This window comes from Anabrus simplex, chromosome 2 (genome assembly GCF_040414725.1).
Source record: "Anabrus simplex isolate iqAnaSimp1 chromosome 2, ASM4041472v1, whole genome shotgun sequence".
Taxonomy (NCBI): Eukaryota; Metazoa; Arthropoda; class Insecta; order Orthoptera; family Tettigoniidae; genus Anabrus; species Anabrus simplex.
The window spans coordinates 625,248,631-625,536,988 of record NC_090266.1 but is presented as its reverse complement, the minus strand read 5'-3'; the positions used below and the strand labels follow the sequence as shown (position 1 = coordinate 625,536,988).

General features: G+C 40.1%; 1 protein-coding gene across 1 annotated transcript; it reads left to right on the top strand.

Moving 5' to 3' along the window:
* Nucleotides 1-87,215: 87,215 nt before the first annotated feature.
* Nucleotides 87,216-210,428, top strand: LOC136862971 (mitochondrial disaggregase). Its single transcript, XM_068225828.1, has 10 exons — nucleotides 87,216-87,671; nucleotides 104,727-104,778; nucleotides 113,799-113,989; nucleotides 116,407-116,633; nucleotides 132,199-132,313; nucleotides 147,158-147,336; nucleotides 149,964-150,125; nucleotides 160,843-160,999; nucleotides 182,723-182,916; nucleotides 209,613-210,428. The coding sequence occupies exons 1-10, from the start codon at nucleotides 87,377-87,379 to the stop codon at nucleotides 209,937-209,939; spliced, it is 1,899 nt and encodes a 632-aa protein (XP_068081929.1). The 5' UTR covers nucleotides 87,216-87,376; the 3' UTR covers nucleotides 209,940-210,428.
* The last annotated feature ends 77,930 nt before the right edge of the window (nucleotides 210,429-288,358 follow it).

Genomic DNA, 288,358 nt, shown 5'->3' with positions numbered 1-288,358 from the left:
TCTTTCTTTCTTTCTTTCTTTCTTTCTTTCTTAATCTGTTTACCCTCCAGGGTTGGTTTTCCCTCGGACTCAGCGAGGGAACCCACCTCTACCGCCTCAAGGGCAGTGTCCTGGAGCGTGAAACATTGGCTCGGGGGATACAACAGTGGAGAATGACCAGTACCTCGCCCAGGCGGCCTCACCTGCCATGCTGAACAGGGGCCTTGCGGTCGAATAGAAAAGGAAGAGGGAAGGAAGCGACCGTTGCCTTAGGTCAGGTACCATTCCGGCATTTGCCTGGACGAGAAGTGGGAAAGCACGGAAAACCACTTCCAGGATGGCTGAGGTGGGAATCGAACCCATCTCTACTCATTTGATCTTCCGAGGCTGAGTGGATCCCGTTCCAGCCCTCGTACCACTTTTCAAATTTCGTGGCAGAGCCGGGAATTGAACCCGGGCCTCCGGGGGTGTCAGCTAATCACACTAAACACTACACCACAGAGGCGGACAAAGGTGTGTTTCAATCATTAAAAAGTAAGAGATTTTATATTTTAAATAGGCATATGTGTGTATTAAAAGGATGGAAGCTAAACGGGTACAAATTGTATCTTTAAAATCTTAAGGTAAAAGACATAAGTCTAGTTTTCCCGTAGAATTATACCGAACTGAGTTTTAAAAAATGCAAATCGCCTCAAATTTGGCGTTTATTGTTAGTATAATAATACAAGAGGAACGGTAAGTCTTTAGTAATGGGCCGATGACCTTCGATGTTAGGTCCCTTGAAACAACAAGCATCAATCTTTAGTACAAAATTTAAAATCTTTGCGGAATTTCTAATTCTCGCTCAAAAAGAGAATGTTTCTACGAACATTCGATCGTTTGATAAAATGTTCGCCACAGTTTAAACAAGCTTCAATTTGTTTTTTGATTCTTGATTATTGACATGCATGATAGCATTGTCGTTCAATTTTCCTTGCGTCATCGCACTGCGCAGGTTAGTTTGAAATCTTCTCGAGGCGGAGATAGAACGTTCTAATGTAATATAAAAACGGGAATAGTTAAAGTGACCTTTAGCAAACTTTACTACCTCTGGAATCAATTACCGTGTATGAAGTTTTGGATGAATCAGATCTAATTAATAAAATACCACATAACTCACTTGTGATTGACAACAAAACAAGCAAAAGTTTCTTAGTGGGCTCCTCGCCCCCCTCCACCGTTGGTAATTTAGGGACAAAAATACCTTGGTATTGCTAAAGTTAAGAACTATGATGAAAAATCCACCCCCCCCCCCCCACTCTTTTCTTCTCTTAACATCTCTTTTTCTTTATCTGCTGCGCATCCCCACAAAAAAATTCTGGGGTGCTCGAGCACCGTAGCAACCCCGGAATCGGGGTCTCTGCAGCACCGTTGCCAACCTCTGAGATGGTCAGGATTGTACAATAACTCTAAAAATATTGTGTTTTTTAAAGAGAGGATCGTACAACCATTAAAATATTCACTATTAGTTTCTTTACAGATGCAATCGTTCACTTACGCAGCAGCTTGCTTCTCAAGAAGCTGACTGGTACAATTCTTGATTAATAATATGAGATTTCCAAAAAGTTGAGTAACTCTGATTCGGGCCTCACGTAAAACTCCACGTTCCGCGGATTACGTATAACACACTGACTGGACAGCAAGCATCCATTCTTTCTTTCTTAATCTGCTTACCCTCCAGGGTTGGGTTTTCCCTCGGACTCAGCGAGGGATCCCACCTCTACCGCCTCAAGGGCAGTGTCCTGGAGCTTCAGACTATAGGTCGGGGGATACAACTGGGGAGGATGACCAGTACCTCGCCCAGGCGGCCTCACCTGCTATGCTGAACAGGGACCTTGGTGGGGGATGGGATGATTGGAAGGGAGAGACAAGGAAGAGAGGAGGCGGCCGTGGCCTTAAGTTAGGTACCATCGCGGCATTTGCCTGAAGGAGAAGTGGGAAACCACGGGAAACCTCTTCCAGGATGGCTGAGGTGGGAATCGAACCCACCTCTACTCAGTTGACCTCCCGAGGCTGAGTGGACCCCGTTCCAGCCCTCGTACCACTTTTCAAATTTCGTGGCAGAGCCGGGAATCGAACCCGGGCCTCCGGGGATGGCAGCTAATCACACTAACCACTAGCCTACACCACAGAGGCGAAATCATCCATTCACTGTAGAATTAATTCGCCTATTCCTGTTTTTGACTTCAATGAAATTAATTTTTATGAATATTCTTTCATAATCAACATTCGGGTGAGGGGGGGGGAGGGAGACAAAATAGATAGTGACAATTCTGGAAGTACGGCAAACTCACATTCACCAAACGTGTTTTTTACCTCTTGTAACTTAGCCCAAAATTCATTTGCTTCAGAGCAGGCTTTAATATCATCGTTGTTGTTGACAAAGGGTAATATTCTCCAGTCATCGTCAATCTGATGAAGGCGAATGCTATGATCTACAGGCGCGAGACCGTGAAGTCACTCAGAAAGAAATGAGTCCACTCTTGGAAAAATCCCTTTGGGAATCCCTCTCCTTCTCTTTCCAACTTGCCATCTATGACAGAACATAACTAGCACGAATAAAAGAAGGAACAAAAATCTACGCATTTTAAAAAGAAAACAAGACAAAATTTACGATACGTTATAGGATCGTAGAATAGGCATTTGATCTGCGAGTTAGATCGTACGATCCAGATCGCACGTTTGGCAACGCTACCCTGCAGTCGTATAACAACGGAATTGCGGTGACTTAACGAGTAAGGTGTTAACTTACCAACTGAAAGAGCCGAGATTCGGTCCCCAGTATTTAAAACTTTTCTCCCAGGGTATAAAGACGGACCTCATCTCATTAAGAAAGTGTATTTGTCCTTTCATATCATCACGCGCGCGTGCTCCGTGACCTCATAATTTTTACTAGTCAAGTCTTCATTTTCCATCACTTCAATTCCAGTTACTGTAGGTTCCATCACACCAGAGACGTGTCACAGACCTTGCTCCCCTGGCTCGTCACTTTCTCGGAATGACGTAAATTTGGTTATATATTAAAGGAACCTGGACGTGAAACCAGCATATTTTAAACCGGGCGAGTTGGCCGTGCGGTTAGGGGCGAGCAGCTGTGAGCTTGCATCCGGGAGATGGTGTGTTCGAACACCACTATCGGCAGCCCTGAAAATGATTTTGTGTGGTTTCCCATTTTCACACCAGGTGAATGCTGTGGCGGTACCTCAATTAAGGCCACGGCTGCTTCCTTCCCACTCCCAGACATTTCCTATCCCATCGTCGCCATAAGACCTATATGTGTCGGTGCGACGTAAAACAAATTGTAGAAAAAAAGCCTGTTTTAACGTCCATTTTATAGGTTCATATCTAAGAAACTATTTTGTTCGAAGACTACCAAACTTTGCTGATCTTTTAACATCTACTGGCGTAAATTACACACAAAGCATCAACTATCTCCCTCAGTTCATCAACAGGTATGAACACAGCAACAAATCACATTTAAAAATTCAAATTTCCGCCACAACTATAGGCTCCGTGCGTATAGCAATGTGCTGCTGCGGGTGGAAATTACGAGAACTACCCAGGGGCACTTTCATCAACAGCTGACCATAAGAAGCTGGAGTATGTCTGATGTTTACATACATATATTCAATCATCTTACTGTGGCGCTCTATCGCTGAATCCCTTTCTACGTTTTTGTCTAAAGCCATTATTAGAATCTTAGACCACATTACCTACGTGAAGATCCGGTCATGTTTGTGATGTACAGTGGATAGCCGCCGTGATGCATCACACTGGCGTGAAGAGTAGAACCTTGTGTTCCTGTACATTCCCTATGCCAAATTTTGTTTTCCATCGTTTTGGACACAGTATATGATACCTACGTATGTTTCTTCAACTAATTTCTTATCTCCCCCCCCCCCTTTACAATTAATATATCTTCCTTCATAGTTTTGGCTTTATTCGATAAAACGACCAGTCGCTGGGTATAACGCGAAAGCGGAACCCAATAAATAAATTCAGGAGAATACGTAGTAAAAGAAGAAGAATCATTTTGCAATGCTGTCTTCAGATGATTATATTTTAATGTCATAACGTTCGGGCAGAACTATATGCTTGTTGTTGGCTGCATTAACAGATACTGTGATACAAAAATTTTCTTCACGACATCATGAAATGCATTCGAAAAGACGGTGGACAATAGCAGTAAATCGCAAGAAGTAATTCGGGATTCGTGCATTTTAATTAATAGAAAATAAATCTTTACAATATGTATTATAACCATTTTACAAATAATAGGAGCTCGCAGCTGTGAGCTTGCATCCGGGAGATAGTGGGTTCGAATCCCAATGTCGACAGCCCTGAAGACGGTTTTCCGTGGTTTCCCATTTTCACACCAGGCAAATGCTGGGGCTGTACCTTAATTAAGGCCACGGCCGCTTCCTTCCAATTCCTTGGCCTTTCCTATCCCATCGTCGCCATAATACCTATCTGAGTCGGTGCGACGTAAAGCAAAATAGCAAAAAAGAAACTTTTTATCAGAAAAAGTTCCTCTATTCTCTTCCCCCTGTTGTAATTCTCTTCCCGTACGTTTGAGATGCGAGGTCGAGACCATTCGGTCGATCAGTATACGAGGTGACATGTTCTGAGCGAAATGCATAAACAACAGCTGAAATACGGTTACATTTCATGTAAACAATTATTCGCCTTCATGAAATAGTGATTGTTACCAAGGTATTCCTTAGAAAACATGGTTATGTTTAAAATTTATTAAAATTTAAATTTAAAATTAATCGCCTCTCTAGCAGCACTAACCTACGCTAACGTGATATCGTATTAGAAATGGACCAAGGATATTTTTCTGAAGACAGCATTGTTCAATGTGCATATGAACACTAATCTCGTTATCACCACTACTAATCCATAAATGACTACGTTGCCTCTATCGTGAAATGGTAGTATATCTAGTGAACCAATGTTTCTTTCTGATCACATTTGCAATTATTGCTCTGTTGCTATTTCCTGCGAACTGTTTTTCTTGTAAATTTATTACATGATCACTTTATGCAAGTTTGGAATAATGTGGCCAATTGTTGTTGCATAAAACACTCTGAAATCCCACTGTTATTATTTAGTCAGCCATGGCAGCACGCGGTGAGACGGCAGCGGGTATGTGCTCGGTGAAACGCAATAACTTACAATGTTGGCCACTCGCAGCGCAACGGTGCAATTATCCCATCAGCGCAAGGAGCCTATAGGTACAATTTTAACGTAAGATATACATATATATATATATATATATATATATATATATATATATATATATATATGTATATTTACAAGTTGCTTTACAGAACGAGAGGGCGGTGGAAGAGGTGAATATCGTAGAGAGCTGTAGTGATGAATCGAATTAAATACTCCACGGTAAGATAAGGGATAAGAAAGGGGCTGGGATTGGCAGGCGAATCATCTGTGCGGATAGTTGCGACGAGTTCGGGATTATCGGAAGGAGGGGCCGGACGAGCTTTAAATCTGTGGGCGAAGGATGGGTGTGCTTCTCCACATGAGTTGCTCAGTGTTAAGGCATTTGTAGGTTGGATATTCTTGTGGACAATGCCCGCACTTACGATTCGTACCTCGACACTGGTTAGCGGTGTGCGAGTTGTATGTCAAACCTACCATCTTTATTTCAGGTTTCTCCCTCTCCCTGCCAGGGGAATGGACGGGGTTGTTGGAAGTTGCTGAGGATTGGTGGAAGAGGGAGATGGTGAAGGAAACGAATACAGGCGTTGATGATGGGCTGAAAGAGTTGGTGGTCTTTAGGCTAGGGGACGGTAATTCTTCATTAGACTTGCATGACTCCAATGGACAGTACAGACACAGAAGGGGTGTGTGGCTTTTCTTCGTTTTTTTCTTCACATATAACATAGGACATCTGCTTGACATAATGCCATTTTGGATTACAAAACGCGGACTGATGCAGTGATATACAAAGGAGGTTGTAATATTACATGAAAAGATTTATGTTTTAAAATACAGTGCTGTTAATGATGGTTTAACCGTTCATTTTACACATAACATAGATTGATGCAACACTAACTACATGAGTAATAACTAATGCATGACGTAGATTAACATAGAAATAAATTTTGTGTGATTGAACAGAAGTAACTAAAAAAGCAACTATTTTTAATGCACATATAGATATTTAACGTTTCTTCGCAGAATTTACGAACATAAAGTCATACTATTAACACACTCAGAATTACCTCGATACTTAACCTATATTAATACTGAATATAAGTGAAGAAATAGTTTTACAAGAGGACGAAGAAGGATCTAACACGCCCAAATCAGGATAAAACACATAAACTTTACAATCAAAAACAGTGTTGAGCTGAAGCAGATACTTACGACCTAGGCTGCTTATAGAGAAATTACGGGACTAACAATTAATTATATCCACACTAAGCAAAAAGTGATACAAAAATGTAAATGAAGATATTTACCATATTTACAAATTGGCTATTATTTGAAAATAAAGGGAACGGTATGTGTAATAACGGTGTTGATAATTAGAATGATTGCAGTGAATGTAAGGAATTGACCCTACCCAGTCTTCCCATGTTGTCCGGTTGGAGGGGTCTGTTGAAGGGATTTTAGGATATGGAGTGGGGTACGGATAAAAAGAGGGTTCTTGAGAAGGGCTTGTAAAAGTTGGGAGAGTGTGAAATTGTTAGGGTCAAGGGAAAGTTGGAAATACCGGGTACAGATAATGGAGAGGAAAGTATCTACTTTGGGGATTGGGAAGATATTGTACAGGTCAAAGGTGTGAAAAAAGTAGAGGAAGGCGGGAGGGCGATATGGACTAGGCGTCATTCCATGGATAGGAAGGGTGGGATGGGAGACGGTAGACCAGGTGGTAAAGCCATAGATGATGGCAGAGCGGATGAAGGCGGTGTAAGTGAGTAGGAGAAGTTTAGAGTTGAGAACCCTGTTGGTCCCGGCTAGCCGACGTACCATCTGGGCTTGTCGGGAGTGTTTGGTTTGAAGGGTCCGGAAGTGTAGTCGGAAAGTGAGTAATTCGTCTATTGTTACTCCGAGGTACTTGAGGGAAGGTTGAGTGGTAAGTGGAGTGTCGCGAATAGTGAGTCGAAGGAGGTTTGGGTCTTGAGTCACAGAGAAGCGGCAGATGAGGGTTGACTGGGTTTTGGAGGGGTTTATAAGGAGATGCCACTTGTCACACCATGTTAGGAAGGAGTCAAGGTATGGTTGTAGAAGATTGTTCTTGCTAGTGACGGTGAGAAGGAGTGCCAGGATTTCAATATCATCCGCGAATTGAAGTAACTGAATGGGGGCGGGTGGTTGAATGGAGGCGGGTGGTTGAGGGCTATCTGCTACGAAAAAAATGAAGATCAAGGGAAATATAAGGGGGCCTTGAGGAATACCATATGCCATGGGAAAGTAAGGGGAGAGTTTACGATTTATGGATATGCTGATAGAAGAGTGAGAGAGGTAAGAGATGATGAAGTGAATGTATTCAGTGCATCGGAAAAAAGTGAAATGTAATTATGAGGGCTGTGTGCCAAGCAGAGTCGAAAGCCCTGTTCAGATCGAAAGTAATTATAACGGAAGGTTTTCATGGTTGATGTGGTTGGAGGCTATCTGGATAAGCTTGAAGAGCTGGTTGTGGGAGGATAGGCCGTATAGGTGAAGTGGAGGAGGCGGACTATGATTTTATCTAGAAGTTTGGCTAGGACGGAGATGATATATATTGGTCGGTATGAGTCGAGATCGGACAGGGATTTACAGGATTTGGGGAGTAGGAGCATGATGGATTTCATCCAGGTGGTTGGGTAGAAACCGGTATGGAGAATGAAGTTGAAAGGGGTGGTTGGAATGGTGAAGAAGATGGGACTTCGCGGATGTTGCGATAACGGATATTGTCTGCCGGGTGCGGTGTTACGAGGTTTGGCTAGGGCGATATGAATATCGACGGGTGTGGCGGGAGAGTTGAGAAGGTGATACGAGAGGGTATGTGCAGCAGAGGGTATGAGTTTCGGAGAGCAGTGAACGGTATGATAGAGTGGGGCATCCGAAAGGAAGAAATGTTGGGAGATTCGTTTCTTGAAGCGACAGGCGAAATGTTCAGAGAAGGTCTTTCCGTGGTGTTAGCTGGAGCATTTCTTTGGTGAATGACAGGATAGGTAGGGGTGCTATGCCGGTCGAGAAGGCTGAAAAAACGACGCCAGTATTGGGAGGGATGGGCATGTAGGGAGTTGAGGGTAGTGCAGGTTTGGGACCTGCACGGATGAGATGGCGGTGAAGGCGGAGAAAGTAGGTGTCACGGGTGCGAATGTAATCCTAGAGATAGGATTGGGAAAGTTTCTGGAGACGGATGAATTTCGGGGGGCATGCGGGGTTTGAAGGGGGAATGTAAGTTGGTGAGGATGTTGGCTTGGGAAACAGAGGTGATAGAAGATTAGAGGAGATCCTGGAGGGTATCAGCTCAGACCTGGTTGATAGGGGTGGGGGAGTTTGGAAGCATGTTGGAGAGGGCGGAGCGATATGAATTCCAGTTGGCTCGAGGGAAAGTGGGTACAGGTTTGGGAGATGGTGGGTGTGGGGAAGGGTGGTGAGTGGGAAGTTGTAGAAAAACAGGGAGATGCTCGCTGCCAATGCTTGGAAGGAGTGTAATATTGATGATATATGTAAGAGAGTCATGGGCGATAATGGCACCAGGGGTGGTTTGGGAGGAGGGGCGGGTAGCGCCAGAGAGTGGGATAAGGGAAGAATCCGTGTCACTGAGGATGAAGTAGAGCCTGTGCAATTCTCGAACGGATCTGTCTGTGAGATTCAGATCGGCAAGAAGAATGTAGAGGGGAAATGATAGGCTAACGTGGGTTAGGTAATCTAGTGGGAGGGGTTGGCTGGAAGCAAGATGTAGGATACGGCAGCGAAAGTAAATTGTGGCTGCTACGGATTCTGGAAAGTTAAAGGGATGGGGGAACGTGGAGGCGAGTGATTTTTTTACAGCTACTGCTGATCCCCCGCTTCCGCGATCTTCTGGATGATCTGCGCGATGGAGAGTGTATCCGGGGCTGGGGTTCTGGGACGTAGCACAGTTTCATTTCGTGGAGTAGGCTGGTGTGGACTGGATTCTGTTGGATGAGAGTCTGGAAATGGAGACGCTTGGCTGAAATGGACTGGATATTTAGGAAGAGAATGGAGATGGGAGAGGAGAAACTCACACGTTTCGACCTACAATCCATCAAACAAGGGTCTCAAAAGGTGTTAAATGAAAATGGGAGTTTAGGCCTGAATGACTGGTGACAAAATGGAGATTTAAGGTCTGATTGGTCGCTACTTGAAGATGAGGGAGGACTAAAGGTCGGTGATATGGGAATAGCTTGAGCAGGGTAAGGGTGGTAAAGCGAATGATATCTTCGATGGTGGGAGGAGAGAATTGTGAATGGATGAGATCTGTAGGTGAGTCCACGGTTCTGACGGGAGCCATAAGTTCGGGTCGGTTGTCGTGAGAAAGAGGACGGAACTTACATAGACGGGAGTAGGCGGGATGGGATTCACCACAGGTGTTGCAGTGGGGGTGTTTGGTGTTGGGTAATTTTTGGGTAGGATGTTTGTGTGAACAGCGAGTGTCCACAGATAGGGGTGAGTGCCTTGCAGTCTGATGTTTTGTGGACACTACCATCTACTTCTCGGTTCTAATTCAAACCTCACAGTTCGACAGTAGTGTAGAGATAGTTTCGGGTTTCATATTACTAATGTACAGTATTTACTGATAAAGTATAAGACAGGGATAAGTATTCCAACTTTGCCCAGTTAAATCAATCATCTCCCTATCTACAGGTACCTCCTAATTTTCACTGTGTAATCTTAATTTTCCTTCTGGGGGAAAAGAGGGTGCAATGTATATTTGCGATTAGGTGAAGAACAAATCTGTGCTCTTCCATCTCTTGGCTTTACGTGGGACTATTGAGACACCTCATATGTGGTCAAAGGTCAAGTGTGTAGTCATTATTGTGCATACGTTATTAAAGAGAAGTACCAAAATTTGGAATGAATAAGTCATACAGTGTCTTAGGGAACTCATATGAGGTTTGTGTGCACGAGAGTGTTAAATCATCTGCCATGAGCATTTGTGTTCACTGCACTCTCCCCCACGCCCAACCACTAATCCTCAAGCCACAGAGCTTCAGCCAGGCATGACTGATCTATCCATATTACTGAATTCGACGTAAATGTATATGACAACAAGAAAAAGGAAAGTCAGTATTTTATAATACTGTCGTGGTTGTCAGCCTCAGTGACGCAAGCGGTTAAAAGCTGACCTTCTAAGCTCATGATCACGTGTTCGATTCGAGCTAAAGACGATGTGACTTAAGATTGACATTTAAATGTGACAACCATTGTCAGGAGCTCTAGAGGTACGTGAATGTATTTCAGTGGACAACATTTCTCGCACCACACTAGTTCCTGAAGAGATTCTAAATTTCTAAATAATGATATGATGATGATAATAATATTATTATTCTGTCGTTTTTCACACAACCTGGTAGGGTCCCGGGTGCAAACTGTGTCACTTGGCCCTGCTTTACAGCCGAATGTCTTTTTGTATTTGTTTTACGTCACACCGGCAGAGGCAAGTCTTACGACGACGATGGGAGTGTAAAGGGCTAGAGCTGGGAAGGCAGCGGCCATGGTCTTAATTAAGGTACGTACATCGAGTTATTATTATTATTATTATTATTATTATTATTATTATTATTATTATAGTAGTAGTAGTACTCAACTGTGGTTCTCAGATTGAATAATCCTTATCCCAAGTCCTATTTAGCATCTAAATAATATTTTTTACACACAGGGTACTGAACCATTCATTAATGCGATTTTTTTAAATGTCCTGGTGTGAACATACGAAACAGAAAACCATCTTCATGGCTGCTGATGGTGGTATTCTAACCCACTATCTCCCGAATCCAATCTCACAGCTACGTAGCCAAACCAAGCAGCCACCTCGTTCAGTGGACACCCTTCATTATATGGAGGGATGTTTTCACTAATTCGTGTTTCTGTGGTGTTTGGTAGTGTGGTGTGGTGTGGTGTGGTGTGGTGTGGTGTGGTGTGGTGTGGTGTGGTGTGGTGTGTGGAAATGAGGAGTACTCTCAGTCCCCCAGCCAGAGGAATTAACCAGATTTAGTTAAAATCCTTGACCCTGACGGGAATCGAGCCTAAGACCGTCTGAGCCGAAGACCTCGAGACTGATAATTCAGCCAAGGAGACTGGCATTAATAATAATAATAATAATAATAATAATAATAATAATAATAATAATAATAATAATAATAATAATAATGCACACAGCTGTGTATACATCTCCCGACGTCGGCTTGACGTCAAGAAGGGCATCCGATCGTAAAATAGTTTCAAATCTAAGAAAATGACGGCCTCCAGTTAACATGGAGAAAGACCAATAATAGGCCTAATATGTACATACATACATACATACATACATACATACATACATACATACATACATACATACATACATACATACATACATACATACATACATACATACATACATACAAGTAATGTAAATCTAAATGGCCTATCGTTCATTGCAAGTAGCAACTTATAGTCTTCCTTATGGTAGTCTGTGTAGCGTGGTGTAGGGGTAGCATACCTGCCTCTAACGCCAAATCCTCGGGTTCAATTTCCGGCTAGGTCAGAGAATTTTACCTGGATCCGAGGGTTGGTTCGAGGACCACTCAGCCTACAATTGAGAAGCTATATGACGGTGAGATAGCGGTGAGAAAGCCACATTTAACGGCCGAGAGGATTCGTCGTGCCGATCACACGATACCTAATAATCTGCAGACCTTCGGGCTGAGCAGCGGTCACTTGATAGTCCCAGGCCCTTGAGGGCTGTTGCGCCATGGGGTTTGGTTTAGTTTGGTTTTTAGTCCAAGTAGCAACAACTGGATTTACGTCGCACCGATACAGATAGGTCTTATGGCGACGATAGGGAATGGCTAGGAGTGGGAAGGAAACGGCCGTGGCATTAATACCGCCTGGTGTGAAAATGGGAAACCACGGAAAAGCATCTTCAGGGCTGACGACAGTGGGGTTCGCACCCACTATCTCCATAATGCAAGCTCATACCGCACGGCCAACTCGCTCGGTAAGTGTGAGAAGTATAATAGAAGTCCAAGTAGCAGTGAGAGTTTTAGTAGTCTGAATAACAGTGAGATTTGTAGTGGTAGTCCAACTATAGGAGCAGTGGAATGAGAGCTTCGCAGCAATCGAAGTCATTCAAAACCCTTCAAGATGCCGAACCCATTTTTGAGTGAAAAGCCGGGATCATCATATGCTGTTAGACCACGACCTACAAGCCAGGAAAATACTGACATTTGTCGCTAGTAGTTTTTAGAAGCAATGGAAACAGAACTTGCGGCCGCGTACTAAAAATGTCCTTGCGTGATTGCAGAAGTACTTTTGCGTGATAAACCTTATGGATAGCACTTTCATATTCATATTCAGGTATTTTCAGGCAAGGTCAGTGATTATTTGCGACATACAAGTTTAAATATTTATCAAGAAATCAACTGAATTTCCGTTCTACCTCTTCTGTTTAAAAACGGACTTATTCACATGTGAAGGTAAATAAAATTAATACTACATACGTACGTACCTGCATACATACACTACCGCTAATTAATTTCAATACACCCGATAATTGACAACTACTTCTCTATAGATAAGGTCTAATACCGTGGGTACGGTTGACGAAGCAAAGGAATAGTACAACAGTTGTACACAGGTCATGATTTTTGTCTGTGGTCGTCAAGATACAACAGTATCCAACAAACAACGTTGTGTATATAAACGTTATGTACCTATCGGATATGTTTGTTTACCTATTTGCCGACGGACGCCGCATTTGGTGCACCTGTGTTGTTCCCTGTAGTGATGTGATATCTGCAGCGAACGGCAAGCATTGCCACGATACATAACATGTGGTTCCTGCATGCCAGTTCCTTCGTGACAGTTGAAGTGTGCACATCGCTAGTATGGCTCCACGAGTAGAGATATCCATAGAAAAACGTGCTGCAATTGTAGCACTTAGCCAAGCAGGTTTATCTGTTCGACAAATTGCGAAACAGTGTAGTGTGTCTTTAGGGGGAGTGCAATACACCCTTCACCGCCAGAAGACAACAGGCAGCAATAAGGACATTCCACGACCAGGACGACCTCGTAAAACAACTAAAAGCGATGATAAATATATCAGAATTACCAGTAAGAGAAATAGATTCAAAACACCGCCCCAAATTCGTGCAGAATTGGTAGAAATGAACACGATAACAATATCCGTTGCAACAGTAAAAAGGAGACTGATAGAAACCGGATTGAAATGATGTGTCACAGCAAGAAAACCCCTTCTAGGGCCCATAAATAAACAGAAGAGACTTGAATGGGCTATAAATCGTCGTAATTGAACACCGGAAGAGTGGACGAAGGTGTTATTCACCGATGAATCGAAGTTCGAGATTTTTGGAACCAGAAGGAGAATATTTGTTCACCGATTTGTAGGGGAAAGGGTAGCCCAGCAGTATGTTCTACTTACAGTTTAACACGGTGGAGGTCCTATTATGGTTTGTGGATGTTTTGGCGGAGATAGAGTTGGCGACATTGTGAGAATAGAAGGATGTGTGGATCAGAAGCAGTACCACCGCATACTCCAGTATCATGCAATACCAAGTGGATTGCGCTTAATATGGAAAGGGTTCACCTTACAACAGGATAATGACCCAAAACATCGGTCGGCATACTGTACGAACTACATTGCATCAAAGGAAAACAGAAAGTACTGAAATATAAGGTATGGCCGTCCCAAAGCCCCGATTGTCATCCCATTGAAATTGTCTGGGATGAAGTGGACAGACATATCAGGGAAGTTAATATATCCAGCAAGGAACACGTCTGGAATATTGTTAAGGATGTGTGGAATCATATAGATTCACGATACCTACAAAAACTGATTGACCGCATGCCTCGAGTTTGTGAGGCAGTCATTAAATCCAAAGGAGGATACTTTGATGAAAGTAAAATATAATGTTTGTGATTGTATTATATATGTGTAAGTTAATATAATTACCTTTTGTGAAAAATAACATTTGATTTGTGTTGTAAATCTTAAATACCAGGGTGTATTGAAATTAATGAGCAGTAGTGTACGTACATACATACATAAATACATGCATACATACATACATACATACATACATACATACATACATACATACATACATACATACATACATACATACATACATACATACATACATACATACATACTGTAACCATCGGTAATATATGTAATTGTATCGGTTACTGACTGAGGGATTTGAGGAATTTTCTAGCCTTCTTTATTCGCATAGAAGTTGTGTTGCATCATATTGCGCAAGAGCCCCGACTTCGTGGCGCCGACTCAAGTAATCCGTGGCTTGAAAAATCCTTGGAGAGAGAAAGCTTGCTAAGGAAAGAACAAGGAGGGAAGACACATTCTAATAACCTGGCCCACTGAAAATGGCCGAAATTCTATAGTGCCAAACTGCTAACTTGGTTTAAGTCTGAATATATCGAGATGATCGCATTACATACTAAGTGAAAGATCGGCAAGTCATATGTGAGCATTTTAGACCTATGACCAAATTATATAGGATTATAAATATTCAGCGTTCGTCAAATTGCGTCGCAGAAGATGAGGCAAGCGTCAGATGGGTACCCAAACCAGGTGTGGACTCAGACTCAGAAAGGGAAATCCCCGAAGAGGCGTCCCTATTTGATTGAAGATATCCATTTAATTACCGGTCGAATTGCTTTCCGCATATAATCAGTTGTCATACAATTATGATTTGTTAAGAATGAGGCCATGTTTTCCAGTGTTGACTTAGTTAAATGTAACAAAGGCTTTTCAGTCTGTCAAACACACAGCAAATACAATGTAAATTATTACACTATAAACATATCTGTAAAATACACACTAACATACAAAGAATGACATGTTTCGTTCTACAAGAACATCCTCAGATTCTATCAAATCACTTAAAAACAAGCTTATATATGTACAGTATTGTTTACGTAGCGTAAACTTGTCAATAATAGAGAGTTTAGTTATAACATGAAACAGTAATGGCAAAAGTAAAAATATCTACAAGTATTAATATAATGAAAACTTACGTACTTATCTAGACTGCCGATGTTAAGTCCGTTGTCACCAAACACTATTTCAGGACTGTGGTCATGGAAAGTTTTTGGTGAGGCACGCTGCGCGTGGAGAGGGGAGGGCAAGAATGGGAGGGGCCTTGTAGAGCGTTGTGGATAAAATCTAGTATATTGTACAGTGGAGAGGGGAGGGAGAAGTAGGGCGGAGCGGCTGGAGTGCTGTGGAACCTTCCATCAACTTTTATTTATCTAAAAATTGTACTGCACTTTGATTCAATCTCACTTACTCTACCACCATCCGGGGACCGTACACACCCTAAATGACAAAATGATCTACCTGTTTCAGCTTCGTATTCCCAGCATGGCATTCAATACTCTTATGTTTCTTACCTACTGACATCACTTTAGTATTGGAAAGGCTAGTTTTAATATCACACTCATTGCACCTATTTTCAAATTCCAAGATGCAAATTGCCTGCGTACAGCACAATCTGTCATTAAGATAAAGTCGAGGCCAAACAGGTTATAGTACTACAATTCCACCAAACTGAGTCCCTCCCTGCCACTTTATACATTTCAGTAGATGATCCATGTATGAGCAACAAAGGTGAAGGTTTATAGCCTTGTCTAACCCCTGTAAATACCTTGAACCAAGCACTCTCTCTACCATCAACTCTCACTGCAGCCCAGTTACCAATGTGTCGATTGTTGATTGATTCATTTTGCTAGTGGCTTTACGTCGCACCGACACAGATAAGTCTTATGGCGACGATGGGATAGGAATGGCCTATGATTTGGAAGGAAGCGGCCGTGGCCTTAATTAAGGTACAACCCCAGCATTTGCCTGGTGTGAACATGGAAACCACGGAAAACCATCTTCAGGGCTGCCGACAGTGGGATTCGACCCTACTATCTCCCGAATGCAAGCTGACAGCCGCGCACCCCTAACCGCACAGCCAACTCGCCAGGTCTGTTGATTGATTGATTGATTGATTGATTGATTGATTGATTGATTGATTGATTGATTGATTGATTGATTGATTGATTGATTGATTGATTGATTGATTCTAATATCTACCTTTAATTCCATAGTCCCCCAGTACGGCTAACACCTTTCCCCTCGGTACTCTGTCATATGCCTTCTCTAGTTACGGGAAACGCGCTAACTATACGCTGCCTGGCTGCTAGCGCAGAAGTCCAGTAAACGCTTCTCATTCCTGTTAGCTTCGATATCTTCCCCACATTTACCCATCACCTTTTTATATCCTTCAGCTCTCTTTCCAACTCTCGCATTGAAATCGCCCATGAGCACTATTCTATCTTTGCTGTTTACCCAGACTACGATGTAACTCATGGCTTCATAAACATTGTCAGCGGGGCCGATAATCTTCGATGTTAGGCCCCTTAAAACAACAAGCATCATCATCATCATCATCATCATCATCATCATCAAAACTTGTCAGCTTGATCCTCATCAGCAATCTCACATTACATCATTCGCTCATTTAGGTGCCTAACAGATACTATGATATGTCTATGGTATTCCTGATGAACAGTCCCACACCACACCCTGCCCTTCATGTTTTAACCCCCCGTTAAGAACACTTAATCATCTCTTAATCTCGTATCTCTTCCTCGTTATTTCACCTTACCCGAATTGTCGGCTTATTTTTACACATTTCCGTTTATCAATTATATAACGACGTGTGAAGCTAAGTGTCACCTGTGCAATGAACAGTTTACCAAGTATTTACTCAAAATACTTTTCTCTCACTGATTTTTTACTTAAAACTCTAGTGCAAGGTATAAATTAAATTTAATCTGAAACTATATATACAAATTAAAATTTAAACATGTTTGAGTCAAAATATTTATGTTATCCGTACATCGAATATTTAAGTAGAAAATACTGTATAAGACTTATGTTTTGAACACGCCCCCTTTCTGACAGCAGCACTTGAAGAATTCTTAACCACTAATTGAACAATGACTCTTAATCTCAAGTTTAACGTCAGAAGACAAATGTATTGTGGTAAGTAATGTTATGTATTGAGCCATGCTAATATGGCATGTTCATAGAAATGATGTTTCCCCGTATTGCAAAGTGCTTGTATCGGCCTCACCTCAATTGACTTAAATGTTGCCAAGATTGTACCAGAGAGGGCAGCTCCCTCGGTCATTCTTTCGGCGAGACAGTAGTTTTATCTCTTTGGAGCGATTTTTTTGCACTGTTATGTGTGTGGAATATAAACATGAACCCCGCGCAAATTGGAGTGGCGTTTTTATGCCATAAATGTTTTTTTAATAAATTTAAACTTGACCCATACTATCATCCTGCTTATTACTTACAGGTATGGTTATCCTTGTATTAGTATTATTTCTACGGTGCTGTTATGACATTCTTCGCTATCGTCCATAGCTGATTGATATGCAACCTTCTGCTCTACTGCATGAATGAGCTGCGTGCTAGTTGTCTTTATTGTGATTGAGTTATGATGTTAGTTGGGTCTCTCATTGATTTTATTTACGTGCACTACTTTGTGAAGTATTTCGCCATCAATGAATGTATGCGGAGATGAATTCGTGTCGTACGGAGTGCGTGAGCTGATGGGTTTATGTGTGACCACTGGGTCTCTATTATCCTACTGCTAATTGTCTGCGCCGTGCACGCTATCTCTGACATATGTGAGACCTTTTGTTTGTGACCATGAGAGTCATACTATATGAGATTTTGCTCAACTTATCAACTGGAGCAACTGCTCAGATTGTTTGCCGATACCGGCAATGTTTGAATGTTTGGGTGTGTGCTGGTGAGTGAAAGGGGAGAAAGGATGACGTATCAGTCAGCTCATTTTATATTTTAATCTTGTTTCTGTGCCTCATGTTTGTTGCCGGCACGGTGATATTTATTTTGCCTTGGTTTCTATCGCGGCCTTTTGCTCGCCCACGAGGCTGCCATGTTCTTTTCTTATTCAGGCTATATACGTGCCTGTGATTCTCTTTGGGTTTAAATTGTATTTCTTTGGCCCAGATACGTCTCTCTGCGCTATGTTGTGATCTCTCGCATCTTATTTTTACTTTCTCTGACTCCTTTCTCTTCTTCATGCCGCGTGGGAGCTTTGATCTGTGTGGTAATTGTTGAGACGATGTGGAAGTTAAATAGACGCGTATATAATGAATTCTATTAATCTCGCGGAAAGAATGACCGAGTTGATCCGTGTGGATCGTATTCACATTGTAACGTTCCAGACGTTACAGTGTAATTATGTTAATTTTATTATGTGTAATTAATTCAGGAATTTAACGTCATGATATTTATTTGGTATGTAATTGTATTATAATTCATGTTTAATCATTTGCTCACTATCATTTCATTACTTTGTAACTACGACTTATAAACGAGGGCTGAATATCCTAATATTCACTTAGATTCTTGCGACAGTTGGTTAAAATTAACTTGCAGTAGATTTCAGTTATCTTGCCACATCACCGAGGAGGAAGGAAGGACAAATTTAGACATCAAGTTCTGAGAAAAGCGAGCACGTGTTCACGCGTCCTAACGTAAGCTACCGTATTTCGACCAGAATTATTCGAACTGATCAACGCCTATATTTTCAAAGGAGCGTCATGTTGCCATGGATACTGATTGAAAGGACGAATAGAAGAACAGTTGATATCTTGTGTGGGACCCATCTACTCTAAAATCTAGAGTGGGGAGAGACGTGTCATCTGATTGGACCATGTGTAGCGGCCTGTAATTAGCGCGAGAGAAGGTTATAAGAGGGCGTGTTGGAGCTCCTGGAGGGGCTCTCTACAACGTCTTATTCGCTTCTGCGAGTCTCTCTACATTATTCTACGATCTTCTACGAGGCTTCTACTTGATTTTCTACTTGATTCTGCGTCTCGATACTTAGAAATTCTGAATGAGGGGTGTATAGCCACTCTCATGAGGAAGTACGTACAGCACGGCTACAAGACCGGTTTGAACCAGTCTAAGTCAATAGATAGTTTTAATCTAGATAGAAATGAAACTTCAGAGAACATTATCAGTAAAGTTGGAAGGATTCTTAATTGAGTATCCTCTCCATATAACCCAAGGTGGTTCTTCTAACTATGACGTAGGGCTTATCTCCAATATATGGGATAAAGCATAATAGGGAGTGTTAGTTTTGAAGTCATCTTCCAATTAGTGGTGGGTGCAATTTGTAAGGCAGGAATGGTACTGAGCTGCAGATGAAGAGATATCCAAGACGAACGGTGATGTTCCCGCTACAAGGAGGGAAGCTTTCCAAGGACCAGCAGAACAAGACGACATGGTGAGCAAGCGAGTTAAAGATATTGCAAGTTTTCGCGAAGTAGAGTCATTCAATTTTTTATTAAATTCATTTTCTATTTTAAATTCAGTTCTCGTTAAACCGTCGTCATTTATATTAAATATAATAAATAGTATTTTTCTAGTTTACTTTAATCAATTTGCCTTAATTAGCCTTTTAATTTCTAATTCTCCTGCTTAATGATTAGTGCACTATCACCTCACCCCTGTGATAAGAGTCTGTCCAAGCTTGATTATAAATTTTATCTTTAAGTCCTCAACTTAAAGATTGGCGCCCTTTGCTTGCTTGGTTGCATTTCTCATTTGATGATTGTTCTCCGAGAGAGGAAGTCACATAAATGCCGCTCCAACGTGGGGCGAGAAAATCATTAAGTACGGAGCAGTTAATAACAGTAACGATATCAGAATTCGTATTATGGGCAAAATTTGGATATCCACGTTTCATTAAGAGTGTTTGATTGTGGGAAGGATCATGGCTGATCAGACGAAAGAGGAGAGGATGTTGCGCAGTGGACGGGCGATAAAAGGCAATAATGTATTGAGTTCAGAGGAAGAGTTGTGTAGTCTTGTAGAGGAAATTGAAGATAGAAGTGTAAGTAGTATGGAGAGTGAAGGCAAACAGAAAGAAGTCAGTATGGAGTCAGATGATAGTAGGATGGGGGGCGAAGCGGAAGTAAACACTAACAATGAAAGTAATAATAATGATCAGTTAATGGGAATGATGCAGTTAATGTTAAGTAAGATAGAGGACAGTAAAAATGAGCTTAAAAGTGAATTAGAACAAACTAACACTAAAATTGAGAATATTAAATATGAACTTAAAGAACAGTTAGAGCAAACTAAAGCTGAATTAAGTAGGGAGATGAGGGAAAATAAGGAGGAAGCGAATCGGAGAATGGACGAACACAGTAGGCAGTTACGCGATCTGGTGGTAAAAAATGAACATTTTAATAAGCGATTAGAGGACCAGGAAAGTGAATATGTACGGCAAGGGAAAAAGGTAGAAGAAAAGTTTGCGGAACAGAGAAGTGAATTCCTGGAATTAATGGGGAAGGAAAACAACTCTACTAGGGAGGAAGTAATGAGGCAGGTCACTAGTATTGATAAGAGAGTTGAGACTCAAAGAGGGGAAATACGGGTATTTAAAGACCACGTCCAACAAGAGATTGACACGGTAAAGCTTAGAATAGAAGATGAGACCCGGGCAAGTGAAGAAAGATTTGCGATAGCTGAAGAGAATAAGATTGAAATTAGGACATTGAAAGAGAAGCAGGTTAATTTGGAGAGAGAAATTGATAGGAGAGACAGAGATGTAGAATGCCGGATGGAGAAAGCAGAAAATAAGTTAAAACAGGTGGCAAAGGATAAACAGGTTTTCACGGGAAGGCAATGTCTAGGAAATAGCTACATTAGGGAAATTGAACTACCTAAATTTAATGGGAAACAAACGAACCCGCTAGATTTCCTTAAGATGATAGAGAAACGGTTTGAAAAGCGTCTAGAGGAAGGGTCTATGGACTGGGAAGACGTTATGGAAAATATTGACCATGCTTTTGTAGGAGAAACTCGGTCTTGGTTCATGGTATATAGGCAAACGATGACGAACCTGAAAGAATTCAGAAATAAATTTAGAGAGAAATTCTGGAATGAAGCGATACAAGCTAGGGAGAGAGAAAGGGTGGTATTTGGGAGGTACAAACAGCATGAAGGAGTTACTATGACCGAGTACTTCCTGGCACATGTCATGATTTGTCAGAACTTAGATGGTATAACCGAGGGGTCTGATGTAGTAAGACTACTTTTGAGACATTTTCCGGACAGGGTGAGAGAAGCGGCCTGTATGCAAAAAGTTGGAACTATTCAGGAGATGGAGAACCTACTAGGCAGTTTTGATGCGTTAGGTAACCTTAGAAGTAGAACGGAGAATATTCAGAACTTTAGTCATCACAACGGAATGAGACATAACGGTAGTACACAGAATCACGAAACTCGCAATCAGTTCAGACCTCAGCAGAACAGCAGGAGAGGAGCAACTGAATATAGGACAGGAAATTCCCCACGGAGGCCAGAGCAATGTACTAATGAGTCCAACGTCAATACACAAAGGGAACCTTTAAACTAACGAGAGGCTGTAATGTTAGGTCAGAATTCCAGCCTAGTAAGAAGGTAGCGAAGTGTCTTGCCATGAAAGTGTTACCATATGACCTCGATGTTAGAGACGATTTGTTGTATGAACCCGAGCAGAATAATGGAGATTCAAGTAATAAAGTAGTCAATCCCGTTGTTAAATTGAAAGTTTGGGGGGCGTGGGTTAAAGTTTTGATTGATTCTGGTAGCCAAATATCATGTATTAGTTCTCAGTGGTATGAGTCATTAGTGAAACAGGGTATTCAGTTGGAGGAAATGCCGGTTAAGTCTACTTTCATCATTACGGCTGTTGGAAAGAGGTCTAAGCAAATTTGTAAACAAGTAGCTGTCCCGATCTGTATTAATAATTTTATTAGCGTTCAGATATGTTTGGTAATTCCGCATTTAATATTTGATCTTATCTTGGGATCTGACTGGTTAACGTTAAAAGTGGCTCAGTTAAATTACAATGATCTAGTGCTAAATTTGAGGTGGAATAATGAGGATATTAAGGTCAAGTTTGAGGAGGAAATTCAGAGGAAAACGGAAGTTAGTACAGTGTGGAGAATGAGAGAGGTTTCTAAAGTTAATGAAGAGGCTAGTGAGGGCCTGAAGTTGTGTCAGTTGTGGATTCATGAGGATAAAATATGTGGCTTGAAAGAAGCCGTAAGTAGAAATGAGTTGAATGAAGTCCAGAAGGACAAGTTATTTGAAGTGTTATGTGAACACGTGGAGATTTTCTCCGAGAAACCTGGTGTTACCCATCTGTATGAACATTCTTTTTCTGTGCTGGATAAGACTCCATTCAGCGGACCGCGGTATCCGATACCACACAAATATGCAAAAGCCGTAGAGGATCAAATTCAAGCTATGTTAGCAGACGATGTGATTGAATTATCAAACAGTCAATATGTTAATCCCTTAATTGTCGTGCCTAAGTGTGATAGATCAATACGTTTGGGTATTGAATGCGAGAGCGTAGTGAGAGTATTAGGTTTGCCTGAGGAACCCCCTCGTAATGATGAATTTTACGTCCGACTGGCACGGGAGAACCTGATTAAATCTGGAGATAAACGTAAAAGGCAACAGAAACGTAAGGTACTGGATAACTTTGAGGTAGGTGATATGGTTTTGGTGAGAGTTCCCATGTTGTCAAATAGTGAGGATAAGGTGACAAAGAAATTTTTTCTTTTATATCAAGGCCCTTATAAAGTACATAGAAAACTAGGACCCTGTGCTTACAAGTTAGCGGATGGCGAGAGCGTAATGAATGGTTCATATAACATTAGTAGCTTACGGAGATACCTGTCGTGTGAGGTGGCTGAACCGGATTGTGAGATATAGGTCAGTAACTCGGGGAAGTTGCTACTTGTTATGTCAGACTACGAGTGGGATGAGTTTACGTCTCTATTGTGGTGGTATTTCCTTGTTGTGTTTGTAAACAAGGGAGGTGTTTGTGTGACGGTAGATGTACGCTTGCTCATTGACGATCGATCATCTGTTTTCCGTATGTGAGGCCATGAAATTTTATATATCTGTTTTCTGAGATGTTACAGAAGGCTAATTAAAGCTGACGACGGCAAATAATTAATTTTCCCGTATGTGCATTTCTAACTTGCAATAGTTTTACCGTGAGCTTAAATCACGTGTGTATTTGTGTGAAGTGTATTGCATCCTGCTTCAAGATAAGGTTGAAACATTCGAAAGAGTGATAAAAGTGTAAATTGTTTGTATCATATGTTTTCCATTTTTTTAATGTAAAAGATTGGAAGAGAACGTGTTACTGCTATCTAGCAAAGAATGTCGGAGAGATGGGGAGGAAAAGGACAGATAGACACTCGGCAGAGTTTGTAATCTGAATTGTATATATTATGTTATATTCTCTAGAATAATCTTGTTTTTTTCTTACAAAAGTGAAAAGTTGCTCATGATGGGCAGAACTTAGCATCTAAACCTCAAGATGAACTGAAATAACAGACAGTCGCAATGGGAAGCAGTCTAAGAGAGATATGGAAAGAGTGAGATATAATTAAGTGTATGAAAATAATGTCGCTCGTTATGGGCAGGTAATAGAGGTATTTCAAGTCAATGTGGGAGTATGTGTGTGAGTTCTCAACTCATGTGATATTTGTTAAGAACTCATGGGGGCGTACGTAACGTTCCAGACGTTACAGTGTAATTATGTTAATTTTATTATGTGTAATTAATTCAGGAATTTAACGTCATGATATTTATTTGGTATGTAATTGTATTATAATTCATGTTTAATCATTTGCTCACTATCATTTCATTACTTTGTAACTACGACTTATAAACGAGGGCTGAATATCCTAATATTCACTTAGATTCTTGCGACAGTTGGTTAAAATTAACTTGCAGTAGATTTCAGTTATCTTGCCACATCACCGAGGAGGAAGGAAGGACAAATTTAGACATCAAGTTCTGAGAAAAGCGAGCACGTGTTCACGCGTCCTAACGTAAGCTACCGTATTTCGACCAGAATTATTCGAACTGATCAACGCCTATATTTTCAAAGGAGCGTCATGTTGCCATGGATACTGATTGAAAGGACGAATAGAAGAACAGTTGATATCTTGTGTGGGACCCATCTACTCTAAAATCTAGAGTGGGGAGAGACGTGTCATCTGATTGGACCATGTGTAGCGGCCTGTAATTAGCGCGAGAGAAGGTTATAAGAGGGCGTGTTGGAGCTCCTGGAGGGGCTCTCTACAACGTCTTATTCGCTTCTGCGAGTCTCTCTACATTATTCTACGATCTTCTACGAGGCTTCTACTTGATTTTCTACTTGATTCTGCGTCTCGATACTTAGAAATTCTGAATGAGGGGTGTATAGCCACTCTCATGAGGAAGTACGTACAGCACGGCTACAAGACCGGTTTGAACCAGTCTAAGTCAATAGATAGTTTTAATCTAGATAGAAATGAAACTTCAGAGAACATTATCAGTAAAGTTGGAAGGATTCTTAATTGAGTATCCTCTCCATATAACCCAAGGTGGTTCTTCTAACTATGACGTAGGGCTTATCTCCAATATATGGGATAAAGCATAATAGGGAGTGTTAGTTTTGAAGTCATCTTCCAATTAGTGGTGGGTGCAATTTGTAAGGCAGGAATGGTACTGAGCTGCAGATGAAGAGATATCCAAGACGAACGGTGATGTTCCCGCTACAAGGAGGGAAGCTTTCCAAGGACCAGCAGAACAAGACGACATGGTGAGCAAGCGAGTTAAAGATATTGCAAGTTTTCGCGAAGTAGAGTCATTCAATTTTTTATTAAATTCATTTTCTATTTTAAATTCAGTTCTCGTTAAACCGTCGTCATTTATATTAAATATAATAAATAGTATTTTTCTAGTTTACTTTAATCAATTTGCCTTAATTAGCCTTTTAATTTCTAATTCTCCTGCTTAATGATTAGTGCACTATCACCTCACCCCTGTGATAAGAGTCTGTCCAAGCTTGATTATAAATTTTATCTTTAAGTCCTCAACTTAAAGATTGGCGCCCTTTGCTTGCTTGGTTGCATTTCTCATTTGATGATTGTTCTCCGAGAGGGGAAGTCACAACATTACCACATTATGTTGCGAGGTTGCAATTGAGACGGTGAGCGCGCCTTATGAATAATTTAAGCTTGGCTTTTGAAAAAGCTGTGCTCACGCATCAGTGCTATATCTTCTATTGGATGAGCTCTGCACGTGTACGTAACCTTTGTTGTTTTTTATTGCTGGCTTCATTTCTTGTTTCTTTTGATTTTATTATATCAATAAACCCTCATTTAAATTTAGTTGGGAGTTTATTGCTAGTAGCTTTAGTCTCATTCCTGTTCTACTTTTTGAAATGAGGACCGTTTCCAGTTCAGGGCTATGTTTGGCCTTTCCTATTCGCGGTCCACGCCTCGAATCTTCCGACGTGTGTGTTTTATGGTGAGGTAGGTTGTCGGTAAGGGCGGGGGTGCGGCTCAGTATCTAAATGCTATGGATAATAACAGTGATTAATATTATTTCTCACAGGCAAGGAACGTCAGTTGAACTACTCCATCTCTCCGCAGTTTAATTTCACGACGCTATTGTGGCAAATATCAACGAAAGTAGCCTTTAGTATTAATCATTCTAACAGTATTAGTCAATGTAACGTACTCCTTCATTCCTCTAAATTAAGATAAATAGGCAATCAAAGTCAATATCAGAACGTCAGCTGGACTGATCCATCTCTCCGCAGTTTCATTTCACGACTTTATTTTGGCAAAATTCAGCGAAAGTAACTTTTAGGAATAATCATTTTAACAGTATTAAAATTTGTAACATTCTCCATACCTCTAAATTATGATAAATCCTCAATCAAAGTCAATATATTTTCCATAGAGGAGTAGGCATTTCTACCACGAAATCTTAGGCCGCCAGCGCCACGTGACGACCTATGAAACTACTCCGATTACAGTCCGTGGACCTAATTGTCAAGGCCGGTAATGAGCTAACTAGAGCGACGCATAAAGTCGGCCGTGCATAATAACACAATAATAACATGAGTGCTTGCATTACTCTATAAATCGTAGGCATAAACAACTGCCCTATTACAATGAGTGGCCAAAAGTCATGGGAAGACACTGAATGTGATGTTACAAAGTAATAATGAGTTGCTCCTCCGCGAGCCCTCAAAACGGCAGCAATACGGCGGGGCATCGACTCTACAAGGTATTGGAATCGTTCTGGAGGGAACTGGACCCACGCATCTTGCATTGCTACTCACAATAAATTGGTCTTGTGTAGTTGGTGCGTGGTTCATGGAGCGTACACCAGCATCGAAAGCATCCCATAAATGCTCGACTAGAATAATATCGGGATCTTGAGGGCCAATCCGTGGTCGTAAATTCACTGGAGTGCTCCTCCAACCTCCTGCATGCCACCAGAGAGCGGTGACACAGCGCATTGCCCTGTTGAAACATGGAATCTCCATCAGGGTACTATAGGGCCGGAAAGGAATGAAGATGGTCTGAAAGAATGTCCACATAACGTGCACCTGTCAGCGCTCCCTGCAACAGGACGATGGGGCTTAATTGTGACCATGAGAACGCCGCCCAGACCAGAACAGAGCCAACTTCCGCCAGGACACAACCTTGTTGACGTGCAGGATCCATAGATTCATGGGACATTCGCCACACTCTCACGCGCCAATCAGCTCGGTACGACTAGAACCGGGATTCATCGGACCATGCCACACGCCGCCACTGTTCCATGGTCCATTGCCGATGTTCGCGGGCACATGCACGTCGTTGAGCTCTGTGTCGCGGTGTCAGCAAAGGGACACGAGTTGGTCTTCGGCTGGTTCAGTTGCCTTGTTACTGTCCTGGTAGAAATTGGTTCCTGACTCCCAACATTCAAGTGGGCGGTGATCTGACTCACAGTATTCCGTCGAGCGCCCAGATGGTTCTGCGGAGGCGACGTTATGTTCGTTCGTTGAACACCTGTGGTCTTCCCGTGCGGCGGGTTACGCGGGTGGTAACATTCTCTGTGCGACATTGAAGCTCCACCCTCGACACTGTTGACCTCGGAAACCCGAATTCGCGTGTGATCTCCGCAATGCTATGTCCCACGCGCCGTGCGCTGATGTTCAGCCCACGTTCAAAGTCCGATAACTCGCGGCGTGTTGCCATCTTCACGACACTGGTGTCTGTTACAGACTGCTCACCTACTCCGCAGCTAGCCGCAACGCTGAGGTGTCATACACGGCACATTTTCTAATGGGACACCCCTTCCCGCGACTTTTGGCCACTCAGTGCAGTTTGTGCGGGTTGCCAATGCCATATTTAAAAAAAAATCATTTTGCCTACTTTTGTCAATTATCACTGAATGCAGCGTGATGGCTATGGGGTGAAACCACTATTCAGATTTCGGTAAACTCATACTCAAAATTTGTGGTTACTCTTTGTGACCAAAAATGCTTCAAAGGAGAAAAATTCATGTTTTTGCCATATTTGTCCCATTTCACGAGGAATGTCTCGTATATGTTACCAAGAAAACTTTGCTGCTCGATCTGTTTAGAGAGTGTGTTGAGACTAAAACGCACTGTGAATTGCCGTAATCACGTGCCAAATGAGAGTAGTGTGCGCCTGGAGGCGTGTCAGGCAAATGGTCAACGCAGCATATGCTCACAGCTGAAATGTCAAGCGTTCGGATCAGCTGAGCATTGCATTTGTATACGTTCACTGTTCGGGGAAAAGAGTTTCAGTCAAAGTGCGCAACTCTTCAGCACAGGCAATTTAATGCCTGCGTGTTTTGTTCTAGAAAATTACTTTTGACTTATTGATTACATGGAAATGGATGCTTTAAATAATACAGTATAATAGTTTATGTAGTTACTTGGAAATGAAGAAAATCTGACTTTGTATTTTTCGGGCCAGACTCTCACACTGACTTCTCCTGTTTTGGCACAGGCTCACACTGAATTGTACCCAATTTCTGAAGAATCATAACAAGCAAATATCTTGCCTTCTAATAAGATTCTAAATTATTTAATTGTTAATTTAATGTAACGATGAACTTGGTAGGAGTTAATAAACCATCACAAACCCCATCGGGTCACGTTGCGCGAAGCGAAGAAACAACAGACAGGGATCTAAATGATCGATTTCTTGCCCACTCTGTAATAAAATAGAGACCAAATACTGTGCCTTCCACGCCGGTTCTTTTCAGTCTGTAAGATTATTTGCTTAGTCTGGCCGTAATAGTATAAATTGACTTATATTTTATCGCCATCGACCAAGTTTTAAAACTGAGTTATACTAAAACAATGTCCAGCTCCATGGCTAAATGGTTAACATGCTGGCCTTTGATCACAGGGGTCCCGGGTTCGATTCCCGGCAGCGTCGGGGATTTTAATCATCATAGGTTAATTCCGCCGGCAAGGAGGCTGGCTGTATATGTCATCTTCATAATTTCACCCTCATCACGACGCGCAGGTCGCTTACGGGTGTCAAATCAAAAGACCTGCATCTTGCAAGCCGAACATGTCTTCGGATACTCCCGGCACTGAACGCCATACACCACTTCATTTTTTCATTTACTAAAACAATCAAGGTATCTTACAAATAATAGAGTATATGTTCACGTGTACTCCTAATATCAAGCTGTAGAGCACGCTTTGGACATTAATGTCTCACGCTCTTTTTCCCGACCAGTCAAGATATTTTGCTATCCCTTACAGGGATATGAGATTAATCAATAAGACTGCTTTCGTTTACGTCTGTCCTCCTCCACGTCTACGACCCCCATTCATGTTGACACCACATGATAAGCAGGAGGTTCGGGAGAGAGTTGTTGGCTTCATTGCAGTAGGATGCTCATCAGCCTTAGGCAATTTGATATTCAATACTGCACTTCAACGTTATCTTTATCTTACCGCTGTAGCCCTCTCTCCTCCTTTATAATCTGCTGCACATTTAAATAGTCTTGCAGTCCCTATGTGAGTTCTTCCGCAAAGTGCACTCTATAAGATGTTAAAATCGATGCAATGCCTCTGTGGTGCAGTAATTAGTGTGATTAGCTGCCATCCCCGGAGGCCCGGGTTCGATTCCCGGTTCTGCAATCCTCGAAGTTTCCCGTGGTTTCCCACTTCTCCTCCAGACAAATGCCGGGATGGTACCTAAATTAAGGCCACGCCCGCTTCCTTCGCTCTTCCTTGTCTATCACTTCCGTCCTTCATATCCCCCGCAATACCCTGTTCAGCATAGCAGGTGAGGCCGCCTGGGTGAGGACTGGCCGTCCTTCCCAGTTGTAACCCCCGATCCAAAGTCTCACGCTCCAGGACACTGCCCTTGAGGCCGTAGAGGTGGCATCCCTCGCTGAGTCCGAGGGAAAAACCAACCCTGGAAGGTAAACGGATTGAAAAGGAATGAAATGCCGTATGGCTTTTAGTGCCGGGAGTGTCCGAGGACATGGTCGGCTCACCAGGTGCAGTCTTTCGATTTGACATCTGTAGGCGACCCGCACATCGTGATGAGGATGAGATGATGATGAAGACGACCCATACAGCCCCTTGTTAGAGAAATTAATCAATGATGGTTAAAATTCCCGACCCTGCCGGGAATCGAACCCGGGACCTCTGTGACCAAATGCCTGCATGGTAACCATTTAGCCACGGAGCCTAGCAGTAAACGAATTAAGAAAGAAAGAAAAAAAGAAAGAAAGAAAGAAAGAAAGAAAGAAAGAAAGAAAGAAAGAAGAAACAGAGTACGTTATAATAATAATAATAATAATAATAATAATAATAATAATAATAATAATAATAATAATAATAATAATAATAATAATAATAATAATACCCGTGTGGGGATTTACCGGTTACCTCCATCGGGCGCGTCCCATTGGAATTGGGGAAGCTCGCTGGCTCTGCCGCCAGCAGAGTCAGAGCGTAGTAGGGAAATAAAATACCACCGTGAAAAAAAAACTGGTCCCTTGCCAGGGTTACGGCGAAGACTGGTAAATGACCAGAAGCCAGAAAACATCTTGAGGCAACCTCTAGGACTAACAACCCTAGTTGTAAAAGGATGGGTACCCGTCCAAAGCAAAGTCAAGTCAAAAAGCATGATGGCACAACATTTCAAGAAACATACCCCAGGGGGTAAATATTCGGATAAATCCCTCGTCGTGAACGCCACGGCGCACGAGTCTCGTTCGGATTCTGTGGGAGACTCGACATCATGCAAGAGACGAGTCGGAGCGTCTCGGTGTACCCCGAAGAGTCAAAAACTCAGGCCAAAATCTAAAACCTTTCTAGCAACTTTCAACATAAATTCACTTACACAAACTGGCAAGCTGAAAACCCTCACCAAAGCTCTTCACGAAAATCAGATATCCATAATGGCTCTACAGGAAACAAGGTACCCAGATGAAGAGATTTTTGAATCCGAAGGCTACCGATTTTTCAAGAGCAAAGCGCAAAGAGGAATCTTCAATGGAGCTGTGATGCTTGGAACCGCGTTTGCTGTTAGAACCCAGATCCTTAAATTGGTTGCAAATTTAGGAACCTGTGAATGACAGATTGTCTATACTCACAATTAAATGCGCGAACAAAACCTACACCCTAGTTAACGCACATGCTCCTACAAACGATAAGAACAAGTCTGATCCAGACGAAGTTGATAATTTCTGGGACCTACTGGATGAAAAAATAAACAAAATCCCCAAACACCATGTCAAGCTTCTTTTGGGTGACTTCAATGCCCAACTAGGTCGTGAACAGAAGTACAAGTAAGTTATAGGAAATTACCCTGCTCACAAAAGAACCAATCCCAACCACAAAAGACTGGTGGCGAAAATCACAACCTGCAGGTCATGTCGACCCACTTTCGCCATCTACCCAGAAAGCAAATGACTTGGCGTTCTCCCGTCCAAGCTCTTGGAGAGTTCCAAATTGATCATGTTGCAATCTCCAGGAGAAATAACCCTGAGATTATGAATGTCAAGGTAAAGAAAGGCATCAATGTGGCCTCAGATCATTATATGTCTCTTATCAAATTCAAACCAATTCCCGCAAACATAAGGAAGACAACCAAACAGATCACACGCATCGACAATGATAAACTTCGGCAAAGGGTCGAGGAGTTCCAGGAGAAGGCTAGACCAAATGACTGTGACTTTAACAACGCCAAATGTCTCCTTGTTGAGGCCGCCAAAGACGTTGCAGAACTCAAGAGAAGCAAAAAGCATGCCTGGTGGAATAGTACCTGCGAATCAGTCCTCCAAGAAAGACTCAATGCGTGGAAACAGTACTACTCTACGAAATCAGAAAATGATTGGAAAACCTACAAAACCCAACGTGCCCAAGCAGCTAGGGTGCTCAGAACTGACAAACGTAAATACGAAAAATCTCTCATTGAAAAGATAGAACAAAACTTTAGGAAGAATTAAAGCAGAGAGTACTACAGAGCCTTCAAACGCAAACTCACTGGCTATAAACCACCATCTCTATGCTTTGAGCGAAAAGACGGCACACTGACGACGTCATATGAAGAAAATTGCAGCATTCTGGCAGACTACTTCAAGAATTTACTTAATTGCTCTAAACCGCAAAGCCCCATTTAAACCAAGGAACCCTTACTCAGGTACCCAGATTCCAGACCACCCGACAGAGATGAAATCAAGCGCCACATTGCCCGTCTCAAAAATAACAAAGCGCCGGGGAAAGACTCAGTAGTAGCAGAACTATGGAAATATGCCCCAGAGGAATCACTTGATATCTTGCAAAAGCAAATAGAAGACATTTGAAACAAGGGGACCCTATCCGAAGATTGGAAAATAGCTTTGATCCATCCATTACACAAAAAAGCAGCATGAAGAATATCAACAACTACAGAGGAATAACTTTGCTACCCATGACTTACAAAATTCTATCACTTGCCATCCTGGAGCGTTTGGAAGCACAAGTCGAACATGAAATAGGTGAATACCAAGGAGGGTTCATAAAAGGTCGCTCAACAGCTGAACAGATCCAAAATCTCAAAACGATCATCAGATATTTTACACTAAGGTCCAAGCAGTATGTGTCTGTCTTTGTGGACTTTAAGAAAGCGTACGACTCCATTGACCGGGAAGTCCTGCTAAACATCTTAAATGAATTTGGAGTTGATTTGAAACTGCTGGCATTAATTAGAGCCACCCTGACCGATACAAAATCCAAGGTGAAGTTCCACGGATGTCTCTCGCATTCCTTTGACATCATAACAGGAGTCCGACAAGGTGATGGGCTATCCCCGATACTCTTCAACTGTGTTCTTGAAAAGATCATCAGAACCTGGCGGGTGAGATTACAGGAAACCAACTACAGTCCATTGAGAATAGGAACCAAATCCAAGGGGATCGCAACAGACTGCTTAGCATTTGCCGATGATATTGCTGTTCTCTCAAACGACATTGAAACCGCTAGAGTTCAAGTTGAAATTTTAAAGGAAATTGCCGAACAAACTGGTTTGCAGATATCGTTTGAGAAAACAGAAGTAATGACTAATATCAAAGAGGCTCCACCAAAACTCCATACAAAATACGGGGACATCAGCCGAGTAGACAAATTCAAATACCTGGGTGAGATCATCATGAAAAATGGACTGGACAAAGAAGCACTTCAGGAGCGAGTACGCAAACTGGAAATAGCCTACCAAACATCCCGCACAATCTACAACAAAAAATGCCTTTCCCAAAACACCAAGATACGTCACTATGAAACAGTTCTGAAGCCAGTAGTTCTATATGCAGCCGAAACCCTGTCTCTAAATGCCAACAAAGGACTCCTTGAAGAACTGGAGAAAAGAGAACGCAAAATTGTGAGAGGAATCTTGGGATCAAAGTACAGAAATGCAATCCATCAAAAGACATCCAACAAGGAAGTCTACAGCAAAATAGAGAAAATTACCGACACAATCAGAAAAAGACGGGCACGATTTTACGGTCATCTGAAAAGAATGGACGGAAGAAAGTTAACTAAAGAAATCTTTCACTTTCTTGATTCAAACCCTAAAACCACAATTCCCTGGTTTAGAAATACCAAAGAATACCTGCAAATGCTAAATATCTCAGCTGAAGACGCCCTTAACAGAGATCTCTTCCGCAAGAAAATATTGACGAACGGGCTAAACCGAGACGAGCAACCGAAGAGAAGACACGGTGCCCCTTGGACAGAGGAGCGTAAGCAGGCGCACTCACAAAGAATGAGGGAAATTTGGGCTCTAAAGAAGGCCAAGTTCAGTGTCAAATGCAACAAGACTTAACGTGGTCCTTGATGGCCCCAGCGAATTATTTATATAATAATAATAATAATAATAATAATAATAATAATAATAATAATAATAATAATAATAATAATAATAATAATAATAATAATAATAATAATAATAATAGAGTGTACAATCGTGTCCTCGACCCGAGGTGGTGCAGCACTTTTCAGGCACACGCCAATGGAGGCGACCTACTGCATGTACATATCAGCCTTCCTGCCGTCCGGCTCCATGGCTAAATACTGGTCTTTGGTCCAGGGAATCCCGGGTTCGATTCCCGGCCGGGTTGGGAATTTTAACCCTCATTGGTTATTTCGGATGGCTGCGGGGCTGCGTGTGTGTGCCGTCTTCATCATTAGAATTCACCGCAGGTAAGGCTCCATCCTCACAGACGCTCAAGTCCCCTATACGACGTCAACTCGAAAGACCTGCACCAGGTCTCTCCGCAGACCACACGCCATTAAGCCTTCCTGCCATTCTTAAACTTCTGGTAGTACCGGGAATCGAACCCCAGACTCCGAAAACAGCAGCTTATAGCGCTAATCATTACACTGAGGAGGTGAAAATAATAATAATAATAATAATAATAATAATAATAATAATAATAATAATAATAATAATAATAATAATAATAATCTCCCCAAAGGCCGATTGGATCCTCAACAGTTCCACCATTAACTGTCATAGATGGGATAGGCATCAATGAAAAGGCGTACTACGGAAATTAGGAGTAAGGTATTTTCCCGTTGCTTTCCTTGCTGAGCCAGAAGTTGTTATTACATATCAGTCTGTCAAGCCCACTGAAATGCATGCACGACCTACCCTATGAGCAACATTTTCATACCATTCATAGCAGGGACTGGCTGCATAAGGAATGGCATTACTAGCATCACTCATACCTCAATCGCTTTCGTCTTGTGAAAGCCAAGGAGGAGACTGAGACAGATCAATGAAAGTAGTAAAACTGCTCTAGCCCATGCCAGAAATCTCGCCAGCAAAGGCATGATAATAATAACAATAATAATAATTTCATTGTTATTATTATTATTATCATCATCATCATCATCATCTTCTACCACACCTGTGGGATCGCGGGTGCGAATTGTGTCGCAAATTCGGAAAACTACTATAATATGTCCAAAAATATGCATTTATATAATTTTTTAGAAAATATGCCTTTAAAATAAAATATATCATCAAATCAAATCATCAGTCAATACTGATATGCATTTAGGGCAGTCGCCCTGGCGGCAGATTCCCTATCTGTTGTTTTCCTAGCCTTTTCCTAAATGATTTCAAAGAAACTGGAAATTTATTGAACGTCTCCCTTGGTAAGTTACTCCAATCCCTAACTCCCCTTCCTATAAATGAATATTTGCCCCAGTTTGTCCTCTTGAATTCCAACTTTATCTTCATATTGTGATCTTTCCAACTTTTATAAACGCCACTCAAACTTATTCGTCTACTAATGTCATTCCACGCCACCTCCCCGCTGACAGCTCGGAACATACCACTTAGTCGAGCAGCTTTTCTTCTTTCTCTCAGTTCTTCCCAACCCAAACTTTGCAACATTTTTGTAACGCTACTCTTTTGTCGGAAATCACCCAGAATAAATCGAGGTGCTTTTCTTTGGATTTTTTCCAATTCTTGAATCAGCTAATCCTGGTGAGGGTCCCATACACTGGAACCATACTCTAGTTGGGGTCTTACCAGAGACTTATATGCCCTCTCCTTTACATCCTTACCACAACCCCTAAACGCCCTCATAACCATGTGCAGAGATCTGTACCCTTTATTTACAATCCCATTTATGTGATTACCCCAATGAAGGTCTTTCCTTATATTAACACCTAGATACTTACAATGATCCCCAGCAGGAACTTTCACCCCATCAACGCAGTAATTAAAACTGAGAGGACTTTTCCTATTTGTGAAACTCACAACCTGACTTTTAACCCCGTTTATCAACATACCATTGCCTGCTGTCCATCTCACAACATTATCGAGGTCACGTTGCAGTTGCTCAGAATCTTCTAAATTATTTATTACTCTATACAGAATAACATCATCCGCAAAAAGCCTTACCTCCGATTCCACTCCTTTACTCATATCATTTATATATATATAAGAAAACATAAAGGTCCGATAATACTGCCTTGAGGAATTCCCCTCTTAATTATTACAGGGTCAGATAAAGCTTCACCTACTCTAATTCTCTGAGATCTATTTTCTAGAAATATAGCAACCCATTCAGTCACTCTTTTGTCTAGTCCAATTGCACTCATTTTTGCCAGTAGTCTCCCATGATCCACCCTATCAAATGCTTTAGACAGGTCAATCGCGATACAGTCCATTTGACCTCCTGAATCCAAGATATCTGCTATATCTTGCTGGAATCCTACAAGTTGAGCTTCAGTGGAATAACCTTTCCTAAAACCGAACTGCCTTCTATCTAACCAGCTATTAATTTCACAAACATGTCTAATATAATCAGAAAGAATGCCTTCCCAAAGCTTACATACAACGCATGTCAAACTTACTGGCCTGTAATTTTCAGCTTTATGTCTATCACCCTTTCCTTTATACACAGGGGCTACTATAGCAACTCTCCATTCATCTGGTATAGCTCCTCCGACTAAACAATAATCAAATAAGTACCTCAGATATGGTACTATATCCCAACCCATTGTCTTTAGTATATCCCCAGAAATCTCATCAATTCCAGCTGCTTTTCTAGTTTTCAACTTGTGTATCTTATTGTAAATGTCGTTATCATATGTAAATGTTAATACTTCATTGGCCTTAGTCTCCTCCTCTATCTCGACATTATCCTTGTAACCAACAATCTTTACACACTGCCGACTGAATACTTCTGCCTTTTGAAGATCCTCACATACACCACTCCCCTTGTTCATTAATTATTCCTGGAATGTCCTTCTTGGAACCTGTTTCTGCCTTAAAATACCTATACATACCCTTCCATTTGTCACTAAAATTTGTATGACTGCCAATTATGCTTGCTATCATGTTATCCTCAACTGCCTTCTTTGCTAGATTCAATTTTCTAGTAAGTTCCTTCAATTTCTCCTTACTTCCACAGCCATGTCTAACTCTATTTCTTTCCAGTCTGCACCTCCTTCTTAGTCTCTTTATTTCTCTATTATAATAAGGTGGGCCTTTACCATTCCTTACCTCCCTTAAAGGTACAAACCTGTTTTTGCATTCCTCAACAATTTCTTTACTGAAGACATTAGATACGCTATGGACAAACGACTGCTTACTATACTTATCCTTCTTGACTTCAGTAGCGCCTTTGACACTATTGACATTCAGACTATGATAAAGAAAATGAATCTGCAAAATTTTGACCTGGCTGCGCTTAAGTTTATTAGTTCTTATTTGAGTAACCGTCAACAGCGTGTAACAGTAAACGACAAGGTCTCTAAATGGAAAATGAAACTTAGTGGTGCCCCACAGGGCAGTATTCTAGGGCCCCTACTTTTCTGTATTTATGTCAATGACATATCATCTGTGACAGGAAATAACACACACCACCTCTATGCTGACGATCTTCAGATTTATCGACACTGCAAGACTTCAGACTTAGATGAAACAATACAAGATATTAACAATAACCTCCGACGACTCAGTATATACGCACAACAAAATTCTCTTATACTAAACTCCACAAAATCTCAGGCAATCATAATTGGAACACGAAAATTACTGAACTGCTGAAACCATACTGCAATCCCGCCTATCCTACTGAATGGTAACATTATGCCCTACAATAAAACAGTAAAAAATCTCGGCGTAATTATGAATGAAACACTTGATTGGTCTGATCACACAAAAATCATATGTAAAAGGATATTTGGAGTGCTTCACCCTCTTAAACGGCAAAGGGATGTATTTCCATTTGAGCTTAAGGCCAAACTAATACAGACACTGGTTCTCCCTATTCTTGATTATTGTGACGTTGTTCTAGTTGATATGACAAGAGAAGAAACACTTAAACTTCAACGAGCACTGAATTCCTGCCTGCGATTTATTTACAATATTGGGTACGATGTTCATATTACCCCATACCATCAGGCTCTCTCATGACTGAAGCCTGATAAACGTCGGCAGCTACACATTCTAGCGATGGTGTTTAGAGTACTAGCGGAAAGTCAGCCACTGTATATTTCTTCTAAATTCACCTTTCTATCATCATTTCACAACATAAATACACGTTCCAGATCCTCTCTTTCTATTCCAGTGCACCGCACAAATAAAATTAATAGATCGTTTGTAGTGACCGGCGCCAGATTATGGAATTCCCCGCCAGCTCAGGTCAGAGAAACTAGCTCTTTACAAAGGTTTAAGGTCACCTGCCGAGACTACCTGCTGAGGACAGCTGACTGAATGGTTGAAGTATGAATGTGTGCGCGCCTGAGAATTAGTCATTATTAAGAGTTCTTACAATTAATTAGTTTTATTATTAACTTAGTAATGTATTTAAATTTGTTCTCAATTCTATTACTTTTTTGTTTGGTTTTAACTATTTTAAATATCTCGGTATTTTATTTATGATTTTGATTAGTATGTGGTTAAGTGGAAGAGAGGGCCTCGAGCCCTAACTTCGCCACCGAAAAAAGGCATAAATAAATAAATAAATAAATAAATAAATAAATAAATAAATAAATAAATAAATAAATAAATAAATAAATAAATAAACCCATCCCAGAGTCTGTTTACATTTTTATTTACCGTTTACCGCCGATCATAGTTACTTTCTAGAAAGTGCCTCATACCTGCTTTATCAGCCATATGGTACTGCCTAATAGTCCTACTTTAAAGACCATCCTTTCTATCACATTTATTTTTGACTACGACAAAAACAGCTTCATGATCACTAATACCATCTATTACTTCAGTTTCCCTATAGAGCTCATCTGGTTTTATCAGCACGACATCCAGGATATTTTTCCCTCTGGTTGGTTCCATCACTTTCTGAATCAGCTGTCCTTCCCATATTAACTTATTTGCCATTTGTTGGCCATGCTTACTGTCGTTCGCATTTCCTTCCCAATTGACATCTGGCAAATTTAGATCTCCCGCTACAATCACATTTCTTTCCATGTCGTTTCCCACATAGCCGACTATCCTATCAAATAATTCCGAATCCGCGTCAGTGCTACCTTTTCCCGGTCTGTACACTCCAGATATATCAAGTTGCCTATTATCTTTAGAAATGAGCCTTACACCTAGAATTTCATGTGTCTCATCTTTAACTTTTTCGTAGTTTACAAATTCTTCCTTCACCAGAATGAATACTCCCCCTCCCACCATTCCTATCCTATCTCTAAGATACACACTCCAGTGCGTGAGAAAATTTCTGCATCCATTATATCATTTCTCAGCCATGATTCAACTCCTATTACAATATCTGGTAAATATACAGTATATCTATTAAATTACGTAATTATATTCCTTTCTTTACAATACTTCTACAGTTCAACACTAACAATTTTATGTCATCCCTACTTGATTTCCAGTTCCCTGTTCCCTTATCACCGCTCCCTAGGCCACTCTGTTTCCCTGAATGTACCTCCATATTACCCTTCCAAACAAATTTCCTAACTTATACGTACCACTGCGGTTTAAGTGAAGGCCACCTGAGCGCAGATCCCTATCTCCTACCCACCCATTAGGATCTAGAAATTTCACTCCCAGTTTCCCACATACCCACTCCATAGTCTCATTTAAATCCCCAATCACCCTCCAGTCAGTATCCCTCCTACACAGTATTCCACTAATAACAATCTCCGCTTTCTTAAACTTCACCCGTGCTGCATTTACCAGATCCCACACATCTCCAACTATGTTGGTATTTATATCAGCTTGCCTTACGTTGTTGGTACCTTCTCTTCTACTTTCCTCAACATCTGCCTCAACCTACTTCCTGGATAACATTCTACCCTGGTTCCCTTTCCTCCACACACTTTCCCCACGTGTCTAACGATGGAATCCCCCATGACCAGAGCCTCAACCCTACCCACCTCATTTGATCCCCTCCACTCCTGGTCAGCCCTATCTTTCCTGATAGCTGCAGAAGCTACTTCCTCCTCCCTTTTCTCCTTCCCATGACCCTGTTCCACCTGTTTTTCCTATCCTCTACTCTACATTTCCCTTCCTCCTACTTCCACACATCTCAGCAACAGTTCCCTGTCCCTCATCTTCCCTCTGTTGTTCTATCTGGAGTGACTCGTACCGATTTCGCACAGACACCTGTCCTGAATTCTGATCCTGCATAGAGCCCTTAGCCTGCAATCTCCTTCCCCTTAGAACATTAAAACTTCCTGTCTTCTACAACTCCTCCCTTTCCTTCCCCTCCCTCTTGTACACCTACTGTAACCTGTACATTTTTTGAGGGAGTCCTATCTTCCTTCCTGTCTTCTGTGAGAATCCTAATTATCTCCCTCAAACTCTCCAACTCCTCCCTCATACCCCTCAATGCCTCGCCACACCCACATTTCGTACACTCGCGCGCCTTAGCCATTCTTACAGAAAAAATGAAAATAAAAATAAAATAACTTATTTACAAAAAAAATAAAAGAACGGAGGGATATATTGTCTGGGATAGTACTCAAAGAGCACACAACAATACGATAATTAATATACGACTACACTACAGTTCTACTTAGTCGTACTCTATTTTTTATCCTACAACCCCTAACAGGATAAAAACTGATGCTAATTACTGAATATCGAAAGTAATACACAAGAACTACACAATTCCAAACTTCAATTAAGCCTATCCTAATTACAACAACAGAATTTTAGTAAGAGTTTCTACGGATACCTCTACTACACCAGTACTACACAAATATTTTACAATAATAAAATAAGCACATTAAATTCTAAATTACTCGTATACTACTGTACAGTACACTACAGTAAGTTTTAAACTACTTTCAGACGTATCCTAATTACGATACCGGTACCGTATGTCACTACTAAGCACAAACAGAAATGAAATTTGCAAGAACTACTGTACTCAAAGATTACCAACAAAGCTAAATGATTAGACAAATTATATTAGTACTACGCACTAATAGATACACACGAAAGATAACACACGAATATTAGCAGGCAAGATACGGCACTATCTAAATGTAGGCTACTGTATCTACACTACAATTTTCAGCTGAAGTGTGGTTATATGAACTTTTACCGCTGGTGGATTAGTATTATTTTCCCTACTACGCGGGGCGGATAATAAAAGTGTCCTTAAATGCTGAGAATAAGAGGTTGCCTACCATAATTTCTGTCAAAACCACGTAAACCACCATAGTAAAATATGTACTTATATGATCAATAAAAACCGTGTTATCGCGTTCACGAAAACTAGCAATGTGTTTAATTTAATTTTTAAGACAGTGACCAGGCTAAAACTATGACATGTAATAGAAATCCGAGCTCTAATAATAACGTGATATATCAAGTAGTTTAGGGACATGGGAGAGGTATCCCGTAGTGATAGTCAGGATTCATGGAGTGTATCGTCCTGGAACGAAGACTGTTTGATATCTTTAAAGATTGCAGCTAAAGCGAGCTTCATGATTTCCAAGCAGCCCTAAAACAGTCCTTCGATGCCAAAATGATACAGATTCGAAATTCTGTCGCCCTGTTAAGAAGCAATGGCTGTGTGTTTAGAAATGTGTGTCTAGAAATGACCACTCTCCACCATAGTCTGACTACAAGTACTTATTTCATTGTTCTCTACACATGGAATTCGGAGTTTGATACTACTTTTGGCATGTCTTCTTTTTAATGCTGTAGCACTTGGCAGTCTGACCTCATCATTTGATTTGTTCTCACTTTTGTGTCAGAAAGTATACTGGATACGAAGATCTGTGATGTAGACCTACGTTTTACCTCGATCCCACCCTTGCGGCTAGGAATGGTCTAGAAAGCTCCAGGCCAAGATGTCCAACGATTATAGTACTTGTTAGTCAACCGAAGTGAGTAAGCTGTAACGCAGTGGGCCGTGGCCTGACATTTGTGTGCCTCGGACAAGAATTAGATCACACGCAGTACGAGGTTAACAAGAAGTGGCGGGCAGGGGTCAGACATACAGTACCTTGTTCGCCGTACCTAAGAGTGAACGTGGAGAGGATAACGACGCACAGTGTTTCCTTACATCAGTCGAGCGATTGGTTTTTGCAAAAATAGACCTCCAGTGCACACCAAACCTCTCGTATCGGGATGGCATCGTCCATCAGAGGTATGTAGATCAGAGGTCGGTAGATGCAGAGTGGGTCTCGGCACATAAGTGGCCACAGCTGGTCCATGGTCCAACAGCTCTGCACTCTGACCGGCCAACCGAGCAGAGGAGGGGTGGTCACGGCTCTACCGTGGCTCTACGCCTCTGCATTTGGGAGACGGGAAAGGGCTGGACCTCACGGCTGGCCCCAACAGTTGGCTATCCTGAGAATGGTTTTCCGTGGTTTTCCATTCTGCTGCACTAAAGCGAATGCCGGGACAGTTCCTAGGATAGGCCACGGCCACCAGTTCTCTCATCTTCTCCGAACTTCTCCTTCACCGAATCAATACACCATGACTTGAAAGAGCCCTTCAAGGACAAAACGAAAACTTTAGTAGTAGTAAGCAATTTGCTTTCGTTCTCTCAGTACTTACTAAAGTACAGAATACACAACCTCGTGTTTTTCATTTTCCGCATATTATTTTCCTAAGTGTGGTGGGTAAGTTGCAGGGATGTTGGGGACAGCACAAATTTCCAGTCCCCGAGGTTAAATGTCATGAAGTGTAAATATTACTGTATATATGTACATCATGGTGTTATGACAGCCGTACCGCGCGCATTGCCAGTGTGATTAGGAGCAGGCAATTGGGAGCTAGTGGGTTAGAGCCCCACGTTTCCCATTTTCACACCAGGCAAATTCTGGGGCTGTACCTTAATTAAAGCCACGGCGGCCTCCTTCTAACACCTAGCCCTTACCTATCCCATTGTCGCCGTAAGAGTTATCTTTGTCGGTGCGACGTAAAGTAACTTGCAACAGTTTTGTGACAGCCGAGTGGCATTGTGACTGGCTTCTCATCTAGGCCACCGCAGTTCGAATCCCAGACAATTCATGTGAAATTTTTGAAATGAATAGTCACTTCCCTATGTGGTTCGAATTCCACATAAAAATAAAGATCCCATGACTACGATCATGATAACAAACCCCATAGCACTACAGCCCTGAAAGGGCCTTGGCCTACCAAGCGACCGCTGATCAGCCCGAAGGCCTGCAGATTACCAGGTGCCATGTGGTCAGAACGACGAATCCTTTCGTCCGTTATTCTTGGCTTTCTAGACTCGTATGATCATGATAGTCACGTAAAATTATAAGCGTACTTGCTTGTTACGTTTCAAAAACTCATTAAATTGTTATGAATTCGCTTATTGCACTCTAATAATTCCAAGTTTGTTACAAAGAGGGACACAAGTGGATTGTATTCTCACTTCGCTACTGACTCGGCTGTATGCAGTGAAGTTCCGTGACAGAGGCGACGCAGGTGCTGGAGACACAGCCAGAAGGAAATCACATTTACAGCGTGTGGTCCTCAACAGATTGCTTCTCTGCCTTTCGTTCGGCCATAAAATTATTTTCCCCCCTACATTGATCCACAAAACACCTGTGATGAAATAGAGTTGGAAACTCCACTTCGGAGAGTATTAGCTGGTGAATTTAAACAAGTAGTTTTATGTTCTCCGAATGAACATGTATTTTTCCCATCTGAAAACCTTTTTGTAGATTATCTTCTAAAATGCATATTTATGATGGGTATGAAGTCTGGAAAAGAGAAAAAGAGTACTTCTAACATATTTCTGCCCTACGTGCTCTGGAAACCTACCTGCTCAATCGTGCAGGCTAGATGCTTGTTGGGTAAGTTTTCCCATTATTAGATACAAAAGAATCATAAAAAAGAAGTATTTTAAATGGCTCGTAACTAATTCTTCGGGGAAAGAATATAAAATAATGGTAACAAATTTTACTGCTGACAATTTTAACGTAATTAGAGCTATTCTTTCTTTCTTAATCTGCTTACCCTCCAGGGTTGGCTTTTCCCTCCGACTCAGCGAGGGATCCCACCTATACCGCCTCAAGGGCAGTGCCCTGGAGCTTCAGACTCTGGGTCGTGGATACAACTGGGGAGGATGACCGGTACCTCGCCCAGGCGGCCTCACCTACCATGCTGAACAGGGGCCTTGCGGGGGGATGCAAAGATTGGAAGGGATAGACAAGGAAGAGGGAAGGAAGCGGCCGTGGCCTTAAGTTAGGTACCGTCCCGGCATTTACCTGGAGGAGAAGTGGAAAATCACGGAAAACCACTTCCAGGATGGCTGAGGTGGGAATCGAACCCACCTCTACTCAGTTGACCTCCCGAGGCTGAGTGGACCCCGTTACAGCCCTTGTACCACTTTTCAAATTTCGTGGCAGAGCCGAAAATCGAACCCGGACCTCCGGGGGTGGCAGCTAATCACACTAACTACTACACCACAGAGGCGGACTTATTAGAGCTATTCAATCAATCAAACCATCAGTCACCACTGATCTGCATTTAGGGCAATTTTCTATCGGTTGCTTTCCTAGTTTTTCGTTAAATAATTGCAAAGAATGTGTATGTTTCGTTGTGGAGGAATGCTTTCTGTTTGTGATTTGGATTCCTTGAGTTGCAAGTTCCCTTCCGGATTGCCTGCGTGGCACATTTGTCTATCTAAAGTACACTGCATGTGTGTGTGTGTGTGTGTGTGTGTGTGTGTGTGTGTGTGTGTGTGTGTTTTACACTGTTGTTGCTTTTGATGTTGAACGCAATACCGATTGATTTATGTAGCTGTGTGGGTCGAACGCCAAACAGAACCAGAGAGGGCTCAGGGAGTCTCCTTCAAATATACTTCTTTTGATGGAAGTATGTAGTGGTAGAGACTTATGTTCCATCTCCGCTTATGTTCTGAGAAGTGAGACAGTTACTGTGTCTGTCTTATATATGGTTAAAAATTTCAAAAGCCAAGTAATGGGTATGGAGTGAAAAGCATTTTTGAAGTTTATCAAGCTTGTACAAAGGTTCCTCTGCTTCATTCGAGCTTGCTCCATCACAACGTGAGCCCTTTTGCTCTTCAGCAATGAAATGAAATGGCGTATGGCTTTTAGTGCCGGCAGTGTCCGAAGATATGTTCGGCTCGCCAGGTGTAGGTCTTTGGATTTGACAGCAGTAATATTGTTTTTCTCACAATGTTGCTATATCGTGTTTGCTATGATGAACGTAAGGACTTTGTACAGAGCTGGCGGACATGTGATGTGACTGGGCGATATTAAACTGGGTTCGCGGTCTCTGTATCTTTGGGCTTCAAGTATATAACATCTGTAATGAGAAAGTGTGGTATTGTATTCGGACCTTGGATGAAGTTACCTATATGCCGGGTAAGGAGCCTGCACACACTTGTGAATTTCTAATGGATTGTATCAATTCCTAATGAATTCCAGTTATGCAGGTTATTAATTGCCAGAAGTACACTTAGTTTCCGTAGCAACTCACTCACAAATTTATTCACAAGATAAGTACTGTCATGTCATGGCGAGTGGCCTCCAGAGAGTCCTGGTTCAGGTCTTTCACCGTATGGGCGACCTCGAACAAAACCCTTCTACTATTTCTAATTTTCCTCCAGTTGAAGCCTGTTTTACAATACTTCTCAAACTGATACAACCTAGGTTGTAACTTAGATATTGATGGAATTGTTTTCTGAAGAATGTAAAATTCATAGATTGTGCGTCGAAATCTTAAAAATCCCTTACACGCTTTTTCCCATTCCAAATTTTCCTGGAGTACCAAATTAAGTTTCTTCAATCTCGTGCTCTCTCTCTGTTCTTCTATTTTTTTGGCTACTTCTTTAATGTCACGATATTTTTAGTGGAAGGATTAGAAACGGCTAGGACTGGTAAGGTGGCGGCTATGGACAAGTGTACGAACACATCTGCAAGTGAGTTACAATGGCGCACTTAGTGTGAACAGCACTTATCTTTCATACAGTTCATGCAGTGTAGATATGCGGTGTAAGAAGCACGCAGTCGACACCTGCTTGGAATGGTTGGCTTGACTTAAAGGGTTGTCCTCAGCGACCAGGTTCCCTCTCCAAATTTTATTTTAAATACGTTTGTTTGGATAAATATTTCTTGGTAACTGCAGGAGACAGTAACTTTCTGTTACAGTATTTTAAACTATTAAACATTTATTTGTATCATTATTCTTTCATTATATGAGTTTATTTAGGTTCGAGTGCTTTAGTTTATAACTTTTATTGCTTGTACCGTATTTCGGTAACTCATTTGATTGATTGTGCTGCCGTTCGAACTATTGTTTGATTGAAAAACTTTATTTCATCTGTTAACTTAGCTTCACTGAAAATCATCGTTGCTTCTCTCACTTCGATGAAAAATTTCAGGCTACATTATTGCAATATCACTGGGCGTTCATTGACTTTCACAGATGCCGATAACGTTCTTTGTACCCCACAGAGGGCTATAAATATAACACAGTGAGTGATTTATGTCGGTAGCAAGTCCGCAGACCACGGTGTCTCAATTGTCTGTGTCGTGTTGTCCTGTTGATCGCGCGAAATCCCTTAAACAAAATAATATTGTCACGTGTCATGTGCCGACTGAGGATGCTAATGCAAGTGTATGATCTCTAATTCGAGTAGCATATTTCAAAGATGATTAATATGGGCCCACTTTTATTTTGTAAAATTGCACATTCTTCGTGTTTTCATAATAAGGTATTTTTACTTATACTGCAAGAACACCACATCTGTTAATGTACAAGGAAGGAAGGAAGGAAGGTCGTCGGTGGATGCAGAGTGGGTTTCGGTCCTTGGGTTTCGTCCCTTAAGAGGCCACGGCTTGTCCGTGGTCCACCAGCTCTGCACTCTGACCGGCCAACCGAGCAGAGGAAAGTTGGCCACGGCTCTACCGTGACTCTACGCCTCTGTATTCGGGAGACGGGTCTGGGGCACAGTGCTGGACTTCACCCCTGGTCCCACCCGTCGGCTCTGCTGAGAACGTCTTTCCGTGGTTTTCCATTCTCCTGCACTAAGACGAATGCCGGGACAGTTCGTAGTGTAGGCCACGGCCGCCCACCCCCTCACCTTCTCCGCACATCTCCTTCACCGTAACAAATCTCCCGGCCTGAGAGACGGTGTCACTGTCTATGAGGCCCGCCTCCCTCTTCAGGGGAGAAATGAAAACGTTTAGCAGTAGTAGTAGTAGTAGTAGTAGTAGTAGTAGTAGGAATGAAGGCAAGGCGGGCCTAGAGGACAATGCTATCCATCTAGCCAAGAAATGGTGGAAGGTTTGAGTGAAACTAAGGAAAGCGGCTGTGGATCGATTGGATTTCTATATGACATGATGAGATGTGACTTTTAAGGATAGTTTGGTGATGATTTTTCACTTCATCACGTTATGCTGGTAGTTGTGATCGAATCTTCCATTTCTTATATAAATGAATCATTAAACTTCTTTCTTCAGAGAAATGTTACCATTCTCTTTTCCTCACACTCACTAATTGCCAGAAATTCAGTATCCTTTGATTAGGTAATATGTCGCCTACAGAAGCCTGACAGACGTCAGTACCATGAACATTTCCAGGAATTTCAAATATATAGAATGAAAATCGATATCAGGTTTACTCTTACGATTTCGCATCTTTTTAAACAAATTACCAGCGGCGAGGAATAGACAGTGATACTGTATATCTACGTCCTTAAGACGTGTTGTTCGTCAAAGAAGTGAGCCATGCAATCGACACCCCTTGTGTTTTTAAAGACGCAACAGTGAAGACTTGTTTTGGTAGCGAATAAAGTTTTCGAATTAATGCTTAATTACCGGTGCTGCACTGCGGTTTTAGCTCTCGTCAGTTCCCCATAATGACTCCTTAACTATGCAACCTAAAACCTGGAAGAAATAATAATTATACAGTCCTTGATTTGCGGTCGTGAAAACCTAACAATTGCAGACTCTTTCAACCTATATCATCATTAGCTATCACTTTTTATTTACAACGAAGTTCTATTAACTCCGCCGTCAAATTCCTACTGCACGAAATGGAATTCACCTTATTTATACTTTTCACATGCCATGATCTTTGAAAACATTTAAGCGGTGAACAGATCAAAAGATAACAATAATAATAATAATAATAATAATAGAAACAAAAGCCAACGAAGTTAGATGCCAAAAAATGGAAACTGCATATAGACTCACCCAAAATATCTATAACAAAAAGTGTCTCTCCAAGCATGCAAAACTAAGACACTATAATACAGTAATAATACCAGAATGCCTCTATGGATCAGAGACACTAATTTTGAACAGGAAAACTGATCTAGAAAATATTCAGAAAAAGAAACGCAAGATCATTAGAAAAATTTTAGGCCCAAAACTCGTAGATGAAGAGTACCGCCTTAGAAGGAAACAGGAAGTCAAACAATTTTCTAACATTCACAGCGACATCAGAAAACTCAGATTAAGATTCTTTGGACATATAAAAAGGATGAACCCAGATAGACTTACCAAGCAAATAGTTGAATTTTATGAAAACTGAAGTAAAGCCAAAACGGACACAATAAAATGGATTGGCGAAATTAAAACAGATCTCAAACTGGCAGGAATTACACCTGAAGACATCCAAAGCCGGGTTATCTTCAGAGCCAAAGTTCATAAGTGGCAAGTTGACCAAGAGGAGGAACCAAGAAAGAAGACCGGAACAACATGGTCTCAAGAGAGAAAAGAAGCACACAGCAAACGAATGAAGGAAGTGTGGGCACAAAGAAAGGCAAATGCCTGTCTCTAAGTACTTTGCGTTGTCCTAATGGGCTCATTCGCAAATAATAATAATAATAATAATAATAATAATAATAATAATAATAATTTCGTGTGGCTATTTGTAGCCGGGTGCAGTCCTTGTAAGGCAGACCCTCCGATGAGGGTGGGCGGCATCTGCCATGTGTAGGTAACTGTGTGTTATTGTGGTGGAGGATAGTGTTATGTGTGGTATGTGAATTGTATGGATGTTGGGGACAGCACAAACGCCCAGCCCCAGGGCCATTGGAATTAACCAATGAAGGTTAAAATCCCCGACCCAGCCGGGAATCGAACCCGGGACCCTCTGAATCGAAGGCCAGTACGCTGACCATTCAGCCAACGAGTCGGACATCAAAAGATAATGGCTTATGTATTCTCCGTCCACAGGAAATGAGTACTGCTTACCATGCACCCACCCTCTCTGGTGCACTCAATATTTAGATAAATTCTCCGACTGGAAGAACGCCTTGCAGCGATTGAAGATGCACAAGGACAGTGCATGTGTATGAACACTGATCAGCAGACGACATACACACGATTGAATCGACAGCTCTCTGGAAATTCAGTTCAACCAAGAGCTAGAATACTGGTTCAAAATTCTGCAAAGAGTATTACCAGTGATCAAGTTCCTCTCATCGCGTGGGTTAGCTTTCCATGATGATATAGAACGTCACAGTTCTCAGCAAAATGGCAACTACCTGTGCGGGTGTGGGAATGTTCCACAGACCACTGCTGAAAGCAGCGACATTTTGCCAAACATGTGCAGCAGTCCGTCGATACGTCCATCTATAGAGCATCCAGAGTTAAGAAAAGACTACAGGCCTTATGGGCCTGCTGCCTTCCACTGTTGCCATACTCGCTCACTCAGCGCGGCTCGGACACTGCTTGCGAAATACAGTCATGACATAAAATTATACAACGCTTGGTACAGCTGTTGCAAGACTAATAATAATATAAATGCCAGATTATCTCCAGTCATTAATGAAATTTCGTTTTGCTATAACGTTTCTAAGGATAATAGCCCACTGACTGTATCATTCGAAATAGAGGAAGAGTTTGAACATGCAGGGATGCGAACTAAATAATAATAATAATAATAATAATAATAATAATAATAATAATAATAATAATAATAATAATAATAATAATAATATGCATATCCAGAAACCGAAATGATTGTCTTGTTTCTTATATCTGAGAAAGTTTCATGATCGTTGTTGCTTTAAGGGAGCGCAGTGCTGAGTCTATTAGCCCCCAGAAACATTTCATTATTAAGGCATATACTGTGTGGTTACAACACAGGAAGCTGACGGCGAGATATCTCTGTCTCGGTGATGTATCCTTCAGCTCATTTCAGATAAATTTACTCGTAAGTGACAACAGATGCAAGGGCTTCATGTTTATCACAAAATACGATAACTTAAATATTCTTCCGCAACATAAAATACGGAATGCTGAATGACCTATTCGTATGATTTCTTAAAATCAGGTAGTTCGGAGTTGCTGTTTTTCGGAAGTGAGGATTGTGTTCAGAGTTGGCGGTTCATCTCTAAAATAGAATTCATGAACAGTGCGCCGTATTCCACTTCTGACAAAATCATGGTTTTTAATGAGTCTGGAATTACTGCGAATTAACTGTTTCCTTTCCCGCTTCTTGCTGGGACTCTGGAGTGCCCTTCGCTGGCTTCCTTCCTTATTTTGAAGACGGAAGTCTTCGAAATTCCTAAAAACTTTGCGGCTTTATCTACTACCCAGTTTACACTTCGTCCTGGATGCTTTGTTTTCAAATATGAAAATGAATTAAGCACCATTTGCCGTTCCTTTCTCCTGACAACTTCACTACTTATCCTTTTCACATGTTCAGTTATAATTTAAATGTATTACTCGCTGACTGATTATATAAAAATACTAAACAGACAAAAACTATACACGATACACACAACCAAAAGCAATGCAATACACGAAAAATGAAACACAATAAATTATGCTGTATTTATAACAAAACACTATGCGCCCCAGGAAGACGATCACTTCACTCTGCCGAATATCTCCCAATCATTGTAATGAGTGACACACACAAAAAGGGAAACATGCCACACTGACCTCACCAATGATGATTCGCAGTGGTTAAGCTGAGTTATTACACGTGTTGTCTACTGTACACACTTCCGCACTACACGCTGAAATGTGGCGGGCAATGCGACAAGCATGGCCGGCTGTTCCGTGTACTGAACCGCATATACGATATTTAAAAGGATAAACACAAAGATATCAAAATGATTTTACGTCTTATTTAGTATTGTATGGCACAACCAATTCTTGTTTCATAAGAAAAAGTATACATTTTGATAGGAATTCATTATAATGTTTATATACACGTAGAACTAAAGTGGGTAACACCAACAGAAGTAAAAGCCCATAAGGCCTGTAGTCTTTTCTTAACGCTGGATGCTCTATAGTAGCAGTTGATTGTGGAGTATTTTTTTTTTTTTTTTTACAATTGGCTTTACGTCGCACCGACACAGATAGGTCTTACGGCGACGATGGGATAGGGAATGGCTAGGAGTGGGAGGGAAGCGGCCGTGGCCTTAATTAAGGTACAGCCCCAGCATTTCCCTGGTGTGAAAATGGGAAACCACGGAAAACCATCCTCAGGACTGCCGACAGTGAGGCTCGAACCTACTATCTCCCGAATACTGGATACTGGCCGCACTTAAGCGACTGCAGCTATCGAGCTCGGTGATTGTGGAGTATAACCTTTTAAGTTCTCGCTTAGAAAAATATGGTAATCAGGGTCGAGGGAAACCCTCTTATCTATGCTCTACTATTTGCGCAGAACTAATCGAAAATAATTGGCGCTAAGGTTCGTAAATTGATTGCATAGGATATCAGGGGCGCCTGAGCATTGATTTGACACCAGACATACCTAATTTTGACCATCTGACTGTCGTTCTTAGGTATGTCAGAATAAAACATGGAAAAGTCGTAGAATGATATCTCACGATCATCTCAATAGCAAGTCAGACTGGGGAAACGTTTGCCACTGTTGTTTTGAACTTCTTAAACAGGTGCGAAACCGACATTTAAAAAACTCTGAGAGGACAGTCCTATGACAATGCTGCAAACATGTCGGGGGGCTATGAAGGTCACCAAGCTCACATTAGCAAGGTAAATAAGCTTGTACACGCATGCACGGAAATTGTGTTCTGATATAAACAAAGCATGGCATCTCCACCTCCTCGCTTAACTCGTTGCTGCAGGTCGGCAGCCAGCTACAGTACGTTGTTGTGATTAAAATGGTTACAGTGGCGGGTGTATTGAAGTACAGTAGTAGAAAACCCATTCTGATAATTACAGTATCAAGAAGTATCTGATACTAGTTATGAATATATTGTAGCTGCGTTATATCGGATCATAATTTGAAAATATCATTTACTGGTTCGTAACTTGTTTCTGTATTTTACTGAAGAGATATTAACATCATTTACCAACTCGGCTATAGAATTGGGATAAATTCCATAAATAGAACATTAATATGCGAAAATAAGATGTTGATGTATAAATAATTACACTGCCGGAAAAAGTGCAACATCCTCAAGGACACGGTCATTTTATTCACAAACGATGTGACAGATGGTTCATCATTGCAGGAATATATGATTACAAATTGACACCGAATGAAACACACATGTCACAGTAAAGTGTGCCCAAATAGTCGCATTAATACACAGTGTACCCCCTCTGACGGCTATGCAGGCGGGTATTCGCGCATGCAAACGATCATAAAGATGCTGTATGGCAATCTACGATACGTTGTCCCAAGCATCCTGCACCTGTTGATGCAATTCGGCAATGGTTCTTGCATGTTCTGGAGAACGTGTAAGTTCCCGCTTAATCATGTCCCATACGTGCTCAATTGGCGAGAGATCCTGTGGCCTTGCTGGCCAGGGCAGCTGCTGTACACCACGTAGAGCACGTTGCGTCGCAGCAGCTGTATGTGGACGTGCATTGTCCTGCTGAAAAAACTCATCACCTTCCTCTCGAAATGGTAGTAGCACGGGGATAACATACAACGTGTGCAGTGTAGCAGGCACTGGTTATGTTACCCTGCAGAAACACCAACTGTGACCGCGAGTTGTAACTGATAGTCTCCCATACCATGAAGCCTGGGGTGGGCGAATGCACTCTGGAATAGGCCGCTCACCAGATCTACGCCGTACACGTGTGTGTCCACCACTAGTATACAGACTGAACCTACTCACGTCACTGAAGATAACAGAGCTCCATTCCCCTCCCGGCGCTTTCACGACATCAAAGTAGCCGTGTCATGGTGTCAACGGTAATCTGGCCAGAGGCACACGTGATCGTAATCCTGCTGCAAGCAGACGGTTCCCAGTGGTGCTTGGGAACACAGCAGGTGCAACATGTGACCGGATTTCGTTCCTGGATGATGTTCGGTCGGTCACCGCTGCTCGCACAATGCGTTGATCTTGACGCGCGTCTGTACTACACGGACGTCCGGAGCCTGGTCTGCGGGTGTAGGAATGTTCCACAGACCACTGCTGAAAACAGCGACACACCGCCAGAACATTTTGCCGAACATGTGCAGCAATCCTTCGATACGTCCATCCAGCTTCCCGCAGGTCCACAATGCCACCCAGTTCAAATGTCTGCATTTGTTCAACAGGAGCATGGACTCGTCAGCGGGGCATGGTTGTACCCTAGAGTAAATGCTGCAAACACTGTTCACCTCTAACCTCAGCACAGTGACTGCCTGCAGAGACAAAACAGAGTGCCACGGTCAGGCCTCCTGAGCGCCATCTGATCGCCAATATCCGTGACAAATAAATCACTAACACAACGACCTCTCAGTATGCACAAATTATACCCTGGTGCCACTGAAGACAGTCCTTAAGGGATGTTACATGCAATTTTTTCGGCAGTATATAACTGTTTAATTATTTCTTTATAAAAATAACTGAACATATATTTTACTTCTTGAACAATAAGAAAATACACCTGAAATATTACATTGTTATTTTATCCTAAAATATATAACAAAAATGCTATAATGGCAACATCTCAACATAAATAATTATTATACAATTTAAAATTTTTTACAGAAATGTCTTAATAATAAAAAATTTGGACCTAGAAAATACATAAATAATATAGTAACTACTTTTTACGATTTTCGGAGACGCCGAGGTGCCGGAATTTAGTCCCTCGTGAGTTCTTTCACGTGGCAGTAAATCAACCGACACGAGGTTGATGTAATTAAGCGCCTTCAAATACCACCGGACTGAGCTAGGATCGAACCTGCCAAGGCCAGCACCTCAACCGTCTGAGCCACTCAGCCCGGCTATAAATAATAAACGTAATGCACTGTCCATAGTTACATTATCATAATCAAAGTTTAGTCAAAACAAAATTGAAAATGAACTCAAAACTGATTATGAAATGGGTATTAAATAACTAAACAGTTTTGTCAAATACTGACTTTACAATAACTGTAAGCGAAGAGTTCCTCCTCCCTTCCAGAACATTAATAATAATCAGTCCATGCCTGTTAATCACTCGCTTTCTAGTCGCTTGGGAATGGAATCTATGAGATGTTGGGAAAAGTCTGGTTCATTCCTCAGATTTGCCAAAACTCGATGGCAGTGCATTAATAGACCCGCTCGGGTCCTCTCCTGACCAGGAACCCACGTGTTGACCATTCTTGCAAAAACATGTTCTATTATTTTTAAGTCAGCCGACTTGGGAGGCCAGTCAAGCACGTGAACGTAAGGATGCTGTTTGAAGAAAGCTTTGGTGATATGTGCACTGGGAACAGAGCAGTTATTTTGCATAAAGCTGATAACGGGAACTGCTTCCACGGGGTAATTAGCTCGAACACCAGGGAGAATAGAACCTTCTAAAATGTCCGCATATTTCCAAGCAGTCATGTATGGAGTGTTCTCTATCAACTCCACTGGGCCAGCACAACTTATTCACCCCAGTAAGCCACACATGACGCGACTCGACTGATTACTTACCTGGACAAAAGGATCTTCATAATGCTTGCCAAATTTACGCCAGCCCTTCTGCTGTTTACCTGGATCGGAGCAAAGTACCTTTTCATCCAAGCAGATTGCAATTTCCCATTCTGTCGTGGAGTAACACTTTCTTGTAGTGCAAAGCCTACGAGTAGTTCTCTCTGGATAGGAAAAGTCGCCCCTTTTTCGCAGCTCGGCGATTATGAATAACTGCACCATGGAGTCAGCGGTCCGACTCTTTGGCTGAATGATCAGCATTGAAGCCTTCGGTTCAGAGGGTCTCGGGTTCGATTCCCGGCAGGGTCGTGGATTTCCATCGCGTTTGATTAATTCTTCTGGCTTGGAAACTGGGTGTTTGTGTTTGTGTTTGTACCGACACTCACCTCTTCATATTAATACAGCACATCACACTACCAACCAGCACAGAAACCCGCAAACGCGTCAGGAAGGTCGTCCGGCCGTAGAACAGGACAAAATCCACATGTACACGCATGCACAGAAATGGTGCCCCGCCATAAACAATCAACACTGCCCCACTCCAGTACAAAAAAGGGGAGGGAGTGAAGATGTAGTGTTGAAGGCAACTCCAGTACCGAAAAGGAGGAGCAGGGAGAATGGACGGGTAGTACAGAAGACTCTGTGTGTGTGTGTGTGTGTGTGTGTGTGTGTGTGTGTGTGTGTGTGTGTGTGTGTGTGTGTGTGTGTGTGTGTTGCTATACATCCGTCACTGTACCCATTTCAATCACAACAAAGTTTTATAGTAGGCTGTCTACCTGCAGCAATACGTTAAGCGAGGAAGTGGAGGGAAGCCATCATTTGTTTATATCGTGACACCATTTCTGTACATGCGTGTACGACACAGTTCGCATCCGCTACCCCACTGGTAGCTGTAGAAGAAGAAGATGGAGCCGGCGACTCACGGCAATCCGGCTTACCGGTAGGTCCAATGCTTTTACAATTTTGTTTTGCATCGCACCGACACAGAGAGGTCTTGTGGTGACGATGGAATAGCAAAGGACAAGGAGTGGAAAGAAAGCGACCGTGGTCGTACTCAAGGTACAGCCACAGCATTTGCCTGGTGTGAAAATTGAAAACCACGGAAAACTATCTTCAGGGCTGCCGAAAGTAAGGTTCAAACCCACTATCTCCCGGATGCAAGCTGATAGCTACGTGGCCCAAACCGCGCAGCCACCTGCTTGGTACGGTTCCAAAGTGGCAATCGCATTACCTACAGTCGCAAACGGAGAATTGTTCATGGCCTAAACGATTCCAGAAACTTGTTCCGGAGTAGTTCTTTAGAAGCCTTGTTATGTTTTCTATTATGATCTAGCATTTCCTTCTTCACTTCGTTCTTACCATATTTCTGTCCATCTCCAAACTGGCTTTAGACCTATTGCTTGGAGGGCCATGTGAGCCTCCCACATGCCAACAATACGGCCTCGATTCATTTGTGATAACTAGGTCCCGGATTCTTATGTGATTACGTATTTCACTTCTTTACTTGTAGACAAATCTTTCTTTCTTTCTTTCTTTCTTTCATTCTTTCTTTCGTTCTTGATCTGTTTACCCTCCAGGTTTGGTTTTTTTCCTCGGACTCAGCGAGGGATCCCACCTCTACAGCCTCAAGGGCAGTGTCCTGAAGAGTGAGACTTTGAGTCGGGGGATACAACTAGAGAGGAGGACCAGTACCTCGCCCAGATGGGCCTCACATGCTATGCTGAACAGGGGTCTTATTCGGGGGATGGAAAGATCTGATGGGATAGACAGGGAAGAGAGAAGGAAGTGGCCGTGGCCTTAAGTTAGGTACAATCCTGGCATTTGCCTGAAGGAGAAGTGGGAAACTACGGAAAATCACTTCCAGGATGGCTGAGGTGGGAATCAAACCCACCTCTACTCAGTTGACCTCCCGAGGCTGAGAGGACCCCGTTCCATCCCTCGTATCACTTTTCAAATTTCGTGGCAGAGCTGGGAATCGGACCTGGGCCTCCAGGGGTGCCAGCTAATCACGCTAACCACTACACCACAGAGGCGGACTGTAGACAACTCAAAATGAAAAATGTCGGCGAACTGCAGTTCTGATATGGTTATACTTGGGTTTCGTTTGTTATATTTTATGCATTCTTAGTAATATTACATACTTTACTCATTATGTTAAATAAGTAACATTTTTGTACATATCTAGTTCGCGTTTTCTTCAGACTCTAGAAAAATAATTGTCCACTTTCCTTTCATGTAGAAGACATTTCAATTGCTGAAGTTGACTTACGAGAATATTCCTTTTGAAATTGGGATTTCAAATCCTTTGTCTGTCCACGAACATACTACGCAGGCGTAGCAGGGGGAGAGTTGATACTCCCACGTGGCGCGTCCCAGATGGCGGATAGGGGGGTCCTAACCGGCTTGCCGGCGGACTTGAGGGAAATAAAATACCTCTCGCGGACCAAACACACACCCCCTGTGGGTGGGGGTGGCAGACGAAGAATTCACCCACGGTATCCCCTGCCTGTCATAAGAGGCGACTAAAAGGGGTGACCAAGGGATGATCCAATTAGAACCATGAAACTACTTGTAATTAGTACCATCACGCAGGGAACACCATGGGTTGCATTTACTTGCGCGTAGTACCACTCTGTTAAGTACGCAATAGGTTTGTGATTAGTAGCGACAGTTTGTGAATCAGGATGGGGGTCCTACAGTACCTGTGATTCGTATTCCTATATGAGCGACACCATGGGATGAGCGACACCATGGTTCTGCCTTACCTATGCTCAGTTCTCACTATCTGAGGAATTCCACGGGATAGTAGGGTCCCTGTGGTTAGTCCACTTATGTAAGGAATGCCATGGGTTTGCGTTGCCTGCAAACAGCGCCGCAATGTGCGAAACACCATAGGTCTGTGTTACAAATGCGCATTACACTACCTGTGCATAGTACCATAATGTATGGAATACCGCGAGTCTTCGCTACTTTTGATTAATACCGCAACATTACACATAGCATGGTTCTACTTTTCTAGCGATAAATACCATTATGATGGGCTGACGACCTGTATTTTGGACCCGTTTCGACTATAGGCATAATCGATTCAGCATCGTGCTATAGAAGCTGTCCCTTGGTCGGTAATACGATTGTTTTGTGCCAGCTTTTGTGCATTTGAGGCACTGTGGGTCGGATCCACTGATCGTTTTAAATTCATATACCTCCATCCATTCATTCTTCGTCGTCATGCTTTAAATTCTGGTCAGTGGAGGATTTTGGAATTTTAAGGTGTCATTTCATTCCGTCTCATTTCGCACCATTAGGGGCCGATGACCTCGATGTTAGGCCCCTTTAAACAACAGGCATCATCATCATCATCCTTTGTCTGTGATATACAGTGGGTCCGAGTATCTCAACTCTATCACGAATCATTTCTCAGAATCTGAGGTTGTGACGGCGGAGGAGTATATGGGCTACGGCATGGCAGTGTTCTGTTTAGCCTCTTAACTTATCAGAAAACAGCAGCTGTGCATGTGCTAATGAATGAGGATGCAGTTATTGCCAACGCCAGTTCTGAACGAAAATTTGAGGTTCATTGTATGCAAAGTTATGACTTTAAGGACATGACTAGCATTGAGATTGCATTGAAGAAAGGATCGTTAAAAGTAACGGAGAGTGTTTGCTACAGATTACCGGTGACGATACTGCAACACTCCGAGGAGAGCAAAATGCACTGCAGCCATGGATCATTCATTCCTGTACAAAAAAAAAAAGCAAGAGGTTGGTCGTGGAGGAATCTTCTATGTGTCACAGTGGCGTGCCGTCACTGGACTAGTAGGACTAGGCTAGTCGGCTTAGAGTGTTGTATTCCCTTTTGAATAAAATCACGCCAGGCTGTTATGCTTATGGACGCAGACACAGATCCGGAAAGTGTTTTAAAATGAAAGTGGACAATTGCTTGTTTTCAGCTCTGAAAGTAGCACGTTGTAAGACGCTGCCAGCAACGAGTAGAGTTGTCTCATGCATTATAATGGTGACAATAATAACAAAATGGGTTAGTAATTTTAAGGAGACCAAGGCAGTAAATGTCAGATTTCTCCATTTATATTGGCCGTATCGAAAACCTGTACATAACGAAACTTGTTTAGATTATAATTTCCGATCTTTTAAGTTGTGTGCGATTTTACCGTGTAAGGAAAAATAACAGTGATTTTCACGATTGTATTATCTTTCACAAATGTCAAAATATTTCCGATGATATCTGTTTTATCTAAAACCTGTACATAGCGAAAGTTACAGTAAAGTTCACCCATTCATTTTCACCGTATGGGATATTATGGTCGATAGATTCTCGAATTCAAACTTAATGGCTATTCATCTCTTAAAAGACGTGGTTATAAATGCCGCCTAGCATCACGTTGAGTTTTCCCATACATTATAATGATAACAATAATAGTCCGACTTTGTGCATGAATGGTCAGGGTACTGCCTTTTGGTTCAGAGTGTCCCGGGTTTGATTCCGAACCGGGCCATGGATTTTAATCGCTTCTGATTAATACTCCTGGCTCGGGGACTGGATGTTTGTGCCTGTCCCAACACTCTCCTCTTCATATTCAGACAACACAGCATACTATCAACCACCACAGAAGCATGTACTAGAGATTACCTCCCTCCACATAGGTTTGACGTCAGGAAGAGAATTCTGACGTAAAACAGGCCACCACTGCTGTGGGAAAAACGGTAGAAGAAGAAGATAGTATTTTATGTAATTTCGTGATTGTAAAAAATGCTTAAAATAATAATTTGTCTGTACAATTAATATTGTGTTAACTGACAGGAATAACTTACTGTAACACTTTACACAGTATTTTCTGTTGGTTAGTTTCTTTCTTTATATTGCTGTGCAGTTCATTTTATGTAAATAATGGAGATGTAATGGATGTGTGTGCAATGGTTATTTATTAACTAGATATCGGATCGAGACTGTCTACAATATCTCAGACCTTAACGCTAGTACCGATTGCCGGGGAAACGATGTAATTCCTGGTGGTCGCAAGGGATGTGTGGTTCGCACATGGTGTATAAAGAATATAGTCGAACCTCTATTCTGCGGACACCGTCGGTTCCGTTACGCAAGGTGTCCGCTAAAAGAAGGTTGTAAAAATTAATCGAACATTTTAACGGTAAAGAACATCCTCGTTAACGATAAGCATTCAGGAGCGCGCAGCTGTGAGCTCGCATCCGGGAGATAGTGGGTTCGAACCCCGCTGTCGGCAGCCCTGAAGATGGTTTTCCGTGGTTTCCCATTTTCACACCAGGCAAATGCTGGGGCTGTACCTTAATTCAGGCCACGGTCGCTTCCTTCCCATTCCTGGGCCTTTCCTGTTCCATCGTCGCCATAAGACATACATCAAAGCGACGTAAAGCAAATAGCAAATAAATAAAAAATCTATAAGCATACGCCTTTATTTCGATTATTCTAAATAATTTCTAAATAAATATTCGCCTGGGCATTTTACAAGTAATTTTACAGCCTTTAAATTCATCACAGCTTCGGGAAGCTGGGTGTACAAAGTTAGCACATCTTTCATTACTGCGATATTATCGAAAAAGGATCAACGACTCAGCTTGGCACACAAATTATTTACTCAATTAACCTCAACTTTCAGGTTATTTGCGATTTCTCGCGTTTTTCTAGTAATATTAGCCCACTCACTCATAGTTTCTTTGCTTGTAAACATTTAAACCATACATTTACCGCAATGTTCATTTCTGCGAAAATTGACTCCCAATTTCTTTTCATTCCTCAATTCCCACTTTCCTCCCACTCACTTAAAATATCATTTTTATTCTTCACAATCGTGTTTCCCTCAGTTAACTTTTCAGGGAGATTTTCTCACTGAAAGTCCTTTCGCACTACATTTTTTTCTTGTCTCGATATCTAGACACGCTCGTCTCTCCTGCTCACGTTTCCTGGGCGATTCAAATGCTATTATATTTCTGCCTCAACAATCAGCACTTGAAAATCTCTTCCTTGTCAAGTTTAACTGAACTACTGTATTGAACCCTTTAGGTCCATATTGAGGGATACCTACCTTCCTTACCTATCAGCAAAGTTCATGAGATCTGTCTCTTGGGTCGTATCGGGTTCTTCGTCACTTGCTGAGGTAAAGGTAGGGTTCAGTAATTCTAATCTATCTACTGGAATGAAAGGTCTATTTAAAAGATTCCTATTTATTCAGGAAAATTATGAAGCAATCCGATGTCAACGGTATCATAGAAGTCAATTGTGTCCACTGGACACCACAATCATTTTTACATAAACGTCAGAACACTGGTGTGAGACTTTAACGTAACTGCCTGACGGGCATTCATACTAGAAACCATTGTCTCAATTATTAATCATTTAAGAAAGGAAAGTCTGGAAATCCTTAAATTCGGCTTCCATGTGAGACCACATGTACCATCATAGTGATTCGTTATGGTCCAGCCCTCGTAACACGAACTCTGGACTCTGGGTATAATTAAGGCCGTCCAATCGGTGGTTCTACGGCATGGACCCTTAATTGAATCGATGTGACCTGCGTCTATGTCATGGACCGACATCTAATCTTCTAAGTTACTTTAAAGTCATTGTGGATGATGACCGCAAGGAAATGATGCTACAATGGCATATGCCCTAATCTAAGTCACTGAGGTTGATGACCCCCTGACCATCCAAGTTTCTAGGCTGAAGGTTAAACACAATTAAGTTACATCGGTTGATGACCAAAGTTTCCACTTTACTATCCCCAACACATTCACTACTCAATCAATCAAAGTTCAATAATTTCAACAATAGCAATGCTCACAAACTTTGTGGCAGTAAAATCCGTTTCCTTCGGATATGTCCCCTTAAACGTTACTTTATATTTTAATATTCCCCCAGAAAAACAAACTAAAATTTCCAGAATGCATCTCCAAGTTATTCGCTTGATTAAAGTTATTTCAAAATGCGGTTTCACTGAATTTAATAATTAAATAAATTTAAATGATTTGACGAAATGTTAACGAACAACAAATTTTATCTCCGCGGACTCTGGTTTCTTCACAAATTTCTACGCAGCTGTGATGTGAATTCAATCTTATGATATTTATCTGGCTGGAAAAGAATTGTTACATAATTCATGTCCAGTTATATATCTTGTCTCATGATTTCACACTTTAAAATCTAATCTAGTCCTAACCGTTATTAACACTTGGATATCCTAATAATCTACGTACAAACCAAACAACTCGCCATATAATTACGATGTCATATCTCGTCATTACCATTTATGAATTTTGCACACCCCTCACAGACAAACCGATCATCACAACCATCGCTCTATATTTTGGACAACCCTGAATTTGGTTACTCTGTTCCTTATACTCAAAGTTCGTGATTTCAAATGTTCATTACGTCCACAATTACAGTATTTCACAATACTCAGATCATTACCTGCTATGAATTTCAACTAAATCCAGCATTTTAACGTTTTCCCCGGCCGAGAATACAGTACAATCTCAATTCCACGCCTGTCCCGTTATCACAGCTGAGGCCTCTCGCCCCCAAGTTCGCTTGGCAGTTACATGAAACACCTGGTTTATTCCAGCTGACTGGCTTCTCAAAATGCTCTCTTTAAACTCTGCCGACATAATTAAACAAATACGATATTCTAACCAACAAAATGCACAGATTAAGCTTCAAGATGCCCACACTAATTATACGCGTCGCCAATTAATACCGCTATGGATTTCTATGAATTTCTTTCCATTCCCAACATTATAAAATATACCTCGGGCTATCGTGTCCCGGCTTCAATGACAGGACTCTAACCTGATTCGCACATCTCATCTCAACTCATATAAAACATTCCTCGGGCTTCCATGTCCCGGCTTCAATGACAGGTCCAACCTGATTCACAAATCTCATATCAACAAAACTAACCTCTGTTTCCCAGCTCCACAATTATCATCGACAAAGAACTGGAATAAAATCCTCACTAGAAATCTCGACGTCTAATATCGCACAATGCATTAATCATGAATAACTTCGCATAAATGATATCGTATTTAATAACTTGATTTTTACGAGAAATGACTGAAACATTCTACAAGATCTTTTATTGTCAGTCAGACACAGTTTAAAATGGGCCTAGAAAAACGTTTCTCTCCGTGACCAAATTCATCACCCTAGGTTCTCACCCGACAGCGCGCTTCCACTCGATTGAAAATGAGTGACCATGGATTATTATTATTAACGTCAAATTGCAGACAGAAAAATTTTACGTCGAATGAACATCTTAATTTGGCATCACAAAATATAGGCAGTACACTCAAACGGATGACAATCTACATTGGACGTGATATCACTTCGAAACCCTATTCAATAACTTTTACAACATTATACGGCACTCGCAAGACTTCAAAAATTTATCCAAGTGGGAAATAAAACAAATGACTCTTTTAGTCGTACTCTCACATTTACAAAACTTAGTAGGGGTGACCACTGCGTCGTATATCCCCATTCAAATACACTTTTAGAGATCATGAGACAAGATATAAGAGGTAGTAAGATGGAAAGTCACCTACCTCATGTAGTCACGCCAGTTTTCGTCATAGGGCTCACCTGCGACCCTGGCATTTTATTCAGCCATTTTTACATTCATGGCTTTACAAACCATTATGTTTCTTCAGGTTTCCTGGAATAAAGCATTAAAAAAAGAAAATACCCTTCACTTGTTTGCTGAGCGCACACGATGGATTATAATTATTCCCGCACACGAATTACTTAATCACATTAGAATTTATTCAGTACTTTGACCGTCCTATCTGGTACAATTATTTCACTCAAGAAAACTATCTCCTCATGGAGACAAGACCTAGCCACACTGGCTAAAATCTGCAGTTGAACTCAGTCTACTTTCGTTGTTTGATTTCACAGAGCAGCTCAACAATTTTTCGTCCGCTTTGTATCACAAATGCCGGAGAAGAAGACTTCGTCATGGCGTCCCTTCATATTTATAGCAGTTACCCCCTCTCTTCGGATATCTCCCTTTGCCGCCAAGAAAATTTCTATAAATTTTCTGACTTACCTAAACTGTAATTTCAAGAGTTTTGAAAGTGACTACATGCTTGCTACATTTCTGGCGGTAGTGTTCATGGACATTTAAAATTTATACGGGTTCGATTTGTGAGATGATTGACCCCCTTTGATAGGCACTATATTTTTTTGACTTGGCTTGGGTCACGCCATGTACACGCGCTTTGAAATAGTTCACAAAAATGACTTGAGATTCTTCCGCCGTTGACACGTGTGGCTGACGTCACGTACCCCAGAGCGTGGGACCGAAGGTAATCACCCCCTCGTCACGTGTCAAATCCATGCTATCAAGAATCCAACTTTTAATTGATTGTTACATTATACATAATGTTCTTAGGGCACAAAGGTCATGGGTTCAGTATCTTACCTCGACCTTATCAACGACAATCTGAATTATGCACAGAATAAAACAAGATATGCAGGAAAATCCCTTGGTAACTCGTGAGTAAACGGTCACTGGCAACATTCCCGGGCAATTAGAATTCGTTCTCAGAATGTACATTAATTAGAACACAAGACGACAATAATGGTAGATTTGCAAAGATCGCTGTACGGAAGAATTAACTTCACGGCAACTTCAGCATTACTATATACATTTCTTTCTGTTTTCCTTGGGATTCCAGTATGTTCGCTTATTTAACGAATGTCTTATGTAAAATAAAATCTGTTCCTTGGAAAAATGTCCGTATAGAGAAGTGTCCGCTGAATAAAGGTGTCCGTTAGTGCAGGTTCGACTGTATTACATTTGTATAGAGTATAGAAAGTGCCATTTCAACCGCATTATCTATGTATATATATAATAACTTGTCCTGGCTGACTGATTCATCATGGCCGAGCCAAAACTACCGGACATAAAGGAATGAAATTTTGGAAATACATTCATATTACAATGTAGGTGCCCGCTAAGGGAGGATTTTTGGATATTCCGTCGCTAAGGGGGTTGAAAGGGGGTGAATTTTTGAAGTGACATGAAATTTGGTATTTGGAATCTCCTTTAAAAATAAAGAAACATGTCTTTTTTGTTTTAGAAAAATCCCATTAAGTGGGGTGAAAAAAGGGTGAAAATGTGTTGAACACCTTTTATGAGGAGACATATATCTCAAAAACTGAAGATATTACAGACATGAAAATTGGTATTTGGAATCCCCTTTGAAAATAAAGAAACACGTATTTTTATGTTTTTGGATAATCCGATGAATAGGGGGTAAACATGAGTGATAAGCGGGGTGAATTTTTGAAATTTTTAAAATTAGTGTATCTATATCTCAAAACTTTAAAAGTTTACTGATGTAAAAACTGGTATTTAGAATCTCCTTTAAAAATAAAGAAACACGTATTTTTTTGTTGCTAAGGGGGTGAAAAGGGGGGCGACATTTTTAAATGAGGATATCTACATCTCAAAACTTAAAAGTTTACAGATGTAAAACTTGGTATTTGGAATCTCCTTTAAAAATAACGAAATACGTGTTTTTTGTTTTCGCAAACTCCCATTTAGTGGGGGGTGGAAAAGGGGGAAAATTGGTTGTATACTTTTTTTTGAGGATACCTATATCTCAAAAACTGAAGGTAACAGACATGAAAACTGGTATTTGGAATCTCCCTTGAAAATAAAGAAACACGTATTTTTGTGTTTTTGGATAATCCGATGAATAGGGGGTAAACAGGAGTGACAATCGGGGTGAATTTTTGAAATATTTTAAATTTAGTGTATCTATATTGTAACCTTTTTTGATCAATACAAATAAATAAAATCATGAATAAAAATATAATTAAAATTACTGAAAACTTAATAAAATTAATAAGCATAATTAACCGAAATGTCCGTAGTATGGGCGCCAGAGTTCACCAGAATGGATCCCTCGAATTTAGACAAGAGCATGATAAACTTTATATCCCAGGGCGTGTACATAATGCTGCGTACTGGTACATCTGCTGCAGGCCTTACCTAACCTCCTGAAAACGACTAATTAGGTAGGAACTGCACCTAGGTTCATCAATAACACTGATTCTAAAATAGCTAACTATATTCTTAACAAATTCCGTGCATGAGCACCTCATCAGCATACAACATTATACATATAATACACATATAAAATATTGCTGGAAGACTCCATATTTACAACAACAACAACAACAACAACAACAACAACAACAATAATGAAAATCGTGGGGAAAACGAAAGCGAGAACTAAGCTACCATTTGTAGATGGTCCGATGAACAATGTACATGTATGAAGATAAATACCCTTCACTGTCTCTATATCAATTCGACTTACCGATTCTCATAATCGGCAGTTATCACATCACACAGATACTGTACCTTGTACTACTGTGTTCACATATTTTAACACTTGTTGTAAAGATATATACACACGTCTGTCGATCCTCAACATAAATGTATGGAAAGTCTGAAGCTTTCACCAACATATAATGCTAGGCCGCCACAAGTGCTACAATACTTAATGCGCAAGCACTCTCCACAATCATCCACTTTCCACAAACATAACAAGACTACGCTCCACGAACGTTTGAAGTCCAGTCCATTGCAGCCGTGTCACTCCAGTACCGTGTATCAGCACCACTTCCTTCCCGTACAGTGCCTCAGTTGTAGTTGTAGTTGTAGTTATCTTCCTTCTCGTTCCTTTACAATCACCTTCACAATCACCCTTACAATGTTCCATACAATCTTTTTGGTTGCCGCCGTATGATCAACCTTTATAGACATCAACATCCCCCTCCTCTCAGATGATACGTCTGGATTGGTGCTTGCCAGCCAATCATGAGTGATCTCAAGTCAAGACCAAGCCCTGAACTATTTCTTCCTCCCAAGACAATAACAAACTCTGGGGTATATTCCATGAGTCACCAAATTTTCCTAATACAACAACAAGCTCATCTCATCAGGCTGGGATATATACATGACTCATGAATTTCCCGACACAAGTACATCACAACAAACACTGGGGTAGCCATATGACTCATTCAAATTACCAGAGTTATTAAAGCAATGTTTTCCCACTCGTGCAAAACAAATTACTCATACCTACATATGTGGATATCTTCCAGCTTATAAATATAAATGACAAAACATACAAATGAAATACCGATAGTAATAATAATAATAATAAATCGAATACTGACAATAATATCTCTACCTTCTACATATAATTCGGGGGTGTGATATATGTACTATCACAATATCTCAAAACTTTAAAAGTTTACTGTTGTAAAAACTGGTATTCAGAACCTCCTTTAAAAATAAACACGTATCTTTTTGTTGCTAAGGGGGTGAAAAGGGGGATGAAATTTTTAATAATAATAATAATAATAATAATAATAATAATAATGCTATTTGCTTTACGTCCCACTAACTATCTTTTACTGTTTCCGGAGAGGCCGAGGTGCCGGAATTTAGTCCCACAGGAGTTCTTTTACGTGCCAGTAAATCTACCGACAAGAGGCTGGCGGATTTGAGCACCTTCAAATACCACCGGACTGAGCCAGGATCGAACCTACCACGTTGGGGTCAGAAGGCCAGCGCCTCAACCGTCTGAGCCACTCAGCCTGGCGATGAAATTTTTAAATGAGGATATCTATATCTCAAGAGCCTCCGTGGCTCAGATGGCAGCGCGTCGGCCTCTCACCGCTGGATACCGTGGTTCAAATCCCGGTCACTCCATGTGAGATTTGTGCTGGACAAAGCGGAGGCGGGACAGGTTTTTCTCCGGGTACTCCGGTTTTCCCTGCCATCTTTCATTCCAACAACACTCTCCATTCTCATTTCATAGCATCTATCAGTCACTAATAAATCACTTTGGGAGTGGCGACCCCATCGTACTAATAGCCTATATCTGCTTCATTCATTACATCCCTGACCTGGTCAATGACTGGAAAACAGGTTGTAGGTTTTCATTTTCATCTATATCTCAAAAAGTGAAGATGTTACAGACATGAAAATTGGTATTTGGAATCTCCTTAAAAATAAGAAAATACGTGTTTTTTTCGCAAAATCCCACCAAGGGGGGTTGAAAAGGGGGGAAAATTGGTTGAATACCTTTTATGAGGATACTTATATCTCAAAAACTGAAGATGTTGCAGACATGAAAATTGAAATTTTGGAACGTCCTTTAAAAATAAAGCAACACTTTTTTGTTTTTGTTTTTGAAAAATCCAATGAGTAGGAGGTGAACGGGAGTGGCAAACGGGGTGGAATTTTAAATATATATATATATATAGGTCTACACTATATCTCAGACACTTAACATGTTACAGACTTGAAAACTGGTACTTGGAATCTCCTGTACCGACCTCGATAGCTGCAGTCGCTTAAGTGCGACCAGTATCCAGTATTATTCGGGAGATAGTAGGTTCGAACCCCACTGTCGTCAGCCCTGAAAATGGTTTTCCGTCGTTTCCCATTTTCACACCAGGCAAATGCTGGGGCTGTACCATAATTAAGGCCACGGCCGCTTCCTTCCCACTCCTAGCCCTTCCCCGTCCCATCGTCGCCATAATACCTGTCTGTGTCGGTGCGACGTAAAGCAACTAGCAAAAAAAAGGAATCTCGTGTAAAAGTAAAGACACATAGATATTATTTTCGGAAAATCCACTTAAAGGGAACTGAAAAGAGGGTGAATTTTTAGAATGAGCATATCTACAGTATATCTCAAGAAATTAACATGTTACAGAAGTGAAACCTGGGAGCTCAAGAGAAGAGTTTCGCTAGGAATGTGGCCGGGAATGCGTTAGTCCTCGCTTCTCCCCTCGTCCCTGGCTTATCGTCGCCAAGCTGGTGTATGTACTTGCGTTTCTGAAAACGTTCGCCCTCGCAGTCGCAGTGTCCTCAGGTGGTCTCTTCCTGCAAGGCACTCGATGTATTTTTGTATACCGCAGGTGGGCAAAATTATTCATCAATTTATAGACTACAGCTGACCAGCGAAATATTAAGACAAGGGAGTTTCCAACTAATAGTAATCCAGGTTATTTTCCACTGACACTGGGAATTTATGCCATCTTCAGAATTAGATTTTATCACGGGCAGAGTCCATCCTCAAGGTGCAAATCGAAAGAGCTTCTGTAATTATTTTTTTTATTTTAATATATATATACTGCATTAATTATTATAATACTTTTTACATATTTTTACAAAATGATCGCCAACGTCCGATGACGGTTACATTACTAGAAGACGATATTTATTTCCTGTATTTCAAATGTAATAAGTTTCATGAAGTGAACTAAAGGCAGGTCAATTTCGTTTGTCAGTGTGCCGAGTTACGAATGCATTCTATCTCAAACACATGTCCCGGCGTGTTCGTTACGTGAAGAAAATAATAATAATAATAATAATAATAATAATAATAATAATAATAATAATAATAATATAATAATAATATAATAATAATAATAATAATAATAATAATAATAATAATAATAATAATAATAATAATAATGAACCAGATTGAATATTTGCGCGTATAACAATTCTATGATTACGATCCAATCATTCAACTCATCCAGACATGCAGTCAGTCATTCACTCATTCAGCCATTCAGTTAATATATAATGTCTATTGTAAGCTAAGGAGAAATATGTTCGTACTCTTAAAAACAAATTACACTAATTAATAATAGGAGTACCGGTAAGATACGTGTTGTCCTGTTAATGTCTAGGTCAAAAAGAAATAAAATTAAAAAACTACAATTTAGAGATTGGGTGTAGGCTAAATAGTGATTAGAAGTAATTATGATGTTTAATGTAGTAATATATATAAGAAGAGCATTCATATAAAAAATAGCAATAAATGATTACTCTGTCCCCAGTTCCAGGAGATCCGGAACTAGGGGATGGGATTATTCTATTCTACTATTCTGTATAACAATGTTCTCGCTTGTGCGTCACGAATTCTGTGCCGCAAGGGATATTTTACGTGTCGATAAAGCTGTCGACACGACGCTGACGTAGTTCAGCACCTTCAGATACCATTGCACTTAGCCGAGGTCGAACCCACAGACATATTGTACGCTCAGAAAGCCAGTGCTGTACCATCTGAAATGGGTGAGAGAGGAGGGAATTTATTCAGTATTCGACGAGTTAGTTTACTGACGAACTCAATTTTATAGAATTTTATTTAATCACAAAATATTTAAAAATACTGTAGGCCTAATTATCTTCATCAATCCTTTTGTCTCTATGTCACTTTTCTTGATAGGCAAAACTATGAAATAAAATAAAATTTAAAACAATAGTCTGTAGGCCTAAATTAGCTTAATCAATCCTTGTGTCCCTATGTCACTTTTCTTGGTGACACACAAAACTATGAAATAAAATAAAATTTAAAACAATAGTCTGTAGGCCTAAATTATCTTCATCAATCCTTGTGCCCCTATGTCACTTTTCTTGATAGGCAAAACTACGAAATAAAATAAAATTTAAAACAATAGTCTGTAGGCCTAAATTATCTTCATCAATCCTTGTGTCCCTATGTCACTTTTCTTGGTGACACACAAAACTATGAAATAAAATAACATTTAAATCAATAGTCTGTAGGCCTAAATTATCTTAATCAATCCTTGTGTCCCTATGTCACTTTTCTTGGTGACACACAAAACTATGAAATAAAATAAAATTTAAAACAATAGTCTGTAGGCCTAAATTATCTTCATCAATCCTTGTGCCCCTATGTCACTTTTCTTGATAGGTAAAACTATGAAATAAAAATTTAAAACAATAGACTGTAGGCCTAAATTATCTTAATGAATCCTTGTGTCCCTATGTCACTTTTCCTGATAGGCAAAACTATGAAATAAAATAAAATTTAAAACAATAGACTGTAGGCCTAAATTATCTTCATCAATCCTTGTGCCCCTATGTCACTTTTCTTGATAGGCAAAACTATGAAATAAAATAACATTTAAAACAATAGTCTGTAGGCCTAAATTGTCTTCATCAATCCTTGTGTCTCTATGTCACTTTTCTTGATAGGCAAAACTACGAAATAAAATAAAATTTAAAACAATAGTCTGTAGGCCTAAATTAGCTTAATCAATCCTTGTGTCCCTATGTCACTTTTCTTGATAGGCAAAACTATGAAATAAAATAAAATTTAAAACAATAGACTGTAGGCCTAAATTATCTTAATCAATCCTTGTGTCCCTATGTCACTTTTCTTGATAGGCAAAACTAAGAAAATAACATTTAAAACAATAGACTGTAGGCCTAAATTATCTTAATCAATCCTTGTGTCCCTATGTCACTTTTCTTGATAGGCAAAACTATGAAATAAAATAACATTTAAAACAATAGACTGTAGGCCTAAATTATCTTCATAAATCCTTGTGCCCCTATGTCACTTTTCTTGATAGGCAAAACTATGAAATAAAATAACATTTAAAACAATAGTCTGTAGGCCTAAATTATCTTAATCAATCCTTGTGTCCCTATGTCACTTTTCTTGGTGACACACAAAACTATGAAATAAAATAACATTTAAATCAATAGTCTGTAGGCCTAAATTATCTTAATCAATCCTTGTGTCATTATGTCACTTTTCTTGATAGGAAAAACTATGAAATAAAATAAAATTTAAAACAATAGTCTGTAGGCCTAAATTAGCTTAATCAATCCTTCTGTCCCTATGTCACTTTTCTTGATAGGCAAAACTATGAAATAAAGTAAGATTTGAAACGATAGTCTGTAGGCAAAATTATCTTCATCAATCCTTGTGTCTCTATGTCACTTCACTTGATAGGCAAAACTAGGAAATAACATTTGAAACAATAGTCTGTAGGCCTAAATTAGCTTAATCAATCCTTGTGTCCCTATGTCACTTTTCTTGGTGACACACAAAACTAAGAAATAAAATAACATTTAAAACAATAGTCTGTAGGCCTAAATTATCTCCATCAATCCTTGTGTCCCTATATCACTTTCCTTGGTGACACACAAAACTGAATGAAAATGAAATAACATTTAAAACAATAGTCTGTAGGCCTAAATTAGCTTAATCAATCCTTGTGTCCCTATGTAACTTTTCTTCATAGGCAAAACTATGAAATAAAATAACATTAAAACAATAGTCTGTAGGCCTAAATTAGCTTCATCAATCCTTGTGTCTCTATGTGACTTTTCTTGGTGACACACAAAACAGTTTCCCTTCTCGTGCCCCTTCATCACATTCTTGGATAACATGTCTGATAACCTCCCTAGCTTCGCTGTGGATAGTCTTTCCTTTCTTCCGGCAGGGTTCCATAATAGTAATACAAAGTAGCACTATAATAACATAAATATTTTATAACACAGTTATGTAAGTCTCAATATATAAATCACTGTTCAACACTTACAACACACAGACAAGATCAACACTACCGAACTGTTCAACTGGCCATTTGTATCATCAAAGGGAGACTGGCTGCTGGCTGGCTGGCTGACGATACTTTTAGGAAGAGCCATAGCCGAGACGACAGAGAGAGAAAGCTGCTCCCTCGTGTCCCACCTCACGTCCCGCTAGTCTTCTCATCAGCTCGCATCTATACTTTTAATCCCTTTCATAAAATAGGAAACATGCACTTTTTGTTTTCGGAAAAAAACACTTGGGGAAGGGGGAGGGGCGGGTAGAAAGGACTGAAAAGTGAGGTGTATTCTTTGTATTAGGATATTGATACCTCAAAAACTGAAGACGTTACAGATGTAAAAATTGGTGATTGGAATCCCCTTTAAAGGTAAAGTAACACATATTCCTTTGATTTCGGAAAATCCAAATAAGGGGGGGGGGGGAAGAATTGAAAAATTATTCAATTATTTGTATGATGGCACTTATATCTTGTGAAAACTAAAGTTGATACAGACGTGAAAATTGGTACTTGGAATCTCCTTTAAAATAAAGAAACGCGCATTTTAAGGGAAAAATAAACTTGGGGGAGGGGGTGAAGAGGAATTTAATTCTCTTTATGAGGACACATATCTCGAAAACTGAATACGTTACAGTCGTGATAATTGGTATTTAGAAGATCCTTTATAAATAAACACGCATTTTTTGTTTTCGGAAAATTCACTTGTAGGGAGGGTGAAAGAAAGTGAAAAAATTTATTTTATGTGGATACAAATATCTCAAAAACTGATGGTTACAGAGGTGAAAATTGGTGTTTGGAATCTCCTTTAAAAATAAAGAAACACGCATTTTGGTGGGCGGGAATTAACTTAACGGGGGTGGGGTAAAAAAGGAGTTTAATTTTTGTGAGGATACTTAAACCTCAAACAATATGCTACAGACGTGAAAATTGGTATTCGGAATCTTCTTTAAAAATAAAGAAACACGTCTTATTTTGTTTTCGGAAATCTCCTTACTGGGGGGAGAGAATAGCAATATTCGTTGAAATATTTGTGTGAGGATATTTATATCTCTAAAAGATAAAGATGTTACAGACGTGAAACATGGTACTTGGAATCTCCTTTAAAACTAAACACTCTTTTTTTGTTTTCGGAAAATCGACTTGGGGGGGGGGGCAAGGGGTGAAAAATAAGTAAAGAAGGAGTTGAATTTTGTTTAAGAGGATACTTATATCTCTGAAACTGAAGATGTTACACACGTGAAAGTTGGTATTTTGAATCTCCTTTAGAAATAAAGAAACACATATTATTTTTATAGGAAAGTCCACTGAAAGGGAGAGGGGTTGGAGCAAAGGGAAAAAGAAATTGAATTGATTTTATGAGGATACTTATATCTCTACCGAGATCGATAGCTGCAGTCGCTTAAGTGCGGCCAGGGTCCAGTATTCGGGAGATAGTGGGTTCGAACCCCACTGTCGGCACCCCTGAAGGTGGTTTTCCGTGGTTTTCCATTTTCACGCCAGGCAAATGCTGGGGCTGTACCTTAATTAAAGCCACGGCCGCTTCCTCCCCACTCCTAGCCTTTTCCTTTCCCATCGTCGTCATAAGGCCTATCTGTGTCGGTGCGACGTAAAGCCAATAGCAATATACTTATATCTCAAAACTTAAGATGTTACAGACGTGAAATTTGGTACTGTATTTTGAATCTCCTTTAAAAATAAAGAAACACGTACTTTTTCGGAAAATCCACTAAGGGGTTGAAAAGAATTGAAAAAGTGGGTGAATTTTGAAAATGAGTACCAGTATATCTACTTTATGTGACAAATACTTAACAAGTTACAGACATGAAACTTGGTATTTCGTAAGTCCTTTAAAAATATAGGAACACGTACTTTTTGTTTTCGGAAAAGGCACTTAACGGGGGTGAAAAGAAGTGAATAATTTTTAATGAGGATTTTTATATCTCACAATCTGATGATGTTAAAGACGCGAAAATTAGTTTCGAATCTCCTTTAAAAGTAAAGAAACATGTATTTCTTTTTGTTTTTGGAAAATGGGAAGGACTGAAAAGGGGTTAAATTCCTTTTATGGGGATTCTTATAGCCTATCTCAAAAACTGAAAATGTTACGACGTGGAGACAGATATTTGGAATCTACTTTAAAAATAAACATTATGTTTCGATTTGAGAGAAGATTCTTTCTCATATGTACCGTTCTATGTTGCATGGTCATCTTAGCCCCAAAAGCCAATAACCTAAACGTGGTTTTCAAAGAGTTTCCGGGGTAAATGAAATTCAATTTGTCGGTGAATGTCTATACTTTAGGGATTTTCAGATAATAATCTTAGCACAGTACCAAGGAACGATTACTTTTATCCACGCGAGCGAAGCCGCGGGTAACTGCTAGCTTTAATATGAAGAATATAAGCAGACTTTAACGAGTTATTCATTTTGTCTAGTGTTTAGCGATGTATATTGTGCATATCAATGTGTATATTTCCATAATGTAACATTTAACAAAATGGATCGATCGTGCAGCGTACATTGTTGTAAATCAAATTATGCTGCCACAGACTCTCCGGAAAAAATCCTATAGTAACAATTGTTGCAATTCCTAAATTCCTACATTTTTCCCAAATGAACCTTCCTTTCACACGATTAAACTCCCCAAAGATATGAGAAATCCTGATAAAACGATCACAACAAGTACTAGAGACGGACATTGCCAAATGGAGTGAACAAGATTAAATATCTTCATTTTGTGACATCAGGAGGATGCTTGGAGGCAAACAGGTGGCTCCATTTGCTGTTGTAAAGAAGGATGTTAGTGGTGTTTTTATTAAAATATATGCTAGTGAATATGCGTTTTAAATTGTCGAGTTCCTTGAATGTGAAAGTATTTGATAAGAATCTGTGTGCGCCTACGAAGAAGTTGAAGTGGATATTGCAGTGCGAAGAAAAAGGGGATCTTGAGTATAAGCGGAGTAAGCAGGAGAATTTGGGGAACCATCTTTCAAATTACAATGACGAGCGTTTTTCCACCTCTCGTAGGATATTTATACTTGTGAACTTTTTGAAAGATACTATCGTAACCTCCCAGCCGAACCGAATATGAGAGTAAGCTTAATCGAACAGACTTCAAGTTCGATACCTAAAATAACAGCAAAAACAACAGGACTAACGTTACGCTCACCACGCGTAAACCTAACCTAACCTAACCTCCCAGGCTGACCTAATACGAGTGTAAGCTTAACCTATCAGACTTCAAGTTCGATACCCGAGCTGACTAAACACTGCAGGCCTAACGTTACGCTGTCCACGCGTTAACCTAACCTCCCAGACGAACCGCATAAGAGTGTAAGCTTAACATAACAGACTTCAAGTTCGATACTCGAGCTAACTGCATAAAATTGCAGGCCTAACGTTACGCTGACCACACTTTAACCTAACCTAACCTAACCCAACCCTCCAGTCTAACCGCATATGAGTGTAAGCATAACCTAACGGACTATAAGTTCGATACCCGGACGAACTGCATAAAAGTGCAGGTCAAACGTACAGCTGACCACACTTAACCTAACCTAACTCACATGCTGGCAAAATGTTTAGGCTTAACTTTACGCTGACCAGCCGTTAACCTAATCGGTTGCTCTTCCCTACACCCTGGCTAAAAGAGTAGGCTTAATCTTACGCTGACTACTTGTTAACCTAACTGAACTTCCCGGACTTGGAGCTGAACGCAGAACAAGGTGGCGGCTGCACATGAGACTAGCGAGATGGTGTAAAGCATAACACATGTACGTTATGCATAGGGGACGTAACATTTGGCAAGCATCATTCGGGCTCGAAGTTGAACCTAACCTCCCAGGCTAACCACGTAAGATTGAAAGTTTAACTTAACAAATTTAAGTTCGATACCCGGACTAACGGCGTGAAAGTGCAGGCTTAACTTTACTCTGACCAGGCGTTAACATATCCGACTGCCATTCACCACACTCTAGCTAGATATTCGAACCTAGACTTTAGTAAAATATACAAGATGATACATGATTTAGGGGCTTTTGCAGCTGAGCTTGAAACAAGATGGCGGCACGGGACTGGGGAGCTGGCGTTAGGCGTAATAATATGCTTTACTCATAGGGTTGTAACATTGCGAAGCATCTTTGGGGCTCGATGCTGACCGACTGCAGAGGCATTCATCCACCTTTCGATCATCAGTATCCTCAACCTACTCCTCCTCTAAATCATCCTCCTCCTCCTCATAATTAGCAGCGTATAAATTCCTCCACCTCCCCCTCCTCCTCATACTTAGCAGGTATGAATTCCTCCTCCTCCTCCTCCTGAGTGCAAGTACCTAACAGGCACGGATTTGACGTCAGGCTTATCCTTAAAAGGGCGTTACAGACTTAGGTATGAGATTGGATCCCAGGCTTAATCTAACTAGACAAGGTGAGCCATGGTCCAGGGGCTTTGATGCTGAGCTTGGTGGAAGCTGAACTTGAAACAAGAGAAGTGTGAAAGAACAAAAGGGCAAAAGGACTCAAGGGACAAAACGGCTCACGGGAATACTCAGCGGTCCAGGGATCAGAGCTAAATTTGGAAGGGCAAAAGTGCAAAAGGGAAAAGGCGAAATGGTTAAAGGACAAAAGGAAAAAGGCCTAAATTGCAAAAGGGCAAAAGGGCTATGGCTCAGAGCAGACCTTGGACGGGCTAAAGGGCAAGAGGGCTAAAGGACGAAAAGACAAGGGGGCCAAATAGCTAAATGGCTAGAGGGCGAAAGGGTAAAAGGGATAAATGGCTAATGGTCAAAATGGCTAGTTGGCAAAAGGGCAAAAGGGATAAGGGGTTAAAGGGCTAAGTGGCTGAAGAACAAAAGAGCAAAATGGCAAAGGGGCTAAATGGCTAATGTGTAAAATAACAAAAGGGCTAAATGGCTAAAGGACAAAAATGCAAAAGGGCTAAATGGCAAAAGGGTTAAAAGGCAAAAGGTCGAAAGTTCTAAAGGCCAAAAGGGCAAAAGAGTAAAAGGGATAAATGGCAAAAGGGCTAAATGTAAATGCATAAGGGTAAAAGAGAAAAGGGCTAAATGGCTCAATGGAAAAAGGGCTAAATGGCTAATGGGCAAAAGGGCAGAAGGGCAGAAAGGAAGAAAGAAAGAGGGTAAAGTGCAAAAGTGCTGAAGGGCTATGGTCAAGGGCTTATAGCTGAACTTGGAATAAGATAGAGACACGGTGCAAGGAAGATGGTGTAAGGTTTAATACATGTGCTTTATTCATAGGGACATAACTTTAGAAAGCTACTTCAACGTCTTGAAGCTGAGCGGGTGCAGAGTCAAAGACGCTAGCAAATGACCTGATGCCTAACGCGCTGTTGGCTGTAATGTTTAGAACACTGAATTTTTTATTTTAACATTTCGTGATTATAGACTTGAACACTAGAGACTTATAGCAGCTTACAATATTGTTTGCATCACTTAATGATTACAACTTCGTGTTCAGAAATGAATTAAAGTTCCCGCTACATGTGACTGGGAATGGTACCCAGAGCTCTTCGCTTTGGACTGCAAAGTATCATGCTAAGTAAATTACTGTACACTGAAAGCGCGCGTTAACTTCAAAAGACCTAACATTTGAGCTGCGAAGATTAGAAAAATCCCCATCCCCTACTGGGAATCGTACTCAGCATTCCTTGCCATGAACTGTTGACTAGCACAATAACTAAATGATTGTGCGTTAAATTCAAAACACTCAACCTTCGAGTTACAAGAAATTAAAAATGAAATCACCGACCGACTAGAAATCGAACCGGTGGCTCCTTTACTTGGACAGCAAACAAGCATGACTGTGCATTGAAAGCTTGTGTGTTTAATTGAAACAAATGGCTTATGTGCTACAAGAATTGAAAATTAAAATCACCAATCGAACTAGGATTCGAACCTGGAGCTCACTTGGTCTCAAAGCTGAAGTGGTATTCATATATCTAACACCGAAAATTCAAAGAAGCAAAGAAAAAATCGCCGACGCAGGGTTTCGAACCTGGAGCTCATTTGGACTCAAAACTAAAGAGCTTAAGTGTATAAGAAGAAAAAATCCTCAACCCAACCTGAAATCGATGGCGAGATTTTCTGTTACTGAAGACTAAGTGTGGACTGTTATTTCGAGGTACGTTTACCGAATACGGAGGGAGAATGCAGCGAATAAGTAAGATCGTGACTCTATGTGCATCTAAGCAAAATATTTACTGCACGCGAAAGTTGACTAGACTTGGAAGTATTTGCTAAGACATGGAACACCCAGTTCCTTAGTTTTGCATTTAGCCAAGTGTGCACATCTCAGAAAAAATTGGTGACACGAGCAAGTTGACTAGACTTGGAAGTAACTTATTTCTTGAGACAGGGAATACAAAGTTCACTGTTTCCGCATTCAGCTCTGAACTATAGATTTGAACCCTGGAGACTTGCATTTGTGCTGTAATGTTTACATCACTTAGCACCCCACGTTTGAGCTGTGAGAAATTAAAAATTTCCCCAACCAGACTGGGAATCGAGCTCGCCACTCTTTCCCTTGGACTATAATAGTATAGGGTCAATTCATAAGTTCATAAATTCTTTTGGGTTGGCAACAATGCGACGTGAAGGGATAGCATATCGTTATTCCGTTGTTTTAACTGAGTTACTGAATTTAGTGTGTTGTGAAACACTGCTTTTCTTGAATTTGAACGCATTATTTGTGTATATTTCTGACAAACGGATATGGAATATCAAGTTTGAAAAATGAGCTTTTTCGACGCATTTTACTCTTTGAGTTTAACCGAGGATCCAGTGCAGCAGGAGCTGTGAGAAAAAATTATGAAGTGTACGAGAATGAAACAATTGCTGAAAGAACAGCACAAAAATGTTCTTCCCGCTTTCGATCAGGATGGTTTGAATTGTCTTATGATCCACGTTCTGGAAGACCTTCAGATTTTAACGAAAATCGCTTGAATGAGTTGCTTCATGAAAATCCTCGTCAATCAACGTGGAAAATGGCTCAAGTTTTGGAATGTGACCAGTCAACTATTGTACGCCATTTTCATTCGATGGGCAAGGTACAGAAATTGGGTATATGGGTACCACATGTGATAAGTGACAGTAACAAAAATCAAGGAATAAATATCTGCTCGGCATTGCTTGCTTGTGTGTTTGGTGGAACACTGAACCATGAACTTCTTCCGAAAAACGTAACGATTATTTCTGCTTTGTACAGTGACCAGCTAAGACGGCTTGCCGTTGCTATTGACAACAATGCACAAAGACAACTACCAGTCTTATTGCTCCGTGATAACGCTCGTCCACATACAGCGCAATTGACCAAAGGTGTGATTGCTGAACTTGGCTGGGAACCTCTTCCACGTCCTCCATATTATCCTGAACTTGCCCCCCTCCTCTCTCTTTCTAATCACATTCAGGAGCAAGTGTTTCCTGACGAAGCTCCTCTTGACCAATGGCTAACAGATTTCTTCCAGCCAAAACCAAAACAGTTCTACAGACGAGGCATTCAACTGCTATCTGAACTTTGGCACAAGGTCATAGAGAGTGGAAGTGAATACATCACTGAGTGATTGCGATTGAGAGTTACAGTGCGTGGCAGTGACAGTAAAATGAAGTAAAATAAAATATAAAATATAAGAACAGCACGAAACCATACATCGACCCAATAACTAAATGATTACGCTTTAAATTCGAAATCACTCAAACTTCGAGCTACAAGAAATTTAAAATAAAATCGCCGACTCAACTAGGAATCGAACGGGTGGCTCCTTTTCCTGGGCAGCAAACAAGCGTGCTAAATAATGATTGTGAATGAAAGGCTTGCGTCAGGACACCGCTCGATAATACATTTCGTATAATCGCGTTAGTAGCTGTTCTATAGAAAAATACAATATAACAAATGTTGTAGAAAATTATATTTCTAATTATTTTGTCAAAACATATTTTTCCGTACAAGTTATAATAGGAAAGATAATAATAAATCTATACATTTGCTGAGTTGCAAGATTTTTAGAACAGAATGTAGTTTTCATGCTAGAGTGACATAAATATGTCGACTCGATGTGAAAAAGAGAAATCACTTAAAACAATCCTCAGAGTGGGGGCTCGCACTTACCGTCTCTTGTGTACAAATTCACGGCCAACAGGATTTAATATTTATGTAGCTAACTCACTCTCTATAAAAAGGAAAGCGCGCGATATGCTGATGAAGGATCAAGCTTTGAAACGTTGACTTCGCCATGCAATGAAAGATTAGATAGAGCGTTAGCATAAGTCATGGAACTTAGCATGGAGTCAATGCCTCTACATTCTTTGAAATCATTTAAGGAAAGGCTTAGGAAAACAACAGATAGGGAATCTGCCACCTGGGCGATTGCAATAAATGCAGATCAGTATTGATTGATTTCTGTTCAAAAAATTATCGCAACTCAGCAAAAGTATACATTTATTATTATCTGTACGGAAAAATATGTTCAGGCAAAATGGTTAGAAATGTAATTTTCTACATCCCTTACGCCGTATTTTTCAATAGAACAGCTACTAACGCGATTATACGAAATGTATTATCGAGCGGTGTCCTGACAATATACATATCTCAGCCAAAAACTGACTTTACGTGCTGGAAGGTCGGTTATTTGATGTAAACGTAAGCTTTTAATGCATAATCTATAGTTAACATGATCGTCTGCAGTTCAAGTGAAGGAGCCCCCAGACAGAGATTCATCCTATGAACAATGTGAGAGTTTTGTTACTAGAAATTCGTCTATCATAGAACAACTGATTCCTATCTACAGTTGCAAAGAATGTTGAAAGACATCTTGAGGTGTATCAATCAAACACACAAGCTTTTAATGCACAGTCATTTAGTTAACACGCTTCTTTGCTTCCCAAGTAAAGGAGCCACCGTTTCCATTCCTAGCCGGGTCGAAGATTTTAATTTTAATTTCTTCTAGCTCGAAGGTTTGTTTTTGAATATAACGCATACTATTACAGTCTAAGGGAAAGAGTGCCGAGTACGATTCCCTGTTTGGCGGGGGAATTTTTAATTTCTTGCAGCTCAAACGTTAGATGTTAATTGATGTAAGAATTACAGCAGGCAATTGCAAGACTCTAGGGTTCAAATCTACAGCTTAGAATTAATTGTGGAAAGAGTGAACTTTGCATTCCCTGTCTCAAGAAATAAGTTACTTCCAAGTCTACTCAACTTGCTTGCATCACCAATTTTTGCTGAGATTTGCACACTAGGCTAAATGCAAAACAATGAACTGGGTATTTCATGCCTAAGAAAATACTTCCAAGTCTAGTCAACTTGCTCGTTCAGTCAAATTTTTGCTGGGATGCACATACTGTCACGACCTAAATTTACATGCTGCATTCTCTCTCCATAATCAGTTATCGTACTTTGAACTAACAGTTCACACTTAGTCTTCAGTGAAAGAAAATCTCGTCATCGATTTCAGGTTGGGTTGAGGATGTCCTCTTATACACTTAAGCTCTTTAATTCTGAGTCCAAGTGAGCTCCAGGTTCGAAACCCTGTGTCGGCGATTTGTCTTTGCTCAGAGTTAGATGTTTTAATTTTCGGAGTTAGATATATGAATACCACTTCAGCTCTGATTCCAAGTGAGCTCCAGGTTCGAATCCTAGTTCGGTCGGTAACTTAACCTTCAATCCTTGTAGCAGTAATGCCATGTGTTTCAATTAAACATACAAGCTTTCAACGTTCAGTCATGCTTGTTTGCTGTACAATAAAGGTGCCACCGGTTCGATTTCTAGCCTGTCGGTGATTTTATTTTTAATTTCTTGTAGCTCGAAGGTTGAGTTTTTTGAATTTAACGCACTATTATTTACTTATTATGATAGACAGCAGTCCATGGGAAAGAGTGCAGAGTTCGATTTCCAGTCGGGGTGGGGATTTTTCTAATTTCTTGCAGCTCAAGCGTTACGTGCTCTGAAGTAAACGCACGCTTTTAATGTGCAGTCATTTACTTAGCATGATACTCAGCAGTCCAAAAGGAAGAGTCTTGGGTTCCATTCCCAGTCACATGTAGCGGGAACTTTAATTCGTTTCTGAACACGACGTTGTAATCTCTAAGTGATGTAAACAATATTTAAGCTACTATAAGTCTCTAGTGTTCAAGTCTATAAGCTCGAAATGTTAAAATAAAAAAATCAGTGTTCCAAACACTAAAGCCAACAGCGCGTTAGCCATCAGGATGAATTGCTAGCGTCTTTGGCATTGCAGCCGCTCAACTTCAAGACTATGAAGAAGCTTTCTGAAGTTATGTCCCTATGAATAAAGCCCATGTATTAAACCTTACACCATCTTCCTAGTGCCGTGTCACCGTCTTGTTCCAAGTTCACCTGTAAGCTCTTTAGCACTTTTGCCCTTGAGCTTTTTTCCTTTCTGCTCTCCTGCCCTTTAGACAATTAGCCCTTTTGTCATTTTGGCATTTAGACATTTAGCCGTTTTGCCCTTCTGCTCTTTTGTTGTTTACCCCTTGGGCCACTTAACCCTTTAGCCCTTTTTTATTTTGCCCTTTATCCCTTTCGCCTTTTCGCCCGTCAGCCCTTTGGCCTTTTGCCCTTTAGTTCTTTTGTCGTTTGTTCTTTAGCCATTTAGCCCTTTTCTTCTTTTTACCGTTACCCATTTAGCACTTTTGCCATTTTGCCCTTTTGTCCTTCAGCAATTTGGCCCTTTATCCGGTGGCCATTTTTCCCTTTATCCCTTTAGCCCTTTTGCTAATTTCATTTGGCCTTTCGTCTTTTAGTCATTTAACCATTTCACCCTTTCGCCCTTTAGGTATTTAGCCCCTTTGCTCTTTTTTCCTTTAGCCCTTTTGCCCTTTAGCCCGTCCAAGTTAGCTCTGAGCCATCGCCCTTTCGCCCATTTGCCATTTAGACCTTTTTCAATGTTTCCTTTAGCTATTTAGCCTTTTGACCTTTTCCTACTGCCTTTTTTTCCTTTACCTTTTAGCCCCTTTGTCCTTCCAAGTTTAGCTCTGATCCCTCGACCACTGCTTATTCCCGTTAGCCGTTTTGTTCCTTTAGTCCTTTTGCCCTTTTGTCCTTTCACACTTCTCTTGTTCCAAGTTCAGCTTCTACCAAGCTCAGCATCAAAGCCCTGGACCATGTCTCATCTTGTCTAGTAAGATTAAGCCTGGGTTCCAATCTCAAACTTAAATCGGTAACGTCCTTTTAAGGTTAAGCCTGACATCAAATCCGTGCCTTTTAAGTTAAGCTTGAAGTCGAATCCGTGCCAATTAGGTTAAACCTGCACTCAGGAGTAGGGAGGGAATCATACGGTACTAAGTATGAAGAGGAGGAGGATGAGAAAGATGATATAGAGGAAGAGGAGGAGGACGAGGAAGAAGAGGAACGACTCTGCAATCGGTCAGCATCGAGCCCCAAAGATACTTCCCAATGTTACAACCCTATGAATAAAACATATCTATTACGCCTAACACCAGCTCCCTAGTCCCGTACAGCCATCTTTTTCAAGCTCACCTCCGAAAGCCTCTGGTCCATGTCTCATCTTTTCTACTTAGTTTATACCTGGGATCAAATCACTAACTAGAGTGTAGGGAATTGGTGCTGGATAGGATAACGGTTGGTCAGCGTAAGGTAAAGCCTGCAATTTTAATCAGTTATTCCGGGTATCAAATTTAAATTAAGTTGAGGTTACATTCTTATACCGTTAGCCTCGGAGGTTAGGTTCGGCTTCGAGCCCCAAAGATGATTCTCAAATGCTACGTCCCCTATGCATAAAGTGCATGTATTAAGCTTTACACCATCTCCCTAGTCCCATGTGCAGCCGCCATCTTGTTCCTAGTTCAGCTCTGAACCCCAGAAGTCACCTTCCGACATTAGGCCCCACTGAATAAAGGAGACGTATTTAGCCTTATAGATGCCATCTTCTTCCAAGTTCAGCTCCAAGCTCCCTTAAGTAACTTTGGAATGGTATGGCCCTATGAATAAAGCATACTTATTAAGCCTTATAGCTTCCATCTTGTTCCAAGTTCATCTCCAAGTCCGGGAAGTTAAGCTAGGTTAACGAGTGGTCAGCGTAAGATTAGGCCTACACTTTTAGCCAGGGTGTAGGGAAGGGCAACCGGTTAGATTAACGCTTAGTCAGCGTAAGGTTAAGCTTGCACTTTTGCCAGCATATGAGTTAGGTTAGGTTAAGCGTGATCAGCGTAAGGTTAGACCTGCACTTTTATGCAGTTCGTCCGGCTATCGAAGTTAAAGTTTGTTAGGTTAAGCTTACGCTCATATCCGGTTAGACTTAGGTTAGATTAGGTTAACGAGTGGTCAGCCTGACGTTACGCCTTCAGTTTTATGCAGTTAGCTCGGGTATCGAACATGAATTATTTTAGGTTAAGCTTACACTCGTATTCGGTTAGGGTGGGAGGTTAGGTTAGTTTCGGTCAGGTTAACTCGTAGTCAGCGTAAAGTTAGGCCTGCAGTTAGCTCGGTTATCGAACTTAAGGTCTTTTAGGTTAAGCTTACACTCTTATGCGGTTAGCCCGGGTGATGAACTTTGAGTCTCCTAGGTTAAGCTTGGGCTCTTAGGCTTCGAACTAGGGACTGTACGGTTAATGCCGTTAGGCCTGGGTTCAAACCCGAGGTCTGTAAGGCTAAGCTTGGATATGTGCCCTGCGTAAGATCATGTGAGGTTAAGAGCGCGCTCTTAGCCATTCGGCCTACTTTTGAAGTGAGTTCATGTGAGGTTAAACATGAACTCCCTGTCAGCAAGTTCCAAGAGTTTGAGACCTTTCCCAGGGGGACGGACGTGGAGGTGGGCGCAGAACTGTCCAAAAATAACTACTCACCACGAACATGTTATAGGTACCGGTATACAGATAAATATATATTACAACTTCGATACATAATATTTACAGTATGATGCAATTAAATACCAACTACATCTGTTTCAAATATCTCCTTTGTTGAATAAAAAGGTTGTTACAACAGCCAGTGCTTCAATCTTGTTTTAAATGTATTGCTAGGAACAACATGTACCCTAGTTGGTAATCTGTTAAAGAGCTTCAGCGGATAAATTAGATGATTTTCCCTTGTTTTCTGTAATCTGCAAAGGGGATATTCACCTGGTTTCTACTGCTCGTGTTGTGATTGTGGATGTCATTTCGGTATGTAATATGTGATATGTTTACGTTGCTTAATGCAGTTGTACAGACTAACTACGGTCATGAAATAATTATCAATGAGCAAGAGACTAGGATATCAGACGAAGAGCTTTCCTTTGGATCACAAGAAACTCTGGTATTCTACTGCATTCTCCCCACAGTAGAATTCCATATTGCACAATGCTATGATAAAATGCCAAGTATGCATTTAACATGTAATTTCTTGGGACTTAATTAATCAAAAATCAAATCAATCAATACTGATCTGCATTTAGGGCAGTCGCCCAGGTGGCAGATTCCCTACTTGTTGTTTTCCTAGCCTTTTCTTAAATAATTTCAATGACATTGGAAATTTATTGAACATCTCCCTTGGTAAGTTATTCCAATCGCTAACTCCCCTTCGTATAAATGAATATTCGCCCCAATTTGTCCTCTTGTATTCCAACTTTATCTTCATATTGTGATCTTTCCTTCCTTTAAAGACGCCACTCAAAATTATTCGTCTACTAATGTCATTCCACGTCATTTCTCCGTTGACAGCTCGGAACATACCACTCAGTCGAGCAGCTTGTCTCCTTTCTCCCAGTTCTTCCCAGCCCAAACTTTTCAACGCTACTATTTTGTTGGAAATCACCCAGAACAAATCGAGCTGCTTTTCTTTGGATGCTTCCAGTTCTTGAATCAAGTAATCCTGGTGAGGGTCCCATACACTGGAACCATACTCTAGTTGGGGTCTTACCAGAGACTTATAAGCCATCTCCTTTACATTCGTAATACAACCCCTAAACACCCTCATAACCATGTGCAGAGACCTGTATCCTTCATTTACAATCCCATTTATGTGATTACCCCTATGAAGATCTTTCCTTATATTAATACCCAGATACTTACAATGATCCCCAAAAGGAACTTTCACCCCATGAACGCAGTAATTAAAACTGAGAGGACTTTTCCTTTTTGTGAAACTCACAACCTGACTTTTAACCCCGTTTATCATCATGTCATTGCCTTCTGTCCATCTTACAACATTATCGAGGTCATTTTGCAGTTGCTCACAATCTTGTAACTTATTTATTACTCTATAGAGCAAAAAGCCTTACTTCTGATTCCACTCCTTTACTCAAATCATTTATATATATATATATAAGAAAACATAAAGTTCCAATAATACTTCCTTGAGGAATTCCCCACTTAATTATTACAGGGTCAGATAAAGTTTCACCTACTCTAATTCTCTGAGATAATTTTTTCTAGAAATATAGCAACCCATCCAGTCACTCTTTTGTCTAGTCCAATTGCACTAATTTTTTGCCAGTAGCCTCCCATGATCCACCCTATCAAATGCTTTAGACAGGTCAATTTGATTTCAAGTGGGAAGCTCTATGTGTTCGTAAAGTTACAAACAATCAAATTTTGGAACTGAATAGAACAGAACAGACTGACAGAATATTTATTACATTTATCAGCTGATATTTCAGTTTGTTTGTTTTCTCTAATTCTATAACTCTATTTGTTAATGACTTGCGACGCAGCTTTGCATTTATTGACTGCTCCATCAGTTCATTGGCTTCGAACTTTTCTGTAACTGTTGCTTGTTTATATTGTTTCCTATCATTATTTTATAAATATGCATTCGCCTTACTCCTATCTTTTGACTTGTTTCCTCATATTCCCAACTCCACCGTATACCACGGTGTTGTTTGTATACGCAATCGCGGGCCGGTAAATATAGTATACAATCGTGGAACACCATAAATATCAATGCACTGTTTGAAATGATTTATTTAAACATGAAATTCAGAATGGAATTGAATTGCATCCCTTCACATCTGATCCAAACACACACAAGTTCACAGTCAGCTGTGCTCCAAGTAGCTACTCTAGCGCTACGTGGTGAAGGAACATGTATCAACCAGTGCTTGTAGTAACACTGTTTTAATTTCTATTAGTCCCATGATTAGTCCTATTGAGACCTTTCATAGTATGTTGTTTCTGAATGTTAGTGTTTGTGGTACCGGTAATTACGCGATGGGAGGTGTGAACATTTTACACGTTATGGTATTTCACTTATTCGAATTATATTCGTGTTGTAAATATTCTTTGATATAAGTTATTCTCCTAGGAGTTGCCATGGTAACTGGAAAACAAATTCTCCGCATTGCATGGTACGGCTGTAAAATTGCTGTATAGTGCAGTATAGTGTGAAATGAGACGTTCGAGGTGTGTGTTGTGTCACTTGAAACTGATCAATTGTAAGACAGGTTTTCATTTATAATTGAATAGACTCAAGTCTGTGATATTTTTCTAGAAGATTTACTGTCACAATTTAAGGAGAATGAGTGTCTGCAAGATTCTAGACGGTTCTAATAGGAATCGTTGCATCGTCATACTAAATAATACATTGCGTGGCTATCGGCCTGACAACATTTTGAGTGATGCTCGGCTACTATTAACTTTACGGAAGTGTTACCGTAGAGAACTGAGTCGTAGCTGGGTTACCTGTAATCATATTGCAGTGTCAAATTTCAGCGAACACCGGTGGCGTAACGATGGTGAAGATTGTACAAACTTTCCATTTCTATGGAGAGCTGCTATTATTGGAGTGTTCTGTTTAGATAATCGGGATGATGGTAAGTTGAGTCTCCTGTTAAAATTTATAGCAGAGAAATATCGGAATTGAACTTGTAATTGTACATTGGAAGCTACGCATTATAACAGTGCTTGTATCCCTCGTTGATGGTGCAAATTATTGCAACACATTTTGTGACTAGAAGTTTCTAGACGAACACAAGTATGTTGAAAGTATATACACTAGCCCGTTTGAGAATTTGGGGTTTATCATTGGGTACACCCTCACATCGGCAACAGGTGATCAAATTTCCTAATTATGAATCCCCAAAAGTTTAATGATTAGTCTTTTGCAAGAAACTAGAAATCAGCCTTTGGGCTATAAGTAAGCTTTATCTCGCGATCTAGATTTAGTTAATGGGTTTATAAGAACTCAGTCTTGTTAATTTCATACAGTCTTTTAATTTGCCTATCGTTAATATACTTTTAACACTTGTATATAAGGTAGATGCACCTATAGCTGACAGCCTAACTTAAGATATAAAGAAATGAGAATATGTCCACTCATCAGTTTGTAGTTTAAATATGTCTCTTTGGAAGAAAAAATGAATGGGCAGTAATGAAAGTTATGATCTACATCTGCAAGTCCTTTGTGTGAAGAGGGGCATCAGCAAACTTAAGTTTGGAGGGAACCATAGCATTTTTCATAAGGAGGTTAACGCAAGTAAATGAGGTATTATATGTTGTTTATCGAGTTCTGAAAGTTAAATCAATGTTTGATAGTATGTACAAAGTCATGAATCCGAAGTAATATAGCAACTGCTAAAAAAAATATAACTAACAAGTTATATCCATACTGAATAAAAGTCTCTAAAAAACTGAACATAGCCCCTGGTGATTATACTGAAATACAATGAGCAGATATGAAGTAATAGAACATAGAAGTAAAAATCAAAAAGCAGCTTGATCATAGACGGACAGATAGGCCCTAACTAAGAAGGTAGATAGTTACTCGGATACTTAGATACTCTATTGATACTACGATCACAAGAAAGCTCGATGAATGTGTATGAATTCTGTATGGTGGCTGAAGTGGAAGTCATAAATTATGCAGGGTTAGCCATTGGTACACCATAGAGGGCTTCAAACCTATACCTGACACTTGTCAGCGTATAGTGAGAAAATTATTTTGGTCTGTTTCAGATTAGAAACATTCAGTTTACGCTATATGGGTAGTAGATATGGTGGCCGTGATTGTTAAGGCATCAAGTCTGTATGGTCTGACACAGGTGCTAGCCGGTTCGAGTCCCATTGGTTGAAAAAAATGTCACCATCAGAATGTTGGCGGCAGGGTAAAAGAGGTGGTATACAATTTCTAATCATCAGATTGCATTCCAAACGCCTGGATTAAATTCCAGACATCTCCGCATAGCTCATGGTGAGTGACGGCATGTGACCCTGTTGTTGGTGATTCGTTCATCGGATGGTGGCATGAAGCCTTGATCAGATCTGTTGGTGCTATTCGACTGCTGTGTTATGTGCCGACACCGGGTTCACCTTCTCCCTTCCTACTATCGCATGTCACGTCTTTCACTTCATCTCAATAACTCCTCAATGAGGTTAATATCAGGAAGGGTGTCCAGTCGTAAAAACTCTCTACGAAGATTCATCTATTTACATACCTGACCCTGTAGAGAAACGGGACAAATGTTGGACATAAACAGGTAGCTAGATATAATAAACTTTCTCTTTGTGATTCTCCGATAAGGGAACCTGAAGCTGACCCTGTGTGTCAGTTATAGGCAGCTGTTGTGAACCATAAGCCAAAGCTGATACAATGTGCATATTTTAAAAACATGGTCACGCCTATCTTTCAGGTGGTGATATATAATAGACCCTCAACAAAGTATATGTCTAAGGTACCGACAGTCACCTATGGCTGCTGCATTGGATGAGGTGAAACAAGGAATGCCAATAAATACAGCAGCTTCAAAATAAGGGGTACCAAAAACTGTTCTTCTGTACAAGGCTAGGGGGGAAGAATCCTGCTTAGAATGGATATCTGTAATGTTTAGGCTGTAACTTATTAACAAATGGTTAGGGGAACCAGGAGCAATTAGAAGATTATCATGCTAAAATATGAATACTTATAAATTCTGTAACAATTAATATTAACCAATAAAATGTGACACAGATTCTGAACAACCTTAAGATGTAATTCCCTATCAAACTTTATTTATTTTCCTACGTATGGTATTTACATAATAATGTTCTAATTACCTCTGTTTCCCCTAGTTGATTAAAGGGTAATGTATTTTGTTGTTATAATCCGTGTCAGCTATAGGTGGAAAAATTGTCAACCTTTAGGAGATGAGGAAAAATGAGATCAGCTAAAGGTACAAAAACACATATTTTAAAAATTAACTTAAAGGAATAATTATTGTTTACATGAATATTTTCTTTTTATGCATCTTGTTGGGCACAGAGATCTATTTTCTCCTGACAGGTACAGAATTATGAAAGAGCATAGTTGCTCCGAACAGGTACGATATTAGAGTCTGAGCTCCAAAATACATAGAGGCTAGCCTCAATCCAGCAATTGGTTGCTATTTACGATTTAAATTACACTGGTAACCCCTAGGGTGCCCCCACTTCATAGTGTTCATACACGTGTTGCCACATGTTGGGTTTACCAATTAGTGTTTCACAACCAGGAAAATTACTGTTCCCCAAGGTTGATGAGAGGCTAAGACCCAAGAGCGAGGTCCCACCCAAGGATTGAGCAGAAGGTTGATTGCTGCATCTCAGCATCTTCCCACGTTGACAGGCCCAAATAAGGTAGAGTTTGGAGTCGTCGTCGGTGCAAGGCGGGCCCGAATCCTGCGTCAGCATCTCTCTCAGATTCACTGCTCATGGCCTCAGGTGTAATCTTGGGCACTGTAACAGCGAGATTTGGTGGCCAGAGTAGCTGTCGTACAAGATGTTACATATATACTTGAACGTGGCTGGCGACATTGGAGGAGGGGCAACAGTGAGTTTCTGATTCATTTTGGAGGCAGGGGTGACTATGGCAGAATACATAGAAATTTTAGAAGGGAGGATTTTTACAGCAAACACAATTAAGTTAAAATTCAGGATGCATCCTACTTATGAACAAATACTAATTTAAATACATAATTCCTAATACAACAGAAAGAGCAGAAGTCCGTATCTTTACTTAACACCAAATAAGGGGACATGAGTTTTCCTAATAATACTTAAACTTCATCTTTCATTCCAGCAACTCTCTCCACTATCATTTCATTTCATCTGTCAGTCATTAATCATTGCCTCAGAGGAGCGCGACAGGCTTCGGCAGCTGGAACTCTTCCTATACTCTCCACAAGATGGGGGCTTCATTCATTCCATCACTGACTGGAAACAGGTTGTAGGTTTTCATAAGGATAAACTTAGCACAACGCACTGGTGACTTACAGTCAAAAACTCTGAAACGTTGTTTGTAATCCAATATAACAAGTTTATTAATTATTAGAACCGAATAAATGGGATAAGGAAAATTCACGTAACTGGTTTAAACATTAATAATGTGATTTCATCTACACCGTTTTTATTTTATTTTTTTATTTTTTCATGTAATTGAGCTTTAACTGCAGAATAGCTCCCTCTGGAAATCAGTGATAGCCCACTGACCTCCGGATCTCAAAGATCTCGGTTCAAACATCTATGTTTATCTGATAAAATTAATTAAAACCCAGCCATAGATCGCCCAAGGGATATCTGATTTACTCTTGCAACTGGTAGAGTAAAACAGAACGTCAGTTATGAAGTGCAGGCTGACTAGATAGTGTTAGATCAAAATGTCTGCAATGGTACAGTAATAATATACCACGCGAGTTGGGCATGCGGTTATGGTCGCGTAACTGTAAGTTTGCATTCGGGAGGTGGTGGATTCGAATCCCACCATCGGCTGCCCTGTAGTTGGCTTTCTGTGGTTTTCCCATTGTCATACCATTGTACATTAAGACCACAGCCACTACCTTTCCAATCCTAGCCCTATTCCATCCCTCCATCGCCAGGAACCTGTGATGTGTTAGTGCGACGTTAAACCACTAGAAAAAGGAAAAAATACAGAATACTGCTCTGGTCTCCTTGAATGACCACTAGAGAGAAAAATTGCTCTCAACTGAGGGATTCTGCTCCAGGATAAAGCCCCTTTTGATCAAACTCTTGCAACACAACACAGTATACAGAAACACGGCATTGAAATCCTGTCACTTTTATTCTCTGAATCCTTCACTCTCTGATTTCCATCTCTTCCCACAAGTGAAAAAATAAGTACTGTATGTGGATGCCATTTTTACTTAGGCAATGAACATATGTTATTTTATGCACACTAAAGAGACTGATAAATGTTCTTTGAAAGTGGATTGATCATAATAAAACCAAGGACCAAGGGGGATGTTTTCATTCCCCTCCCCGAAGGGGAGGGGCGGGCCACCTAGAAGGTAACGCCTTCTCTCTGGCCAGGAGATTTGACGGGGTTCGGGGATTTGGAATGGTTTGAAGTTAGAAAGGGGGAGCGTTGGGTTTTAGTGAATTGGGGGAGTTTGACCTCTTGGCTAAGTGTGCAGCATGTGTCCTTGTGCTTTTTATTAAGAATTTCTTACAATGGTTACATGTTACAATGGTTACAATAGAGTACAAAGGTTATACATTAGTTTCTTAGTTGCTAGTGAGTAGGATGGGAAGGATTTGTTGGTAAAATGCGGTGATATTTGCTAGGGACGTGAGTAGAAGGTGGAGGAGGTTCGTATTATGGTGTGGATTCGGGAGATGGTGTTGGGGACGGGGTTGGTTGCGAGGTAGGTTTGGGCGGTTTTGGGTGGGGAGCGAGATGGTTCCACACGGTGTTGCTTCCCGAAGAGCTGAATTCCGTGTTGGATGAGGCGCTCTGTCTCTTCGGGAAGCTGGAGGTGTAGTCGCACCATGTAGGTCGGTCCGGCAGCATTCTGGATTCTGGTGACTTTCTTGGGTTGGAGTCCTGTGTTTCTAATTTCCTGCAGGATGAGCTCCGGTGGGATGGCTGGGTTGATGCCTCGGATGACGCAGCTGCTGGTGCTTTCTTGTGTTGGAGGTGATGGTGACTGGGTAGTTCGGTGAGGCCCGGACTCGGACTCGGGAGCTGGTGGTGGTGGTCGTTCTGTTTCCATTGCACTGTTGTGGACTTCTTCTTCTGATGTTGGTGGCCGGGTAGGGCTGGGGAGGGTTGATGTGGTAGGAGACATCATGATGGGAGTGGAATGGGCCATGGTTGTTGTAGTTACAGGAGTAAGGGGAGCGGTTCGGGCGGGGGAAGTAGCAAGGGTGGTGGTGATGGTAGTTACTGGGGTGGTGAAAGGAAGGGTTGACGGTTGGTGTGGTGGGAGGTAGGGTGGGGGGGTGTAGGGTGGTGGAGGTATCTTCGTTGGCGTTCGAGGTGACTGGGGTGGCTGGGTTCCCGGGTCCGGTCCGAGATCGTTTGCCATGTACGGTGGGCATGGCTCTGCGAGGTGTGGTTTGCCGTATATATATATACCATATCTGATGGCTGCGTGTACTGCCCGTTCTGTGGCTAGCTTGATTAGCACTCTGTCAGTAGGGGTGAAGTCAACTTGGATTCTTGAGAGATTGATTGCTGGAACTCCTTCGTTTTTGAGATAGGCCAGTAGAGCTGCATCGCTGAAGGAGAGATCTACACCGGTTAAGATGATGTTTGGCATGATGGGGAGGCCGGCTTCCTGCTTGGTGCCTGGCCTGATTATGTTTTATTGGGACGGCTAGGGCACGATAGTAGAGTTGTGGAGTCCCCTAGCCGTAATAAAAACGGTGTAGATCGTTTCTCGGATGATGGAGAGGCGATGTAATAAAACCATAATCTACAAATAGGACAAGTAGTTCCATTGTGTGAATTTAGCTGAGAAATTTATTTAATTAATGAACACTTACATTAAAGGAAAGAAATATCTTAATTAGGAAATAAGGGAAATATTAGTCAAATGTTGACCATGAAGAACCATGAACTGTTAGGTAGAAAAATTGCTAAAGTAATTGGAAAGTGAAGTTCAGTTGCTTATGTATTGATGTGGAACTTGTACAACTTGTAATTTGGTGGTTGAGATTAAGTTTATAGTACCATATTGTCATACTTCATTAATGAACTAAAATTAGCTTTTATAGTCTATATTATGAATATTACAATATTATAAAGGTGGAAATAATAAATGTTATGACTCTGACAGGAATGTCAGAAGAGTTGATGGGACTTGAGTGTGGTCAAGGGAAAGGGAGTGGAGAAGATGAGTAGAGGCTACATCCTATACTGAAGTAGAGAAGGTGAGGCAAACAATGGGGTAGAGTGATTAACAAAAGCCTGGATGAATAAGGTGGACTACATTAGTGACAGGATAATCAGAGTACGACTGAGGAGTGGAGTGAGAGAATTCATTCAAGTTTATGTACTCCAAACTGGAAATGGTGAAGAAAATATAGAGGAATTTTTGGAGACACTCCAGGAAGTAATCATCAGTGTAGAAGTAATAGTCATGGGAGACCTCAGTATATAGGTTGGAAATTATAGAATTGGGAAAGAAGTGGTTGGTCCCTTTAAATATATGGAAAAAGAAATGGCGAGGGGGATGAATTGATTGATTTTTGTGAGGGAAATAGAATGTTTGTGGGTAACACATGGTTTAGAAAGAAGACTAGTGGAAGGATCACTAGATATGGCCAGGGTGAAAGAAAGACAAAAAAGGTTCTTGATTAAGATTTGTTTTCTCAACCAAAAAATTAACAGGTAACAGCATTACCAGGTGAGGCATTTGATGGAAACCACAGAGTAGTGGTAGCAAAATTGTGAGAATAAAAGAGATAAGACGGGGAAAAATAAAAGTATGGAAATTAAAAGATAAAGGAATGCAGGAAAAATTTCAGGAGAAATTTAAACAACACATCCATATATCATAATTGGAAAGTGTAGAAGGAAAATGGACCTAATTTAAAAACACCTTCGTAAGTTGTGCAGAGAAGATTTGTGACAGAATTTTGGCGGGAGTGAAGGAAAAGGACACCTTGGTGGAATGGAAATGTGAGGGAGGTTGTTAAACGAAACATGGCAAGGATGGAATAGATATAGGAAAGAAGGAAGTAAGATTAAGTATCAGAAAATTAAAAGTGTAAGAAAATGGTAAATGAGGGAAAGAAAAAAATGTTGGGAGAGTATGTAAATGGTGGAAAAAGGATGTTGTATGGACCAATTAAAAAAAAAAAAAAAGAGAGAGAAAGAAAAATCTACAGAAAACAATTGAAGGAAGAGAGTAGAAATGTAATAATAGACACAGTGGAGATAAAGAATAGGTGGAAAGATTACTTCGATAAACTCCTTAGGGCCGGTATTATAATAGAGGTTTAAACTGTTGGTTCAGTTTAAACTTCAGTTTATCTGTTAGTTGCGTATTATAAAACTTAATCTTAAGTTCAACTAGAGATTAATTTTACTGCCACTCATCTACCGTTTAAACTGAAGTTTAAGAATACATAACCTTACAACATGGCAGAACGAATGGACCTGGAAGATATTTTTGAGGTGTTTGAAGAAGTATTAAGCGATGATGAAGAAGTAGTTCAAATTATTGAACGACCGCGGGCACCACGAGTTTTTCGAGCAAGGGCACGTCACTTTCATATATGGAATGAAACAGAGTTTTTAAATAGGTTTAGGCTTACAAAACAGACTGTCATAACCCTATTTCAGCAAATCGGTGCTAGAATAAAACATGCAACGAAAAGGTAAGAATGTAAAAATGAAATAAATTATTGAACTGTTTGAATGTTAAAAGTGTAAATTTTATAAAATAAAGTAACTTCCTTCCATTTCAGAAATCATGCTGTAGAACCCCTCAGTCAACTACTAATAGCATTGCGGTTTTATGCCTCCGGTAGTATGTTCATTACAATGGGAGATTTCGGAGGAATTCATAAGGCCACTGTTTCACGGACTATATTGCGTGTGACAGATGTTATAGCCTCCCTTGCTCCACAGCAAATAAAATTACCAGCAGAGGAAAATGACATGTTAGTAAGTAACAATCAGTTTTACAAAATTGCAAAGTTTCCCAGAGTGATTGGTGCCATTGACTGTACCCACATCAGAATACAGTCCCCTGGAGGAGATTCTGCAGAGCAATACAGAAACAGAAAGGGGTTCTTTTCATTAAACGTACAGGTTGTAGCTGATGCAAATCTGAAAATCAAGAATATTGTAGCAAGATGGCCAGGATCAGCACATGATGCTACCATATTCAGCAATTCACGACTGAGGGCTCAGTTTGAATCAGGTGTGCATGGCAGTTCTCTATTGCTTGGAGATTCTGGGTATGGCATCAAACCATATCTAATGACACCACTCCCGGAACCTGCTACTCCTGCGGAATCGTTGTATAATGAATCTCAAATAAGAACAAGAAACGTTGTCGAGAGGCTCTTCGGAGTTTGGAAGCGTCGATTCCCTGTTTTGTCTCTGGGCATAAGACAAAAGTTGAAAACTGCTCAGATGGTTATTGTTGCAACTGCAGTTCTGCATAACATTGCAAGAGACATGAATGAACCTGAACCAGACTTTGTACATATGGATGAGGACAGACTAGAAGGTATAATGGAAAGGGCGCTAGGGATTGAAGTAAACAGAGGTGGAGAATTTGTTAGGCAAATGCTAATTCAAGAATACTTTTCAAATTTATTGTGAAACTAATGTAACATGTAACTAAATGGCCAATTTGAGCAAAAAGTAACAATCGATGAGTTTAAAAACCACTATTATTATTATTATTATCATGAGTATTTCTGTATTATCATAGTAGTTCAATTATTGTCACATAATAATCATGTATCATGCTAGTGGAGTGTTGACTATTTAATTCAGAAGTGTAATAGGCCTATATGATGGCACTGAGTAATCACTACAAGTTTATGTGTTGTTGCACAGAGGATGTTCAATATAGAAATTTCAGATTTGTATCAAAACATTTCTTTAACCTTCATTGACATATTGCAGACAGAAAACAATACCACTATCATTTGCAGATCTATGTAATAGCATGCAAAGTACAAAGTCCAAATAGTGTAATTACATCATGGCAGATTTTATATTTTATAGGCCGAACATAATTAATAATTTACTTAAGGAACATTGGAACTGACATATAAAGACTTATTTACTTCAAACTTTATATGGTGAATGAATATGGTAATATAAAGCAATGTTCAAATTTTTATACTGTAGCCTACCTTGAACTGTTCCATAGCTATTAATTTATTTTCTGATAATTTATATCAAATGTCATAAAAAAAAGGCCTTTTGAAATGTAAGTCCCACTAAATCGATGAAGGTACAACCTTATTTCCCTATCAATGAACTTAGTTATTTTTGAGATTGAACATTTTACCATACGGAAATAATTTTCATCCTTTATCTGCTTCAATTTGAAAGAAATTACTTCAAATTTGAGAATATGAAAATTATTTCCAACCAAACCAATGAAGAAATTGTAAAAGTAATCTCTAAACTTATAGACAGGTCACTGAAGGACATACATGCCAATTTTTAGGCCACCATAAACAAAAATAATATGCAGGTTAGGTTTCTTGTGCCAGAAAATGTAGGACGGAGATACCAGTAATTGTATTTTTCTGTAAGCATGCATAATAAATTTCTGCAAATATTGAGATACGAACTTGACATTTTATGTGGTCCAAGTATATGGTAATATGAAGCATGTTAAAATTTCTATCACTGTATTTTGAATTGTTCCATAGATATTACCTAATTATATTCTGAGCATTTATATGAAAATTCATCAAATATTGAAAACATAAGGCGCACTAAATCGATGAAGGTACCACAATTCTCAGGTAGCTATCCAACACCTTATTTCCCTGTCAATTAACTTAGTTATCAATTTTGAGACTGGGCCAATTACCATACTGAAATAATTTTCTGTCTTTACCAGCTTCAATTTGCAAAGAATTGCTTCAAATTTGAGCATTTAAAAGTTATTTAGAACCAAACCAATGAAGAAATTGTAAAAGTAATCTCTAAACTTACAGACAGGTCACTGAAGGACATACATGCCAATTTTTAGGCCACCATAAACAAAAATGATATGCAGGTTAGGTTTCTTGTGCCTGAAAATGTAGGACGGAGATACTAGTAATTGTATTTTTCTGTAAGCATGCATAATAAATTTCTGCAAATATTGAGATACGAACTTGACATTTTATGTGGTCCAAGTATATGGTAATATGAAGCATGTTAAAATTTCTATCACTGTATTTTGAATTGTTCCATAGATATTACCTAATTATATTCTGAGCATTTATATGAAAATTCATCAAATATTGAAAACGTAAGGCGCACTAAATTGATGAAGGTACCACAATTCTCAGGTAGCTATCCAACACCTTATTTCCCTGTCAATTAACTTAGTTATCAATTTTGAGACTGGGCCAATTACCATACTGAAATAATTTTCTGTCTTTACCAGCTTCAATTTGCAAAGAATTGCTTCAAATTTGAGCATTTAAAAGTTATTTAGAACCAAACCAATGAAGAAATTGTAAAAGTAATCTCTAAACTTACAGACAGGTCACTGAAGGACATACATGCCAATTTTTAGGCCACCATAAACAAAAATGATATGCAGGTTAGGTTTCTTGTGCCTGAAAATGTAGGACGGAGATACTAGTAATTGTATTTTTCTGTAAGCATGCATAATAAATTTCTGCAAATATTGAGATACGAACTTGACATTTTATGTGGTCCAAGTATATGGTAATATGAAGCATTGTTAAAATTTCTATCACTGTATTTTGAATTGTTCCATAGAAATTACCTAATTATATTCTGAGCATTTATATGAAAATTCATCAAATATTGAAAACGTAAGGCGCACTAAATCGATGAAGGTACCACAATTCTCAGGTAGCTATCCAGCACCTTATTTCCCTGTCAATTAACTTAGTTATCAATTTTAAGACTGGGCCAATTACCATACTGAAATAATTTTCTGTCTTTACCAGCTTCAATTTGCAAAGAATTGCTTCAAATTTGAGCATTTAAAAGTTATTTATAACAAAACCAATGAATAAATTGTAAAAGTAATAACTAAACATATAGACAGGGCATTAAAAAACATACATGCTAGTTTTAAGACCACCACGAAAAAGTCTGGTGGGCATTCTAGGTTTTTATTGCTTGAAATAAAACAGCCCTTCTATTTACATCAAAATGGGATCTTTGGGATTTAGATTCATCTTTTAGCTGAGGACTTGAGTGTGTCTGATTTGGACAGAACCCACACACAAAGAAAATTTTATGCATAGTTTATAAGCTAAACCATGCCTGTTCCTCACTTGAAGTGAGAGCAAAATTTCCACATTCCACACATTTTAGGTGTTTAACCAGTTCATAGAGTGAGGTACAGTGTATCAAAATAAAGTGATCTCTTGTTAATTGGGAATCAGGCCTACTTTCAGATGTATTGCCAAACATTGTCAGCTTCTTCACACTTTTACTGCTAACATCAATATATACAATACCTTCTTCAATTGTAATTTTAGACTTCTTGGTGCTCCAGCATGCAGGGACGTAAATGCATGTTGAATTGCAGGTTGTTGTTGAATCACATTTTCACTAGGCCTACCTGTTTATTTCCACCAAGTAACAACTTGCTTTAGAGCCCTATCTTCACTTATTTTACTCTTATTTCTTGGCTTATGCCAGCATGAGCTAATGGCATGCATTTTAACACCATAAATTCACTCACAGAAAAGCAATAATACACACCATGATTATTTTGTTTACAAAACATACAGTCCTACCTGGGTACTACTTTAGTTATTAATTGCCACTAATTTGTTATGTATAGCCTACATTAATTACTACCAAAACAACTTATAAATACCTCCCTAAACATTAAACAATTATATCTGAAACTAAAAGGAAGGTAAGAGCATGGAATTTGCACTGATGTGATTTACAAACAAATTTAGGTTTTGTATACATTACATAGTAATAGTATGATATTTTTACTCCAGATAGGAGCACAACGCAGACACAGTGATTCAGAGGCAATTTCAAAATCTTCATCTTGCAATAAATTAAAGTACAGAGCATAATGGAGAGAAAAGTGTGTGCTACCATCGCAAGCCAACAGAAGGTGGCGTTTAAAAAGTTGTTCACCAGGCATTTAAACGTAATGCTGGGCTTTCAAAACTGGCGGAACATGGAAAATAATACCGCAAAATGATCCCTAGGGATTAGGAGTATATTAATATGGGAAAATAGAAATATTGATATTTTGTATATTTTAGGCCAAAAACTCAGGCCCAGTGTCCTTTAAGGCAAATCAAATTGTTACGATTTTTCATAACTTATTCCTTTTCTTTTGTAAAAGTTTTATTTGAATATGTAGGCCTACTTTATATTTCTATTTATATTACAAAAATGAATCATGAAAATGTATACAAATTAAATTACATCACACTTGGAATTGGCAAAATGCATAAATAAAATAATGTAAATTTTCACTGAACTGTTTTTTTCAAAATCATTATTTCTAGTTTCAACTTCTCTTGGTTCATTTCGAATTCCCTCCTCATAAAATCCAGTCTCATCTCGTGTTCTTTTCTCTTCATCTCAGCATCCTCTTCTTTTAACCTCATCTCTAAATTAATGCTAGCCTTTTGCAGGTCAATAAGCTCGCCTCTAGCAGCAGATAATTTGCTGTATTTCATACGGCAGTCCGTTGTCAGATCACTCTTCCTCTTCCTAGATCTTCCGTCAGTTTCTCTAGAGGGTCTGTCTGTAGCATCTGTAGTCTCCAAACCTTCAACATCTTCGATGACGGCATCAGCAATCAGGGAACTGGACACAGGTTGCCTCAACATTATGGGGTTCCAGCTTTTCCACTGCAAATCACTAACCTGCGAAGTGGAAGCTGAGGGAACAGAGTCACTATCGTGTACAGGTTCGAGCCCAGTGCTGCTTTCACCCATCAGTTCTATCACGGCATTATCCACTGCAGTTATTTTAATAGATGGAACTGACCCACCTCCGGTTTTGTATACTTCCTGTTTTTCATCCGCGAACTTTTTTTTTGTAGATTTCTTCACATTTTCATATTTAACTCGCAAATTTTTTCCTGATCTGGGTATGCCGCCACTATAAGAATTGAATTCCTCGGCAAGTTTCTCCCAGGCCAATTCTTTTTCTCTCCATGTTGTAGCGTCCGTCTTTTTGCACTCAATAATCCCACTGTATTTTTGTACTAATTACACAAGCAATTCTATTTCCCTGCACGTAAAATTAGGACAACGTTTGTTGTTATCAGCCATTTTCACTACAAGAAGTAAACAAAACATTATCGATAGTCTTCTTTTCTCGCAAGTCATTGCAAAACATTATCGACAGTCATCTTTTCTCGCAAGTCACTGCTACCAAGATCGTATATTTCCTTCTTCACCTCAGCTTAACTTGGCCGGACATTATAAGACTCAACATCTGTTTAAACTCTAGTTACAGTTTAACTCAATCTTCAGTTTAAACCTTCATTATAATACCGGCCCTTAATGTGAGAAATGATGCAGAAGAGGGTGTAGTAATAAATGAGGATGATCCATAAACAGAGAGTGATGTTGCAAAGGCCGAAGTGGAAATGGCTGTTAAACAAATGAAAACAGGAAACAAAGCTGAGATTGATGAAATATGTGTGGAAATGATAGAGGCAGCAGGACCTGTTGGTCAACATTGGTTATATAGGCTGCTAAGTTATATATGGAAAAAGCAAGTACCATATGATCGGTGTAAAAATTTATGAAAGATGATAGGAAGGTATGTGACAATTATTGAGGAATTAAACTGTTGTCACAAGTAGCCAAGGTATTAGAGAGAATAATAGAAAGGATGAGAGGAATGGTGGAAAGAAATGTAGAAGATTTTGACAGGGCAGGTCAATGATAGACCCTATATTTACCATGTGATTACTGATGGAAAAACAGTGAAAATAAGGAAAAGGTCTGGTGATGATATATCTTGATCTAGTAAGAAAAGTAAACTCGTGTCCTCGTCCTGGAGTGCTGCAGCTCTTTTTCAGGCACACTCCAATGGTGGTAAACTGCATGTAGCAACTTGCACACAGACCAGCCCTCTTGCCATTCTTAAATGACAGTATTGGGAATCGAACCCGGGCCCCCAAGGGTGGTAGTCAATACCACTAACCGTTACGCTATGGAGACTGACCTTGGTCTAGTAAAATGAAATGTCGTATGGCTTTTAGTGCCAGGATGGGTTCGGCTCGCCAGGTGCAGGTCTTTCTATTTGACTCCCATAGGCGACCTGCGTTTCGTGATGAGGATGAAATGATGATGAAGACAACACAGACATCCAGCCCTCGTGCCATTGGAATTAAACAATTAAGGTTAAAATCCCCGACCCAGCCGGGAATCGAACCCGGGACCCTCTGAACCGAAGGCCAGTATGCTGACCATTCAGCCAACGAGTCGGACCTTGGTCTAGTGAAAACATATGACAGTGTTAATAGAGAAAAGGTGTGGGAAACCCTGGAAAGAAAAGGATGTGGAAAGCAGTCAAGGGAACTAGTGAAAGCAATGTATTGGAAACTGTTCCAACTCCAGAGGAGAGAACAGATTCATTTAGAAACCAAAGTGGACTAAGATACGGAAGTGAATTTTCTTCACACATATTTATAATGGTTATGGACGAAATTCTAATTATATATTTTTTTTTTTTTTGCTAGTGGCTCTACGTCGCATCGACACAATGAAATTCTAAAGGAAACAAAGGCAACATACAGAAGCTATATGAAAAGATTGTTGTTTGCACATGACATAGTGATCTAGGGAGTCAACAGTACAGACGTGCATATCAAACGAGAGGCTTTAAATGAAAATATTGAGAAATATGGTATGAAAATCTGTGTGGAGAAGAGCAAAACAATGGTGATGACAAGTGGAGAAAGAGGAATCATTACTATCCGGGGACAAAACTGTGAGGTGGTTGAGTGCATCAAATATTTGGGAAGTGAAATAATGCAAGATGCAAGGTTGGATAAGGAGATCAGCAGAAGGATGCAACACCAGGTGAGTTAGCCGTGCGGTTAGAGGTGCACAGCTGTGAGCTTGCATCTGGGTGATAGCGAGTTCGAACCCCACTATTGGCAGTCCTGAAGATGGTTTTCCGTGGTTTCCCATTTTCGCACCAGGCAAATGCTGGGGCTGTACCGTAATTAAGGCCACGGTGGCTTCCTTCCCACTCCTATGCCTTTCCTATCCCATCATTGCCACAAGACCTATCTGTGTCGGTGCGACATAAAAAAAATGTTGAGGTCAGAAAAGAGATCAGGATAGGAAAACCGAGTGATAGACTGGAGAAGAATAAATTGAGATGGTTTGAACATGTTATGAGGATGGAGGAGGGAAGGATACCAAAACAAGTGTTGGAGGCTAAGATAGAGGGAAAGAGGGATTCCCAGAGCAAGATGGCTAGACTCTGTCAAATACAGTATAAGAAAAAGACTCGGCTGGAATACAGTTACTAAAGAAGAGTGGTTGAAGGAGAGGCAACTGTGGAGAAGTACAGTCAACACCTCAACCTGGCAGGAGCTGGACGAGGGGGAATGAAACTGATTATGATTAACAGATGATGAGTGACAGGGAGTTTAATGTAGATTAGAGATCGGAAGACCGAGCGAGTTGGCCGTGCAGTTAGCGGGCGCAGAGCTGTAAGCTTGCATTCAGAAGATAGTGGGTTTGAACCCCACAGTCCTTAGCCCTGAAGATGGTTTACCATGGTTTCCCATTTTCACACTAGGTAAATGCTGGGGCTGTACCTTAAGGCCACGACTGCTTCCTTCCCACTCCTAGCACTTCCCTATCCCATTATCACCGTAAGACCTATCTGCGACGTAAAACCAATTGTAAAAAGAAAAAAAACGAGATGGGAAACTTATTATAGTCCAGTGTCCCATTTCTCTCCAGGTTCCTCGCACAGTGTGACCCAATGTACATGTTTTTTGGACTCGACATAATAGACTGCATTGTGGAGACATTATTTTAAAGCCGCATACCACAACCGTTTGCCATTCTTGTCAGCCTAACATCAATTTATTTATTTATTTATTTATTTATTTATTTAGTTAGGTATTTATTTACACATATATTTTCAGTATAGGATATAATTTTAAGCATCTAATCAACAATTAACCCGTTCCTTAACATAAACATTGTGACATGGATCTCATGCGCTTTAGAACTCTTAAATCCAAACTAGCAAAGCCAAGATTCCATCCTGGCTACCTTGAACAAGGGAGATAACTGCTAACCAATTGCTCTGTTGAAGCTATCCCAGCTTGTTCACTTTTGTGTGGATTATCCTTCTCGTGTGAGTAGTTTATTCACCTAGCTTTTTCTCATGTGCAATAAAGTCGATCTGAGTAATGAATAATTTGGTGAGCAAACTAACTTCCTTTTTGTGAAATATAATTTTCATAACCTGTCATGAGAATTTGAGCATTAGCTTTGTTCATCTTAATTCAATTTATTTTGATTCACCTATTGCAATCCTGAGAGATCTCACAACCCCACTTCAAGGCAACCACCACCTCCAATTTGTTCTGTGTTTTATGTTGTTTTACTGAAAGTATTGGTTTCATCTTTGCAGTATGCCTATAGTTTACTGTAGTGCAATACAGTATTGACATTTGCATTAAATGTAGTTGTAATAATAGTAAGACTCATTCCCTTGGTTACAGAATTTATTCAGTGTGTTTTCATAGCTAATTAGCTGTTCACTGCGTAGTGTAGCAATTTATTGTGGAATAATTTCTCACACGCACATCATATGCCGACCTGTATAAATTGGGATAAAGGGCTGGAAGAGGAATTTCTCGCACATTACGTATGGTTTGCAAAACAAGGCAGAGAATTGTTTCTGCTCTGTTGTATTGTATTGTATCCTTAACTGGACATGTTTAGACAATGCAGTGATATCATCTTTTTAATTTCAGATATGAGACTGTTCCGTGCTGCTAAGTTTGGAAATGTAGCAGAAATTGAAAGGTTGGTATTTATTTATGAAAGGAATTTGTCATATTTAAGCTTATTTGGCCATTCCCTTTACAACATAAGCTATACTATGTCAGTACTGTAATTTTTGATGTAGAATACATGTATAGTTTCAGCGGGTGAGTTGGCTGTGTGGTTAGGGGCATGCAAGTGTGAGCTTGCATCCAGGAGAAAGTGGGTTCGAACCCCACTGTCGGCAACCCTGAAGATGGTTTACCATGGTTTCCCATTTTCACACCAGTCAAATGCTGGGACTGGACCTTGAGGCCACAGCTGCTTCCTTCCCATTCCCAGCCCTTGTCTATCCCATTGTCGCCATAAGACCTATCTGTGTCACTGCTACGTAAAACAAATTGTAAAAATGTATAATTTCAGAACTGTACTTGGGCTGGTGGGCGTTAAAATAACAGGAACATTTTAAAAAATCAGAACAATTTCTAGTCAATGCTTGCGACAACAGTGTTCAGTATCTCATTGCAAAGAGTAGACCATTGTACCCTGGAAGAAGATTCTGACCTCAGTATGACGTCATTGGGTAATGCAGTAGCGCTGCCATCTTCAAGTGGTAAAATTGTGGTGCCGCGTGGCTAACGGTGTTGCTCTGGACTCTGGCATTGTAACACATTGTGTGGGGTGTAGTTTGTTTCATCTTGGCGAGTTTTACAAAGATGTGGCAAAAAAATATCAAATAGTGGACATTTGAATAAAGAGTGGTTTGAAGAAGTGTGAAAATGGTTTTCCTTTGTAAAATGTCTCCAACATGTGGACAATAAATGGTTCCTAAATTATTGAAAATGCATTCAAGAGGATAGTCTTTTCAAAACTCTAAAATGTCCAAAATTGCAAATATCAAATGTCAAAAGGCTTAATGGGAACATCTCATATTTAAGGTGACAGAACATCATGAGGGGATTTCTGGATTACTGGAGCCCCAATCAAGCACATCTACTTCCCCAATAGTGGAAAATGATTTGGAACTCATGGATATAATACTGATCATCCTAGTGATAATAGCCTCCAGTGCTCCCACCAAAGCTCCCAGACTTAACTTTCACTTGTAAGATTGACATCTCTCTCTTTCCATGTATGTTACTTCTCATATCACAGGCACATTGTTCATTGACTTTTTCCTGAAGATGTGTACATTTTTTTAGAATTAAGAAATAAAATCTCAACAATAATATTTCAGACCCATCCTAACTAGACATTTCTTTCAACAACGCTCTGAGACAGGCTTCTATTTTACACAGCTGCACAAGGATAATGAGTAAAGATGTCCTTAGCCCTGATGACAGATGGTGATGAGGATTATTGTTTTACGGGGTATAACACCTAGGTCATTGACCCCTTCCAGATGAGAGTGTAGCTTAGTTGGCTAAACACTCTCCTCCTATGTGCATAGTTGTGGGATTGGCTGTTGACACAGTCTGTTGGCATTCATGAGTACTTAAATCCAACATGTCATTGGGTTTACTGGCACATTAAGAATCCCTTCTTGGGATGAAATTCAGGCAATTGAATGTCTCTTAAAATAATTGTTTGAAGGGACATTTTACACACTTTAATGAATATATGTTGAGTCCTCAGCCTGAAGGCTGTTTGGATCTCCAACAGTTCGACCATAAGCTGTCATAGAAAGACTGTGAATCACTGGAGAGAGGCATTCTCTGGAAATGAATAGAGAGATAATTTCCAATTACACTTCTGTATGAGCTAGAAGGTCCTAAGATTATAAATAAGTCTGCCAAGCCATTTGGAATGAATACACCAGTTGGCCCTTCAAGCCATACTATCACACAATTCATCTCAGGGACTGGCTGCTTAAGGAATAGTGTTACAAGCATTGCTCGTATTTCACTTGTTTTCATATTCTCAAAGGTCAGTTCGAAATAGACTGCTGGAAGTAATAAACTCGTTCTAGCCTATATCAGCAGATATAGTGCATTGTAGACGCTATATCTCAGCACATGCGGATCTTGGCAAATAATAATAATAATAATAATAATAATAATAATCCTCTAAAATAGAACAGGATAAGCAAAAGCAGTTAGTTTGTTAATGCATGAATAAAATTTCCGTTTATTGTAGTGAAAAAATAGCATTTTTGAATCCTTGGAATATCCAGTTCTGATATTCCAAAAACATGGAATTTATATTTTGTGGTTCCATAGACTCGTCATTGATTGAGAATAGGTGGTGTTATGAACAAGTGCGACAAATTATATGAATGTTGAAGTCTGTTATTGACACAAATAAATTTGAAAAAGTTTTCTGCACTTATACAGCTCTGATTCTGCACATTTGTTATCTCCAGGGTCAGTGCCTGGACTGATTTCAGGTCATTGGTCTTGTTCATTCGCTTCCTAACTCAAACCTGTTTTCTTGATTGAATGAAGAGCTCTTAAAGTTTGTACAGTTCTGGTTATAGGTGGCAGCTCCTAAGCGTGAACTAGCGCTGCCGCCAATGACAGTGTGGAAAGTGTTACAAAAGTGAATAAATGTGTTGTCTTCAGCCATTACAGAACCTAAAGCCTGCAGACTATGAGGCAAATGCTGAGTTCTGCATGGAAATGCAGCAGCTAATGGAAGATGTTTCCCTAACTGTGTAATCTCCAATGATAAATCAACATTTCACCTAAGTGGTAAAGTGAATACACACACACATTGCTCATTTCTGAGTGCTGAAGAATTCGCATACAACAGTGGCATACAAATGGGATTCCCCAAAAGTTAATGTTTTCCGTGCATGATCCGAACAACAAATTTATGGGCCACTGTTTTTCCAAGAAACGACAGTAACAGGAACTGGATATACTTCAGAATTGGCCGTTCTGTCAGGTAAAGGATGGACTTTTAGCCTTCATTTGGCAGCAAGACTGTTAACCTCTCATTTTTCTCACCGCTTGAGAGAACGGTTGAATGACGTTTTCCTGATCTTTACCAGACCATTTTCAGCAGATGTTTTCCCCAGAGTTTTGAAGAGCTGAATACACACATATTAAAAATGGAATAAAAATCTTACCTCCTCATGTATAGATACAGGATCTGCCTATTGATTAGAAAGTTCCAGCAATCTGGCTAGTAGCAGTGAGAGTACTCGATCTACAAAAATCGCGCATTTATTTTAAGCAGGGATCCAACAGCATTGCGGTGGAATATATTTCATTTTCTTTGGTGTCTCTTTCTGTGTTCTGTATATTATTTGCATCTAGCAGAGACCATCTTATTATCACAGTTCCCAATCCACTGTATGATGACTTCTGAAGGTGAAATATGACGGTGCCTGCTAAGGGGATTGTCACTGTACAAGAATTTGCTGTGAATGTTGTGTATCAAGCAGTTTTCTCCCATTATGATACCAGTGGCCACGATCATTAGGGCATCAAGTCTATATGGACTGACACTGTGGTTAGCAGGTTCAAGTTCCATTGGTGGAAAAGTCACCATCAGAATGTTGGCTGATGTGGTAGGAGAAGTGATGGTTTATAATTTCTCATCACTAGAATATGTGCCAAAAGCCTGGATTTAACTCCAAAACATGTCTGCATTGTACATATGGAGTGAAGGCAGATGACTCAGTCGATAGTGATTCGTCCGTCGGATCAAGTGTTAAGCCTTGAGCAGACAAGAGTAGGCTATGTGCTGACTCCCCTCTACTTCATTATCGTTACGATCACCCCCCTTCCATTCGGCTCCATGGCTAAATGGTTAGCGTGCTGGCCTTTGGTCGCAGGGGTGCCGAGTACGATTCGCAGCAGGATCGTGAATTTTAACCGTAATTGTTTAATTCCTCTGGCAGGGGGACTGGATGTATGTGTCTTCATCACCATTTTATCCTTAGCACGAAACACAGATCGCCTACGGGCGTCAGATCAAAAGGCCTGCACCAGGCCTCTCCCGAGGCCATGCACCATTATTATTATTATTATTATTATTATTATTACTACTACTATTATCCCACTTCCAGCTGCGCAGGCTGCCCATGGGAATCAGATAGAAAGATCTGCACCAGGTGATCCAAACATGTCCTTGAACACTCACGACGCTAAAAACCATACGCTAAATAAATAGAACTGTGAAATTTACTGGAAAGGTGAGATTGGAGAAAGCATAGACATTGGCCGTCATTTGTTCTTGAAGTGTTTGTAGCTTATAAAAATTTTAATTCCATCGGAGAGGTTCATTTTGAATCAGGCAGTGTTGTGGTAGAGAAGGTATTTCTGTGCAGGTTTTAGAATGGTGATGGATTTTCAGGAATGTTTGAAACTTCCTTACTCGTTTCTACATAATGTAATGAGATTCTGAATATTCTTGTTCTATTAATAATGGCACGTGGCCTCCGAAGAGGCCTGGTGCAGGTCATTTGAATTGATGCCCACAGGCGTTCTGTGTATCTGAAGATAGGGCCTTACCTATGATGATGAGGAAGGCACACACACCTAGTCTCCACGCCAGATGAATTGACCACCTAAGGTCAAAATACTCAACCCTGCTGGAAATAGACAGTTGTCATGTATTATAGCCACTATTTTATCCATTAAGCCCCAAGTTCCTAATATCGTTAAGATATCTGTAATAATTTTTGATCTGTGACTCACTTGTTCTGATGGTAATACTTCAGTGTTCTATGCTGAAGTTTGTTGTTCTGATCTACAAAATAAACAATGCTGCTTAGACAGTCATCAGATGCTGTTGATGTCCACAAATCCATCATAATCTTAATGATATCTGGTTTTGGGTCTCTTCCTTTACTCTTCTTTCTACTTCATTGTATAGTTCTGGGATGATGCGATTTGATATGTGCTTATGAGTAGGCATAGTCTCTAGGTGTAAAATGCTAAAACATCTCCATGAAAATGTCCTCTTCAACATTGTTGAATGGCTGGTTGTCATTGCATATCAGATATACTATTTTCCTGATTATAAGCTTTGATAGATTATATCCTGGTTTAAATTTGGATTTACCATCCAGAAAGGAAGCGTAGGTTGAATCGTATTAGAGTAGTATGTTGATTATGACGACTTCAAAAGCGAATGAAACGGGGACAGGCTATTCCACTGCTGCTTTATTGTTACACTTTCACCACTGCAATATTTTTATTTTCATTTTCAGTAAAACATAATTGTATGAATGGAGGCGACATGCTTCTTTCCATGTTGTGAGAAAGTCTTTTTACTAGTGCAGCAGATGGCACTGACCATTTCCAATTGAAGATAATTCGAAACCTCATTTTTATTATCTGAAAGAGGTAGACCATGAAATGCACAATCTTCTGTCCCTTCAAGATAACAATCAACTTGAAAATAATGATCTGAGATCTAGATTAATGTTAAGACTTTGACATACAATATTGTTACAGTACATTGCTTGTGATTTAATAGTTATCAGATCTCATGATATGTTTACTGAAATTCGCTTCATCATTGGTTACATTCGGAACCAAGGTTGTCTGTCGGTCTCCTTTGGGGCCATGATTAATGACTGAAAGATGAAATGATGGTGTTTGTTGTTTAAAGGAGCCTAAAAGCTACACTACCGCTCATTAATTTCATTACACCCAATAATTGACATCTAGTTCTCTGTGGATAAGGTCTAATACCGTGGGTACGGTTGAGGAAGGAAAGGAATAGTACAACAGTCTTACACGTCATGATTTTTGTTTGTGGTCATCGAGATACAATAGTATCCAACAAACTATGTTGTGTACATAAAAGTTATATACCTATCGAATATGTTTGTTTACCTATTTGCCAACGGATGCCGCATTTGGTGCACCTGTGATGTTCCCTGTAGTGATGCGATATCTGCAGCGAACGGCAAGCATTGCTACGATACATAACATGTGGTTCCTGCATGTCAGTTCCTTCTTGACAGTTGAAGTGTGCACATCGCTAGTATGGCTCCACAAGTGGAGCTATCCATAGAAAGATGTGCTGTAGTTGTAGCACTTAGCCAAGCAGGTTTATCTGTTTGCCAAATTGTGCAACAGTGTAGTGTGTCTACAGGGGGAGTGCAATATACCCTTCACTGCCAGAAGGTGACAGGTAGTAATAAGGACATACCATGATCAGGACGACCTCGTAAAACAACTTAAAGTGATGATAAATATATCCGAATTACCAGTAAGAGAAATAGATTCAAAACAGCATCCCAAATTCGTGCAGAATTGGTAGAAATGAACACGACAACAATATCTGTTTCAATAGTAAAAAGGAGACTGATTGAAACTGGCTTGAAAGGATGTGTCACAGCAAGAAAACCTCTAAGGCCCATAAATAAACAGAAGAGACTGAATGGGGTAGAAAACATTGTAATTGGACATCAGAAGAGTGAGCGAAGGTGTTATTCACCGATGAATTGAAGTTTGAGATTTTTTTAACCAGAAGGAGAATATTTGTTCGCCGATTTGTAGGGGAAAGGATAGCCCAGCAGTATGTTCTACCTACAGTTAAACACGGAGGTTCTATTATGGTTTGGGGATGTTTTGCCGGAAATAGTTGGCGACATTGTGAAAATAGGATGATGTATGGATCAGAAGCAGTACCATCGCATACTTCAGTATCACGCAATACAAAGTGCATTGCGCTTAATAGGGAAAGGGTTCACCTTACAACAAGATAATGACCCAAAACATCGGTTGGCATACTGTATGAACTACATTGTATCAAAGGAAAAACAAAGTACTGAAAGAGATGGTATTGCCGTCCCAAAGCCCCGATTGTAATCCCATTGAAATGGTCTGGGATGTGGACAGATGTATCAGGAAGTTAATATATCCAGCAAGGTACATCTCTGAAATATTGTTAAGGATGTGTGGAATCATACAGATTCACGATATCTACAAAAACTGACTGCATGCCTCGAGTTTGTGAGGCAGTCATTAAATCCAAAGGAGGATACTTTGAAAGTAAAATATAATGATTGTGATTGTATTATATGTGTAAGTTAATATAATTATCTTTTGTGAGAAGTAACGTTTGATTTGTGTTGTAAATCTGAAATACCAGGATGTATTGAAATTAATGAGCGGTAGTGTAGGTCATCTGCCCAAAGATGAAATGTAGTGATATTGGAGAGTGTTGCTGGAATGAAAGATAACAAGGAAGACTAGAGTACCTGGTGAAAAACCTGTCCTGCCTCCGCTTTGTTCAGCATAAATCTCACATGGAGTGACTGGGATTTGAACCACGGAACCCAGCGGTGAGAGGCCAGTGCGCTCCCATTGGAGCCATGGAGGCTCTATAAAGTAAAACAAAATAATAGAAAATAGTGCAATATCACATTTGAAAATATCTTCAAGTTGCAATTCAGCATGATTTATTGCCCTGGTACATGACTTTTAAAGAAATTTGTAGTTGTAACATATTTGCACCAGACCATCTGCAGAAATAAGGAAAAGAAGCCACTATATTTGAGGTAAACTGTCTGGATTAGAAACAAACCCAACATCATGCCACCTGCTATTTTGCCAGATGTGTAGAAATCTAAAAAGGGAAGCACTTATTTTGGGGTTGGCGATCTAAAAATGTAACCAATTTCTTGCTCTTGTGTCAGATTGACAATATCAATTAAAAACTGATGTATTAACAAAGAATTAAGCTCAGGTACAACAGTGTCATTTGATACCTCTCCAGTATCGAGATATCAAAAGTATTGAGAATCCATTGTGTCTACTATACAACTGTGACAGACATCTTTTGTGGCATGACTGCTTTGTAGAACTGCACAAAATGACTTTCAGACTAGCTTAAGCTAGTTTATAAGAGATGAGTCTCGCTTAACATTTCAAAGTCTTTATTCGTTCAAAGTTTCCTACTCAAGTACTCTGGTCAAGGAGTGCTTCAAAGAACCAGACTCGAAAGGATGCTCAACTTCACTCAACAGGTAAGTTTACCAAATTTTCCATGCTGTCTGATCACAATGAACCAAACAAGTCTGGTAAAATCGAACAGTTCAGATATTTAACAGTCTCTCTCATTGGTACACCGTTGTCACATGCATTGTTCCTCAGCGAATCTTTATTGTACAGCCTTTTTCTTTGCACTATCACTGCAGAAACAAGGCAAGTACTGTGTTCGATTGCGGACCGAATGATTGAACAACTGGTATGCTGTTATTGAGTTTAGGTTGACACAACTCATTTCATATATCATCCACTTTAGCTAAGCAGCAAAGTATAAATTGACAGAATGAGCTCAGGCTCGCCCATTCCACAGCTCTGTTGTTGCCGTGGTCACGGTTTATGTTGTGTTGTACAGGTAACAGAATATGAAATATCTAGAGGGAAGAGTTGTTTCAGTGGACCATAACTCTACTATCTGGAATATTCAATGACCAGCTGTAAAAGCTTTCCCTGATATATTTTAAGTTTACTTGTTTTCTATGATGTGATGATTCATAATATTTGTTAAATTCATAGCTACCAGGAGAGTTGGCCGTGCACTTAGGGGTGCGCAGGTGATCTTACATCCGGAAGATAGTGGGTTCGAGCCCCACTGTCGGCAGCCCTGAAGGTGGTTTTCTGTGGTTTCTCATTTTCACACCAGGCAAATGCTGGGACCGTACCTTAAATAAGGCCACGGCTGCTTCCTTCCCACTCCTGGGCCTTTCCTCTCCCGTCGTCGCCATAAGACCTATCTGTTTCGGTGGGACATTAAGCCAATTGTAAAAAAAAAAAAAAAAAAAAAAAAAAAAAACCTCATAGCTATGTAGCTACTTCAGACATGTTAATGGATGTGGATGTTGCTGTGAATTGTTGGATATCCTTGTTATACAATGTAATCTTCCATTACTGGGTACCCAGTAACAGTGACATAAGGCCAAATATGCAGGATGATTATAATTTGAATAATCTCTTCAGTAATTTTTGTGTTTTATTTGCTTTGTTGTTTGAGAAGATTTGCGCTTCACTTTTATCCAGCCTTCAGTAGCAGAATGTGATTATATTCACAGTATTGTGTGTTCATTGTAACTTGCTCCACATTTCAGTTAATAACATCATTGATCTTTTCAGACTGCATGATCGTGGAGTTGATATGAACAAAGAACATCGTCTTGGTTGGACACCTCTGCATGTTGCTGCAGTCAATGGTAGATCAGAGGCTGTGAAAGCCCTCATTGCTGCAGGTGCTAATGTGGATGTCACAGATAATTATGTTGATCCCTACAATACAGGGGTAGAAAAGCAAATGCGTCCTGTAGAAGGTACTTGTTCTTTACAAACTTTGATACTTGTAAACCACTGTATGAATTTCATCATCATCCATGTTCTTCGTCCATCTCCTGCTGGATTAGGATTCGTTAGGGATAATCGAATACAAAATAACCACTTATTCGATTATTTAATTGTATTCAATTATTCAATTACTTTTCAATTTGATTTTTGTATTATTCATTCAAAACTTCATTTGAATGAATGAATGAAGCAATTGAATAGTGAATGCTTTTGAAATAGTCAAATGAAGTGATCCAAATGTTGTCATCAACTCACCAGTCTCATAGTAGGAAATTTAAAATTACCTATCTCCATTCCATTACAGGAAATGTATGGGTGGGATGATCAGTCTCTGATAAGCCTTCCAAAAATATGAACTCGTGGTCAACATGTGTGAATGAATCATGCACTCAGATGCCATTACCTAAAATGCATAGATTAATATATTCCATAATGTGCCCACACGGTTACTCAAAGTGCAGTGTTAGTGTTGACTACTTGGCTCATCAATTTTATCAAGTCATAAATTAAGTCACCAGAATTTTCTCTAAATGGTTAAGTTACTAATCGCTATATGTAAATTCTGTTGGTAAATTATTTTGAAAAAACTCCAGATTGCTAAGAGTTGGCAAGATGATGATGATGATGATGATGATGATCCCTAGACTCACCTAAGGGCCCTGTGGTCGCCAACCCATGCTCATTTAATCAGTCAATCAATAAATCACCATATGTGCATTTAGGGCAGTCACCCAGTTATTGTTATAGTTTATTTTCATGTCCATACTGATGAATCTCACAACTATATACTGGGGATAATTCCACCTAATCGATACTCTTTGTTAAAAGTACAATGTATTTACATTAAAAATACACCATCTGCACACCTGATTTCAATCTACAATTGATCATCCTCAGCTGCTTGAGAACATAAGATAAAATAATATATACAAATCATTGAACATCACTTAATCTAAAAATGTAGTTTAAACATAGTAAACAATATTGATAACAGGTTAAAATCCATAAAATTTGATTGTCATGTCCATAGATCCCTTATAACGTTCGTTACACTTTTGTGTTGGAATTCTATATCTTCTTCATGATTAAACTTTGAAAGGTTTTGGTGTTTTACTAAGGGGAACACTTCATATCTTGTGTAATACTTATGCCGGCAAAGTGCATACTTGTCGAGTATGGTAATGAGATACATTACATCTGGTGCTACCAGGGCTGTCCTGAAGCCAAAATGGATTCAATTGGCGTTGTTTACCCTTCTAAATTAGTATGCATTGGCTTGTGGAGATTGGTTGTCGTGTTCTATTAGTGTAAGATTTCTTGCTGTTTATTATGTAGTTGAAAGGGGTGGAATCATTGTATGGAATAATAGTCTTGATTTTGAGCTCATAGATAGTTGTGGAATTTGGTTGGTGAGGCCGGATGCTTGTTGCCCTGCTGGAGAACTCCAACAAAAAATTGTAATGAACTTTATAAAGGATCTATGGACATGTCAATTAAATTTTATGGATTTTAACCTGTTATCAATGTTGTTTACTATATTTTTTTTAACTACGTTCTTGGGTTGAGTGATGTTCAATGATTTGTAGTCCAGCTCCATGGGTAAATGGTTAGCTTGCTGGCCTTTGGTCACAGGGGTCCCAGGTTCGATTTCCAGCAGGGTCGGGAATTTAACGATCATGGGTTAATTTCTCTGGCACGGGGGCTGGGTGTATGTCGTCTTCATCATCATTTCATCCTCATCACGACGTGCAGGTGGCCTACGGGAGTAAAATCGAAAGACCTGCACCTGGCGAGCCGAACATGCCTTTGGAGATTCCCGGCACTAAAAGCCATATGCCATTTCATTATTTCAATGATTTGTATGTTATTTTACATTGGGTTCTCAAGCATCTGAGGATTATCGATTGTAGATCGAAACCAGTCCTTCAGATGGTGTATATTTAATGTAAATACATTATACTTTTCCCGGTCACTCCATGTGAGATTCGTGCTGGACAAAGTGGAGGCGGAACAGGTTTTTAACTGTCCCATACTGAAAATGGGTTCTAGTGTTAATCTCCCATTTTCAAAGCCGTATTGCTCTTCTTGTAATAATTGCCGCCCCCCCCCCCTTTTTTTTCTCGTTCTCATTTCTAGTACCCTTTCAAATATTTTTGCTACCCAAGATATGAGTGTTATTCCATGATAAGTATCGCGTATCTTCCTGTCCCCCTTGTTAAATATAAGTAAAATTACTCCTATACTCTTTTCCTTCAGTCATTTGGTATGAATTATTTATTGGGAGATATTTGTTTAGTGCATTTTTTGTTAATTTTGAAAATTTCACTCTTACATTAAGGTGTGCTCATTTTATTTTTGATCTGTAATTTCTTTTAATGTTTGCTAGTGTTGATGATTCGGGAAGAAGAGTTCTGTGACCGATTGAGTACCAATGCTGTATTCCATGGATTTACAGCCTTGCACTATGCTGTCCTTATGGGCCATACTGATATAGTTAATGCTCTATTGGAAGCAGGTGCTAATCCAACTATTCAAAATGAAATAGGTCATAGACCGATGTCTTATGCAAGAGATGGAAATACTAGAAAAATGCTGATGGAGTATTCAGCCAAGGTATGATGTGTTACTCTTTGTACTGTAGATTAGGGGTTGCTTTAAAAACTGTATTTTCTCCAGTTATTGACTCATTTTTAGTAAGAAATATGGGCAAGAGGACGCTGGAACTGCCTCCCTTCATTTTCCATACATTTCTGGCATATGCATATGAAATTAACCATTGCCCTCTGTAGTTCCTGCTGAGAAATGGAAGAAATTCCTGCACGAATGTTATTTTTCAATTCATCTGAAGTGTGTGTGGATTTGTCTGATGCACGGTTTCCTTTACTGGACCCCAGAGATAAAAATTGCAGGGCGTTAAAATCATTGGACCGATGGGGAGTCGTATGCTGTTAGTGATGACTCGATCGTCTAATATTTCATGAATTGCTTGCAAGGAGACATGGGCTGTATGTGCTGATGCAAAGTCCTGTTGGAAAATCATGACACTACATTCCCTCACAGTTAATTCATGCAAAAGTAGTTGCAAAATATGATGGACTATTACCAGTTTTCTCTTACTGCTTATGAAATACAAAATTTGTATTTGAAAAAACAAATGGTAGGCCTAAGAAAAATGAACTATACTGTACAGAAAATACAGAAACTCATATGAAGTCATAATCATTTAGAATAAAATTACTTCATTAGGTTTTTTTCCTTAAGTTAAATGTTGAACTTGCATATTTCAGGTATGGATACTGGAAAGGTGTTTATCCCATTATGAACTGATGAGCACCTGAAACGAAGTAAATGTGAAACAGGACCAGTGAATTAACTCATAAAGTATTTTCTTGCAAAAGAAATGGTCAAAAGAGATCAGATGTAAGGCTTTTGAGGCGTTTGCTCTATTAACCAGCGTTTCATCTTAGGTCTGACACTAGACTCATCAGAGTGGGATGTGTCAGACCCTACCCACTGATGCTGGGGTGTATACAGGTGAACTTATCAGAAGCTCTTATAAGAGGCACAGTCTGATAACTGCATACAGGAGATAAATCTCCACAATGGAATGATGTCTTTTGACATTTTTGACATGCTCTATTGGTGAAAAATATCTAATTCCCTCCATGGGAATTTAGAATTTTCCATAAAGAAATGGTCATTCAGCACTGATGCAGATATTTCAGATTGTCCTTGAATGATTTAGTTAGTTAGTTAGTTAGTTAGTTAGTTAGTTAGTTAGTTACAGCATATGTCTGTCCTGAATGTGGATCCCTCATGAAGACTTTACTTTTGGCTTTGTATTCTGTTTCAGGACAAAAATACAATAAAAGTTTTCTGCCATCAGTTGTTACTAAAACATTACAGTATTGGTTTGTTTCTTTCTGCCAGTCATGCATATGATAATACTCAATATTCCTTTCCTACCAGTTGTTCTCTTATATGGTAAATCAGATTTGTCTGGCATAGAGTCTGGTTTCATGATTTGAGAAATTCTTCACTTCCTACTTATTGCAAAGGAATAAAAAACCTTTTTTATTTAAATTATTCATTATCACAGTGCTTTTAGTAACTGCTTCCTGTCAGAGGGATTCAAAACCGCCGAAGATGTGAAAGTAAATATGTTGGAAGATGGTCCGCCTAGTCAATACTATTTATTTATTTATTTATTTATTTATTTATTTATTTATTTATTTATTTATTTATTTACCTTTCACCTTAATATCTAGTACATGTTTCGAGAATATTATGCATTCTCTTCCTCAGCTAGTGGATTAAAATTCAGTATACAATAAGACCTGACTAAAATAGGGGGGGCCCCATTAAAAATTCAAAACAATGAGTATTACAATGTAACACTTAAAAATTTGGATAGTACAAACATAGAATTAAAATCCCATTTTGTCAAGTACAAATTAAAAACACAATATAGTAATGTCTAATTAAATAAAACGTCTTGTGATGATATGCATTCAGTGTCCTTGAAGTTGCCTTGCGTAGTTCAAAAAAGTTGAGTTAGGAATGAATGAAATTGCATTAAAACTTGAAGTCCTGCCGATATTCACCGTTAATGGGTGTTAAAATGATGTCTATTTAAATTAAAATATTGGACACCGCGTCGTATAATGATGTGAATTTACGGTGTCCCAGGAATTGTAATACTATCTTGCGTAGTTCAATTGGATTTGTACAAGAATAAATGAAGTTGCGTTAAAACTTGGAGTCCTGCCATTATCTTCGGTTGGTAGATGTATTATGCAGCTAGGTTGAAAATAGGTTAAAATGGTCTATAAAAAGGAAATGAAATAGAAATTAACAAAAATGCTCCGACATGAACCAATGAGAATACAACGGGGTAAAAATATTAAACCTTACCAGTGTGATGATGTAAATATTACATGTGGCATGCATGTGTTAGATAGATGTAAAGGCACCTGATGTTGTATGGCAACTGGTTATGGAATTACATTGTGTTGCGTGGTGGAAGGTAAGAGGGGTGGAAGGAACCGCCCCTGATACTACAGTCATACTTTCCCCCTTACATGCTTGACATCATTTGGCCTCTTACTAGGGTATTGGGTTACCAATTTAAACAACTGATTGTCTTCTGCACTGTGTTCATTTAGGCTGTTCTCATTATCAAATTTTTGCAATTTGTATATTTCTAATTTCTCTAGGGCATTCATTTGTTTGCCTTTGCTTAATGAATGGAATAAAGTCATATCACGTTCAATATTTGTGAAATGATGGTTGCTTTCATGCATGTGTTCACACATTGCAGAGTATCTAGAATGTTTTCGTGCATTGATATGCTCTTTATACCGTACCACCACACTTCTACCTGACTGTCCGACATTTTTTTTCCGCAATCTTGGCACGACAGTTTGTATACTCCTGACTTACTGAACCTACTGTTGGTGTTTACGCTTTTCGAATTGAACAATAATAATAATAATTATTATTATTATTATTATTATTATCTGTCCTAAAGGATACATGGATATTGTGTTTCCTAAATAGTTCAACCAAACTGTATGATTGTTTATTAATGTAAGTGAATGTAGCGAATTTCTTTTTTTTCTTCCTTATTTACAAGTAGAGTGTTAGGTCTATTCACGACCTTACTCTTTATCCTATTGACATAGCTTTTGGGGTAACCGTTCCTTTTGGCAATATCTTGTATAATGTTTATCTCTTTATTAAAATCATTTCTGTTTAATGGTATTCTTACTGCTCTATCGATGAAGCTGTAAAATGCCGCTTTCTTATGTTCTCCTGGGTGGTTCGAGTCTTTCCTAATAACATCTGTGTGTGTAGGTTTTCTAAATACTTGGTAAATCAGGTTTTTATTGTCTCTAGTTAATGTTACGTCTAGGTAGTTCAGACTTTTATTATCTTCCGACTCGATTGTAAACATATGTTTATCAAGGTTGTTTAATTGGTCTAACAGTTCGTTTGGCTTGAGTTCTTGTTCGTTAATGATAGCGAACGTGTCATCAACAAACCTTAACCATAAGTCTAATCCTTTTATTTTACTGACTATTTTATTAGATTCCATATGGTCCATAAATATATATGCAAGGATACCAGACGCTGGTGATCCCATGGCCAACCCATTAACTTGTTTGTACACGTTGTTGTTGAAAGTAAAAAAGTTGTTTTCTAATATGAACTTTAATAAGTTGATGAATTCATCAATTTCTACTTTACTCAACGAACTATGTGTGTTTAAGTTGTTCTTAACAATGTTGATAGTCTCCGTGATCGGAATATTCGAATACATATCTTTCATATCAAAGCTATGGATAGTATTATGTTGCGATAAAATTAAATTTTTTGTTTTGTATACTGAATTTTAATCCACTAGCTGAGGAAGAGAATGCATAATATTCTTGAAACATGTACTAGATGTTAAGGTGAAAGGTAAATAAATAAATAAATAAATAGTATTGACTAGGCGGACCATCTTCCAACATATTTACTGTTACTAAGTCAATACGGATCCAATCCCGACCATCATGGTCAAGATTATTAATATGATTAATGAAGATGTGAAAGTCGTTCTCTAAACACTTCATATGAATTCTCTTACAATTTACCATATATACGCAAATAGTCCCTGCGTATTTTTTTCAAAATCTGATGGCGAAAAGATGGGGTGCAGCTATTATTTGTTTCAAAAGGTTGGTATATAGCTCCTGACATACAGAAATCTGAAAGTTTTAATTTTTCCACCCACTGTGTTGGTAACTCTGTTCCTGCCACAAGTAACATGTGTTCATTGTCTCTACGAATTGCATCATGGCATCGGTTTAAATAGTATCACGTGTTTGGATAGCTTGTGTGAGTTCTCACATAGGTCATTCACGGCTAAAGAAAATATCCACATTATTGAAGAGTCCAAACAAATTGTTAATCACACTGTGAGAAGAAAGTATAATGTGGACAAGAGTTGCATACAAGATTAGAGGGAAAGAAAAGGTAGTCTTGAATAGACAAACAGTAACTGCAGGCATTTCACAGACAACAGCAAGTTTCCACAAAATCAGAAATAGGATATGGGATAGGTGACAAATGAGACAGACTGGATGTGCAGTCATGAGTGAATATGCCAGCTGAAAGCTATTGCAATAGCAACAGTTAAGTTTCAATTATTGTAATTCCACTTCAATACGGATCATGAAATTTCTAAATATCAAAGCATAAATATTAACAATATGCACATATAAAAAAACTTTTGGGAAAGAAAGACAGTATTTCATTTCCTTGGGCTATTGCTGGTGGCTATGATAGTCTGCAAAATATGCCCCTGTTTAAGGTCAAACAGCTAGTGATGTGGCTCCCAAACTTCCTTGGAGCCTTTCCCCCTCTAAGTCCCCTCTGAAAGTACCACGACTTCCCATACCATTACTAGAAGTTTTTTCTTGGAAACACATTTGGGAAGAATACAGAATAAATGAGATAATTTCAAAATTCACAGTAGCACACTAATTCATTTTGACAAAAGCTAGGTTGTGGCTAAAACAAAAATTGAACTTGAAATACATAAGATGGCACCTCAATGAGTGTTGATTGATGTTGTCGTTCCCCCCTCCTCCGATGAAGTTGGGAAGCAGAAACCAGTTCATCAGGGAAGAAGAGATGGATGTAGATGAACTGGGATTGGAGAGGAGGTAGCCTATCTATTCAAAGATGGCAGTTTATGAAAATATGGAGATTGTCAGTGTCCTGAGTTTTCATGTTTGTCCTTGTCTCCACTTTCTATTGCTCCCTCTTCCCATAATGACCTATCCTTGTTTGTCTTATTACGTGTTCCTTTTTTTATCTCTCTGTATGTCTTGAAATAAATTAAAATTTAGATATGTCAAAAAAAAATGGCAATATCAAGTTGCTGCTTGAAACCAAACTGTTAGCCTGAAGACAAGAAATAAACATGTAATTTATATTTAATTAATTAATTCTCCTCACATTAATTTATGTGAACTTGCTTCTAAGAATAGACCTTGTGTGTTAATACATAGACACTCAAAAAAAAGACTTCCTTGGAAGAAAAATGTTGGAAGAATGAACAGAAGAAGTATACTAAAACAAGCCCTATAATGTTAACTTTAAACCCTAAAAGGAATCTGTTGGATATCCTATGAAAAATTGACAGAGACCATAACAGTTCACCTGGCCTGATACTTGGCTGAGGATGATGTATTTAAACACACAGGAACTACTTTTTCCTCTCTTAGCGGTCATTTTTTATATTTTAATTTCACTAGAACACAGAGCATCATTGGGATAGAACGTACGTTTTAATGCCCTATGTACATTAATTCCTACATATTTATTAGGTCACATGTTAATTTTTTGTTCTAAGTAAATTGTCTGTGGCCCTTTTGTAAATCTCATTCCACCCCTGTCCTCCATGCGGGTGCTCCCCTACTTTAAGAACTACTGAGCTAGAGGAAGGAGGTGTATCAAATGCATAAACAAATGTTTTCCCTTCTTTTTACTTTAAATGCCTAATCAAAGTGTATGAATTATGCAGAACTGTAAATTACATGGTAAAATACGGTCAGCTAAAATTAAAACATCAAATGTGATTCCTGTCAAATTTTATCAGTTGACAGTTATTTACGTTTATATAGAGATTATGTAGCTGGCCCCACAGTCTAGACGACCTCTCACTCATAAACCCCGAGTTCAATTCCAGGCTAGGTCAGGGATTTGTACCTGGACCTGAGTGTTCGTTCAGTGTGCTCAGTCTGCATGATTACAACTGTGGAGCTGTCTTACTTAAAGATGACGACACCGGTCTAGAAAAACAAGAATAACAGCTGAGAGGATGACTCGTGCACCCATGGCATCCCCTACCTGTTGTAAGGCACGACCAAGGGATGGTGGATTTTGAACCATGAGATAACCTGTAATTAGTACCATCACACGAGGAACACCATGGGTCAACTTTGTTTGCAATTATTACCACTATGTAAGGAACACCATGGGTCTCTGATAAGTATCACCGTGGGTGGATCACTATGGCTTTACAATACCTGTGATTAGTACCACTATATGTGGAACACCATGGGGTTTACATTACCTGTGATTAGTACATCTATGTGAGGAACACCATAGGTCTGTGAGAAGCCTGCTATTGGTACCACTATGTGAGGAACACCACAGGTCTGCGTTACCTGTGATCGGTACCATTCTGTGAGGAACCCCTCGGGTTTGGACGTTGCCTGTGATTAGTACCACTATACGAGTAGAGCGCTGCGCAGATGCGGATATCTGCAGAGTTAGAGCCTTGGCAGATGCATATTTTATAGCAGTGCAGATAATTTCTAAATACATGAAGTTTTTGATTTTCACTCTCAAGTATGCTCTTATTTTTGCTTGTGGTTAGGTGACCCTTGACACTGATATGGAAGAATGGTAATATATAAACAGCCTTGGGAACATAAAGCCGCCTAAGTGTAACTGGCTCCTGCCCGCAGTTAGTGGAAGGAACAATGGTTCCGAAAGAGAACCGCTCAATGTGTCAGTAGTTGTCGCGAGAGGAAATCCCTCATAAACCTGTGATTGTAGGGTGTCTGGTGCCAGGTATTGTATTATGTAAACAGACCTATCTGTTTCAATACCTTCAGTGTAATATACAGTAGTTAAATAGTTAAAATATCCACATATAACCATTCATGAATGCGGGTGCACAAGAAGGAAGAGCGGATGTGGATAAAATTTTGTATATCCACGCAGGGCTCTATTGCCTATGATTAGTACCACTATGTGAGAAACACCACAGGTCTCGGCTGTGCCTACGAGCGGTGCCGTTATGAGGAATACCATGAGTCTACATTACTTCTGATTAGTACCGCTACATGAGGAATACCATGATTCTACATTACTTGTGATTAGTACCCCTACATGAGGAATACCATGAGTCTACATTACTTCTGATTAGTACCGCTACATGAGGAATACCATGATTCTACATTACTTGTGATTAGTACCCCTACATGAGGAATACCATGATTCTACATTACTTCTGATTAGTACCGCTACATGAGGAATACCATGATTCTACATTACTTGTGATTAGTACCCCTACATGAGGAATACCATGATTCTACATTACTTGTGATTAGTACCCCTACATGAGGAATACCATGATTCTACATTACTTGTGATTAGTACCCCTACATGAGGAATACCATGAGTCTACATTACTTCTGATTAGTACCGCTACATGAGGAATACCATGATTCTACATTACTTGTGATTAGTACCCCTACATGAGGAATACCATGAGTCTACATTACTTCTGATTAGTACCGCTACATGAGGAATACCATGAGTCTACATTACTTGTGATTAGTACCGCTACATGAGGAATACCATGAGTCTACATTACTTCTGATTAGTACCGCTACATGAGGAATACCATGATTCTACATTACTTGTGATTAGTACCCCTACATGAGGAATACCATGAGTCTACATTACTTGTGATTAGTACCCCTACATGAGGAATATCATGATTCTACATTACTTGTGATTAGTACCCCTACATGAGGAATACCATGATTCTACATTACTTGTGATTCGTACCCCTACATGAGGAATACCATGATTCTACATTACTTGTGATTAGTACCCCTACATGAGGAATACCATGAGTCTACATTACTTCTGATTAGTACCGCTACATGAGGAATACCATGATTCTACATTACTTGTGATTAGTACCCCTACATGAGGAATACCATGAGTCTACATTACTTGTGATTAGTACCCCTACATGAGGAATACCATGAGTCTACATTACTTCTGATTAGTACCGCTACATGAGGAATACCATGATTCTACATTACTTGTGATTAGTACCCCTACATGAGGAATACCATGAGTCTACATTACTTCTGATTAGTACCCCTACATGAGGAATACCATGAGTCTACATTACTTCTGATTAGTACCGCTACATGAGGAATACCATGATTCTACATTACTTGTGATTAGTACCCCTACATGAGGAATACCATGAGTCTACATTACTTGTGATTAGTACCCCTACATGAGGAATACCACGATTCTACATTACTTGTGATTAGTACCGCTACATGAGGAATACCATGATTCTACATTACTTGTGATTAGTACCCCTACATGAGGAATACCATGAGTCTACATTACTTGTGATTAGTACCCCTACATGAGGAATACCACGATTCTACATTACTTGTGATTAGTACCCCTACATGAGGAATACCATGAGTCTACATTACTTCTGATTAGTACCGCTACATGAGGAATACCATGATTCTACATTACTTGTGATTAGTACCCCTACATGAGGAATACCATGAGTCTACATTACTTGTGATTAGTACTGCTACATGAGGAATACCATGGTTCTACTTTACCAGCAATTAGTACCATTATGACAGGCCAGTGATGATGATTATGCTTCTTGTTTAAAGGGGCCTAACATCTAAGGTCATCGGCCCCATGACAGGCCAGTGACCTTGATTTTGGACTCCTTTAAACAAACATAATTGATTTAGGATTTTGCTTTGGAAGCAGTCCCTTGTTCAGTGGGAAGGTGGGGCATTGTGGGTCGGTTCCATTGGTTGTTTTAAGTTCTTAATCAATCGTTGTGTTTTTAAATTCGTCAATGGACGGATTTTGGAATTATTTTCACTTTCAATATTGTGAGTTGGATCTACCAGGCTGAATGGCTCAGACGGTTGAGGCGCTGTTCTTCTGACCCCAACTTGGTAGGTTTGATCCTGGCTCAGTCCGGTGGTATTTGAAGGTGCTCAAATACGTCAGCCTCATGTCTGTAGATTTACTGACACATAAAACAACTCCTGAGGGACTAAATTCCAGCACTTCGGCTTCTCCAAAAACCGTAAAAGTATTTAGTGAGTCGTAAAGCTAGTAACATTATTATGTAAGAGTTGGATCCGCTGATTATTTTAAATTCATATTCATTCATTCTTCATCATCATATTTTGAATTCTGGTCAGTGGATGAATTTTAGAATTATAATTGTCATTACATTTTATCTCATCTCATACCATTAGGAGCCAGTGACCTAGATGTTAGGCCCCTTTAAACAAGCATTGTCATCATCATGACCATCATCGTTGCATTGACCACGTCACCTCATATCATTAATTTTTAACACGAGTTAGCATGTTATTTAGCTCTTTGTGGCAGTTCGCAGGCTTGACAAACCTATACTGTATATTCATTTATTGGCAGATCAGGCATTAAGTGTTTTGTGGTTATAAAGAAGAAAACTTTTGGGAACTAAATGTTATTTCAATACACACCTTAGGGGTAAGAGGTAGACTTCTGCACGCAGACCTTTTATTATAGCATACTGAACCATCTCGTTGTATGCTTCAATTTATTTACAAGATCACTGTGGCATCATATAGTCGCAGGGAGTGAAGGCAGAAACCCTGGATGGCCATGCCATAGGCCATGAGAACCCCGTATTTGTCTGGAAGGAACAAATTCCCCGAGTTGGAATTGAGCCGCAAGCCGTGATTTCATTCATGCAGACCCCTACTGTATCACCAAGCCCAAGCGCAGCAACCTGGAGGGGGTGAGATTCAAACAAGGGGATCTACAGAACAATTAACACAAGTTGACAAACCTCTCTTTCCCAGGGCTGAAATCATCTGAATTTAAATCAATATATCTGCCACTATGCTAAATTCCACAGACCTGACACCGCACATACTTAAGAACAGAATTATCGACTGCCAAGAGTTGATATTATTTACTTGTGCTAAATTGAGAGAGGTGCTTATTTGCAGGAGTCACTGTTGACATCTGGAAGGCAGGCACAAAGGAGAACAGTCTGTTAGATGGGGAGTACCCTCGAGGCAAACGTCCTTTGAGGCTATAAAAGGCTGCCGCTAGGGAGGAAGCACTCTCATTCTTATCAGAGGAAACGCTCTCAATCGTGCTATAGAAAGCACACTCATTTGATTCTTAGACTCACTTGTGTTTCAGATAGACTCTCACTTGATACTCATTCGCTGTTTTGAAGCACCAAGTGCGGCATGGTGTAATTTGCGAACTTATCAGGTACATTCTGTTGTGAAGCTGTTGTCACACTATTGTACAATCGCCGTGAGTTGGCTCGCAAGAGCTAATGACGATTTAAGTAATATAAGTAGCCATGTAAAATATAACCGCAGTCAAGGACTGATTACAACCGGGCTGGGTCCCTAAATTAGTGCCGCACAGATTGGGACTAGTATCTGCACGGCGGCTATAGTCGATGGTAGCCTAACTAAAGTTGTAGTCTTGTGTACAATCACACTGAGCGGTGAAGTAGATGTTCTGAAGTACATCCAAATTCCAGACATAATTCCAGGATCAAGCAGACAACAGCCATGGTGTACGCAGGACTCAAGGCGAGGACCTTCGTTCCTGTGCTGAGTGCCGTCATGGGCTAGGCACGCATGACATGGCAGTTGTGATTCGTTGCTGATGGAGAGATGGCTGCTAAGTTAAGTCCTTATGTTCTATATGCATGTGAAGTAATATTGGTTGCACTAGTTTAGGCCTTTCTCTAACCAGTTAATTGTTAAAGCCAGTGCGGCACTTGCTTTGCTCAGTTTTAATAAAATTAAATACGTTTAGAGCTGTATACATGTTCAGGCTCCGAGCTAAGTGTTACATATAAAGTAGATGGGAACAAGGGGCAAAATAGATTAGATATAGGTGTGTGTCTTAGTTAATAGTAGTTTATTCCTGTATGAGTTGATTTTTGATAGAGATGTTCAGCAGATTCTTCAAAATACCAAATGGGCTGCACGCCATCAGCATCGTGATATTATACATAGTAGACTAGAGACAGCATTAGGTCAGGATGTTTCTATGAATGACGCGTGAATTTTCAGCTGGAAGAAGATGTAATGGGAGAGCTTTCAACGATGGAAATAGATCAGGGTCTTCAAATGTGGTGGCAGGCAAATTCATTAATGTAACGGTCATCGAACCAAGGGTCCTTTATGTGTGAGGCTAGAAGTGCCACGAGATATTTATGGGGCTGAAATGATTAGAGAAAGGCTATGAAGCCATGGCGCTTCATTTGGAGCTTGAGATATTTATGAATTGCTAAGCCAGCCGTTTTTTAATGCAAGCAAATCTATGGGCTGTGAGCTGCCTTTGTCAGTTAGAATTTGTGCTATTATGCAGTGCCAGGAAGTCGGCCAAGTCCCGACAAGATAATTGCTTCCCAGGTAGAGAAAAACCCAAGCCAGCTGTACGCTGAGAGCAGAGTTTAGAAGGAGTGAAAGTTTTTACAATGAATACAGTTTTTTCCATGAAATGCCAACCACGAGCCCCAGTTATTTAATGTCCATTGCGAACCGGCTGGTGTCCCTTGCCGTGTCGAGATATGCGGTAGTGCTGTGTCTTGATGAGACATGCAATCTTCGGATCCTGAGGATGTTGGGATTGAATCCCAGCGCCTCTATCAACTTCAGTGCGTATTTTGTGTGTGTGTTTTATTTTACAGGTGTGATTTATGTATCTTGTCTCGTTTGTTGTTGTGTCCAGTGCGTTTATTATTTTTTTGTTGTGATGTTGTCCTTCGTTGAGTAATGGGGAGACCTTGACCCGATAGCTAATTTTGGGGAAGCGAGGTTCTGTCCTTATCTTTTGCTCATTGTTACGGACCCATATGGTTAGAACTTGTGTTGTTATGAATGGGTAATTTAGACGCAGTCCTGAACAAGGTTTTTAATATATGAAGGGTACACGGGGGAAAGGGGGGGATGTCATATTTTCTACAAACTGAGATAACTAAATTTGAAAGTTTCAACCTTTAATACTGTCTACAATAATACATGTACATGAAGGATTATATTATGTAACGTTAGCCTAATGTATTGGTATTGTAAATTAGATAATATATAGAATTAAGTTTCATAATTGAAAAAAAAAAATGGAAAATGAAGTAAATACACATTTGTCACGAAAATAAAGGGGAATGTCAGTCTTATGAACACATTATCACAGAAATAAAGTAGAATGTCACTTTTAACGAAACCTAACAAATAACCTGTCAGTTAGCGAGGAAGTGTATCAATGGATGATCTTCCCTCTGGTCCACAAAATTGGATGTAAACCTGAAATAGAAATAAATTACAAATTTAAAATCTCAATATTGCCAGCATGTTTGGAAATGTAGAGCAACTTCATGTACACTAACTCTTGCACCTACGTTCATAAGATGGCTCTGGAAGAACAAACTCACTAACTGGTGTTTCTGGGAAGTGTGGAGTTGATTTTGGAGCATTTACAACAGGTTGTTCCCAATGGCCATTGTAACTGTCTCTTTATTCCATGAATCGTTGATGCTCAATGGAGATGACAAGTTCTCTTATAGGTCTTGTTTTAAAAGGGCAAACTTTTCTGTACAAGGGAGTCAAAAACTTGGTCCACTGATGAATCATTGGTTGATCAACTTCGATTACATGGAAAGAGAAGGGCTTATTTCTGGCACTCCTAAAATGATCTGCCCTGTCTTCGGGCGTTTCAGCTGCAAATTTCTGATTAATTAATGCCATCTTTCTATCGCACTGTAAGTACGAGTGCCCACGAATTGGAAATACTATTTTCACAGAATAGTGGTGTTTGGCATGATATACTATAAAGTGGAGAAATCTGAAAACAGTCCAGTTCTTTTCTGTCCACATGCAGAATCACATAAGATTGTCAAACGATTTATCTCGTCCCAAAGTTCACAAAATATAAAATGATGTAACATAGAACACACGTCATCTGCTGCTTTATGTGCAACTGTCTCTGGGTATATATAGAATACAGAGTGTCACTAGACAAAACATGTATATTAAAAGAGAACAGTGACGGCTGTCGACTGTAATACACGTCGTTAGTGGATAAATTAAGTATGCATAAATTCTTTTGGAAATTCATCGCCATTGCTTCCCTATCAAAATCCTTTTTGGAAGTGAGCCTCGCAAGTCATTTACGTGTATAAAACTGTTCAGCTTTTTTATGGTGCAATTTGTTTTGAATGCCTAAGTTATATAATTGAGCTTCAATTTCCTTACACTCTGCACAATCTTTGTTAAGTGATACTATTTGCGACATTCTAAGTTTAACCTCAGCTGAATAAGTGTTGCACGTACTGCACGTATCCGTGCGAAGATATCCAAAACTTATGTTAAATTTGGTACAGAATATTTTCCGCTAAGTTTCATATGACGCAGGACTATTGGGATTCTTATCCGTAAACATAGCATGCATTTTCTTAACTGATAAGCTATGTGGCAAGTACACTTTTTGTGAATCGTGGAGACTATAATGACTCTGCCCTACTCTAAAAGACTATGTGATCCTCAGTAGAACGCAGTATTAATTCTGAATGCTTCTTCTATCGATTTGTATGTTTTTCGCATCTGTCAACATGGGGTGCACCTATGTTCCCATCTGCTGGGATTCTAACCTTATACTTGTAACTCTGATCATGAAACTGTGCTTCCTAGACCTCCTTTGAGCAACTAGCTTAATGTCTATTAGACCAGATAAGTAACCACTCTGTTCGTTTCTAGTACTGAGCAGATTAAAGTCATGAAGAAGCCTTTTTCTGTTGTCTCCAGAAACGTTTGTAAAACACTGCAACCTATTGCAATGACAGTCTTCCCCTTGTTCACGAGATTGTACCTTAAGTTTCTATGTTAACTCACTCACTCGACCGAAACTAGGTCTCTTCTTGGTTGATGCCATCCTTGTTACCATTCTCAGACATTGTATGCAAACTACGCGATAAACAACAGTCATGAACAACTAACACACGGTAAGATGAAACAACTATGAACTCAGTGTCGTGTAAAACAGTGCTGCCACATACCAAACTGACATTCCCCCTTTGTTTTTTGTTCTGTGTTGACATTCCCCTTTCATCAATTGTACATGTATTCTTAAACTTGTTATATTTCCGTGACTGTTCTCTTGACCATAAAGCATATATGGGTAGTGTTAATTCATTTTTCGTTTTACATTGTCATTCCCCTTTTTTTCCCCATGTACCCTTCATATATATTTGTGTCCGAGTGATCGGAATGTACATATGTAAATTAGGCCAATTACTAGTGTATTGGATATTATTTTCACACCTTATGGACGGTTTTATATCAAGCCTTCAGGCAAAGAACTAGGGACTTAACGAAGCAGTCAGTGCAATGTAGTAACATAACATATTCATATTCCATGTAACTTGAGATCTTATTTTTCGGGTTCATTACCCGTGTTTCCAATATGTAAATGATTATTAAATGTCAATTCATGTAAATGTGCATATCACTTTCTTTGACCAATGATGGTTGATTATTAGTTTTGTTTGATTTTGTTAGTTGATTAGTAAGATTTTAATTGATGTCTTTAGCTTAATAAGTTTATTATACCCGATAATCTGCAATCTCATTCACTATTTTTATTAGAACTTTTAGTGTAATTTAGTAAGTAGAGACTTTATTGCCCCACATACGGACGTACCACGCACTTCTACCCTGAGCTAGGCCGAATTTAAGACAAGTACGGTACAATACCTCCTGAACAACTCTGTCTTCATGACATGTCGCCACCGAATTTAAATTGCGTGTATCAGTTAGAGACAGTCCAGCTCCTTGACTGAATGGTCAGCATAGTGGCCTTCAGTTCAGAGGGCGCTGCATTCATTTCCCTTTAACTACATATGGTTAATTCCTCTAGTTCAGTGACTGGGTTGTTTTTGTCTGTCTTTATACACATCTCTTCATGTACATACAACACAACACTACCAATCACCACAGGAACATGGCAAATCCGTCCGTCCTTCGAAAGTGCCAACCTGAAGAAATTCAGAAAAGTGCCAGGAAGAAGTTGGTTTGAGGCTGAGATGAGCATTACTCTGAAGGATAAAAAGCATTAGGGTGTTTGATTATTTTTCTTTCTAAAATGTGTAAGGTATAGCTCCTGCAATAAAAGGGCAAATGGTGAACATATAGCTGCTATACATTTGTAGGGAAGTGTATTTCTAAGCCATAATATTCCAGATTTGTGTTCTCCTTGTGAATGTTCATTTAGCTTGAAATACAGAACTATTTCTCTCTTCCAGTATGATGACATACAGCGCGAGAAGGAAGCTGAAGAAAGGCGAAAGTATCCACTGGAAAGTAAACTTAAGGAGCACATTGTGGGACAGGAGGGTCCCATAAAAGTAGTTGCTTCCAGTAAGTATTTCATTTTAATCTGTATATTACTACAATTTATATTGTCTGTGAGGACATTAAATAAAAATTTTACGTTTATATTCATTATAATTTTAACATGAACACCACAAGGATGTCTGGGAAATTTTAGTTCCAGTAATGGATAGTAATAATTAGGGAAAGGATTTTAAGGTGGAAAATGTGGTCACAAAAGGCAGAAAGAAGTTTCTGAAAATACATACAAAAAGGTACCAAAAAATGGTGTTCATCAAATCCCTTTATTCTCACATTTATTGGGTTCTAATAATCAATAAACTTGTTACATTGGATCATATAGAACATTTCAATGTTTTTTATGGTTAAGTCGCTGGTGCTTGAAGCTCAGTAGATCCTTATATACAGGAAAACTGCTCGACATCTGCAGAAAGTCTTGTCAGCACTTGTAAAGGGAGTTCAGTCAAAATTGGAAATGTTTACAAATCTGAATTGTTCCTTCAAATTTAATTCAAATTTGTCTTCAGCATATCCATCAAGGGTGTACCTAACACACATCAGCTTCTTTTGCTGTTCCTCCTTTTGCATACCTTTATTTTTCCAAACTCTGAATCACATCCGGTATAAACTTGTAACCATGCACTCCAAGATGTTCCAGCTCTGCTTAATTTTGTAGGTAAACTTCATACCAATCTTTGTTTTTGAATTTTTGTTTTGAAATACATTAGTTTGCGTGTTAAAGAAATGTGTGCAATCCAGTGACTGAGCTTATTTCTTGTAATTTGGGTGTTTTTACTACTAGCAAATATTCGTAGGTTACTTTGATTATAGGATAAAAAATTATACACTACAACGTGCGTTCTATAAGTAATGCGACCAATTTTTTTCTGACGCAACTGTACACCACAGCGTGTTCTAACCTGCTGGGCTAGGTGGAGGGGGTGTTAGCTTCAAACGCTCTGTCTCATTCGGCAGCGAGCTGCCAGAGAGTCAGGACGTGCGTTTCTGTCAAGCCCGTTTTGAGTTCATGTAACACGGCATGATGGATCGTTCTGTAGAGCAATGGTATGCTATCAAATTTTGCGTTAAACTTGGGAAGTCCGCCACCGAAACTTTTCCATTACTTCAGCAGGCCTTTGGGACTGATTGCTTGTCCAAATCACAAGTTTTCAGATGGCACAAGTCGTTCATGGAGGGCCAAGAGGAGATCACCGATGAACCTCGCAGTGGACGGCCATCAACCTCACGAGTCGACGAAAATGTGACGCGTGTGCGCGATTGTTTGAACTCTGACAGACGGCTGAGCCTTCAATTGATAGCACAAACTCTAAACATGGCAAAAGCAACCGTTTTCCGCATTGTGACTGAAAAGGAGGGTCTCGCACTGCCGAAGCGACATCAAGGACACGTGGAAGGTTCATCACGACAACACGCCGAGTCACAGCGCCTTCATTGTCAACTACTTTCTGGCCAGGACCAACACACCATTGGTTCCCCAGCCTCCCTACAGTCCTGACCTGGCTCCCGCTGACTTTTTTTTGTTTCCTCGGTTAAAAGGAGTCATGAAAGGAAAACATTGGGACACGATTGGAGGAATCCAGGCGCATGTTACATCAGCTCTAAAGGACATTCTGGAAAAGGCCTTCCAGGCATGGAAACACTGCCTCCAGAAGTGTATCGACGCAAGAGGGTGCTATTTTGAAGATTTTTTATTATTTGTATTAATATATTCAATAAATGATATTTTATGAATTTGGTTGCATTATTTATGGAACACACCTTGTAGTTTCCTTAGTTGCTGGTCCCTACCTTCATTTCGTTATTTTCAACAGTGATGGCTTGTTACACTCTTCTTATTTACTTTGTTCACCTTCACAGTTATAAATCATCACACATTTTGAGAAGTAAAATGTAATTTCAACTTTGGTACTGTTCAGAGCTATACAGCTGGTTTAATGAAAATTGCCTACCTTTCTCATTTCCTTCTCCTCACTTTTTCACTGTCTTTTTATATATGTATATAATTTCTTCAACACTTCCATCTTTGGTGATCTTCTGAAGAGTTGAAAGCCTGCCGTTGTGGTCTGTTCGCAAATGCCATATTGTACTCGCTGTGATCAGGATAGAGCATAAGTACTCATTTTAGCATTACTGGAACATGAAAGTGATGGACAGATAATTATGTAGCTAACATACACAATGAGACACACTTGCTTATCACAGAGATCAGAGAACATGTTCTTGGGTCCACTATACATGAAGATGATGTTGAAGAGGTTCAAGTAACAGCTAGACAAAACATTGCTTTTGGTTCAATTTAAAATTTGACAGCTGGCATTGAACACATCTCAATTTACCCAAACTACTTCACAGAGGTGACGATTCAATTTTGATGCAGTGTGTCACTTGGACAGTGTGAGGCAGTGTGCACTGGCTCCCATTCAAATAGGTGATTGTGGTGTTCAGTTGACAGCTAGGCATGTTGCTGTTCATTTTAGGTCTGCCTAGAGCTAACACAAGGACGTGCTTCATCTCCATTTCGGATGTTGACTACCACTGTGGCTATTTCAGACTTGACATGATGATTTTCCTGGGAACAAATAATGCGTTGGTTTTACTTTACCTTCCACGTTGCAGTAAGACATCCATACCAATTTTGCTCACTGGGCCACTTGACTGGTGCCAAGCCCATTTGGCTTTCAAAATTCTGATAGGCCTCGGGGCAGCATTGACGAAGCTCCTTCCGTTCGTCAGAATGGTTAATAGCAGCATTTTCTCCTTTGAGGGACTATCACCCACATATTGGAGCTCATCTGTCAAAGCCTTTTGCCCCCATAAGGTGGCAGGTTATCTGCTGCCTGATACTCGATATGCTCCTTTAGCTGCATTTTAAGGCAGAGTTAACTCTGGGAGTATTCTGATGATTTTGTATTGTTTCTGACTATATGGCCATAGACTGGCATTTTGTGATACATTAGATCTTAAGTGAATATTGTTTTTATGAGTAGTGGATGTATTTTCTCATAATTTACTTTAAACAATACTGTTAGGATTAATGTGATGTATATGCTTTGCTAGCACCAGAATAAATTATGTTGAGCTATAAGCTGATAATCACGTGAAACCGTTTACAGTATATTAACAGTATCACTGTGCACTACTTGTCAGCTGTTGTTTTCATGGCAAGTGTAACTCGTTGAAAACAATACACACACTCTAAAGATATCACAAACGTAATATAACTCATTGTTATATACAGTAACTAACAAGATACCTGTGGTTCGCTACAGTTTTAAATTGAAAGTTATTTTTCAAAATTTTACATTTTGGAGAGTCTACTGTCGACAGTCTGTAAAACACACCCTTAATTCGTACGTCAAACAGTTTTGGGGGGATGATTATTAATTTGTTATCTAACACGCATTTGAACCTCATACAGAAGAATTGGAATGTTTGTAAACCCTATCTTATTTAACATCTAGGATGTCAGAGTGATCAACCTGTGAAATTTAAATGTTGTACGTCGAACAGTAATGAATGTTCTTTTAGGCGGTAAATGTTTTAAAGATATTTCTAAACACCTATAACATAGAAGACCACCCTTCATGTAAAATTTGAAGATCGTGCCTGAAACGGTTTCGGAAGAATGGATATTGTGTTTTTTGAGAATCAAACACCATCTAAACTACTTAGGGTGGAAATATTTTGAAGTATATGATATTTTACATTTAGGACATAAACAAAGTTCCTTCTCGTAGAATTGCAAATTTATACATCAAACGGTTTTAGAGGGATGAATAATTTCGTTTGTGGAGATAACCTCATTTAACACCTAAGGGTTGGGATGTTTAAAAATATTTCCTAATTCACACCTATGATTTAAAATATATACCGCAATTTGGACTTTTGTCCTCGTACGTTAAGCGGTTTCAGAGGAAGGAATAAATATATTTGTTTTCAAATTTTAACCCTTATTTATACCTCTGTGGGCTTAAATTTGTTTCAAACTTTGTTATTTAATACCTAGAATATAATTTGAAATTTTAACTTTGTAATTTAAACGGATTCATAGAAGTAAATATTTTTGTATCATTTCTCATCCCCCAGTCAAAACCCCTTAGGGGTGTATTGTTTGAAGACCACTTCTGATGTAAAACCTAAGACATAGAATTAAGTGAGTATAGAGGGCAGCACCATCTCTGATAAAAATCTAGATGACACCTTTATTATTTAGGCCTATTAAATGTATTAAGGCCGGCCCCGTGGTGTAGGGGTAGCGTGCTTGCCTCTCACCCGGAGGCCCCGGGTTCGATTCCCGACCAAGTCAGGGATTTTTACCTGGACCTGAGGGCTGGTTCGAGGTCCACTCAGCCCACGTGATTAGAATTGAGGAACTATCTGACGGTGAGATAGCGGCCCCGGTCTAGAAAGTCAAGAATAACGGCCGAGAGGATTCGTCGTGCTGACCACACAACACCTCATAATCTGCAGGCCTTCGGGCTGAGCAGCGGTCGCTTGTTAGGCCAAGGCCCTTCAAGGGCTGTCGTGTCATGGGGTTTGGTTTGGTTTTATTAAATGTATTAAGCTTGTGGAAAGTGATTAATAATTTGAGAAGTTGAAATCTTTAAATATTGTACATTCAACGTCCACAAGAATTCATAGGTACCAAAAAATGTTCCACCGGTTGTGTATCAAGTTCAAGATTATTTCAGTTAAACCCCTGAGTTTTAGAAAAAAATGTTTTATTTGACAATAAAGAAAAAGTAACAACTCTCATTATTGTTCCGTATTGAATATGACGTTAGGCATAGATATCAAGGATATCAAGGTAGCCAACCAGGCAAAATACCGTTTAAATAGGTACTTCAACCTTAAGGTCAAGATTTGTAAACTAACTAAAGATGGACAGTATTGAATAGGTGGTTTTTTTATTTAATTATCCTTGATATCTATGCCTAATAAAGAAAAAGTCGGAACTTTGGTCAAGTACCTTGGCTGTTGTGAAGACTTAGTTTTGCAATTTCAACAACTCCTGCATAATCCCAATCCTTATACATGAAATATTTTGAATTATATCATATTTGACACAACATCCAAAGTTCTTGTAAAATTTCAAATTCATGTGTCAAACAGTTTGGAGGAATGAATAATTTTGTCATTCGTCACCCCCAGCCAAAACCTCTTATAGGTGTATTGCTTTAAGACCTTTTCTTGTTTAAAATCTAAAATATATAGGAGCAATCATCATGTGAAATTTTAACGTATGTCAAACGGTTTCAGAGAAATGAATATTATGTCATCAGAACTCGCCCCCAGTCAAAACCCCTTAAGAATGTGTTGGTTTAAGACCACTTATTAGTTAAAATGTAATGCATATAGGAGCAATCATCATGTGAAGTTTCAACCTCATATGTCAAAAAGATTTCAAAAAATGAATATTTGTCACCCAGTCAAACACCCTTAGGGTTGTATTGATTTTAGACAACTTGTTATTTAAAATTAATTACATGTAGGAGCAAACATCATGTGAAATTTCAACCTCATATGTCAGCCGATTTGAGATATGAATATTTGTGCTTTTAGGCCACACCCTCATGGTCAAAACCCCTTTGGGGAGTATTATTTTAAGACCCTTTTTTGTTTAAAATCCAAGGAGCAACCGTCATGTGAAATTTCAAGCTCGTATGCCAAATGGTTTGAGAGAAATGAATAGTAGTGTTAAGACCTCACCCCCTGCATCTAGAAGACTTATATGGCTGAAAGAATAGTCACCCATGGTACACATGGTGACTGCATCTCTGTCTCTAGGGGGTGTATTAAGACCACATGTTAAATTTCAACCTCGTATGTCAAGTTTCAGAGAAAGGAATATATTTAATTTTTGGCACTAACCCCCATTTTCCCCTTAAGGGCTGAATTTTTTTTTCTAAACTTGTCTTATTTAACTTCTAGTACATAAAGGAACAATCATGCAGTGCAATTTCAACTTTGTCAGGTCAACAGTTTCAGAAGAATGTATATTTTGGTTTTTAGGATTTTACCCCAATTTCATCCTCTTAGGGGTGGAATTTCTTGAAACCCTTCCTTAGCAGGTGCGTATTGCCTTATATACCAATTTTCACGTCTGTGAAGTCTTCAGTTTTAGCGATATAAGTATCCTCATAAAAAGTATTGAACTCCTTCATTTCCTTTCAAACCCCCTGCCCCACTTAGGTGTTTCTTTGTCTTTAAAGGAGATTCCGAACACCAATGTTCACGTTTGTAACATCTCCAATTTTTGAGATATAAATATCTTCACAAAAATAATTAAAATTCCTTTTCACCCCCAACTTACGTGGATTTTCTGAAAACAAAAAATAAGTGTTTCTTTATTTTTAAAGGAGATTCCAAATATCAATTTAATGTCTGTAACATCTTCAGTTTTTAATATACAAGTGTCCTCATAAAAAGAATTGAAACCCGTTTTCACCTCTTTTCAACCCCCGCTAAGTTTCCTAAGGCAAAGATATTAATATTAATAATTAATTCATGTTTTCACAATTACTTAATGCATTATCCATGAACTCATTTCATGCATGTAAATATCAACAGTTTTTGTGTGCTGGAAATTTAATGATGTGCTACTTGCAGTGATTGAAACTTAAACTGAATTAAAACTTCTATTTATATTCCATTACACCAAAAGTTTTAACTAATGATTACACACTAATACTGGTACATATGCGCAGATTATTGTAAATAAAGGAAGTTCAATTCAATTCCTAAATTCTCATTCTTTCCATGCAGTTGTAGAAATCCAGCAACAGTGTAAGTGCATGCTACTTACTCTATACTGCAGTCTGAGGTAGACATGCGCTATAGTCCTCAAGAGAGCCATTTTCCAAATTAGTATCTTGTTCAGAACAATATGCCATAATTGCTGCAACATCGATTCAAAGAGCTTTTGGAAGTAACCTTCAACCAAAACCAATTCCAGTACTCAAACTTTAATGTTACTCTAGATTGTTCCAAGATGGTGATTCGAGTGGTCGAACATGTTTGAAACGTGGGTTTCTTGTTTCTGTATACAGTTGGTTCAATTTCATTAATTGTGACAATAAATATTAGTTTCTTTGTAAAATACAAGCCCGCAAGTATATTTACATGAGTCAGTGGACATTTAGGTTCTGTAATTATACACAGCAACGTGAGAATGCATTTGTTTTGAAATGGTGCTGTGCACCAGGTTGACTCTCATATAACTACTGTAGATTTAAGTAGTCATTTCATCATCGGTGTTGGCAGTGTTCTTTTTGCGCGGAAAAGTCAAAGCAGTACCTTCAGTGAAGCTGTTCTCATTACTTACGTGCACTGAACTTAAAGCATTCAGTGACTGCCTGTCGAGCACCTGTGATGGTTGTCCTTCCATTCTTTACTCTTACTTTTCACTTGTCATAGGGAAGTATGGTGCCAACAATTTTTCGTCTCGTTCTATAAATGCAGCTTGATTTCCCCTTCTTAAATATTCAAATCCAATATCATGAAAGAATCCATACAAGGTGGAACAAGAGAAATCTGGCAATGATTTATCACTGTTAACTTTAGCTAAAATTATACAGAAATATTGGTAAAAATAAAAGGTTGTGGACAATACACCATAACTCATTTTCTACAATACAGTCAGAAGTTTATTCATCAGTCTTTTTTGTTTCCCTTTCCTCTTAATTTTAATTTTGCAGGTATGTAAATATCAACAGTTTGTGTATGTTGTTCCTTCCTATTATAAATAGTTCATTCAGAACACCCTGTTGCTCTGGAAGCCTCTTTCATTGCATTACTTATATTCATGGTTTTAAGGAAATGTTCAAGAACATTGAAGATCATGAGTGTTTTCCTCCCTTCCAGCCTGCCAATGTTGTATACCATATTTTGTGTGCTTCATCTTTCATAGTACATTGTCCATCAAGTTAAAATGTTGAAATTAAGGAATGAAGAGTTAACATTGAACAGTATTGATCATACACTTCCTAAACATGCCACTGTGAAGGACTATAAGTAAAATATTAATCTAGCACATTTCATACACATAGCACATTACACCACAGGGTAAAGCAAGAAACTGTTTGAAAGAATGCTGCATTGAAAAATACGCAACTACAGGTTCTCTAAATCTCCTGTAAGAATGATCTTGCCTCCCATACAAATTTTCTGTAACGTGACGACATAAACAGATAAACCAATCGCTATTGAAACATTAGCAAGATGTAATGAACACCCTGTTTGGTTTCCTTGTTGCACTGCAAACCTCAACCGGTTTTTATTCGGGGCTGTGTATGGTGTACCGTGTGTCAACAGTGTGTGTTGCATTACGGTTGAGTGGAGACTCAAGTTTTCTGTGGTTTTCAGTTTGACTTCCCCATCTATCCTGTTTTCAGAAACGAGTGTGGACTGTAGTTCCAAAGGAAAGAAACATTGGCCAAAAAAAATTGAAGTAAAAAAATGAAACAAACTAATTAGGAACCGTACAATACAAGACTTCTAAACTGCATCCTAAACTTAAGTCGTATTTGGTCGGTATTCAATCCTGTAGTTGACCGTGATGGGAAAGATGTTAATTTTGTGTGCTGTATGATCTGCGGTGAACTTTATGTACACGTTAAAGGAGTCGGACTGATATTGTCTTTTTCTGATCAGATAAAAAAATCCTTATGATGAGCGAGGTGTGCATGAATGACGAGCATTCTAATGTTTCAGAATCATCAGACTCATGACTATGCCACAGCCTGACAAAGTAATGAAGTTTGCTTGGTGGACTGACGTTAATGATGCTCCTATTCCAACAGATGAGCTGGAAAGATATTTAAAGCAAAATTGTGGAATGGAAGAAGATACAGCATCCTAGTGAAGATCAAAATGGACAAAACTATTGAAAACTTTGCCAGATCGCTAAGAGAGTAATACCATATTTACTCATGTATTAGACTCCCTTGCGTATTACACCCCCCTTGGCTTTTTGAGACGAAGAAAATGAAAAATTAAACTCGCGTACAAGACCCCCCAATGTAATTCATCAAAGAACGATTCCGCTTTGAAGCAGCTACAAGCCTTTATGAAGCTCTGATGACATCACACAGATCTGTGAATAATTTCGTCTATCCGACTCATGCAGTGAAAACACGCGTCAAATTCATGCAGTACATCTGTGTTTCATAGTTAAGAAATGTCTGCCTCCGCAGCGTAGGCCTACTGCAGCTCTGATGACGTCTCGCAAATAGGTGAACAGTTTCGTGCCTGACCCGCGCATTGCAAGCACACATTGGTCTTGTATATATGTCTGTGTTTTGTAGTTAAGAATGTCCGCCAGTGTAATGGTTAGCACAATTAGCTGCCGTTCTCGGGAGCCCGAGTTTGATTGCCCGTACCGTATTGCCAGAGACTTACGAATGGCAGGAAGGTTGATATGCGGTAAAAATGGTACATGCAACTCCCTTCCACTGGGGGCCTGTCTAAAAAAGTGCTGCACCTTGGTATGAGGAAACAAGTTTACTTTAGTTAAGAAATATTCACGGTTGTTGCTAGGCCTATTAATACAGGCAGGTTAGATCATTAACAAAGTGATCATTTAATATCTCGTAACTCGGGCCAATATAGGGGTTTTGGGAGAGAAGTAGGTTTAAAACGTGGTAAAAACAATCCAATCACAATTGTTTTACTCGCCAACATACCTAACAAATAATATTGATTTTATGTCCCCACTTACATTCAACGATTTTTGGAGACTCCAAACAAAACATACTAGGGTATGCATTGATAAAAAATGGGAGACAACGAACGTACGAAATTAAACATTATGATAATAAAACGCATTACCGCACCACCTGTAGATATCCATAAAAACAGCAAACTTTCCTGTTATTTATTTCTATTCTTTCTGTCTTATAACTGTTGGCACCATTCGGGCGATACCATACCTAACCTGAACAATGCGGCCTCTCTTATCTCATTTACAGCTGTTTAGGTAAATCCTGATGTGATAAATGTAGGGGAAATAAGCATGAAATATACATAAAATAAGGGTCTGACTTTCAAGGGCTGCTTCCAGTCACTATGTGTTACATTCGGAAATACAACTCGTATCATACCCTAGTTATCAGCTGGTGGTTTGGCACGCTTTCAACAACATGGCTTTATTCAGAAGGAGTGGCTTCTGCTACAAATACACCAGCTGGGAATATCAGAGACCATCTCCAGAAACCATTTGGGAATAGCTTCACACAGTTTGGACTCTACAGTCGGGAGCAAAACTATTTTTAAAAGGTTCAAAATGATGGAACCTCGAATGCTCTCGGTCTCGACTGCAGTTGCAGTGCATGGCTGACGCAGTGGCAGTGAAGATGACATAACTTGGAATGACAACATGCCGGTAGCAGGGAAGTTAGCGGTGCAAGACAATTTCAGTGAAAGCAGTGATCAGGTTTACTGTGTGGTGGGCCCACTGCTCAACTGACAGAGACAAAAGACTGGCCATTGAGTTATTTTGTATCAATATTGCATAATGTGATAACACGACACCCTTATCCCTTTTCTCTATTGGGTCGAGTATGAAGTGAGACAAATCTTTGTAGTGAGTTTTTTAAGTCCGACCGTTCCTGACGTCAGACTCATCAGAGGAACGAATGATGTGATATGAGAGACTAAAACAGATTATATTTATTTTATATGTAGGCCTAAAAGTAGTGTTCATCATTTATTGACTTTTAACATTTAGAAATACTGCCTTCCAATGAAAATAGCCAGTATAACTCAAATACATTCATAGGTTTTGTTAAAGAACAGTGTAGAATGTTTACATGTACAAATTATAGCTCTTTATGGCGTAGAAGTCATGTGTTCACTGCTCAAAATTTGAGGTTATCGCATTTTGGACCCCCTTTATTTTTTTGGCTGTAAAAGTGGGGGGAAAAAAGGGGCCTAATACGCGAGTAAATACGGTATGTATGCAAGCATCAATTTCAGCTTCAGAGAGAAATTTCGGTTCCGCGGGCTTCATTCTCAGCGTGCGACGGTCTCTTCTACACCCAGACAATGTTGATGCTCTTCTTTTCATTCACAATAATTCCATTCCACCACCATTATCAATGACCAATAAACTATGCACACTAAGTAAAAGCTATGTTCAGGTTTGGTTTTGTTGTTGGCATATTGCATGTCATTTCAGTTTGTATTTTATTGTGAGTTAAATGTGAATTAAGTCCTATGAATATGCTTTGTGTTATTTAGATTCATTTTCAGTTAACTTGATGCCATTTGCAGATGAATATTAGTTTATAATAAAGTTTCTGTTTGTGGTTTTTTTTTTTTTTTTTTAAATTATTAATATGTCCGACTCGTTGGCTGAATGGTCAGCGTACTGGTCTTCTGTTCAGAGGGTCCTGGGTTCGATTCCTGGCCGGGTCAGGGATTTTAACCTTAATTGGTTAATTCCAATGGCTCGGGGGCTGGGTGTGTGTGGCGTATTCAACATTAGAAATCAGCCTAGGTGGGGCCCTCATCTTCACAGACATGCAGGTCACCTAATAGGCCGTCTACTAGAAAAAGACCTGCACTAGGCCTCTCCGGAGGCCATATGACATTATTATTATTATTATTATTCATTCATTCATTCAACTTCGCTAATCGGCGAACTAGGGACCACGGTAAGCCTCGCTTTACATTCTGGCATTTGTTCATCTTTCGCGTGATCCACATCATCTTCATTAACTCACTCTGTTTAGCACGAAGTTCTTCTGTCCATTTAGCACCAGTTGCCCGTTTTTCGTCCCGGAAAGTCCCAAAAGTCTTGATGGCTGCTCTGAAAAGTTTTCGGTCTTGTGCATCTTCTGCTTGTAGGCCCAGTTCTTTAAGATCTTTCTTGACATTAACGTACCATGGCATTGCCGTTTTTGGTTTTGCGTCAAATATACTGAAGATATGTTTCATCCATTGAGAGTCGATCATCCGTCGTATATGACCGTAGAAGCGAACTCTGCCTTTACGCATTGTGTCCGTGATCTTCTCTGTCTTAGAGTATACTTCTTGCCTGGATTTTCTAATGTAGATGCCATTTTTGTAGTTTGGACCAAGTATGGTGTGTAGGATCTTTCTTTCTTTCCTCTCTAAATCCACAAGCAAACATTTCTCGGACAGGATAAGGCATTCAGATGCATACAGTGATGACAGTGTTGTAGTGACGAATTTTTGTGTTCGGGGGAAAAGCACTTTTTGTTGTAAATGTTGTGGGTGGTTTGGAAAGTGACTTCCATTTTCTTGATTCTTGCTGCTATGGCCTCTTTGTCAAGTCCATTTTGCTGAATCCATTCCCCAAGGTATTTAAATTTACTAACACGTTTTATCGTTCCATATTTGGTGTTTAGTTGTGCCGTATCATCTTTGATATTTGACATTACTTCTGTCTTTTGAAAGGAAATTTGTAAACCTGTTTGTTCTGCTACTTCCTTCAACACATTGATCTGTTCTGTTGCACTTTCGAAATTTTCTGCCATAAGGGCTATATCATCAGCGAATGCTAAGCAATCTATTTCCACTCCATTTTTCTTTGTCCCAATCCTTACGGATTTGTAAAGGTTTTCTTTCTTTTAACGTCTTTCACCACTCCTGTATTACCTTCTCAAGTACGCAGTTGAACAAAAGAGGTGACAGCCCATCTCCCTGTTGAACGCCTGTCTTGATCTCAAAGGGTTCAGAGAGACATCCTTGGAATTTTACTTTGGATTTGGTATTAGTTAGCGTTGCCCTTATTATCGCCAGCAGTTTCTCATCGACTCCCATTTCTGTAAGGATGTTAAGCAACACATCACGGTCGATGGAGTCGTATGCTCTCCTGAAGTCTACAAATGTAGATACATAGGTTCGACCTCTCAGCATATGGTATCTTATTATGGTTTTTAGGTTAAGTATTTGTTCTGCATTTGATCGGCCTTTCCGAAAACCTGCTTGGTATTCCCCGAGTTTATGCTCAGTTTGCTGTTCTAGTCTTTCAAGGATGGATAGTGACAGGATCTTGTTGGCTACTGGCAGAAGAGAAATTCCACGGTAATTGTTTACATCTCTTATATTTCCTTTCTTGTGTAAAGGATGGATCAAGGCTAGCTTCCAGTCCTCTGGTAGTTGTTCTTTTTCCCATATATCTACAATGGTTTGGTGTATTATTATTATTATTATTATTATTATTATTATTATTATTATTATTATTATTATTATTATTATTACAGTGCAGGAGAGTTTCTATTTTATTTCAAAATGCGATTAGCCTACTTTGGAATACGTTATTAGCGTATGGTAATTCGTATAGTGATTGATCCAAATAAAGTGTGAAGTGAACATTTCGTTGTACACAGCATACGCGTTATTGTTGGGAAGTAGTCAAGGGTATTCTACTGAGCCCACCCAGTGTGGTGGACTGCAGTTGGCTGTATGAGACCAGTGCTATGGGCCAGTAAGCGGCCACGTCAGAAGGGAACGACACTGCACGGGCTGGGCTGCCGGAGCCCGTGGGATTGAAGTGCTGCACAGTGGGCTTCTCTGCAGGACTCTTGGAGGCACTTCCGTGCATGTGAGGCTTGCCCTTTCTCAATTTACCACCCATAAACTGTACATGTACAAGTTAAGGAAAATAGATAATACAGTATTAGTTTTGACAGACTGAAGAACCTCAGTTATAAAGGAAGAAAAGAGAAAGCAATATCAAGACAGTCAAAATAGAAAATGTCAAATTTCTCCTTAATATAAACTCTATCGAAAAAACGTTACATACCGGTACTAAACGTTGAAGAAATTATCGTTTCTGAGCTTTTTCGCATTTTTTTTACTGTATAAGGAATAATAACAGATATCTGTGATTGTTACAATTTTTGCAAAGTACCAGATATCTGTGGAAATATTAGTTGTATCTGTAAAGTGCACATAACAAACCAAATATCTGTGGAAATATTATTTGTATCTATAAAGTGCACATAACAAAAATGATAGAAAATCCCACTTCTTTTATATGTGATACATTTTTGGCAGATGAGCAACAATAATGGAGATAATGACTAATTTAGATTTTTATTTCAAAGTCCATCAACAGCAGGCTGATATAAAAAATACTGTATTGTTCAGTCATCATGGTAATTAACTAAGTGTTGATGGTGGTTATTGTTGTTTTAAGACTCAAAAGCATGCAGTCATTAGTCCCTATTAATGAGAAGAGAATCATTAAGGATTAATCACCCCAAAAATGAGAGTGGGGGGGGGGGGGTTAAGGGGATGAGAAAGGAATTGTAAAAGAGAATTGAAAGCCTAGGCCACTAATGTCCTGATGTCACACTGATGAAAAGAAAATGTGATAACCAGCAAGTCCCTTAACAATAATATTACACTGACAGACTCTTTTTGTTGGGTGAGGTGCGCTATGTCTCTGCTGCTACCAATTGTCTCCTCTAAATGGCATTGCTGCTGTAATTTAGAAAGCTAACCTGTCAGCTAGTACTGTTAACTTGTGATACAGAGAGAGGAGAGGCTGAAAGAGTATGAGGGAGATGTAGAAATGGATTTGTGCATAAATTTATGAAATATAAACCAGATCTGAACCTAAGTTTGAACAAGTCATGTATTAAAAGATTTCTTTTTATTATAAATTCCATTAAAGTATTCGTATTGTTTCTATCTTTGAACTCGTGTACTACGTAATGTTCAAATTCCAGACTGTTAATGAAACTGAGGTGAAATGTGAACTGCTTTCAGTCAGATCAAATGCCTCTGAAATTGATGGTCTCCCCATGTTAATCATTCAGTCTTAATGAAATTTCTCTTGTTTACTAACCACACATTATCATTTGTTAATGTTGACAGCTATTCGAAGAAAAGAGAATGGCTGGATGGACCAGGAGCACCCTTTAGTCTTCCTGTTCATGGGATCTTCTGGTATTGGCAAGACTGAACTTGCCAAGCAATTAGCCAATTATATTCACAAAAATAAACCTAATGGATTTATCAGAATTGATATGTCAGAATTTCAGGAGAAACATGAGGTAAGAAGTATATTATGACTCATGATTCCATTAATAAAATTTTAGCAGAAACTGGAAAGAAAATTGGAGAATGGTGAATGAGACAAGAGCTTCTTAGTTCCCATTTCCTTAGGGTTATAATGCATTACAGTAGAACCTCGATAATTCGAAATTGGTTAATTCAAAATCCCGCCTAATTCGAAGAAGCTCTCGTTCACGGAAACTTGAGATAGAGTTTTGCATGTTATTTAAATTGTTTCATTCGAAATACGGATAATTCATAATTCGAAGTACAATGTCGGCCCCATTACCAAAATTCATACTTTAATTCGAAACTGCCTTTACATTTTAAAACAATAGTGACCTATATTACAGAGTAATTTCAACTCTACATTTATCTGCGTCATAATGGAACGCGTGTTCCGGAACGTGGAAGGGTAGCTTTCTCTTTGTTTCCCTACTTACACTCACCTCGGTGGGTCTACAGTGCGTTTCACGATTGCTTTGAATGAAATCTGAATTCTTTTGTATTCAACCTTTTAAGGGACGCCGTAATATCACGCAACAGGCAGTGTGCGGAAAAACAGAATCCGCGAACCCTGGCGATGCCGACAGTTGATGAAAAAACGTGGCTCATGTAATAAATTCGTAGGCACCGAACCATATTGTCATTGCCGATGAAACTGCATTGCTTTATTTTAAAGCGAGCCCAAACGGTCTTATGATTTTAAAGGAGAAAGTGCCAGCCGGAGAATCATACAAGGGTGAGGGATGGGGGTCATTGTAGTGTGTTACAATGCACTTGGAAGCGAGAAACTTTATCCCCTCGTCATAGGAAAGTTCGGTAAGCCACAATGTTTTAAGGGCGTCGGGCACTTTCCATGCCAGTACAAAGCATCTAAAAATGCAAACAGAACAGAAATCCAAAAAATAATGCATTTGAACAGGGGAACCAGCATAATTTATCCTCGTCTTTGAATTGTTATTTTTTTTTCTTTTGTTGCGTGAGGTTATGTTTGTCAGTGATTTATCCGAATGCATTATTTGAACATTGAAAATGCACCTTGTTGGATACATTTCGGAAATAGGTTTTTCCATGGCATTTGAAAGGTTTAAACTGTGAATCGAAGTGAGGGCATGTATTAATGGATCTTAGAATACTTTGTGACGCGGCAGGTGTTTACATTTCTGAAGTACGAGAGAAGTGGCATGGCGGGAAATCGTACAAGGATAGTCATAGGAAAGTTAGATTTTTAAGGGCATCGGGTAATTTCTATGTAAATACAAAGGATCTAAAATGCATACAGTATAGTAATCCAATGAATAAAGCACTTGCACATGGGAGTCAGCATAGATTTCTCCTCGTCTTTGAATCGTGCTTTTTTTTCTTTCTTTCGTTGCATGAGGTTATGTTTGCCAGTGAGATATCCAGGTGCATTATTTGAATACTGTAAATGCACCTTCTTAGATACATTTTGGAAATAGATCTTTTTTTATGACATTTGAAAGGTATAAACTGTGAATCAATGTTAACTGCATGCAGGAACGGGCCTTAGAATATTTTGTAACGCGGCAAGGGTTGGTACTTCGGAATTGCGAATTGGCGGTTAATTCGAAATCACGTAATTCAAAGTCCGATTTTTGAGTCACAATGACTTCGAAGTAACGAGGTTTTACTGTAACTGAAATGTTACTAAATGTTATTTTTATTAATTACTACTACTCAAAGGTGGTGGTGGTATTGGTGTTGTGTGCGTGACCCACAGTCTAGGAGCAGCAAGCCTTCGTCACATCCAAAGGCGCTTCGTTCAGTTGTTGGCCAGGTCAGGGATTTTTACCTGAGGGCTGGTTCAAGGTCCACAAAGTCTATATGAGAACAGTTGAGGAGCTGTCTGATGGCAAGATAGTGCTCCGGTCTAGAAAACAAAGAATAACTGCCAAGAGGATTCATTGCGCAGACAATGAGTCGCATAATCAATGTCCGGCACTGTTGCGCTGATCTTCAGGAGCTAGCAATTTGCTTCAATCAAGCCACTCGTCTTAGACTTCTGCACAATTTTGGGACTTCATATTTATTAAATTGTGTTGTGACTTCGCGCCTGATATGTGCATGCTGGCTCACTTAACTATTCATATCTTCACGTAAACATTTTGAGACAGTGCCGAACTTTGCGTGTGTTGTGCTACTATTCAGAAGACCACGCCTTACTTCATATAAGTGACTGACCTTCTACTTCTTCCAGATTTTACGATTTAAAATCGCACATTGCCAATCCCCATTATCTTATTTTGCCTCTTCAACTGTTTTTGTAAAAGACTCATTCTTTCATTTCTTATTTACCTATGCATTGTTTGGCTGATGATGACCCAGATTGGGGTCGAAACCGGTCCTGCTTCCGCTTATAATTAAATAGAAATGTAACATTACATTTCTTACTTATTTGTATTGAATAGGTTGAACTACGTTATTTGTTATTTCAATTTAATTGTGACACAGTTCAATACGGAACATCATGAAATTTTTATCTTTAAATGGACAGCAGATCACATTACTTACTCTTCTTGATATTAGTACTGCTTTGCCTAGCACCTCTGTTTATCATTTTTTGTGTTTGAGTAATGTTTCTTAGATGATGTCTTTTTTGTAGGTTGCGAAGCTTATTGGTGCACCTCCTGGATATGTTGGTCATGACGATGGAGGTCAACTTACTAGAAAGCTAAAGAAGTGTCCCAATGCTGTTGTATTATTTGATGAAGTTGACAAGGCACATCCTGATGTCCTCACTGTATTACTTCAACTATTTGATGAGGTAATGTATATAACTAATAAATATAACATCACATAATCATATATAATATGATGTACCCGTTCTGAGTATTTTCTGATGTCCTCACTGTATTACTTCAACTATTTGATGAGGTATTGTTTTGATTACCAAAGATTATCATCTTAATCTGCTTACATATAACATAGATACATTGTTTTCCACCAATTTAAGTGCAAATATTGAGGTACATTGTTAACATTACTACATTATGCACATTCATTTCCTTTCCTCTAGCTAGGACTTAGATAATCTTCTGCTTTTGATGTAGTACAATAGGGTGGGTTAACATATGAGGTGCTATTTATTGCGATGTTTCACAGTTGATGCACACATAAGCAAAAATCAGCATCTGTTAAATATGAATATTTCTGATCTTGATGATTGTCAGTTAAAGCGACCAAACATCAAGGCCATTAGCATATGTCGGAACATCCTAGAAGGAAATGAAAATACATTAGAAGTCCGTTATAGCGAGAATTCATAACGGCAAAAAGTTTACTCGCTATAACGGATTGTTGTTATATCCAATTTTTGTATAAAAGTCGGAAAACCCTTCATGCACTTTAAAATCAGTATGAAACTGCAATCAGTTTGTTCAAAACTTGCGTTTCCGTAGATGATATCCACACTACGGCTTACTTGTTTGTTATTTTTCGTAATCCGATACTACGTGAAAGTGTATGTTTAATTTCATTCTGAAAAAAATATAGTACCATATATCTCAGAATCCAAGATGAATCCAACTTTTTCCTTCAAAAAATTTAAATCAGGCTCAAAAAGAAGTTTGTAAAATCATATGAATGCCTTGTCTTACTGTAGGCCTACGCATTATTAGACTATTTTTAGACGCCGAACCTTGACTTTCGTCACGCCGTATTTCTTTATTTTTGGCGGCTGCATAATTATTCATTTCCGCAGGTTTAAAGACCATTAACTTGACATTGGCATCATAATACCGAAGAGAACTCGTTGAAAATTTTCCGGCAATAGTCTACCTATTCCATGCGTCTCTACAATAGAACGATCCATCAGGAAATTATTCTTGCCGTCTATAAAACTGTTACCTTTACGCAGCGTCAGATATAACCGGCTGCCGCTACACGCACGTCTCGCTTGTCGGGTTCGGCCAAATTCAGCGGCTAGCGATGTATTTTCCTAATCGCGAACGTTGAAAGTCAACGAACGAGTTCATTGCGCCACGGTATGGCCATTCCGCCCTTGCGTTTTTCGTGCACTTACCTCACAATTTCATCTTCGACTTCTTTAAAGCGTCCTTGTTGCGGACCACTGAATGAATTTTTTGTACAGTACGCATTTTTTTTAGCTCTTTGTCTTCACGCTAACGCCAAATGCTGGATTTAGTTAGGCCTATGCCGTACTTTCTTGTGGCTGCACAATTATTCTACATTTCCGTGTGTTTCATAAACATTAACTTATAATTGGCATCATAATATCGACTAGAACCCGTTGAAAATTAGCCAGCAATACCTTTTCCACGTATCTTTACAATACACTATCCATCACGAAAATATTTCTGCTGTCTATAAACCTTAATTTTAATAAGCGTCAAGTACAATAGACGCGTTATGACTCTGCCACTGAGTAGCCATGGCTTTTCTAGAATTCAAAGGGTCGCATGCTTTGATGTCATTCTGCAGATTTGAGAAACACGCAGTCTCTGTACAACCGGTTGTCGCGGCTAGCGATGTGTGGTAAAGAGGCGGTCGTTTATTGTCAACGAGTTCTGTGCGCATGTGAAAAGAAGCAGCGTGGTTACCACGGTAGTTGCCAGTGGTATCAATTAACTTACTGTTAGGCCACGAATGCAACAACCCTTGAGTTTTCGCATGACATTCTGAGGGGGAAAAAAAAGTCATGGATTCGGAGAAAGCTGGGTGGACTCAGGATATCTTATTCATAAGTTAGAAGTAACAGACATGAAAGTAGCAAGAATGATTGCTGGTACAAACAGGTGGGAACAATGGCAGGATGGTACTCGGAATGAGGAGATAAAGGCTAATTTAGGAATGAACTCGATGGATGAAGTTGTACACATAAACCAGCTTCGGTGGTGGGGTCATGTGAGGCGAATGGAGGAGGATAGGTTACCTAGGAGAATAAGGGACTCTGCTATGGAGGGTAAGAGAAGTAGAGGTAGACCAAGACGACGATGGTTAGACTCGGTTTCTAACGATTTAAAAATAGAGGTATAGAACTAAATGAGGCCACAACACTAGTTGAAAATCGAGGATTGTGGCGACGTTTAGTAAATTCACAGAGGCTTGCAGACTGAACGCTGAAAGGCATAACAGTCTATAATGATAATGTATGTATGTATGTATGTATGTATTCGGAGAAATACGGTATCACTCGAGAGATTTCTGTGGCAAACACCTCAGCTTTCTTCTTCAAACAGCGTCACCTAACCTAACCGTATAGGCTATGTAGCCTATCATGAAAACATATTTACAACACATGTAGAGAAATAACCTCCTCGCGAAAAATGTATATGTAAATAGCCGTAACTAGACGCGAGAAGATATGAAATATCCTCTGAAATCAGTGATGTACTCTGCCATATCTTGAGGTGTATCCCATTCTTACTTAATTTCCGTATATAACATTAAAATTAAGATATCGTTTACTTCAGTCTTTATTTTTAACGAGTTAACAACTGCTATCGGCCACATTATTTACGCATTTATTACAAAAAGATGTTTTCCTCTTTCATTTCGAATTTTCTTTAGAGAACAGCAGTCAATGGGTATTACTAATAAACTCCAACATCGCCTTTGAATGTCAACGAGAGAGCTCGCAAATGCACAAAGTGAGAAAACTATACCGTACCGAAGATGATCGATAGCATTTTGTTGCAAACATTTCAGTTTTCTTATTCAAACAGCGTCACGTATCCTAACTTAACTGTACTATACGTATGATGAAAACACACTTCAAGCACCAGTAGAGAAATTATACATTTCTCGCTATAAATTTTCATAACAGCCTTTCCGTAATTTAACCAGACGCGACAAAACAAACTAACCTCCGAAATCAATTAAGCACTCTGCCATATCTCAAGGTGTATCCCATTCTTACTTAATTGCAGTATTTAGCCTCAAAATTAAGCAGTCGTTTAGTCAGCCTTAATTTTAAAGAGTTAACAACCGTTATCGGACACGTTATTTACGCATTTATTATGAAAATATGTTCTCTTTCATTTCGAAATATCTTTACGGAACAACTGTCGCCGGATATTACTAATCAACTCCGACATCGCCTTCGAATGTCGACGAGAGAAATCGCTAGTGTACACAGCGAGGAAACGATGCCGAAGGTAATCGATCGCATTCAGTATCATCGCTGGGGTGCATAAATATCCGTAACGGAAAAAATCGCGCGCCCTTAATCGCTCGTAATAACGGATGCGCAAGTGATAGGGTTCTCGCTGTAACCGAAGGACGATACACAGTTTAGTATAGGAATTTTGAAGGGACAGAAAAATGTCGTCGCTATAACGGAGTTCTCGTTATATGCCGTACTCGCTATAGCGGACTTCTACTGTATCAATATTTAATGCTCTTTCTGGTATGGTCAGCATTGACTTATTAACACTATTTACATTGTCAGAGATTTCATGTAACCAATGATGTGATATCATTCACAATAATATGACTCTGAAGTAATATTATATATCAATGGCAATGATCATGTGAGCTGGCATATAAGAAGATATAGGATTCTTATCATTTTCCTGGAAGACTTAGAAATGACATAGAAGACTGCTTTTCTTGCTATAGCAAAAAGACAAAAAACAAAAAAAGAGCAAGTTTAGTACAAATCAGGGCCTTACATTGGGTCGGGCCAAGCCATGATTCTGAAAAACTGCTGCAGTGTCGGCACATGGCTGCTCTAGAGAGACCTGCCTAGGACAGTTCTGATAAGGCTGGGTACTAGCACTGCAGTGTCAAGTCGGGAGTTGATCAGTTGGCCCTGATTGGGAACTACTTGCACGCAGACTTGCTTTGCACTGCCAGTGTTCATGCCAGCAATGCTCCTCGCTGCGTCAGGATATACGTAATGATAGCGCTGACCAAAATGCTTCCTTCCCCCTCTCCGTTGGTATGCTTGCTTTCAATCTAATTGTCAACAAAATATACTTCTAGTATAACTACAGTTAAAAATTTATTGTAAATTTGGCTACATTACAATAATAGGAATAATTCAGTACATTAAACTTCTGCTTATTCACTGTCCTTGTGCTGTCTCTCATACTGAGAATTTCAAATAGACACAGGAGTACGACAAGGCAACAGACTATCCCCGTTGCTCTTCAATTGTGCGCTTGAGAAAGTTGTACGGGAATGGAGAAAAGCTGGTGCACCAACCCACCAACTGGGGCAAAAACTGAAAGGCATAAAATTAGACTGCTTAGCATTTGTTGATGACATGGCACTAATTGCCCAAGATATCTCTGACGTACAAAAACAAGCAGCAAAAATTGGATTACAAATCTCGTTTGAAAAAATAAAACTTATGACCGACATCAAAATCGCATCAAATGAACTTCTAATTGGCAATAACAAGATCTTTCGAGCAAACGAATTTAAGTATTTAGGTGAATGGATTACAGCAAACTTTAACGAAAAGAAATCTATTGAATCGAGACTCCAGAAAATGGAGATTGCTTTTCAGTTGGCGAAAAATTTATACAACAAAGAGAGCCTCTCCTGGCACTGCAAAATCCGACATTATACAGGTATGAGGCAGTGATCGATCCTTAAGGATGTGGAAATATAAAACATTGAGGGTGAATATCTCCTTGACTTTTGCATATGAAACAACCTACTAATCAAGAACATATATACATACATACATACATACATATCCCACGTCGTTCCATCTTAAGCGATGGGTCGGCAAACGAGTTTTCTCCACCAGTTGCGGTCCCTGAACTTCTCTCCTCCTTCAATGCTTTCCAAAGTATGTCCTCTCTGTTGAATGTCAATCTTCACCATGTCCTTGTACCTGAATCTTGGTCACCCTCTTGGTCTTTTGTCTTCAAGTTTTAGATTGTACATATTTTTGGTAATCTGTTATCACCCATGCGTCGCATATGTCCATACCATCTCAGTCGCTGTACTGTTATTTTGTCCTGCAGTCTTACAACTTGAGCCTGCTTGCGGATTTCCTTATTACGGACTCTGTCCCTCCGTGTTTTGCCGATCATGCTACGGACAAATTTCATTTCTGCTGCCTGGATTCTACTAACATCTTTGTTTCTCATGGTCCATGTTTCGCAACCATAGGTCAGGATTGGTTTAAAAAGCAGCTGAGCCATAAGATCACAAGGTACAGCTGGAATGGAGAACAGAAATCTCTTAATTGACTACGTCATTGCAGACAAAAAGAGGCTGGAACATTTATTAGAGATGTGAAAGTGCTGCCAGGAGAAATTTTAGGTAGCGACCACAGGTTACTAGTAGCTACCTTAGGAAATATCATGGTAAAAGAAATTAATAAAACCAAACCAAACCCCATGGCACTACAGCCCTTGAAGGGCCTTGGCCTACCAAGCGACCGCTGCTCAGCCCGAAGGCCTGCAGATTACGAGGTATCGTGTGGTCAGCACGACGAATCCTCTCGGCCGTTATTCTTGGCTTTCTAGACCGGAAAAGAAATTAATACCAGGCATAAATCCAAGATAAAAGTTTGAGAATTTGAAAAACTAGAAAAAAGGTCTGAATACCTGATGAAAATTAGAGAGCAACTGCCCTGATGTGAAGTAGGAACAATTGAAGAATAGGTTGGATTTAAGAAAACCTTGGTGGACACTGCAGTCAATATTGTTGGCAAAACAAGTTGCAGGGTAAGAGAAAGAAACTCCATGATGGAATAAAACTGTCCAAACAGCAATAAAGGAGAGAAATGAAGTGAGGAAACTAAGAGATAGAGAATGTCAGATAGGTATAGCAAGGAATAAAGAGAAGTTGGAAAGAACTTGGTCAGCTGTATGGGGACCTGAAGCTTAAAGTGAAAAGAATCATTCCCAGTGAGAAAGAAAATCTTTAACTCTTTTAAGAACCATGCATGTAGTTCAGTGGCATACGAACGATTGTCTGCTTTGAGTATAATTAGCATTGAAGTTGACAGAGTGCAAAAATTATATATAGATACCCTGGTGAAGTTCACCTGCAGAAATGCAATAATTGTATCCTAAGTATTTAAATCACGGTATTACAGTATTATTATTATTATTATTATTATTATTATTATTATTATTATTATTATTATTATTATTATTATTGGCGACCTGTGCATCTGTGAGGATGTGGTCCTACCTGAAATTAATTCTAATGCTGTGGTAGTTGAACAAGAGATACATATTTATGAAAACACTAGTACATACTTGAAAAATAAAACTTTTAGTTTGGGTCGTGTAGCTGTGAGCTTGCATTTAGGAGATACCACACTGTTGACAGATCGGAAGATGGTTTTCTATGATTTCCCATTTTCACACCCAGCAAATACCAAGCCACGGTTGCTTCCTTCCCTGTCCTACCCCATTATCACCATAAGACACTTTTATTCCTCAAAAATTCTAGTTTAAAAATTAAAGTGTGAGATTTATGCAGGGAATTCGGAACTCAAACTTCATCGAAACTAATATCAAACTGTAATATATTACATTCCATAATGTGTTATTATATAATACAGTGTTTCTGTGCAGATTCAGTCTCTTGGAGTTTAAAACTTGAACTCTTCTTGTCAACAAGCTACAGTAAGTCACACTGAAAGGCAAACTGTAAGGAAGAAAATATACTGCACTTTATATTGCATTCAGCATGTATCATGTTATACTGAAAGATACTGTCCAGTAGTGTGATATTCCATCCAGTACATTAGTTTATGGAATCCTCCAGGATCATGCAGCAATATAAATACATAGACACGTATCTGCCTTTCATCCAATTGTGCAAAGACTGCATTTCTTCAAACTTTGCACAAGCATGCATGGGTGTATTCCTATAGCATTTACATTGAAACCTAAGACCATCCTGTGTGAGATATATTGTGAAAATCTCCCTTAATTGCATAACAAAAATTAGGGTGCATAATATAAGTGATGGCAAGATATACTGTGTTATAGTGCCAAATTTCATCTTCGGTTCTGTATTGATTTGCATATATTTAAAAATTCTTATTAAGAATTGGTACCATGATTGGTACCATGTACGGCCCTGCAATGGGGATAAAACCGAGCAGGGTAGCGTGTAGCAGGAAGGATGCCATTTTAGTTACCATGGAGCGTTAGACCAGGATGCATAACGCTTTTGTGATTGAAGCATATTTCAAAAGTGGTGACAGTGTGGTTGCTACGTAGTGGAAGTTTCAACAGCAGTTCAACATTAGGAGACGTGGAAAAGTACCAGAACGGCACACATCTTGGAGGTGGGTTGAGCAGTTCCGTGCTACCGCAAGTTCCACAAACAAAAAGCCACCGGGAAAGCCAAGGACAGTACGAACACCAGAAAACATTGAGAGAGTATGGAATACTATTGACAGGAGTCCTAGGCGTTCGGTAAACAAACACGCTGCAGTTTTACACATGTCGGATACACTGAGGCGACGCATTCGTGAAAAGGTCCAGTTAATTCCACCTGAAATGCTGGTGAAAATAATGGACAGCTTCGTTTGTAGTCTCCATGCGTGCATACGCAGGGATGGTGGTTATCTAAAAGATGTGATTTTCAGAAAATGAAAATAAAGCATGATTTGTTTTATTGCCATAAAAATGGCATTATGTTACCTCAACAAATTAATCTAAAAAGCCACCTAATCGATACTTTATTTCTTTTGCCTTTGGCAAACTTAAAAATACATTAACAAACACAGTACATGTTTCGACCACTTAGTGGTCATCTTCAGCTGTATATAAAAAATCTTAGATGATAACATTTAAAAGCAAGCACATTGGATCTTATAACTATATCCCATGGGAATCCAAAAACTATTGTTCTAGATGCTTTAAATGAATTGGAAGATGGGGGGGGGGGGGTAAGGAGATTTATGTGAATGATACTTAAATTACAGTATCGTTTACAATTGTGTTTAAAAAACTTAAATGATGAAAAACATATTTAAAATATTTAAAAGCGTCTATGGTAAAATTCTTTTTGATAAAATTAGGTGGCGTGATTAAAAGTTCGTGTTTGTAACAATCTTCAGGCATTTGTGAGAAAATAATAACTTAATTAAAATTCGCGTCTATGGTCCTGTTAAACACTTTGTTTTTAATAAACACACTTAAAATATTCTAAAGTGTCTATGGTAAGGCACTTATTAAAAACACTTGTGCTTGAATGAAAGTTTATGTCAGATGCACCAGTCTTCAGGTATTTATTGTTTATATTTGATAACTTCCTTGAGTGATATTCTTGTGGTTAAAAGGCAGTGTTGACTGTTTAACTTCCGAGAATTGCTCTCCGGAATGTGATAAAAGAATTTGTGTTAGTCGTTTAACTTGTTAAAACCCTGTGGTGGCTTCTGTTATACAAAATGGCGATCTGATTCGGGCAGCTTGCCTCGCGATCTTATCTGGCAAATGTTTAATCCGCGTTGCCTTGGAGAACTGCCTTAGTGCACGACCTAGTGATTCATTTAAAGCATCTAGAACAATAGTTTTTGGATTCCCATGGGATATAGTTATAAGATCCAATGTGCTTGCTTTTAAATGTTATCATCTAAGATTTTTTATATACAGCTGCTGATGATGACCACTAAGTGGTCGAAACATGTACTGTGTTTCTTAATGTATTTTTAAGTTTGCGAAAGGCAAAAGAAATAAAGTATCGATTAGGTGGCTTTTTAGATTAATTTGTTGATTAAACTCATTGATACGGCCATGAAGTGGACAGCTTGCATTATGTTACCTATCAATTACAACTAAAGTTGTTTACATTTGCTGTTTAGTGTTACTATAGGATCTATACCAGAATGGTAGATTGTTTCTGCCAGACCCTGTATATTGTCCACCTGTTCAGTACAATACTTATCACTTAAATGGGTGTGCTAGAATAAAAACTGCAACTATCATTACACAAATGTACATGAAAGAATGAGAATTTTTTAATCACATTTGCAGGTGAATGCATTTTCTATTGCTACTGATGGCAACAATAAAAGAGACTTCAAATTATATCCTATCATTATGTTTCAGACCTGAACTCACTGATATACCTGTCTTCTTTCTGTGCCTAATTTAGGAAGGGATGCTACTGGAGGTAACATTGCCAAACTTTTGCTCTCAAGCATTCCATTTTTTAAAAAAACTGCCTAGCTCTTAGTGCAGATGATAATGCTCCAGTAATGGTAGGATTAAAGAATGGTGTGGCAGGATGTTTGAAGCAGGAAATTAGTAACATTATCATTGTAGACACCTGTTGTCACTTAATCTTGCTGCAGGGAAGGGTGCGTCATGTTGCTCATTAAATGTAGATGAAAGTATAATTGATATATTTTTTTATCTAGAAATGAGTACAAAGAGGAAAGAAAAGCTCAGAGAATTTCAAACTTCATACAACACAGGGATCAGGAAAATTCTGAAACGTGGTTTATCAATGTGAAGGCATTTAGAGAGGATTTTGCAACAGGAGGATCCTTTGGTTGCTTTATTCAGGAGCAAAATTGCGTGTAAGGATCTCAGATGGGAACTTGGAACACTTACAAAATTCCTATACTCCACACGGCCTTACTTCTAAATTGAAGTTTCGCAAAACAAATGAGCATTGCCTTTCCCATGTTGCCAGCGCGCTACGCTCAAGAGAACAGCTGATGGAATACGACCGCGGTAAAACTCCCTTGTAGAATGTAATACTGTACTCAGAAAAACAAATGAATGTGCACTGAAAACAAATTTACAAAAACTACACTTACTAACATCATCTGGCACTAAAAGGGAATATATTATTAAGAATAAAAGAGAACGAGGAAATAACACATCACTAACGGCTTATGGCTGGCACAGAAAGGAGGTTATGGCCTACAAAGGGAACACTCCACTGATCTCAGTCACTAGAACCCTCCAACAATAAGAAAAACACGCTAATTACTGAAGGAAAATGCAAAAGATCGCGAACCGTACCGAATAGCATACACGCTGAGCGAGATAGGTTAACCACGTGGTGAATGTAAATATTAGAGTTGGCAACTAAGTTTCGAGATTGTGCTCTGCCGATATAAATCTATATGAATGACAGCTTGGGATTGGTTGGATGTCTATGCTTCAGCGCATAACCACCAGACAGAGCCAAAATCTGCCAAGACGTCAATTTAGAAGTAGAGCCGTACGGAGTATAAGCTCGGTGTAAGTGCAGATGTCTTGTTTGAAATGGTGAAGCATTGTAATATTTCATCACACTTCTCAGTTAAAAGGAAAACCCAGTCATCACTTCTACCAAAAATAATTGGAACTATTGATGACACTATGAGCCTGGCTTTGTTTGTGAAGAATGACTGTTCATGCTTCTTTCATCAAATTAACATAAATCTTTTTGCAAAGATGTGAAGATGTATAACTTCTCTTTGTACTGTACATAAACTTGCCTCACTCAAGACTTTTTAAATAATTCTCTCTCATCATTGCAATAACTTGTATTTCTTTATATGAATTTATTAATTCATTGTTGTTTGGTGTCTACAGGGTCGTTTAACTGATGGTAAAGGGCGGACAGTCATGTGCAAAGATGCAATATTCATAATGACATCTAATTTAGCCAGTGATGAGATAGCACAACATGCTATACAGCTGAGAAAAGAAAATGATGTATTGCGTGAAAAGATACATGAAGGAAATACTGGTGAGTTAGTAATCTAACACACACACATTGTTGCTCAGAAAGCTATGAGTTGGCCACAGAGTTTGGTTCACAGAGCTGCGAGAATGCATTCAAGAGACGGTGGGTTTTGAATCCCACTGTCAGCAGCCCTGGAAGCTGATTTTCCATGCTTCTTTCTTTCTTTCTTTCTTTCTTTCTTTTTGATTGATTGATTGATTGATTGATTGATTGATTGATTGATTGATTGATTGATTGATTATAGAAAAGTTTGCAAAGAAAAAGAATTTAGTTCATTTTGTGTTTGCTTTTTTAGCAGACACATTAAGTGACCCTGAGTAATGTTGAGTGAGACTAATCACAATCCCTTGGAATTTTCTTTGAAATTATTTTTCCCATAAATTTTATATTAGTTAGATACTTTTAGCATTTCGAATACACTGGCAGAAAATGAAATCCCAACACCAAGAAAACATTGGTTTAGTCTAAGTAATCTTCTAGGTAACATTTGATTCCAGACCACAGGTTCAAGTATGTGCAAGAAGACATGTGACATGGTGATACATTAATAACTGCTGTATTCACCACAATTTTGATTGAAAGCATGCAAACGGGCAGGCGTTGTGTCGTACAGGTGCCGTATGTCATTTTGTGGGATGGAGTTCACACCTGTTGCACTTGGTCAGTTAAATCAGCAATGATTAATGCTGGTATTGGATGATGCTGGATTTGTCATCCCATAATTTCCCATACTTGCTCAATGGGTCAAAGGTCTGGTGATCTCGCTGGCCAAGGCAACTGGTCAACGCACATAGAGCACGTTGGATGACAGCAGCAATATGAGGACGAGCGTTATACTGTTGGAAAACACCCTCTTGAATACTGCAAATGAACGGCAGTGCAACTGGTTCAGTCATTAGTCATATGTACAAATCTGCTGTCAAGGTTCTTGGGATGACAAGAGTACTCCTGCTGTCAAAGGAAATCAGTCCCCAGACCATAACTCCTGGTGTAGGTTTAATGTGTCAGTGCTGCAGACAGCTCGGTTCCAAGCGCTCGCCTGACCTCCTCGTTACCAATCTCTGACCTTCACTGGCACCAAGACAAATAGCTCTCATCTGAGAACACAACAGATCTCCACTCCGCCCTCCAGTGACGGCACCACTGTAGTTGCAGATAGCATTGATTCAGAGTGAGTGGCATGAACAATACAGGACGTCTTGCTTGGAGCTGTCCCTCAAATAATTGATTTGTTGCAGTTCGCTGTGTCACTGTGGAGCCAATTGAAGCTCTAATGGCTGCTGCAGATGCAGTACGATCCACCACAGCCATGTGGTAAATATGACTGTCTTCCCTCTCCGTAGTAGCCCACGTGCAGCTGGACCCCGGTTTTCGAGACAGTACCTTTCTGTGAACATTGTGTCCTGTGGATTCATCCCTGCCAAGTCATTCTTCAATATCATGGAAAGAACATCTACCTTCTTGTAGCCCTATTACATGGCCTTGTTCAAACTTTGTAAGCTGCTGGCACTACCTCCTTCCTCTCCTTAAAGGCATGTTTGTCTCTCACCTACCTCATAATGTCAACACCGGGAGAGTTGGCTGTGTGGTTAGGGGCACACAGCTGTGAGCTTGCTTCAGGGAGATAGTGGGTTCGAACCCCATTAACGGCAGCCCTGAAGAGGGTTTTCTGTGGTTTCCCATTTTCACACCAGGAAAATGCTGGGGCTGTACCTTAATTAAGGCCTTCCCAGTCCTAGGTTTATCCTATCTCATCGTCGCCATAAGACCTATCTGTGTCGGTGCAACGTAAAACAAATTCTTAAAAAAAGAAGAAAGAAAATTTTAACACCGGACAGTGACTAATGCTCACAAATGTATAGCACATATTTAAAGCAAACCTGCAAGGTTATAGTGCCACTACTAGTATCACTGTTCGTCAACTAGCACACAAATTTGAATAGGCATAATTTTCAGATGTACAAACACACCTCCCAAATTTTGTTTATCTAGTGCATCTCCTACTTGGCGTTGGGATTTCACTTTCTGCCAGTGTAATTTGCCATTTACTTTACAAAGTAATTGGTTTTTAAAGTTCTCATTGCTAAACCAAGGTACATTTTTGTATTTGCTTAAGACGCTCTACTGTGGCACTTCAAAGGAATACCAGGGTTTAATTTTAAGAACACCCTAAGCAGTGACAGATATTGTAGAGTAATTTTGATTTCTTTGGAAGTACTGGATAGGTAAAAAAACAGGTTTTCCAGCACTGGTAAAGCTGCTGGTTCTGCTGTAGTAGAATTTTAAAAGTTACCTCATCATTCCTTAATTTTTTTCCTGTTTCTGCTTCCTTGCAATGTATATCGATTAGTAGAATGTGACCATTACAATTTTATTTCAAGAAGTAAATTACGAGTAAAAATTACATTTTTATTTGTTACAAGTGATTAGATTAATTTTACTCCAATACTTCTCAACTCTGCTTATAATACCCATATAATATTTTATTCCTGTATTATATTGAGAGTATTTTTATTAATTTTTAACTTTGATAGCATTTTTAACATTTTCTATGTGTGAACGAGCTCTTGGGTTATGAGTTTTGTTTTCATTAATTCATATGCACGGAAACAATGTTTTTCTTTTGTGCGTTTAGAATTTTAGAGAATTAACGTTTGTATTTAAGGTAATATTTTAATCCTGTTTTGTTTTGTTGTTGATTGACAGGTATTTCAATCTGTATTGTATTTTGTGACATTTACATTTTTTGATGTGTGTAATGATAGGTTTTTATTAATTCAGGATATACAGTATTTTTGGTTGAGAGATTTCCTTTTATGGGTTAATTTTGTCATCTTTAATTTATGTTCTTAAACTGGAAATGGTGTACTCTACCAGTAGCTTATGCAGTGAAAAATAATTAAGGTAAATGCATGGTATTATGGATATTCTCTTAAAAATTGTGTACAATTCTGAACATGGCAAATATGTGGAGATCTGAAAATCCTTGGACTTGCAGTATATGAATTCCTTTAATATTATCAAGGCATGGCTTTAGAGGAAATAGTGATAGAGAGTAAGAAAGCTAACACGAACGAAATAGATACCTATATGCATACAAAACCTGGAGTGAGTAACTTATCTTGTAAGCACATATGGATAAGGAATGCATAAAAGAAAGACGTGGATAGAAAATTTTCTGCTACAGCCTTCATCAGTGGAGGATCAGATAAGAATGGTTTTGGTCATTGTTGACATGTAGATGCTGTTTTGTATTAAAGGAAGGCGGGAAGAGATAGGCGAGACAAAAAAAATAGGAAAAAAGGAACAATTATCTAACCTTAAGGCCAGGTGCTTCCCCAGATCTAGAGACGCTGTTGATGTCCAACTTCAGAATCTATAAGGTCAAGAGGGTGGGAAGATGGAGGTAAATGCGTAAGGACTTAAACTGAAAAATCTTAATGACATTTGATGCAGCCAGGTGTGAATGGGGACATTAAGATCCCTGTTAGGGGTTTTGCAAGTACTGCAGTGGCCACATATTCATTTGGCAGGTGTGTTGGTAGTTACGCCAATGTAGAAAGTGGAGAAATCTGCATCAAACCTGGTAAATGATAGTACAGTAGTTAAAATTTGGGAGTTCGGTCACCACCTATAGGAGGAAGGATGCTTGTTAACCTCACAGTCTGGCAGGAGCCTAACCTCGCACTTTGCTTAAGTTTGGGGCCTTAACTGCACACTATGAATGGGCTTAACTCTGCACTCTGGGTAAAGTGAGGGCTTAACCTCATGGTGACCACAGGTTAACCTAACCCAGCATAACCTAACCTAACGTTAACTAAGATTTCGGAGTTAACTTCACTGGTTGTTTTTACGCCCGGTTGCCTTTCCTGACACCAGTTCGCCCCACTCTACACTGTTTTAAAGTTTTGAAGTAAAAATGAAGTTTAGAGTACAAAAAATAGGTTGGTGGTGAAAACAACCCTTAATTTAAAAATTTAATAACTCCTAAAGTGATGGTCCTAGAAAACTGATTTTTATTAAAATTTATAAAAAGTTATCCTCTAACTGTTGGTAGTGATCAACTCACCCCTGACTGTTTCTTTCCAAAGTTTTGGGGTAAAAATTATTTTTAACATTAAAAAAGTATTGGAGGATACCTTAAATAACTTTTAGAGTAAAAATTAGGTAGTGGTGAAAACAGCCCTTAAATTAAAAATTAAATAACTCCTAAACTGATTGTCCTAGAAAATTGATTTTTTGTTTTTACTTAAAATTTATCAAACATTCTCCTCTAACCGGTGACATAGATCATCTTGCCCTCGACTAACTCTTTCCAAAGTTTTTGGGGGTAAAAACGACTTTTGATGTTTAGTGTCAGATACTTTAAACGACTTTAGGAGAAAAAATTATGTAGGGGATGAAAACAAAAATTTAAGAACTTGTAAACCGATTGTCCCAAAAAATTGATTTTTAGATTAAAATTTATCAAAAATTATTCTCTAACTAGTGATGTAGACCAGTTCACTTTTGACTGTTTTTGTTTTGTTTTTTTTAAGCAAAAATGACTTTCAATATTTAAAAAGTGTTGCAGCATACTTTAAGTGATATTTAGAGTTTTAAAAAAATAGGTTGGGGTGAAAACAACTCTTACCTTAAAAATTCAATATTTCCTAAATGGTTAGTTGTAGAAGACTGATTTTTAGCTTAAAATTTATCAAAAATTATCTTCTAACCAGTGATATAGATCAACTTATCCCTGACTGAAGTTTTTAGGGAAAAATGAGTAGTGCACATAGAACTGCACTGAAAATGGATATCAAACTCTTTGATAAGCAAAATTCAATACGATGCAGACATTATTAATAACGTTTATTAGGTGTCGCCTGCCCTCACCCGATCCACTAAGGATCGCCTGCTTTTAGCCTGAGGATTACTTGCTTCCGACTTGGTGTATCACCTGCTTAAACTATTAATGGAACAGCATTGAAGATGATAAAATAATTTCTTGATAAATAAAAATTAATACGATACAGACAATAATGTTTTTTTAAGTATCACCTACACTTCACCCGATCTACTGAGGATTACATGCTTCTGAATGATCACACCTGCATATGCTGAGGATTGCTTGGGTGACTTAACACCTTGGCTAAGAACAGGACTTATACTTTGGCTAAGGCTGTGGGCTTAACCTCATCGCTCGGCTACGTGTGCAACAGGAGCTTTGATGACTTTACACCCTAGCTAAGAGTAGGGCTTTACACTGTAGCTGAGAGTAGGGGCTTGACCTGACTAGCTATTCTTCCTTACACTAATCTGCCTTTCTCTACAAACGTCTGGGTAACCTTAGGAGCTGATCTAGAGTGTAGGCTTAACTTTACGCTGACCTAACAGGCACAAGTTTGGGAGACGTTAGAGCTAAACTGGAGTGTAAGCTTAACCTCATGCTGACTGCTCTTGGCATAAGTCTAGATAACCTTAAGGTTTTAGAGCTGAGTGTAGGTTTAACTTAACTGGCTGCTTTTCAGCTTGCATATGTATGGGATTAATTTACCAGCTGCTCTTACTTTGTTTGAGGTGCTGATCCTTAGGCTCAATCTTAGCTCAGTTTGAACACGACAAGCTCGTGTTTTGGGCACGTAAAATAACTAAATGCTGGAATAGCATACTTAGAGTAGCAGAGTAGAAGTGCTAAGCTACTTCAGGCAGAGATGACACTGAAAGATAGCGAAGCAGATTAGAGATTACATGGACATGCTTGCTACCTTATCTCGCGTAACTACTGTACTTGAGTCAAGGAAGTGAACAAAGCATAGGACTAGAAGTGTCTTACCGATGACTAGGAAAAAAAAGCTAAATAAGTAGAATTTCTTAAAAATCTAAAATATATATTTGTTTAATTACTACAATTGTTAAGGTTATACATCTTACTTCGAAGGTTTAGCATGCGCTTGATGCCTTAACAAAATTATTACTGTTTTAAAAATGACCAGATCTACTGAGGATTACTTGCTTTTAACCCGAGGATGACTGGCTTCTAACCTGAGAATTACCTACTTTTGACCTGTAGAGTAGCAGAGTAGAATTTGCTATGCTGTTTGAGAGGTAAATTACTCAAAACTTTGGTGAGACAGATCACGTGGTCATGTTGGCTGGCTCTCTAGACTACCTCGTGCAGGGTTTGAACAATGTAACTAATCACTGCAACTTGAGCCAAGGAAGTAAACAAAGCGTACAAGTGTCTTAAAGTGATGACTATGGGGCGGGGGGGGGGGGAGGGGAAGCATAATAAGTAGAACGTTTTTAAAATTTTATGAAGATATTTGTTTATGATCGTTAAGGTCATACTAGACATCATCGATTTGCTGAGGATTGCTAGCCCCGATTTTTTTAAGATCGCGTGCTTTTGTCAGGATATTGAGGATCACTGTATCGTTACTAGCTCCTTACATGCTGAGGATCAACTAGGGGTGGAGATGACACAAATTTACTGAGGCAAATCAGAGATTTTGTTCAGAATTGCAAAGCTGAGGAGGAGACTAAGTTTGAGGAGGATGAGGAGGAAAAAGAGGCTATGGCAAAGAGGAGGAGGAGGCGGCAGCTAGCTTGAGCCTCCTCTTCCTCTTCCTCTTTCTCCAGACCCCTGTAACCACAGGCCAGCTCGCTAACCATTTAGCCACGGAGCAGGACGCAGAGGAAGATGAAGATAACATCATTATGACCAACATTAGAATTGAATAGTGTGTCGTGTACTATTTTTATTGCCGATTATAAAATGTTTGGTGTAAATGTTATATCGTTCCTCCGCTCCTACTCGTGTATCTCACTAAATCTGAGGTGTACTTGTAATTATAATTTAGTCATATCAAATGAAAAAATAAAACAAATCATACTGGGCGAGTTGGCCATGTGGCTAAGGGCGCACAGCTGTGAGCTTGCATCTGGGAGATAGTGGGTTCGAACTCCACTGTCAGCAGCCCTGAAGATGATTTTCTGTGGTTTCCCATTTTCACACCAGGCAAATGCTGGGGCTGTACCTTAAGGCCACAGCCGCTTTCTTCCCAGTCCTAGCCCTTTCCTATCCCATCGTCGCCATAAGACCTATCTATGTCGGTGCGATGTAAAGCAAGTAGCAAAACATACACTGCCGAGCAAAAAAGAAAAAAAGCGCAACACCTCAAGATCTTTGAGAAACTGTGATAAAATATAAATTTTAACATTCCTCCTACGCTCCTATGAAACTTTTTACCATGTACTGGATCTTAGGAAATGTTATCAAAGATTGTTGAATGGAATGAAGTCAACAATAGGCAATAATAACAAACAGACCATCCCAAAGGTATAGTGCTCTGCAGGTGAAAGTTACCACCTATCACAAGAATGCACATCTTTGTTTCCATATCTTCATTGTTACCTCCAGGTGTGATGGAGGGAATTCTTTGACCTGCTAATCAGTATTAGACAGCACTTATGCTACATACAGCAGATTGCTACTGGGTGCAGATGCCACTAAGCTCAGAAGATGCCGCTAGGGCAGTAGCATTAGTAGAGGTTGGGCGCAGCTTGCGTTACGTGGCTGCGTTGTTACACTGCGCTCCATCAACCATTTCACGTACCATTCAAAGTATCGGGAAGTGGGTTCATACACTCATAGGCCAGGATCTGGTAGGAGAAGGTCATCTTCTGCAAGGGATGACCAGTTCTTTCGCCTTCAAATTCTGCGTGACCGGCATAGTACTGCGGTTCAAGCCAGAAGTAGGCTTGAACAGGTACGATGTGTGAATGTCAGTGAGTGGACAGTGAGGAGGAGGTTACGTGATGCTCATTTCTAGTCCAGAAGACCTGCTAATAGCCCAGATCTTACACGCCAGCATCGACAGAATCGCTTACGTTTCGCGAGAGATCATCGGGATTGGGTTGATGAACAGTGGAGAACAGTTCTCTTCACGGAAGAATCTCGGTTTATCCTCAGATCCCCAGATGGACGAGAAAGGTTGTGGAGTAGACGTGGAGAAGGGTATTCCCTATGCATAGCAAATTCTACTCTGCTACTCTACAGGTCAAAAGTAGGTAATCCTCAAGTTAGAAGCCAGTCATCCTCGGGTTAAAAGCAAACAATCTTCAGTAGATCTGGTCATTTTTAAAACAATAATTATTTTGTTAAAGCATCACGTGCATGCTAAACCTTCGAAGTAAAATGTATAACCTTAACGATTGTAGTAATTAAACAAATATATATTTTAGATTTTTAAGAAGTTCTACTTATTTAGCCTTTTTTCCTAGTCATCAGTAAGACATTTCTAGTCCTATGCTTTGTTCACTTCCTTGACTCAAGTACAGTAGTTACGCGAGATAAGGTAGCAAGCATGTCCATGTAATCTCTAATCTGCTTTGCTATCTTTCAGCGTCATCTCTGCCTGAAGTAGCGTAGCAACTTCTACTCTGCTACTCTAAGTATGCTATTCCAGCATTTAGTTATTTTACGTGCCCAAAACACGAGCTTGTCGTATTCAAACTGTGCTAAGATTGAGCCTGGGGTCAGCACCTCAAACAAAGTAAGAGCAGCTGGTAAATTAATCCCATACATATGCGAGCTGAAAAGCAGCCAGTTAAGTTAAACCTACACTCAGCTCTAAAACCCTAAGGTTATCCAGACTTATGCCAAGAGCAGTTAGTTAGCATGAGGTTAAGCTTATACTCTACCTCAGCTTTAAGTTTACCCAGACTTGTCATCGTGAGGTTAAGCTTGCACTCTAGCTCAGCTCGTAAGGTGACTTTTGTAGAGAAAGGCAGCATAATGTATGGAAGAATAGCTAGTCAGATTAAGCCCCTGCTCTTAGCTAAGGTGTAAAGTCTCACACTTATCTAGGGTTAAGCCCCTACTCTCAGCTGAGGTGTAAAGCCCTACGCTTAGTCGGGGTGTAAAGTCGTCAAAGCTCCTGTCGCACACATAGCAGAATGATGGGGTTAAACCCACAGCCTTAGCCAAAGTGTAAGTCCTATTTTTAGCCAAGGTCACCCAAGCAATCCTCAGCATATGCAGCTGATCTTTCAGACGCATGTAATCTTCAGTAGATCGGGTGAAGATTAGTTGATACTTAAAAAACGTTGTTATTGTCTGTATATGCCTTTGCTGGCGAGATGTAGTGTTTACAGTGCATTATATCTTCTGGTATGGGCTATATAAAATTTGTAACTTTCATTGACCTGTCTGAGTCTCATCCTTGGCTTTGACAATATGAAAGTGACTGAGGTATGAGTGATGTTAGTAATACCATTCCTTATGCAGCCAGTCCCTGTTATGAATGGTGTGAAAATATCGCTCATAGGGTTGGTTGGTGCATGTATTTCAGTGGGCTTGGCAGACTGATATGTAATAGCAGCGGCTGGCTCGGTGAGGAAAGCAACAGGAAACTACATCACTCCTCATTTCCCTAGTACGCCTCTTCAGTGACGCCTAGGCTATTTATGACAGCTGTTGGCTGAGCTGCAGAGGATCAAACCAGCCTTCGGGCTGAATACCCAACATACATTGTCTGTATCGTATTAATTTTTATTTATCAAGAAATTGTTTTATCCATCTTCAATGCAGTTCCATTAACAGTTTAAGCAGGTGATTCCTCAAGTTGGAAGCAAGTAATCATCAGGCTAAAAGCAGATGATCCTTAGTGGATCAGGTGGGGAGTAGGTGATACTTAAACGTTATTAATGTCTGCATCATATTAATTTTTGCTTATCAAAGAATTGTTTTATCCATTTTCAATGTAGTTCTATGTGCGTTTTTCATTTTTCCCTAAACCTTCAGTCAGGGGTAAGTTGATCTACATCACCGGTTAGAAGATATTTTTTGATAAATGTTAAGCTGAAAATCAGTCTTCCACAACTAACTGTTCAGGAAAAGTGAATTTCTAATTTAGCGTTGTTTTCACCCCAACCTATTTTTTACTCTAAACATCATTTAAAGTATTCTCCAACACTTTTTAAATGTTGAAAGTCATTTTTGCTCCAAAACTTTAGAAAGAAACAGTCAAGAGTGAGTTGGTCTGCATCACTAGTTAGAGAATAATTTTTGATAAATGTTAAGCTAAAAATGAATTTTCTGAGGCAATTGGTATAAGAGTTATTAAATTTTAAAATTAAGGGTTGTATTCACCCCCTATCTAATTTTTACTCTAAAAGTCGTTTATAGTATCCTCAGACACTTTTTTTAACATAAAGTCATTTTTACCCCCAAAAACTTCAGATAAAGACAGTTGAGGGCAAGCTGATCAATATCACCGGTTAGAGGATAAATTTTAAGCTAAAAATCAATTTGCTAGGACCATCAGTTTGAGTTACTGAGGTCGATAGGTGCAGTCATTTAAGTGTGGCCAGTATACAGTATTCGGGGGATAGTGGGTTCGAACCCCACTTTCGGCAGCCCTGAAGATGGTTTTCCATGGTTTCCCTTTTTCACACCAGGCTGTACCTAAGACCACGGATGCTTCCTGCCCACTCCTAGCCCTTTCCTGTCCCATCATCGCCATAAGACCTATCTGTGTCGATGCGACGTGAAAGCAAATTGTAAGTTGGATTAGGAGTTATTAAATTTTTAAGTTAAGGGTTGTTTTCACCCACTACCTAATTTTTACTCTAAGTCATGTCTGCCTCCGTAGCATGACGGTTAGTGTTATTAGCTGCTGTCCTCGGGGGCCCGGGTTCGATTCCCGGTACTGCCAGAAATTTAAGAATGGCAGGAGGGCTGGTATGCTGTTCGAATGGTACACGCAGCTCACCTCCAGTGGCGATGTACCTAAAAAGAGCTGCATCACCTCGGGATGAGGACACGAGTTTGTTACGTTTTACTCTAAGTCATTTAAAGTATCCTCTGTCACTTTTTTAATGTTAAAAATCATTTTTACCCCAAAACTTTGGAAAGGAACAATTGGGGTGAGTTGATCACTATCACCAGTTAGAGGATAACTTTTGATAAATTTTAAGCTAGAAAGCAATTTTCTAGTGCTATTGGTTTAGGAGTTACTAAATTTTTAATTTAAGGGTTGTTTTCACTCTGACCTATTTTTTGTGCACTAAACGTCATATTTACTTCAAAACTTTTGAAAAGTGTAGAAAAGGGCAACCAACGGGCAGAGTGGCATAGAAAAGGGGCCCGTAAGTTTAACGCCTCACTTTTAGCTAACGTTAGGTTAAATACTTTTCGAGCAGCTAGTTCGGTCAGCCTTAGCCCCCACCTCAGCCTTGGTGAGGTTAAGCCCTGTCGAGAAGGACAGCCAGTGAAGTTAACTCAGAATTATTAGCTAACGTTACGTTAGCTTAGATTGGGTTAGGTTAGGTTAACATGTGGTCAGCATGAGTTTAAGCCCTCACTTTTAGTCAGAGTGCGGAGTTAAGCCCTTACCTTTCATGTGGTTAAGGGCCCAATCTTAGGCAAAGTGTGAGGTTAGCTTAGCCTAACTTAGCCAAGGTGTGAGGTTAGCATAGCATAACTTAGCCAATCCCTCCTCCTATAGGCGGCGGGTGAACTCCCAAATTTTAACCTACCTACTAATGATGTTGAAGTACAGTCACGGTGACACTGTGTGTGGTAAGACTGATTGTTAATGCTTCTGGTGAACGTTGTGCTGGGTTTATGTAAATGACATGTCTTGCAACATTTGTGTTTACAGAGAAAAGAGCCAGGTTGTGGTGAGGGTTGCTGTGATATTCATAGTGAGTGTGAATGCTGTTGAGGTTTACTAGGCTCCTGATTACAACTATGGGGCATTAATATTACATGTGGGATGAGGATAAGAGAAGAGTATGTGCTTATTTTAAAATGATTGATTTTGTGGAGACCAGGAAAGATGGTGGGGTCTGTTTGCCATTTTGTTATAAGGCTTGGTAGGAGCAAGACAGCGTGACTCCCATGGTGAGAAACATCACAAAGTTATTGCTCCCACCCTTTCACCTCTACAGGTGACTAGTCAGAGACAAGTCAGGCGCTCGTTGGCCAGCTCATCTACTACACCAGTCATCACTACGTGCTTCCAGCGGTATGAGAAAAAAACTAGAAACACGAACCCAGAGATTTCCAGCGGCTTCTGCTAGACTGATGAATCTGGAAGGGATGGCTTCCCTATAAAGGGCATGCAGACTATTCGCAGTGGTTCATTGTGAAGTCAGTCAGCGGTTGAGAACGAGCAGTGCAGTGATCATGTCGCTTCAGTTCTGTGAAGGCAGCACTGAGGAGCGAGTGCTTTGGAGCGCTGGAGTGCTGCGTGTGAACTGACGGAACAGTGCAGCTGATCGATGCGATATCATGAACAGAGGACTCACATGTGTGAGTACAAACTTTGTACCATGAACAGACTTGTGTTACTGTGTTGTGTGCCCGTAAACTGTGGACTGTGCAGCCACTAAGTTGTTCTGCGAATTTATTCATGACAATCCTAGGGTACAAGCAATAGTGTAGAGTACGTGTGAACGTGAAGTGTGTAGTGAGACTTTTTAGCCCGTAAGTGTTAGACAGAAATATTGGTGTGACTACTGAACAGTGAAAGCACAGAGAGAGCACCGACTAGTGTAATTGTGTGCCTGTGCGTAAGTGATTATTAGAGTTAGTTTATAAATCTTACAATAATGCTACAAGTCGTGTATGTACTTATCTACCACCCCACCATCTTACTACACTGATATGAGAGGCATCTCCAGTATGACAAAACTCTATCATTCAGCCTTGTCATCCACGGCAAACAGATTTGTTCAGATCGGAAAGGCCATGCCGCCTACTACAACTACCTGAAGAAGGCCCTTACTGTTAGGGGTTACTTCATCCAAATTGGCTGACCGCCAGGTTTCTCGAGACATGAAATCTGTCCCTAGATTTATTTATTTATTTATTTATTTATTTATTTATTTATTTATTTATTTATTTATCCCACCAGCAAACACATTCTCCATTTACAGGTGGATTTTATAAAACATAATGCATGTTATAAATAATAGAACTGGTGAAAAAATAACAAGAAAATTGTATTCAAAATATGAAAAATAAGAGAAAGAGAAAGAAAAAACAAACATGAGAATACAATAAATTCAGTACTTGTTGTTTGCACCATCATATTTGGTATAAATATTATTATACAGAAATACAGTTCATCATCATCATCATCATTTCCCTTTATCCAGCTGTAGCCGGGTAGGGGCAAATATGGTTCCTCTCCACTTTCTTCGGTCTTTCCATCACTCCTCCTCCAACACTGTGTCCCAGTCCAGGTTTCTTTCTATAATGCTGCGTTGGTTGGTATCCTTCCATCTCAATCGTGGTCGTCCATGGCCTCTCCTTCCTTGGATTTGCATTTCCATCACCTTTTTTGGCATTCTTTCGTCGCTCATTCGCTTTATGTGCCCAAACCATCTTAGTCGGCTCTTCTCTATTCTATCATTCATTTTTTCCACTCCAATTTCTTCCCAGATTTTCTCATTCCTTATTTTGTCTCTTCTACACTTCTGTATCATACTCCACAAGAACTTCATTTCGGCTGCCTGTATTCGACTCTCATCCTTTGTCATTGTCCAATTTTACAATTATTCTAACATAATATTTTAACAAAAACCTGTTATACCTACTTTTATATGGTACGCTAAGTACTAAATGATACAGCATTTTATTTTTTTAATCAGATGATGTTATCTGTGTGGAAACTACAGTTTTCACATGATGCATGAAGTCTTGGAGAGTCATTGTAAAATCAATCCTTCGATTACATGCAGCAATTTTGCTAAAAGGGTTACACATTCTAACTGTGGGAGAAATTTCATGGCTCACTGTTTTAATGTGTTCACAATCAAACATTTGTCTTGTCTGTAAATTCATACTTTTCACATTAAAGTTCACTCTGGCGAGTAGCTCACTGTCATCACTCCCATTATTTACGAGTGTAACAAAAATATTTGTTGCAGAACATCCCTTCTATTATATAATGATGAAAGTTCAAATTCATTTAGCAAATTATTGTATGAAACTTTTTCTTTCAGTGCTGAAGTATGATGCATTTTGTAATACAGAATGCGCAAAAACTTTTTTCGATCTTATTTATATGGGTCTGATAATGAGGTGTCCAAACAACACATGCATATTCAAGCTTACTACACACATATGTATTATAGAGTTATTAATGTACCAACATCTTTTTGTTCCCTCGAATTCTGAACCACAAAACTGAAGGATCTCAAGGCTTCGTTTGTAATTTTTTCAGTGTGCCTTTTGAAGGACAATGTAGTATCCATTAAAATTCCTAATCCTTTTACTAAATTAGACCTTCCTAAAACTTTGTTATCCATTTTATATTCAAATAGTACTGTTGATTTATTCCTTGAAAGGGTTACTGTGAAACACTTATTATGTATTTTGTTGTTCCTACTCCACATATACTGTACATATTATTGATATCTGCCTGTAATTTTAAAGTATCCTCAAGAGTGCTGACAGTTCTGTACAATTTAACATAATCGGCATACAGTACATTAGACATTTTGAGTAACTAATGACCTTTGGTAAGTCATTAGTAAAAAACACTGAAACACTGAATATAAATTATTTTGTTTGGAGATACATTGCAAATTGTTTTCTACCAGAGAGATAAGATGATATTAATTTCAAAAACTCATGGGACAAGCCATAATTAGAAAGTTTTTGCAATAGTATCTAGTGATCCAGTTTATCAAAGGCTGTTGAAAATGCAGGGTAAATAACATCTGATCGATTCTTACTATCCAATTCCATTATAAATATCTTGAGCAAAATTTGCAAGATTAGTAACTGTGGACCTGCTCGAGAAAAAAACATGTTGAAAAGGGAGTAATGTAATATTTTACACGAGCAAAAATTCGGCAGTAAATTATTTGTTCAAAAACCTTCACCAGAGCACACAATGTTGATACAGTTCTGTAATTTTTCAGCTTTGCACTATCAGCAGACTTGAAGATAGGGCATACTCTGCTAATCTTCTGTAAATCCAGAAATATTTGAGTACTTATAATTAAATTATATATTTTAGATAAAGGCTTCATAATTTTTTTTAATATTTTTTTTTTTTTTTAATTTTTTTGCTAGGGGCTTTACATCGCACCGACACAGATAGGTCTTATGGCGACAATGGGATAGGAAAGGCCTAGGAGTTGGAAGGAAGCGGCCGTGGCCTTAATTAAGGTACAGCCCCAGCATTTGCCTGGTGTGAAAATGGGAAACCACGGAAAACCATCTTCAGGGCTGCCGATAGTGGGATTCGAACCTACTATCTCCCGGATGCAAGCTCACAGCCGCGCGCCTCTACGTGCACGGCCAACTCGCCCGGTTCCTAATTATTTAAGAACATCCTTTTAATACATACCATCAGCAAGCCTCTGTGGCTCAGGCGGCAGCGCGCCTGCCTCACCACTGGGTTCCGTAATTCAAATCCTGGTCACTCCATGTGAGATTTGTGCTGGACAAAGTGGAGGTGGGACAGGTTTTTCTCTGGGTACTCTGGTTTTCCCTGTCATATTTCATTCCAGCAACACTCTCCAGTATCATTTCATTTCATCTATCATTCATTAATCATTGCCCCAGAGGAGTGCGACAGGTTTCGGCAGCCAGCACAATTCCTATCCTCACCGCTAGATGGAGAAAGAGGCTGTGGATTTTCATTTTTCACATACCATCAGGTCCACTTGACTTACTCGATTTAAGATTTTTAATTGCCTCCCAATACATTCGCTGATACTATATATTGGCAAGATGAGAGATACTTGCAATTTATCTGTCTCGGTAATAATGTAAGATGATGCTTGGTCTGAATAAACACTTTAAAAAATCTCAGCAAAGTTGTCTGCGATCTCCTTACTATTATTTAGTGATATTCCATTAAATGTCATTGAATTTGGAAGCATATTGGTCATCCTTTTGCATTTGATTAAATTCCAAAAAAATGTTAAGTACTAGTTCTGAAGTTTTTCTCAGACTTGGCATATATGCATAATGGATCAGAGATTTAGATTCTCATCTGATGTCCTTGTATTTCTTAAATGATGCTCCGAAAATTTAGATCGCTTTCTTTGATTTTCTTTCAGATTTAATTAAGAAATATCATTGATATACCAACATGGATAAGTTCTTCTGTTATAAAGCCTTTTCTTTGGTACAGCATCCTTAATCACAAAATTAATTATTCTATAGAAACAAGTGCGTGCCTCATTTGGATCCCTGAGGTTGTCCAATTCCTTCCACTATTCCTCTTGGTTATAAAAATTAGCCTTATGAAAATTGTAACCTTCAACCACATAAGGTTTAATGGAAGAATTGGTTCGTTTAATAGATAATTCAGCTGACAGAGCAGGATGGTAATAGTCTTCAACCAAACCCAGTACTCTTCATTATCTCCTGTGTGTTCTTTCTCTTCATCAATATCGCCACCATGATGAGAATCATCAGAATCATTGCCTACCTGTGAAGATATAGGTTCAGGTACCCACTCATCACCATCTTCACTGAGTAAGTCCTCACAATCAGATGCATAGGTTAACCTCGCTATTTCTTCATCTGATATCCCTAAAATTCATATAAATACATGTATTTTGTATTCACATGAGTATACTAATGCTTAATTAGAGAAATCTTCCCAAAATACTAATGATCACTTTTGAGGTTAGAAACACACCATTACCTCAAATTAAACCCTAACCCGCAACATCGTGCTAGTTACAGATTGACAGTTTATTATAACCGCTGGCTTCAAAAAGTAGCATTGTTAAGGATATTTATACCTTCTAGGATGTTTTAAAAAGATTCACAACAAAATCAATATGTAAAAGATAATAAAAAGGAACAATTTAACTTGAGGCCGCATGGTATGTTTTGTTTACAAAAGTTTAAATACATATGCTGCCTCCTTGTGCCCAACTATCGAAATAAAAACAACTGCAATACGAAGCGCGGAACCCGCACGATCATTGCAGCCCAGTGTTATGCAGGGAAACAGGCTAGTTTTCTTTTAATAAAATAAAAACCCAACCTGCACGATTGTGTGGCTCAGGGTGGAAAGGGATACCCAGCACCAGTTTCACCAATAGCATCACCAGCAAGACTTATACAAGGTCATCATGACTGCACTTCATCCTGCACCATCTACCAGCTTCAGTGCAGATTCTGCCCAGCTTTTCACATTGACTTAACTATCAAGCCAACTAATATATGGCCATGACAGTACCTGCAAAACCTCATAACATGGGTCTTCCTGTCCGCATTCACACTTGGCTCAATCAATTAGATGATTGTTTCCCTATTCAAGACCTTAAACATATACCCCCCATCTTCTCACCTTCTCACCCTCTCGCCCTTAGTGATTGCAAAGTTGGACACCAGCTGGTGCTCAGGTCAAGGGAAACGCCAAGCATTAACAGTAGGTAACCACTCCTCTTTTCCATTCTCTTGTCTTCTCATCTCCCCCTCCCTTTACCTCACAGCAGTGTGTACTCCTCAACAGTGATGACTGTCATTCTTATTATATTCTCCACTGACTAAGGCTTCAGCCAAATCTTACAAATCTATCCCTACAATTCAGCCTTGCCATCTGGGGCAAAACAGATTTTTTCAGTCCCAAAAGCCCGTGCCTCCTACTACGACAACTTGAGTAAGGCCTTTACCACCAGATTTCCAGAGTCATATACACTGACTGACAGAGCAAATGCAACACCAAGGAGGAGTGGTTCGAAAGGGATGAAAGTTGGGGAAAAAACAGAGTCGGCACGGAAGAATAATTGATGTTTATTTCAAACCGATATGCAGGTTACACAATGCGCACGGCATCGACTCAGTAGGATGTAGGACCACCGCGAGCGGCGATGCACGCAGAAACACGTCGAGGTACAGATTCAATAAGAGTGCGGATGGTGTCCTGAGGGATGGTTCTCCATTCTCTGTCAACCATTTGCCACAGTTGGTCGTCCGTACGAGGCTGGGGCAGAGTTTGCAAACGGCGTCCAATGAGATCCCACACGTGTTCGATTGGTGAGAGATCCGGAGAGTACGCTGGCCACGGAAGCATCTGTACACCTCGTAGAGCCTGTTGGGAGATGCGAGCAGTGTGTGGGCGGGCATTATCCTGCTGAAACAGAGCATTGGGCACCCCCTGAAGGTACGGGAGTGCCACCGGCCGCAGCACATGCTGCACGTAGCGGTGGGCATTTAACGTGCCTTGAATACGCACTAGAGGTGACGTGGAATCATACGCAATAGCGCCCCAAACCATGATGCCGCGTTGTCTAGCGGTAGGGCGCTCCACAGTTACTGCCGGATTTGACCTTTCTCCACGCCGACGCCACACTCGTCTGCGGTGACTATCACTGACAGAACAGAAGCGTGACTCATCGGAGAACACGACGTTCCGCCATTCCCTCATCCAAGTCGCTCTAGCCCGGCACCATGCCAGGCGTGCACGTCTATGCTGTGGAGTCTATGGTAGTCTTCTGAGCGGACGCCAGGAGTGCAGGCCTCCTTCAACCAATCGACGGGAAATTGTTCTGGTCGATATTGGAACAGCCAGGGTGTCTTGCATATGCTGAAGAATGGCGGTTGACGTGGCGTGCGGGGCTGCCACCGCTTGGCGGCGGATGCGCCGATCCTCGCGTGCTGACGTCACTCGGGCTGCGCCTGGACCCCTCGCACGTGCCACATGTCCCTGCGCCAACCATCTTCGCCACAGGCGCTGCACCGTGGACACATCCCTATGGGTATCGGCTGCGATTTGATGAAGCGACCAACCTGCCCTTCTCAGCCCGATCACCATACCCCTCATAAAGTCGTCTGTCTGCTGGAAATGCCTCCGTTGACGGCGGCCTGGCATTCTTAGCTATACACGTGTCCTGTGGCACACAACACGTTCTACAATGACTGTCGGCTGAGAAATCACGGTACGAAGTGGGCCATTCGCCAACGCCGTGTCCCATTTATCGTTCGCTACGTGCGCAGCACAGCGGCGCATTTCACATCATGAGCATACCTCAGTGACGTCAGTCTACCCTGCAATTGGCATAAAGTTCTGACCACTCCTTCTTGGTGTTGCATTTGCTCTGTCAGTCAGTGTATATATCGCTATGAAGTATGATTACATCAGTGGTGTATACTGAGGGCTACCAAGGCTATCGGTGAAGCCCAAAACCTCAAATGAGAATGATGGAAATCTAAAGCACATTATAATGTAAGCATCTGGCACATTGTTCTATTTACAAAACTTAAAAGCAATGAGATAAAACGTCTCTCATATTTTGGAGTACAAGGCATCAGAGATTGATATTGCAGTCCAAGCGCTGCATCTCTTACTGTGCCTCATCCCGCGCATATTGCTACTGAATGCCCGATAGGTGCATGGACCGGGGAGATAGGTATGCTAGGCTTCGTTCCATCAGATCGCCACTTCTAACAGAGGTGAGATAGCTCAAAGACTCAAAGTTCTCCAGAAGTTTCCGAATTGACACGTGTTTATCGTATATACTTCCTCACCTCATACTTCTGACTTAAATACCAGCACTCTGTTATCTGTATAATTAACTCCCTTTTTCTTCTACATCCTTGTAGAAAGACACTCCAGGGCTACTGTTTCAGGAGTAATATATTTTCTTTTTATAGTCAGATCTGCTAAAACGAAATGCACTCTTTTAGGTTTAGTGTTCTCTTTGGTTTGTTGGAATTGAACCTGTGATCATGGGTCAGACACCACCACTGATCTCTTGAGGCAGCTAATAAACCAGTGAATGATGGGTATGACTGCTGGTAATGCTGTAAAATTCAAATTTTAATATAATAATAATAATAATAATAATACATGGCATCTCTTTAGGCTTGGTGGTGACCTAATGAGGATGAAATGAATGGCAAAGATGTGATAAATACCCAATCCCCAAGCCAGGGAAATTAAGAATATGATGTGGTTGAGTCTGAGAATTGAATCAGGCCCATCAGACCAAAGGCAAGCATTCTATCCATTTCGCCACAAATTTGTAGGTAGGGATAGATTTGTTAAACGTTAGGCTACCATCTCCGCTGATCAGGGGTTGAGTATTAGCAGTAGCAGAGGCTAGCGCAGTAGCTTGTGAAAAAGTCTTGACTACACAGCAGGCTACTCCGTTGGCTGTTGGCTGCAGCTCAAAACCCTTGAGGCTTGACATTCACTAAACCAACTATCGAAAAGGAGTAACCTAAGTCTAGTGGTAGCCCACGACTCGGTCCCAGCATACGCCAGTGGATTACGTGGTAACTGGCTGCTCTCTATCAGTTTCCTATGTCAGAAGAACAAAAAACACAGAGCGAGTTGGCCTTGCTGTTTGGGTTACGTAGCTCTGAGCTTGCATTTAGAAGATAGTGGGCTGAATCTTTCTGCTGGCAGCCGTGAAGGTAGTTGTTCATCATGGCTTCCCATTTTCACACCAGGTAAATGCTGGGGCTGTACGTTCATTAAGGTCGTGGCCACTGCCTCCCATTCCTAGCCCTTTCTTGTTCTAGCATCCCCAAAAACTTGAGTTAGTGTGATATAAGCACAAAAAAAAAATTATGTGTGTGATTATTTCAGTAGAATTCTCTTACCTCCACCCTTTATGACATTGCACATAATGAAAAATTAATTAAAGCATTGAACAAAAATGTGAATAATTTCATTTTTTTATTATAAGGCAACATTTTCATTCATCCACAAGTTCCTGCAATTCTTTTGAATCATTCCTGCAAGGGAAAACTGTGCGATACAGAAGGAACAACATTACATGTTTTGAAGGATATTTGGTCAAGTGTCCTGGGATACTTAAAACAGATATGTTGAACTCGTGGGAACTACCTTACGGACATTTGAGGTTACATGCCTTAAAATACATTTTTTTGTGCTCCCATTTGGATTTTGTTCCACCAAACCTTAAAGCTGTGAGTGATGTGTATTTACAGAAAGATGGTTACTGAGGATGGTTGTAGATCATTGTTAGTTCATTGTAAGAAAACGGTGCTGAAAAACCTTTTAAATTTACACATTGAATTTTGGTAAATTTTTCACAACATACATGGACTAATGTTTTTGTGAATTAAATTTTGTTACATAACATTTGTGTCTTGAACCTCTTTTCAATTGATATGAACCATTGTGAATATATGTATATCAGGAACTGAAGGATGAAACAAAATCATGAAATTCTGAGAAAAATTCAGTCTACCTTCCTTGGAAAATTATACATGATGGTGGTAATTTGTGTTTTAAGTTCTAATTTCAAATGTAGACCTCATAATAATGGGGGTTATCAGACACATTTCACATGGAAAAATTCATGGGGCTGATGACCAGAATGAATCAATAATGAATCAACAACAAGAAATATTAAATCCATGATACTTTGTTTGGAAATCATATTCATAAAGATTGTAAAATGTAATAAGGAAAAGCAAAGGAACTATATACTCAACTTTAATATACTAGATAGGTGGTTTAAATGTTAACACATTTTGTTCACTTAAAATTATTTCTATGTATTAGTGACCATCATTTTGAAATTGCTGAAGATATGAAAGTAGATTTTAAAATTTGTAATAGAATGTAATATCATTTTTATTATATTAGCAGTGATATCCCCTGTGTATGGAGATTAAACTGTAAATGAATTGGGGAAACTAAACAGTTGTTTCCAATTTACTTGTATTTTGCCCCCATGGTATTAGTTTCTTGCGATTTCAAATGCACTTTTAAATTTCAGGCAAGAATGAACTGAGTGAGAGAATTACTCTTTCAAGAAACTTTAAAGAGAAGGTAGTGTTCAAGATACTGAAGAAACACTTCGGAAGGGATGAGTTTCTTGGAAGAATTAATGAAATAGTATTTTTCCTACCATTTTCACGATCAGAACTGCACCGGTTAGTTCTGAAGGAATTGAATTATTGGGCCAAAAAGGTAAGCACATCCTGTTCATTTAATCAAAATAATTCTGTTTATCTCTGTTTCCTATTTTGGCTACATTTTTTATCCAAAACAAACAATATCCTTGTAAGCTTGACAAATTTTATGTTTATTTCATCCCTGTCATTACTTGGCTGTATGGAATTTATGGCAATTCAGATTTAAGATTACTAATAATCGTAAGATTATTTTTTTAGAGAGATAATTTTCTATAACTATTATTTAATAGATTAGTAGCATGATCATGAGTGACCATGGTTGCTTTAATGTTATCATTTTTTACAGCTGTGTATGTAGTAATAAAATTAACAGCACCTAAGATAGATGAAACCCCTGCTAAATGGAGCATTCCGCTAAGTAATGAGCTTACAGATGTGTGAATATCTTCGCAAATGAGAATATTTTATAATTATTACTGAAACTTATCATTTTATATACAATTACAATTTAACATAATTATCTGTCCTGACTATTTTAATATTTCCATTAAATATTTAATGGTTCTTAGCTTTGTCAAAAAGAAATGCAACACTTCCAAAGAAAGTAATAAAGTTAGAATGGATTCATATCAACAGAATAAAAATCTCCAACCAGTTACAGCATTAATAACAGAGAATGTGATTGTTAAACAGGACACTAGGTGGGAAAAAAGTTTCATTTCTGGATGTCACAGGAAAACTAACGTAAATGCAAAAAGTTACAATTTTCATGTTTTTATCATATGCGACTTGTTTTAGTCATGCCTTCTAATGGGTACACTACTGTATGTTTGGCAGGAATTGATAACCTGCGAGATACTGTCTTACGTGCAAAGAGAATCCAGGGATAAAAAATGGTAAATGATCATACAGCTGTTCAGCCTTATGCCATCTTCTGCACTCCTTATCATATTGACTTTTGCGATAGTTAGTTTACAGTTGTCAGAATGTCGATTTAACGTGCCTTAAAGGTAATGACATATGCGCCTCAGCAGCTTCTTTCTGCTCTCCTGTAAAGTTCATGAAATGTCTCTTACGACTGTATACCTCTGACATCCAGATTTGATGTGGGCATCAATGAAGAAGTTAGTGTTGTTAGTGTATTCAACAAGTTTAAACAGAGATGTTTGTATTCAGTGACACTGAATTTAATAGAACAGTCCCAAACCAAATTAATTTGCCTGAGAGAAATTTTGAGATGCTGAGTATGTAGTAGTAAGCAGGGGCGTAGCAGGAACATGAAATATGATGAAGCTGAACAAATTAGAATGAGGGCGATTTCCAAATTTATTGTACGGTACAGTTTCTGGTCCGAAGTTGTGCGAATTTCTCCATGGTTCTCAGGTTGCATATTGTATTTCTGACCACTGGCGTGGTGCTCTGACAATGATACCTCCCTTAATATCTGCCTTCCAGAAAGAGTAAAATGGATCTTCAGTTTTTCCCATTACTGACCTTAAAGTGACATGCACGACATGCCCCATTGGACTTGGACGAAAAATTGGATTTTTCGTAATCATCTGCGTTATTATTTCACATATAGTCTACAGATTTTACATATAATCAATAGTGTAAGAGAAAATTGAAAAAAAAAACCTCTTCAGGTCTTCCTATAAACTCCCAGTCTGTTAAGTGGTTTTTAAATGATATCCATATCTAAGTCTGCTACTGGATGAGTAGTATTTTTCTAAGTCATTTGAAGAGTAAGCAAAATTATGTACATAACAAAAATTATCTAAAATAAAGGGCGTTTTGCATATAGTCTATGATCAATAATGTAAGAGAAAATTGAAAAAAATTCTTCTGGTCTTCCTATAAGCTCCCAGTCTATTTGGTGATTTTTAAATGATACACATATCGAAACCTGGTCCTGGATGATTAGACTCTAAATATGATGTGTGGTAGAGATATAGTCAATGGTGTAAGAGAAAGTTGAAAGAAAAACCTCTTCTGATCTTCCGATAAACCCCCAGTCTGTTCAGTGATTTTTAATTATACGCATATTAAAATCTGCTCCTCTAAACATGAAGTTTGATCGAGATTGGATGAGTAGACTCTAAGTATGATGTTTGGTTGAGATATAATCAGTAGTGTAAAAGAAAATTGAAAAAAAAATATCCCTTCAGGTTTTCCTATAAAACCCCAGTCTGTTCAGTGATTTTTTAATGATATGCATATTGAAACCTGTTCCAGAATGAGTTAACTCTAAATACAAAGTTTGGTCGAGATCTATCCAGCAGTTTCCCCGTGATGGTGGAACAAACTGACAAACAAACAGACACGAAAGCTAAAAACCACTGATACGATCTCGAGTTGACCTAAAAAGAATAAATATATCAAAATAAAGCAAAATAAATTAAACAGTGGACCTCCTAGAATTTTATTTACAAGATAAATGATAAGAACTGGAATCACAGATAGTCTATTTGCATGTGATGTTACACTGTATAGAGTAGTAAATGAGTTGCAGGATTGTGAGCAATTACAAGAAGACCTTGTCAGTATTGTGAGATGGACAACAGACAATGCTGTGATGGTAAAGGGGATGAAAATTCAGGTTGTAAGTTTAACCAAGAGGGAAAGTTTTTTTCAGTTTTAATTACTGTGTTGATGGGGTGACAGTACCTTGTGGGGATCACTGTAAGTACATGGGTGTTACGAGGAGTGATCTTCATTGGGGTAATTGCATTGAGGCTGTAGTAAAGAAGAGATACTGATCTCTCCACATGGTTAGGAAGGTATTTAAGGGTTGTAGTAAGGATGTAAAGGAGTGGGCGTGTAATTCTTTGGTAAAACCCCAATTAGAGTACGGTTCCAGTGTATGGGAGCCAAACCAGGATTACTTGATACGAGAACTGGAAAAGATCCAAAGGGAAGCAGCACAATTTTGCTTAGTGATTTGCAACAAAAGAGTAGTGTTATGAAAATGTTGCAGACTTTGGGCTGGGAAGAAGACTTGTTGGTAAGGAGACCAGCTGCTCGACTAAGCAGTATGTTGCAGGTTATAAATTTCATTTTCTTTGTCCGTATTGAAGATCTACTTGTGATACAAATTCCTATAATTTTGTTAATTACCACCTATTCAATACAATAAAAACGTAATATAAACTTACATATTTATTAAGATGTTGATATGGTACATGTTTCGCTCCTTTTTCGTGAGCATCATCAGCCAATTATTATGTACTTAAGGTTATATAAGATCATGAAACAATTCTTTTGGATTAAGATTATGCCTATAAACCTGATTGACAAATCTTATAATATTTTACAAGTCATATAACAATAAAATTGTCTTTAAGTTGAAACATATTTGTCTAAAATCTATCTAAGTCTAACATTTTATTGATGTAACTCATCTGGTTAACATCCTTTAAAATTATTTAAAAAATAAAAATCTTTTGAGATCTGGCTAATTGTATTGATTCAATGTTGCTTAACTTGTATGATTGTCGTTAAAACTTCGTTAACTATATTGACAATTTTCTGCAGTTGATAATTGTCTGTTATGGACATTTAACTTGTTCTCGTTGTTGCTGGAGTAACATTTATACAAATGTATTGGCATTAATTTTATATTGTCAGTACGAGAATGTTGTTCGTGAACAAACTTGTTGAAACACTTTCTAATGTGATATAGAATTTAAAATGTTCTCGTATGTTCCAAAATGGGCTTGTTGGTATATTTTTCTTTCTGCTGCGTAATTGTCTAGTGTTGCTCCTAGCCTCTTAAGAACTACTTGTTCTGTTTGCACTCCTTGTGTTATATATATATTTAATAGCGCACAAATGTGCATTAAAAATACATTAATCTTTCGCATATTCTAGTAAAGATTTTGTTCTCTTGTTGCACTTGCTGAAATGATAGCGATCGCAACGTTTGTCACACAACATACACACACAATGTAGAGATGGTTCATGGAAGCCTGATCGCTCCTTGTATTATATGAGACTCAGTAAATAATAATTGGCTGATGATGCTCATAAAAAAGGAGCGAAACACGTACCATATCAACATCTTAATAAATATGTAAGTTTATATTACGTTTTTATTGTATTGAATAGGTGGTAATTAACAAAATTATAAGAATTTGTATCATAAGCAGTATGTGTCGAGCTGTCAGTGGAGAGATGGTAATAACAATTTGTGTTTATAATTTCAATTTTGTGTAAGATGTATTAATTTTAGGCAAGTGCAAGTAGTTAAGTTGAAAATAGATAGCAGTAAAATAACATTAAAATTTGTAAAAATTTAAAAAAAAAAGGAAATAAAAAGAAAAATCAATGTGATACAGTTCAGTGTACCTTTATTTGGTGGAGACATCAGAGTTCTTATTTTTGTCCAAGGATGTAAGGATACTTAAATACAGGCCTGGCAGCAAGATGCAATGGCAAATATATGGAACTGATGAATCATGCATAAAGGGGAGAGAATTATTTCCATGGAGAGACTCTACTGTCAAGATCACCAGCTATAAAATTAGGTATCATATCTAATTACAGTGAAGTACACGAGTCTGCTTATTACTATTGGCCTGTGTGCCTGTTTTCAAGGGAATACCGTACTTTCAAAAATAAACAGTGGGTTTCATGCAGCCATAGGCTGATAGGTTCTATCTTACCACAAAATACACTGACTGACAGAGCAAATGCAACACCAAGAAGGAGTGGTTCGAAAGGGATGAAAGTTGGGGGAAAAACAGAGACGGCACGGACGAATAATTGATGTTTATTTCAAACCGATATGCAGGTTACACAATGCGCACGGCATAGACTCAGTAGGATGTAGGACCACCGCGAGCAGCGATGCACGCAGAAACACGTCGAGGTACAGAGTCAATAAGAGTGCGGATGGTGTCCTGAGGGATGGTTCTCCATTCTCTGTCAACCATTTGCCACAGTTGGTCGTCCGTACGAGGCTGGGGCAGAGTTTGCAAACGGCGTCCAATGAGATCCCACACGTGTTCGATTGGTGAGAGATCCGGAGAGTACGCTGGCCACGGAAGCATCTGTACACCTCGTAGAGCCTGTTGGGAGATGCGAGCAGTGTGTGGGCGGGCATTATCCTGCTGAAACAGAGCATTGGGCAGCCTCTGAAGGTACGGAAGTGCCATCGGCCGCAGCACATGCTGCACGTAGCGGTGGGCATTTAACGTGCCTTGAATACGCACTAGAGGTGACGTGGAATCATACGCAATAGCGCCCCAAACCATGATGCCGCGTTGTCTAGCGGTAGGGCGCTCCACAGTTACTGCCGGATTTGACCTTTCTCCACGCCGACGCCACACTCGTCTGCGGTGACTATCACTGACAGAACAGAAGCGTGACTCATCGGAGAACACGACGTTCCACCATTCCCTCATCCAAGTCACTCTAGCCCGGCACCATGCCAGGCGTGCACGTCTATGCTGTGGAGTCAATGGTAGTCTTCTGAGCGGACGCCGGGAGTGCAGGCCTCCTTCAACCAATCGACGGGAAATTGTTCTGGTCGATATTGGAACAGCCAGGGTGTCTTGCACATGCTGAAGAATGCCGGTTGACGTGACGTGCGGGGCTGCCACCGCTTGGCGGCGGATGCGCCGATCCTCGCGTTCTGACGTCACTCGGGCTGCGCCTGGACCCCTCGCACGTGCCACATGTCCCTGCGCCAACCATCTTCGCCACAGGCGCTGCACCGTGGACACATCCCTATGGGTATCGGCTGCGATTTGACGAAGCGACCAACCTGCCCTTCTCAGCCCGATCACCATACCCCTCGTAAAGTCGTCTGTCTGCTGGAAATGCCTCCGTTGACGGCGGCCTGGCATTCTTAGCTATACACGTGTCCTGTGGCACACGACAACACGTTCTACAATGACTGTCGGCTGAGAAATCACGGTACGAAGTGGGCCATTCGCCAACGCCGTGTCCCATTTATCGTTCGCTACGTGCGCAGCACAGTGGCGCATTTCACATCATGAGCATACCTCAGTGACGTCAGTCTACCCTGCAATTGGCATAACGTTCTGACCACTCCTTCTTGGTGTTGCATTTGCTCTGTCAGTCAGTGTACAAATTTCATATTTCTGTATTGACAGCTAAAATAATAATCTTTAAATTACTATAGTAATGATTTATTATTAAACACTATCTTCCACATTCAATATATTATAGTATAATGTGAATTTTTTTTAAAAACTTAAATTTCACATTTGTTACATGGTGTGGGATACTGTAGTCACATCCTACTTCGTGAACCATGGGCAATGGCTGAGTGGCCTAGTAAGTGGTCCTGAGTCGGCATACCAGTTGGTACGGAATGGTGGTGGGCATCTCGGACATATTCTGAGTCATGGCCCTCCTTGTGCTCAGGCGGCTAGGACTAGACTATCCACCAGTGGTCTCTAATCCATTAGAGGAGAGATCCTCACCTGAACTATGTGTAAGTAGGGTAGCATTCTGCTTCACGAATTTACCCAGCTCAGAACATTTTAAGCAAGCCTCAGACCTATGGGAATAATGGAGTCTCACTCAATGGGGAGCTATCAGTATTAATGGGGCTTATGGAAGAAGGAAAGTAGAACTAGCTGAGTCAGCAAAGAGGATGCATCTGGATGTGGTAGGAATAAATGCTATTTGTGTAAGGGGAGATAATGAGAAAGAAACAGATGATCAAGTGTACTTGACAGGTGTTAAAAAGGCAAGAGCAGTGTGTGGGGTAAGGCTGTTCATCAGGTATACTATTACACGCAGCATAGTTTCTGTTAGGCACGTAAATGAGCGAATGATGTGGGTAGATTTGGTAGTTGGACGAATTAGGACAGGAATTGTCTGTGTATTCACCATGCGAGGCTGCAGATGAGGATGAAGTTGACAAGTTTTATAAAGCATTGAGTGACATCGTAGTTAGGGTCAACAGCAAGGATAGTGCTAATGGGCGATTTCAATGCAAGAGTTGGAAATAGAACTGAAGGATACGAACGGGTGATTGGTAAGTGTGGGAAAGATATGGAAGCTAATAGGAATGGGAAGCATTTGCTGGACTTCTGTTCTAGTATGGGTTCAGCAGTTACAAATACGTTCTTCAAGCATAACTCTATTCACCGCTACACATGGGAGGGTAGGGTACGAGATCCATAATAGACTACATCTTAACAGACTTCCAATTCAGGAAATCTGTTAGGAATGTACAGGTTTTCCTGGGATTTTTTGATAATACAGACCACTACCTTATCTGTAGCGAACTAAGTGTATCTAGGCCTAGGATAGAGAAACTGAAATCTGTCTGCAAACGAATAAGGATAGAAAATCTCCAGGACGAGGAAATTAGACAGAAGTACATGGATATGATTAATGAGAAGTTTTGAACAGTGGACTGGAAGCAGGTTCAGGATATAGAAATAGAATGGGTGGCATACAGCGATGCTGTAGTAGAAACAGCAAGAGAATGTCTAGGAACAACTGTGTGTAAAGATGGGAAAAAGCAAACTTCTTGGTGCAATGATGAAGCAAGAGCAGCTTGTAAAAATAAAAAGAAGGCTTACCAGAAATGACTCCAAACAAGGGCTGATGCAGACAGGGAATTGTAGCTAGATGAAAAAAACAGAGCGAAACAAATAGTTGTTAAATCAAAAAAGAAGTCGTGGGAAGATTTTGGTAATAACCTGGAAAGGTTAAGTCAAGCAGCAGGGAGACCTTTCTGGTCAGTAATAAAGATTCTTAGGAAGGGGGGGAGAAAGGAAATTAACAGTGTTTTGGGTAATTCAGGTGAACTCGTTGATCCCAGGAAATATCGCTGGACAGTTGGAGGGAATATTTTGAAAATCTCAACTTAAAAGGAAATATCGCTGGTAGCGTCGCGAACAACCAATCTCATGGGAAGGAGGAAAATGATATTAGTAAAATTACACTTGAAGTGGAAAAGGTGGTAGACTAACTCCATTGTCATAAAGCAAGAGGAATAGATGAAATTAGACCTAAAATGGTGAAGTATAGTGGGAAGGCAGGGATGAAATGGCTTCATAGAGTAATAAAATTAGCATAGAGTATTGGTAAGGTACCTTCAGATTGAACAAAAGCAGTAATTGCACCTATCTACAAGCAAGGGAACAGGAAGGATTGCAACAACTATCGAGGTATCTCATTGATTAATATACCAGGTAAAGTATTCACTGGCATCTTGGAAGGGAGGGTGCAATCAGTTGTTGAGAGGAAGTTGGATGAAGACCAGTGTGGTTTCAGACTACAGAGGGGCTGTCGGGGTCAGATTTTCAGTATGCCCCAGGTAATTGAAAAATGCTGCAAGAGGAATAGACAGTTATGTTTGTTTCGTAGATTTAGAGAAAGCCTTTGACAGGGTACCGAGGGAAAAGATGTTCGCTACTGGGTGACTATGGAATTAAAGGTAGATTATTAAAATCAATCAAAGGTATTTATGTTGACAATTGGGCTTCAGTGAGAATTGATGGTAGAGTGAGTTCTTAGTTCAGGGTACTTACAGGGGTTAGACAAGGCTGTAATCTTTCACCTTTGCTGTTCGTAGTTTACATGGTTCATCTGCTGAAAGGTATAAAATGGCAGGGAGGGATTCGGTTAGGTGAAAATCTAGTAAGCGGCCTGGCCTATGCTGACGACTTGGTCTTAATGGCAGATTGTGCCGAAAGCCTGCAGTGTAATATCTTAGAACTTGAAAATAGGTGCAGTGAGTTTGGTATGAAAATTAGCCTTTTGAAGACTAAATTGATGTCAGTAGGTAAGAAATCCAAGACAATTGAATGTCAGATTAGTGATACAAAACTGGAACAGGTCGATAATTTCAAGTATTTAGGTTGTGCGTTCACCCAGGATGGTAATACTGTGAGATTGAATCAAGGTGCAGTAAAGCTAATGCAGTGAGCTCGCAGTTGCGATCAACAGTATTCTGTAAGAAAGAAGTTGTCTCCCAGATGAAACTATCTTTACATCGGTCTGTTTTCAGACCATATTCGCTGTATGGGAGCGAAAGCTGGGTGGACTCAGGATATCTTATTCATAAGTTAGAAGTAACAGATATGAAAGTAGAAAGAGTGATTGCTGGTACAAATGGGTGGGAACTATGCCAGGAGGGTACTCAGAACAAGGAGATAAGTTTACGCATAAACCGACTTCGGTGGTGGGTTCATATGAGGTGAATGGAGTAGGATAGGTTACCTAGGAGAATAATGGACTCGGTTATGGAGGGTGAGAGAAGTAGAGGGATACCAAGACAATAATTGGACTCAGATTCTAACGATTTAAAGATAAGAGGTATAAAACTAAATGAGGCCACAGAAGTAGATGCAAATAGGGGATTGTGGCGATGTTTAGTAAATTCACAGAGGCTTGCAGGCTTAACGCTGAAAAGCATAACGGTCTGTTAGTGATGTATGTATGTTTCGATCCTAATTTGTAACAATCTACTGAAGATGATACAATTGAGATCAAAACATGTATAAATGTGACAGATGTGAAATTTACAAAAATTTTTTTTTGCTAGGGGCTTTACGTCGCGCCGACACAGATAGGTCTTATGGCAGCGATGGGATAGGAAAGGCCTAGGAGTTTGAATGAAGCGGCCGTGGCCTTAATTAAGATACAGCCCCAGCATTTGCCTGGTGTGAAAATGGGAAACCACGGAAAACGATTTTCAGGGCTGCCGATAGTGGGATTCGAACCTACTATCTCCCGGATGCAAGCTCACAGCCAACTCGCCCGGTAATTTATTTACAATTTTTAAAATTCACATTATACCAAAATGTATTGAATAAGGAGGATAGTTAAAAATAAATCATTGTCAATCAGCCAATCAATCATGTGCATTTAGGGCTGTCACCCAGGTGGCAGATTCCCTGTCAATTGATTATGTAGCTTTTTCTTTTTAACGTTTTCAAAGAACATGGAAATTTATCAAATATTCTCCTTGATAATTTATTCCAGTTCCTTACTCCTTGTCATAAAATGAATATTTGCACAGATTTGTCCTCTTGAATTCCAACTTTTAAATGCCCCCCCCCCCCCCCTCTCAAGCTTATTCGTCTGTCATTCCATGATATCTCTGCACTGACAGCTAGAAACATACCATATAATTCCAATATCAGTGGTCCATTATTGGAAATTTTCCAGCTGCCAGTATGGGGCTCGAACCCACCATCTCCCAGATGCAAGCTCACGGCTAAAGATTATTCCTTATGTTAACACCTAGGTACTTACATTGTTCCCCATGAGGAACTATCACACCCTCAACACAGTAATTAAAACTGACTACTTTTCCTCTTTTGGTGAAACTTACAACTTGACTTGACATCCCTTTTACCATCATAACCATTATCCGCTGTCCATCCTGCAACATTGTCTAAGACCTCTTGCAGTCACTCACAATCCTGTAACTCATTTACTACTCTATACATTATCAATCAGTCAATATTGATCTGCATTTAGGGTTGTCGCCCAGGTGGCAGATTCCCTATCTGTTGGTTTCCTAGCCTTTTTTAAAATGATTTCAATGAGATTGGAAATTTATTGAACATCTCCCTTGGTAAGTTATTCCAATCCCTAATTCCCCTTCCTATAAATGAATATTTGCCCCAATTTGTCCTCTTGAAGAAGAAAACCTAGAACCTGTTTTCCAGTCATTGACCGGGTCAGGGATGTGATGAATGAAGCAGATATAGGCTGTTAGTACTATGGGGTCGCCACTTCCAAAGTGATTTATTAATGAACTAGCAAGATACCCGTGCTTCGCTACGGTAATATACTGAAATTTATAATTGAATGCTTATCGTTTTATATACAACCCGCCGATATTCGTGATCTGACTCGTTTACTGAGAGATTACGGCAACGTTCCTCCCATTTTTCAATCTTTCTTTCCAGCAATCGATTTCGTATTTCCCGGGCTGGGTCCAGGTATTCCACCCGGTCAGTTGGGTTCCTAAATCTTAGCCATGCTTTCCTATAAGCATTTTTAATGTGGATCAAATCCTTGAGGAGATCCGGCGTGGTGTCCTCTTAGGTGCCTTGGCGGTACTAAACCGGCGGCCGGACTGCAATCGTAGTCATTACCCGTCCAGGACCCGTTTCCAGCACGGTCCGCACATGTTGACGACGGTCCAGGATATTATTATTATTATTATTATTATTATTATTATTATTATTATTATTATTATTATTATTATTATTATTATTATTGTTATTGATGTTCTGGACCCCACAGCAATATGCAAGACCGCTACTTGGCGGTAAAATACATCTGCTGCCATTGTCATTGCTAACAATGTGACCAGCACCATTGTTGCGCGTAGGCAAGTGTGCGGAATTTCTGGCGATACGAATGACATACCTCCGTGTATTGTTGACCTTATTATAGAGGTGAACAATTTGACGGCCAATCTCATTCCTATCGTTTATTTCAAATGTGTTTAAATTTTTATTTATATGCCAGGAGAATCTTCTCTAATCTAAGAACGTTCTCCGAAGGAAAATATGGCTGTTGAAAAAGAACCCAGGAAAGATTAAAAATGATCCGTTTATGATCAGAATAAGTACATCGCAAGTCTACAGCCTGTTTCCTATCATTCGACAGGATCAGTGATGGAATGAATAAAGCCCCATCTAGCGGCGACAATAGGAATTGTGCCGGCTGCCGAAGCTCCCCTCTGGGGCAATGATCGATGAGTGACTAATGAAATTAAATATTGGACAGTGTTGCTGGAATGAATGATGACAGGGAAAGCCGGAGTATCCGGAGAAAAACCTGTGTCGCCTCCATTTTGTCCAGCACGAATGTCACATGGAGTGACCGGGATTTGAAACACGGAACCCAGCTGTGAGAGGCCGGCGCGCTGCCGACTGAGCAACGGAGGCTCCTTATAAGTACATTACGAACAGTAAAATCAATTGGTCTCACCTCCTTTTACACCCCACCGCCGTTAAGTTTATTTAACCCCACCCTCCAAAAAATTAAAAGAAGGCGTGTTTCTTTATGTTTAAAGGAGATTCCAAATACCAATGTTCACGTTTATTACCTTCAGTTTTGAGATATAAGTATCCCCTTAAAAATAATTCGCGTTTTTAACTTCCTTCCACACTCCCCCCACCCCTCCCTCACAAAGTGATATTAAAGCAAAAAATACTTGTTCCTTTAATAGTAAAGGATCTTCTAAATACCAGTTATCACCACTCTAACCTCTTCAGTTTTTGATTTATGTGTCCTCATGAAAGGAATTCAACTCCTTTTCACTCCCGCCCCCCCCCCCCCCCAAGATTGTTTCCCCCCCAAAACCCGCTTTTCTTTGTTTTTAAAGGAGATCAAAATACCAATTTTCACGTCTGTAACAACTTTAGTTTTTATTAGATGTATGTATTCTCATACAATTAAGTCAATTAATTTTTTCTATCCTTTAACACTCCAAATCCCCTTCATTGGATTTTCCGAGAATACGTGTTTGTTTACTTTTAAAGCAGATTCCAAAAATAAAATTTCACGTGTGTAACATCTTCATTTTTGAGATATCAGTAGCCTAATTAAAAGAATTCAACACCATCTTCAGTCACTTTTACGCCCCCACCCCCCACTACCCAAGTTGTATTTCCGAAAACTAAAAATACACTTTTCTTTATTTTTAATAGGATAAAAAAATGACCATTTTCACTTCTGTACATGTTAAGTTTTTTGAGATATACTGTAGAAATTCTCATTTTAAAATTTCACCCCATTTTAGTTCCCCTTAAGTGGAGTTTCCAAAGACAAATCACCTATGTTTCTTTACACTTACAGGAGATTCCAAATACCCACTATTTACGTCTGTAACATTTTACGCTTCTCAGATATTCTGTAGATATAGTCTTTCAAAAAATTCACCCCAATTTGCCACTCCTGTTTAACCGCCATTAATTGAATTTTCCAAAAGCAAAAATATACGTGTTTCTATATTTTTAAAGGAGATCCCATATACAAATTTTCAGTTCTGTAATATCTTCAGTTTCTGGGAAATATGTATCCTCATTAAAGGCATTCAACCCACTATTCACCCTTTTACACCCCTCCTATTGGGATTTAGAGAAAACAAAGAAATACGTGTTCCTTTATTTTTAAGGGAGATTCTAAACACCAAGTTTTACATCTGTAAACGTTTAAAATTTTAAGATGTAGACACACTCATTTTAAAAATTCACCCCCTTTTCACCCCCCATTATTTGGATTTTCCAAAAATGAAAAAATACCTGTTTCTTTATTTTTAAAGTAGATCCCAAATACAAATTTTCAGGTCTGTAAAATCTTCAGGTTCTGAAATATAAGTAGCCTCATTAAAGGCATTCAACCTATTTTTCACCCTTTTCACCCTTCCTATTAGGATTTTCCGAAAACGAAAAAGTACGTGTTTCTTTATTTTTAAAGGAGATTTCTAAATACCAAATTTTACATCTATAAACTTTAAAAGTTTTGAGATATAGATACACTCATTTTAAAAATTTCATCCCCCTTTTCACCCCCCATTATTTGGATTTTCCCAAAACGAAAAAATACCTGTTTCTTTATTTTTAAAGTAGATCCCAAATACCAATTTTCAGGTCTGTAATATATTCAGTTTCTAAGATATAAGTATTCTCTTTAAAGGCATTCAACCCATTCTTCACCCCTTTTCACCCCTCCTATTGGGATTTTCCGAAAACAAAAAAATACGTGTTCCTTTATTTTTAATGAAGATTCTAAATACCAATTTTTACATCTCTAAACTTTAAAACTTTTGAGATATAGATGCACTCATTTTAAAAATTCATCCCCCTTTCACCCTCGCAGTAATTGGATTTTCCAAAAACAAAAAAATATGTGTTTCTTTATTTTTCACAGCGATCAAAAGTAACAATTTTGAGGTCTGTAATATCTTCAGTTTCTGAGATATAAGTAGCGTATCCTGATTAAAGGCATTCAACCACTTTTTCACCCTTTTTCACCCCTCCTATTGGGGTTGTCTGAAAACAAAAAAATACGTGTTTCTTTATTTTTAAAGAAGATTCTAAATACCAATTTTCACATCCGTAAACTTTTAAAGTTTTGAGATATAGACACACTCATTTTAAAATTTCACCCCCCTTTTCACCCCCTTAGCGACGGAATATCCAAAAATCCTCTCTTAGCGAGCACCTACATCTTAATATGAATATATGCCCAAAATTTCATTTCTTTATGTCCAGTAGTTTTGGCTCGGCGATGATGAATCAGTCAGTCAGTCAGTCAGTCAGTCAGTCAGGACAAGCTACTTTATATATATAGATGATAGATGCTATGAAATGAGAATGAAGAGTGTTGCTGGAATGAAAGATGACGGAAAACCGGAGTGTCCGGAGAAAAACCTGTCCTGCCTCTGCTTTGTCCAGCACAAATCTCACATGGAGTGACCGGGATTTGAACCACGGTATCCAGCGGTGAGAGGCCGACGTGCTGCCGTCTGAGCCACGGAGGCTTTTTGTCCTCTTGAATTCCAACTTGATCTTTCCTACTTTTAAAGACGCCACTCAGACTTATTCATCTACTAATGTCATTCCACGCCATTTCCCCGCTGACAGCTCGGAACATACCACTTATTACATGTAACTAAAAAAAAATATACCACTTAGGCAAGCAGCTCATTTTCTTTCCTCCAGTTCTTCCCAGCCCAAACTTTGCAACATTTTTGTAACGCTACTCTGTTGTCAGAAATCACCCAAAACAAATTGAGCTGTTTTTCTTGGGATTTTTTCCAGTTCTTGAATCAAGTAATCCTGGTGAGGGTCCCATACACTAGCACCATACTCTACTCACCAGTATTAGTCGCCTGCTCTATCTGGACATTATATCCAACTACCTTTACATACTGCTGACTGAATACTTTGCCTTCTGTAAGTATACTCACATACACACTCCCCTTCTTCATTAATGATCCCAGGAATGCCCTCCCCTGAAAATCTTTGTCTTAAAGTACCTATACATATCCTTCCATTGCTCCCTGAAATCCATATGGCTGCCAAGTATGTTAACCATCATGTTATCCTTGGCCAATTTCTTCGCTAAATTCCATTCCCCAGTACGCTACTTAACCCATTAGTGCCTGAATTAATTTTTTTTCTGAGATTTGCTTACTTATTGTGTTTTACCGAATGTTTGAGACCAAAATAAACTAATAAAACAAGTTTCAGAATTTTGGAATCGCTAGGTCATAAGATATTTGACGTTACCATATGGTAACGCTAGGCGCTTGCACTACCTATTTTTAAACAATGAGTTTTGAAAGTCGAATTTAGGTTGCAAAGTGGTTTTTTTTTTTCGTTTTCGTGCAATAACAATGTTGAAATATCTTAGCATTATTTATTGTAAGAATATGGAATATCAGTTTTTATTCACATCACGGTAAAAAAAAATAGAATTATTGAACAAAGGAGAAAATATTTGTTTACAGTATATAGACACAAATGTACAGTTCATTGCCTGTCAAAATAAAACACTCACTGGAACAATAGAATAAAATCAAAAATACGAAAAAGAAGAATCAAAGAACTTCAGATGTAGTAACAAACTATTAGTCTATACTTTTGGAGGCATATAAAAGCCCACCCTCAATACTTGCGCATTAGCCACAGAGATAGAGAATGACAATCTTTCACTGTCTTCATATCATCCTGCGTGTCCCAATAAAAACGCTTGGAGGGCAACCTATTATATCCAGAAATGAAAAGTATGGCGACAAAGCAACGAATTTAATCAGAAGTTATTTGTGGGTCGGTACAATTTAAAAACACCCCATACATTTTAGACTCTCAAACTAAATGTTCGATCAGCTGGTTATCTGTAAACAATTCAAAAATGTCAACAACAGTTATGGATTTTCACTTGCTATAACTAGGCTCCGGAAATGTCAACAGTCACCCAATATTGAAATCAGCCCCATCGGTCTATCTTGGTTTTTTATTTGATTTATTATTTCCTCTATCAGTTATCCGCTCTTTCGCAGCATCGGGTATTGAAACAGATCTTGCATCAGTAGACAGAAATGGCACTCCGTCCTCTGGTAACACACCTTCACCATCGTAACTAATCCCGATTCTTTCATTATTTACAAGCTTCATTTCAGCACTGACACATAACTTTCGAAAGAGAGATTATCAACAAGCCCACCATCATCTTCATCACCAGCAGCCCTCATCTGTAAGTACATTTACATAGGGCGGTTCCACAAAAAAATCACCATCGAGATCTTCAGTCAGTAGCATATCTCGTGCTTCTAAAAGGGAAAATCCCTTTCTGCAATGAAGATGTATGAATCAGCATAAAGTATCATGATCTGACAGCTGCAGCTATTTTACCGAGTATAAACGCCTAGCGTTGCCATATGGCAACGCTAATGATTCAGCAAGCACTACTACGGCATTGTGCGCCCGTACTGTTTCAAATGCTTACAACTTATATAATGAAGTGTGCACAACACTACTGTAAACATAATCCAATGAAAGAACTTCACTTATAGATTTTATATCCTTCGTACGTGAAGCCGGCAGCCATTTTGCAGGAATCTTAAAATAACCAAGAGTCCACCAGTCTTTGTGTCACAACATTAGATTTGAAAACGAAATAAACATGATTACTAGATTCTACACACTCTTCTCTAACTGTTGGATGACACCACAATCTTCCATATTATTTCTTGTTGCCTACAGCATTAAAAGAAAAAGGTGCGAAAATCGTTGCCATATGGCAACGCTAGGCGCTAATGGGTTAAATCTCTCCTTACTCCCGCAACCATTCCTAACTCTGTTTCTGTCTAACCAGCACCTCCTTTCTTAACCTCTTTATTTCCCTGTTATAATATAATAGGTCCTTACCATTCCTTACCACTTTTAAAGGTACATATCAATTTTCATACTCCTTCAATTTTGCTTTAAACCTATCCTATAGACTGTTTACATTTTTATGTACCATTTTCCATTGATCATAATTGTTTTTTTTTTAATTTCCCCATTCCTCTCTTATGGTTTAGCCTAATAGCCCTACTTTTACAACATTCTTTTCAATCACATTTATTTTTAACTATGGCATAAACAGCTTCATGATCACTTATACCATCTATCAGTTCTGTTTCTTTATAGAGCTCATCTCATTTTATCAGCACCATGTCTAGAATATTTTTTCCTTTAGTTGGTTCCATCACTTTCAGATTCAGCTCGCCTTCCCATATTATTTTATTCACCATTTGCTGATCATGCTTTCTGTCATTTTCATTCCCTTCCCAGTTAATATTTAGTAAGTTCAGATCACCCACTACAATAACATTCCTTTCTGTGTCCTTCCCCACATAGATGATTATCTTATCAAATAATTCTGCATCAGTGTCAGCACCAGCATTGCCAGATATGTAGATATAAAAAGTTGCCTATTTTTAGAGATAAGTCTTACATCTAGAATTTTATGTTCCTATTCCTTAATGTTTTCGTAGCTTACAAATTCTTCTTTCGTCAGTATGAATACTCTCCCTCCTATCGTTCCTACCCTGTCTCTACAATAAGCACTCCAGTTCTGTGAGAAAGTTTCCACATCTATAATATTATTTCTCAGCCATGATTCAATTCCTATTACAATATAAATATGCATCTCTTAATTTACTTAATTCTATGCCTTTCTTTACAGTACTTCTACAGTTTAACATTAACAATTTTATGTCATCCTTACCTGACTTCATGCTTCCTATACTGCCATCACCAATCCCTAGTCCACCCTGTTTTTCTGAATGCATCTCCCTATAACTCTTCTAAACAAAATCACTAACTTAAATGTACCATTGTGGTTCAAGTGAAGGTCATCTGAGCGTAGATCCCTATCTCCTACCCACCCATTAAGATCTACAAATCTGACTCCCAATTTCCCACATACCCATTCCATTGTCTCATTTAAATCCCCAGTTACCCTCCAGTCAGGATCCCTCCTACACAGTATCCCACTGATAATTTTCCTTAAACTTCTCCGTGCTGCCATAACCAGATTCCACACATCCCGAACTATGTTAGTACATATTCCTGCTTGTCTTACATTATTGGTACCAGTGCAGAAAATTACAACTTTCTCTTTACTCTCCTCCCTCCCTTCTATTTTCCTCAATATCTGCCTTAACCTAATTCGTGGATAATACTCTCCCCTGGTTCCCTTTCCTCCACACTCTTTCCCCACATGCCCAACAATGGAGTCACCTATGATCAAAGCCTCAACCCCACCTTCCTCATTTGATCTCCTCCTCCCTTTTTTTCCCTCTCACTATCTTGTTGCACCTCTCCCTTCCTTTCCTCTACTTCACATTTCCCTCTCCTACTGGTGCTTTTTCCTCTTGCCCCTCTCCTCTGAACACTTCCCTGATCTCCATCTTCCCTCAGCTGATCTACCTGCAGTGATTCGTACCAATTCCTCTCCAATACCTCTCCCGGACCCACTGCCTGAGGTCAACTCTTAGCCCCTGTTTTTCTTGGCCTTAAAACGTTAGCCTACCTGTCACCCACAACTACTTTTCCTTCCATCCCATCCCTCTTGCCTATAGTGATTTAAAGATTATTAGGTTCCAGCCTTGTTTGACCACATTTCTATGACAACCAGTTAACAGAAACATATCTCCTGTTATTTTCTCATGAATGAACATTCTGCTCTAAGAGAGCGTGTAATGACATGATTTTAACATGACGAAGTCAGACTCGTTGGTTGAATGGTCAGTGTACTGGCCTTCGGTTCAGAGGGTCTGGGGCTCAATTCCCGGCCAGGTCGGGGATTTTAACCTTCATTGGTTAATTCTAATGGCCCGGGGGCTGGGTGTTTGTGCTGTCCCCAACATCCCTGCAACTCTCACACCACACACAACACTATCCCTCCACCACAGTAACATGCAGTTACCTACACATGGCAGATGCCGTCCACCCTCATCGGAGGATCTGCCTTACAAGGGCTGCACTCGGCTAGAAATAGCCACACAAAAGTATTTATTTATAACATGGCGAAGCCATTCTGAACCATCCAGATTAGTTGATAGAATGGAGAGGATCTCTTTCCAGGCCTGTCAGTTCACTGAATTTAATCTTCAATAGTTTGCAGTTCCATTTTACCAGGTACTGTTGATAAGCCTCTTCTACTCCTCTCTGTTCATGAATATCTTGTTCTTCATGACATACTGAACAAGAGGCTGCATGGTTTGGGTCATATAGCTGTCGGCTTGCATTTGGGAGATAGCGAGTTCAAACACCACTGTCAGCAGCACTGAAAATGGTTTACCGTGGTTTCCCATTTTTACAGTAGGTAAATGCATTGTCAGTCTTGACCATATCCATCTAACAGGTTCTAGGTCTTCCAGCCAGGCATTTTCCTTCTACCTCTCTTTCCAAGTGTACTAGAGCTGTTCATGTAGGCTCCATCCTCATCACTTGTCCAGTCCCGTCTGTTTAGGAGAGAGGTCTTAAACTGAGCTTTGTGCCTCACCTTCTGGATAGTGGACCTCAGGAATTTTATCTCAGTTGCTAAACATTGCTAATTTGGCTTACTTTGCAATCTTATCATCCCAAAGAAGGGTCCTCACTTGTACGTAAAAGAGGAAACGTTTCGCACCCAATTGGTGATCTTTCTTGAGGCTAAGTTGTGTCTAGAGTCTGCACTACCAAAGTACTTGAAACTTTCCACACAGTCCAACTGGTGGTCTGCTAGTTTGATGCTTACTAGTCGACCATCTCTCACTGCCTTTACCACTGTCCTAGTCTCTCTGATTTTGAGGTTGAACTTCTGGTACTTGGCTTTGCACGTGTCAAGTCTTGCCTACACCTCATCTTCTGTTTCTCCCTGTATCATGACTTAGCAAGGGCAACTCCATTGAGTTGACCTGTTTTCTTAAATACTCTCCATTATATCATTCATAATTGATAAACAGTATTGGGGACAGTTCACTGCCCTTCTCCAATTTGCACACAGCTGATCAAGTCCTAGTATAATATCTGGATTTTCCCTACCAGTCCATCAGGCACTTCCAATCTCAGTCACTGTCAGAGCATGTCAGTTGCAACACTTTTGAATTCCAGTTTAATATCATTGGATTCCTTTCTTTGGAACCATTTAAATTCAGGAAGATGCTCCTAGCTCATCACTGTAACCTGCACATCAGTTTCACATCCCTTGTTACAATATGTCAGTGGGTGTGTTTTCTACTACTACCTGTTCTAAGAGCTGGAATGTCAGTTCAGTGGCATGCTCAGATTGACTTAAACCATGCACCACTTGCTTCAATGGTGAATGAATAGTAATGTACCTCAGTTTTAATCTTATGGTTATCTTCTTCTTCTTCTTTTGCTTATTCTTAATCAGTTTATCCTCCAGGGTCGGTTTTTCCATTGGACTCAGCGAGGGATCCCACCTCTAACGCCTCAAGGGCAGTGTCCTTGAGTTTCCGACTCTGGGTTAGAGGATACAACTGGGGAGGATGATCAGTACCTCGCCCAGGCAGCCTCACCTGCTAAGCTGAACAGGGGCCTTGCGGGGGGGATGGGAAGATTGGAAGGGATAGACAAGGAAGAGGGGAGGAAGTGGCCGTGGCCTTAAGTTTGGTACCATCCCGGCATTTGCCTGGAGGAGAAGTGGGAAACCACTTCCAGGATGGCTGAGGTGGGAATCGAACCCATCTCTACTCAGTTGACCTCCCGAGGCTGAGTGGACCCTGTTCCAGCCCTCGTATCACTCTTCAAATTTCGTGGCAGAGCCGGAAATCGAACCCGGGCCTCCGGGGGAGGCAGCTAATCACACTAACCACTACACCACAGAGGCGGACTGCACTTATAGTTATCTTGACATGAAAGTACATAGTAAAGGTCGGCTGTCTCGCCCAGTAAACTGCATGGCTAAAGTTTTATTGGTTTAGCTTCTTTGTTTCTTAAAATTTTCTTTGTACCTGTTCATTTTTCTTTTACACCTTTGCACACATCCCTTTAAAGACCATCACAATGTGATTAATGTACCCCTTTTCATTCTATTCCTTGTATTCCTTCTAATAAGGTAATTATTAATCCATTGATTCCTTTAATTCTTTCTTACATCATTCTTGTAGATTTCTTTGCTGTTTCATTTATGTGTTCATTTCTCTCTCATCTATATATATAAAATAACATGTCCTGACTGACTGATTCATCATCGCCGAGCCAAAAACACTGGACATAATGAATTGAAATTTTGAGGATACATTTATATTACAATGTAGGTGCTCGCCAAAGAAGAATTTTTTGATATTCAGTCGGTAAGGGGGTGAAAAGGGGGGTGAATTTTTGAAATGAGTGTATCTATATCTCAAAACTTTAAATGTTTACAGATGTAAAAATTGGTATTTAGAATCTCCTTTAAAGCTAAAGGAACACACACTTTTTCGTTTTTGGAAAATCCCAATGGGAGGGGTGAATAGGGTGAAAAAACAGTTGAAAGCCTTTAATGATGGTACTTATATCTCAGAAACTGAAGATTTTTTTTTTCCTAGTTGCTTTACGTCGCACCGACACAGATAGGTCTTATGGCGACGATGGGACAGGGGAGGGCTGGGAGTGGGAAGGAAGCGGCCGTGGCCTTAATTAAGGTACAGCCCCAGCGTTTGCCTGGTGTGAAAATGGGAAACCACGGAAAACCATTTTCAGGGCTGCCGACAGTGGGGTGCAAACCTACTTCTTCCGAATACTGGATACTGGCTGCACTTAAGCGACTGCAGCTATCAAGCTCGGTCTGAAGATATTACAGACCTGAAATTTGTATTTGGGATCTCCTTTAAAAATAAACACTCTTTTTTTTTTTTTGAAAATCCAAATAATGCGGGGGGGGGGGTGAAAAGGCGGGTGATTTTTTAAAATGAGTGTGTGTATATCTCAAAACTTTAAAAGCTTACAGGTGTAAAAATTGGTATTTAGAATCTCCTTTAAAAATAAAAAAAACATGCATTTTTTTTTCTTTTTGGAAAATCCCAATAGGAGGGGTGAAAAAAGGTGGAAAAGCGGTTAAATGCCTTTAATGAGGATACTTATATCTAAGAAACTGAAGATATTACACAGCTGAAAATTGGTATTCAGGATCTCATTTAAAAATAAAGAAACGCGTATTTGTTTCTTTTTGGAAAATCCTATTAATGGGGCTTAAACGGGAGTGACAAATTGGGGTGAATTTTTAGAAAGATTGTAACTACAGTATATCTCAGAAACGTAAAATGTTGCAGATGTAAAAACTGGTATTTGGAATCTCCTGTAAAAGTAAAGAAACATAGGTGATTTGTTTTTGGAAACTCCACATAAGGGGAACTAAAAAGGGGGTGTGATATTTTAAATTGAGCATTTCTACAGTATATCTCACAAACGTAACATGTATCAGAAGTGAAAAATGGTATTTTTTTAAATCTCTATTACAAGTAAAGAAACATGTAGTTCTTGTTTTCGGAAAGAAAAAACACTAGGTGAGGGGGGGGGGGGGGTAAAAGTGACTGAAAATGGGGTTGAATTATTTTAATTAGGATACTGATATCTCAAAAACTGAAGATGTTAGAGACGTGAAAATTGGTATATGAAATCTCCTTTAAAAATAAATACGCAGTTTTTGTTTTCGGAATTCCACGTAAAAGGGGGGGAATTGAAAAGTTAGTTGAAATATTTTTATGAAGATACTATTATCTCAAGTACGAAAGATTTTGCAAGAAATACGTAGTATTTGTTTTTGGAAATTCACTTAAAGGGGGGAGGGAAATTTCTTTCAGATATTTCATATGATCTGTCACTTTTTTTAAATGTTTATTATTCAGTCTTCCTCATTTTGTTGAGTTTTTAAGCTAGTACTGCCTTTACTGGATAATAATCTGAATCTCAATTTGATCCTCTGTATTTCTCATTTTGATTCACTGTTCCATAGCCATTGATTAGGGAACAGTCCCATATGTTCATAATTGTGTGATCAGTTTTACAACTCCATGAGGATTAGATAGGCCTACCCAAAGTTTTCCAATGCATTATTTTATGTAGAAATTAGATAATCTTGACATATTTCACAAGTAAAATCCCAGTACCATAGTGCTGCCCTGATATATCTAATAGACTTTCCTTTCCTTCTACTTTTGCATTAAATTTTACGAATACATTTAAGCCATACCTTTTGTCAAATGCTCTTTCTACCTTTTAATTCAATTGTTCCTTTACTGATCCTTCTTTCACCCCCTGTGTGTGGGGGACGCAGACAAAGAATACACCCACGATATCCCCTGCCTGTTGTAAGAGGCCACTAAAAGGGGCCCCAGGGGCTTTCAACTTGGGAGCATGGGGGGCTAGCAACCATGGGGCCCTTAACTGAGTCCTGACATTGCTTCCACTTACTTGTGCCAGGCTCCTCACTTTCGTCTATCCTGTCCGACCTACCTTGGTGAACTCTTGTTCTTTTCCGACCCCAATGGTATAAGAGCATTCGAGGCCTAGGGAGTCTCATTTTCGCGCCCTTCGTGGCCCTTGCTTTTCTTTGTCCATTACTTCATTTTTCGAAGTGACAGATCCCTTCGTTTTTCTCTCTGTCTACCCCCTGTGAGTGGGGGACGCAGACGAAGAATACACCCATGATATCTCCTGCCTGTCGTAAGAGGTGACTAAAAGAGGCGACCAAGGGATGATTCTATTAGAATCATGAAACTACTTGTGATTAGTAATATCACGCGGAGAACACCATGGATCACCTTTACTTGGGAGTAGTCCGACTCGTTGGCTGAATGGTCAGCGTACTGGCCTTCGGTTCAGAGGGTCCCGGGTTCGATTCCCGGCCGGGTCGGGGATTTTAACCTTCATTGGTTAATTCCAATGGCCCGGGGGCTGGGTGTTTGTGCTGTCCCCAACATCCCTGCAACTCACACACCACACATTACACTATCCTCCACCACAATAACACGCAGTTACCTACACAAGGCAGATGCCGCCCACCCTCACCGGAGGGTCTGCCTACAAGGGCTGCACTCGGCTAGCAATAGCCACACGAAATTAAAAAAAACTTGGGAGTAGTACCACTATGTTAGGTACACAATAGGTTTGTGATTAGTAGCAGCAGAGAGTGGTTTACTGTGGGTTTCCAGTATCCGTGATGAGTACTGTTGTGAGAAACGCCATGGGTCTGGGCGTTGCCTGTGATAAGTACCCACTATATAAAGAACACCTCGGGAATACCAGCGCCCGTGATTAGTACACCTAGGTGAGGAACACGATAGGTCTGCGTTACCTGTGCGACGTACAATACTTGTGAGTAGTACCATAATGTGTGGAACACCATGAGTCTACGCTACTTTTGATTAGTACCGCAACATAACAAATACCGTGGTTCTACGTTACTAACTATAAGTACCATTATGAGGGGCCGTTGACCTGGATTTTGGACCCCTTGAGACAACAAGCATCCTCAATTCAGGATTGCACTTTAGAAGCAGTCCTTTGGTCAGTAATACTATTGTTTATGATAGTTTCTGGGTTGGATCCACTGATTGTTTTAAATTCATATTCATCCATCCATTCATTCTTCATCACATTTTTTATTCTCGTCAGTGGATGATTTTGAACTTTTAAATTGTCGTTATATTTCGTACCATTAGGGGCCGATGACCTAAATGTTAGGACCCTTTAAACAACAATCATAATCATCATCATCGATCCTTCTTTCTGTTCATTTGAAACTAATTGTATTCATATTTCCTCCATAATTTCTGATTTAATTTTTTTTTTTTTTTTAATTATTGCTTCCAATTCCATTAAACTTTGTCTGAAAATTCTTGATATTACAGAAGGTTGTTCGGGATCCCTGGGGACAATGTTTGAAGGGTAATTAGCTTATGAAAAGCCATATCTTCACCAACGATCATGCTTACTTGGAAAGCCAGCAATTTTAGCTATAGCCCGACAATGTAGTTGCCATTGCAGCAGACTTATTTCGCAGAGCTAGCATGTCTACCTTATCCCAATCCTCCTGACAAGCTTTACAGAGGCCATTGATAGTGCATGGACGTCTATTTTCTAAGGCCCTTTTTAGGAGTCCAAATGCACTGAAGTCCAAGGGTGACTCATCGGGTGCCTTTACCGGAATGTCAAAAAAGGAATCACACGGATTCGCGCTTCTATCTCCATTCTCTCTAAGAACAGATGAGTTGAACAAGAGGTGGGGCTGGTTGCGTTATCTTAATGTATCCATACCTGACTTTTTGCCTTCCAATGCAGTGCTGGAGTATCTGTGTTGTAAATGGGTGTTAAAACCCTTGGCTGATAGTGTGTAGTGTTCACCTTTACATTTCTAGCAACACGGCGAATAGTTAACTTGCCATTGTACCAGTATTTAGCGATGATCATGAAACCCCTTGGAAAACTTCCCTAGCATTCTTTAGACAATGTTTAATAAAAAATTTAAAAATTGTCTCTAGGACGGTAGGGTTTGTTACATTCACAAAGGTACACACATGCTTCATCTAATGTCACCACATTTTTCCATCTGTCCCCTGCCAGATAGCCCTCATACAGCTTTCTTTTGTTACTGTGACGTTTCAAAATGTTACGAGGCAACAGCTTGTGAACTTGGCGCTTATGCCGCTTTTCTAATTACAGGTCCTTGTTGATTCTGGTGTTAGCTGTTGAAACTGATATCCCCAACTTACGTGCAGTAGTCTTTTGGGGGGCAGGGTTACCGGCTGTGACAGAGGTCTTCACTTTCCTCACCACGTCTGGTGTACGGTTGGTGGCTGGCCTCTGGAATTAAGACCAGTCGGCCTTTGCCTTTTTTATTCAATACAGCACTGATCCCATTCTTTGATATCAAGAAATCATGCTTCTTGCACACTCCTTGTATTGCAGAATAGCTATATTTAGCATTGGAAATAGCTGTTATGTGACCCTCCCAGTAAGGTTCAATCTGTTTCGGCATCGTTGCAGCTAATGTCACGAAACTCTGCACATACGTTCTCAGTACTGACATGAATCATCACTCCCTGTTTTGACATGGTCAAGTTGATTACATCGCCACCAGCGGCCTTCAAACTCGTCACCAGCGATCCCGAATGACTTTCTATATGGGGCGTGATGGCAGAGTGCCATTGCCACTTACTTCTCACCAAGGCGGCCATGGTTTGGTTCTCGGCCAATGGATATGGGATTTTTGAAGTGAAATGTCACATCCTTGTTGTGCAGACTCCACTTAAAGCTGGAAGTCCTTTAGCTATATTATTATTATAGGCTTCTTTCCTTACTTGATATTAAGTTCAAAGAAACATTTTCTTTCCTTTATAATCCACTAAATGATGTACTGTAATATGTACATTGATCTGTCTATCTCTGTTTTTGCCCTCTTATTTCCTGCAATCCAACAATGCCATATCCATATATGATGGTTTTTTTTTTTTTTTCTCTAACTTACTTGGTTTGTACTGTATATTGCTCATATTTACCTTCTCATATTTACCAGATCATGTGCCTTTTTTTAACTTTTGATTATTATAAACTTTTTAATTTTATTTGTCCTTAAATGCGGACTGTCAACAAGGTCTCATGGTGTAGATCCTGCCAAGTATGAAGTTGTCTGCCTCATGAGGGTATTCTTAGAAATAGTTAACAATGAATATGTAATTTCAACTTCTTGAAATTGGTGTTTCCTGATATATGGGTACAAAATGAGTTGAAATATAATATTCAATTATTTTTTCAGGCAAAAGATACACACAATGTGGATATAACATGGGATCAAGATGTTGAAACTATTTTAACAGATGGATATATTGTACAGTTTGGAGCTCGCTCTATCAAGTATGAAGTAGAACGACGTGTTGTTAATCAGCTTGCTGCTGCACATGAACGAGGAATAGTAAGAAAGAATTGTTCTGTCCATATAAGTGTTGTTTGGTCCCAAGACAAAGACATTGGCCAAAAATCTGATGGTCTTCTGAAGTTAAGAGTACGGATGCCTGGAGTAAAGGATTTTGTTGATTTCACCGAAGAAGATTTTGTTGTTAATGTCAGTGCTGTGCGTTTATGATCACTGGACCAAACACTAGATACCAGACAGTAGATATTTTATTGCACTCAGTGAAATTACTTGGTAATTTGTGAAGCACTCAAAAGAAAATGACGAGGGATTAGGAAAATCCCATGTATAGTGTACATGTAACTGTATATATTTAAATACTATTTTAAAAATGAAAGTTCTAATTTGTGTTCTGTAATTTTTGTAATTCTTATAAAACTTTTAGTTGTAAATTTTGTCATGCCTGAGTTGGCAATCCTAATAAATATGGCTAAGATTTAATGTGCAAGAAGGAAGAAAATGCATGTGCTTAAGGGAACAAGGGAGCAAGCTTATTTCTTATACCTAACTATACTAACATTGGTACACATTTCTCAAAAATTAATTGTTTAAATTGAACCACATTAACACATGCATAAGTTGTCATATTTTCTTCAAAATGTATTACATTTGACAGTAGCATTGCTATTACAATAGAAATTCATAGAATATGTGACCTAAAATAATGCCTTCTTTAAATAGCTAAATATTTTTCACATTTTTTGTTTAACATAATTACAGTACACTCTAATGAAAATATTAATAACTAATCTCTGTATAAGGTTTTATTGCCATAGATATAATTGTTTCAGAGAAACTTGCACCTAAAGCTGAATATTTCATGCTTTCGGAAAAATGCATTTGAAGTTTGTCATACGATTTGTTCAGCTTACATTAATACTTAAAACTGGCAAATTCCATAGCTGTCATAGCGGATTTCTGTATCCTCCGACTTATGTTTGGAAGTCCTCTTTTGAATTCTAGCCTCTTTTTGAGATTTGTAGAGCACCTTTCTCAGTCTCTTGCACCCTCACCTTGTTTATTGACAGAAGTGCATTCTTCATGTTCACCCCTTGTTCAATGCTCATATCACTGAAAACTTCCGTCCTACTGACCGACCCATTATTGAAACATCACTACATCCTTGACACCAATTTTTAGGGTACTGAGGCCCACCAATTGTGTTAAGCAAGTGTTCCCACACACAGTTATTGAAGCTTTTGTTGGGATTTTGAGTTCTCCCATGGAAGCATTTTAGCAAGAAAGCTTTTGCTAGCCACATCCCTATAGATAGGTCTTGAAACGTCTGTTGACCTTGGTAAGGGATCATCATGTCTATATTCATCACCAGTTACATATTTACACCATGGCTCAGGGCTCTTTGGACAATGACAGGGGTCCTCATCTGTAGAGATCTTGTGAAAGACGGTGGCCCACACAGCTTTTCTCATTTCCTGGTATACCGGTATCTATTTTTTTTTTTTTTTCAATTTGGTTTACATCACACGGACACAGATATGCCTTACGGCGATGATGGAATAGGGAAGGAAGCAGCTGTGGCCTTAATTGAGGTACAGTCCCATCATTTGCCTGGTGTGAAAACGGGAAACCACGGAAAACAATCTTCAGGGCTGCCAACAGTGGCGTTCGAACCCACTATCTCCTGGATGCAAGCTCACAGCTGCGTGCTCCTAACCACACAGCCAACTCGCCCGGTGGTATATCTATGAACTATATACTTATTCTTATTATTAAACTTCCTTATTCTGCACATATTCAGGGTCTGTATGAATAAAAATAAAACTATAAGATTGCTTCCTCAATTCAAGCTTCTCCTTCAAATAACTAAGACAAGTAGACCGTAAACAGAACGCTGAAATTATCTTCAACTGTTACTTACACTTGTATAACACCAGGGTAACCAACATGAAAAGCAGTGGTCAAAGAATAAGAGTAAAGCCAAAGAAAGCCTGCTGTAGCTGTGATAAACACACCTGAATGAACAACAGACAGAACGGGGTATGGCATAAATGCCATTGTCTATAATCCTACGAGTATGCAGCAAACGTACAAAACCCATGCATATTCGTATTCAGGGAGGACTGGTGTATAACTTAATGCAATAAAAAATGTTTATATTTTGAGAGATTTTCACTTTACTCCTTAAGAGCAAAAAAGGTTGTTTTTTCCCTTTTTTTTTTTAAATTACCTGACTTGAAACTAAAAGAAGTACCCCTAGTCAGTGAATGATTAACTGTGGCAGTGAACCACAGATTTTGCACTTGAACTGACATTGTAATCTTGTGATTATTCTCACCAGTACAGGCAATTCAGGTTAACAGACTGTCTTCTTGCACAGCAAGTACTGCTGTTAACTACAATACCTAAAGCCTGTTGTTTAAAGGAGCACAATGAGTTTAATTGCATATTGAAAATGTGCATTTAATCCTGCAAGTATTCAGTCTAGCATGTTAACAACACACAATATACTTTCAAGTTCGAGCTGTTCAGAGTCTTCAAGTGTCTTCAGTGTCTCAAAAATTTTATTAATTAGGTACTTTAAAACTTATATTTACATTTAAATGCATGTGAATTGTAGAAACTGTTTTATTATGTCTTCTTTTGAAAGACTAAAATAGATTTATTTTTAATTTATTTAATTGATTTATTTATTGCTTCTGTCAACTGTTGTTTTGTTTTGTCCAGCTTGGAAATGTACTGAGAGAGGGAACATTAGCATTGGTGAAGAGGCTTTAAGTGCAGTTGAGTAGTGGAAAGGAACAAACAAGTGAAAAATCCAAGTCATGTATACAGTAGAAAGATAGGACCATAAATAGAAAATAGATCTCAGAGAATTAGAGTAGGTGAAGCTTTATCTGACCCTGTAATAATTAAGAGGGGAATTCCTCAAGGCAGTATTATCGAACTTTTGTTTTCTTATATATATAAATGATATGAGTAAAGGAGTGGAATCGGAGGTAAGGCTTTTTGCAGATGATGTTATTCTCTATAGAGTGATAAATAAGTTACAAGATTGTGAGCAAATGCAACGTGACCTCAAATGTTGTGAGATGGACAGCAGGCAATGGTATGTTGATAAATGGGGTTAAAAGTCAGGTTGTGAGTTTCACAAATAGGAAAAGTCCTCTCAATTTTGATTACTGCGTTGATGGGGTGAAAGTTACTTTTGGGGATCATTGTAAGTATCTAGGTATTAATATAAGGAAAGATCTTCATTGGGGTAATCACATAAATATGATTGTAAATAAAGGGTACAGATCTGTGCACATGGTTATGAGCGTGTTTAGGGGTTGTAGTAAGGATGTAAAGGAGAGTGCATATAAGTCCCTGGTAAGACCCCAACTAGAGTATGGTTTCAGTGTATGGGACCGTCACCTTGATTCATGAACTGTAGAAAATACAAAGAAAACAACTTGATTCTTTGGGTTATATACGGCAAAACAATAACGTTACAAAAATGTTTCAAAGTTTGGGCGGCTAAGACTTGGAAGAATGAACACGTGCTGCACGACTAGGTGGTATGTTCCGAGCTGTCAGCGGAGAGATGGCGTGGAATGACATTAGTAGACGAATAAGTTTGAATGGCGTTTATGAAAATAGGAAAGATCACAATATGAAGATAAAGTTGGAATTCAAGAGGACAAACTGGGGCAAATATTCATTTATAGGAAGGGGGGTTAGGGATTGGAATAACTTACCAAGGGAGATGTTCAATAAATTTCCAATTTCTTTGAAATCATTTAGGAAAGGGCTAGGAAAGCAACAGATAGGGAATCTGCCACCTGGGCGACTGCCCTAAATGCAGACCAGGATTGATTGATTGATTGATTGATTGATTGATTGATTGATTGATTGATTGATTGATTGATTGATTGATTGATAAACGTGATGACAGGTCAGTGTAGGAAGAGGAGTTGAAGACAAACATAAAAATACATATGAACAAGGATAATCTCTGCATCTTCATAAATTTCCATCTTCACATTAATGGACCTCCTCATTAATCCCAGTTATTCTAAATCTGTTTTTCAACCCCTGACAAGCTCGTTTCTACCTCCCATCTTCATGAAGATGCAGAGATTGTATGTGTCCTTTTATATTTTCATGTTTGTCCTTGTCTCCTGTTGCTCCCTCTTCTTCCACTGGCCTGTTATGAGGTTTATCTTATTATGTATTCCTACCTTCCTAAACATGACTTCATTAGACACTCATTTATTCTTTTCAATTACTTATATTGATGTCTTGGATTCTTTTCCTCTGCACGCGCGTGTGTGTGCAGGTTTTTTTTTTTTTTTTTCCTGATCTATTACTACCTTATCAAATTTTAACTTCGTCTCCAGTTTCCTGTATTTGCTCAGTTTTCTCTTTATCCTCCTCTTCCCACATCACGACTGGAAATCAGTCAGAATGGCCTATTGATGTGTGTTGAAGCCCAACTTTCCTATGAAATTGGGAAACTGAAACAAGCCTGTGAAGATACGGATGTGGTCGCCTGCTTAACATATTTCTGAGTAATTATCTTCTTCCAATAAATTCACTTCCATCTGTGGGTGTACTTCTGACGACTGAATGAACCAATTGTAGTATGGTATAAGCATCCACAGAGATTGCGCAGAGTTATTGGAGGAGGGTATGGTTGTGCTGGATGGAATTTTTTTGCTTGTTCTGGCCTCTTCACATCTGGGTCATTCCCCTTCAGATTGACAACAGCAGGATGGTCCAGCACCAAACTGAATGGTCATGAGCAAATAAGATAGAGTTTGAGGGATGTTCCACCATTCAACACATTGTAAAATATATTAAATTATAAGAAGACTGGTTTTGACTCCGTTGGAGTCATCAGTTCTTGTTGAAAATCAAATCAAGGGGAATCTGATAACAGTCATCATCATAAAAAATTATGTACCTAAAGGAGATTGCATGGAAGCACATCAATGGCTTGCAAGACATTACCTTAAAATGTAACGTACACATGGCAAGCAGCGCTTGGAACTTAAAAAGTTCGTAGTTCTGGCTTAAACTGTCTTGTGTTCATGGAACACGGAACACTGGAAACACATGCACTGGTTGAAAATATGTACAAACACGACACAAACACTTACAATGATATGAAACCTTGGCTCTCTAAGAGCGTTTTTGGACTTGACAGTCCTGTTTCTATCTGAAAAAAACGGAATGAAATACACACACATTGAACATAATGTACAAAGACATAGTTCTGGCCTAAACTGTTGCGCATTCATGGACACGGAACACTGGAAACACATGCACTGGTTGGAAACGCACACATACGATGTGAAACCATTGGCGTTTCAAGAATTTAAAGTTCTTGGTTTTAGTTTACATAATCTTGCAGTGTTTTGGGATAGATGGAATAAACTTATTAGTAGAAATTTATTAGTAGAAAACCAGCAAGTTCTAAATGTTTTCATTGTCAAACATATTTTCATTTCAACTATGTCATATATCAAGTTGTTTGAATCAGGGCCAGCAGTCAAGTTCCGTGTTCCACAAACACAGGGTAGTAATTCTAAATTAGACCCAAGATCTTTCTTAAATACTAAGCATCTCAAGCCAATGTATAATTTCAGCTGATTACCAAACGTTTCGTGTGATTGTGTGGTTATAATAGTCAACAAGCTTTGTTTATTTTTTAAAAGTTCACATATTCCAGTTGATTGTGGCAAGACCACTTGACAAGTCTATGCCGAGTTGTACAAACATACTACAGCATTTTTACTCACATCCAAGAACATTAAAGTGCCATGTGTTTCATAACTTTCAATCAGTATGTATATTCTCAACTACGATAGTGCTTTTGTTTCCAATAGATTGAAACAAGACCAGCAGTTCTATTCTGTGTTCCACGAACACATGACAAATTTTTGAAACTAAAACCAAGAACTTTTAATTCTTGAAACGCCAATGGTGTCATATCGTATATGTGTGTTTCCAACCAGTGCATGTGTTTCCAGTGTTCCGTGTCTATGAATGCGCAACAGTTTAGGCCAGAACTATGTCTTCGTACATTATGTTCAATGTGTGTGTATTTCATCCCGTTTTTTTTTTCAGATAGAAACAGGACTGTTAAGTCCAAGAACGCTCTTAGAGAGTCAAGGTTTCATATCATAAGTGTTTGTGTCGTGTTTGTATATATTTTGAACAAGTGCATGTGTTTCCAGTGTTCAATGTTCCATGAACACAAGACAGTTTAAGCCAGAACTAAGAACTTTTCAAGTTCCAAGCGCTGCTTGCCATGTGTAAGTTACATTTCAAGGTAATGTCTTGCAAACCATTGATGTTTCCATGCAATCTCTTTTAGGTACATAATTTTTTTTTAATGATGATTATTATCAGATTCCCCTTGATTTGATTTTCAACAAGAACTGATGATGACTCGAAGGAAGTCTAAACTGGTCTTCTTTTAATTTAATATATTTTACAATGTGTTGAATGGTGGAACATCCCTCAAACTCTATCTTAATAGTTAAACGTCAACACGGAAATAAAGATCATGACCTACGATGGTCATGAGAAAGCGTGTCCAAGGTTTGTGGATTGAGACCTGTCATTGTCATAGTGCGCTCAAACTGGTCTTTGTAGCACATCATACGGGCTCCACGAGGATTGGTGCTGGAACGAAGTTCACCATACAGGATTTGGCGTGGAAATCTGGTATATTACTCATCCTATAGACATATCCAATCCATCTAAGCTGATGACCAATGATGGACGATTCTGTACTCTTGTCATGTGTTTTCTCAAGAACAGCAATGTTGGTGACATTGTCTTCAGTTTTGATCCTAAGGATGGATCAAAATTCTTGTTTGTGGAAGAGCTCTAGCTTTTTCAAGTCACATCTGTCAAGGGTCCATGTTTCTAAACCATACAGCAATGTTGTGATAACAGCAGCGTGGTACACCATGAGCTTCGTGTTCACAGTCAGGTCTTTATTCATGAACACCCGGTGAGATAGTCATCCAAATGATTCATGGGCAGTACCAATTTTCCTCTCCACATCTTGCTAACAATTACACTGCAGAGAAAAGTGGTCTACCTGCTCCACTGGAGTATTTGAGATGGAGATGTTAAATGTGGAAGGGTTGTGCCAGGACCTTGGTCATTTGAACGTTAATGGTAAGACCAAAATGATCACATGCACTCTTGTAGCAGTTAACTGGATATTGCAATTCCTCTGGTGTAAGTGTAGGTGATGCAGCCTCATCTGCATACAGCATTTTGGTTACCTTCATAACCTGCGTGAACCTCCAAGAGCGAAGTCTAGCTAGGTTGAAAAGTCCTCCATCAAAACTATATGTAACCACCACACCTGGGTTATTCATGGATGATTCATACAATATGGTAGCCAAATATAATGCAAATAGTGCTGGAGCAAGCACCCAGCCTTGTTTCAGTCCAGGAGTAATAGGAAATTCATCTGAGATTCAATTCTGATGGCAAACCTGCCCAGTCATGCCATCATGGAGGGCCTGAACCAGATTAACAAAACGCTGAGGCCAGCCAAAGTGTTTCAGCACTCCCCACATAGCAGTTTTTTGAATTGATTCAAATGCCATTTCCAGATCATAAAAGACTAAGAACAGAGGACTCTATTGCTCTTTGCATTATTCTGAAGTTTGCCTTATACAGAAAATCAAATTAGTTGCGATTCTGAAAATTCAAAGCCCACACTGGGATTTTCGGAGGACTCTCTGAGATAACCTGGAGGTAGTTAAGCAAAATTCTTGTGAGAATTTTCCCTACAATAGGTAGTAGCAATATACTGTGATACTTGCCACAAACACTGTGATCACCTTTCTTGAAGATTGTGATGATGGTGGCATTTCTTAGTTCACCAGGTACTTATCTGACTTCTCAAATTTTGAGGATGAGAATGGAAATACATGTTTTAAGGGATTGGCCACTGGCTTGAATTAAGTCTGGAGGGGTGTTATCTGGACCAGTTGCTTTCTAGGTTTGTCAGTTGAGAGCTACACAGATTTCTTGGTAAGTTGGTGGAACTGCCAACCACAGTTGTTCAGACAGCTGAGGTACATCACAGAGAAAGTTTTCATCAGCAGTGGGAAGACTATTTAGAAGGGTGGAGAAATGCTCTTTCCAGTGTTCCAGGATTTCATGGCAGTCGGTATTAATCTTAGAGCTGTCAGCACTTTGCAGTAAAGAGCGGGATGGACCATACAACTCTTTTATTCCTGCATAAAAGTTCCTCGGTCCCTTGCGTCAAATAGTCTCCGAAGTTCCTGAGCTTTCTGTTGCCATCAGCTATCCTTATTTTCTCATATCTTTGACATTTAATGTGATCATTTAAAAAAAACTGAAACAAGACACCAATACTGCAAGCTTTGAAACCCCAACCTCCCCGTAATTGTATAATAAGTACATTTATTTTAAAGGAATAGAAGTGTCAGAGTTATGGACAGTGCAGCATAATTTCAGGTGGTATTCATTGTTGCTCATCCCACCAAGGGACACAGAAATCTTGGTGTTGCAAATGATATAATGAACATCAAAATCAGTCCAGGTTTTCTTTATGCATGTGTCTCCTATGGTCATCAAATCAAATTATGCTTCCCCAGCATTCATTGTAGATAAACCAGACAGTTCCCCATGTATGGTAGTGGATTACCATAAGTTGAACTGTAGAATTATCTCTGCATACCCAGTTCCTAAACTTCAAAACGCATTCACTCACTTTGCTAACACAAGGTATTTTTCTGTTCCAGATTTTAATTCTAATTCTGCATTCCATCAAATATCTCTTGATGCAGCTAGTCATAAGTTAACTGCTTTCATTACACCTACTGGATTATATCAATTTACTAAGGTTTGGCCTTAATTTAGGCTCCCAAATCATGCAACGCCTGATTGATCACTTTTTTGCTGATATAAAGTTTGAATTTGTTTATCCATATATTGATTACTTTTTAATTTACAATCCCGATTTTGAATCCCACATGCAACATTCTACTGAAGTTTTGACGTGTTTGCTCTCTGCTAACCTCACTGTAAACCCTTCCAAATTTTTTTGGGCTAGAACTTCTGTTAAGTTTCTTGGTCGTATATCTGCAGAAGGTATTTCAGTAGACCCCGACTGTACGGCTGCTATTCATCAAATTTTTCATCCTAAGAATCTAAAGCAATTATGTTCATTTCTGGGAATGGTTACCTTTTAAATAAATTAATTCCCAAATTTTCTCAAATCACTGAGCCTTTAAATCTTTTTAAAATCCCTGCGGTTTGGGAACGCACATGTAGAATACACCCGCGGTATCGCCTGCCTGTCGTAAGACCCCTTAAAAGGGGCGACCTAGGCACGGACATGGATTGCAGTTTGGTACGTGTTGGACCCCCTGTGGGTGGGAGGGGCTGAATACATTCGCAGGTACCGAGCTCGATAGCTGCAGTCGCATAAGTGCGGCCAGTATCCAGTATTCAGGAGATAGTAGGTTCGAACTCCACTGTTGGCAGCCCTGAAAATGGTTTTCCGTGGTTTCCCATTTTCACACCAGGCAAATGCTGGGGCTGTACCTTAATTAAGGCCACGGCTGCTTCCTTCCCACTCCTAGCCCTTTCTTGTCCCATCGTCGCCGTAAGACCTATCTGTGTCAGTGCGATGTAAAACAACTAGCAAAAAAAAAAAAAAACATTCGCAGGTACTCCCTGCGTATCGTAGAAGGCGACTAAAATGGTCACGTGGCCAATGCCCCCTCTTTATATATATATTCTTTAGGGTTAATTGTAGACCGATTCAGAATTCTCGATGTGCGTGCTGCTCGGAAATGGGTCTCCTACATGTGCAATTACGCTCGAAAGCCTGCGCAGTGGCCACCCAGGGATCGGCGGGTGGGGGTGTCATGTACCCCTGCAGTAGTATCCGCCTAACACAGGTTCCCGCACAGCCGAATGCCAGAAGGACGTAATATTATTGTTTGTTTTTATTTTTTCACTATATTTAGTTCTGTGTACACACTGTGGGGTACATGTTATTGTGGGTGATTGGAGGAAGGGAGTCCTAGTGCTCATTGCCTCAGTCATCCCGTATTAAGCATCTCCAACATCGGACCCCGGCAATGCCGGCTACGACCAGATGGATATTGCCTTGGCTGCTTGGTTCAGCTACAGATACCCCTGATCGGAGTGGGTGGCATTCAGGAAGGATAATTTCGCGCATGGCGTCGAAACCACTTTCGCCTGCCTCCTCGGGTAGTTCGCTGCCCAAGTCCTTAACATTTGATTCCCTAAGGGGGCAACGCTTTGGGAAAAAGCGTAGCATATTAGTCTGGGTTCCAGCTTCCCTAGGTTCCTGGTTGCTACCAGAACTGATGGGCAAGATTTCAAGCTGGTCAAATAGATTCTTTTCAGGTGACACATCGAAGATGTATACGGTGAACTTGAGGATCTTAAGAAAATGCGCGATGGCGGTTTGCTTCTGAAGACGAGGACTGCGCTCCAAGCAGATCGGTTGCTTAAGTGCGACCACTTGGCGAAATCCCCATCAAAGTAGAAGAGCACAAAACCTTGAATCTGGTTCGTTGAGTTATTTTCCACCGTGATCTCGTTCTGAACTCTGACGAAGAATTGATGGAAGACGTGAATTACCGTAGCGTGACACACGTGAGGCGCATCACGCGCAAAGTCAACGGTGAAGACGTTGCCACGGGTATCTTCATAGTCTCTTTCAAATTGTCAGTGTTGCCAGAGAAGGTCAAGGCAACAACCTATTGTTGCGATGTGAGGCCGTACATCCCGCCTCCTATGCGATGCTATCAGTGCCAGAGATTCGGACACATGGCATCTCGTTGTTCGAATCCATCTACACTAGTGTCCAGAAGTTAAGCATAATCACTAAACGAGGCCATACCGCCTGATAGGAATGTCAGACGGATTGCTGAACAAAAGGAAGCTGAATCACACACCATATGTCACACAACTTGTCCAAAAAACAGTGTCAGAAAGGTTCTGATGGCTAAGGTACAACTTTGACAACGACTAACAAAACTTGGCAATCTCTTCCACAACAAAGTATGCTGTTAATAGGGTGTATGGTTACCCCTAACGGCCACACATGCTTCACAGCGACGTGGCATGCTATCACAATATGGTCCAAGAGCTCTTGTGGCAGTCGATCCCATTCCTCCGAAGGGGCAATGCGAAGGTCTTGGAGGGTCCTTGGTGAAGGCTGACGGGATGCAATTCGCCTCCCCAATGCATCACAGGCATGTTCTATAGGATTCAGATCCGCAGACCTCGCTAGCCAGTCATTGCAATGAATGTCTTCCCCAGCCAGAAAATCATCCACCAGAGCAGCGCGATGCGGTCGGGCATTATCGTCCATTAAGAGGAAGTCTGGACCGACCGCACCTCTGAAGAGTCGAACATGTGCTCTCAGTACCTCATCCCTGTATCTCCGAGCGTTAAGTGTTCCTCGGACCACCCGTACGGCCATTCAACATGATGCCGCCCCACACATGACGCCACCACCACCATACTGGTACCGTTCCACGATGTTCCTGTGGTTGTATCGGCTACCCGGTTCTCTTCAGATGAATGTGCGACGGGAGTCGTTCTGCAAGCTGAATGAGATTCATCTGTGAAGAGCACATGCCTGCATCCATTCATGGTCCAGTTTCGATGTTGACGGCTCCACAGTAAACGGGGCCGTCTCTGTGCTGGAGTGAGCGGAACGCACACCGCTGGACGTCGGGCAAACAGCCCTGATGTTCTGAGCCTCCGGTAAACAGTTTGCCGGGAAACGGCAATCCCTGAGTAGGCTGTAAGCTCCGCCGACAATTGTCTTGCAGGTGCACTCCGATTTCGTCGGGCGGTTAAGGCCAGATACCGGTCCTGCTGTGGGGTGGTTACCCTTGGTCGACCTGGTACTGGCCTACGACTAACATCTCCTGTGTCTCAAAATCGTCTCCAAAGCCCGCAAATGAAACTTTGTGGCACATTCAAGGATACGGCGACTTCGGTCTGTGTCTGGCCTGCTTTCAGGAGGCCGAGAATTCTACCCTGCAAAACGGGGTCCAAATGGCGCCGTTGTGCCATTATGTTGTCACGTTCACCACGAGGCTACACTCCGCACACTATAACAGGGCAAACACGACTGAGGGGAATATGGGACGTAGGCACTGGCTGTGTTCACCTTGCGGTTACGCCGCTAGTCAAAGCAGGGAACACTCCTTACCTATACAGAGTGAACACGTAAGGTTGGTAGATGCATATGTCTTGCGGTCTATTTCCTGTTGCCTTGCTTACTCGTAACTTATGCTCAAGTTTTGGACACTAGTGCATGTGTGGTGCGTGTGGAAGAGGTCATGGCGCGGAAGACTGCCCAACTCCATATAGGTGCGCTAATTGCCCTGGTCTTCATTCTCCTCGGGGTCGGAACTGTCCGGTATACCTGAGTGAGAAGAAGATCCAGGAGATTAAGATCCTGGATGGGCTTTCCTACCAGGAAGCGCGCCGTAAGTTTAATCCTCTGAATGCACCCGCTAATACACTAGACTTCAGCGTGATAGCAAAGTCTCTCCCTGGTTCATCATTTACAACTGGAACACCTTCCCCGAAGATCGCTGCGCCCAAGGCGACAGTTGCCCCTGTGAACAACGCCGCAAGGAGAAAGAGCTCGAAGGTGGGTTCATCCCAGCCTTCGACCACCAACAACCCTGTGCCAGCTAAGAAACCTACGCCGGCATAGCAGAGGAAAAAGACGATTTCACCTTCCGTCACGAGATCGGCGAAAGCCACGACGGCGGAGGCGGCATCGTCGACCAGTGCTGGGAAATCACCTCCCAGCCCGTCTAAACAAGAATCGCCGGCGGGAAAGAAGAGCACCCTTACAAGGCGTTCTTCGACCTCTCCTACGAATCGGCTCTCACGCCCTTCACCCGGAGGGTCTGAGTCTGCGCCAGCGGGTTTTCCTCCCGGAAAACCTGCGCACTCCCGTCGTAGAAAACCCCACCTCCGGACTACGTCGAAGAAATTCAAGACATGTATCACCTCGTCTGGTGACGGGGTGATGCATATGAAGCTTTTATCTCCATCTTCGGATGGGCATGTGAGTGTAGGTTACATAAAATTTCGCTGCTTCTAACCTAAACCTCAGAAGTCCACACCCACACTATGGCACTATTACAGTGGAATTGTAACGTTTACGATACGCGTCTTGCTGAGCTGCGCCAGCTCATTAGCGAGTATTCGGCGAGTATAGTCTGTATTCAGGAAACAAATTTCAGACCAGGTCATCATACGGTCTTGAGAAATTTTCGACTATACTCGACAGAACGACATTATGCTGACCGGGCTTCCGGTGGCGTGGGCATTTTTGTCCATTCTGATACCTACAGCGAAGAGATTCCACTAAGAACCCCACTGGAGGCTGTAGCAGTTCGCGTTCCGCTTCCTTTCATAGCAACAGTGTGTGATGTTTATTTACCACCAGGCCAGCCTCTTAACATAAATGATGTCTCTGATTCTATAGATCAGCTTCCACCTCACTTCCTCTTATTGGGAGATTTTAACGTCCATCACCCCATATGGGGCTCTGAAGCGCATTGTGCCAGGAGAAGGGAGTTGGAAACATTAGTAACAGAGCTGGACTTATGTATTTTGAACACAGGTGGACCAATGGACCAACTCATTTCAGTGTACGTTACGGCACATACTCTCGCATAGACTTAAGTCTATGCAGCCGAACGTTGGTTCCGTTGTTTCGGTGACAGTTACCATTTTCCCCTTATTCTTACTTTGTTGGAACAAAAATCCGTCGAGGCTCCTCCTCGATGTATTCTTAAACATCACATCCCTAGCTGTCTTTAACGACGAGACCAGGCGGACCGTAGGCAGCGAAATAACTTACATAACACAAGTTATCCTTGCTGCTGAGGAGTCCATTCCCTACTTCTCAGGGATTCTCTCCGAAAACTCGTTCCAAGTGGAACGAAGAAATTGCAGCATCTATCAAAGAACGCCGTCGCGCTTATAAATTTTATCGTAGGCAGCCTACTGTGGCCAACTTGGTAACATTTAAAAAACTCCACGCTGAGGCGCGAGTTTTCATTCGGCAAAGTAAGAAAGCTTCGTGGGAGAGATGTGTAGCGTCTTACTTATCCGGCGCTACAGTCCTTGAAGCACCTGGGCCTTGTCGATCACTTCTCTCCTCCAGTCGTCTCTCGAAGTGGTCAGCCTTCTCCAGTTCCGTATTCCTAGTCTTCTCAAGTCCGCCTCTATATCATCCAGTCATCGTAATCTTGGTCGTCCCACTGAGTGGCTTCCCTTGGGCTTGGTGCCTAACACCTTCCTTGGCACTCGCTGTTCCTCCATTCGCTGCACATGACCCAACCACCGTAATCTTCTAATCTTTATATCTATAGTTATTGACGGATTCTTATAGAGTTCATACAGCTCTTTGTTGGTCCTAATTCTCCAGCCACCTTTTTCGTATACTGCACCATACATCTTCCTCAACACTTTTCATTTCCCATGCAACCAAAGTATTTCTGATTTGCTGTGTAAATGTCCATGTTTCCGATCCATACATACCTATGACGTCACATACTCCATCGTCTCAAGTGTGGACTGAACTTCGACGTATTTCGGGTATCCAAGGATCATCTTCTGTAACGGTAATTCCCATTGCAGGCAGTATCGTCATTGAACCACTCTCAGTTGCTAACCGTCTTGCAAGTTATTTCGCGGATGTGTCTGGCTCCAGGAATTACCATCTTCCTCCCTCTGCAGCGCGAGGCAGAGTATCATCACCTTAGTTTTGCCACTCAAGCTTCAGAGGACTATAACGTGGCCTTTACGGAGTGGGAACTCCGCAGCGCCTTGGCGCTTTGCAAGGACACGTCTCCTGGGCCAGACAATGTCCATAACCAGATGTAGAAACACCTTAGTCGGGATAGTCAATTATACCTCCTTCGAGTGTTCAACCGAATCTGGATAGAGGGTGAGTTTCCGTCTCAGTAACGAGAGGGCATAGTCATTCCTTTGCTCAAGCCTGACAAAAATCCTAAGTATGCAGGAAGCTATAGACCTATTTGTCTCACTAACTGCTTATGTAAGCTGTCTGAGAGGATGGAAAATCGCAGACTTGTTTGGTGGAAATAAGGACTTTTGTCCGAGTACCAATGTGGTTTTCGAGCCGCACGCTCGACTACTAACCACCTGGTACGCCTGGAGAGTTCCTTCCATGATGCATTTCTCCGCAAACAACATTTGGTGGCTATTTTCGACTCAGAAAAGGCCTGAAGTAGATAGTTTTCACGAGTTCAGCCGCCGCCTCCACAGGCCCTCGGGAGAGGCCTCCGCCGCATTGACCTCAGGCAAGGTCATGACCACGTGCTCTTGTTTGTAAACAAAGCCACGTGCTTTTTGACAGCTGCCAGCGACCATCTTTAAACAACAGATCATGGTGCTGCCACCTTTACGGCACTAAACTTTATAGCTACCACCTTAGGCACGTAGTAGCGTGCAATTTGAAATTCCACGTGCTTTTTGACAGCTACTATCTTTAAACAACAAAGCATCGCCAACCTCGGTGTTGCTATCAATGCGGCATTAAACCTGATGGTTGCCACATTAGGCATGTAGTAGCGAGCAATTTGAAATTCCACGTGCTTTTTGATAGCTGTCAAGATGCCATCTGTAATCAACAGAGCATCGTGCTGCCATCTTTACGGCACTAAACCTCACGGCTACTACCTTAGGCATGTGGTGGCGGTCAATTTGAAATTCCACGTGCTCTTGTTTGTAAACAGAGTCACGTGCTTTTTTGACAGCTGTCAGCGACCATTCTTAAACAACAGACGATCGCAAACTTACGTGTTGACAGGGGGTAAATCCACATGCCTGCAACCTTAGACATTTAGTGGCGGAAAATTTGAAAAATTCCACGTGCTTTTTGACAGCTTTCAGCCACCATCTTTAACTACATGCACATGGCTTACTTGAGTGCTGCTATCTTGACGGAAGTAAACTTTATAGCGCGGAATTTAAATTGATCTTAACGGGACCTAGCCACGCCGCAAGCAAGCTGCCCTTCTCAACATACTATTATCTTAAAGAACTTAGTTTTAAACCAAAATGCTGTTAGAGATGCCGGCTATGGGCGATTGCACAAGATGGCGGCTATACATGAGCTCTTATGAGACGGCCTAGGGACGCTTGCGCAATATGGCGGCTTTCTAATTGCACAAGATGGCGACTATACATAGGCTCTTATGAGATGGCCTAGGGGGTGCAGGTGCAAGATAGCAGCTACTCTTATGAGACGGCCTAGGGACGCTTGCGCAAGATGGCGGCTATACACAGGTTCTTATTGCGCCGTTCCCGCGTCCAGGTCAAGTCGCGTAAGATCCAGGCTAGCTCGACTTCAATATCAATTTCTACATAAATCGGATTTCCTGGGTTTTGGGTTCTGCATTGAGAGAAGATCACCAGGGTATGCTCGGACAAACCTAACCTAAGTACGGACGTCTCCAATTCGTAAGCTGGTTAGTTTCCGTATAGCTTACTATAATTCTTAACTAACGATTACTTAAAACTAAATACTTAACTTAGGTAGTAATTGAAAGAATGATTAAATTTCATATAATACTATTTGTTGAAAATAAAGAAAACATCTCAGAAAGTGGTTTAGATATTCTGAGTGTTATGATGGAAAAAAATTAAGGAATAGATAACTGACTGCTTGTCTCATCAATTAATCTAAAAAATGTTTTCAAGTTAGAGATCTCCAACTAAATAAAAGGAATAAATATAGTTACAATATTTTACAGTCCTGATTGGGAGCTATACAATATGTCTGACGCAAAGTCCTTGTGTCGAATAAGTCAAAATTAAAATCACATCATTTTTCCTCAAAAGTTGCATGAAATGCTTCCAAAAAAATATCCTACTTGCTTTTGCTGAAATCTCCCTGATCACATCACAGTGCGATAGATTACTTTGACAATAGCTGTTCATACTCAATTATCAGCAATGTTATTCGTTATAAGGAAATGCTTTCTCAAGTATTACTAATATTTTAAATATTTCGCATATTTCACATGTCTCACATGTCTCACACACTCCAATCACTTCAAAACTCTCAGCATTATGTTTCACCTCGCAAGGAGAGAAAGATGATTCATTAAGTCATTACTCCCTTTAAAAATAACATGATCGAAATATTATGACCTATATTTATTCAAATTGTTCATTTAGAATAACTGTTAATCTCGAAAGAAAAGGAAGTGAATTTAAGTGCCCACATAGTAATTATATGCGACGTGTTGCTGTGCTATCATTCATATCTGACAATCATTTAACTAGATTCTGCTGGATATCAAGTGATCTAGCTTGTGAGAAGACTCTACCAATTACTATTAGCCTTCAGTCATAGAGAAAGGTTACCAGTGATATCGATTAATGCAGTTGAATAAGTTTCCTAACATTCCTTATCCGAATGAGAATATTTGTGGTTCGAAAAGACGTATAAATATAGGCTACATATGAGCTACTCTTCCTATCCGGAATGATTTGATGATTCAGTAGGTAGGTGTCAACATAAGAACGTCGTCCACATCGTAACTAATACTAGATATGGCTTGTTGAAGAATTAACAGACATTTGAGAACCTCAAATCATGTAGATTAACTTAAAATCGTCGCTAAAGTAATCTACATCTTCATTTACGACGAAACAGTGATCATCACCATCACTATTCATCATAACCTCCTACTATCGTTCACATATAAATCGTTCACTTCACATTACATCTCATGTTTCACTCTACGTTACAATAAACATATTCATTTCAACTTGAGGCCTGTTACTATGACACCATTAGAGCCATCCATCTGATTATTCCATTTGGTTCTCAATCCTTTTAAAAATTCAATAAAATATCTCCCTACATCTTGCCACAACGTTATTATACCCTGTATACGATCTTAGCTTAACAGTACATGCCCTGACGTAAGCCTTATGTTCACCACAATGTTGCATTATTTCTGTATTGAAACTAAACCTCATCTCATTCAACACTCACAGTATTGCGAACGTAAAAATGATATGATCACTGGCTAACCACTTCCTACAACAAGGGATTCGTCATTTATGGTAGATGATTACCTAATAACCTCTAACGACATGCTCTGTTTGTCTTTTCAATTACCATCGCTTCTTTAAAAAAAATTAGATAGCACTTCGAGTGTTTTTCGCTAAAAAAAACATAAAATATTAGTATTAGTACTTATTGCTGAACATTACAGCCTTCCGCCCAATACATGTTCTTATTCACATCATGTTATAAATTAAAATTAAATAAAATAACATAAGTAAAATAAATTAAATGATATATCTATATGAGCCTATGGTTCATGTTTGTTGATTACTGTAGTCACGTCCTAGTTCGTGAACCATGGGCAACGGCTGAGTGGCCTAGTAAGTGGTCCTGAGAGTTGGGATACCAGTTGCTATGGAATGGGAGTGGGCATCTCGGACATATTCTGAGTCGTGGCCCTCCATGTGCTCAGGCGGCTAGGACTATACAATTCACCAGTGGTCTATAACCCGTTAGAGGAGAGATCCTCACCTGGACTATGTGCAAGTAGGGTAGCATCCTGCTTCATGAATTTACCGAGCTCAGAACATTTTAAGCAAGCCTCGGACCTATGGGAGTAATGGAGTCCCACTCCCATTTGACAGGCGAGGAACAACTTGAACGAAATGGAATTCGATGGGGAGCTATCAATATTAATGGGGCTTACGGAGGAAAGAAAGTAGAACTGGCTGAGTAAGCAAAGAGGATGCATCTGGATGTGCTAGGAGTAAGTGATATTCGGGTAAGGGGAGATAACGAAGAGAGATAGGAGATTATAAAGTGTACTTGACGGGTGTTAGAAAGGGAAGGGCAGAGTCTGGGGTAGGGCTCTTTATCAGGAATACCATTGCACGCAACACAGTTTCTGTTAGGCACGTAAATGAGCGAATGATGTGGGTAGATTTGTCAGTGGGAGGAATTAGGACTAGAATTGTGTCCGTGTATTCACCATGTGAGGGTGCAGATGAGGATGAAGTTGACAAGTTTTATGAAGCATTGAGTGACATCGTGGTCAGGGTCAACAGCAAGGATAGAATAGTGCTAATGGGCGATTTCAATGCGAGAGTTGGGAATAGAACTGAAGGATACGGAAGGGTGATTGGTAAATGTGGGGAAGATATGGAAGCTAATGGGAATGGGAAGCGTTTGCTGGACTTCTGTGCTAGTATGGGTTTAGCTGTTACGAATACATTCTTCAAGCCTAAGGCTATTCACCGCTACACATGGGAGGCTAGGGGTACCAGATCCATAATAGACTATATCTTAACAGACTTCGAATTCAGGAAATCTGTTAGGAATGTACGAGTTTTCCGCGCATTTTTCGATGATGCAGACCAATATCTGATCTGTAGTGAACCAAGTATCTCTAGGCCTAGGGTAGAGAAAGTGAAATCTGTCTGCAAACGAATAAGGGTAGAAAATCTCCAGGACGAGGAAATTAGACAGAAGTACATGGATATGATTAGTGAGAAGTTTCAAACAGTAGACAGTAAGCAGGCTCAGAATATAGAAAGTGAATGGGTGGCATACCCTCTAGCGACCCCTTGTATCATATATGATACACTGGGAATTTATTTTCTCTGGCGCTTCGTATGCATGTTGGGAAGGTTGCACCCATTGTATCACATTCGTTACACTCTACGCTATTCAACCGTCGCTTGTTTTTCATTGCTCGCTGTCCCGGTAGATGGCAGGGGAGGTTGTAATCAGGTGGAGATTGAACCATAACAACAATGCTGCATAATAAATACGGTAAGTTACGTTATTACGTACTTTATAACATAAGATTGTTTGCTAATATTGTGCTCCAAGTCAGGAGATCATATTTTCATCATAGTAACAAATTTTTCAATAAAATTTCAATGTGTAACACCAAGATATATCTTATGTATCATATATGATACATTGGGTTTCTATAACTACTTTTCAAGCAGTTTTCTCGTGGGTTGTCTGTGATTTAGTATTTAGATTTTTATTCTCGGAATCGTCATGTTTCTTGCTTTAATGCAATAGAACGGTGAGGTAAATACATATCAAATATGTAAGCCCATACAGACGTATTAAAAATAAAAATATATCGATATTTTAAGGTTATGTTACACATGATCTTCCGATTTCTTTTGTTAGGGCTGGATGATGATGACATTTTTGAGATGTTGGATGGCGTATATCCAAACAATTCAGATATTGAAATTGAAGATGAGGATGTTGAGGCTGACATTCAAGCTCCAGCAGTTAGTACTGGCGTTCTGGAAGAAGGAGCTTCTGATGATGATGATGATGATGATGATGATGATGATGATGATGATGCTAATAATGGAACAGTTTCCAATGGTGACGTTTCTGCCAGAAGGGATCCTACTCAGCGATGGCGCCACAAAACAGAGTGAGTAATTTTGTCAACTGGTCCATTTAATAAATAATCAACCCAAATAAAAGCCAATTTCCACAGATTATCTCATTGTGTGTTGTAGTTCAAACAGTAAAAAGTATCTTGTTACTAATTTTATGGTTTGTTTTTCTTTTCAGGTTTCTGGGGCCATCTCATCATGCCCCTTTCATGGCCAAGTGAAAATGAAACAGTATGTGAAAGGAAAACCCCAACTTGTTGGGTTAAAAAACTTTGTTATGACAAGTACCAGTGGCCTTCCCTTATATTTTACCTTGTATGAAGGAAGTGGAAGGGAAATTGTGTCGGAAAAGGTTCCTCTCCCAGAGAAAATGGACTTTGGATGAAGGGTTGTACTTAAACTCTTGGACTCTCTTTCTTCTGGTTCAACCATTTTTATGGACAGATATTTACTATCTGTGACTCTCTTTGATGCATTGTTTACCCACAGGTCCATTTTAGCTTGTGGTACAATCATGGTAAACAGGATTCCAAAATCTGTGACACTGAAACGAGATGGTGATATGAGGCGCGAAGGGAGAGGTGGAAGTGACCAAGTTGTAAGAGCAGATGAAAAGATGGTTATAGTAAATTAATTTCAACAGACTACGGTGTTGCTCCCATTGAAGACTGCAGGCGTTGGTCAAAGAAAGATGATCAGTACATACGTATTCCTCGACCATTCCTAGTCAGAATGTACAACAACATCGTGGGAAGTGTTGATCTCTTGGATAGAATCCTCAGCAGGTATGCTACTGGGTATGAGAAACAGGACTAATAAGTGGACAATTAGAACAATCTACCATTTTTTCGATTTTATGTTGGCAGCCGCTTGGATCGAGTATCGAATGGCTGCTATGCAAAATAAGTAGCTAAGGAAAGACATTCTAACCTATTTCTCATTCAAGCTATGTATTGCAGAACATCTCATCTACTCTCATGTCACTAGGAAAAGTGTAGAAAGTGAAAGTGAAGACAAAGATGACGAATTAGCAGAAGAACAAAGAAAACGAACCCCAACCCAGCCACTTCCACCATTGGCAAAAAGATCAAGAAATGCCATGCATTTACCAGAAATGATGACTCAACAGAAGTCAAGATCAAGGCGTAGAGCTCCCGGATGATCTGCGCTAACATATGTCAGATGCATAGATTGTAACGTGTTTCTATATTTCACTTCCCAAAGGAACTGCTTCCGTGATTTCCATTCCACAAGAGGGAGTTGCCTGTTGGATGGGTATGGAAAAGCAACCCTAAAATTCATACTTTCAATGTCTAATAGTTCTAACAAGTAAAAGGCTATGAAAGAGCTTATTTTAACCTGTATTATCATGTAAATAAATTTTCTTACAATAGACGTTTGTTCTTGATACAGACCCACTGTATCATATATGATACATCCCCTCCTGCCACTATGGAAACCCTCAAAAAAATTTTTTTAGTGAAAGTACCATTTTCAAGCCTGAAAGAGTAAAATTAATTCAGAGAATCATATTTCACGAAACAAATTTGACCTTGGGTCTCTAGAGGCACGTAAATGAGCGAATGATGTGGGTAGATTTGTCAGTGGGAGGAATTAGGACTAGAATTGTGTCCGTGTATTCACCATGTGAGGGTGCAGATGAGGATGAAGTTGACAAGTTTTATGAAGCATTGAGTGACATCGTGGTCAGGGTCAACAGCAAGGATAGAATAGTGCTAATGGGCGATTTCAATGCGAGAGTTGGGAATAGAACTGAAGGATACGGAAGGGTGATTGGTAAATGTGGGGAAGATATGGAAGCTAATGGGAATGGGAAGCTTTTGCTGGACTTCTGTGCTAGTATGGGTTTAGCTGTTACGAATACATTCTTCAAGCCTAAGGCTATTCACCGCTACACATGGGAGGCTAGGGGTACCAGATCCATAATAGACTATATCTTAACAGACTTCGAATTCAGGAAATCTGTTAGGAATGTACGAGTTTTCCGCGCATTTTTCGATGATGCAGACCAATATCTGATCTGTAGTGAACCAAGTATCTCTAGGCCTAGGGTAGAGAAAGTGAAATCTGTCTGCAAACGAATAAGGGTAGAAAATCTCCAGGACGAGGAAATTAGACAGAAGTACATGGATATGATTAGTGAGAAGTTTCAAACAGTAGACAGTAAGCAGGCTCAGAATATAGAAAGTGAATGGGTGGCATACAGGGATGCTGTAGTAGAAACAGCAAGGGAATGCCTAGGAACAACTGTGTGTAAAGATGGGAAAAGGCGAACATCTTGGTGGAATGATGAAGTGAGAGCAGCTTGTAAACGTAAAAAGAAGGCTTATCAGAAATGGCTCCAAACAAGGGCCGAGGCAGACAGGGATTTGTACATAGATGAAAGAAACAGAGCGAAACAAATAGTTGTTGAATCCAAAAAGAAGTCATGGGAAGATTTTGGTAACAACCTGGAAAGGCTAGGTCAAGCAGCAGGGAAACCTTTCTGGACAGTAATAAAGAATCTTAGGAAGGGAGGGAAAAAGGAAATGAACAGTGTTGTGAGTAATTCAGGTGAACTCATAATAGACCCCAGGGAATCACTGGAGAGGTGGAGGGAATATTTTGAACATCTTCTCAATATAAAAGGAAATCATCCTTGTGGTGTTGCGAACAGCCAAGCTCATGAGGAGGAGGAAAATGATGTTGGTGAAATTATGCTAGAGGAAGTGGAAAGGATGGTCAATAAACTCCATTGTCATAAAGCAGCAGGAATAGATGAAATTAGACCTGAAATGGTGAAGTATAGTGGGAAGGCTGGGATGAAATGGCTTCATAGAGTAGTAAAATTAGCGTGGAGTGTTGGTAAGGTACCTTCAGATTGGACAAAAGCAGTAACTGCACCTATCTATAAGCCAAGGAACAGAAAGGATTGCAACAACTATCGAGGTATCTCATTGATTAGTATACCAGGCAAAGTATTCACAGGCATCTTGGAAGGGAGGGTGCGATCAGTTGTTGAGAGGAAGTTGGATGAAACCCAGTGTGGTTTCAGACCACAGAGAGGCTGTCAGGATCAGATTATCAGTATGCGCCAGGTAATTGAAAAATGCTACGAGAGGAATAGGCAGTTGTGTTTATGTTTCGTAGATCTAGAGAAAGCATACGACAGGGTACCGAGGGAGAAGTTGTTCGCTATACTGGGGAACTATGGAATTAAAGGTAGATTATTAAAATCAATCAAAGGTATTTATATTGACAATTCGGCTTCAGCGAGAATTGATGGTAGAATGAGTTCTTGGTTCAGGGTACTTACAGGGGTTAGACAAGGCTGTAATCTTTCACCTTTGCGGTTCGTAGTTTACATGGATCATCTGCTGAAAGGTATAAAATGGCAGGGAGGGATACAGTTAGATTGAAATGTAATAAGCAGTCTGGCCTATGTTGACGACTTGGTCTTAATGGCAGATTTTGCCGAAAGTCTGCAGTCTAATATCTTGGAACTTGAAAAATAGGTGCAATGAGTATGGTATGAAAATTAGCCTCTCGAAGTCTAAATTGATGTCAGTAGGTAAGAAATTCAATAGAATTGAATGTCAGATTGATGATACAAAGCTAGAACAGGTCGATAATTTCAAGTATTTAGGTTGTGTATTCTCCCAGGATGGTAATATAGTAAGTGAGATTGAATCAAGGTGTCGTAAAGCTAATGCAGTGAGCTCGCAGTTGCGATCAACAGTATTCTGTAAGAAGGAAGTCAACTCCCAGACGAAACTATCGTTACATCGGTCTGTTTTCAGACCAACTTTGCTTTACGGGAGCGAAAGCTGGGTGGACTCAGGATATCTTATTCATAAGTAAGAAGTAACAGACATGAAAGTAGCAAGAATGATTGCTGGTACGAACAGGTGGCAACAATGGCAGGAGGGTAATCGGAATGAGGAGATAAAGGCTAATTTAGGAATGAACTCGATGGATGAAGCTGTGCGCATAAACAGGCTTCGGTGGTGGGGTCATGTGAGGCGAATGGAGGAGGATAGGTTACCTAGGAGAATAATGGACTCTGTTATGGAGTGTAAGAGAAGTAGAGGTAGACCAAGACGACGATGGTTAGACTCAGTTTCTAACGATTTAAAGATAAGAGGTATAGAACTAAATGAGGCCACAACACTAGTTGAAAATCGAGGATTGTGGCGACGTTTAGTAAATTCACAGAGGCTTGCATAGAACGCTGAAAGGCATAACAGTCTATAATTATAATGTATGTATGTATGTATGTATGTATGTATGTATGGATGTATGTATGTATGTCTTGAACAACTCCTCCTCGGAGGTGCAGTTGTCATGGCATTTCGGCAAACATCATATGAGCTAACAATGGCAATTTGCAAATTAAAATGGCATGATAGAATAAAATAGTTAACGTAATTTATTGGGTAAATTTCTATTTCCTTTCTTTTTGTATATTGGGCATATTGTCCCATATTCCCATTCCTTCGGTACCTTTGCTCCGTTGTAAATCCTGTTGAATAGATTTACAATTCCTTCTACAATCTGACCGTATTTACTTATTAAACATAAAATATAGAATGGCACTTTTCAAAACAAAATAGCCTTTGTATTACTCACGTGAGGTAAAGACTTTAATGACTTATCTTTCCTCATGCTTCCATCGTTGTTATCCCTTGTTCAGCTGGCTAGGACATGCTGTGTTTGGGTTCACGGCATCCTCTCATCCTGGGAAACATCTGGGACGGTCTTAGGTCCTCACTGGTTGTCATGGGCTGGATTTGTCAGCTCGTGTCGCCATAGCCTAGAATCCTGCCTCTGCTTCTTTAGCCCATGATGTCTCTGGTTTCTGGTGCAGTTGGAACAGAAAAGTACGTCGACTTGGCATTTTTGTCATCTTACGGTCCTACAGCCTGCTATGATCTATTAATAGTTCGTGATTAATCCTTCTAAAAATGATCTTTTATAATAGTTTAGAGTCTTTCCAAATGTATAGTACGCTACAATCTGACTGCAATGTAACGTTTTCTATATCTTGTACAACTATTATTATTATTATTATTATTATTATTATTATTATTATTATTATTATTATTATTATTATTATTATTATTATTATCTTCTTAAGATTGAATTTTATCGTCTGATACGTAGCCTTGCTAGGATCTCGTGACGTGGTAATGCGGACATTTTCCGACCCGCCTGCACAGTTTTATTCTTCAGAAATGAGTAAATCCTTTATCGCCGGTGTCTTGCGATGTTCCCGTGGGCAATTATTATTTAATCTTCAACGTTGGTCTTCTTTCATTAGGCCTGTCCTTCTTCTGAACTTGATTTGCGTAGCGTTCTACTAGTTGGTCTCGAGAGAAGTCGAATGTTATTTTCCAATAATAAATTTTAACAATATTCTGATGTCTTTCTTTTTTCACCACCTTCTATATTTCATTCTCCTCGGGCGCCTGATGAAAGCATTCATTCTTTCAACATTTATGAATACTTTGACGTATTACTATTGACGTTCTCACGACTTGGGCACCATTTTAGTTCCAAATAAATTTCACTGCAAACAGTGAAATGGTACATTATGAGACGACTATGGGCGGCTATACATAGGCTCTTATGGAGAAAGATGCTAGCCATGGTTGATTGCACAAGATGGCTGCTATACACAGGCTGCACTTATGTGACGGTTTAAGGGCGCTTGCGCAAGATGGCGGCTATACACAGGCTTATAGAGAGAAAGCTAGCTTAGAGGCTACTGCGCAAGATGGCGGCTATACACAGGCTCTTATGAGGCTAACTCCTAGAACGTGGGTCAGAGCAAGATCGCGGCTATGCATAGGCTCTTATGGAGACGCCTGGCACAGGGGTGACATAGGAATTAAGGTGACGGCCTAAGGCTGATTGCGCAAGATGGCGGCCGCGTACAACTTCCAACTCCCTACTGCTAGAGACTCCGAAGCAAGATCGTCGCTATACATCGGTTATATAAGACCAACTCTAAGGGCTCACAAATTGTAACTTATGACCTATTAGTTTGATCAGTTTAACATTCGAGGGACTCAGGTAAGGGCTACTATGCAAGATAACTGCTATACTCTATACGTATAGACGTTAACTAGAGGGGCGCTTGAAGGGCTTACAACTTGTAACTTATGACCTATTAGTTTGATCAGCCTGACATTCGAGAACTGAGGCAAGGGTTACTATGGAAGGTAGCTGCTATACTCTGTTCGTATAAACCTTAACTAGAGGACTGCCTCTGAGGCTCACAACTTGTATCTTATGACCTATTAGTTTTACCAGCCTAACTTTAGGGGGACTGAGGCAAGGGCTACTATGCTAGGTAGCTGCTGTACTCTATTCGTATTGCCCCCATTATTGCCGAGCTAAGCCCAACCAGTGAGCGAGAGATCCCGGGGTGGACCGTTCGTTCCTGGCTTTCCATTTTTAGAGGCATTTAAGGGGAAAAGGGTGACGACCAAGCACAAAAAAGAATTTAAAACAACACTCTTACATTTATTCACATAAGCATCCAAAACACAAAAATATCCTTTCTAGGATTTCACTATAATAGTCTTTCATAATGTCTGGTCTTCCTGTAGCAATAAACAACCAAAATGTAATCCTCGTCCTCCAGTTTTACTGTTCTGGAATGAAAATTAACAAAAGATTAGGCCTTCACTGCCTCCAAAAATAAAAATATTTAAATTAAAGTATCCAGAGACTTCAACGAAAATTTATACAAAATTAGTAAGTAGCTATCTCGCTTATTATTCCACAATAACATTAACTTAAGGTTTCGTTATTTTATAGCAATCTCAACACGTGGTCAATGTTAAATTCAAATGAATTTCAATAACTAAAGTGTATAACGTTCATTAATAACACCGTCCGACTCGTTGTCTGAATGGTCATCGTACTGGCCTTCGGTTCAGAGGGTCCCGGGTTCGATTCCCGTCCGGGTCGGGGATTTTAACCTTCATTGGTTAATTCCAGTGGCCCGGGGTCTGGGTGATTGTGCTGTCCCCAACATCCCTGCAACTCACACACTGCACATAACACTATCCTCCACCACAATAACACTCTGTTACCTACACATGGCAGATGCCGCCCACTCTTATCGGAGGGTCTGCCTTACAAGGGCTGCACTCGGCTAGAAATAGCCACACGAAATTATAAATTATTATATTAATAACACCAGTAGAAATTCTGATTGAAAATCAAGATTAATTCCAAAATTTATAATTAATTATTATTATTATTATTATTATCATCTCCAACTTTATCTGTGTAGCATTTTACTTTATCATCACACGATCGTGTTTATAAATGAGTGTATCTCACTGAATAATTCTCATGGTAATTATAATTCACATTTTTCTAATTAAGTAGATTCCCAATTAATGTTAATTATCATTACTCGTTATCACCTAAATTCAAGTTTATTATGCCGTTTGCGAACATTAAATTCATATTTGCATGGCATTTAAAGTTTCAGGTCAGTTAGAAAATATTTTGGAATTTTTTATAAATGCATTGAAAATTTTTCATATCCACGTGTGAGTTAGTTAAATATTAATTTATAAATCTTTAGAAAATGTAAATTAAATCTTAGTTTAGTCTTACTCGACACTAATCTCATCAAATTGTTCCTTAAGGTGTGCTAAACAAGGCATCATGGTGGCAAACAACGTTGGACACAATCCGTGCCGTTGCGGTAAATGCACGACCAGATTAAATTACATTTGACAATCAAAAACATGGAAAATATTCATAATTACAACACACACACACCACATTCACACAAGGTAACATGTAATTTTATATACACAATATTTACAACGAATCCTTCCCTTATGAATTAGTTAATTTATTTTTAGCATGGTCGCGTCAATAATATCCGGAGGATGAATTCGTGTCTGGAAATATTCTTATTCAAATAGTGGCTAGGGATCGAAATTCGTGGTATCACTTGAATTGAAATACTCCTTAAGTAGCAACGGAGATTCATCTAAATTTCTAAAATTAATTTGAAGATTTTAATAGAATTCCATATTCATCAACATCACATGGGTTACAAGTCGCAAATGTAGCGTTCGTGAGCCTCAATAACATTATTATTACTCCCTATTCATGAAATATATTCAACGTGTGCTCTACTTATAATAAATCACATTGTGCTCCCCAAGACACAACAGCAAGTCATTCACCAATAATAAATTACTCAATTAATATCCCGCAGGATTGCCATATTCCAGGCGCATCATGAACTGGGCATATTAAATCTCACATATAAGGAATCAAAGATAATTTATAGCTCACGACCGTTTAATTCCATTCTTAACCCGATTTTTACTTAATTTTATTATTTTAAGTGATTATTAGATCTATCAGTCCTCCTGAAATGTCGTGAAATTGGATTACTCGATCCTAAAGAATGCAAGTGAGCTGAAAATGACACTAAATTCGACCCTATTTCACAAATTTTACACGTAACTCCAATCCAGATTATTTCCAACATCAGAAGTAAACAAATACAGTTTATCGCGTGGTCAGTGATTTTTAAATCTGTCTAAATCCTATGTATGGGAACTCATTCAAAAACAGACTACACAGCTAATCTAATAGATTTCAAAATTCAGTCACACACACGTAACACCTCAAGAAATGGAAAATGAAATAACTCAATCTACAACAAGAACTAATAGAGCTACGATTTAGAGAAGAAAGATCCTCTAGCTGTACAAAAGATGAGAAAGAAAATAAACAATTAAAATGGTACTCAAGTTTAGCTGAGGTTCGATTCCAGGTTGAAATCAGTCATTCCGGCATTTTCCCGTTCAGTCTCCCTCTCCGACCAGAAGTGCCTCACATGTCTAGAAGGTCATGGAGACACGGCAGTAGACGTCCCACGATGAAATTAAGATGCACATTGTAGAAGAAGAATCCATCTTGATGTACACGGCGATTCACTGGAATGAATTCCGTCAGGTTCCAGAAGTGTAGCCTGTAACTAATACAACAGATATTAAAATGTGTATACACACGCTGGAATACTAAATGTCTTCGTGGAGAAATAAACTTAACTTGGATCACTAATGTTGAGGTTCACTCCATAATATTTTGAAATAAAATTGCACTAATTTCAGCAGAGCGGATGCCTGGTTGCACGGCAGAACTTCCTTCCCACGTGGTTCGGATGAAAAGGTAGCGTTGACCAGAGCAGAGTAACAGCGTAGATCAGAGTAGAACAAAGCAGAGCAGCAGAGAGAATGATTTACTGCGAACATGACATTTTATAGTCTTCGCTCGGGAGGCGTGTACTTTTTAGAGACGATCATTGCTTCACGGGGTCTCTTGTAATTGGCTGCGACTGTTTCTCGAAGTTTGCTCGCAGCACAGGTTGTCGGCGGGTGGCTCGCTGGGAACACTGGCTTGTCACGTAATCTACCGTAAACTCAGTCGAACACGGATCAATACCTTGTCCCTCTGAACGACAGAAAAAGATCAGTTTGGTGCTCACACATAGCTTTCCAAATGATGTATTACAACTCCCGGTGAACAATAAAACTTTAATGTTGGCTCGTCGTAAATAATCTAAAGATATCCAAATTTGAAGGGGACATCATAGACCTTAAGTACAGGGCTGCCTCAGGGGCTCACAACTTGTAACGTATGACCTATTAGTTTGATCAGCCAGATATTCGAGAACTGAGGCAAGGGCTGCTATGCAAGATAACTGCTATACTCTATACGTGTAGACCTTAACTAGAGGGCCGCTTGAAGGGCTTACAACTTGTAACTTATGACCTGTTAGTTTGATCAGCCTGGCATTCAAGAACCGAGGCAAGCGCTACTATGGAATGTAGCTGCTATACTCTGTTCTTATAGACCTTAACTAGAGGGCTGCCTCAGGGGCTTACAACTTGTATCTTATAACCTATTAGTTTTACCAGCCTAACTTTCGAGGGACTGAGGTAAGGGCTACTATGCAAGATAACTGCTATACTCTATTCGTACAGGCCTTAACTAGAGGGTCACCTCAGGGGCTTACAACTTGTAACTTATGGCCCATTATTTTTATCGCCTACATTTTGGGAACTGAGGCAGGGGCTACTAGGCAAGATAGCTGCTGTACGTTGGCTACATTAGACTAATTTTAAGGAGCTGAGCTATCGCTCATCCTTCTAACCAGCTACATTTTATAACTTTAGTTTAGCACAGGAGCTAGTGGTGATACATGAGATTTATGGCACTAACTTGTTGGGAACACGTGTTCCCACTAACTAAGTTGGGAGAGCATTGCTAGGGCTTTTTCGAGTATTGGGCTAATGCAGGGATTTTTATCTTCCTAACCGGATACCGCAGGGGCTCTTGCTTATACATAGGCTCTTATGGGACTAACCTTAGGGGGACTCTCGAGGAAGGATAGTCGCTCAAAGCTAAAAGCTTAATCAGAACGATGAGATGTAGATAAACATTGAATGTTGTTATAACCTAACTTTGTAATCCTGTTAGAAGTGATAAAGTTCATTCAGTGTAGGATTGCAAAATGATGAACCGATAAAAATCGTGCTACACACAAGATATGGAATGGAGCCCAGGGGTCACGTCTTATCAGAAGGGCAAAAGGACGAAAAGACTCTTCCTCCTCCTCATCATCACCGCGCTCTTCCCCACCTCCTAAGGATAAAGGGCTAATGGGCTAAAAGACTAATGGGCTAAAGGGCTCCTCCTCTTCTCACCGCGCCCTCCTTCTCCTCCACCTCCTCCTAGGGCTAAGTGACTAAAGGGCTAATGGGCCAAAGGGCTCCTCCTCTTCCTACCGCGCCCTCCTCCTCCTAGATGGAGTTAGCTAAAGTTAGTACATTTTTGACAGGAGCAACACCCTCATCGATTGTTAACTGCAAGAACGCTTCTACTTTATTAGGTGTAACAAATTACCTTTATTGGAAAATGGTTTTGTGTTCAGTAGCGAAGAAATTCATGCTAAACATAACAGGGAATGGAACGCAGGGTCGCGTCTTATCAGAATTACCTAATAAAGAATAAAATCCCCGACCTATTAGTGGTGCACTGAGTTGCGTTTTATCTAACAGAATCAGTATCGGCTTTGTAGTGTTTAGTGTTTGGAACACCGAAACTTTGATTTCAACATTTCATGCTTATAGATTCGAACTCACTGTCGGCAGCCCTGAAGATGATTTTCCGTGGTTCCCCATTTACACACGAGGAAAGTTGCTGGGGGTGTACCTTAATTAAGGCCACGGCCGCTTCCTTCCCACTCCTAGCCCCTTCCTGCATCATCGTCGCCATAAGACCTATCTGTGTCGGTGCGACGTAAAGCAAATAACAAAAAAGAAAAGATTTGAACTCTGGAGACTTTCGATTACTTACTGTAATGTTGACTTTACATAGAGGTTAAAACTTTGTGTTCAGAACAAAAAAAATCGTGCTACACAAAATACTGAAAGGGAAAAGAACAGATCCGCATTTAACACACACACAGTACATTCAAAGTAAATATTTGCATGCAGCGAGCTGGCTGGCTCGCGACCGGAAATAAGCATTAAATTACTAATGACACAGCAGTGTGCGTCGAATGCATGTCGTGGCTCACAGAGGAATATTGTAGAGAGTTAAGATTTCGTGGATTTTAAATTCCGCGGCACGAAGTGCATAAGGTCGCAACATTGAGGTTTAGCCCCGTCAAGATTGGAGCAGTGAGGTTAGCGATGCTCTATTGTACTTAAAAGTGAGGTTAGGGTCCGTCAAGAAGACAGCTGTCAAAAAAGCCCGTGGCTTTGTTTACAAACAAGAGCACGTGGAATTTCAAATTGCCCACCACCACATGCCTAAGGTAGTAGCCGTGAGGTTTAGTGCCGTAAAGATAGCAGCACGATGCTCAGCTGTCAAGATGCCATCTTTAATCAACAGTCAAAAAAGCACTTGGAATTTCAAATTGCCCGCTACTACATGCCTAATTTGGCAACCATCAGGTTTAGTGCCGTAAAAATGGCAGCACTGATGTTGGCCATGCTCTGTTGTTTAAAGATGTCAGCTGTCAAAAAAGCACGTGAAATTTCAAATTGCCCGCTACTACGTACCTAATGTGCTAGCTATAATGTTTAGTGCCGTGAAGATGGCAGCACGATGCTCTGTTGTTTAAAGATAGGCGCTGACAGCTGTCAAAGCACGTGGCTGTCAACTTGACAGCTGTCAAAAAGCACGTGGCTTCGTTTAAAAACAAGGGCACGTGGTAATGACCTTGCCAGAGGTCAATGCGGCGGAGCCATCTCCCGAGGGCCTGTGGAGGCGGCGGCGGCTGAACTGTTCAAAAACAGCTACTGCCTGACACCACATGGCAATATGGTATCCTTTCCGTCCTGCATCAGTGGCGATTCCGAGGTAACTTGCCGGTATTTATTGCGAATTTTTTGTCCCTCCGTCTATTCCGTGTCGATTTGGGAGGGCATATTCGCAATTCCACGTTCAAGAAAATGGAGTCCCACAGGGATTGGTTCTTAGGGTCACTCTGTTTGCGATTGCCATAAACGGTATTGTCGCTGCTGCTGGTTCGGCGGTAATACCGTCGCTATATGTGGGCGCTTTTTCTCTGCACTATAGCTCGCATAATAAGGCAGTCGCAGAGGGACAATTACAGCAAGCTATTAGGAGAGAGGAACGGTGGACTTTAGAACATAGGTTTCGGTTTTCAACCGCAAAGACCTCTGTTGTCCACTTTTGCCGGCAACACACTCTTCACTCGCATCCTGAGCTTTATTTAGGAAATGGAGCTCTTCCCGTAGTTGACGCTTATTGATTTCTTGGGTTCCTTTTCGATAGCAAATTATCGTGGGAGCCACATGTGCGGCAGTTGAAAGTGCAATGCACAAAGCAATTAAATATCTTAGCAGCACTAATTGGGGGGCTGACCGCACGGCGCTCCTACGATTTTTAGGCACATATATCATTTAGGTTAGACTACGGCAGTGCAGCAAATGGATCAGCAAGGCAAAGCGTCCTTGGTAAACTGAACGACATCCACCACAGCGGAGTTAGGTTGACGACGGGAGCTTTTCGTACAAGCCCCATTGCTAGCCTGCTCGCTGAATCTGGTGTGCCTCCTTTACGCCTGAGGTACCAGCAAAATGCTTCTGTCCTATGCTGCCAATTTGCGACAAATGCCACTTCACCCAAGCTATCCTTGCGTATTTCAGAACGGAAACCGTCCGCTGTACGATGCTCATGCTCGAGCAACGCGGCCGGTTGGAATACGGTTGAATAGCCGTCACAGATAGTTCGATTTCCTTCGGTTCCCTCCCTTGTCACACAACCAAGTGGGGTACGTCCCTGGATAATGCGACGACCGGAAATAATCCTGGATCTACACACTGGCCCGAAGTAGTGATGGGCAACGCTCTCGCTCGAGACTCTCGAGACTGACGTTACAGATCTCGAGACCCTCGCGAGAATCTCGAGACCGATTCTCCTGTAGTGCGAGCTGTGCGACGTACCAGTAACTAACAGTAAACAAGATAGTATATCATCAGAAGTTATTGCGTGAAATAACGATCTCATATGGAAACGTGTGAGTCAATACATTTTGTCAAAAGCCTGCATGTTCAACTATGAACCCCTTAATGCCATTAACGAAAGTGAAAACAGAATGGCAGTATCTTAAACTGTTCACGACCTATTTGGGGTAGACATCTTAGCTGAATAACGCTGCATAATTTGTGAATAACTGTAGACATGATGTACACCTACTTGGATATTAGAGGCGTGCATTATTCGAACTTGAGACGGGGAAAGATGTGCTTTGCTACATATGCAACCACCATTACACATGAGTGGATCATGTAATCTAAAATGGACGAGTTTGTTCCAATTCTTTCGACACGGGTGATGGGCAACGCTCTCGAGACCGATTCTCGTGTGCTGCGAGCTTTGCAACGTCCCAGTAACTACGATTGTAAGCTTCATAGTTAAGACTCGGAAGTTCCTGCCCTAAGAAACTAAGAAATGTGTATGAAAATATGCTCTTAAAAACCTGAAAATATTCCAATGAATATGCACTATTAAAATGAAAAGATGGCAGTAAACAAGACAGGTAAGTTTTGATAATAATAAACTTACATTTATTCCTTGGAAGTTGAAGCAGAAATGGTCCCGCTGTCAATGCTGAGTGGTGAATTGCAGTTCACAACCATCATTTTGCACAAAGTTTCATCTGAAAAACATCGTCTGTTGTCTCGCAAAACACTTTTGTAACGTGAAAAATTTCTTTCCACATCACAAGATGTTATTGGGGCATATTTAAATGATGGTAACTGCTCCACAGAAAGAGGCAAGTCTCTTGGTGTGACAGACGGTTTTCCTTCGAGAATGTCTCGAATATCGCACAACTGTTTATAACCAGGATTTTTTGAAGTTACATAATTTATTTTTCTTTCACCTTTTGTCCTATACTACCAGGAACAGAATTTAGATTGGATATAGTTTTTTCGAAAACAGTAAGTATTTCCTTTAAGGGAGATACTACGTATACAGCTTCCAATGACGTTATGGCGGTTGGCAAAAGAGAAAAATGGGTATTTGTAAAAACAAAATTTTCTTCTAACTCAATGCCTCACAGAATAGCAAAAAAGAAAAATGGGTATGTTTATCAAAACAAAATTTTCTTCTAACTCAATGCCTCACAGAATATTTTGCACTGTTTGTATTGGTGCAGCTTCATTCTAGTCCAATGAATTAACAACCTCTTTGAATACTTCTATGTGCTGAGCATAATACAAAGCTGCATCCAGCCATGCTCCCCATCGTGTTAACACTGGCGCAGAAGGAAGTGGGATATTGGGTGCTGTTGATATAAACAACTTGAACTTGAAAGAGATTTAACAACAATTTTCTTTGAACCGGCCACAAATCGGTCTACCAATGGAAAATAATTGCGTATTGTCTCAGTAATGCGATTAAGAACATGTGACAAACAAGTTATATGAATTAAATTAGGAAAAATGCCTTTCAGTTTTTGTCCCGATTTTACCATATAAGTACCTGCATCGGTATAAAAAAGAAAAGTAGCCGGTTGTATTTGATTCCTGATGGCCATAATAATTTCAATGAGTCCACCACACACTGCATTACAGTTACATTGTTAGTGGCCGGCATTTCACACACATTCAGAAGATATGGTATCGTCTGTTGTTCCTTGTTTAAGGCGCCCTCAATTACATTAGCAATAAATCGGCCCTCAGAATCAGTGGTTTCATCAATAGACAACCACGCAAACTGATCCGCTAATTCAATTTGTAAATTTGACAATACGTTATTGTAACAACGTCCTGCGTAATTCTTACGCAATGTACTTGCTTCTAGCACATGTTGTCGACTGTATTTGGCAAGAAAATGTTTTAATGTGGGGATATTAATTGTATATAAGGGAATATCAGCAGCTAAAAATGCTTGGCACAAGTCGTAAGTGAATTCACTCATTCTACTTCCTAAACACTCTAATAGTTGTTTTTGAACAGGCTCTTTATTTACGAGTTTGCTAGTCAAATTCTCCTGATGTTTTGCTGTGTTTGTGCGTTGAACTATCTGAAACCTTTTCTCACTCCCTATAGTTCTCTCACACGCTCCACAGAACAATACCGTACCCTATTATCTGTGGATATTAAGTCACCTGAAAACTCCTTAATCTTACAACTCGAAGTTGCTCTTATTTTCGGCATTTAAAGAACATTTTAACGGACACTTTATACGCGAAACATAGTTTGGTCACAACCAGTTCACAACACCGTTACACGTCTTAATGGACAGCTAATCGACAGCTAACTGCAAAATGTGAGGGTAGATGATGAAACATGGGATTCACTGCGTGACATCGTAACTCCTCACCACATGACAAGTTGCGTCATCATGCGCAACATTACTGCCAACATCAACCAGAAGAAAAAAGCTGATGAAAAATACTGTAAAAACAATTAAACTGACTAAAATACGCCATATAGGCGCTAAAATATTAAAATATGATGCATTTATCAAAATCACGAAAATATGCAGTTATATGCACCATAAAACCATGTTCAAATGACTGAAAATTCCATAATTCGTGCACATAATATATAAGCATACATCTTAACCCCTAAAATAAAACATGCAAATGCATGAACTTCCGAGCCCTATTCATGGTATATCATCAACAGTTCTCATATGGAAACGTGTGTAACGATAAATTTTGTCAAAAGCCTAAGAAAGCACTGCATGTTGAACTATGAGCTCCTTAATGCCATTAACGAAAGTGAACATATAATGTCAGTATCTTAAACTCTTCACACGTTACTTCAGGTGGACTTCTTAGCTGAATAGCCCGTATAATTTGTTAATAACTGTAGATAGGATATACATCTACCTGGATACCTTGCAATCGTTGCCGACAGTGTAGTTTCTTGTGATTCAGACCGGGCCGGAGGTGTTCTGTGACGTTTCCCCTTCATTGATATTATGCGTTTTCAAGTGCCGGATCATCCCAGAAGTATTTTGCCGACGTATTTTACTTCTTTTGAACAAGCAACACAGCGGGCTGTGCTATGTGACATCTCTTCAAAATAACAGACATCGACGACTTACGTTGCGTATCGCCTTCAAGTTGTCGCGTACAACTAGACACAATTACACATTGCGCCGTCATATATCGAAGTAACTATTTATGACGCGAATACTCTATAACATCGTAAGGAATTATTTCCTTTGTCACCAAAATATCGGTAAATACAAGCAGTGGTCATATGATATTGAATGTGGGGTCTGATAACGAACGATGTACACCTACCTGTCGAAAGAATTGGAGAAAACTCAAGCATTTTAGATTGTACATTGCACTCATCCCTAATGGTGGTTACATGTACACCAAGGCGCATCTTGCCTCGTCTCGAATTATGCACGCCCCTTGTATCCAGGTACGTGTACCTACAGTAGCCGTCAGTTTCTGTACTTGGCCTATTTATTCGTGTACCTACCAGTGCATACAATGTCAGAATGCGTATCCTTTTTAATTATGTTATTCTGCGTCAAAATAGACCTCCGTAGAAATGGACGCCCTAGTCGGTTGTTGACACGTATTTACAGAATAGGGAAGGCGCGTGGTTTGCTATTCGCACACCCGGCACAAACAACATTCAGCTCCGACTACCTGTAGGCCTACGACACGCTGCTCGCCACACAATGCGGGGACAACGGTCTCGAGATCTCTCGAAATTTTTCGCGAGAAATCGTGTCTTCGCCAGTCTCGAGAAATCTCGAGACCTCGTCCTACACTGCCCATCACTATGCAAAAGCCAACGTCCGGTACGACCGAACTTAGCCGCATTGTTTAATAACCATGATAGTACTTGGTTGTTGGTCTAAATTGTAAATTCCTTATGCTCTAGGTAGTCGGAGAAATGCTCTAGAGTTAGAAGAGGAGCTAGTGCTTCTCGTTCAAATTAGAGATGATGACTATCGAACTAATCGATAGCTTAAACTTTCGTAACAGTCGACTACTTTAAAGAACAAGTCGTCTGAATTCACTCGCACTCCCGTCACGGATCTCTCCACGTTTCACTGTCCAGTCAGCACAAAACTAGTCGACTGAATTCAGTCGCATTCCCGTCACGGATCTCTCCACGTTCCACAAAGGTAGATGTCCGTCCATGACATAGTCGCAGGTCACGTCGATTCAATTAAGTGTCCATGCCGTATAACCAGTGTGGCACATACCGTTTGGACTGCCTTAATTATACCAAGAGTCCAGATCTCTGCTACGGGGGCTGGATCATCACGAATCATTATGATGGTACATGCAGTCTCACATGGAAACCGATTTTAGGGATCTCCAGAATTTCTTCATTTCATTCTTAAATTAAGACAGTGGTTTCTACTAAGGATGCCCCTCAGGCAATTGAATTAAGGTCTGAAAAGCCAGTGTCTCTCATCATCGTTATTATTATTGTTATTTTCTTAAATGGACAAGATTGAGTTCATAGTGTAGGGATAATAATACCACAAGATTCTTCCACTTAATCTTCAATAATGAATAAATATCAATTTCTTTTGACTCGACTCCTCTCATTTAGTAGATAGTTTTAAATTACTGAGATATAAGTCTTGACCCAGATAGATTATGCGAAGAGATTTAATTTAAAACGCCACTCATATATTCTTATCAGTCACGATCCTACGGTTTCCCGTGGAATTCTTACTTTGAACTGACCCTATTCCTATCTCATTAAATTACACAAAATGACTCCTCGGGTTTCCTACAGTGAAAATACCGGCTTCATTACTACCGGACTTCAACAACCTGATCCACATTCCTTCATTTCTTCCCATTTGCGCAAGACTTGAAACACTCGCTATCACAAATACTCTACATGATAATAACATGGAATATCTCTCTTGGGTGACCCACAATGCTGTTGCATAAAACACTCTGTGGCAACTAACCTTCTCTCCTCGCATATATGAGGTAATATTTCGAAATCGAAACTCAAAACTTGACTTACAAAAATTTTACCCTTATTTTCCTCTCATCAATTCTACACAGATTTCAACAGACTTTGGAATAGCAATCCCCTGTAACAAATTTTATCCACCTCGCCTCTTGACTTTCTTTGAGAAAATGTTACACTCGCCGAACACAACGGTGTGCCTTCTGCACCTGATGGCAATCCACTATTACTGCGCACTCGCTCTAAATGAATAACGATGGATTACGCTTACATGAATTTCATCTTTATACCGAACAGAATTTTCTGGTAAATTAATGTCTTAACTTTGGCAAATCACAAATATAGAAAATAAACGTACGGAAATGATACTTTGCTTTAGACATTATATTCGTTTCTCAACCATCAAATCTACTACTATACAACACTTCACACGCTAGTTTCGCGATTTTTCCGATTATCCAAGGAACATAAAAAATTGACATTTTGACATATACCTCTGACATTTTTACGAAATAAAAGGGTGGCCAAAATGCGTCACAGATACACACAAAATGGCTGACATAATTAAATAAATAAAAGCACTTTATAAATGTGGTAATTCACATAGCTGTAGTCGTACGTCGTCTCCCATCATTACAGGCTCACCAGCCTCTCATTCCTTATTTAGCCATCTCGACAGATAGTGGCTTTACAAAACATATTTTCCCCTTCTCTGTCTTTGTTATCATTCACCTGAAAATAATGACATAAGCAAAAAAAATGCCTTTCACACCTTCTCTTCCTCGCGAACCGAACGTATTAGTCAAAACACTGATCCGCACACGCAAAACGAAGTTAAATAAATAAATGTTGGTTAATTCGACTGCAGGACTTCGGCATTACAATCACCGTCAGTTGCCTTGATATGAATTTACATGACGGTTCCACATGGGAATACCGTTAACTCTACTGACAATCCTTCTTTACTTGGAGATGATATTATATAGCCACCTTTGGCCGCACTGCCCACGCCGCAAACGATTTTTACTGTTCTTCTGAGTAGCGTGCGGTCACTTTGAGTTCTCTGAACACAATGTGGGATTGCAAAATGGCGCATCGTTCTTTTATAACATTTAATCACACTCTCATGGCATCTGCATTTACCGCCAAAAATTTACAGACACTTTTTCTACCCCATAAAAATATACTTATAGCAGATCACGACGTAACACATAGTAGTTTGGTTTAGTAGCGGCGTTGATTATAAGCATTTAAGGGTTTTTCTTAACCAACTGAATTGCTAATTTTTTTTTAAATTTCGTGTGGCTGTTTCTAGCCGGGTGCAGCCCTTGTAAGGCAGACCCTCCGATGAGGGTGGAAGGCATCTGCCACGTGTAGGTAACTGCGTGTTATTGTGGTGGAGGATAGTGTTATGTGTGGTGCGTGAGTTGCAGGGATGGTGGGGACAGCACAAACACCCAGCCCCCAGGCCATTGGAATTAACCAATTAAGGTTAAAATCCCCGACCCGGTCGGGAATCGAACCCGGGACCCTCTGAACCGAAGGCCAGTACGCTGACCATTCAGCCAACGAGTCGGACAATTGCTAAATAACCTCATAAGATAGGCACTATATTTGGTCGATGTAACAGGGTTCTATCGAACAGGCGCGTCTTCCGACAAATTTCCTTCTGGATCTATTTAATGATCTAAAATCTTTACCATTAATGACAAAATTGTTTAACTTACAATTTCCTGACGTTTATTACGGCAGTTTCGTCTCCAACTCTTCTTAAAATATACTTCTTATTAGAAAAAGTAGTCCCCACATATCCCTGCCCATTCTACACGTTAAGATAGCATTTGTATTTTGTTTAGAGATATCGCTGGAGAGCTTGTGTTTCCGTTATTCCAGTCAGCAGTTAGGTGATCGAGCCAGCTCAGTGCTAGAAAGAAACTGGAATTTAAATGTGTCATTTGTAGTGAAGAGTTTGGAATTAGATTTCATTATTTAGAAGAGACTCGTTGTAGTAGAAACTTGAATTCATTATCGAGGCGTCGGAAATGAGACGATGGTACGATATGTGGGAAATAACCACTTTCAGGGATGTCAAAATTTGAGAATCTGTAGTGATGTTGTCTGATGTTATTGAGGGTTGTACAAAGTTGGCGTTTATTTTGTTTGAATGTCACGATAGCTGTTAATCCGTAGAGTTCGTGATGGTTGATTGTATTGTGTTGTTGTTGGTTCGGAGCCACAAATGTAGGTTCCTGTGATATGAGGTGCATTACGACATTTCAGTCTCATCGACCTGAAACCATATCGAAGGACGTGCCAGAATTACTACAAGGGATAACCGTAGACGTTAAAAGCGAGATAACATGGGTTGTTTTATTTTGCGTTGTGCGTGAATTTATGCTGATTATAGGATTTTTGCTAGTGGTTTTACGTCGCACCAACACAGATCGGTATTATGGCGACGATGGGATTGGAAAGGCCTACGAGTTGGAAGGAAGCAGCCGTGGCCATATTTAAGGTACAGCCCCGGCATTTGCCTGGTGTGAAAACGGAAAACCATCTTCAGGGATGTCGACAGTGGGATTCGAACCCACTATCTCCCAGATGCAAGCTCACAGCCGTACGTCCCTAACCGCACGGCCAACTTGCCCGGTGATTATAGGATTGAATATAAGGATTATGCAAGCTAGTTTCTTAATAATTGTTAGTGTTATAATGTTAGCTCGTTGAGTGACGTCATGAAATAAATACATAGTACTGGTAATTATGACAATATATCCCGTTTTCCAGCGGCGATGAAGAAAAGTATGAGCATAAAACAATATTTCATCAAGATTTCGTTTCTGATAAACTGGTCCGGGTAAAACAATAATCCAATTAAATAATTAGGTATTTAAAAGAAACCATTCGTCCGGGATAGATAAAATTAGTTGTTAATTAGGATTATGAGATTACTTCATTTATTAATTTGTGTAATTCAGTGAAATCGTATGTTGAGAATTAGCTTAAAACCAAGTGACTAACCTGAAAATGTATTCTGGAAATCTTACTTTTTATTTGCTGGGAAATCTCAACTTATTAACGTAACGATTAAGGGGACATGTCCGATGGCAACGGGACTTTACTGCCACAAATGTTGTGAGAGTTTGTTGTTATTATTTTTGGTTTTGATTTGTTGCGCATCAGATGTGCTGAGAATTTATTAATCTGGAAACCTTGATCATCAACTACTGTAACTTAATTGTGTTCAGCCTTCACCTTAGAAATTTGGATGGTCATGGGGTCATCAGCCTCAGTGACTTAGATTCGGGACATCTGCCATTATAGCATATTTTCCTTCGGGTCATCATCCACAATGACTTTAACATAAATCACAAAGTTAGATGTCGGTCCATGACATAGTCGCAGGTCACATCGATTCAATTAAGGGTCCATGCTGTACAACCACTGTGTGGCATATACCGATTGGGCTGCCTTAATTATACCAAGAGTTCAGACCTCTTGCTATGGGGGCTGGATCGTCACGAATCATTATGAGGGTACATGGAGTCTCACATGGAAACAGATCTCAGGGGCTATCCAGATTTCCTTTATTTCATTCTTAAATTAAGACGGTGATTTCTAGTAAGAATGCCCCTAAGGAAATTTAATTAAGGTCTCAAAAGCCAGTATCTCTCATCATCGTTATTATTATTCTTTTTTAATGGACAAGACTGAGTTCATTGTTTGGGGATGATAATAATGTCACAAATTTCTTCGACCTCATCGTCAATAATGAATAAATATCAATTTATTTTGACACGACTCCTCTCATTTAGTAGAGGGTTTAAATTACTGAATCCCGCCTCTTACCTAAGCAAGTGAGGAAGAACCCGTAGACGACCCAAGAGAAAGATCTCATGCCGATTTGCTAATGGGTAAGGAAGGTAGGTATCCTACGAAGTACGTAGAAGGGTTCAGTAAATGCCTTTTATCTTTCTTCTTTTTGGAGTATTCCAAACCATTTGTTCCCCGCCGTTTTTCCCTTTCCTTATTTCTCTCTCTTGTGTAGCCTATTATCCTTTTGTTGCACAAATTCTGCGCTAGTTTATTTATGTTGTAGCCATGCCACACACTGGCGGTTTCTATCTACTTGTGTGAGCTTCATCAACTCTGGACATATTACATCTTCTGCAACTTGATCTCCTGAGTAAGGCGCCTACATAGGACTACCTACTGCTGCGTAACTCCACACTACATCCGTCCACCATATGCTCTTCTACCTGGGAAAGAAAATCTTGCAAGATACATATATCTGTGAAAAAATTCAAGATCTTTTTCTCTACGGGTGGCAGATATTGTAATGGTCTCTTACCTTGCACCACCAATATCCTTGCACACGTTTCTAACCTTACTTTCTTCTCTCCACTTCTACATACGCTGAACAACTCCTACTATATTCGTAAACTTTCCAGTCTCCTTCCCGTCTCGCCCCTACCATTACGCCTGTCTACGTCACATTCTTTCGCCTATAAATTCTCGCCCATCTCTCCATACTTGGTGAGTTAATCAGACCAATAATCATGTACGCGGCCCCAGCGTGGGGGTACACTGCAATGACGAATCTGGATAAGCTGGAATTAATACAAAATAAATGCCTACGAGCAGCGACCAGACTCCCTTTCGACACGCCAATACGCCAACTACGCAGTATTGCGAAAGTCAGCTCAATAAGGCACCAAATACGTAAACAGACACTAAACATGTACAGAAAGTCATGGAGTAATAAGATCAACCCGTTAATAAGCGGGATCGGACGCTACGACGTTGATCTGTACAAAAAGTATCCTACACCGAAGCACATTCTGTTCAGCCACAGGGTTGGGTGGGCGAGGGGCCGATAGCCAACCCACTCCCGCCAAGCTGACACCTATATAACACATACACCCACACACTGCAGACTCCTATGTAAATATGTAAATATGTTTCAGCTGTCCTAGACCCAGGGACCAGGCGAGGAAGATTGACAAAAAAAAAATACAACCTAAGAAGACGACGGCAACGCAGCCAGACGGCCAAGGACGTATCAATCCACCCCCGCCCCCCTACAGAGACATGGGAGCGGAACACCAGCCCGCGCCCTATAAACAGCACTAATATCTATCTGTTATCTCTTTCCTATCTAGGTTGTAAGCTGGACATGAGAGCAGGCAAACAGCCGGCACTCCAATGAGAACTTGTATATACATATGTTATTAATAATCTTAGTTTTAGATCTGCAGTGACAAGTGTGTTCAAACAACACCGCATAGAGGGACATCGACAGGAGGAAGAAGATAGCCCCTTGCATGCAAGGCTTGGCTCTAATTCCCCCCCTCTCCAAAAGGAGACTTGGCACCAGGGACTGCTGGCTGCTGGACAATGGGACGAACCTGTGGCCCAAAGCCCAGACGCTAGCAGACCCGAGCCAACCCGGCAGTGACAAGAAGGACTGATCCCCATAATAACAAAAATTGCAAGGAATTGGTTTATGTTTGTGCATGTTACCTGTTCCTAACTAACATAACCTCTGGTCTTTTTCCAGCCCACATCCTTGCATGTGCTATCACAAGATGTCAGATTTTACATGTAGGCTCTTTCTTCTTTCTGCCTATGTGGTTTTTCCCTGACCCTTCAATACCATACCTTAACACTATCCAACCAATACAAACTTTGCCGTGGTAGCGAGTCTGACTCGGAAACCGGCAGATACTCCTTGTATCACCTCCCACTCCTCCCTGCTATCTCTTTCTTCTTCTTAGAAATAATAGCATGTCGGAGGCCATGTAGATTGAGTCGATGGTCACGCGGGGGGAGCGGGCTTCGGGGGCCCCCCCGAAAGAAAAAAAAAAGAAAGAAAAAAACATACTTGGTGAGAGGACGTACGAGCCTATTGCTCCGCTGTCCCTCTCCTCTCACCGAGACCTTCAAAACTTCGAGAGACTACACTACCTGCGCCAACTGGTTACCGCTTCTCGGTACCTAGGGTTAGTTAGGGAACTCTGTGGTCTAGGGACCCGCTTAACAACGGGTCATCCCGCGCCCACTAGCTCGATTTAGATGTCCACACACGTACATACACGGGGCCAGGCTCATTCTTTCAAAAAGAGCAACTTTTCGAAAGAGCAATTTGTCAATGAGGCTGGTACCATACAATAACACGTCGATCATCGAGAACTGACGGCGAGTGAGGGGAAGCCGTTATCACGGCACCCCGACCACTCAGGGGCCGCAAACTCACCAGCGGGGGGGAAAGTGCAGTTCTCACAGCACCGTCCACCGCCAACCACTCACAGGAAGGCAGGAATCTGCAGCCCCCTGCCTGTACACCGTAACATATTAATGGATAATATGTTAGAACTTTCACTAGGGCCACATGCACCAAGAGCGCATAGCATGTCGCTACCGGCCCTAGTTCCGGTCAATGACCGGGCGAGTTGGCCGTGCGCGTAGAGGCGCGCGGCTGTGAGCTTGCATCCGGGAGATAGTAGGTTCGAATCCCACTATCGGCAGCCCTGAAGATGGTTTTCCGTGGTTTCCCATTTTCACACCAGGCAAATGCTGGGGCTGTACCTTAATTAAGGCCACGGCCGCTTCCTTCCAACTCCTAGGCCTTTCCTATCCCATCGTCGCCATAAGACCTATCTGTGTCGGTGCGACGTAAAGCCCCTAGCAAAAAAAAAATTCCGGTCAATGACCCAGCCGAGCGAGAGCTGGGGGTGACTCATCGTCTCACGTGCTCCGTGACCAGTGAACGCAGCCCGCCGGAAGGGCAGCGAGCAGACTTCACCCCTGACTCGCAGCTACTAAATCTGACGGGAGAAGTTTACCTTACGAGGCACTCCCTACGGAACTATGCGTGCACCACTACCATAAACTTAACCACCACCACCACGACATCTCCTATTACCACCCCGTCAGCAGCTGCTAGGTCGCATATACCAGTGCAGCCGCTCCCCACTGGGCCAGGCAGTCGTCGAGCTGACCCCCGGAATAAGAGCTGGCGGAGCCAGGGAAGCGAAATGCAATGCGTGACGTTGTGTGCGGGCGAATGAAAACCAGGGCTAAACCCCGAAGTACCAGAACCTGCACACGGGAAGGAACAGTCGCAAGGCTCCTCTGAGCCAGAGACTGAGGAGCAACACGAACGGGAGGCTATCTCTCCCCCAATACAAATAACAGGCTCAAACCCAACCCAGTGGTCAGTCAGCCGGACGCCGGGAAAGCGAGACCCAGTTTCGCCAACCTGAGTGAGGAGGCAGCGAACAGGGGAAAGAGAGGAAACGGACTCGGCGGATGACACCAACTAAAGTCCAACCCCCACCCGTGCGAGAGAGTAACTCGGACGAGGCCAGACTGGTGATGGACCTATCAGGTGCCTCCCGGAAGGCCGAGTCCGAAAGCTCTGAGGGAGAGGAAATCCGCGAGCACGGGGTGACCGAACCCGTGGTCCCAGCCACCCAGCCGGTAAACCATGGTGATGGCTTCAGGGTGGCCAAAGGGAGGAAGAGGGGGAAGGGGATAGGCAAAGTAGCCCAGCCCCTGAGCCGCAAGCCTAAAAAAGACGGGGCACGCAAGCCAAATACCCGAGCCGATAGCAGCACAGAAACATCTATCGGCTCAACCCAGCCACAGCATACCACACACAAGAGGCAGACTCGTCAGAGCCCACCTCAATCAACAAAACCAATCACCCGTAGGGGTCAAACCCCCACCCCTTACGGTATACACCAAGGAAACCAAGACACTTGAAATGGAGCTCCTCAAAAAGCTGCCGCATGAACAGAGAAAATATTATTTCTCTATGCCGAGAGTAGACGCACATGAAGCGATCCGGCTACACATCTCGAGCTTTGAGAGCTATGAAATCGCTATCGAGGTGCTAAAAGGGCTGAATATTAATTTTGTAAAAGTATTGCCCAACAGCACTATGAAGCGGCTCGTAGTGAGGACTCCCATTAACGGAAGTAATCCAGCTTGCATTGAAAGCACAGGATATCTCCGCATTCTCCGTAGTGCGGATGAGAACAGGGAATAGGCCAGCCAAGGGCAACCTATTCCTAGTTGCCGTGGCGGACACCCCAGGAGCGGACAATCTGCGGAAAATGCGGATGCTCGCGAACATGTTGGTGTCTGTCGAGCCGTACCGCCCCCTAGCCACTGGCCCCCAATGTGGAGTGTGTCAGAGGCATGGCCATCCAGGGGCGGCGTGCCGACTGGAGCCCAGATGCCGCAGATGCGTCGCCTCCCACTTGTCCCGCGACTGTCCGCATGGCAGCGACCCCGCGTACTCTAATTGCGCTAAATGCGGAGGGAAACACGCGTCTAATTTTAAGAACTGTCCCAGCCGCAGGGACTTCGAAGCCGCCTTTCAAGGCAAAGGGACAAAGGGTAACAAGCGTGGCGACCCTAAAGCCCAAGCAGGCCCGCAAGGCACAGGCGCTTCACGCACAAGGAAATCATGCCCCTTAGGCAAAAAGGACCCTTCAGTCCTACAGGCCCTTCAGGCACAAAGGGCCAAAATCAAGGCCCTTCAGGCAATTAGCACCCTTCAGGCGGAGGTCTATTGAACTTTAAACCTACACGGACGGAGGGTAAACACAACCCCGGGCCCTCAACCCAACCAGTCCCTACCTCCGCCCAAACCAAGACCTCCAACCCAAATGGAAAGAAGGCCCAGCCCCATGCAATGAAACAAAGGCAGGTTAAGTCCACGCTAGCTCCCCCCGAGCTACCACAGGGCCCGCCCCAGGCTAGCTCCACCCCCCCCCCCGCAGAGATCCTGCTATTAGTAAAATGACCTCCGCACTACCGCCCTCAACGCCCGTCCCCAGCACCATACCAGACACTACCATCTCACCACCTACACCTCAAACACTAGCACAAGTGCAACAGCCAGAGGGGAACATGGCAGGAAGGGTGTTCTGCGAAAGGTATTCAAAATAATGAAAAACGTCTTCCCGAACCTGAACCAAACCGAAATCATAACCACTGGAGTTATGATAGCCAAATTGCTGGCCACGACCCTATCAATCCTATGGCTAGGGGACCTGGTGAACGCGATCTTCGACCTCCTAACCCAAGATGGCTGAACAATCCAACGAGGATGATAATAACAACAATAATAACGATAACAACAACACCAACAACACACAAGGGCTTCGAGTACTAATATGGAACTGCCAGGGCGTCAGGTCCAGAAAATACGAACTCGAACCCTTCCTAGTCGCGAACACTATTCATAAAGCACTCCTAACAGAAACGTTCCTCCCACCGGGGAGGAAGTTCAACATAAGAGGCTACAAAATACACAGAAGCGATAAGGCCAACGGAGTTGGAGGGGTGGCAGTTCTGGTAAGAATAGACATCAAACATATGGAGGTGGACATACCAGAGCTGGTCGAACTGGAGGCATGTGGAATTGCCATGCCAGTCCGAGGAACACTCATAAATGTCATAGCGGCATACTCCAGACCGAAAAGCTTGAACACACAAGACATAGACGCAGTACTAAGGCTAAATCGAAACACGATCCTAGGAGGAGACCTAAATTCGAAACACGCCAGCTGGGGCTGCCTGAGACCTAACTCAGAAGGCACAAGGTTGTACAACCACATGCTATCCCAGGACTATGTGGTAACAGCCCCCAGCGAACCCACGTTCCTAGCGCCAAACGATCAGGCCGACGGTATACTAGACATAGCCCTACTGCGACATATTCCTCAAAGGCATAGCATAACGGTAATGAACGAACTTGGGTCGAGGCACCATCCAGTGATATTTACACTGAATGCGACCCCAGAGGAATATGAACACAACCCCAAGCGTAGGCTGAACTATAAAGCAGCCAAATGATGCAAATTCAAACACAAACTAGACACACTCCTAGAGGGAAGCGAGGGCATACTATTAGACAGCACAGCCCAAATTGACGAAGCAGTCAAAACCCTAGTAGAAGCAATTCAGGTAGCCGCAGCAGCGAGCATACCAGAAAACAAATACAAAGAATACCCACATTTCGAAATTCCAGCCCACATTAAGGAATTAATACGCAAGCGCAACAGCCACAGACGCAACTGGGCACGACACCATAGAGACTACGACCGAATTACGAAAAATGAACTTAACACGGAAATACAAACAAAACTACAGGAACGCAGGTCTCGAGAATGGAACAACAAACGCCGTCTATTCGACACAAACACCAGGCCTGTGTGGAACTTAGCGAGACACTTCACTCGTGAAACACACAGCATCCCTACTATTAAGGGACCTAAGGGCCCGGTATATGAGAACCCTGATAAAGCCGAGGTCATAGCGGACTCGATCGAAGCGGCATTCACTCCGAACGAAATACCGTCTGACCCTGCCTTCACCAGGCAAACTGAGGTAAAGGTAGCTGAGTTCCTCGAAAACGCACCTAAGCCGGAGGTTTAGAGGACAAATATACACGAAATTAAGTGGATTATAGGTCATCTTAACACCAAGAAGGCGCCTGGCCCAGACGAGATACAGAATATTATAATTAAGAAATTAACACACAAAGCCCTAACACTACTAACCAGCATCTTCAATGCATTGTTAAGACTCCAATACTACCCTGAACAATGGAAAAGGGCTATGATACTCGTATTTGGAAAACCAGGCAAAGACAAGTCAGACCCTAACAATTCAAAATCGAATCAAATCAAAATATCTTTATATGCAAATGAGGTGTCTACCTTGGTGGCAAATGGTACACTAAAATACATCATTGTCAAGCATTAAATTAACAAGAGAAGAAAATTTTCCTATAATACAATATTATACAATTTACGCTAACATTTTTTTCTATTAAACACACAGCTCTTCCTTATTAAATTTATATTGTTTACAGAATTCTACTTATAATATCTCCTGTACTACTTACAAATATAGTCAACTGATGTACAGTATGTGGAATTACTTCAAATGATACTATACAACTGGTATAAGATTAAAATTTACATTGCATTTATTTATTTATTTATTTATTTATTTATTTACCCATTCTGGAACCTAAGTAGCATAACGACCTGCTGCGTCTTAACCAGAGCCCCTTTTGCCACCACTTTTCAGAGTTCCTGAAGGGCTTTCACAGCTACCGTAGCGGTCCCAGGTCCCTCGAAGTCTCCACTGTACTTCACCCCTACAGGCAGTCCCCTACTTTGGCTGTCCAAACTCCTTAAACCAGGGGATGGAATTAATTTATTCACACACATTTTTTATTTACATTAACCTGCACTGGTCGAATGCCCTCTAACATTTCATTTATTTCCTCTGTTGCTGTTTATTCTCTTCTTGAATATCTGTACAGATTTTGGAAAAGGATCAAACACTACCCCTGGTAAACTGTTCCACTCCTTCACACCCTTATCAATGAATGAAAATTTACCCCAATCGCTTCTGCTAAAATTCCTTCTAATTTTATATTTGTGGCCAGTCCTGCGGATATAATTATTTTCCAGCTGAAGCCTCTCACAGATATCTCCCCATGGTTCTTATCCTGTATAGGCTCTATATAATCCTATAAGTCTAGTTTTCTCCCTTCTCTTACTTAAAGTTTCCCACCCAAGTTCCTTTAACATTTCTGATACAATACTCTTTCTCCCGAAATCCCCTGTTACAAATCTTGCTGCTTTCCTCTGCACACTATCTATTAGGTACTCTTGTTGAGGATCCCAAACATTGTTTGCATATTCCAATAATGGACGAAACATACTTAAGTAACTTTTCTCTTTTAATTCTTTATTGCATCCGTTAAGTAGCCTCATTATGACAATGTAAGGATCTGTATGCTTTCCCAACAATGTCATCCACATGACCCTTCCAGTGCAAATTACTTTCAAATCTCACACCTAAGTATTTGCACTTGCCATCTTTTGAGATAACTACCTCATCCAAAGTATATTCAAATTCAGTTTTAAAACTCCTGTTTGTAAATGTTTTAACAGTTTATTTACCTCCATTAACCTTCATATTATTCTCTTCAACCCACTGTTGGATACTCTCAAGGTCCCTTTGTAATTCTGAACAATCCTCAATGTTATTTATTTCCCTATAAACAATTATTTCATCTGCATACAATCTTATTTTTGATGTTATATTATTCCCTAAATAATTTACGTATATTAAGAAAAGTAACGGACCGATTATACTACCCTGTGCAATTCCCTTCCAAACTTTCCCTTCCTGTGATATATTATTTCCTACTTTGACTTTCTGAACCCTTGAATTTAGAAATGTTTTTATCCAACGTGTAACCCTTACGTCCAATCCTATTCCCTCCAATTTCTTTAATAATTTTCCATGTTCCACTCTATCAAAGGCTTTGGAAAGATCTATGGCTATGCAATCTAACTGGCCTCCTAAATCCAATTGATCTGATATGTCCTGCTGAAATCCCACCAGTTGTGCCACACAAGAAAATTTCTTTCTAAGTCCATACTGGCTCCTCATGAGCCTATTTTTATCATCACATATCCCTTTGATGTACTTTGATATAAAACCCTCCAGTATTTTACAAACTATACTGGTCAGGCTGATTGGTCTGTAGTTCTCTGGTTTCCTTTTATGACCATTTCCTTTATAAATAGGTATTATTATAGATTCCTTCCGTTCCTTTGGTATTACACTATTATTTATGACATAGTCAAAGAGAAATTTTAAATAAGGCACAATGTACCACCCCATTGTCTTTCACACCTCCCCAGTAATTTGATCACTTCCTGCCGCTTTTCCTTGCTGAAGCAGTTGGATTTCTCTGAAAATATCTTCCTTTGTGAATGAGAAGCTTCTTATTTCCCTCTGTGTCTCTCCCTCTCTATCTTCTGTTTTGGTTTCCAACTCCTGAAAATCATCTACTGAATCTCTGAATTCCCTACTAAAGAGGTTTACTTTCTCAGTATCTGTTAAGTAATGTTCACCCCCTTCTCCCACCATTGTAGGAATTTGGATTCCTTTTCCTTTTTGATTCCTGATATATTAATATAGCTTTTTCCATTTCCCTTTGTGGTCATTACCCTCTTGAAGTATGCCATTCATAATTCTCTTTTGCTTCCTTTTTCACTCTATTCAGTTCCCTCATTTGCTGTTTTCTAGTTTCTCTACTCTCCCTACCTTCTTTGATTTTCCTGTTTACTATTCTACATTTTCTTTTTAATTTTCTTATTTCCCTTGTATAATAAACAGGATCTGAGGTCATTTTACCCTTCTTAACAGGTACAAATCTCTTCTCTCCTTCCCAAATGATTCCTTTAAATTTAGCCCGAAGTATATACTCATTACTCCCTTCACTTATCCAACAACTGAAGTGTGATTTAAGGCAAGTCCCAAATTCATCAACTTTAGTTTTTCTGTACAATTTCTTGTCTTGCGTGACCCTCTTATTAAGCCTTTTTGGTACCAGTCCTACATCCATTATTACAGCCTTATGGCCACCTATTCCTTCAATTACCTCAGTTTTATCAATAATTTCCCATGGTTTAACCAAGAATACATCTAGTAAGTTATTGAGACGAGTCGGTTCTTGTACTACTTGTGTAAATCCTCCCTCCCAAATTAACTTATTTGCCAGTTTCTGTTTATGGGCTTCACTTGCAGCTCCATTCCATTCAACTTCAGGCAAGTTTAGATCTCCCCCAATTATTGCCATTTCATTATTATTGTTTTTATGAGTATAATCTATTATTTTCTCAAATATTTCCACGCCTCTTTCCTCTCTTCCAGGCCTGTATGTTCCTATAATTCCCACCTCTTTCATATTATCACAAACTAATTTTATCCCTAATATTTCATCCCTTTCATCGGTAAACCATTCATGTGAACAATAAGTTTCCTTCACCAGAATAAACACCCCCTCCCTTTTTATCTCCTCGGTCTCTACGGTAGACTGTGTACCCTTCTGCGAATAATTCTCTATTACCCACCCCTTCTCTCAACCACGATTCCACTCCTATCACCACATCAGTCTCATAAGATTCCATCATAGTACCGAATGTTAATTGTTTATTTACTACACTCTGACAGTTTACCAAGAGCAATCTCAGACCCCCTTCCTCCCTAAAACTTGACTGTTGCAATTGGGTAACTTGAAATTCCTTACTTTCCTGATTTTCATTTCCTAGTTGGCTGAGCCAGCTTGAAAAACAGCTGGCTCTTTCTACTAGTTTTCCTGGTCAGTATTATAACTCAAGGGAGTTGCCTTTTTTACAGTACATGACTTAAGATTAATAATATCTAGAACAATATTTACCTGAATTGTTTAGATGAAGACCATGCTTTGTGTTAACAGTGCATCTCGAAACTGCTGCTATCAATTACCTGTGTATTACGAAAATATTTACTAATTTTAACCATATCTGTATTAACTTTGTCCACTTCAATGTTCACACAGAGTCTCTAATCAAATCATGCCTGTGGGGTACGTTCACTACAAAGATGTTAGTGTGAGTCAGCTTACCTAGTGTACATTTAAGTTAAGAAATGACATTCTTAGCGTTGTGAGATACGTCGTTCGTCCCGAGATTTCTTGCTGCCTGTTCCGTGTTTTCCAATACCTAACACGGAAATTCCAGCCATTACAGGCCTATCAGCCTCCTGGACGCCCTCAGTAAAGTATTCGAGAAAATTCTACTGAAAAGGTTAATAGGGCATATCAAGGAAAGATGAATAATTCGCAATGAGCAATTTGGCTTCAGGAACTACTCACGCGATTCATAGAACAAGCCACCATAGGTTTCAGTAAACGAAGGGACACAGGTTTCCCTTGATATACAGAAAGCATTTGACAAAGTCTGGCACGAAGTTCTACTAGCGAAACTAATAGACCTCGAATTCCACCCAGGCTATATAAGGCTAATCAAATCCTATCTGGAGGGCCGAGAGTTCCAAGTTGACGTACACAACACGCTGTCAAGCACCCGAAGGATTAGAGCGGGCGTAGCCCAAGGTTCCCTAATTGGCCCAATCCTCTTCAAAATAATATAATCATCATTGTTGACATGATGAACATTCTTATTAACTGACTGGCAGCTATGAGTTTGATTATTACACCGCCAGCTCTGTTTTGTACCTTATGTTTTTAACCTCTGGCAACACGATTACGTGTTTTTTTTCTCACTTAGTCATGATGAACACTTATATATTTTTACTCTTGTTTTATGTTTGAACATTCTGATTGACTGACGGGTAGCCATGATACCCTAATGATTTTAATTATTTCACTACCAGCTCTGTATTGTACTCTCTGTTTTTATCCTCTGTTTCAACACGATTGTGTGTTTTTCTCTTAGCCATGTTGTAATATTTCATGTTTTTCCACACTAGTTTTAAGCCTTTTTGATTTTCTAAATGTAAATGTTGTTTCTTAGGGTACCATATATTTTAAGGACACTAGGTTCGGGGCCCTGACCTAACTTTATGCTAAGATTTATTTTCGGCTGATGATGCTTACGACAGTTAAGCGAAACATGTCCCATCTTACAACGCCTGTTGTAATGCTTATTTCCTAAATATAAGGAAAGTTAAGTGTCGGAAAGGTGGTGTTAACTATTATTCTTATTTTAATGTTCTTAATCTGATGTCCAATACGGTCTACAATGAGATTTATTACTTGTAAACCTTTACTGGACTTCAGTGGCAATATTCAAGCATAAGGCTATTCACTGCTACACATGGGGGGTAGGAGCACCAGATCCATAATAGACTATCATAACCGGCCTTCTATTCAGGAAATCTGTTAGGATGTTCAGCTATTCCAAGGATTTTTGATGATACAGACCATTATCTGATCTGTAGCGAACTAAATATCTCTAGTCCTAAGATAGAGAAAATGAAAATGTCTTCAGACGAATAAGTGTAGAAAATCTCCAGGATGAGGCAATTAGACAGAAGCACATGAATATGATTAATAAAATAGTGCAAAACAAAAGACAGTAAGTAAATTCAGGCTATAGAAAGAAAATGGGTGGCGTACAGGGATGCTGTAGTAGAAACAGCAACGGAATATCTAGGAACAAATGTGTGTAAAGATGGGAAAAAGCAAACATCTTGGTGGAACGATAAAGTGAGAGCAGCTTGTAAACGTAAAAAGAAGGTGTATCAGAAATGGATGTTAGGATGTGTGTCACGCCACGGTGCTTCATGTTTTCCATCAACACATTGTCGTTCAAGGTAAGATAACAGTGGTAGATAACTCCACAAACCAGGTTCGAGGTTTGATGGGGATTTTGCCAAAGTGGTCGCACTTGAGCAATTGATCAGCTTGAAATGGAGTGCGAGTCTTGAGTAGCAAACCACCATTGTTCATTTTCTTTAAGTCTTCCAGTTTGCTTTAGACACCTTCAGTGTATCTACGGAACAAAACAGACTTCATCACCTTGAAATCTTGCCCATCAGATCTGGTTGCACGCAGGAACCTAGGGAAGCTGGATCCCATGCTTTCATGCTGCGCCTGTTCCCAAGGGGAAAATGCTGGGGCTGTACCTTAATTAAGGCCACGGCCGCTTCCTTCCTATTCCTTGTCCTTACCTGTCCCATCGTCGCCATAAGACCTATCTGTGTCGGTGCGACGTAAAGTAACTAGCAGAAAAAAGTAGAGACATCGATACAGAAAGTGTAAGAAATAAAATATCATTCTATAGTTCCTTAATTATACTAAGATACTTAAACTATTTAGTACTACAAGTGAGTAACAATGCAACAGGATTGACACAGCGGGGTGGGTGGTTGTTTTAAACATTACCTATTTATATTTCAGCTATGATATATTTATTCCATAGATATTCCTTTGCCTTTCGTTTGAAAGTTATTAAAGTAGGGGCAATATTCACGCCAGCAGGAAGTTTGTTGTATGCCTGAATTGCTGAGAATTTACAACTGTTCTTCCCATACTTTGAAGAGTGGATATGGTACAAGGCCAAATCATCTGCATGTCTAGTTTGATACCTGTGGTTGTCTGAATTGGTTATTAAGGTAGTGTTGTGAAATATTATGTTTCTTTTTATTTTATACATTAATATGACAGAATTAAGCTTTGTAATTATGCTCAGAGGTAGAATTTGGGTCTGAGTGTATAGGTCTTTTACTGGGATGTGTAATGGTAAGTTAAATATGTTCCTTATTGACCTGTTTTGTATCACCATTAGATCATTCAAGGAAGACGTTATACAATGTGACTGAATTACACATAAGTACTGCAAGTGGTTATGTACTAGTGAATAATAAATTTGTAGAAGGAGGTGTTTAGGGATTAAATATCTAAGTCTTTTTAATAACCCAGCAACTGGGGCGATTTTTCTTACTTAGATATGTATTCAACATGATCATTCCAGCTCAGGTTCTCATCAATAATTAATCCAAGATATTTCACTTTATTTACTTTTCCTATTTCCGTATCGTTTATGAGTAATTTGTCACTATTTGAGTGAAGGATTTTCTGCTTTGAAATAATTATTTATTTAGTTTTCTGCAGATTCATTGTCAATTTGTTACACTAGTACTAGTGTAAGAGAGTGAGTAAGTCCTGCTGCATGTTTTCTAAAACTGTGTCTTTACTTTTGCCCGTATAGAAGATATTGGTGTCATCAGCGTATAATGTGATATAACCATTTAGATTACATGAAGAAATATCATTTATGTAAATGAGAAATAAAATAGGACCTAGTATGAAAACTTGTGGGAAACCATGGGTTACATAATTGGCTGAGTTCGAGTAATTATTCACGGTAACAAGTTGCTCTCATCCTGTTAAGTAATTTCGAAACCAATTCAGGGCAAGGCCACGAATTCCAGCCTTTTCTAATTTACTTAAAAGAATACTATGATCAACAGTATCAAAAGCTTTGGTAAGATCAGTGAATAAGCCTGCTGCAATGTTGTTGTTGCCTACGGTGGATTGCAGCATTGCAATGAGATCAATAGTAGCTACTTCGGTACTAGACCTCTCCCTGAACCCATACTGCCCCTTATAGAAGAAATTCTTTTTGTTTAGAAAAGCCAAAAGTCTTTTCTTCACAACTGTTTCCATAAATTTGGAAACAATTGATAAAATCGATATTGGCCTATTATCAATTGGATTTAGTCTATTCCCTCCCTTAAACACGGGGATCACTTTAGCTATCCTTCGTTTATTGGGTATTATACCGGTAGCACACTAATGATCTCTACAAATAATCCTATTATAGGGTCCTTTGCTTTTTCAATAGTGAGGTAGTAATGTCATCTATTCCGCAGCTATTGATAATTTTAAGGTTAGATATGATGGACTTCTGCTACATCCGTTGGGTACAGGTAAAGGGATTCAAGACTAGTAAATTCACTGAAAGACACAGTATTATGTTTAGGAATACTTAGAGATAGGTTTTTGGCAATGTTTATAAAAAAGGAGTTGAATGAGTCACACAGAATCTGTTTATCAGTTCGCCTTCAATTTCAAGCGTGGTACAGAGACATTCGTTACCTTTTTCTTATGAATGATATCGTTCATTAATTTCCATGTCTGTTTTGGATTGTTATTATGAGAATTGAAAGGGTTTGAGTAGTAGTCATGTTTGAGTAAATATCTGTAGGTTCGTTGGTTATACTTACAAAGGCAGATTATCATAAGGAATAGTACCGTAACTTCTGCAGCAACTTCTCCGGTATTTCGTATAGATATCCGTTCAAACTTTCGCGAAGGTAATAATTTACTACATTAAAAATACGATACGCCTGTAAACTTCCATTTAAAAAGAAGTTAAAGAGATTACACGGTAATAGTTAACAGTCGTATTGTTATTGATTATTGTCGCTCCTCATATTCAAATATTGCATTGTTGGCTACAGCCGTGAACAAAGGGTGTAGTGTAGTCAAGTAAATATAAATAAAAATCATCTGACCTTGTATTCCATTCATTTGTACTTCTGAGTAGGTAGTTAAAGTATACGTAATTTATATTTTGCTCCCTCGATCTTTCAGTATTTATGAGCGGTTAGCTAATTTAATAAAGTTAATATATCCCAGTAATTGAAGTTCAAGTCCCTGGAGTAGTAGTAGTAGTAGTTGTTTTGATAAAAATATTTTAGAAAGTATTGTAGACAACCTCGTATTTTTCAGTAGGCCTAATTAAGGACACTTTTATTCTCCGTCCCGTGGAGTAGGGAAAATAATAGTAATCCACCAGCTGTAATAATCACATAACCACATTTCAGTAGAAATGAAGTGAAGATAAGTTATAATATATTAGATAGTATCTTGCCAGTTATATTCGTGTTTTTCTTCGTGTACGGCAATCCTTTTGATACTTAAGCATTTAACCAAACGCAGTGTAGTGTAGTGTAGTGTAGTGTAGATACATTGTAGTATAGATACAGTACATTTAGATAGTGCCGTATCTTGCCTGCTATATTCGTGTGTTATTTTTCGTGTGTATGTATCAGACCGTAATACTAATAATAATTTGTCTAAGCATTTAGCTTCGTTGGTAATCTTTGAGTACAGTAGTTCTTGCAAATTTCATTTCTGTTGTGCTTAGTTTAGTGACATACGGTACGGTACCGGTATCGTAATTAGGATACGTCTGAAAGTAGTTTAAAATTACTGTAGTGTACTGTACAGTAGTATACGAGTAATATCCTATTAGAATTTAGTGTGATTATTTTATTGTAAAATATTTGTGTAGTACTGGTGTAGTAGAGGTATCCGTAGAAACTCTTACCAAAATACTGTTGTTGTAATTAGAATAGGCTTAATTGCAGTTTGGAATTGTGTACAGTAGTTCTTGTGTAGGCTATTACTTTCGATATTCAGTAATTAACAGAAGTTTTTATCCTGTCAGGGGATGTAGAATAAAAAATAGAGCACGACTAAGTAGTATTGTAGTGTAGTCGTATATTAATTACCTTATTGTTGTGAACTATCCCAGACAATATATCCCTCCGTTCATTTATTTTTTCAAATAAGTTCTTTTATTCCTAATTTCATTTTTTCCCCGTAAAGAATGGCTAAGGAGCGCGAGTGCACTTACTGTGGGTGTGGCGAGGCATTGAGGGGTATGAGGGAGGAGTTGGAAAGTTTGAGGGAGATAATTAGGATTCTCACAGAAGACAGGAAGGAAGATTGGACTCCCTCAAACAATGTACAGGTTACAGTAGGTGTACAAGAGGGAGGGGAAGGAAAGGGAGGAGTTGTAGAAGACAGGAAGTTTTAATGTTCTAAGGGGAAGGAGATTGCAGGCTAAGGGCTCTATTCAGGATCGGAATTCAGGACAGGTGTCTGTGCGAAATCGGTACGAGTCACTCCAGGTAGAACAACAGAGGGAAGATGAGGGACAGGGAACTGTTGCTGAGATGTGTGGAAGTAGGAGGAAGGGAAAAGGTAGGAAAGGAAAATGTAGAGTAGAGGATAGGAAAAGACAGGTGGAACAGGGTCATGGGAAGGAGAAAAGGGAGGAGGAAGTAGCTTCTGCAGCCATCAGGAAAGATAGGGCTGACCAGGAGGGGAGGGGATCAAATGAGGTGGGTAGTGTTGAGGCTCTGATCATGGGGGATTCCATCGTTAGACACGTGGGGAAAGTGTGTGGAGGAAAGGGTACCAGGGTAGAGTGTTATCCAGGAATTAGGTTGAGGCAGATGTTGAGGAAAGTAGAAGAGAGGGAGGAGGGGAAGGAGAAGGTGGTAGTGTTTCACGTTGGTACCAACAACGTAAGGCAAGCTGATATAAGTACCAACATAGTTGGAGATGTGTGGGATCTGGTAAATGCAGCACGGGTGAAGTTTAAGAAAGCGGAGATTGTTATTAGTGGAATACTGTGTAGAAGGGATACTGACTGGAGGGTGATTGGGGATTTAAATGAGACTATGGAGTGGGTATGTGGGAAACTGGGAGTGAAATTTCTAGATCCTAATGGGTGGGTAGGAGATAGGGATCTGCGCTCAGATGGCCTTCATTTAAACCGCAGTGGTACGTATAAGTTATTAAATTTGTTTGAAAGGGTGACAGAATGGCCTAGGGAGCGGTGATAAGGGAACAGGGAACTGGAAATCAAGTAGGGATGACATAAAATTGTTAGTGTTGACTGTAGAAGTGTTGTAAGGAAAGGAATATAATTAAGTAATTTAATAGATATATATTTACCAGATATTGTAATAGGAGTTGAATCATGGCTGAGAAATGATATAATTGATGCGGAAATTTTCTCACGGCACTGGAGTGTGTATCGTAGAGATAGGATAGGAAGGGTGGGAGGGGGAGTGTTCATTCTGGTGAAAGAAGAATTTGTAAGCTACGAAAAAGTTAAAGATGAGACACATGAAATTCTAGGTGTAAGGCTCATCTCTAATGATAATAGGCAACTTGATATATTTGGAGTGTACAAATAGGGACAGGGTAGCACTGACACGGATTCGGAATTATTTGATAGGATAGTCAGCTATGTGGGAAACGACGTGGAAACAAATGTGATTGTAGCGGGAGATCTGAATTTGCCAGATGTCAATTGGGAAGGAAATGCGAACGACAGGAAGCATGACCAACAAATGGCAATTAAGTTAATATGGGAAGGACAGCTGATTCAGAAAGTGATGGAACCAACCAGAGGGAAAAATATCCTGGTTGTAGTGCTGATAAAACCAGATGAGCTCTATAGGGAAACTGAAGCAATAGATGGTATTAGTGATCATGAAGCTGTTTTTGTCGTAGTTAAAAATAAATGTGATAGAAAGGAAGGTCTTAAAAGTAGGACTGTTAGGCAGTACCATATGGCTGATAAAGCAGGCATGAGGCAGTTTCTAAAATGTAACTATGATCGGTGGAAAACGGTAAATTAAAATGTAAACAGACTCTGGGATGGGTTTAAAGAAATTGTTGAGGAATGCGAAAACAGGTTTGTACCATTAAGGGTGGTAAGGAACGGTAAAGACCCACCTTATTATAGTAGAGAAAAAAGAGACTAAGAAGGAGGTGCAGACTGGAAAGAAATAGATTCAGAAATGGCTGTGGAAGTAAGGAGAAATTGAAGGAACTTACTAGAAAATTGAATCTAGCAAAGAAGGCAGCTAAGGATAACATGATGGCAAGCATAATTGGCAGTCATACGAATTTTAGTGAAAAATGGAAGGGTATGTATAGGTATTTTAAGGCAGAAACAGGTTCCAAGAAGGACATTCCAGGAATAATGAATGAACAAGGGGAGTGTGTATGTGAGGATCTTCAAAAGACAGAAGTATTCAGTCAGCAGTATGTAAAGATTGTTGGTTACAAGGATAATATCGAGATAGAGGAGGAGACCAAGGCCAAAGAAGTAATAAAATTTACATATGATAACAATGACATGGTTCATGTTTGTGGGTTACTGTAGTCACGTCCTAGTTCGTGAACCATGGGCAACGGCTGAGTGGCCTAGTAAGTGGTCCTGAGAGTCGGGATACCAGTTGCTATGGAATGGGAGTGGGCATCTCGGACATATTCTGAATCGTGGCCCTCCTTGTGTTCAGGCGCCCAGGACTATACAATTCACCGGTGGTCCATAACTCGATAGAGGAGAGATCCTCGCTTGGAATATGTGCAAGTAGGGCAGCATACTGCTTTATGAATTTACCGAGCTCAGAACACTTTAAGCAAGCCTCGGACCTATGGGAGTAATGGAGTCCCACTCCCATTTCACAGGCGAGGGAATCCTTGGAAACAACTTGGCGAACGAAATGGAATTCGATGGGGAGCTATCAACATTAATGGGGCTTATGGAAGAAAGAAGGTAGAACTGGCTGAGTCAGCAAAGAGGATGCATCTGGATGTGCTAGGAGTAAGTGATATTCGGGTAAGGGGAGACAATGAGGAAGAGATATGAGATTATAAGGTGTACTTAACGGGTGTTAGAAAGGGAAGGGCAGAGTCTGGGGTAGGGCTCTTTATCAGGAATACCATTGCACGCAACATAGTTTCTGTTAGGCACGTAAATGAGCGAATGATGTGGGTAGATTTGTCAGTGGGAGGAATTAGGACTAGAATTGTGTCCGTGTATTCACCATGTGAGGGTGCAGATGAGGATGAAGTTGACAAGTTTTATGAAGCATTGAGTGACATCGTGGTCAGGGTCAACAGCAAGGATAGAATAGTGCTAATGGGCGATTTCAATGCAAGAGTTGGGAATAGAACTGAAGGATCGAAGGGGTGATTGGTAAATGTGGGGAAGATATGGAAGCTAATGGGAATGGGAAGCGTTTGCTGGACTTCTGTGCTAGTATGGGTTTAGCTGTTACGAATACATTCTTCAAGCCTAAGGCTATTCACCGCTACACATGGGAGGCTAGGGGTACCAGATCCATAATAGACTATATCTTAACAGACTTTGAATTCAGGAAAACTGTTAAGAATGTAAGAGTTTTTCGGGGATTCTTCGATGATACAGACCACTATCTGACCTGTAGTGAACTAAGTATCTCTAGGTCTAGGGTAGAGAAAGTGAAATTGGTCTGCAAACGAATAAGGGTAGAAAATCTCCAGGACGAGGAAATTAGACAGAAGTACATGGATATGATTAGTGAGAAGTTTCGAAAAGTAGACAGTAAGCAGGTTCAGGATATAGAAAGAGAATGGGTGGCATACAAGGATGCTGTAGTAGAAACGTCAAGGGAATGCCCAGGAACAACTGTGTGTAAAGATGGGAAAAGGGCGAACATCTTGGTGGAATGATGAAGTGAGAGCAGCCTGTAAACGTAAAAAGAAGGCTTATCAGAAATGGCTCCAAAAAGGGCCGAGGCAGACAGGGATTGGTACGTAGATGAAAGAAACAGAGCGAAACAAATAGTTGTTGAATCCAAAAAGAAGTCATGGGAAGAATTTGGTAATAACCTGGAAAGGCTAGGTCAAGCAGCAGGGAAACCTTTCTGGACAGTAATAAAAAATCTTAGGAACGGAGGAAAAAGGAAATGAACAGTGTTTTGAGTAATTCAGGTGAACTCATAATAGACCCCAGGGAATCACTGGAGAGGTGGAGGGAATATTTTGAACATCTTCTCAATGAAAAAGGAAATCATCATGGTGGTGTTGCAAACAGCCAAGCTCATGGGGAGGAGGAAAATGATGTTGGTGAAATTATGCTAGAGGAAGTGGAAAGGATGGTCAATAAACTCCATTGTCATAAGGCAGCAGGAATAGATGAAATTAGACCTGAAATGGTGAAGTATAGTGGGAAGGCAGGGATGAAATGGCTTCATACAGTAGTAAAATTAGCGTGGAGTGTTGGTAAGGTACCTTCAGATTGGACAAAAGCAGTAATTGCACCTATCTATAAGCAAGGAAACAGGAAGGATTGCAACAACTATCGAGGTATCTCATTGATTAGTATACCAGGCAAAGTATTCACTGGCATCTTGGAAGGGAGGGTGCGATCAGTCGTTGAGAGGAAGTTGGATGAAAACCAGTGTGGTTTCAGACCACAGAGAGGCTGTCAGGATCAGATTTTCAGTATGCGCCAGGTAATTGAAAAATGCTACGAGAGGAATAGGCAGTTGTGTTTATGTTTCGTAGATCTAGACAAAGCATATGACAGGGTACCGAGGGAAAAGATGTTCGCCATACTGGGGGACTATGGAATTAAAGGTAGATTATTAAAATCAATCAAAGGCATTTATGTTGACAATTGGGCTTCAGTGAGAATTGATGGTAGAATGAGTTCTTGGTTCAGGGTACTTACAGGAGTTAGACAAGGCTGTAATCTCTCACCTTTGCTGTTCGTAGTTTACATGGATCATCTGCTGAAAGGTATAAAATGGCAGGGTTGGATTCAGTTAGGTGGAAATGTAGCAAGCAGTTTGGCCTATGCTGACGACTTGGTCTTAATGGCAGACTGTGCCGAAAGCCTACAGTCTAATATCTTGGAACTTGAAAATAGGTGCAATGAGTATGGTATGAAAATTAGCCTCTCGAAGACTAAATTGGTGTCAGTAGGTAAGAAATTCAACAGAATTGAATGTCAGATTGGTGATACAAAGGTAGAACAGGTCGATAATTTCAAGTATTTGGGTTGTGTGTTCTCCCAGGATGGTAATATAGTAAGTGAGATTGAATCAAGGTGTAGTAAAGCTAATACAGTAAGCTCGCAGTTGCGATCAGCAGTATTCTGTAAGAAGGAAGTCAGCTCCCAGACGAAACTATCTTTACATCGGTCTGTTTTCAGACCAACTTTGCTACATGGGAGCGAAAGCTGGGTGGACTCAGGATATCTTAATCATAAGTTAGAAGTAACAGACATGAAAGTAGCAAGAATGATTGCTGGTACAAACAGGTGGGAACAATGGCAGGGGGTACTCGGAATGAGGAGATAAAGGCTAATTTAGGAATGAACTCGATGGATGAAGCTGTACGCATAAACCGGCTTCGATGGTGGGGTCATGTGAGGCGAATGGATGAGGATGGGTTACCTAGGAGAATAATGGACTCTGTTATGGAGGGTAAGAGAAGTAGAGGGAGACCAAGACGACGATGGTTAGACTCGGGTTCTAACGATTTGAAGATAAGAGGTATAGAACTAAATGAGGCCACAAAACTAGTTGCAAATCGAGGATTGTGGCGACGTTTAGTAAATTCTCAGAAGCTTGCAGACTGAACGCTGAAAGGCATAACAGTCTATAATGATAATGTATGTATGTATGTATGTATGTATGTATGTATGTATGTATGTATGTATGTATGTATGTATGTATGTATGTATGTATGTATGTATGTATGTATGTATGTATGTATGTATGTATGTATGTAACAATGACATTTACAATAAAATACAAAAGGTGAAAACTAGAAAAGCGGCTGGAATTGATCAGATTTCTGGGGATATACTAAAGACAATGGGTTGGGATATAGTACCATATCTGAAGTACTTATTTTATTATTGTTTGGTCGGAGGAGCTATACCAGATGAATGGAGAGTTGCTATAGTAGCCCCTGTGTATAAAGGAAAGGTGATAGACATAAAGCTGAAAATTACAGGCCAGTCAGTTTGACATGCATTGTATGTAAGCTTTGGGAAGGCATTCTTTCTGATTATATTAGACATGTTTGTGAAATTAATAACTGGTTCGATAGAAGGCAATTCGGTTTTAGGAAAGGTTATTCCACTGAAGCTCAACTTGTAGGATTCCAGCCAGATATAGCAGATATCTTGAATTCTGGAGGTCAAATGGACTGTATCCCGATTGACCTATCTAAAGTATTTGATAGGGTGGATCATGGGAGACTACTGGCAAAAATTAGTGCAATTGGACTAGACAAAAGAGTGACTGAATGGGTTGCTATATTTCTAGAAAATAGATCTCAGAGAATTAGAGTAGGGGAAGCTTTATCTGACCCTGTAATAATTAAGAGGGAAATTCCTCAAGGCAGTATCATCGGACCTTTATGTTTTCTTATATCTAAATGATATGAGTAAAGGAGTGGAATCGGAGGTAAGGCGTTTTGCGGATGATGTTATTCTCTATAGAGTGATAAATAAGTTACAAGATTGTGAGCAACTGCAACGTGACCTCGAAAATGTTGTGAGATGGACAGCAGGCAATGGTATGTTGATAAACGGGGTTAAAAGTCAGGTTGTGAGTTTCACAAATAGGAAAAGTTCTCTCAGCTTTAATTACTGCGTTGATGGGGTGAAAGTTCCTTTTGGAGATCATTGTAAGTATGTAGGTGTTAATATAAGGAAGGATCTTCTTTGGGGTAATCACATAAATGGGATTGTAAACAAAAGGTACAGATCTCTGCACATGGTTATGAGGGTGTTTAGGGGTTGTAGTAAGGCTGTAAAGGAGAGTGCATATAAGTCTCTGGTAAGACCCCAACTAGAGTATGGTTCCAGTGTATGGGACCCTCACCAGGATTACCTGATTCAAGAACTGGAAAAATCCAAAGAAAAGCAGCTCGATTTGTTCTGGGTGATTTCCGACAAAAGAGTAGCGTTACAAAAATGTTGCAATGTTTGGGTTGGGTAGAAGTGAGAGAAAGAAGAAGAGCTGCTCGACTAAGTGGTATGTTCCGAGCTGTCAGCGGAGAGATGGCGTGGAATGACATTAAGAGACGAATAAGTTTGAATGGCGTTTATAAAAGTAGGAAAGATCACAACGGAGTCCCATTCCATCACCATCGCCCAGGGATCGAGCTTCACCACTCCAGCGGCCTCCCTATGCTCACCCAGCACGTTTTAGCCGACGATCGAGTATCCGACGATGGCGGAGGGGCATCCGAAGCTGGGGACCTGAACTTTCGGAGCTTACGCCCCACAACTACGCGAAGGGACTGGAAGTGCCGCCGGACTACAGAGTCTTCCAGATTGCCACCGCTCTGGAAGGCCTTCTGCCGGGGATTTCAGCTGGCCGGGACCACCACGACGCCACCACCACCTTGTGGCTCCTCTCAGCATGGGACAACCTCGATCACGCACAACGCAAATACGCGTTCAACAGAGCCAACCTGTTATACATTGCACTCTCCAGAGGATGGCAAGAAGCCATACAACTCGACCAAGCTATAGGCGACGAAGTGGCACTCCTGCCACAGAGCTTCCAGTTCCAACCTCTTCCGAGGTTACCGGTCAGGCGCACCCCAACAACCAGGGGGAGGGGCCGTGGCGGACGGGGCGGAAGAGGCCGAGGGGCAGCAGCAGCGGCAGCACCAGCAGAACCTCAACAGTAGACAAGGCGACCATTACTCCACCACCGGGCACCTTCCCCCGGGCCCGACGGAGTCCCATTCCATCACCATCACCCAGGGATCGAGCTTCATCACTCCAGCGGCCTCCCGGACGCCGAGTTCGCCCAGCTCGGGGACGACCTCCAGTTCGGCGCAGCCCCCGCAAGCTGGCGGGACAACGCAGAGTGCCTTAGGTGAAGCCTGCTGTGTCATTTCCTTTGTTGTATTGTTCACTGTAGCTTTTACCCTATGGGTTTTATTTATGTATAATCTCTGTCGTCTTTCTACTGTACATTAATACAGGTGCGGAACGTCGGGCACTCCCACGCACCAGTATCAGCACCGGATCATCGGAGAATGTCAGCCGGTCCATCTCGACAGACTACATTATCCTACAAGGTTATCAAAAAGCGACAGTTATCCAAAGACAGAGCCAGACAGCAAGCCTCCACCGCATCGCCATCACAGCTACTTGTGACACCTATTCTCATCAGGCGACAATCCAACATGGCGGACCAACCTCAAGAGCAGCCACAGCCACCACAACAGCAACAACCAGAGCAGCCGCCACTAGTCCCACCACCAGGCCAGCCGCAACCCCCGCAGACATTGGAGCAGCTTTCCGCTATCGTCAGCCAGTTAGCGGTCAACATGAATATGCTCACCCAGCATTTTTTAGCCGAAGATCGAGCATCCGACGATGGCGGAGGGGCATCCGAAGGTGGCGACCTGAACTTTCCGAGCTTACGCCCCCACAACTACACGAAGGGACTGGAAGTGCCGCCGGACTACAGAGTCTTCCAGATTGCCACCGCTCTGGAACGCCTTCTGCCGGGGATTCCAGCTGGCCGGGACCACCACGACGCCACCACCACCTTGTGGCACCTCTCAGCATGGGACAACCTCGATCACGCACAACGCAAATACGCGTTCAACAGAGCCAACCTGTTATACATTGCACTCTCCAGAGGATGGCAAGCAGCCATACAACTCGACCAAGCTACAGGCGACGAAGTGGCACTCCTGCCACAGGGCTTCCAGTTCCAGTCAGCCGCACCCCAACAACCAGGGGGAGGGGTCGTGGTGGACGGGGCGGAAGAGGCCGAGGGGCAGCAGCAGTGGCAGCGCCAGCAGCACCTCAACAGTAGACAAGGCGACCATTACTCCACCACCGGGCACCTTCCCCCGGGCCCGACGGAGTCCCATTCCATCACCATCACCCAGGGATCGAGCTTCACCACTCCAGCGGCCTCCCAGACGCCGAGTTCTGGTACAGCAGGCAGGGTCCTATCTACAAAAATTTTTTAAATAGATTGAATAATAGATTTTATTCAGAAAATGCATTTCAAAGTGCACATCACCTTACTGTTGATAGTCGCTGTCTTCAACATCGCCTTTTGATGACTCGTGCTCCCAGTTCACCAGGCTGAACGGGGCTGGAATACGTTCTGGAAGTTGCCAATATTACGTTGAGATAAGGCCGGAACATCCAGGTTGGTTTGATATGGGTTTGAGTCTCGAAATTTCGACGTTCTGGACGATCTCCAACGTTCTCCGACGATGTTGCGGAGTAATCACTCGTCACATACGGTAACTTATACGAGTGTCCAGAATTGCACAGTCCCCCGACACTTTGGTTTAATAGCACTGTTTAATTTAATATGGTTGGGATATGCCGTCGAATTCACTCTTGATCTTGTAGATAGAATGTATAAGTTCGCTAAAGATGTAGATGCGAGTAGCATCGAGATTGGAAGAAAATAAAGCACAGTTCATGAATCGAAATAATGAAACTGAAAATTGTTCACGCACTTGGCACAGTTCGTGCTGATTTTCCACTAAATAAAGTAGCACTTGGCGTTGAAAGAAATGTATGACTGCTCTAGAGTTTATCAAAGACACTGCTGTCAGTCATGAAATAATACTAAACATTTTGACGAAGAGCTAAGGTTGAAATGAAAAGTACAGTTCGTTGTTAGGCGCACTTGACATAAAAATATGTGACTGTTCGAGAGTTTATCAAAGACACTGCTGTCAGTCACACACAAATAATTTACACGCTGTTCGGAAGAAATAATACACAATTTTGTTTGAATTGGATAAAGAACACAGTTTGAGTTCGGAGTGAAACCTTGGTGTCGTAGCACACGATTATGGTAATCACTTGCGTTAACATCCATGTGAAAGTTCGAACACTTTCATAAACACCCTTGTTTATAACTAAAATTATGCTGACTGAGATTTAACAAAATGTCACAGTTAATAGTATAATAATAATAATAATAATAATAATAACAATCGTATGGCCTCAGCTACCGTGTGCAGACATTTCAATTTGACGCCATCTGGCTGTCTGCTCGTCAATTTCGACGTTCCGTTTTACTCTAGGCCCCCACTAGGTGGCAGACCGAGTAAACCGAAACTCTCTTGGGCGTCTATGGCTGAGATTTAATGAATTTTGTCTGGTAAACACCAAATGTGTCACCAGAGATCTTTTACATGCCGACATCGTACGACATGGAGTGACTAATGGACCTTTTCCGCCCTTCAAAAATCCGACTACCTCTGCCGGGTTTGAACCCGCTATCTTGGGATCCGGAGGCCGACACTCTACCGCTGATCCACAGAGGCAGCTAATAGTATAACGTAGTAGTGTCACACTGAAATGAATGATATGTTTGTTCAGAGATTAAGTTCTGCTGACTGATATTTAAAAAGAAATATCACGGCTCCTAGTATATCGCAGTAGTGCCACATTTAAATTAATATTGATTCTGAGACCAAGTCTCACACAGGTAACGTGGTAATAAACTCAGTTCTACAAGAAGAAAGTAAGTTATATCGAGAAGTTTCTACAAGCGCACAGAATAGACGTTCAACTGAACTGTTGTCACCTAAGTCCATTACATGACTTGTCATAATCAGAGTTCCAACACACACAAAATTTATAAGTTCAACTTGACGGATATAATCCGAGTCTACTATATAAAGACTTTGAATAATTTGTTCTTCACCACACGCAAAAATTACAAGTTCAACTTAACTGATAGACTCAATGTTCATTGTAAAGACTTTGTTATACACTGACTGACAGAGCAAATGCAACACCAAGGAGGAGTGGTTCGAAAGGGATGAAAGTTGGGAAAAAACAGAGACGGCACGGACGAATAATTGATGTTTATTTCAAACCGATATGCAGGTTACACAATGCGCACAGCATCGACTCAGTAGGATGTAGGACCACCGCGAGCGGCGATGCACGCAGAAACACGTCGAGGTACAGAGTCAATAAGAGTGCGGATGGTGTCCTGAGGGATGGTTCTCCATTCTCTGTCAACCATTTGCCACAGTTGGTCGTCCGTACGAGGCTGGGGCAGAGTTTGCAAACGGCGTCCAATGAGATCCCACACGTGTTCGATTGGTGAGAGATCCGGAGAGTACGCTGGCCACGGAAGCATCTGTACACCTCGTAGAGCCTGTTGGGAGATGCGAGCAGTGTGTGGGCGGGCATTATCTTGCTGAAACAGAGCATTGGGCAGCCCCTGAAGGTACGGGAGTGCCACCGGCCGCAGCACATGCTGCACGTAGCGGTGGGCATTTAACGTGCCTTGAATACGCACTAGAGGTGACGTGGAATCATACGCAATAGCGCCCCAAACCATGATGCCGCGTTGTATAGCGGTAGGGCGCTCCACAGTTACTGCCGGATTTGACCTTTCTCCACGCCGGCGCCACACTCGTCTGCGGTGACTATCACTGACAGAACAGAAGCGTGACTCATCGGAGAACACGACGTTCCGCCATTCCCTCATCCAAGTCGCTCTAGCCCGGCACCATGCCAGGCGTGCACGTCTATGCTGTGGAGTCAATGGTAGTCTTCTGAGCGGACGCCGGGAGTGCAGGCCTCCTTCAACCAATCGATGGGAAATTGTTCTGGTCGATATTGGAACAGCCAGGGCGTCTTGCACATGCTGAAGAATGGCGGTTGACGTGGCGTGCGGGGCTGCCACCGCTTGGCGGCGGATGCGCCGATCCTCGCGTGCTGACGTCACTCGGGCTGCACCTGGACCCCTCGCACGTGCCACATGTCCCTGCGCAACCATCTTCGCCACAGGCGCTGCACCGTGGACACATCCCTATGGGTATCGGCTGCGATTTGACGAAGCGACCAACCTGCCCTTCTCAGCCCGATCACCATACCCCTCGTAAAGTCGTCTGTCTGCTGGAAATGCCTCCGTTGACGGCGGCCTGGCATTCTTAGCTATACACGTGTCCTGTGGCACACGACAACACGTTCTACAATGACTGTCGGCTGAGAAATCACGGTATGAAGTGAGCCATTCGCCAACGCCGTGTCCCATTTATCGTTCGCTACGTGCGCAGCACAGCGGCGCATTTCACATCATGAGCATACCTCAGTGACGTCAGTCTACCCTGCAATTGGCATAAAGTTCTGAAGACTCTTTCTTGGTGTTGCATTTGCTCTGCCAGTCAGTGTACATTAGAGTTCACACGCGCACAATTTATAATTTCAACACGACTGTCAGAGTTTAAGTCCCACATGAAGACTTTGAATATTCGAAGATAGCCTCTGTCAGCACTTCGACGAACACTGCAGCGTGGAGAGTCAAGCTGGACACCCAGCTATGACTGTCTGATCAGAGTCAGGTGAGCTCAGCTTATATTCAGTTTGGGGCTCCTACGTCATCATATAACGTGATCTCTTTGAGGCTGATTATCTCGCGAATCCCTCGACGAACTTCCTTGAGATTCGCAATTTGAGACGTTTATTTTATTCTTTTCAAAATGACGTATCGTTCACGTCACTGCGATTATAATTGTAGAAGTTTTGAAATGTTTTCCGTCGAATGTTCGCGAAGGCGTGACGTTCATATCCAGAACATACCAGGCCATGCAGGCTACACGTGGCGTCAGGCGGGTAGTCCATATTGTCCCTGCAGCTACGTCACACACACAGCTGTCGCTGACTCGCCTGCTCGCTCCTTCGAACGTAAACAAACCAAGTTCGCTCTGAACGTCTTGCGTGATGATGAAGTACAATTAATAGTCAAGAAATACGGCATGTACAGGTCGTAACCGGTACAGTATAGCATAATTAAGAATTATTCACTGATATGTGGTCAAGTAAGGTGCTAGCAGAATCACTTATTCGAGTTGGATATCTTCTATTGCACTGAGCTAAACCATAGCAAGTTAGAAGATTGAGATACTTTCTTTTTAATTGGCCACTGGATAAAACATCAATATTGACATCACCTAGGAACAAACACAGCTTGTTAGAACTCTTAGGCTGACTGAGAAATAGTCCTTCTTTCGTAGAGCACCTTATCAAGGCGAAGCGTCACGGGGCGAATAATTTGAATTCTGTTCCCACAACTATTGATTATGACCCTCCGCAGTCGGACTCCACCCAAGTCGCCATAAAAACAAAATATCACTTCCACCAATCACGTAGTCTGAAGCCACAACAGAAGAATAAGAGCAGGTATATAGGACTAAATCACAAAACTTACATTGCTCATGGGTCAAGGAGGGGGGGTTGCGAGTAACGTCACGTTATAGTATGAGCTTCGCCTCGTGTGTTTCTGGATCTTTCGATCCTCAAGTTGAGTATGGCTCCTCTATTGAGTGTAAAACAGATTCGTTATAAGGTATCATTTTAAGAGGTGTTCTAATATGTACTCTTAAACGTCATTTGATGTACGGGTCTCTCTGCCGTTGAAATGGAAATGATAGTTCAGTTTCGACACCCATCTAACACGTCACTACTCACACCTCAGGGCTTGTTTCCCCACATCATAAATTTGTTTAGGAAGCTTTAGCTTCTTTCACTATTTCAAATAAAGTCCCAGGTTGGATATTCCGTCCGAATGGTAAACTTATTTGTAGAGGCTAAAGCCTCGTTATTTTCTTTCAATAACCATTGTTACGAGTATGTAGACCTATTAGTCAGGTAAAGACTTAAAGGTCGTGTGTGGAAAAATGGGAGCTTCTTCCCCCTTAAGCTTTAAAGCTTATTTACTATCTCTTGTTATACACTTTCTATTGCTTATTAAAACCTTACTGTCGTTGTTGTTTTCTAAAAAAGTATATAACCATAGAAAAATATAACTTTACAAATATACTCCAAATTTAACCTTTTCTATATGTGTTTTTGTCATGTATCTACCACCGCTTTAGGAAAAAATGGAAATAAACGTGGACATAATGGGTATGACAATAATTATCTTATAAATTGTTATTGTTTAAATTTCCCAATGTCATGATGAATAAGATATAAATCAGGTGAAGAACAAGAGTTAGGCCAACAGTGGGGATAAAAATATTAAACGGAGGAATCTGTCAACACTCCAAAAATATTGAGCTTCTGAGAAATGTTATTTAAAATATTTTGTTCTAATGCACGTAAAAGTGTATTTCTAACTTCATAGAACGCATTCATGATGTGTGTTCCTAAATATATGTTTACGGAGAGTGTGCGTTTCTCATAGGCATCATGTTGGTCTAAATGAACTGAATATGGGTGAAGTCATTCAATGTCGGACATTCCCCGTTTTCTCTTGGCAAATATTTGACAGGTACAAGTTTGCCAAACGTACCAGGCTCCTTAACTGTAGAGGGCTCTGAAAGATGGCGGCCTTGTCACAAATTCCTAACTTGTCTGCCATGTGTAGCATGCTGGGCAATCGTCGAAGCAGCGCTATAATGTATATCTAACGTCTGTGACATCGTCAGTGACGCGGTATGTTGGATCTATTATCTATACAACGTGCAGCAGTACAATACATCAACATGCGAGTATGGAAAAACCACTAATGTCTAGGTACCTTTACTACAAAAGAAGTCTCAAAGATAATAATTAAAACAAAGAACAAGAAAACTTCAGGTTCAGACAACAGCTACAATGAGCACCCACTGAAAATATCTATCGAATCATTGCTATCTATATGGACCAAATTCTTCAACAAATGCATAGGAACAGAGAAAAATGTTGTGCTTCAACGAGATCACATGGATCCACCATTATTCATTATAGCATCCGAGGAATTAATAAGAATAACTCAGGATAGAGAAGATATTCACGTCTACATATATGCAGATAGTATCGTAGTTAGCTCAACCAACCTGCACAAATCAAAGAGTGCTTTAAGTAACATTGTAAAATGGTGTGAAAGTAATATCTTCTTTATTAACAAGACCGAAACGGAAAATGTGGTCTTCAGAAATGTTATAGTGGTACAGAAGTAACGATTTCTAATAAATAACCTAGCAATCAATAGTATCAAACACATACATCACTCAGCCCGGAAACAGCAATACAATTGTTCAAGGCAAAGATTATTCCTATCCTAACCTTCGGCATTGAAATTCTCTGGCCTGACTTCACCAAGAAATCATATCTGCCTTGGAAAAAGTAAAAGCATGTTTCATAAAGAAAGCTCTGGGTGTATGCAAATCAAGAATTTCTCGCCTAACACATTTACTAGCTACAGATATTTTTTCTGGATGATTATAAAACAACCTTCGTGATCCCGTCGACCACAGCAGCAGAAAAAGATTTAGAAAATTAAAAGGACCACCGCATGGAAATCCGGCCAGAGTTCTACCGTACGGGAACCATTATTGACAGATCCTGGGCGTCAGCTAATTTCTAGATGAGGCATCTATTGACGAGGCTATCTGGGTACGGCTCCCCCATCATCTCATAAAAAACAAGAGATACCACAATCCAATGAATACGTGAATATGACAGCTATGTGAGAAGTCACGTAAGTGTATTCACTACGGCCAGGATTTATAAGCACTAAAACAGTTAAATTATGCAGACATATAGGCACTATATATAACCAAATTTAGCACCAAAAATAGGCACCAATGTGCAAATTACGCAACCAAGTAATCATGAAGAAATGCTTGTAATTAAATGTGGAAGGTATTTACAACTACCAAATTTTCAGAAATTTCAGGTAATAATCGTATTCTATTTTCTTGTATTCAGGAGATTGTGGGTTCGAATCCCACTGTCGGCAGTCTTGAAGAAAGTTTTCTGTGGTTTCCCATATGCACCCCAGCAGAAGCGTAGCCAGGATCGGCCGATTGAGGGGGGCGTTATATTTACAAAATTATGACAGCATACAATGATGATGCTTGTGCGTGTGTGGTGCGTACAGGCAAGACTTGCCATTATTAGCACACTGATACAAGTGAATTATGGTGATACTCAGATTGCAGTGCACTACTTACATTAAAATACAGAACAAGAAAAATAGATCAAGGTCAACTGTTTTACACAATTTAAAGTCTAAAATCCAACCTGTGAGGCTTTCTATAAAATAAAATGCAACAGATCTGTTGGTTCTACAATTATGTCTCTGATGGTTTATTTAGTTTATTGTCAGTTTGTTTATTTCGTTTTGTAAAATTCCCATGGACGGTGGGGGTGGGGTTTCTAATTCCCAGTAATCCCCCTTGGATACGCCTCTGCAACACCAGGCAAATGCAGGGGCTGTACCTTAATTAACGCCACGGCCACTTCTTTCACTTCCTAGCCCTTTCATATCCCGTCGTCTTAGAAGGATTACCTGTGTCGGTGCGACGTAAAGCAACTTGTACAAAAATGTTCTATTATCATGAAGACTGTTTTTGTATTGTGAGAAGGATCTTTCAACATCTCACGAAATGATGTGACAAGTCTTCAGTGAAGCCAGTCATCTGGTTTTAGGTCTACTATTGCACCTACCTCACCTCGTAGCACATTGGCAACCTTTTCTATCCCATTCCACCTTGAATTTCATTGCAGGACGCTATTTCCATGACAGCAGCTACTTCCCATATGTTTGATCAAGACTTCCTTTAACTTCTTCCACTTTCCTAATGGACTCCACAAATGGCATGCCACTTCACTCCAACTCGATGGTGGCTCTCGGCAGCTTTCTGAAGTTACCTTCAGCAGCGCAAATCTGATGTAATGGATGGTCATGACATGGGTTTCTTGCTTCTTTTATGCGGATAGCAGCCTCGTTGTCCGTTGCCTGAATTATATAGTGTTGTAAAAGGCAGCCACTATTGAACCCATAACCTTTGTGCCCTAAGAATTTTAAGTATTAAAGTTACTACATGAGGCCCCATGTCAATTGTGATGAGGAGCTTGAACATATTCTTTATATCACAGAGGCGACACGTGGCAAGGAGGTGGCTACCTTCCTTCCCACGCAATGAGATGTGACGTCACTCGCACGTGCGGAAAGTGGATGGATACAGAAGAAAGTATAGGTTGATTAAGTATATTTGAATGAAAGAATTAGTAGTGAACGCAGTATAATGTATTTATCTATAAGACATTTGGATTTTAGTAAGACAGATTTGAGACTGCTAAGCCATTTCTGTGGATATGTCAATGAGAGACGCGCGTGTCTATTTTACCCACGCCAAGTCGTCAGAAAATAATGCCTATCAAATGAGGTCATTTAGCCAGTTAATTTGGTAAGAATAAATTTTTAATGTTCGTGAACACTGCCGTTAGCAAGTTAGCAAGTACGTGGTTACAGCAAAAACTCTTTTTTAATACAGTTCCACTAAGTCGGAAAAATTACGCAAACTTTCTTGCCGGCAAAGGAAAAATGCCTGGAGAGGGGGATAGCGTCTATAAAATAAGAAGGGGCGCCATATTGAAACCCCTGCTTTTGTATAATTGAGGCTTGAGAGAGAGAGTTGAACCAATCGGTAAATGGATCGTCAGGAAGTAGACTAAGTCCAACAAACAGATTTTGGCCGATGTAGCCGGGGTCTTGACTCCATGTGGAGATAGTAGTTCATTGCAGAAGTAATCTGATAAAAAGACGGTCAAGATACCGAAGTAGTATTTATGAAGTTGTAGCTAACTGTGTTGCAAAGAAAGTAATTCGTGTGCGGGTAACAAATACAATCAGTCGAGTGCGATCAACGAAGACGCCGAGTGAAGGGCATTTCTTTTTTATGCTTTATTTTCAGGAAATATGAATAAAACTAATGTGAAGCCAGATATATAAAAATGGCTAAATAAAATGAGAGAGGGTCATAGGTGAGCCTAAAATGGAAGCTGACGTGCAGATAAGGTAGGTGAAATGCCATCTTACCGCCTATTATTACTTGTTTCATGATGTCAGACTATATGTATTTGTAATGGGGATTTACGACGCAGTTGGTCACCCATATATTTTCATGAAAGTCATAAATATGACGAAAGGTCGTTTGTTTTATTTTACGCTTAGATAAAATTTTAAAGTATTATGAGCGCCGTGTAACATGTTGTAAAATGTTATTAGTGAGGGTTACGAAGTGATATCACGTCCAAAGTAGATCGTAATTTCCGTGAATTTATTGTCTATATGTTGTGATGTCAAGATGTTTTATTTGACGTAAATATTTTCTGTTTGAATTTTGACGGAATTGGTGCAAGATATCCGTGGTTACTCATTTTCAATCGGGTGTAAGCGCGCTGCCGTGTTGAGTAATGCAGATCGATGAATATGTGTCACGAAGTGTAATGCTATTCTATGTCCGTTTAAACTGTCTGAGTGACGATAAATAACAGTAAAGTTTGTCAGTCATTTTTGTGAAAATCCAGTTTCTAATAAAAAAAATACGAGATCATTTTATGCGAAGTTGTTCATTATTAAAGTATTTATGCGTAATTATGCGTCGTGGATTCTAAGGATTTTTATTCCATTTCTTTTTGTCAGTGAGAGTCGTCGAGTTTGTGGCAAGAGGTTAGATTTGCCGTATGAGTTGAGATAAGATTTGCGAATCAGGTGAGTGGAATAATGATGCCGGGATTTATGTGAGCCCGAGGAAGATTAAACTTAAAGTGTGAGAGAATCCACGCAAGTGTTAATTTGCGACGTGTGCAATTATTGAAGGACATTTAAAAGCAAAATCTATGTTCATATTTGTTTGGTCAGGAATATCGTCTATTTAATTATATTTGCGAAGTCGAAGATTTCATTCTTGTAGACCAGTTACGCATGACGTAAGACAGATGTTTGATATCAAAGCTGACAGCAAGGAGGGTCGTTTGTTTCCAATGCCGCCAGCTGATCGGATTTCGCAGTTCGAAGATAACGAGAGTTGCGCTGCTTGCTAGGTGTTAAAAATGAGATTGCATTCTTTGGAACGGAGATCATTAATGTGCGTGAACTAGTTGAATTTTCATCCGGGAATAACGTGTAGGTTTTAGATACTGTGAATTTGTTTAATTAGGGGCTGCCTGGCCGAGGCGGTAAAGGCGTGCTCGGTTCGCCCGGAAGGACGTGGGTTCGAATCCCCGTCAGGAAGTCGTAAAATTTAAGAAAGGAGATTTCAACTTCCGGAGGTGCATATGGCCCTGAGGTTCACTCAGCCTACACCAATAATGAGTACCAGGTTAATTCCTGGGGGCAAAGGCAGCCGGGCGTAGAACTAACCACTCTACCCCATCACGTGCTGCGGTTAACAATGGTGGAAGCCTTTACCTTCCACTCCTCCAAGGGCCTTCATGGCCTGTACGGAGGTGACTTTGTCTTTGTCTTTGAATTTGTTTAATTGAGATCGTAATGTATATTTGAAACCACAAAGTTAGACTATAATGAGCGAAGTTAACCAATTGCAGGGTTGTCCAAAATATAGACTGATGGTAGTGATAATCGATTTATTTTTGAGGGATGCACAAAGCTTCATGGAAATATCATGATGGGATATGACATCGTAATTGGCTTACATTGTACGGCGAGTTACTTATGCATATTTTTGTTGTGTACTTAATTATTAGGGTTATCCAAGTATTAATAATTGTTAGTATTAGATTAAACTTAAAGTGTGATGACATGAAACGAGATATAGTTCTGGAAATAAATTATGTACATTTTCTTCCAGCTGCGCGATTCTAAAGACGATAA

Excerpts from the sequence above, each read along its gene's own strand:
- LOC136862971 (XM_068225828.1), top strand. The coding sequence starts at position 87,377 with ATGAGTGTCTGCAAGATTCTAGACGGTTCTAATAGGAATCGTTGCATC. Across the intron at positions 161,000-182,722 it reads GATACATGAAGGAAATACTG|GCAAGAATGAACTGAGTGAG; the intron begins GTGAGTTAGTAA and ends TTTAAATTTCAG. Across the intron at positions 182,917-209,612 it reads TGAATTATTGGGCCAAAAAG|GCAAAAGATACACACAATGT; the intron begins GTAAGCACATCC and ends TTATTTTTTCAG.